Here is a 218409-nt window from a genome sequence, read left to right as displayed (position 1 = left end):
CCAGGTGACAGTTTTGTACCTTTTCTCTGAGAGTGTATATGTATGGGTCATTTTGACATACAAAATGCATTATTATAGCCTTTTCAGTTTTTGTCTAATAATGGGAGATTTTGTATAATAATACTGACATTCTAAAACTACTGTTTTTTTGTTTTGTTTAGTTTTTTGTGCAAAATTCGGCAAGTAGCTTCAAGCTTTATTTTGTCAGAAAAAAAATGCACAATTTTTGTTTCGATGTTTGCCTTCCTGGTGGGTCATCATGCATCTTGGGCAGATCCTGCTGGGAAGCTGTTAATTAGCCGGATCTATGTCAAAGCTCTGCCCGCCCATTAGCCTTTAAGATCATGCATTAAGAGGTTTTAAAGCTACTTAGTCTCACACCAGAGAGATCGCATGGTTTAGATCCACCTCGCTTTCTTGTATTTCATACTCATTTGTTTAGTAAAAGGAAAGTGTGTTTTCTACATACTGTAGTGTCTAACGAGACTTTAGCGCCACAGATTCACATTATCTTGTCCATGTGTAATTATTTTTTCAGTGGGGATACTCCTCATAGCCAGGGCAGGATTACACACCCCAGGGCCCAGGGCCCCGGGCTCTCAGGGGCCACATGCAGCGAGATCACATATAAATTGAACAGAGGCATCCCTGTTAAAAGTAGGACTCAACCCACTCTGCCAAAGCCACCCTTCTGGAATGGCCCGGTGGAAACATCCCGTTTGTTTCACTTATTTGTAAGGGCCCCATAGACATAGACATTTTTGTATGTAAAATGTTCATATGTATGCATGGAAGTCAACATCTATCTATCTATCTATCTATCTATCTATCTATCTATCTATCTATCTATCTATCTATCTATCTATCTATCTATCTCAATATACTCATAGACCCAAACATAAATATGGTTCCAGTCAGCTTTCATTCGTGACTCCTATATGGGAATGTTTATTTTTTTAGGTGCTGCTGTACCTCTGAAAGTAGCGGTCCCATTCGGCGTAGTGACATCTTATTAAAGCGGCACCACGTAATCCTCCCAACACCCTCCCCTGCTTTAAATCGGATGGTCCGGTGCGGTTCAGTAGACGCACAGCCTCCTCCTCCAGCAGAGCAGCGCCGCGTCTCGTGTTCCTCCGGTAACATGGTGTGCAGCGCGCGGCAGTAGACAGCTATCGCTGGACCGTCTGCTCTCCTTCTACAACATATCAACACATCGAGGGAAACTTCGCCTTTCTTGGATACGGTAAGCCCGATATGATGGCCAGTCAACGCACCTTTCTTACTTACTGTAAAATATTAATATTTTTTTAATTCTTAATGACGGAACGTTGGCTCTCCTCTTGCAGTGAGACTGTATTGTTAAATAGCATCCCATCATAAGCACGCGGAAAATAACGAGCTGTTTGGGATATGGGGAACATTTTAAAGTAAAGGCTGCAGTTGCAAAATTGCGACAAAACAAATATAATTATAAAGAAATACATAAATTACGCGGATGTAAAATAACGTAGGCTACGATTCTGCTCCACTGATAGTTCACAACACGGTATTGGGGTCATTGTGTAGCCTCCATGTCGTGTGAACAGTACTTTATGAATGGATTGATAGTTTTGTGATTATGAAGGATGTAAGGAATGTTTAGATGGGTGAGGGCTCGCGCTCGACGGATGTGCGCGCTTCCAGTAATTCTATTTGGACAGTCAGGCGATGCTATTGTTCAAACTGCGCTTCTGAAGAGCTCGAGGAAGCGGGACACGGATCCTGCGCAGGCAATCCTCGACTGCTGGGATCAGTCAATAGCTCGAAAAGTGGTCAGTGCAAAAATATTCTGAAGCAGCTCTCTGCAATGTAAATTGAATTACTATGAAGAGTACCTTACTGCTCGGCAACGTGCATTACGTTGCAGCAGACTGCAAAAGCAGTATGTTAATCAACAATAATCTCGAAAAAAGTGACATATGATATTTACCCTTGTGCTGTAGCACAAGTGAGTGAGTGTACGCTGTAGCCTATTTTATGATACAATTTTACGACGATTTAAAAATAACCAGTTAATTATTTAATCGAATCTATTAAAGATAACCGTACATTATACTATATATTATAGGCTACTATAATAGCTAGTGTACCATTGGCTACTGTAGGATATTTATGAAACAGAGAGCGTTAAATTTCTTATTGTTATGAAAAGATTTTTTTTTTATGAACATTTTAATATGTACATAAAAATAAATTAAATGTTATTAGAAAGTTCTGGTCCAATTTATGTCAATTAAAAAAAAAAAAAAAAAAAAAATAATAATAATAATAATTATATATATATATATATATATATATATATATGCATGATTAAATTTTGTTTACATTTTTATGTGCATATATTCTGTATGGTTCTAGGGGCCCGCAGGCCCATAGGGGTCTCAAATTTTACTTAAAAAAAAAAATCATCCTTTTATAAATTTGAGTGACAAACACTTGCATATGAATGGGTTTTCTCCATGCCCATTGATATTTGTGAAGGCTATGGTTATGTAAGAAGATAAGAGTGGGAAAGGCGGGCTCACAGTCTGTTTGTAATCAGTCTGCTGGTCCCACTGAATCCCTTCAGGACATACTTTAATCAAAGTCACACACTGATCAATGGAAGGGTTATGACATACGGTCAGGGTGGGGTCAGGGATTTCTTTTTTTGCGTAAGATGTGCTGATAAGTAGTGAAGATTAATATGTGTATGGGCTCATATGATATATTTTGTTGGGGGCTGAGCTGTCAGAATTTAATTTAAAATGGCACTGAACAAAAACTTATTGTGTGCATTGTGCTGTTATGCTGTTTATATATAAGTAACCAGAGTGTTACACAATTTATATATATATATATATATATATATATATATATATATATATATATATATATATATATATATATATAAATGAATGTTTATGTTGATTAAGTGCTTTGAAGACAAAAAGACAAAGAACAACATAAATATATTATAAAATTAGTCCAAATAACTTTTGCACTTTATTCCAACTCATATGATGGCTTTGAATGATGAACAGTTTAAATTTGAGCACTGTTGCAGGAAGAGCAGCACAATCATTTTTCAAAAAAGTTATAATTTTTATGTTCAGTGGAAAAAGTAAAATCATATGGGTTTGGAACAGTGAGTGAATAATGACATAGTTTAGATTTTTGGCTGAACCATTTCTTTGAAGAAAATGCTTTCCTTTGAAAGTTACTTTGCATACAGTAAGTGTAGGCTGAGAAAATAGAAGATGCCAGTGACTCGAGGACTCTGTAGATTTCAAATGCCATTAACAGCACCATTTAAAGTAGCCTATGTGATCAGTGCTTGAGACACATGATGCATTGCCTCTGTGAGGCTAGACTCTCCCATCAGGGCTTTTCCTTGGATTTCTCTTAGATATCTCGTGGTCTAATTAGCTGTCTCATTAGTTCTCACTCTGCTCTTTTATTTAGTGGCTCGAAGCACATGGTCCTCTTTGGCATTGGTGAAAGGCTGAATAAAAGGTGGATCTCATCCACTTTGTTCATTTTCAACAATAAGTGATGGCTCTCACTGTAAAGAAACTGTGGTTTGCTGCACACAAAATGTAACATAATGACATACGTTATAGTGGAAACACTGGTCCATAAAACACCACATTACTGGCTTGTGAGTTAATGGACATTATTGATAATATTAGTCATGGCACTTAATCTGAAATAAATATGACGTTTATGCTAGTTGTTAGAATAAATTACAGTGCCCTTTGTAATTAAGATATGGAAATAAGACCGGAGGCGCCATTACTTTCAATAGAGCAGGGGCACTGCAATCAAAAAAGGTCTACAGAAGGTATTAAAAATATAGAGAATTTCAGATTTCACTTTTTAGCTTTAGTGTGACTCAGCATTATACTGTTCATTTTAATACTGTGAGTAACCAAGCCCTGCGTGCTCCTTTCACCTGACCACTGCGTTCCACTCAGCCCGATTGTGGCTTCGCTGTGGGATGTGATTGTGAGTTTGAGAACCTTTTCAAGGGAGGATGTGGCTTTTGTCCCCCACTGAGAACTTCTTGCTTCCTTTTTCCATAGTATCCCTAGATCTAGCCTTGCCCCGTGCCTTCCATTAGACTGCTGAAAGGAAGGCCAATTACTCCCAGCAGCCGTGCTGTGGTTGATTCTAAGGAGCTCTCTCAGAAATGCTATGTTGTTCAACAGAAAACGTGTGTGTGGTAGGATGTGTGTTTTTGTGTGCTCAAGTGTTTCTTGGTGAGCCTCTGTCTGTGAGTAAATGCAATCAATGTCATGCTGTTTTTTTAAGCTCACTGGCTGCATAACAACTTAAGAGCACATAAAGTCTGTGGCTAGTGCTAAAAAAGCATGAATGCCCTTCTTAAGTATTGTAACCTCCAGAACTCTGATGTTAAGGGGACCAAAATGTGAAGTTGTCTCAAGTACTTCTGTCTCCTTTTCTGTGAGGTCGTGCTGACTGGCAGTGCTTCTGTATGTCCAGTCTGACGTAGTTTGAGCTCTCTCAGTGGATCTTCCCACTGTTCAGATGGACTGGCTTGTTTTCAGCATGAACCGGGCCTTGGTGAGTCAGTTCCTTTTACTGTCATGTCTTGGACGACCTTTCATTGACACTGGGGAGTTAGGAGGAACTCTTGAACTTGATGAGAGTCATACTTGGTGTTTTGGGATGATTTAGCTGCAGACAGAGATAAGAAGAGGAAAAGAAAATACAGAATAGTCACATAAGGGTTTCCTTGTTTGAGAAATTTAGAGACCCACACAGAAGTTTACAGAAGAAAATGAGAAAAAGAAAGCAGGGTAGTGGATTTAAGTAGGAATTTCAAATAAAATTAGCATCAACTTAAAACGATTAAAGTATTTTAAAAAAATTAGCCAATGATCAACATGTCTTCATAGTGAAATCTTAATGAAAATGTATATTATATTATATTATACTGAGTCAAAATATTTACTGTTTAACTGTTGCAATGCCATACATCATGCAAAACCTTATATTGTTATGTGGTTTGTCTTCCATGCCACTAGGTGTCAGTATAAAGTTCGAGACTACTGTAATATTAGTTGTTTAGGAAGATGAATGAAAACCAGGGAAGCTTAAAAGAGAGAGAGAGAACTGAAATGCTGATAAAACTCTTTGAACATTACGTGAATATTTTTTCCAATACAGCTGGAAGATTTTTACCTCTGAAAAGATTGAGTATCTGGCAGAGGTGTATTTAATTAAAGTTGGAGATAAACTTTGGCCCTCCAGGAGAAGCACAGGGCACCCCTGTTCTAAAGTAAATCACAAAGACTCTTATAACTTTGAAATCTTTTCACCCCCCAACTCTCTATATACAGTGTTCGAACTATACCGTGTCCTTTGGGGGAGCCCACTTCTTTTTTTTTGGGGGGGGGGGGGGGGGGGGGGGGGGGTTAGAAGTCGTGCACATGCGCATGCCTCAAATAAGGACTTACAACAGCTACAAGTGTGCACTTTTATACATTATCGACACGAGTGCCTCAAAAAAGGACATATAATGACTTACAAAGATACATAACAGCTACAATATGCACTATTATACTTTATCGACACAAATTGATAGGTCAGGAAGACAGCCTTGAATGATGTTGCGCTCTCCTCCGTTAATTTAGAATTCACCTCAATTACTTTATTTGCCAGAATCGCCTTTTGCTTAGTCAATGCCACTTCAATGGCCATCTTGTGTGCAATGCTGTCCCTGTATTTATATATAATTTTTCGCGACTGGTTCTGAGCATTAATCATTAATCCACTCCTCAGACAAGTGCGTGCCAGGTACCTTTTCAGACAGAAGAAGGTTTTTTGCGTCCTTTCAAGTTGTAACGAGTGGAAAAAAATGTGGCCCCTTTAAGAGCTGCGCGCTCCCTGTAAAACGGTATGCACTCTGTATGATAATGTATACACGCGCGACTCGAATCCCCCATGTATGCGGGTAATCTCTGTTTGGAAATCATTTTGTTTTAATCTTGTTTGTTTTGTTTTGGTTACGCTGTGGACGGTGGAACATGGCACAGACAATTGCCCGAGTTCGATTGGAGAAATAAAACGAGTCGTTGTTAAATGTCAATCGCCTCCGTGAGTTTTGTCTGGCCTAATAACTTTGTGAGCTATCCATATTTTTTCCCCCTCCTGACACAACGCGTTACAAAGTGATACACCCCAAGCTTCCATCCTTAACACACAGCCATGTATATTGGCTCTTCCAGTCTCTCCACTGCTGGCTGTTCCAGTTTAACGCGAGAGAGGACTCGAAGCAAGAGGGGTTAGGATCCCAGAGATTACTTTTCTTCAGCTTCATGCGTTTTCACAGTGGGCTTGGCTTGAGGTTTACCAGTGCTTGCAGCAGGTGAATCAGTCGTGCTTTATCACTACACAATTTCTTAATAATACCAAAATTAATTGAACTACCTTGTTTTCTTTTTGCCCTGGCTATGATGCTATAACTGCATAATGGAAGGACTTTGCGCACGATAAATGGCCTCCAACGTTTATTTTTTTCTACGAACCTATGACATACTAACATGGAATTTGCAGCGCAGCACCCCCACACCTTGATGCTGTGAAGTCTTTAATCTTTATTGAAGTTAATTAGGTTTTTTGCCATCATAATCACATTACAAAACTGAAATTGCACTTAAAAATATTCACATTGTCAGTATTTTTTGAGACCCCCCAAAATTTCAGATTTCTCGTTTTCAGGGGAGCCCATGTCTTATTAAGGGGAGCCGAGCTCCCCCTAGCTCCCCCGTAGTTCGCACTATGATTATATAATGAACACATATTGTCCGTATTCCTAAAGGATGTTTGTATACTAATATACAAAATGAGAACAACGGATGAAGGTCAACGCACACAATTAGTTTTCACACACTCTTGGTCTGATACGCTGCTGTTGAGTCATGCCAAGATAGTGTTCTTGTAGACTAGTGAGGTCAACACCGTTTACACAGACTCAACCCATTACAGGATCAAAGTAAACAAACCGTGTGGCACATTTGATCCCAGACATGGGGATTGTGGGGGTTCACTTCCTGCTTAGAGACTGTGTGCTGTGATACATGATAGCGGTTGAAGGAGAAATTCGTGCTGAGGGGGCAATTTGCGTTCTGACGAAAGGGGATGTGTATTTTTAGTCTTGGCCTCATCACGACAGGAAATGGGATAGAGGGCTCCATAATGTCTCAAATAACATACTTTTTGAGACATTTCTGTTTCCCTTTTTCCTAACCCTTAACACAGTTTCCCAAGCCCTCCCACTAAACAATAGGTGGAACAGTTCATCCTTTTCTGGGAATACCATGGCAGTGGTTTGAAAACCTCATAGGCTAGTTTTAGCATATTGGTTTGTTTATTACCAATTCTGATCTGTGTCAATCAGTTCCAGATCTGTCAGTGTCTGGCCACTTCGAAGCCTGTTGTGTTCACTGTCAGAGACCTCTGAAGTGAGAGATCAGTTCTCCTTGACCTGAATACTATGATGCCCTGGGCAATTAAGGTGTGGTGAGAATAATTGCGATGTGGGATGGAGGATGTCCTCTGAGTCTGGCACATTTCAGTGTGTAGTGTTAAAAATGGGAATGTGCTATGCTACATTCTGCTTCCTTTAATGGAAACTTCCACAAAATCTATTATACATTCTGGTGTGACAAAATAAAAAAAAAATCACAGAATAAATTGGGACCATGCATCTCCTGAAAAGGCTGAAGAGGCTTTACTTTTTATTTTGCTTGTAATCTACTAATATAGGTTATTTAATGTTTGATTGTAGGATATTAGTGGTTGCCTGCGTTTTTGGCCAACACATTATGCCTGATATACGACAGTAATTTAGATAAATGATAGCATTTAAATGCAATATTACATATTTTGGTAACACTTTAGTATAGGGACCAATTCTCACTATTAACTGTTGCTTAGCATGACTATTATTAACATATTGGCCGTTTCTTAGTATTTATAAAGCACATATTCTGCATAACCATAATCTATATCTGTAATCCCAATACATAAATTAAACAACTACCTTACTAACAATTAATAAACAGCACATTAGTTGTCTATTGAGGCAAAAGTCATAGTTCATGGTTTGTTAATTACCCCCTTAGAATTAAAAACAATTACACTTGAAATAAAAAAGTATGACCCACATTTCCAATTATAAATAACTGTAAATATTTGAAAATTCACTATACTATAAAAACTGTCAGTTGATCATTCTTGGTCCAGTAATCTCAAATCATCCGGGCCCTTATATAATACAAATAATAAACAAAACAGTTAAATGATAGCAAATGATAAAACAAAATAAATTTCACACAACAATTTAACCCAAAAAAAGTATTTCTTGTTAAAAATGTTTATTATCTGTTGACAAGGCTGTTTGTAGATTTGTATGAAGCCCCTTAAGGACATAGTGATATTAAAAAATGAGATGGGTGGGAAAATTATATTTCATTGCATTCTCCTGAGAAACTTTGTGTTTGATCACAAAACCTTTGGAAATAATATGAGGAGGATAACAATATTTCAGTGCTTTTTTCAAGCAAATACAAAGATTCTTAGGGGAATGCAATAGTTTTGAGAGAGAATGTAAAGTTTCCCAGGTGGATTTAACAGAAGTGGATATTAAAAAAATCTGTTAAAATATACAAATATTGTCTGCTCAACTGGTTTGAAAGATGATATTAATATATCACTAATTTCTACCAATACATTCTTCACATTATATTCTTGTTCAACAGGACCACAACCTTTTCTTTTGTCTAGGTTTTATTGTTAAGTAATGAAAGTAAGACAGAGGCGAGAAAAAGAAAAAAAACACTTCTGAGCTAGCATTGTTTACACTCTTTCATCATCAAGTTAATGCAGTATGACACTTGATTAAGGGCCTTTATAAATTCTATCCAAAAGGAACATCCTCAGCTAAATAAAGCTCTATAAAGACCAAGCTTGAGGATGTGGACTCCTCAGCTGAGTCTTGGTTCCTCCCAAGGTTTCTAACGAGTCTTACTACATCTTAGGGAGATTTTCCTTGCTACTGTTGATGCCGTGGAAGTTCTGCTGGGGAATTCAAAGAACTATTCTATGTACATATGCTTTGGAATGATTTGTATTGTCAGATTGGTTCAAATCTGGTTCAATTTGATTTGAAAGAATGGCATACAATCCCTGATGTGATTTAACTGTAGTCACAGAGACTACAGCTGGTGCTCTTCTGCTAATGCTCTCTCCACGGTTCGCCTTCTCATTCCTCATTAGTGGATTTTGAAATGCTGGTAATGGAGGCTTAGGGAACATGTCCGTAGTCTGGCTCAATATGGCAATTGGAACAAGCGTCTGTCACAACGGAAGAACAGATGTGATTTTGTATGTCTAGCAGTTGTTAAGTGCCTGAAGACCACCAGAAACCAGGTTAGCAGAATTCAAAAACTCAGACAAGTGACTGCAGGCTGAGCCTTAGAAGCGCAGAGATGTTTCAATCAGTCATGGTGTTTTTATACCACTGTCAGAGGGATAACCTGCTCTTCTTGCCTTAAGGAAACCTCACCAACTTCTGGCTTTACTAAAGCAGTGCAAGAATGAGATCAAAAATTATTATTTGAAACTGTAATTATAACGTTAATAAATCCATAACTGTATTAAAAACTTTATTTTTGATCAAATAATTGCAGCCTTGGTGACAATAAGAGACTCTTCAAAACTTTAAAATTGTAATTATTTCAGACTGATGACCAGTGGTGTATGTGGCTCTATATTTATATTATATTATTTTTATATATAATTATATTTTGAGACAAACTTATTCGTTTTTCCTTTGTTAAAGGGATAGTTCACCCATATCTTTCTGTTCAATATTACCTTTTTTTATGAAATCTGAGAGCTTTCTGTCACAGAGAGCAATGTAACTACCATGTGCAAAGCCCAGAAAAGTAGTTAAGGACATTAATAAAATAGTCCATGTGACATCAGTGGTTCAATCATAATTTTATGAAGCTACAAAATACTTCTTGTGTGCAATGAAAACAAAAATAATAAATCTATTATACAGTTTCTTCTCTTCCGTGTCAGTCAGCAATTAATGACAGAATTGTAATTCTTGGGTGAACTATCCCTTAAAGGTGGTCAGCACTACTGCAGTGGATTTTATTATTTTTTTAATGACAGCGCTCTCAAGTACTTAATGCTGATTGCTCAATCTATTTATAAATATTTTTGTGTAACGTCTGCTAAACTCTTAGAAATGTAAATAACTTGATTATAATTTTATCTTCCGTGTGTCACACAATTTTGGCATTGCAAAAGTCAGTACATTTGGCTGCACACTTTAACCATGTTTCAAAGACAACAGAAGTGTTTATAAAATGACATAAAAATATGTACTTAAGTATTACTAATGTGTAATACTAAAGCACTCTAAAGTTCATATAATTGCATATATATTTAAACTTTAGCACATTTTCATTTAATTGTACTTAACATGAAATTAAGTGTCCGAAAACATTACATTCTGTTCACACTTGTGTATTTTTATCATTCTTAACGTCGTTTGTAGGAGATTTGACTTGTCTTCTGATATTGACAGGATGATGTCTTTGAAAACTGAATTGCTCACAACCTTGTTCACCTCCTTCACTAATAAGATCAGACTCTCTGCGAAAAGCTCTTTGTGTTCCTCGAGCTAGTACACTGAGAGCTGATGGCCAAATCCCAGTCAGTGGGATTTACAGCTACAGAAGGACTCACGCAACAGGTAACTCCAGAGGGATGAATGATACGCTTCACTTCACTTCACTCCACCGCATTGCATGTCCCAGAGGAAAAATGGGAAATCCAAAGCAGAAGTTACATTCTAATTACGTCTCCTCCATAATTCAGGTTCTCCAGATCTAATATGCAGACCGCAGTGCAGGAAATTTCCATAACCCAAACCCTTAAAAATGGGGCTACTGAAACCATGCCCTGTCTGTTGCCTTTCAGGCCAAGTTTGAGGAGATACAGTAGATCTCAGGAATGGGCAGCAGCAGGCATCTCCACAGCCCCGCGAATTGATTTATGTGTTTGTGTCTTCTCGCGGCTGAACAGTCAGCTAGTGCGAGACCGGTTGGCAGGAGAGCGCCGCCAAATCTGGCAGCAGGAACTCACAAACTGATCCCTCAGCAACTTCAAGCAGGTGGACGTTTGAGGAAGAAATTAATGGATTTGTTAAACATCAGTTGTTTTGCAGAGGTTTTGGAGCAATGCTTTGGGGTGAATCCAAATTGTGCTAATTGCATTATTTTGAAAAGCACTGCCGTATATTTTTAATCCATCTACAATCACAGAATAGCAGACCTTCTGTGTGCATTTTTGTCAGCAGGCTGTGCAGTGTTAGGTGTTATCTGAATTAATCTGTGCTTAAAGCTGGGAGTTCCCCTGGAGTTTCATATTAATATAAGGTGCAACATGCAAAACCAGACATGAACAAATTACTATATGAGCAAGTTCTTTTAATCAATTATTCAAAAAGACTTACAAACTTATGAGTTCAGTCTGATTAATCGTTCTCTAAATTAACTTATAGATACAGGTCTCTAACTGATTCTACATCTAAAATGTAATGCCAAGGATGATAACTATAACTATGAATGATAACTATAACTAGAATTAGAGGTGTGCGATATACTAGTAGACATGGTTGACCAATAGAAATTTCACATTTTTATGTGTCAGAATACCATCTTTGAAAGTAACCTCATAAACACAGTAATTTAGTTCATAAGTGAAAGCAAACAGCTGAGAAAGGAAACAGTGTGTGCGAGTTTATTGGATCTGGGGTAGCTCTTAAAGCGACAGCAGTGTAATATTCCTGCTGTCTATCATTTATTCATGTTAATCAAACAACACAAGAGGGTAAATCTCTTTATGCTCTTGACTTTTTTTTAACTTTAATAAGAATAAGTATAATTTACACTGAAGAATATGCAGTGTTTTTATATATTTTATACACTTTTATATATTGATTACTTTATACAGTACAATGTACAGTATATAGCTTTTTCTTATTTGTTCTACTCTATTGCTTGTAATTGCTTCTTATACTTATTCAGTAATAAGCTTATATGAAATTTCTGCGGTATTGAAAATTTTTAAATCATAAAGATGTTATTTAAAGCTAAAATAACTGTGAATTAAAATTACTTGTATTGTGATTTAAGATTTCGCTTTCCCTAACTATAACCATAAAATATATCGTTGTAAAGTCACTATGATATTACAATGTCATCACTTTCAGAATGTTTTTTTTTCCAGCTGATGAATGATAAAATATTGTCAGCCAATTAAATCCACCCTATCTTTATAGTCTTTTTTATCGTTATTGGTGTAAACGGGCCTTTAAACTGTAAGTTATTACTCTTAAGCCCCTTTCACACTGCACGTCGGACCCGCAATATTCCCGTAACATTGCCTGGTCGCCTTCTGTGTGAAAGCAACCACGTCCCGGAATTGATTACCGAATCGAACCCGGGTCGGGGACATAGTAACATTGCGGTAATCGATCCGGAACGAGCGCTGTGTGAACAAAAGCCAGATCTAATTCGGTATCGAAGTGATGACGCGCGTTATCGCGCGACTCTTTTACCGGCTGTTTTGAAGGAAGATCAACATTCGCGACGAAAACACATGTGCAAACTGTAATGAAGCAGAGATCAGTTAGTTCCTCACTTTCCGCGCTGACGCAGAGATCGTTTGCTTGCTTCAGTTAAAGTATAACGTGCCAAGCGTTGTCGACTCGTACATTACACGTCACGCGCTGATGTCACGTGTCGTTACGGGATCTTCAGGGGTTGTGTGTGAAAGCACGCACATATACCGGGTCATCACTGGCTGTGTGAAAGTGCCAAATCTAGCGACCAGGGAACAAATACAGGAACACTTTACCGCTGTATTTGCCGGAATGGCAGTGTGAAAGGGGCTTTAGTAATGTCCGTTTTTAAATGTGCATCAAGAGACGTATCAGAAATAAAACAGTCTTTTTCATTGCAGTATTTTATCCTTTCACACTGCCTGTAGTTTGTAACATCTCTGTAGCTTAAATAAGTCCTTAGGTTACTTCCAGTGCCTGTTTCTGTAATTTAGCCATCATTCATTTGTTGCTTTTGGGTACTCTGTAAAAGATATCACCACTTTATACCCTTTGGGAAAAACAATGGCACGAAACCTAATACATACTCATTCAATTTAAGCTACTGCCTGAGGGGTCATTAGACAAATACTAACCCTCTTTGTTGCTTCCCACTCCCTTGCACACTATTTCCACATTGGGAAGAGATCCTGAGGGGCTGAGAGTCAAACTCATAGTCCAGCTGCTCTAAAGGTGTGGTTCTCTCGCGGCTCCAGTGGCTTCTGTCAAAGAGCATGTCTTGCAGTTGAACGTGATCAATGTTTATTTCCAGCAGAGAGCTAATGAACATCTTATCTGAATTTTAATACACATTTAGAGAGATTGAGATCAAGGGGTTGCTCATCTGTGAAGTATTTCAGAACAGTGTTTCAGACGAAGTAGATAAGCTGACTTTTATGAGTCCCATTGTAGTGTTGCAGTATTTGTGTGTGTGCATTCACTATCTTTACAGACTGCACTGGAAAGTTTGGGAAACGACATATATGATGAATTATGTTTTGGCCTGAGTATGAGGCAGATGAATAGAGGATAGGATTGGCACTTGCAGGTTCCATATAAAGTGCTATATAAAGTCCATATAAAAGCTCCTGCCAAAAATGCGTCAATAAGGTGATAGCTAATAAATCTACAGACTTAGGTCAACAAGCTGTTAAGAGGTCCTATTGTTATCTATTGAATTCCACATCTATAAAGAGCAACTCTAAAGAGGCGAACCTTGATTAGTCCCTGAGAATTACTGTTTCATGAATGTGAACATCCCAGTGCTCTTGAATTCTTTGAAACTGAATGCTTTACACAGCCTTTAAACACTGCTTTTCCATCTGGGCTTTTGGTTGCAGCATAAAAGGTATTTCAGAGACTCTTAAAAAAGGTTGATGTCTGTTTTGAGATGTGTTTTATTTTTGAAGACTTTCATTTAGAGAGGAACTGATAAAAAAAAATTCTGGCCGATAAAGATACTGTAAGTCCATAATAACTCTAATGATAACTTTTGCTTTTGTTTTTATTTAATTATTTTAACTTTTAACTTTCTATCTATCTATCTATCTATCTATCTATCTATCTATCTATCTATCTATCTATCTATCTATCTATCTATCTATCTATCTATCTATCATAATTATGCAATTTCTATCTAAATGGTGTATTATTTAATTAAATTTTTTTAGATTAAATTACACACAGATGCTAAACTGAATGTATGCATCACAACATCATCATTTCTGATAAAAATCAATGTTTATTTTGCGATTTGCTTAAGAAACAATGTTACAGTATGTAATGTTGAATGACTGAATATACAATACTGACCAGTATAAAAAAAAAAATTTTTTAATCTAATATTGACCAATAATTGATATGGTACCATATTTAAAATCTATTAACATATTTACTGGCATATCGCTCGAGACTGAAATAAAAATGACAATTAAACTTTATTTGGAGTACTACTTGTGCACAATGCATTTTTCTTAATATTAAGCCTAAAATGTGTTTTAATGTCACTATCGATGAGGATTGTATGATCTTTAAAGAATATCGGCCTTTAAATGTGAGATATTTGTACCTAAAGTATATTTGCAATAGTTCAACTTTAGCACAATCAAATATAGTTCAGTATATCTTTAGTTGGACTTTAGACTACAATTAAAGAACACAAATCACAAAATTAAATAATTCCTATTTAGCAGACTTTAAATATACCAGTTTAGTATACCAAAATACAGTTGCAGGGTATATTTATTAGCATGAAATAAATGTATTTCAAAAACATTTTAGTATATTTATTTTTCACTTTCAAGTCTCTGAAGTGTATGCCGTTTGATGCCAGTAGTGTAATAAATTAGACTGTAGTGAGCATATAAGTGCACGGCTCAATATAAACAGCATTCCTTTCCAGTAGGTGGCTGTCTATTTTCTTTCAACATCATGATCTGTTCCTGGTGTGTGAAATGCTTCAGTTAACGCTCCAGCCCAAATGTTTTATAAGTTAAGATCTTGATTTCATCTGTCAGCTCTCAGTTACATTGGTATGTTATGCTGCTAACTATATTCAAAATAAGCACTTAGCTCATTCAGAGTGTGCAATAGTTTTGTATGCTTTTGTGTCCTTCTCTCATGTCTCTATTCTTTCCTTTTGTGCTCTGATGCTGTGCCAATGTGGATGAAAGCCGTTGGTCCCTTTCTGTGTGACCCACATAATCATAAGTGCTTCTAAAAGCCTGATTTCCTCTAAGGAGATGTGCTCAGGGTTGACCTCGATGTACCACTTTTTTCAAACACTGCATCTCAGTATCATCTGGCTCCGGCCAGTGACTTGATAACTGTAGGTGTTTACAACTGTGAGGGGATTTTCTTCATGATTTAGCAATGCTTACTAATGCAAGCATCACTATTACTCCTATTTAGATATATATTTTTTCCATATACTGTAGGCCTAAATGAGAGTTCTGTCATCATTTACTCATCTTCATGTCATTTTAAACTTTCATAGGCCTTCATCATAGATACTCTTTTAACTTGGACCTGTTAGAAATCACATAGCAAACACACCAAACAGACTTGGATTAACCTATTAGGACTGTATGATTAATCAGAATAAAACCAAATTTGCGCTATGGCTTTGTGTAAATTATTATATTTGTAAAGAGAAGTACTTAGAAACTGACTGCATTAGACTGCATTTTCCACTAAAATAAAAGCTTGATGGTTTAACGATTGTAGAATAAACAAATTAAGACAGCCATGTTTTTTTATTTTTATTTTACAATATTTGGAAAAATATAATAATAATTGTTATTTCAATCAATATGACTCTAAATTAATATACATTTTATTATGTAAAATAATATGAATAATAATAATAATTATTATTATTATTATTATAAATATAATTTAATAAATATTTAACTATAAAATAAAAAATATTATTTAGGAAACATATTATAATAATTGATATTATAATCAGTATGACTATGAAATAATATTAATTTTATTATGTAAATTAATAATACTACTACTACTACTACTAATAATAATAATAATAATTATTATTATTATTATTATTATTATTATTATTATTATTTTATAGTCATATTGATATGTAATCACAACATTTTTTACCAAATTTTGAACCCCTACTAATAGTACTTTCTAAATTCACATTTTAAATTGCATTTTTATCAGAAAAAAATCATAATTTCAATTTTTTTTTTTCAAATCAGACAGCACCACCTCCTATCACACAAAATACCTTGGAAACCGCATTGAAATGTGCTAAAAAACTTAAACGTGGTGGTGGGGATTTTTGCGCTGACAGTCTAGTTTGTATTCACTTCTCTTGAAATTGAGAGATGCTTGTAATCTACAGAAGCATAGTCAAATACAGCTTACTCATTAAATCACTGCAAGAAAGCATTTCATTAAAGGCTAGTCTATATTGTCTTTTGTTGAATAGAATAGTCCTCCATCATTGCATGTAATGGACTGCATTTCTTCTGCAGCCACAGTGAAACCAAATTATTGTTCCTGAAACAATAAACGACAGATGAGCATTTATACTCTTTCAGCACCATCTGCAACTCTATCCAGCTTATGATGCAAGTTGCAGCACACACACATACTGTATATATGCACGTGTGGACACACACACATGCGCTCACGCACGGGTCACAGAGGTCATAACGTCTCCAGTGATTATCAGGCTTACACGCTCAGAGCGGGTCCTGTTCGCTTTTGTTTATTATGATCAAGCGATCTGCCTACAGTACGCTGGCAGGGATGCCAGGAATTTCTCTATGCATCTCTCGCGAGGGTGGAGGAGGGATGGTGTAATAACGGCACACTACAGCCGACGTGTCAGAAAGCTTGTTAATGGTGGTGTAGGTCATACGCTAGGGGAGATGCTCAAAGCGCATGTGTCCATCTTTCTGCTTATGCCATATTTTTCCTGCATATAATCTTCTCTCTGTCTCTCTCTCTCTCTCTCTCTCTCTCTCACACACACACACACACACACACAGTAATATCTCTAATGCTCATGCCATCATATGCCCCTACTGAAATCAGACTGAGAGATAAGTGAGTGATTCCTGTGTGACTCTCATGATTAAAACAGCAACAGTGTCAAAGCACTTGTCTTGTGGTTATCTTGCAAAGTTTGGTGAATTTGATTGTTTGGAGTTCTTGAAAGATTTTTTTATTTCTATTATTATTATTATTATTTATTGTTTTTTTTTTAAAAATGTGAGTGGTGTTTGACCATGCAAAACTAGCTGCTATACAATTACTGGGTTGTTCTACTGTAGGTGGTTGTGAACCCCAGTAACAAGCAATAAGCTTTCCAATCATACACCAAATACTCCAAATATATGTAAGCAATAATGTAGGAGAGTCAACCCTCCAGCCATGATGAATTTGCAAAACAGCAAGCCTCGAGTACCTTATAAAATGGTTACAACACAATACACAGTGCTGGGTAGTAACTTATCACATGTATTTATGCTACAAGCTATTAGACCATGTATGACACAAATAATTATGCAAGTTACTAAACACTGGTGATGTATAACTTTGAAACATTATGTCGTCATCATATATCAAGAGTGACCTTCAATAACTGATGATTCTGGAAGTCTGGACAGAAATATTTCAAACCTGGAAGACTTTGGGCATGTAATGACTTTGTTGTGTTCATGTTTCTTTATGTCTGTTTATATAATGCAAGGATTCCTAAAGTTTTTGACAGCCAAACCCCTTTGACATAAAATATTAGCTTGAAACATCTCTGAGGAAAGTAATATTTCAGTAATTAAACACATTCACATGTTCACAGTTTTCTGATGTTGGTTAATTGTAACATTGACATGCAGGCAAACAAATAAAATATTTCTATGTTTAGAGTTCAATTGTTGATATTATATTTATTTTTAATTTTTATGATTTAATTAATTATTAGCTTTTTTTCAATTTGCAGACCTATTGCATTTCCATTTTAAAACGGAATATATTTTCTTTCTCTTCACTTTTTTATGACAGTTTGCTACATTTAATGCTAAGTTTAAAAGGCGTTAGATAAAATCGAATAAAAAAAATAGTCAGAATACATTACCTTAAATGAGTAACCTAGACCTAGATTATTTCATTTTGTAATCTGTAATCAATAATGGACTACAATTTGTTAATAATCCACCCAGCACTGAGAATACAGATATTAAACCAAAAAATGTATTGATGTGTTACTTTTTTTGAAGTAAATTTATTAAATGCTATCCTTCCGTTAAAAATGTCCTGACACATCTCCTCGTAATTCATTACAATTAATTTTACTGAAATGCATGATACATGAACTAGTTCTGATGATATACTGATTGTTTCTGTTGCTAATATTTCACCGTTGGGTGAAGTTGTCATGGGAGTTCTTTATTGTGAACAAAACAATATATATATCTCTCTCTATTGTCCCATCAGTAAAAATGGTAAAAGGCCAAACACCTCTCCATACACACCCAGTCAGTGCTCTTCCATCTCTCGGATGGGCAGCCCTGTATCGTCTATAATGTGAGCTGACTGAAGGGACCTCACTCACCGAGGACACAGCCTCATTCTTATTTTTACCTCCCTCATTAGCATCCTTTCTCCATCTTCCTCTCATTTTTTTCTCAGTCTATTCTCGTTATTATGTCCTCTAGCCCCTCCCTCTCTCTTGAGTAATGTGAAGCAGATTCATTGATTCAGGTCAGGGCTCGACCCCTGCTGTCTTTATTAAAAGCCATACCTGACAGCTGGATGAAACAAGTCCTGCTGTGTAATGCTACGCTCAAAGGTAAACCAAATCTAGAAACATCTAGAAATGGCTTTTGAGTCTTTTCAGACACCGAAGTCATGTCAGGATTGTTTAGCAGCTAAACCGTGATTTGAAATCTGCATTTAGAGTTACTGTGTTGTACTACACTTGTGGAATGAGATTGGCAGGCGGCCTTTAGCCTCTGTAAGCTCCGAAATTTGATGGATTGGGGATTTCAGTGGAGTTTTTTTTTTAAAGAGAAGGTCTGTCCTTTGGCTCTTGGGAGATGTTCTTGTATATTGTCAAAATGTCAGCGCAAGGATTCATTTTGTGAAGTGTGTGTGTGTGTGAGTGGTGAAAAAAACAGGTTGTAATTTCTTCCCTCATTACCACACAGAAGGGGAAAAAGCATTCCAAACCATAGTGAACATCTGTTCAAAAACATGGTGAGCTGCCTTATTGTGCACTGCCTACATTTTAAAATATAATTGTATATAATTATAAAAATAGAATTCCTATTTAAAATGTTTTTTTTTTCTTTTTAGAATACAATATATTTATAATAAACGTCAGTTTATTTTCTCTGTCTGTTATTTAACATATTATTTAGTGTGATTGTTTATATCGAAGTCCCCTCAAACATAGTGACAAACTAAGGGCCAGATTTACTAAACAGGGCAAGTGAACGTTAGTGCGCAGTTCCGTAAAAGCACTGATGTGAGGGGAAAATCTGCTGGTGATTTACTAAAAGTGCGCACATTAAAAAACACAGACGCAGCCAGATCATTTCCATAACAACCAGCTAAATCTACGATGAGCAGCGCAAATTATTGCCTGCTTTAAATAATGCTGCAAGTACCAGTAATTTGAAGGGTGCAAACTTTAGTAAATTGCATTGCATCAGAAAGGGAAACTTCTACAAATGCATATTCAACAATGTCAAGTGCCAAATTACTGTCTACGTCTTTTTAAATCTAGCCCTAAATTGTAAAAAAAAAAATAATAATAAATTAAAAGGGAGTAATGTGCAATAAAACAAATAATAATATAATAAACTTCTAAAGCTACTTTATATTATCTATTCATTGATTTGATCCATTTTTATAATGTATTGATGTAGCACTTTATTTTACAGTCCTGTTCCTCATGTACATACTATGTACTTATTATAGTAATTACAATAACTATGTAATAACTAGGTACTAACCCTGAACCTACACCTAAACCTAGCCGTACCCCATGTAGTTACCTTGTGTTACCAGAACTTTCTTAGATAAATACACTGTAAGTACTTTATAAGTACATGTTAGTACACGTACTGTAAAATAAAGTGCAACCATGTATTGTCTATTGATCACTATAAGGGGGCTTCTTTAATTTGATTAAAACTGTTAATCAGTTGATGGTCTTGAATATTTTTAGAGCATTATGGGATTGCCTTCTCCACAAGGGATACATCCTGAAATGGTGGTGTATTAACAGCTGGCGTAATTATGCTATCTTCTTTTTGGAACGGCTGGCTTAAAATGCTGCCTACAGAGATAACTCAATTGGTTTTGGAACAGGACTTTTGGGAAAAAAAGAGAGAAGAGAATTTAAAAAGGGAGATGGTTCATGCAAAGGTTGCGCAATTAGAATTAAACTTTAGAGGAATTAAAAGGGTCTTAAGCAAATGAAATGAAGGAAGGGATAGAGCTGGCGGATTATAAAGGAAGAGGCAGAGAAAGAGATGGCGGCTGATTTAGAAAAGATCAAAAGTCGCTTGTCGGGTCAGATTGATTCTCTGATTACCTCTGTTTCTCATAAATGGATGAGAGATAGAAACACAGGAGCGGGGAGTAAAATCAATTCTGGCATCCTCTTTCCTCTGCCTTTTTATAGATGCAGGAATAAGATACTCTTGTTTTGAGATTCATCTTTTGGCTCTTTCTCCCCTCCTCTGATGCACTCTAACTCCCTCCTTTCATTTCTCTGTTCTCCTCTCGGCCTTGCACTTTTATTTCACTGGTGTGCAGTGGCTCATTCACTCTCCGCTCTCTTGCTGGCAGGGATTTTAATGAGGCTCTTGTGTTTCAGATATTCAGCCTCCTCAGTCCTCAGGCTTTCCCACACAACAAAAACAACTCGGGGGCGAATTCACTGAACAGTTGCGGCACTTTTTAACTTCGGTACACTAAGTGTTCGCAATCCTGCACTAAATGCACTGATTATTTTAAATGAAGCGTTTTTGCCAAGGCAAACATGGCTACTTATAGCTGTGCTTGAAGATTTTTTTGTTTATGTTGTGCTGACCGATACTTCAGGTGTCACTATACTGTCACCTGATGGTGCGGATGCAGACGCAAAGCAAACAGTGGAGTTGTTGTGAATCTACACTTCTGTCTTTTTCCCAGAGAGCACAGCATTCCTCTCCTTTTCATCCATTCATCCATCCCTCCACAGTTGGATTAGCAGTCCAGATGTTGCTGACCCACATAGAGTAGAGGAACAGCTGTCTGCAGGATGGGGTGGGAAGGCTGTCCTGGATTTTAACAGTCAGAACAACCACTGACACATGTGGGACACTGTGGAGAGAGAGAGGATTACCCCTTAAGCCCAAACATCCAGAGGGAGGAACAAGAGAAACTGCAAAGAACAAGAAAAGGAGAAATTCTGTTTGAGATTGCGAGGGGGTGTGTGTGCCGGCGTGCTTCAGCATAGCCGAATCTCTTGTATCTGCTGTCATCAGGGGTTTTCAAGAGCACTTGTCCCACTTCTATGTCATAAATAAGCTTCGTTTGTAATTTTTTTGTGTGCACTTTTGTGTTTGCAGGCTTTTCCAGTTGAAGATTTTATTGCTCAGAGGTTGCTTGTTCATAACACATGAAATCAGATATGATCCTATTTACTTTTTTCATGCTCTTGCCTGGTAATACAGTGAATTAATTATTAGTGTAATAATTAGGTAAATATTTTTTTTCTACATTAATAAATGCTGTCTTTTGAAAGGATTACTCAAAGAAACCTGAAAAAAGTATCAGAATTTCCATAAAAATGTTAAGCAGCACAACATTGATAGTAATAAGAAATGTTTCTTGAGCAGCAAATCAGCACATCAGAATGATTTATGTAGGATAATTTGGCACTGATTGCCATGGGAGACTTTGCAAAAACAGGAATTAATTCAATTGTAAAATATATAAATGAATTATTTAGAAAACCAATATATTGAATTGAACAGATATGTTGAACTTCACAATACTGATGTTTTTACTGTAGTTTTGAGCAAATAAATGCAGCCTTGGTGACCATAAGAGACTAAAAACTTAGCAAAATCTTACCGACCCCAAACTTTTAAATGGTAATAATTGAATTGAGAATAGCATAAAAGACAGATCTTGCTCAAATCTCTGACTTCTGAGAGCAGACTTGCTAAGTGCGATCTTGGCTAATCTAAGCGTAGTTTGAGAGCTTGCTGAAAACCAGAGGGAAGACTATTAGGGTGTTTTTTGTAAGAGAAAATGATAAGAAGCAGGATATTTGATCTCCTTTCTAATGAGAAACACAATATTTAAAAGATCTCACTGGTGATTTTCCCTTTGGGATTGGCCAAGGGACAGTTATGTGAGAAAATGTGAGTAGATGAAGTCATTGCATTCTTTATACATTGCCCTCATCTTCCTCCAGATGTCTTTTGTTCCAGTCTTCTTGGCTGATGCTAAGGGACATTTTTTAAGGCAGGCTCGGTTCAGCCTTCTTTTACAAAGTCTAATGAGTGTAGAGTGCTAAAACTAGTGAGACATGTCCCAGTGTGAGTGATGACATTCAGGCCCTGGGGAACGGCACTCCTTTCAGTATATCAGCAAGGTATCTGCTATGCAGAGAGAGAGAGACATGTCGCTTGACATTGCACTGATAGCCACTTTGAGTTTTTCAGGCACAGATGCAGATACAGTTACTTCGTGTAGTTTTCTGGTTCCTGTAGAAGGTAACATAGAACACAATTGCTATAGATATCCAGCAATTATCCAAAGGGCTGGTTAAGACACAAAATTAGACGGCATAATGGAAACAACATGCACAGAGCCATTTGCGTGTCTGCTGGTCAGTCCAACACCAACACTTGGCAGTGATGCTCTTTCATCACCATTGGGCCCGCCGCCAGTGTAAGCTGCTCCTGCTCTGCATTCTTGCCATTGTTGTTATTTTTTCTTTCCCATCAGCCCTCCCCACCCACACTCCCTCGTTGGCCTCGTTGTGATCCCTGTGCTAAATCATTTGCTGTAGCTTCAACCCTAAATGGTCTGTAAAAAGTCTGTAGATCAGCCTCAAGCTATGAGTATAAAGTGTTTGGGACATATAATCACAGGACTCAGCTGAGGTTAAAGACTCTGAACCTTGGAGCCCGATGAAGTGCATGAACTTGTAAATGTAGGATCACTATAAGTGCAATTAAGGCCATGCAATTCTGGGAAAATGTTTTGATTTTTCAGATAAAATTGCAATGGCAATTTCTTTCAAACATTGAACATCAAACTTTTTGGTGGAAAACTGCAGGGAGCCATTATAGCTTCTCTTTTGTCGACAACAGCCGGTTTGTAAGTGCTTCTCATTTCAAGTTTGGAACGATAAATAGTGCATGTTGCATTCCCAAATGCATGTTATAGGAATCCCAAATATAGAGCAGATGGAGTTTGTGTGGAACAGCATTTACTGTGACTTGAGCTGCTTCGAGAAACTGAAGACACTCATTAGCTGCTCGCGTGTAAATGAACACAGTGCTATGCTTCACCCTAAAATAAATTTAATTATATTGCAGTATTTGCGTCATATTGTCATTTCAGATTTATTGTGCAGCATTCATCTCAATGCAAAATAGTTAACTTTAATACATTTAGACTGACCTACAGGGATAATTCTGTGATCAAAATTCTATTACACATGCCGTTTCCAACCTGCTGACTTTCTTCTGTGAAACGTAATACAAGATATTTTGAAGAACTGCTTTTTGGGGCTGTTTTTATTGCAGACCTACTTATAGATACAACCGTAAAATGAAATATAAACTTTATCACTGTTGTTTCAGAAAACAATTACTTCTCTCTCAGATCATGCATCTGGAGAGCTAAAAAATAGTTTTAAATGAGGTTTTCTTCATCTGATCCCTCTCCGCTGGGGTTTATTTCTCCCTCAAGACTACATGCACTCAGCATGGGGTAGGAAAATCATCCGTAATCGTGCAAAAATTAGCGTCCCTGAAAGTGATACAGTTTGGAGGATGTTCTTTTTCTCAATGCTTATGTAAGGTTATTTAGCTTAAACTGAAACCGGGCTTTTGCCTCTATCACATACTTTCAGATCATCTTTCTTTATTGAGCTCATACTGCTCCCTGTGCATCTGAGATAAATGTGCCTAGTGCTCAGAGCTGGATTCTTTCATATATCTTGGAGAGTCTTGTTTGTGTGTAGTGATCCTCCTCCAGTGTTTTTACCACGGTGCTCTGAGCAGTCTCGGATCACTGCCCATCTTGCAGTTATTGTGGGCGGCTCTGTTATTAATTAGCACAGGTAGCTAACTGTGTTCTCAAAACATCATCAGAGAACGGCTGTTTTTCTGCCTCACATTTGGACCAATTAATCTGTACATTTCCTTTTGCAGCGTTACAGACGTTTATGTATTTTTATCAGAGCACTTTTTGTGCCCAGGAAGTGAGAATGAGTCAGCTCAGAAGGGTACTAATTCACTAATGGACATGTTCATACACACACATATACGAGCACACGTTCGCACACAAACACACTGTCTCTAATTATCCATGTAATGTCAGGGGAGATATTAGAGTTCACTGAGCCCTGATGGGTGTCACACCAGAACAAGAGAGTTCAAACACAAGTTGTTATGATTTGGAAAATGCCTGTGGTTTTTAATGAGTTGAAATTTCATGTTCATGATGCCGTGACGGCGTCTAATCACTTGACCCCTGGCCTCATAACTAAAACTCCTTCTTACCACTTGAACTTATACCCTAGTCTAAAATGTTTTCAGGTCTCACCTCATTGGGCCTTGTATAATTTTTTGCCGACAGGTCTGACCCAGGGGCCTCGGTGTTGTCACTGCGCACACAGATACGTATCATCATGGGAAAACAGAACAGCAAACTCAGGCCCGAGATGCTACAGGACCTGAGGGAGAACACAGAGTTCACTGACCACGAGCTGCAGGAGTGGTACAAGGTGGGAACATCTTGAGACACAAGTGCCCATACAAAGTATCTGGGTACTTAAGCAACACAAAATGTATTAATTTCATTGCATTAGCAAACAAAATATCAAACCAAGCATCAACAAAAAAAATTTCTCAGAGCTAATCATACTACTGAGACATTTTGCATTTACTTTTTTGGTTTTCATTGTGAACATGTTAACATTTAAAGTAAACATTTATGTATTTATTTATTTATGCTTGAAAATCTGCACTTGGTTTAATAGTGTGTTATCTAATGCAGTGACAAAAAAAAACATTTGCCAGTGTGGTAAGAATATTAAACTGATCTATTTTATTAATTTTTTTGACCCCTCTGGCACATATTATTTCTTGTTTTGTTCATAATCTCACTTAATTTTCTTATATTTTTTCAGATATTTTATATATCCCAAGTCATTTTGCTTTACAAGTATATGCGTCTTAATTAAAGGATATTTATATATATAATGGAAGCAATACAAAAATACTAAGTAGGAAAACCATATTTGCCTCTGGTCCAAACACTTTTTGGGGACCCTTACATGGAGGGTAAATTATTTGACTTATAAAGCTACAAATAAAGATACATTCATGCCCTCCACAATACTTTCACAAAAATGTTAATTTTAGGTGGACAAAACAGTTTGTCACTGGGACAGTAGCCTTAAAGGGGCAACTTTGAACCTTCTACCCCCCAAAATGGGCATATTGACACGTCCGAGTGGTATTATCTACCCGTAAGGTACTACAAAAAACATTTCATAGGTACATAAGATGCAAAGTTGTCCCTTCATGGGTACTTTAAGGGTACTGTCCCGGTGACAAACTACAGTATGTATCGGTAGCACTTTATTTTACAGTCCTGTTACTCATGTACAGTATAAACTATGTACGTATTATATTAATTACAATAACTAGTTAATAACTAGGTACTAATCCCTAAACCTAGTTACCTTAAATTACCAGTACTTTCTTAGGTAGGTACATTATAAGTACACTATAAGTACATGTTCACATACTGTAAAATAAAGTACAACTACTGTTTCTCTAGATACCATTTTGTGCACTCTTTTTTTTTTTTTCTTTGAGAATATAGGGCTATGTGTTCATTATACATAGACTATATGCATATTTGAACATAAACCCCCCCTCCCAAACATATGGTAAAATATAGCATTTAATGTATGTCTCTATTAGTGGTGGTCATGGGAAATGACTTACTTATCCTACCCTGGAGGGTGCCTCAGAGGAGACTTGAATGCCACTTGTACAAGGAGGTTAAGGGCCAATGTACAGTATGTCTGTATGTATATAAATGGAAATATGTATGTACTGTAAAAACCACAGTGGCCCTGGGACTGAAAAGAGCAAATCATAATATGCATTTAAGTGCTGTTGGAAATGACTGTAACATTTAGTTTGCATAGACTTTATGTACTGTTGATGTAGAATTTATGAGCTGACCAAATCACTTTCTGTAACAGCACAAGAATGATAAAGTACACAAACTATGTAATTACATTAGTGCTGAAAACAGCTCCTGTCTTTATTGGGAAGCAAAAAAGAAACAAATATGAAATTGTCTGGTGAGTCCATTTTAGTATTAAGAAATCAATTTAAAACACATCATGTTGTAATTTCTGCAAGCAGGAACATGAATGCAGCAATAGACCTTCACACAAACACTTAGCTAATCGTGAAAGTTGAAGACTTAAGTAGAAATTACAGCATCATCATGAGAAATTATTTATGAGTATGGGGGTTTTGGGATGTTTTGTATCTTACCTGAGATGTCATATTCTAATAAAGAAGCCTCTTAAAACATCCCACTGATGGCAATATATGTTGTTCACTCTTAACAGGGCTTCCTGAAAGACTGCCCCAGTGGGCATTTGAACGTGGAGGAATTTAAGAAGATCTATGCCAACTTCTTCCCATACGGTGATGCCTCTAAGTTTGCTGAGCACGTGTTTCGTACGTTTGACACCAACAACGATGGGACCATTGACTTCAGGGAGTTCATCATTGCTCTGAGTGTGACATCGCGGGGAAAACTGGAGCAGAAGCTGAAGTGGGCCTTCAGCATGTATGATCTGGACGGTAACGGTTACATCAGCCGCGATGAAATGCTGGAGATCGTGCAGGTCAGTGGCATTCTGGGATGCTTGGGCTAAAGTCTGCAGCTTAAATCTATTTATAACATAAAACAAATGTATGTATATTGCACCCATACACTATGATGATTTTGATAAACAAATATGATTTTTTAGACTTGTTGTTAGATGCTAAGGTTAGTGTGCTCAGTAATCTTCAACGTTTTGGTTAGATTGTCTATCAGCTTTGTCAAACTGATGTTTAGCTGGTTGGCCAGTTGACAAGCACCCAAACTACCAAAACAGCTTAACCAGATTGGGCAGGCTGGGAGACCAGCTAACAGCCTTAGGCTTTTTCAGTAGGGTGACCATTGAAACACTCCACAAATACACTGCAAAAAAGCCTGATCGGCATAGCCTGCTGGTTAGCAGAGCAGACGTTTAGTGATTATTTTCTACTATAACAGAACCTGAATGTGTGTAGGATTGATTTGCACACAGTTTCAACATCTCTGAAGCTTCTGGCAGATGTTCTGATAGACAGCAGTACACTGGTGACTATTTAAAAAGTTGCATGAGCCTGATTAGGCATAGTAAAGATAACTATAACATAACCTAAAATAACATTTAAAAAGTGAAAAAATATGTAACTACTGTATAAAGCACAGTGTGTGAAAATGAATGTAATTATTAAATACAATTAGAAAATGTAAAAAAAAAAATATATATATATATATATAGCAATATTTGCTAAATAGTTTATTTATCAATTTATTTTATTAATTTTCTATCTGTAAAGTCATAATTTTATATTATAATACTCTTCAATTACAACAGTTTAAAAAAATATAAAAATTTACTGTCCCTGTTTAACAGAAAATAATCACATATATATAGTGGTGGCCAAAATTAATAGAACACTAGTATTTACATTTTTAGTTTTTACTGTAGCTTTGCAGGTAGGTTTCTTGAAGCGTCTTGGAGAAGTTGCCACAGTTCTTCTGGATTTATTGTCTCAGTTTCTTCTTCACATCATTTCAGAGAGACTGAATCAGATCTCTATGTGGAGCACTGGCTGCTGTGCAAAAACAAAATCTCACTGGATTATTACAATTAAAGGCAAAATGAATGTTTGGAAATGTAAACTGATATTTCCTACTGACACTACAGCAAGAGACAGAAATAACTGATTTAAAACCATATTAGCTGCTGAAAATACTAGTGTTCTAATCATTTTGGCCACCACTGTAAAAACATGACATTTGACAGATATTTCCACCACTGAACTAGAAAATGTCCCTGGTTTCAATTTCAGAAATCTGCTCACCTTTTCTTTTAAGTTTTCATCAAGGATTTGTGATTTATAAAAGTCCATGCTTACTGAGCATACTAGTCTTATGGCGATCAATCTTGACTCAAAACATCCTCCTGTTCGCTGACTTCTGTACTGACTTTGTGTCCTTATAATGTCAGAATAAAGAAAAACACTTGCTTTTATCTCAAAAGCAATGAAATAATCAAAATACTTGAAAGAAACAGACTTGATTTTTAATTTATGTTGAGCATTTCTTTTTACCCACCCAATTTTTTACTTATTAACAGTGCAAGCATAGTCTTTTTTATGCTCCTCTTATTCAGCCTGCCTCAATATTTTCTACTTTGATGTTATGTGATCAGAATTAAGAGACAACTTTTATATATTTTAACTATTTCTTAGGTATAAAGTTTGTATACTGTGCATATTCTACAATGTCTGGTTCAAAAAACGTAGCCTTGTATTTTCACTAAATTACATTATATTACAATGCAGCATGCTGTGTAGTATTTAGAAAGCAGTGCGCTTCAGTTCTGCACACAGGCAGGCATTCTCCTTCTACACCAGCAGTCACTTCTAAGTGTAGGTACGGGAAAAGTCTGCATAACTTGCAGAAAGCACAGAGATGAGCAGCCTGACCCCTGGTGGAGAGATCAAACACGCTGTCCCAGATGATCACTCCTCTGTCAGCCTGTGCTGTGGGAGTACAGGAGCTATTAGCATGTGCTTAGCATGCTCAGTTGGTACCAGTCTCCCTCAGCTAGGTTTGACAAAGCTCCGTTCTGCACAATGCCCCTTGTCTAGAAAAGCCTGTGGGGAAGATCGCAGTTGGGAGAGGGCCGGAGCATCCATGTTGGCTCTCTTCTCTGTTGGATTAATGAGTTAAATATAACCGGGGTTTATCCCTGTGTGTGCAGAACGAGGAGATTATCCACAAGCTCATGGAGGTTACAGTTGGCTGGCACTCAGAGATTGCAGCGTGTTGCATATTTTATCACGGCGGCTGCTTTTAAAAGGTGGAGGGCTAAGCCAAGCAACAGCAGCCCAACTGTGAATCTCATTATCCCTCAAAAACATTACATAATTGATTGACTTCTCTGATTTAGTGGGCATGGCAGGTAAATGAGCTGAGAAGTTTCCCTGCTCTGGTTTGCTTTCTGCTTCATGGCTCGTGGTGAACCTCAGTGCAGGATGAAATACTAATGGAACAGAATATTGGATAAGCCGAACCTGTGAAGCCCAGATAAAGGTGGTCCACTGATACTTTAACCTGGTTCATTATTCATATCTTTAACAGGCCATTTATAAGATGGTGTCATCGGTGATGAAAATGCCTGAGGATGAATCCACACCAGAGAAGAGGACAGATAAGATATTCAGACAAATGGACCTGAACAATGATGGTAAGATGTGGACCAGTTCTTGGCTGTTTGATTTCATTTGGAAGTGAAATCACAAAATGGACTGGTGTGATTATTAAATAGCAAAAGTATGTGATTTCATGAAATAAATGTAATCTGCAGACATCAAGAGCATGTGTAGGCCTTATGAAAGGCAGTCTCAAGTAAATAAATCATATATATCAAGTAGCCTATGTTAATCATAAACCGCTATCTACTGTATATAAGTAAAAATAATATAAATACTGTTGTACAAAATACAGGTGTAAAAAAGGCTTTTTTGTAAGAAATATATATGGTGTGTGACACTGGTGTACAAAATACAAAATGAAAATGTCCACAAAATGTCCTCTCTATTAAAGGCTGCACAAATTGGAATAGCATACCAACAGTAATTAGAGAGAGCCCCACTTTTGTTTCATTTAAGAAACATCTTAAAAGATGGCAGAATAATAATCAAAAATGTAATCATTAAGTATGCAGGTAAAATTTGATAGGTAGTTTTATTTATATATTTATAATAAGCACTTTGGGATGTCTATGTGCAGGCATTTATGCATTTTAAATTAATATTACAATAAGTACAATAAAGTATAGGAACTTTTATTGTTTATTTAGGTATATATGTATATTTGTTGATATGTATATTGTCTGTTTGTTTTTTGTTTTTTATTTGTTTATGTCTGGGACTACGGATGGAAATTAGTATTGTGCTAAATCCGGCGTATTTACGTTCAACTTTGATTGTACGTTCATGAATATGCACTGTCCCATTTAAATTAATAAATTGAAATTGAAATTGAAAATAAAAATCAAGGAAATTCATTCAGCAAGTATGCATTCAATTTATCAGTTAAGTGACAGCAAGGACATTTCTAAACATTTCTAAACATGTTCCTTTGAACTAAATATTCATCAAAGAAAACCAATGTATCACCTTTTCCAAAAAACAATTAAAAAAATCTAATCTATCTATATCTCTAACAATACATTGACTGCTGCATGCTAAAATATTGACCAAAAAGACACTTTCAAGTTGAACTTGTATCATATTTCATTATATATATATAAAAACAAAAAGTCAGGTCTTGCAGTGTCCTTTCTCTCAACTTTGGTTCTCCCCACCTTTTTCTGTCTTCCCATTCTAGGCAAGCTGTCTTTGGAAGAGTTCATAAAAGGTGCCAAAAGTGATCCCTCCATTGTGCGGCTACTGCAGTGTGACCCCAGCAGCGCTTCGCAGTTTTGAGTCGCTCCAGACAAGCGGCGCTCAATGCATGAAAGCTCTTATATCTCATTCTACTTTGTGTTCCAGACAGAAGAGTTTTAAGAAAAAAAAAAACGTGCAACAATTTTACTTTCCGTTTTTCCCAGAAAGGACATGCGTACATCTGAAGAACAAAGACAACACCTGCCAGGACGTTCTCTGTCTGCTGCGTGTCATCCGTCCTTGTCTCTGCAGAAGCTGATGGAGTTCTCGACTCCAAAAATATAATAAAAAGCGGCTGATTGTGTACCAGGGTCCAGATTTTGGAAAGGAATGTTCCTTTTTAGGAATCGTGCATGCACTCTTGATCTTCACCACCCTTCTTGTGTTTAATATCTGTGCTGTTTTGTTTCTCTTTCCCGCTGTTTTGTGAGGGCACAGTTCCCCATCTACTTTTTATATTGACATTTAAGTGTATATACAGTATAAATACATATATAGAAACATGTTAGGACTACAAAGAAGAGCAGTTATAGATGTCTTTTTACTCACATGCATTTTACGGCAGTATTATGTAGCTTCAGGCAGTGTCCAAAACATCGCCTCCAATTGACCCAGTGGACTGATGGACTGAATGTTGGGATTTTTCTGCTCTGGCGCTCATGATCTTTAGTTTACAAAGAGAAGGCTGAGGATCCCATTCTTGAATTCTGTTCATTTAATTTTGTTGTTGTTGTAAATATGTGGTTTGCTTCCATACTTCCTTATTTATTTTTTTGCATTTTAATGGTGTTTATTTTACCAAGGGTGATTTTATTACTGTCGAACCGAAAATTGGTGATGTATTATGCCGTTTGGAGTAAGTTGTTAGTCATTCAAGGCTTTTCAATGCATTGTGGGACATTTTTGCATCAGGGGACACATTCCGTTGAATGGAAGACACTGGTAGCACATATTATTTGAAGCGTTTCATCTGTGTGCGTGCAGTTATGCGCGTTTGTATGTACGCAAGAGTGACTGTTTGCATGTCTTGGTGTATATGCATCTGTGCTAAATTTATAGTATTACTTTGTGTAGTTCAATACGATATCTTTGTATGCAAGTAAGTTTTTGAACCCCGATTTGAAGCAGCAAACTCGTGATACCTTTATCATGCATCATATGGTACTCAAAATCACAATCTTAGGTTTCCATCATCAACATAGACGGGAATGTACAATGCTATAAGTTATAATCATGACTCACCTTTAGATAAAGAGCTTGAATCCTGAAAGCGATCACTAAGGGCTTATTTCCACTCTTGAATGAACAGGTTGTAAGGAGAAGGCCACTGCTTTGGTTTTTCTTTTTGTTTTATGCAACGACGACTGACATTCCATGACCTGAATTCTCCAGGTGCTCCTGCTTTTGTAACATACAGTATTGCCATACATGCCCACTCTCAAAACATGTGTAGCTCTCTCACATTGCTGGCATCCATGCTACTTCCATATTTGTACCGAGACCATATTTGATGCTGCACCCTCTATGGCAACTTTCCTCTATTATGTTGCATGAAAACCTCATGCGAGGACAGAATGATTGTCCCCTTTTACTGACGTTGAAAAATATACTTCTGTGTTTAGAATGTCGCCTGAGAGTGATTCTTGTGCAACATTGTCCTGTACATACTGTTGACTCAATGTGGTGTCAGTAATTTATTGATCAACCTGGTCATTTGATCACAGTGTTCTACATTCAGAGTTGAATTAAGAACATTTGAATAGAATGTAAGGAACCTAAAATAATTCAATTGAATTTATATTGAAAGAAATCATATAATTTAAAACTTAAGACCCTGTGGTCTCATATAAGGATGTTACATATTAGAGAATTTCTTTGAGACTGTACATGCCACAGTTTTGGATTTTTAACTATGACCACTTGGTCTTAAAAAATTGGAACTTTGATAATATTTTGTAATTATCATTTAAATCTGTCTATTTTTTAATTATGTGTCATAAATCAAAATCTCAAGAAAATGTTATGTGGTTTCAAATCAGAATATGACCTTTTGTTCTGAAACAGGACACTGATTTCATACATGTCCTCATATGAGGATACCGGGACTAAAAGCATGTTTATTACGCATTTTGGGAGACATGTGAAAGAAATAATATTTCAATATTCTATGAAATATTACATATTATTATGAAAATATTGTCAATTATTACTCCCATTATTACACTTCTTTTTTCATTACGTTACCCCAAAAACACATGAATATGCAAATTTGATTTAGTTTATAGATACATTGTATATACTGAGAAAACCTTTTTAAGGTCATTTTACATACATTTTGCAGAAAGAAGATTGGTATATTTAATCATCTTCATATAAAGTTTGGTAAAAAAAAAAAAATAATTCTTGAAAACTAAAAATGCACTGGTGATTAAAAAAAAATCAATTGTTTGTCTTTTATTTTTGAAAGAAATAAATAAAGAAAGATAGATAGATAGATAGAATATATATATATATATATATATATATATATATATATATATATATATATATATTACAAATAGACATGACAATTAAAAAAAACAGATTAGAAAAAAAAAAACAAGTTTAAACAAGTAAGTTTTTTTTAGCTGCTTTTTAAAAATGTCCACTGAGTCCACAGATTTCAGAGGAAGAGCATTCCACATTGGGAGCAACTACTTTAAAGGCACAGTCTCCCTTTGTCTTCAATCTAGAACGTGGAACAACTAGCAGGGTCTGATTTGAGGATCTCAGATTCCTACTAGAGTTATAAGTTTTCAACGTCTCTTATATACAGCAGCATGTAGAAAAGCTTGTAAAAGTTTCAGGGATGAATTATTAAAACAAGTAAAAAGAGAGTTACAATAATCACATTCCATCTGTGGACACAACTGGCCTCAATTTTGCAATGTTTCTCAACTGATAAAAACAATTTCCAACCAAATAACTTACATGTTGATCAAGACTGAAGGCTTGTCGCATATGAACACCTAAATTACGAAGGGTAGATTTGACAGAATGGGATAAAAAGGACCAAGACTTTCCATCAGTTTTGGGAGAGCACCAGCAGGAGCCGAGATAAGTACTTCTGTTTCAGGATTTAACAGTAAGTAATTATTTGTCATCCAGATGTTAATAGAGTTTATACAATTTAAAAGAGTAGACAATTTTTTAATTCCATTAGGCTTAAAATAAATATACTGTATAGTTGAATGTCTCCTGCATAGCAATGATAGCTAATGTCTTCAAAATTACATATCAGTTGCCCCAGAGGCAGCAAATACAAAGCAAAAAACAGTGGGGCCAAAACGGAACCCTGGGGAACACCACAGGAAACGGGTGCTGTTGATGAGGTATAATTTTTAACTCTTACTGAAAAGGACCTGTCTGATAAGTATGATGTAATCAAAATCAGTGCTGTTTCAGAGATGCCAACCTGCTGTCTAAGCCTCTCAACTAATATACAGTGATCAACTGTCTCAAAAGCAGCATTGTTTCAGTTTTAGTTTCTGTTCAGTTTTTAGTTGTTTTTTTTTAGCTTTATTTCAATAAACAAAAACATTTGAAGTTTTAGTTAATGATAATAACGTGGTAGATAGATAGACAGACAGACAGACAGACAGACAGACAGACAGACAGACAGATAGATCATAATCAGATCCAGATACTGGACCTTTCCGGCACTGTGTGCAGTTGAATGGGGATGCAGAGGGGTGATATTGACAGGAGGACACGGAGCAGAGCGGTGGCCTTTGACGCTCTGGGGGTCTAATAATGGACCGCTTCCGTTCCTCATCTCCTTGGCAATGACAGGACTGGGGTGAGTAACGGGGCTCGGCTGATCTCGGGGTTTTCATCTGAAATGGAGCACAGTGATGCAGCTTTAGAGTACAGTATGACTGCAGTATGAGTCACCGAACACACCCTCTCTCACACACACAGGGCACCGTGAGTCAGTCCACACGTGTTAGTTAGTACTCTCTCAAGCATCTATTAGGAGGACCGCATGAGTTGTCAGATGTACAACTGAAGACTCACAGGATGAGTCCACCTACGCCAAAGCGCTGATTATTTTTATAAGTGCAAATCTTAGCTGCCTTGTTTGTCTTGAGCCATCTAGGACATACCAATCTGCTCTCATCTTGTAAATGTTGTTTGCGGAGGCACCAGGGCAGACCGAGGTAGGAGATGGAGAAGGAGAGAGAAAGCGAGAGAGAGAGAGAGAGAAATATAGAGAGCCTTAATTTATTGCATTTACTGAGTGCACTGCATACTGTAGGTGATCGTGACCAGTGCACTTTTTTGCTGTTTACAGTTTGTTCCAGAACAATTTTGCTTCTCAACCTTGCTGTAGCCTTCATTATACATTTTATTTGTTTGTTTTATAGAAGAGTATAACAAAAAATGCCAGGGGTATATATGAAAAAAGTATAAAAAATACATTGTAGCCTAGGCCTACATCTTGGTAACACTACAATAAGGTTCCTAACTACATTGGTTTACATAAACTAACAATGAAAAATACATCAGAAGCATTTCTTAATCCTTGTTAATGTTAACTTAGTAATATACAGTACATTATAAAAAAAAGCCTTTTTACATTTCCTGGGTTCTCAGAAGCTGAAGTCATCATTAGTTGATATAGGTAAGCAGAAATTAAAACTACTGTGTTTTATTATTATTTATTTATTATTTTGGCATTTTCATTTGCCCTATAAAATTAAAAGTGAATCTTGTTAGTTTTATACAAAAATTAATAATGATAAATAAATAAATAAAAAAACTGCTAGAATTATGATTGACTGTAAAAATGCCATCACAATGTGAAAATTATTTAATGGACACGAGCTAACATGAGCTAAAAATGAGTTAAATTTTTAAAATGAGTTGTATTTTTATGAACTAATGTTAAAAAAGAACAAATGAATAACAGATGTATTAAATATAATAATTAACATAATGAGCAAACATAATAATTATATAAATAAGTACTGGATTTTTATCACCATCCAGTGCTACACTACTGCTATACATCAGCATCTACAAAATTAACAACAATCTGTACAACAACAATACTGAACATTATACTCACCTATCATAACGTATTTTATTTTATTTATGTTTGTCACATTGATATCTGGTGTGGATTCAGCATCATCCAAAAGCAAAAGCGTACAGCAACCAGTGCCACTGAAATGGATTTATTTGCAGTTTTCCATTATACTTCCATAATTTACATAATGTCATAATAGTGGGGTAACTTTGAGACTTTTTTTGGGCTGATCATGTGATCTTGGCACCAATTAGGCCTCTGGTATGAATGTAGGTTACATTTTGAATATTCACATTACTATTATTTTCTCTATGAGAAAAACTTTTTAATGAGGAAGAAATTACTAAGTGCACTTTTAATGAGTAGAGACTCGCATTGTGAACAAAATGATCTGATTCAATGTGCTCTTTGAACAGCTTGAATAAAAACAGGGATTATGACAGAAGAAAATGTTATTTTATACAAATGTGCCCATTTTTTATTTTAAGTTAATGAGCACAATATGATGAAATCTAGTGGAAGAATATTGCATCAGAAAAGCTCCAGTTTAATACCGACAGCTCTGGCAATTCCAATAAACCCTAATTTAGCCATTACATATGTTAATATAGAAGTTTCGATATTTAGTCACAGTTTATAATCACACTCTCATACCAAACCATGGCGCATTAAATTAAGGGTCTTGAACCTTTTTTTAGGCTGACAACACCTTATTACACTAATATAACACTAACATTGATATAGACCTTAGTCAGGGCATAGTGCCATATTTAATTTTTTACAAGAATCAAACAACGCTATGGAGGGCAGAAGTAGAGTGCGTTTAATGGATTATTTTACAATAATTTACCAACATAGCAATTGTTCAACTGACAAAATAACTTTCCAAAGAAACTTTCAGTAGGCAAAAAAACCCATCAAATAATCATCACAGTTAAAAGAACTAAAGACTTTCATTTTTTCAAATATTTCAGTCTGTGTGCATTGAATTTATTTAATACAGGAGTTTCACAATTTGAGTTGAATTACTGAAAGAAATGAACTTTTCCAAGACATTCTAATTTATTGAGAATCACCTGTACATTGAAAATACCGATATTTAAATATACTGATAAATACTGTGTGAAATACCATATCAATTTATTTGCATACACTTTTATGATGTTACATGGCAGTTTGCACAGCTTTGAAAAATTTTATTATTTATTCACATTGTTGTTTAATACGTTTTAATGTGATAGGAAAAATTTGACATTTAGCTGAACTTTAGCTGGATTAAGGTTAATTAGTTCTACTGCAGGCCCCCTTGTTAAAGATCCCTGCATTTAATCATTTATAAACAATTACCAGTGAACCAGAAGCTTATTTGAAATATATCCTGCATATATTTTTTTCAATAGTCATACACTATTTTATTCAATAGTCATTTACTATTTTAAAAGGACAGTCGCTGGCGATGGTTAGGTAACTTCTGCCATCACTATAGCCGCATTAAGCGAGTAATCTCTTGTTTCCATGAATGATGGTCTTTACCAAGGACACCATCAATCCAATGACTGAAGCGGCAGCCACTTGAACAGCAACAACACTTGACACAAACAGTGGCCAGGTCTACTATAAAAGAGAACCGTTTTAGCAATATTAGCAAAGAACAATCAACTCAAGTGCCAGGCGAAGGATTTGTCCTCGCAGGCTTCTCTGTATCACAGGGGTTTTGTAAATTCTGAGCTGCGAAGGCACTTGCAAGCTCTCTGACAAGCCAGTGATCAAACGCTAGCGAGCTCGACACAAGTTCTGATGGATGAGAGAGGAAGCAGGTGTGTGCCACTGAGGCAGAAAGACGCAAGAGAGAGAAAAAACGTACGGAGAAAACTGACAGAGAACGCACAAACACATAAATCAATGACAGCACTTTCATGGGCTTGTTCACTTTGATTCTTGAAAGAAACCTTTTGAAGTTCCTCAGGTATTGGAGCAACCAAGGTGGACCAGCATATAAGATGAAATTTACATTTAATACAAATCCAGCTTTTATCTAAAGCACAGGTCTGTGCTATTAGAACATGATGCTTAAGAAAAAAGGGCTGAATTTCATGAAATACAAAATTATTTTCAGAGCATTTTCCCTTCAAATTTTCTACTGTATATCATAATTTGTCCAGAGTTATTTTGAAACTCTCATTGCTTTTAATAGTATGGATAAACATAACAATAGTTTTTTTCCGATTTATTCTTGGCCCAAAAATATTTGAATGCACATGTTAATAAAATAGCCTTAATTTGTAAATGTTAATTTCAAAACGAATTAATGCCATTTCTAAAAATAAATAAATAAATACAATAAAAAAACACACACACACAAAAACATGAAATGAAATGAAAACTGAAATTCTTAAAGAACACATAGCACAAGCATATACAATATTTCAAGTAATATTTCACAAAAAAAGTAATAGTCGTGAAAACCTGTTAACTGTAAGTTCCTGTACTATACATGATGAAAAACTGTAACTGACATTTCATGTAATTTTATGGTAAAATATATTTTTTGGAAGTGGAAAAATAATGTATAATTTACAGTGAAAAAAACGTAAATTGACATTCCCAGAATTCCCAAGGTTACATTTCACATTTGATGTTTTTTTTCCTTCTTCTTACTTTTTTCTAACATCTAATGTTGTCAAATAAATGTTTATTGCATTATTTCAGTATCCTGTGTTCTGTCATGATGCTGTTTAGTATTTGACTGAATGACACTGTGAACCTGTAGATGTTAGTATTTTCTTTCTCAGCTTGTGGAAAAGCTGTTTGTGATGAGCTTTGGTTCATCATGGACTCATCCTCACCTGCTTTTGGTGGTTATCGATGTATAACAAAGGTATCAAACATATTTCAGTATTTCAATAGGCTGGTATTTTAACATTACATTAGTTATTGAAATATGGTTTGTAAATGTAAATTTATGTTAAATCTGCTTCCATATTTTTTACAGTAAAATTCTGGCAACCACAGCTGCCCGTTTTTGGTGGGTTTTGTTGTTGTTGTTTGTTTGTTTTGTTTTTACTGTACATTTTACAGATGATTTTTTACAGTGAGGGTTTTTAATGATAAAAAGAATTTGGACACCTTCTGGTTGTCAAACATTAGTAGAAAATGTTCATTGTAGACAAATTACAGCTGTGGTTACTCTGTTATGTCAAATAAATCTTGCAGTATGCATGAGACAAAATGAAGAGTTCAGAAGCAAAAGCCTAAGTTCCATTTGAAATGTTCACTTTAATGGCAATGAAAAGAACCTATTCCTCGCCATATAAGTCAAATTACTGAAAACACATAGGAGCCTGATAAAATTGCTCATTTTAGAAGAAAATTTCAAACTGCACTTAAAGGCTTTTGCATCTGAACTCTTCAAATTTTCCTCGGGTTGATCAGCTAATTGCCCACTTTACATGAATATGTCGTGCCTCACCAGTAGGCCTGTTGCCAGGGCGATGACGTTCGAGATAGCGCTTTCCATGGCCGGTCCCCGCTGGAGGCTGAAGTGTCTCAGCACCACACCATGGACCAAAGCACCCAGCAGGAAGTTCACATGCCCTACTAACACCATACTAAGACCCATCTTCATTAGCCCCTTCTGCTCCTCCAGATTGCCACAACACACCCCTGAGGATGGAGAGAGAGAGCTCATGGGATACCAAATGGAGCCAAGAACTCTGTGCTGAATTTACTGTCAGTCTATGAATTTACAGCCTCTCAGCAACATAAACACTGAGTTAAGACTTGGAGAGAAGACAAGGGTCGTATTTTGACACGGCTGTGCTGACAAATGTTACAGATATTTTGCTGCTGTGCTCTGGAAAGGGCTGTGAAAGCTGAAGGAAAGATTAGAAGTGGTGCAGAGCGGTGTGGGTGGACATCATTTCACAGCAAACACAAAGGCTTTCGCTGATCCACTGAGGACAGGGTTTGGGCTGCAGGAGAGATGTCACCTCAGTTAATCATTACACACTCGGCACAGCAAACTCAACAGATAATGGTTAGACTTTTGGGAAAAGAAAAAAGTTTGCGGCAGTGCTGATGTGGGCGAAGCTACAGTTATCATCAATTTACAAAACAACAAAATATGATGTTCTATGTAATATGTCTTGCAGCCTGTTGTTTGTTTGGTACAACCATAAACAGTACTTCTATAAACCACATGCTTTTTATGACATATGAAACAGACTGTGTATGTATTTAAGAGACAAATGCATGTTGAGTACAACTACTTATGGCTTTGTCAGTATTACAAACACAACAAAAAATACCTTTCATTCTCAACACAGATTTAAATTCATTATAAGATTTATCATGGCTGTCTCAGTAACTCACCTGAATTCCCAATTTGAACAATTAAATTCCAGTCTAAGTCCTCAGTTATGTCATGGCACTTCTGAATATATTCCAGAAGAGAGGAGCTGTGCCTCCTGTCACTACTGTCCCGATCACACATGTGTTTGTGTACAGACTGAAGGAATGTGACTCGGATATTCCCTCAGAGGCTTGGCAGTCTTTAGGGCTGCTGAGTTTATACATAATTTGTCAATGATTAGTTTACCTGCTTTAATATTCTGAATAATATTCAAACAATTGGATTTGGCTTGCCTTAATGCAATTCATATTTGCACAGGATAATAAATTATGTAGACTCTCTCCACAAGAGGGACACAAACACAACAAAGGGTAGAAAAAAAAATGCATTGTGGAGAACACAATGTTTAAAATGAACTATATATATATATAGAGAGAGAGGGGTTTTTGACCGCATATTTAGTTGGTCAGGCTGGTCTTAGCTGCTCAGCTGGGGAGATCATCTTAACACAGCTTTGTCAGTCTGGAAGACCACCGTGATCAGCTTAAACCATCTCTGAATATGATGGAAGACCAGCTAAAACCAGACAACCATCTTAAGATTTCAGCAGGGTTTTCACAACACATTCAAAGAAGGCAAGAGTGAGAAAGTAACAACTTTTAGAAACAGTTGAAATCATTGTAATCTGTTAAGTGTAAAAAAAATAATTTCTTCATTTGTAAAGGACATGATGACACATAAAATGGCAATGTTTTGAGTAATTTGAATTTTATTTTGAAGGCGGGCCATGTATAAGGTATGTTAACTATATCACAGGCCTACGAAGCAGGTAAAGAAAGAGCACCTCAACCCCGTTTTGTAAAAGAATGAGTAGATACCATAGACTAGATACACATTTTACAGATCTCTCGGTGTCTGTCCTGTGTCGTAGAGTGTAGCGCCCTCTCTGTGTTAGAGGCGGTACTGCGGCTCTCTGTCCAAAAGGCACAAACTTTATTACCCTATACACCACTGTATTAATTGCATTAGATCAGAATGTCTACACGTATTTTTTTCTATATTTTTTTATTATTAAAAATATAAATATTGCTATTATTGGTTATTTAATATTTTGATGGATTTAGCATGTGCATAATTCAAAATTGTTACTGACTGATATTCATCATGAGTTTACACTACAGTACAATCTGCAGTGTTATACGTCACATCTGAAACAGTACAATAAATATCTTGTGGTGTACTTTGTACTAATATATGATACAGTGAACACTGTTTTAGATAAAATAACACAACATTGTAGTCACAAAGTGAGTTTTGTCTTTGGATCATACACAATAAAAAATACATCTCAAACAAAGCAAATTAATTTGAGCAAGGGAGGAAGTCCAGTTCAGTTCAAGAGATAGCCAGCAGCACTAATAAACTCAGAGGGAGGATGGTCAGCAGACTATAATATTATTGTCTCCTCCTGGATATTATCTAGATTTTCTTTGCATGCCAGAGTTGCTAGATGGATCATCTGTTTACGTCTGTACGAGCTGGCACACTCATATCAGCCTTTCGTAATGAGATACAGCATCTCACAGAGGGGCAGCCGCAGCAGGATGTGCACCAGGCTGGTGATCATCATGAATACTGTTAAGATGGGTTTCTCTGTAGGCCATGTCTCCTGAGGACAGACAGGACTTCTCATTCAGACACTGATTACTAAAGGTGACCTGACCCTCCAGAAAAGTATCTCATTTTTTGAGGACCAAGAACTCTGTTGTGGATTATTGTGAATAAAAGTTCTGTTTAAACATTTTTAATCATTGGTCAGAAATGATCAAACTCTGGCATTTTTTATAACTTGATTATTACGACTGTGTAAATGCATTGTCATTTTTATTAGATGGGATTAAATGTTTCAGAATAAAACAAAACAATACCAACATAACATCATTTGTTATAACATTTGTTAATTGTTTAGCCACTTATTATAACATGATTATTACTATAATAAAACTACAGAAATCTATTGCTTTGTACTTGTGTGTCTTAGTTCTGTATTTTTTATAAGGCAGGACTGATCTGTCTTAGAGTGAAGCAAAACTGATAGAAAAAAACAACATTAGTTAATGAAGGAAAATGTATGTAAAATTTCATTTTAGAAGAATACCATTTATGTGAGTGTATTATTTTATCCAATACAATTAAGACTAAATTGTACATTACGTAGTAAAATATATAGTAAGGAATATTTTATTGTTTAGTCTATGCCATGATTAATGATTTTGGTTTTTCAGACCTCAGACTGAAACCAATTGCAATAATAAAATGATATAGTATTAATATAACAACGATTTATCTGTGGTCAGCAGTTTAAACATCATATTCTCAGTGCAAGTGACTCATTGCTGATGCATTGTAAACAGTCCTATTGCTATTGTATGAAAAAAAAGAAGGAAAACATAAATCCGTACAGAATAGCAGTCCCTGCAAAATCAGACAAACGTAAACAGACTTGACAAAAAGTAAATACACATTTCATATTTCATAACTACTCTCAACAATTTCCTCAGAAGGACTTTCAAAATCTTTTTACATGTCATTAAAGATAGTTAACGAATTGAAGTGTTTCTGGCATCCACTTCCTGCATCCACATGGGACTGTCGCTGCGGGTGAGAGGTCGATTGTTGACTTCCATATATCCAGTAATATTATGCTGCGGCATCCCAGGACAATGTGACCCTCCTCGGATCACCTTCATTAGCTAGTTGGAGCGTCTCGGAGTGCAAGTGAGCGCACGGGAGGGCCGGGATATAACCCAGGGTGTGCACCGACCACACCATCTCCAACTCCGGCAGCAGTTTGACGGTAGCGCGGGGAGGTAAGGCGGATAACTGCGTGTAGGGCATATAGCTTTTCATGCTAGCGGCAATACAGTTACTCTAGCGCTCTGTGCATCAAAGCTGTGCTACTATGAAGGCATCTCACACCCGCAGTCATAACAAGCGACATAGCGAGACGCGAATCAGTTTCACAAACTAGAGCAGTGAGTTTTTTATTGTACTGCATGACTTTCCGCGTTGTCTGCCAAAAGTAAAAGCCGCCCCCAAGTCACTGGGTTCAGCTGCAAGTGTGAAAACAAAGGCGAAGATAAAGCATTCTTGCATGCAGTTTCACAGCAGCGCGTGCCCGCTGGGGCTAGCCAGCTAGCGCGAGCCTGACACAAAATAAAGAAAGTCATGATTACAGACGTGCGTTAGCTTCTATTTGAGGTGGTTATTAAAGCAGACCGTAGTTGTTTGTATCGTTACTCTAGCATGACTAACTGACACGTGCTTACTGGCTGTTAGTAGTTATTGTGATGTTTTGACAGCCCCCCTTGTCCCCTGCGGGTGACTCCTCGACCATGCGACAGTGGTGCCTTCCTGCTGTGGCTCCACGCGCAGAACCGCTCCCAACGGGCCGATTATCACCTCAAATCTCAGGTAGGACAACAAATATGGTGTGCAGACATTTTATATGAAGTTACTGTATACTACTAGATTTGCATTCCCTGAAGGAATGGCTGTGTTTGCAAAGTAATAAAATAATTCGTTTCTGATGTAAAGGGATAGAAAATAAAAATGAAATGAGATTGATTATATGAAATTTAAGAAAACAAATGGTCGTGTTCAGCATCCAATAACAGTAATAATACTATTAAAAACTGGTATTATTTGCTCTCCCTCATGTTGTGCCAAACCTGTATGACTTCATTTATTCTGTGGAACATAAAAGGTGAATTTTTGAAGAACGCCCTGCTCACTTTTTCCTTATAAAAGAGTGAGCCTCAAAGGTACCGAGGCTGTCAGGCTTCAAAATGTGGGGGGAAAATACCATAAAAGTATTATCAAAATGGTCTATATGATATTTGTAATATATTCCAAGTCCTATGGAACAGCTTTGTAGCTGTTCCTCAGAGCTCCTCAGAGGACATAAATTATATGTATTTTTTCTTTTTTGTTTTGTCATGATAACGATTTGTCTCGTGATCTCAACATAAGTTATTTTCTTGTCATCACGATTTAATTATTTTGTGATCTCAACATAACTAAAGTTTTTTTTTATCACAACTTATTACCTCATGATCACTACATAACAAAAGTTGTTTTCTCGTCATCATCACGACTTATTTATTTCTTAATCACGACATAACGAAAATTATTTTCTCGTCATCATGACTTAATTATCTCTTGATCACGACATAACGAAAATTATTTTCTCGTCATCATGACTTAATTATCTCTTGATCACGACATAACAAAAATTATTTTCTCGTCATCATGACTTAATTATCTAGTGATCACGACATAACAAAAGTTGTTTTCTTGGCACCATGACCTAATTATCTCATGATCGCTACATAACAAAAGTTGTTTTATCTTCATCATGACTTAATTATCTCGTGATCGCTACAAAACAAAAGTTGTTTTCTCGTCATCACGACTTAACTATCTCGTGATCACGACATAACAAAAGTTGTTTTCTCGTCATCACAACTTAATTATTTCTTGATCACAACTTAACAAAAGTTGTTTTCTCGTCATCATCACGACTTAATTATCTCTTAATCACGACATAACAAAAATTATTTTCTCGTCATCATGACTTAATTATCTCTTGATCACGACATAACGAAAATTATTTTCTCGTCATCATGACTTAATTATCTCTTGATCACGACATAACAAAAAATATTTTCTCGTCATCATGACTTAATTATCTAGTGATCACGACATAACAAAAGTTGTTTTCTCGGCACCATGACCTAATTATCTCATGATCGCTACATAACAAAAGTTGTTTTATCGTCATCATGACTTAATTATCTCGTGATCGCTACAAAACAAAAGTTGTTTTCTCGTCATCACTACTTAATTATCTCGTGATCACAACATAACAAAAGTTGTTTTCTTGGCACCATGACCTAATTATCTCGTGATCGCTACATAACAAAAGTTATTTTCTCGTCATCACGACTTAATTATCTCGTGATCACGACATAACAAAAGTTATTTTCTCGTCATCTCGACTTAATTATTGTGATCACAACATAACAAAAGTTGTTTTCTCGTCATCATGACTTAATTATCTCGTGATCACGACATAACAAAAGTTGTTCTCTTAGTTAAACAACTGCGCCAACAGGTGGCAGTAAAGAGCTGAATATAACCGATGGGGTGTTGTATACTGTATATCCACTTTACTGTACACGTATAGAGAATAAGACCTTCTTCATGATCACTATAATTTGTGCAGTATTGTTCATAACTGACATTTAATTCATAAAGCAACACCGCAAACACAGGCGGAGCACCTTCAGAAGTATTCAGATAAGTTTTACATTTTTTTTTCCTAGAGCTGTTTGGATTCAACTCACTTTATTTTTCTTTTCTTTTAAATAAAATTACATATAATTAGTACATTTTGTAGTTATGATATTGATATTCTGTGACTGATATCATGTAGTTTGAAAAGTTTATGTGTGTGTGTGGTTGCAACAAAGAAATACAAAAGATTACAACACTGTAGAACATCGCTTAATTAAATTAGCATATGGTCTACTCTACACTTTACATAAAACACATTTCTTATCAATATACATTTAATGATTAACAATAAAGATTAAAAATAAGGAAATATCAACATTACAAATATGTTGTTGAAGTGCATCCTAGATAAACACAACATACCTGCTTTTTAACTAACAATTATGTAGGCCTACTTCAAAGATGCACAAATAAAGATATAGGTGCAAACAGAATACAGTGACATCAACTACGTTTGTAATAAGCAGTTCGTTTATCACACGGAATGCTATGCAGTGGCGAAACTGTGATGAGTCTCGCATCTAACAACTTAATGATAGACAAAATAATCATATTCAAGCGTTTAACATTTATGAATTAATTAAATGACAGTAATGAACAATACTGCACAAATTACAGTGATCACAAAGAAGGTCCTTATTCGTATAGCGTTATATTCAGCTCTATACTGCCACCTGTTGGTGCAGTTATGTAACTTAGAGAACAACTTTTGTAATGTTGATATCACGAGAAAATTAAGCCGTGATAACAAGAAAACAACTTTCGTTATATCAAGATGAGAAAATTAAGTCTTGATAACGAGAAAACAACTTTTGTTATTTTGAGATCTTGAAAAACTTAATGATAACGAGAATCTATACAAATATACAACTTTTGTTATGTCGAGATCACGAGATAATGAAGTCGTTAATTATCATTAAAAGTTAAATGAATTAAAAAGTCGTAAAAAATTAATAATCCATGGCCTCTAAGGACTTCTGTAGCTTTGTTTAATCAAGTTCAATTCACACATTAATTTGTATATTGTTTCAAAGCCTGAGGAATGGACAGAATGTTTTTTTATTACATATTTTTCTCTCTTTTTTTCCCGTACACAGCCCCACCTCTGTTCATAGTATTCTGTTTTTTTTTTTTAACTAATGGGATGAGTTGGTGTGGAACTATCTGTTTTACTGTTCAATAGATTGCAACAGTACCTACACACTTTTTTAGCAGCTTTTGTTTTCGAAAGTATCTATTTTTTATTTTTTTATTTTTCTCATAGGGTTTAAAAAAAAAGAATTTATTTTTGTACCAGCTATGAATGAGGTGAATCACATTGTAAACTTTTGAATCAAATTTTGAAGGCACATGAATGTTTACTTTAATGGGAGAAATAACTAAAGTCTCATATATATATAGTAGTAGTGGACCGTTATTGGCGTTAACGTGCTGTGTTAACGTGGGACTCTTATCAGGCGATAAAAAAAATATCGCAATTAATCTATTCTCAAAGTTGGGCTGGGAGCTGGGTCTATACTAAGCAAGCTATGATGACTTTCTCCTTAATATTTTCTAAAACCGACGGCTGAGACCAGCCTAAAAAGATGCTCAGGACAGTTGACGGGCCACTGCTGCGCATCGTCATGAAAGCTTATCTTTTTCACATGTTTTTAAGCCTTACCGCTTGTCGATTTAAACATTAAAGCATCCAAACACAAGACGCGGAAAAGCTGAACAGAGTAGCTGGTTACTCCCATGCTTTGTTCAGTGCACACGAGAGAGAGCCGCGTATCACGGACAGCGACACTGAACTGAGCTCTCTTCTGCGAAGTTCCCCTCGAAGTCCCTCCTGCACCTGAACGAACAAATACAAATCGCAGTTTGAACAAACAAAAAGATGTGAAAGAGCCCAATTCAGTACTCGCGGTGTTCTGGTGTTCAGGGCTCACGCAGAGAAAGGCGTCTCAAAACGCTTGAACATTAAATTTGCTCATTTTTGGTCTTGTGCCGACAAATACATACAAAATAGGTCAAAATATCCACCGTGGAAATTATGTTCATAAAAAAACTGTCAGTTATTTCTTAAGTGAAAGTAAACAGTGGAAGAAAAAAACGGGATGTGTATTATATTGGATGCGTTCATCGTCTCTTAAAGTGACCGCGCCTAATTTAGCGACTGGCTGCTGTAATGTTAATCCAAGAAAATGAAAGAAAATCACTCACTGCTCTGGACTACTTTGTAGTTTTAATAGTCAAACCAAAAATTATTCAGACACCAGATATAATTTTTTATATATATAGCAAAACTATAATAATGTGAGAAATGTTGAAGGTGTCTGAATAAATGTAGGTTTGATTGTATATTTCATTTTTACATTGAAGACTATCCAGTGCTATTTTACATTTAATTATTTGGTTTCCGTACCTTGACACCTACAAACTTGAAAAAAACTTAAACATTTTGTAAATAGCACAAATAAATAAAAATAAGCGAACATACAAATTAAACAATTTCAAACAGGGCCCACTGGTAAAACCTACACCGGGTCCCCGCTGACTCCAGCTACGTCCCTGCTCACGCCTGTTTCACACATACTCCGTCTGCAGTGCGTCTGCAGTCCGTGTGCGTTACGTGGTGTAGCACAGACTGTGCTTTCACACAGGACGCGTTTGCAGTCCACTACTCAGTACGTAAACGATCGCTGTACTGCTGCAGACGCAACGCTCCTGGAACGCAACTGGAATCCGTTAACATGGGTGCGTAAAAAAATATGCAACGCATATGCACTGCAGATGGAGTATGTGTGAAACAGGCGTGTGGAATTAGTTTACAACTTTTTCAAGCACTTTGTGATGCATTTTGGAAACAGGAGATGAGCCCCTTTTCTAATGCACCACCTAGCTTGATAAACCCCTTCTTAAAGACTTACTGTTTGTCAATTTTATTTGGGTAGCATACATATTCTGAATGCCTTCAGCAGCATTCGAATGAGCCATTTTAATCTAGATTAATCTATATTAATCTATATTAATTTCAAGATCACAGTGAGATTAATCTAGATTTAAAAAATTAATCTATGCCCACCATTTATATATATATATATATACATTAGTTACAATTTTTGTTAAAAATAAATAGATTTTTATTTTTTACTTCCATAGAATGGAATCATTCTACAGTCTGCTATTTTGGCCGTTCTTTGTGGTGACACTAGTGATGCAGAAATGACACGCTTCTCATATAAAGAAGTGAAGGTTAATATAATTATCAACACAACATATAATCTGCTTTATTTTTTCCCCTGTCTTGTCCCATAGATGTCAGGATGGAGTGCTGTGATGTGGAGCCACGCTATACCATTGAACAGATTGACCTGCTCCAGCGTTTAAGGCTGTCAGGGATGACGAAACCTCAGATCATTCAAGCCCTTGAGTCTTTAGAGAGGCTCGATCCAGACCATCGGACCCCATGCTGCAACAATCACTCGGCCCCACCCAGCGCCCCTACCTCTGCAGCCCCTGCTGCTCCCTCGTCCTCCTCCTCTTCCTCCTCCTCTCTTACTTCAGCCACCACACAAACCCCTGTTATGGATGCTGCATTATCACCTAGCCACAGCTATGATGCCTCGCCACCACCAATGTACCCACCCAGTGGAGTTCAGAGGTCGTTTAGTTACGACTTGGCAGAAGAGGACTGGGATCTGGAGGAGAAGGTGGAGGAATACATGAGGTATCTTTTATGAGCTGCTTCTGTGGGCTTCTCTTCTCAGGTCTACTGAGAGATAGAGATTAATATAACAGCTGATAATGACAGTGAATGTCCCTGAGCAACAGTGTAATTTTCAGAGAACAAGAGCCCTTTCTGAATCAGGTCAGGTGGACATTTGGTTCAAATGGATACTTTTTGTAGCTTGTTCTGTTCATTCTTTGGCTTTGGAGAATGGCACATGAAACAGTGTTTTCCGCATTTAAGGCAAGACACACAGGTGAATAGGGGAATAATTAACAAAAATATATCACCAATACTTCTCCAGCAGATTGATTACAATAAGAATTGCAAACCTTTTTGTAATATAAATTTTATGAAATGTTATGCTCGTCTACACAAAATAAGCATTACCTAATAAATATGCACTCATTTCCTGAACAGAAATCTGAACATTCTGGGAAAAAAATCACTATATTTTAGGATTAAAAGCTAGATGTGAAAATCTTGGATGTAATTCATGAATAGTTGAAAGGTTGGTCTCTTTTAAAAGAATACAATCAGCAGATTATTGAAATGAAAGCATTTAAATTAATAAAAGTGTAAAAAGTTTAATGTAAAAACAAATATTTTCTAGAATTCTTTGGAATCTAAAATTGCTGTAAAATTAAAGTTATCTCTAACTAATTAATGTTCCGTATTTGAAGTTTACATCACAAAAATGTAGGTTCCTGTGAGATTTTTTGAAGGTGCTACATCAAAACTCCACTGAATTTTTTTATGCATATTTTTGTCACAAACTTATAAATTTCTTTCATGGTATTATACAAATTATTGTCTTTGTTTGGACTGTAGGAGGGACAGCAACCTTGTAAAAGAAGAGATAAAGGCTTTTCTCAATAACAGAAGGATCTCGCAGGCGATTGTGGGACAAGTGACAGGTACTCTGAATGCTTTCTTTCTTGCAGTAATAAAAGTGTAGCTGACAGAGATAGTTTTCTTATCATGCAAACCATTGGAAACTGGGGTACTTAAAGTGTTAATTATTTCCTTTGCTGAACAGGTGAAATATATTATACATATTTTTATTTTCCTACATGTCAAGGCTGCCCCAAATTTTTACTGATCAAGACTGTCAAACGGAGAAAATCTAGGTCAACCACAACGTAGATAACCCAAACATTGTCATGAAGGAACAAACTACAAGCATGTGAAACTAGTGCATGTGTGACAAGTGCACTGAGAAATTCAGACAGATATCAAAAATGTCTGCACAGCAAAATCACTGGAAACAAACTGTGATTACAAGTTTAGTTTACATTTCCTTGCACTTACTTCATTTATTATACAGATTATTTTTTATACAGTGAAATTTCAGTGCTGAGTCTCATTAAATACACAGAATACAGATTGGGTAAAGATGTGCTTGTAATATCAAATTCAGTGTATTTCAGGAACATTCACTTTTCTAAACCTAATTGTGTGAGTCAAAAAAGTAAGATGCTTGTGCTGATATTTGAGTTTCGTTGTGAGTCAATATTACATTGATCACATGCTGAAATATTATTTAACAATTTTATTTAAACAATATTTTAGAAATGGTTCGACTTTGAATATCATTGTAAAATCATACCAAATTAACAAAGCAAGCAATCAATCTTATTTTAGTATTACTTATACTATTAGTATTGTGAATTATTAGATTATATTTTCTATTATTTACAGTATTTTAGTTATTTTACGTGCTTTGGTATTGCAAATAACTATTTAGTTTTTCTTTATTTTCTAGTTAGTAGTAATTTTAGTGCTAAAACTTAATTGTTTCAATTGTTTCAAGGGCAACATTTCAAATTTAGTTTAGTTTTCAAGTTTTTCATCTAACGCTTCTATTTTATTTAATTTCAAAAATGTATTTAAATTAACAAAAATGTTTTTACTAGTTTCAGTTACGAATAATAACCCTGGCATGGCATTTCCAGAATATTTGGTTTTATATTGATGTGTTCTACTTGTCCTGCCATTTCTTTCACTTGTTATTTTCGTTGTTATGACTGTGATACTCTGCAGGTATCAGCCAGAGCTACATCTCTCAGTGGCTTCTGCAGCAGGGGCTGGAGATGAGCGACTCCAAACGCAGGGCGTTCTATCGCTGGTACCTGCTGGAGCGCAACAGCCCAGGTGAGTTGTTGTTCAAGGCAGGGAAATGATTTGCCAAAAATGAGGCAGTGGCCTGAATTTTGGGCATGGGGCTGGCTTAAACAGGAATGGTTTTATGTTTAGTTTTGATTAATTTTATTTATTTATTTTTATGCTCTTCATTTGCTATTCTGCCTTATCTTTCCTATATAGTTTGCATGGTCCTTGAGGGCTTTACATTAAAGAAATTGGGACTGTGTATTGGAAGGACATGCTTTGTTGCCGCACTGAATTGAAATTCAGTCAACTGGTGTCATTTCCCATCAATTATGCGCTTAGGTTAATGCTGTTCTTGGCACATTCAAGAGGTGTAGGTTGTGTGAGACTGAAATGAGCCTTAAACCCTTTTAGGCTGTAACACCGCCAACACCCGCATCATCTTGCATTTATAATATAAAGAACGTGTTGATGCGTAAAGGAGCTAATTAAGTAATGTGAAGCCCTCCAGGACCACCCCAGCTCTTCATCTCCCAGGTTAGACCTTCTTCTGTAGCTCTCAGTCCTGATCCTGGGTTTGTCAAATGCTGGTTTTCATGTCCTCTCTGCACTGAGGTGCAATTAACACCTGACCCTACTAACAGAGCACTGAGCATGACGCTTTTACATTCTCTACAGCGCTAGAGAATCGAGCATGGCTCCAAGAACCTAATCACTCTGAATGTCTATTAACCCTGTTATCTACAATGAAGTTTTTCATTGAGCACTATGTAAATATTTGTTAACGGACATCACCATTAACAGCAAGTTTTTGTCCCTCGAAGGGACTCTAGTTAACACAGTTTTCTGATTGCCTAAATGGGTTTAAGGAATCAGATGGAGTGAAAGCCAGCATGCTCAGGTCCCCAGGAGCAGGACTGACACTCCCTTGAATAGGCAGAGAGAACTGCTGATGCACCTCCTCCCCTGGTACTCTGCTCACCAGTCCCAGTCAGGTAATGTCCATGCAGCAGGGAAACACAGCTTCAGTTCAGTACATCTGGTTTGGGAAGTGAATATTTGTTCTCTATGAGTCTTAAGCCACCTTTTCACAATCTTCAAAAATAATAGACCAGAAGTCATTCATTTCCAGTGGAGAGTAGTACGGCACCTGCGTGGAGTTGTGATCGTATGCATAAGTGAAATTTCAGATCTGATTTCAGTTTCGGATGACTTGAAATATTTGAACTTTTACAGCTAGACAATATGCAATTATAATAAGATATTCAAAACTAAATAAATAATAATAATTGTGAGATTAGAATTAACAATATTCTTGCACTAGTATATTATTCTTTAAATACTATTTTTGTAAAACTGGCAGTTATAAAAAAAAAAAAAATCTGAAATACTAATTACAAAATTAATTCAGTTGATTAGCTCTAGAAAACCCATTAGGCTTTTCATTCAAGCGTATAGTGCTCATTTGTTTAGGGTGGAAATCATAGACCCTTTTTACAACAGGTGTAAATACACGTCCGTATCAACCAGTTACGACTGCCACTAAGTGGCGAAATGCGACAACCGTCTGGAACTAGTGGAAAGGTGGTTTTAGAATCTTAGATTCCTTCCAAAATTACACTCTCATGGTGTTCTAAACCTGTATGACTTTCTCTCTGGCATTAAACACAAATGAAATGAAAGTGGATGGGGACCAGGGACCGTTTTATGGAAGAGAGCAGCAGACGATCTGCTTTGAGTATCTCCTTTTGTGTTTCATGGAAGACAGTCATGCTGTTTTGAAACAACAACAAAATGCTATTTTTGGTGAATTATCCATTTATTTGTGTTTAACTACTGTACATGTGTGGTGAATTCATGTTTGCTTGTCTTTTGGTTTGTATGCGTTTTAAGTTCTATATTCTGTAATTTTGGATAATGTTCATAACAGGTGCCACGTTGTCCATGCGTTCACTGGTTAAAGAGGAGCCTGACTGGAGGTTGGCTGGAAGCCCTGCAGACAGGGCAGCAGTTGGGCCTTTTAGACTGCGCAGAGGTAGTCGCTTCACCTGGAGAAAGGAGTGCCAGTCAATCATGGAAAGGTAAATCACAGAGCATTACTGTATTTGGCACTATTCAGACAGTAATTGTTTCTCAGGGTTACATCTGTAAAATAAACATTTGCATGAGATAAAACGCTCTAAAATGCAAACATGCTGCAGTTAAACACAAGTCTCGTTCGTCTAAGTTATCCGTTTCTGTACATATAGGAAATTATTTATGAGCGATAAGCACATAATACAATGGAATTCACTCCAATATGTGTATTTATAACATATTACCATTTTTTATTTTAAACAATATCCATCCAGTGGTTAATTCACCATAGGAATTCTGAATTTTAATGGCACAGACTTCATATTTTTGTAGGGAGGTATGGTGACAGAGTACTCATAAATTTTGAATATTTTCTTCATTCACAAGCATTTTTACACAAAGTCATTATGTCATAAACATTAAGTGTTACACAGTGTTCTAAGGCCTTTCCTGTTTCCTGTTGGTTGAACAATGATCATGATATCCTAAGTCATGTTCTGAGTCGCTCTGTTTGTTCTCAGTTTCTTCATTGAGAATCAGTATCCTGATGAGGCCAAAAGAGAGGAAATTGCCAATGCTTGTAATGCTGTCATTCAAAAACCTGGTAAGTGATTGCAATCAGTATCTGAACTGCCTCAGACCCAGACTAGTTGTAGCATTGCCATCTTTGTTGTAAATGTTCCCCTGCCTTGCTGAATGTATAATTGCTTTTATGTATTGTTTTATGATTCATTTCTTATATAAATGTTGTTTCAGGATGCAAACTTTCAGAATTTGAACGAGTCACTGCACTCAAAGTGTACAACTGGTTTGCCAATCGGAGGAAGGAGATGAAGAGACGTGCCAACATTGGTGAGACGGCAAGAATGATGGTCTGACAGGTTGTCACTCATTTTAAGTGTGACACGAATATCTAGGAAGGAAGCCTGAAGTTTTATTTTTTTTTTCTCTAGCACTATATCTGCAAAAAAGTTTTATTTTAAGAACAAAATCAAGAACTTTCTATCTGTGGGCCCCCATCCAGTAATGAACCCTGGCTACTAAAAATAATTATTTTTACACTTCTATTCAAAGGTTTGGTGTCTGTAAGATTTTAAAAATTATTTTGGGTCTCTTGTGCCCACCAAGGCTGCATGTATTTGCTCAAAAATAAAGTAAGAACAGAAATACTGTGGACTATTATTACAATTTAAAACAACTGGTTTCTATTTGAATACATTTTAAAATGTTAAATATTCCTGTAATGGCAAAGCTGATTTTTCAGCATCATTACTTCAGTCTTCAGTGTCACATGATCCTTCAGAAATCTCTTCTTAAATGCTAACTTGCTGCTCAAGAAATATTTCTTATTATTAACAGTGTTAAAAACAGCTGCTTAATGTTTATGTAAACTGTGATAAAAAATTTAAGGTTCTTTTAATTAATAGAAAGTTAAGAACAGCATGTATTTGTAATATACATTTTATAATTCTATTATTAATTTAATATTAATTATTTTTATTTTTTATTATTATTTAAGTTGCTTAGGATAAAAGCGTCACTTCGGATCAATTTAATAAATTATTGCTGAATAAAAGCATTCATTTATTTAAAAAAGTCTTATGACCCCAAAGTTTTGAACAGTGTATTATCATATTTATCATTATATTAGTGTATAATCATGTGACTTGTCTACAGGTAATTAGATGTTATTTTGGGGAAGCATTAATCAGTTTGACATTTTTTTATTAATTTTTTTTGGCCCTTTGACATTAGCCTCTGCAGTGTGACTACTACATATGAACTTTTGAACTGTCATTATTAACATCGCTAATACACTTTCTGTCTCCTTTGCTCAGAGGCTGCCATACTGGAAAGCCACGGGATCGAGGTTCCCAGCCCCAGCTGCCACTCCAACAGCGAAGAGGTCGAGACTCAGGAGTTTGGAGATCAAGTCCTGAGTCAGCGGTTCTCTGAGCAGGTTAGAGGTTGTTGTTGTTAATGCACTACTTGGACTGCTTTTGTGATCAGGATTGTTCACTTGAACATGATGTGTTTGTGTCCAGGAGGAGCTCTCTCAGAGAAAAGACATTGAGCCAGAAGGTGCCATGCTACCTCCTGTGGAAGTGGTGTCTCCTCCAAGCCCATCCTCTCAACTCATGGAAAGGAAATTGAATGAATCGAAAAGGGAGGCTACTGATGACGATTAACCAATGAGCCGAGTCGTGTTTTTGTTCCAAAGTGGCTTGACATGGTTGTTGTCAGCCAAGCCTGACACTCTAAATTCTCTGGTGCCTCTAGTGGTAGGGAGGCCACTCTTATGTATCTACAGTAATCACGCTTGTAGTAACGGCAATATTTACTCTATACAGTATATCGTGCATTCCAAGACAGTCTTAACGCTTCCCGCTAGAGGGAAAGATGCGTAAGGTGCAAACTAGTAACTTTCTAATTCTGCTAAAGCTGTTTGCTTTCATTTCTCAGTGTTCTCATATATAACCGCTCTACCTGTTATTATCTCAAGCGAGCAGTCCAGAGAAACCTGCAGGACAGGTGTTTAATTTGACAGAACGGGCGCACTGAACCCAGTTTAGAGTCGGTGTGAATTTTAAGAGCTTATCAGACTCTTAATTGTCATATGCAATAGACAAAGAATGAGATTGGATAGATACACCCCTAATAGATGTGCCAACTCAGGTAGAACTAAACTTGGCAATTAAATGAGTTTTCACCATCATAGAAATCAGTGGTTCTCACAATAATTGGGTAGAAATGTGACCTGTCTCAAGCATACAGGATTGTGTGCATATTGTTTTTCACTTTTATTTTCAGATGTGATCTGGAAATAATATTCAGATTATCATGGCTCTTTTTTTGTATACACAACGATCGTAAGCTCTTTGTATCCAGCTACTTAAGCTATACTGACCCTGACTAGTGTGAGGGGTATAAATGCTTCGAAAGTTTCCCCCCTAAAGTATTATTTGCTATAAGCATCATTTACTTACCTCTTTAATAAGGTAATGCAGTATGTAAAACTACAAGTATAATATTAGCATTTAATGCAACAAGCTGCTTTTCAGTGGATTGATATCCACGGTTTGTTTTTCTGTTTTAACGAAAGCCAAAGCTAGGCTAAGTTGTAAAAGAATGCTTTTTACATGAACAGTGTCAAATAGATTTGACGATTGCTTAAGGCACATCATAACATCTCCTGAGAAACGCCTTGAGCGTGCAAAGGCTATAAGCTGCACAGTCTGATTATTCTGGCCTATCAGCTCTGTACACAAACAGGATTCAATGCTGCACGCTGTCAAGGCCTCCTACTCTGTGCTTTTTCCTAATCCTATAAAGCAATAAAATGAATAAACAAATTGAGTTTGAATTTATGTTTGGAAAGGATTTGAAGATTTTTGCATGCTAATTTTACCCTTTAGTTAAAACGGGTAACATTAATGAGCCCATGTCTGGGGTTGGTAAGATATATATATAAATATGATTTAAAAGAGTTGTCTAATACTCACCAAGGCTGCACTGATTTAATTAAAAATACAGTAAAAACTGTAATATTGTGAAATGACAAATATATTTTTATATATATGTTATACATATATAATATATATATATATATATATGTTTTATATATATATATATGTTATATACATATATAATATATATATATATATATATATATATATATATATATATATATATATATATATATATATATATATATATATATAAAATATATATATATATATATATATAAATATATATATATATATATATATATATATATATATATATATATATATATATACACACACACATGCATTTGCTCTCATTGGATGAATGACAAGGTTGAATATTTAATGCTATTGAAATCTTTTTTTTTTTCATAGAAATAAAGTACACCATGAGTACATTAACATTTCAAAGGAGTAACATCAGGCTTCCCAGTCAATCAAAAATATTATAGCTTACATCAGTGGTTTTCAACCTGTGGGCCAATGGTATTGCAGGTGGGCCGCCAATTACTATTAAAATAAATAATTATATTGTTAATGTATGTAAAAAATGTCATAACATAATAACATCATTTCATATATATAATTAAATAACAAAAAATAAATATTGATCTGTAACTATGCTTCCACTACTCAAGCTCGCGGATTGGTTTATGAATAAACCATTAATTCAACTTAGATATTTTTGCTGTATATGCTACAGAACAACAAATTCAAACATGCATAAATGACTGTTGTGTTCCCTTCTGACTGCTTGCGCCGCTGACTCTACCCGCTGCCGAGCTCTGCCTGGATCTGATTTTCCTGTTTTGCTGAGCGGTGCCAGCGGGAGTTATTTTGTGTTCATTGCCAGTTAATTCAAAACAATTTAGCTTCTGAGTACTAAGTTATTAACCCAACAATAGCAAGGTCAATTAATTTTTTGTAGTGGGCTGCGCAAACATGTGTCTTTGGTTGTGTGGGCCACGAATTGAAAAAGGTTGGGAACCATTGGCTTACATTGTTTTATGCATTGTAATGAAGCCCCTTTTGAAAGGCAGTGCTAGCATGCAAGGATTTTATTCTTGTTTAAGATCTTTAGCTAAGGTGAAAAGACAACAAGCTGTTACTGGATTGTGTAAATGGAGACAGAAGAGTCAACCCCAGGGTCATCTTGACTGGTTTGTTGCTGTCCATGGTGCTGCAGGTGTATGTGTATCAGAGTAACACTGCATGTAATATACACTGACTTTCATGCACTTTTTGTATAAAGCGGAGTTAAACATCTCTTCAAAGATCCCAGGAACATGATCTTGAACAATGAAAAAACTGTCTAACAGAATCTCTGAAAACAAAGCCATTCTGAATGCTTCATTGTCACAGGGAAGATGGATTGTGGAAAATTACACAACTTCACAATCAAGGCGTTGGGGGTGTTTACACTAGAACGGCTAAATTGCCCTGGCCAGCATTATTGTGGTGGATCCATCATTGCAAACAAGTGGCAAGTATTCTCTGCAGCTTACTGTCTCTTCCTGTAAGTACACTCACAGACTCTTTGTATGTTTCCAGCTGAAATATATATCAATAAAAGTTATTTTGCTGTAGCTAGTCAAAATTCAAGACACGATGCCCACAATAACATAAGCCGCTTTCAATTAGAAGTTAAACTAAAAGGAACCTTGCTAAGGAATATTTTGTTTCTGTCTTCATGTCTATGTGGCATGATTATGTGTGTCAGTTTTCAATTATAATTTTCAATTATTTGTTCTGCTCGTTACTTGCTCTTTCTCTGTTCTTCTAATGTGTCTGTGAGGTATGAATGTTTTTAGTGAGCAGCATTTGTGGATGCTCACCATTGCTTCATTTACTTTTCAATCTGGCCTGGCAGGGTGATTCTGGAGGTCTACTTCCAGTATGTGTGAGGCTGATAAACATGGTACCTGTCAGGAATCACTAGCTAGGGATTGGGCTGAGCAGAACCTGATAATCCAAATGCTTACACACACATTTCTCACTATCTTCACTGGAGTAAGAGCTCCATGAACAGTAGTGAGTGTATAAATCCGTGGTATCAACCATATTTGATTTAAAAGCTGAAGACATTAGAATGCTTTTTTATGCATTAAAAATAATGTATTTTAATTTAAATTTTAATTTTGTGTAACAAAGATCCTCAAGTCTCACTAATGATGTAACTGCTGTTCATTTGAGTTCGAGTTAAAATGAGTTTTGTCTCATTTCTCTCAATTTGGCCTGGTACTATCTGATAAATCTCTCACTAAAGGTTAAATTAAAATTGAGGATCCTTTTCAATTTGATTTATTTTGCCATTTAGGACATTTTAGCTGCAAATACATTCAAGACATTTGACTACTGACCAAACAGCACTTTGGTCAACGGTTTTAATATTTATAAAAAAATAAATTGAACATAACGTGTGTTTAATTTAAAAAAAAAAAAAATTTTTAGATTCATTTTAATTTGAATTTAGATTATAGTTTATATTATAAACTCTTTATTTTAATATATTGCCAATAATTTATTCATTTAAATACTTGAACCACTAGTATTCAGATGATTTTGACAGCATGACCAGTAGAGGGCAATGATGTTTATTAGAGGAAGAGATACTGTTATCACTGTATCTTGTAAGTAAACCAGTTTGATAGGCTCTTAGATTTTATTGTGAATTACAACTGAGTGTATGAAAGTGTTGTCTGAAGCTTTAATTGGAAGATATTACCATGACAAACTTTGCAATGAGGAACTGTTTAGCTGGAGTGGCTCTCCTAGTACATTTAAACAAGTGCTAAAATAGCCACAGTTTGCATAATATAATGTGAAATGTAGAAAGATAAGGGCACTGTATCAAAGCAACAATACACTGATAATGGAACATGTTAAAGGAGCATGAACTCAGGTCTGATGTTTTTATTCTGTACAGACTGCCTCATTTTCATGTTGACAGGAAAAGATCTACCCTGCCTGTTCCTCTGTGTGGGTCATATTCCTTCTTTAGCGTTTATTCTCTCCGTGGCCCCTCCCCGTGGGAAAGCTGGCCTCATGTGATTGTGGTGGCCCATACTGGAAGCTGTGGTCGCAGCACTGACTCTACTGGTGCCAAAAGAATGGAGGACTAGACACACACACTCTCAAGCAAACATTCACTAACATAAACACACACCACGCTGACACGCTAGTCTCTCTACACACAGTCCACACGCCACTCGCATGAGAATCTGCCCTCGTTGTGCCACATCCCTCACAGACACACAGTCCCGCCACAGTCTAGCACACGCATACACACATTCCATGCCCATTTTAAAGGTCAAACTGGGCAAAACACACAAACAAGAACCCAAGAATCAAAAAAGCACCACGTCTTCATCACATCATCATAGACCACCACTTTGATGTTTTGTTTTAATTGGCCTTTCGGCGGTAAAACACATGATTATTCCGTTTTCATGGTTAACACCACTTTTAATTTGAGAGCGTCTTGTAAATGATGCATAGCGTCTCTCTGGTGGTGTCGCTGAAGGCTGATCTGTTTCTTCTGAGTCAGACATAATGGATGCCCTCTGTCACACAATGTGTTCATTTGTACTTTTGTTTTAAATGCAATAGTTTTTCAGTTTATTTTATTTTTTTATGAGCATTACCGGTTTCTAAAATATTTGATTCTGACTGCACAGTTGCAGTCAGATGTTTCAATGCAATACCCTATAGAGAGCATCAGCTGGGCTCCAAAAGTATTATATATTGAACTCTATTGGTAACAACGTAGTAGTTCTGTTCACCATCATGTTGAATAACTGGCTGAGTTTGACTATACAATATATTATCTCTTACACAGTGTTCTGTTTCTTAAATGTATAAGTGTGAGGATGTGTTTTTTGTTTCCTGTGTGTTTTTCAGAGAGTGGGTTAGTTTGGTTTCACTCTAATTACAGCCTGTAGATGGAGAGTGGCTGGCAGAGGCACTGAGAGGGCACACAGTGTGGCTGGTTTCCTCTTGCTGTTGCAGGATCAGGGCCAGCAGCCACCATGTTTTCACTGAGTGGCCGCTGTACCGCAGTGTTCTCATCACCGTCTCTGGAGACAGCTAAAGAAAACAGATGCTCTAAATGGCACCTTACTCTTATAGCACCCAGAGGAGTCTTTCAGAGAAGAGTCAGTCTGTACTTTGTGAGTACGCTTGTGCTTTAGATTTTATAGGCACTTTATTTTATTTATTTTTTTCCCTTTTGAAATGTCTTTTTAATGGGCTTTTAAAGCCTGTGGAACGTCAGTTGAACAAAACCTTGCTAATAAAATTTCATAATGATGCAATTTGGAGTAGTCTGCAGGATTTGTCTTTTTTTTTCTAGTTTAAATTGGCGTATTTGTTAAAAGGACTCCAGTTGGTGTCCAGTAGAGAATAAAAAGACATGACATTGATAATAGTTTTTCTTTGATTTTGTGGCTTAGGAAGAAGCAGTATAATGGACATACACAAGATTATGCACACAAGGCTCTGAGAGAATTGTGATCAGCACATTTTGTTCTAGTGCTGCCATCTTCTGGAAGCTACATGTACTTGCAAACACAAGTAAATGAACAAGAGGAACAATATTTTGTTTTAGATAAGGCACATTTCTCTTTATGTAATCTCTCAAATGTATATCATGTCAGAATCCAAGTTAAAGTATAAATGAGAGAGTAAACAAATACACTATAAAAATGATAAAGGATCAGAGTTCTAGAAAGTTCCAGTTGTTTTGAGGCATTCCTTTTACTCAGTATTTCTGGAAGTTGCATTTACCTTTGATTTTACTTTTGAATTCTACATTTCATTTCTCTCCTATTTTTTCTTTGTAAACAAAATCTGACTTTTTTATTTTATTTTCTTATTTCTAAACTCTCAGAAAAAGTACAGAAGCAGTCACTGGTGTACTAATAAGTCAAATTTATGTATTTATCCCTTGTATGCATTGATCACCTTTTCATATCATATCTTTTATAAGGGTAATGCCCCAGTGACAGCATTTGTACTAGACTTGAGACTTTGAGACTTTTTAATTTGAATTGTTCAATTCTTTGTAGTTCCCTTTAAAGGTTGTCATAAATAACTCCAAATGACCAAAACATTTTTTTTTTGTTGTTGTTGTTGTTTGTTTTGTTTTTGTTTCTTACAGACTGTCATAAACTCCTAGCTTCTAATTCAGAATGCCCCAATCTCTGTGCCCCAGGCCTGTCCGGGCTTATTGGAGCTGCCCAAACCCCTGCGATCTGGGGCTGGAGACCCCTGAGGGGCAAAGGGTCTGAAAGAAATCTGGGGAGGGGAGGAGTTGGAGGAGGATGAGGAGGAGGATGGGATTGTGGGTCCATCAGGTGAGTGCTGTTGAAGTCTGTGTGGATGTCTGGGGATAGAGGGCAGTCGACGAACCGGGATCATCGCTGGACTCAGTATCGCCCCCTGGGTGCTCAAAGATCCCACTCGCAGGGCCGGTGAAGGGTAGCCCAGCAAGGCGGCGGTGGCATGGGGGGCCAGATCTCGGTGGGTAGTTGGGGGAAACGGGCTAGATGAGGCTGGAGAAGAAGTGGATGCCAGCTGAGGAAAGGAGGACCAGGGCCAAGGAGGAAAAGGCAGGGCGGCGGGGCTCTGGAGGAGAGGGTCCAGCTCACTAGCGCAGTGACTGAGGTGGGACACGAGGCGTGCACCGATGGGGTCTGAGGATTCAACCCCCTCCAGAGAACTAAGGTATCTCACCACCTCTCCAACACACTCCCGAAAGCCCAGAGTCCTGTAGTCCACTGCCAGAGCACGAGCATCGAAGTAGCCTAGGAGAGAGAACACTTAAATTATCTACTTGATACAAAAGGCAGAGTTGTTGTTGTTTTTTTTTAATCATTTTGATACCAAGGTGCACCCACAATGATAATAATGGCCTTTTCAAAGACCTCATAATATGGAAGCAGCTACAATTTTTTTCATAAATACCAATTTACAGTACCTTATCAAAAGTTTGGAGTCAATAAGATCACAATATATTTTGAAATAGTACGTTTATATATATATATATATATATATATATATATATATATATATATATATATATATATATATATATATATATATATATATATATATATATATATATATATATATATATATATATATACTATTTATAACTTACTGTTTCAAATTAAATTATATACTTTTGAACAATTAATTCATCTAAGAATCCTGAAAATGTATAATTTATATATATATATATATATATATATATATATATATATATATATATATATATATATATATATATACTATTTATAACTTACTATTTCAAATTAAATTATATACTTTTGAACAATTAATTCATCTAAGAATCCTGAAAATGTATAATTTATATATTAATAAGAAATTACAATAATAAGAAATGTTTCTTAATCAGCAAATCGGCATATTGGAATGATTTCTGAAGGATCATGTGACACTGAAGACTGAAGCAATGATGCTCAAAATTCAGTTTTACCATCAAAGCAATAAATTACATTTTTAAATATGTTGAAATAGAAAACTGTTATTTTAAATTGTAATAATATTTCACATTATTACTGTTTTTAGCAGCTTTTTTTATGTCTTTCAAAACAATCTCACTGACCCCACGCCTTTGAACAGTAGCTTATATAGCCTATATAGTGAGAGAAATATTAAATGTGATTTTACAAAAACATAATTTTTTTCAAATAAATAATTAAAAAAAGATTAAAATATTATCTTTAAAATAGAATAATTTTAATGATGTTTGACCAGTCTTTTAAAGTACATTCTATAACTCAATAAAATTCTTTAAAAAAAAAATTAAAAATCCAAAAAAAAAAAAACTTTAACTCAAAAAAGTTTTAATATATGTAAAGACAAAAGACTTGTATGAATGTGCAAATATCACTGTTACAATGATGATGTAGTTGTTGTTACTGTGCTGTTAGTAAGGTTTATGTCCATACATGTCAAAACATGCGAGTCGTGTTATGTGTTTAAGTGAATATTTGAGGTTATGGACTTGCCAAAATCCATAACCGACAGAATGAGCAATACTGTATACGGTCATGAAGGTTCTCCTAAAATTTCTCACTTAGTATCTTCTCTCACCTTTGCCGCCCATGGCATGCAGCAGTTTCAGATGATCCACGGTCATCTGAAGAATCTCAGCCTTTTCCAGTTTAGAGGAGCCCTGGCCAAGTGGGAAGAAGGAACTGGTTTTAGTTTTAAAACCGTTTTTTAAATTTGCGATTGCAATCCAAATCTGTGGCATCTTACCTGTTTCTCGAAGGCGCTGGGTACGAGTCTCCTGAGCTCTGATAGACTGTGGTTGATCCTGTCCCTGCGTCTCTTCTCAATTATCTGTGGAATCCAACGGAATCAATTTAAGCACAGAACAACGATTTAAAGTGGAAAGCATTTGCTAACTGGATTATTTTTGTGGCCGGTGCCTAGTTGCAGCATTCTTAAAATCAGATTTTTGGAAAAAATACTAGGAAAGTCAACTAGGAAAACACAAATCAAAATCAGACAAGAGGGCTTAAACTGTAAAACTGCATGTTGCTGCAGAGGGTCATGTTGCAGGGAATTTTGAAAAAGACCAGCGTTCACAGAAGAGACCTTGTACCGAGATCATATACGAATTATAGATTTGGTCTGTTCTTGAACAAGTAGGGGAAAAACAGTGCTAGATTGACGTAAACTCACCCCTCTTCTCTTCTTGCGAGCCAGGATCTGTGAGGTACTGCCTGGAGACATGGACCCAGTGACAGGGCTGATCAAGAGAAAGAGCGAGCGGGGAAGGGGACAGATTAAAGCTTTGATGTCAATGCATATTGTTGTCATTACTGTACTTAATACAACGCAGAAACGCTGTTGCACATCATCAAACCCAATCTAATTTGTCTTGGGGAACAGCTAGACACGGGAGCGCCGGGGTAAACAGAAAACAAGATTATTTTGGTTTAACGCGTTTTTGGACATTATTGTCAGATGGCTGATATGTTATGATTTTTGCATTATACGAAAGCATTTTCTTTTTAAGCTCAAAAGACATGATGATTACATAGCCGCAGGGCAGGCTGAAAGAGTGGGTTCTGCATGCACTTTGAGCACATCAATACTTGGTATTATCCTTCAATGTGGATCTGGTTTGCATGGGCACTTTCTGTGCTCTGCCAGCAAAATGACAGTGTTTGTTTTGCTTTACTCTGACTTCCACAAAAAAAATATTATTTTTTTTATCGTATTGTAGTTACTTTTAACATTAGGAGGCTTAATGCACAAGCATTCAGTTTGTTTAGAAGAAAAAAGTCTAATCCAAGAAGAAAATTTGTTTCTGGAATAAACTGTTGTATAGAGGTTTTGCGTCCTGGTTAAAAGTTGCAATAAGATGAGAAAACATTGGTCATTGTAAGGCACAATTCAAAAAGTAAATACATGTGTCTTTAGTCTGCTCTTGATTTTTGTCACAGCTCTACTGAAATACTGTATCAAAAAGACTAAAAGAGAAAAATGCAAAACAGACAGTGAAGGAAAAAGCATGCTGAGCAAAATTCTCATCAGTGGCACAGCAATAGGAAGATACGCCTTTCAAGACAAAGTCAAATAAGATCATTATGGGCCTCCATCAGTCACCCGTTTAACATTGGCCCTGTGTGTGATTTTGATAATGTGTGTCCACTCGCATAAACTCCTGTGTCACGCTGCTCAACTGTTAGGAATAGTGTAGAGGACAGTGATAAGCGCTACTTAGGGAGGGACAACAACAAGGCATTTTCTGCTGAATCTAGGTTTTAAATATTAACAATTTGATGATTTGTCACAATTTTCTTCACCGTCCCCTCATGCAGGATCTATACTCTTCTTTAAACCCTAACTGAATACTGATGCATCATTAAAAATGTGTAAGCAAAGCACAATAAAAATAGCAATAAATGAAAAATTGTAGTCAGCATTTATTTGAAAGTATCTTTGCTACAGTGTAATTACAAGCACTGAATAATATTAATAAACAACATGTACTTACTATAGATTTAGTTTAGTGTTGCTTCTACATAATTTAATACTATATTAAATACATATAAAAAGGAATTGTTGTTGCCAAAAATGTGTTACCGGATAACGTGTTACCAAATTGCTTATATTGGAAAATGCCAAAAATCTTTATAATTACATATTGAACTATATAGCATTTTATATATCTTGATTTGTGAATGTGAAACATTTTACGAATTAATATAAACAGCACAGTGGTTCATCAACCCTGAAGGCCCATGTAGGGTCGACATGCAGTTCCAAAAAAAAAAAAAACTTGCATTTTGACACGCAAAGTTGATATTTTTGCACTCAAAAAGTCACTTGTAAATTTTAATTAATAATTAATATAACTTAAGAGAGTTTATATTAGAGTTTCTGAGTTGTAGTGTGAGTGCTACATGAACAGCAGTGCGACTGACAGCCATATATCATCCCCGCTGAGCACATTATACAATGTACACTCAAAGTCCTCACCAGTAGCTGTCCTCCTGTCCCACATCGATCAGTTCATCCGTGTCCGAGTCTGGGGAACTGTAATCATGAGGTCTCTTCATCGCCACAGGGTCCTCGTTCCTCCTCTATCCCGGCGAGGGACTGCTGAATCGATGGAGCGATGGAGCCGTGCGAGATGATCTCAGATGATCTCAGATGATGGATTCCTCCTCTGTCCTTCAAATGCAACTGTAAGGAAAGCAGCCACCTTCTAATGCAAACACGCCCCTCCCTATTCCCTCTTTTCCCTCTCCACCTTCTTCCCTTCTATTTCTCCCTCTATCCTCTGACCACAATACAAGCACGCTTGCTTTATCAGACCTCTGTTGCTGACTAAGTCTGGTACTTGTTTCTTCTTCTATGTGTAGTCTTGTTTTGACAGTTCCAGACCCCCTGGACTTGAAGCCAGAGAATGACAGTCCTTCTTCTTCTGCGTTCTCTCACATTCCCTGCTTTTTCTGGACGTTTCTACTTCTCGCTCACCCTGGCTACACTCGTCCTCCTGCTTTCTGCTGCAGCAAGCACAAGTGACTGAACTTGGGCACTTTGGCAAAGTTGCCAGTTTTGGCTCCCTCTTCCTTACCCTCCCACACTCCCTCCCTCCCTCCATCCCAGCCCCTCATCAGCCCTCCCTTCTTTCTCTTTCTCTGTCATTTCTCTCCTTTCAATTAGCCTCTTCTCTCCACTGTCTCATCTCGCTCTATCTTTACCCCCCTCTCTCCCTCCCTTCTTCCCTCTGTCTCTGTTTCTCTGTCTCCTCTTTTCCGCTCTTTTTAATTAAGTTCTCTCCCTCTCTCCCAGGACAATAGGAAGAACACTGTGGGAATAGTTCCTCAGATTTGGACGCACATGCACACATACAGTGGCCCCAAAAAAGGACATAGACACTTGCTTTTTAATGAATGTATGAAGTTCACAGAGGTGTCCTGATATGTTTTGTCAGCATATCTATTACTTCAATACTCTGCAACTATAATACTCTAAATGTTTTGCTTGAAAAGTAAGTTTTGTTTAAAATGAATGCTTTTGTTAAAAAAAAAAATTGCTTCAAAATTATCCACAAATATGTGAAATGTGTTTTATTCCTTTGATGGCAAAGCTGAAGTTTCAGCATCATTACTGCAGTCTTCAGTGTCACATGATCCTTCAGAAATCATTCTATTATGCTGATTCGCTGCTGAAGAAACATTTCTGATTATTATCCATGTTGAAAACAGTTGTGCTTTAAACTTTGTTCTTGTTTCATCTTAGTTCAAAAGAGCAGCATTTTTCTTTAAATAGAATACTTCTGTAACATCATAAATGCCTTTACTGTCACTTTAAATCAATTGAATGAATCCTTGCTAAATAAAAGCATTTCTTTTCAGCCTCATGTCGTTTCAAACCTGTAAGACCTTTGTTCATCTTCAGAACACAAATTGAGATTTCTGACCCTGTATAGACAGCGATGCAACTGACACGTTCAAGGCCCGGAAAGATAAGGACATTGTTAAAACAGTCCATGTGACGTCAGTGGTTCGACCTTAACTTTATGAAACTACGAGAATAGTTTTTGTGTGCATAGAAAACAAAAGTAACAACTTTATTCAACAGCTACTTCTCTTCCATGTCAGTTGGTTGTGGCTAGAAGGGATACAGCAACAACCAGAAGTAATGCAAAATCTTGCAATAAAATGCTGCTATAGTGCTAGTGACAGATTTTACACACTTCAACTAATCTCTCAGAAATTTTTTTACCAAGGCTGTCACTGAGACGGTACCCTTTCAAACGCTACTAATATGCACCCTTTATGGGTAAATAGGGTACAAAGGTGTACTTTTGCAAAGGCACGGACCCAGTGACAGATACATCCCTGAGTCTGAGGGACAAAGCAGCTCTGAAAGTGACCCTGAACTGATGCCCTCAGTCTGCAGAGAGATGAAGAGAGGTTAAGAGAGGATTTAGCCATTGAGTGTCTGAACAGAGGATCTCCTCAAGGATGACAGCCTTTCAGTTTCCCATGTCAGACACATGGTATTTTCAAAAGAAACATTTCACTTCACACTATATAGTGCTAAGCACGTACACGTAAACTCATCCACTACCGTGGGAAGCTGTATGGGCAAGAGCAGCCATGGTAACTTGAATTACAAGTGTCTGGCAGGAGTTTGCTGTCAGGAATGGTGCCTTACTGACCCAAGAGCTGCAGCAGCATGCCCTGCATTACACAATACCCCATCCAACCCTCTGCCTTCCTGTTAGCCTGCTGTTTTGATTCCATAGGGCCGAATGCAATTGAATAGTTTCCTGGTGTGCACACATTCATGCCAGTGCAATTGTGTGGGACAAGCAGCTCCTCTGAGACAACTACACCTCCACTCTTTAAAATAAATGTTCCTTATTGGCATTGATGGTACCATGAAGAATCCATTGGAGAAAAGGTTATTTAGATTTTTTAAATATTATTAATACTTAGGAATGAAACAGTGGTTTTAAGAACTGTTTCTCGAAAGGTTCTTTGGGGGACCCAAAGATGGTTAATAGATCACAAAATATGCTGTGCAAAAAGCTGTTTTCAAACACATATGGGTTGTTAAAGGTTAGCGGAATATATTCACAGTTAATGTACCATACAGTGTTGGAGAAGCTAATTTAAAAATGTAGCTTGCTGCTACAAGTTAACCATAATGACATACAGCTGAACTATATTCAATGGAACTGACACGTTCAAGGGCCAGAAAGGTAGTAAAGCCATTGTTAAAATAGTCAGTGTGACATCAGTGGTTCATCAGCTACGAGAATACATTTTGTGTGCCAAGAAAACAAAATTAACAACTTTATTCAACAATGTCTTCTCTTCCATTTCAGTGTTTGTTACACACTCACGAGTGTACCAAGACTCATGAATACGGGAATACTCTCCATTTGGAGGATATCAAACTTTTGATATTTGTATCTGATTTTAGAATGCATATTGTTTTTATTTGTCACTTGTCTCCTACCAACAATGAGTTTTTGCGTGTGTTTGTTGTGTTCGGAACAACTTAAAAGTGTGTGATCCTCAGTCGTTTAATACACGTTCCTAGTTCCTCGTGTTTTAAAGATCTGTATAGATTTAAAAAATTGTGTAGTGGATTGCAGCCTTTGGTAGCACTGCTAACTGCTAAACACCTGTGCTAAATTTCTTCATACATTCACTAAAAAAAGAATTGGTTCAGAGAAGTGCAGTCACTTCTTGCCAGTATTTTATGCCATTTGGTTTGATACTTTATTATGAATTCAAAATGCATTGTGGAGTATCACTTATGGGGCCACTCTACATGTAAACGTGTGCTTTTGTTTGTGTCTTTTTCATGAGTTTTCCCAGGGTATGATCTGTATAAAGTGCATATGCTTGTTCAAACATATCCCCTCTCCTCCTACTTTTAGAGATGGATGGTGGCGGCAATTAGCAGCGAGCGGACTTGTGGCATTTGACCGTCGCGGGAGGCTTATGGTTTGATGTGTGAGTCAAAACGAGTGTAAGAGATCCCTTTATCCTTCCATCCTCCCCCGACTCCATCTCCTTTCATTACCAATCCCTCTTTTATTCGGGTCTGGATTTCATTTCCAGAAAGCAAGAAGAAAGGAGCTCGAGAGAAAATCTCTGAAGTCGGGCATTTCGCCGTGTCTGTACTGTTATTTTTGTTGTCCACCCGCTTCAAAGCCGAGCTTTCTTCTCGTTCTCCGTTCTGATTATTTTTCTTTCGCAAGGTTTTTCGGCATCCTTCGCTTCATCCCCTTTCTCCTCCTCTTCCTCTGAGTTTTTGATCTTTGTCATGGCACACTTCCTCCGCTGATGACAAATTAAGGGGGGAAAATTGCTGTGGAAATTGTACAAAAGCAACAGAGGGGGGAATTAAGTAAATAAATAAGTTGATCTGCAAAAATAGTTTAAAGGGGGGAAACTGAGAACAAGAGCCGGAGAACAAAGCGAATGCTGGTATTGAGCAAAGCGGCTTCTTACGCTCTTGGTTGGCCACTTCAGTGCTTTTGCACAGCCCTCCCTCTTCACCACAACAAGAACAGCTCTACAATTGAAATTAACAAGCTCATATTTTTACGATTCTCTCATAGAAAGAAGCGCATGCACACATACACGCGATCGCCCGCTTTCTGTTTTCGCACACACAAGCTAATGTGCAACTTGCATATTAAATGTTACTGCCAAATGACAACAGCCAAAGCTCACATGGTCTTCCTCGAGCGGTAATCGTGTATTAATTTGTGCTGACACACACACACACACACCCACGCGCCCACATGCATTTAACCAGCTCTACCACATCTTGCACGACTTTCCTCCCTTTATGTGTAAATCTCAGCGGCTGACCCCAAATTCAGCCCGTGTTTTGATGTTTCTTTTCATTTGACTCTCTGAGTGTTGGAGAGCAGAGGCCCCACTGCGAGCGCTGACGAATCCCACAGGGACTTATCTCTCCTCCAGCCACGAGAGGAATGCCAGACACTGAGACCTGCCCACTTTAAAGCCCACAAATGACACAGCTCCGCATTGCATGAATCTGTGTATGTACTGTATATTCATGGACATGTGTCCCCAAGAACACATGCACTGAATGCATGACACATGTCACAACTGACCAGGTTATTGAGGAGGAGTCTGTTTGCTCTCACATGGCAATTCCTCATTTTTCAGATAAATGATTATGATGGATATCTAAAATGATACATACTATGTTACTGAGGCAATTCAGTTTATTATTTATGTTTTGATGTTTACTGTTTTATACTGCTTTTCTTTATGAAATGTGTGTGATATAAAATCTATTTAATTATTTTATATTTACAATTATGTAATACATTTATTCAATTATGTAGGCTAAGTGAAATACTTTTTATATATAAATTTGCTTTGCACATTTGGCACATAACACATTTTAATCCTTTCCTTCCTTTAAATGTTTATTATTTCAAATATATAGTTATAGTAATATATAGTAATATTACAATAAAGTATGTATTTTTTTATTCTACTTTGTTATCTACTGAGGTCCGCTATAAGGTTTCTTTATCTTCCTGCATCTGCACCTTTTTTGTAGTTGATTTTTTTCAATTAATCTATAACTACAATAGATATTCTATAATTCTAATTAAAAAAAACTTAAACTTAGAGGTAGACGTTTTGTTTTATTTATTTATTTATTTATTTTGTTTTATATTTAGTTTAGGTTTTAGGCGTTTTATTTTGAAATGTTATGCATACAGTAGTTCCTAGTTTCTTATTTTGTACATATGAAATTTCCAATTTATTTTTAGCTTTAATTGATCTTATTTCAGTTATAGTTTTAGTAAATTTTATTAAACATTTATTTCAGAAAGTTTCCGAAGCAACATTTCTGAATTTTATTCAAGTTTTTGTTTTTCATGTAACATTTATATTTTGTTTTATTTTTATTTCGTTTTTTAATAGTTTTGGCTAACAAGAACAACAATGGATTGCACAATGTGACCAAAGTTATGTTACTCTGCGTGCGTGTACTGCAAAAAAACATTGGGCCCATCCAGTCAGCGAAGTTCACGATACCATGATTTACACGTTCATGACAGTCGGCGTCTTACTGCTATCAAAAGGCAGCATGTGATTTCAGGCAGCAAGTACGTTGGCCTCCACCTTCTATCTCTGCCAGAGGAAGACAGCGGTGTGTTTACCCATGCAGCCATGCCCGCCTCATCCGGCTCCCAAAAGATAAATAAGAAGGGCAAAAGCCAACAAGAGGAAGCAGAAAGGGCCCTTTGTGGCCAAAAGCGAGGTCCCTTTCAAGCTGTTTTCCCACAGCGCCGAGCCCCCGATAGAGGGCCTGACTGCGGTAACTCTCACTGGTGCCGGGGCCCAGACGGGCCGGGTAGGCCTCACTAGGCCACAAGCAGCCATTGTCTGTCGCCACAGAAACCAGCGTCTTCATGTCAGACATGTTTTTCTGTTTGTTTTCTTTTTTTGTCTTTAATGTGGCCTGGGGAATGTTTCCTCCCTTCTCCCCCCAACCCATCCACATTTCTTTCCTTTTTTCTTCTCCCTCCAAGTGCTATCCTCCTCCCTCTCTTTCTTGCTCCATCTCTCTTTATTCCTCCAAAAGATTGTCATTTGTAAAGCTCTTGAGCGGTAGGCAGGCCCTATCTTTGTCATAGTGTTGTGGCCTGCCTTTTTCTTCCTTTTTTCTTTTTTATCTTACTTTATGAGGTTTTGGCACAAGTTCATACTTTTCCTGACTTGAAAAAGGGGGAAAAAACACTCAGAAACAACAAAACCTATCCCCAAAGAATTCTGTCGTTCCCACGCTAAGCCAATTTTCTCCTCAAGATTAAACAAGCTCCAACAACAGAAGGAAAAGGAGAAAGTGGAGAAAAGAGACAAGATCTGGTTATGATTCGAGACTCTAAGCTAAGAGGAGGATGCCCCACAGACATCGAATGAGAAAAACAAATCTGGAAAAAAGAGAAGTGTTTCTATTTTTAAGAGTCTAAAGAATGTCACTGTGTGCCATGACTCAAAGGATTTGCAGCTCCATGGTAATCAGTTCATTCTGACTGAGATCGTCGACCACATCACACGCACTACGCCATCTTTTATGAGCTGGGCAAGAGGAGGGGAAGAAACGAAAGTCAGAATAATTTATTTTGTGCTCGTAGCCAGTGCCACAGCATTGCTTTGGCAATGTTACTCTAAATGCTCTTCTGTATTTGCAACCACTGTTTATCTTAAAATGGATGTGTTTTATGTTGCTGAAATATCTCCTTGGTTTTGTGTTTAGATTTTTCTAAATGTTGTTACATCTATACAGCGCAGGGGTGAATTCACTAAATACTTGCCAAACTTATGCACATGCAGTATTTCAGCACAAAAACGTGCCTCTTATTTTCTAAACATCTGCAGTTCAGTTTAACCTATGTGCTAAATATTTTGAAATTCATACCCATTTTACATTTGTGGCTTATTCATATGAATTTGTACAGTTTCATATGCACGTTTTCATACAATCTGCAGATGCCCCACTGATGGTTAGAATTGGCTGTGGACCTTCAATTAAAAGTACACTATATAACTTTTGTCACTCTAACAGTTAATAAACAAAACTGCATATGTTTTGCAGAAGAACATTGTAGCCTGTTGCCTGCTTTATGTGTACAGTGATGCAAGTACTGCGCTACTCCACTGCCGTTTTCATCCCAATGGGTCTAAAATAGTCCAAATATAAACACACTCAGAAATATATATATATATATATATATATATATATATATATATATATATATGTAAAAGGATTTGCAAAACAGAAAAGTTAAAGTTCCTTAAAGTATGTTCATTTATGTCAGGGCTCCTTTAGTACATATTCCAACATCAGTGATGTGTGGCATGGAAGCAATCAGCCTGTTGCACTGGTGTTGAACTATTGAGTCTTCAGCTCGTCTGTATTGTTGGATCGACTGTTTCTCATCTTTCTCTTAAACATATCCCATAGATTTCATATGGGTTTAAGGTCAGGCATGTTGGCTGGCCAATCAAGAACAGTAATATCATGGTCAGCAAGCTACTTGGAAGAGGTTTTGGCACTGTGGGCAGCTGCTAAAGTCCTGCTGGAAAAGGAAATCAACATCTTCATAAAGCTTGTCAGCAGATGGAAGCATAAAATGCTCCAAAATCTCCTGGTACATGGCTGCATTGACTTTGAACTTGATAAAACACAATGGACCAACACAAGCAGACGTCACGACACCCAAATCATGACTTCAGAAACTTCCCATTGGAGTCCTCTTCAGTCCACTCCTTGTGAAGCTCTCCCTAGTGTTTGAATTGGCTTTGCTTGACAGTCTTCTTAAGCAGTCATCCCTGTTGCTTGTGCACCTTTTCCATACCAATTTCTTCCTTACTGTCAACTTTGCATGTTTTATGCATTGATACAGCACTCTGTGAACAGCCAGCTCTTTCATTAATGACATTCTGTGACTTAACCTTTTTGTGGAGGGTGTCAATGACTGTCTTCTGGACCATTGCCAAGTCAGCAGTCTTCCCCATAACTGTGCATTCAAAGAACAAGATATACCTGGAATTTATAATGTAGGGTTGGTCATTTAATGAAACCAAAATGTAAATATTCTAATATTTTGAGATACTGTATTTTAGACTTTCATGAACTGTAAGCTCTAATCATCAAAATTGTTATAATTGGTTTGATGAAATGAAACTAAATATGGAAGTGGATATTCTAATAACAAAGGATGACTGAAGAACATTTTAATGTCATATACCCTCTTTGTTTCAAGTCTACAATGACTGAGACACCTAGACATGAAGTGAAATGTATTGACCTTACACTTTGTATTGCTAAAGCTGTCAGAGCATTCCAATGAAAGCTAATTTTAGCGTTCCAAGAAGAAGAGATTATACAGGGTGTGCAGGAGGTGTGGATGAAAGGATGGGTTCAGGATATATGTGCTTACAGCAGCTTGAGATGATAATATACACCTAGTGCTAGCAGTTAAGTTTATGCTTGATGAACAGCCAATCACAAACCAGCAAACACAGCTTTAAGTTACCATTTTTATCACTGATAAATATAATGGATTTTAGGTAGCTTGTTTAATATGTTAGAATATGCAGACCATTTCAAATCTGAAAATGTCAAAAGCTCATGCAAAGTTGTTGGGCTTTGAGCTGATTTTGGATAGTAATTGATTATTGTTGTACATGACATATCAGGCTTTAGTCCGGGTCTTAGTTTGGTCTTATAGTTTTAGTGTTTGGCGGGTGTTGGAGAGCTGTCAGTCTGTGGTCAGCCTGCATGATATTGAGGGCTGCAGGCCTCCGGCTCTGTCCACCACGCTGCTATGTTTGAACTTAATTACAGCCAGCCGGCCCTGTCATTACAGTCCAGAGCAACCGAGCGACGGCCGGCCCGTAGGTAGTGGCGGCAGAATCCCAAACAACAGCATGCAGTCACACACTCTCTTGGGTACAGCAAACACACAATTGGGATGGACACAGACTTATCCAAACCACACAGACACAAACAGAAATACAGATGCGAACAAAACCATTGTCACGCATGCCACATTAACACAAACAAAATCCTGGCCTTACAGCAGACACAGATTATCATACATACTTAAGTCATAATATAATTATAGTGTTCTGTCATTGCTAGAACTGGGGAAGTACAAAGTAGTTAATGCAATAGTTGACCAACCATTTTTACATTTTATAATAATATATATTGTCATATTGTTCCATGGTCGTATGATGTTAATTTTTGCATGTTAAAGTTAATTTTGGAACAGATAAGTTTTGAAGAATTTTTTGTTGTCACTGACCAGGAGATTTCAAACCAAAAATGATAATCCATATTTAATGCACAAAAAGTTTGGGATTGGTAATATTTTAAAGAAGCCTCTTATGCTCACTGAGGCTGCATTTATTTGTTTAAAAAATATAGTAAAATAAGTAACATTTTTAAATTTTCTTACAATTCAAAATAACAGTTTTCTGTATATATATTGATAACAGTATATATATATATTAAAAATGTAATTTACTACTGAGATGCAAAGCTGAATTTTCATCATCATTATTCCAGTCTTCAGTGTCTCATGATCCTTCAAAATTTTATTTGTTGCTCAGGAAACATTTCTTATTATTATTACTGTTGAAAACAACTGTGCTGCTTAATATGTCTGTGAAAACCCTGAATTCATTATTTATATTATTTATGTTTTTTTTTATTCATGTAGCAGTGTGAAAGCATTGTAACAATGTTTGTAGTTTTACATCAATTTGATCAATTTGCTGAATATATATATATATATATATATATATATATATATATATATATATATATATATATATATATATATATATATATATATATATATGTATATCCTACTTTCCCTAAATGTTTGAACCATATGCATATATTATAATATAAAATTATAGAAAAAGAAATAAATATACATAAATAAAGATATTTGTTTGAATTCTGGATGAACTATTCATTTAATAAACTGAGGAATGTGAATGAGACGTCAATGAGTGCAACTGATCTAGAAGGCAAAGCTCTGCTTGTGGCCGGAAGCATGTGGTTGAAGCAACAGCACTTATTACTCTCCTTTGCATCAAATAAATGATAATAAAAAGGCTGACATGTTTGTTTCTGGCAGTCATCGGCCTGGGAGAGAAAGCAAAGACGCGCGGGGCACAATGAGACATCGTCTCTGAATGACACAAGGACATTAACTGGTAATTACAGAGAGACGAGATTTCCTTTCTGACCACAGAGGAGAGTGGTGTCTTCAGACTGCAGAGGGGCGCCGGTCCTATTAAGGCCCCCGAAACTGGTATCATATCACCAAGACCCCCAACTACACCCCCCCCATCTGATGTCTAGATCCTCCAGACACTTTGTGGTGTATTATGACCGTTCCACCTCAAACAAACACACCCACCTCCCCGCCCACAACACGCATGCACACAAAAGAGACAGTCAAGGCTATGTCTCAGATCTCGTGATCAATGTGCGAGGGGTCTGCGCTGGTGCCACAAAACAAATTCCTGACATTCTGGGATAATTCAAACGTTTCACGCGGAAGTTTTTGCGCCCATGAGAGGCAGCGCTCGGGGATGGAAAATGCCACCATGTCATGGCAGTCTCTCCCCATTGTCTCTCTCTTTAATCAGTGCTCTTCTGTGGCTCTAAATATCCCGGTGGTGTACATCTATGCCTGGGAAAAAGCAGCTCTTTGCCCCGCTCGGTGCCGAAACATGCCATCAAACCACACTGTCTGCCTCCTCGCATATGATGACAGGAAAATTTTCACTTGCATCCTTCGATCTTAATATGTAGGAGCACCTAGGAGGATGTCTGAGAATGGCACAAAAACTAAAGTCTTCTGCCATATTTATGACACATCCAGAAGCGGCGAATCAAAAGCACTCATTTTGGTTCTTTTGGGCTCCATCTGGAAGCATGAGCTTCTGCTTTTGATTCTAGGTGTTTTAAAAAGGAACACATATTAGAGTTACAAGGATGAATAGAGTTTCATACCTTACAGCAGACACATATTAGTATATTATTCATGAAATAACAATTGTGTTCTCCCATTGTGATTTATTGACAAAACTAAAGCTTATGTAGTGGAATTGATTTCTTAAAAAGAAATAGGCCTATTATATTTTATAACAATGTATATTATTATATTGTTCCAAACCCATTCTATTTTATATTGGAAAAAATAGAATTCCGAAGAATTTTTATCATATAGGAGTATGGGGTTTGCTGGCATTTGAATGCTTTTGATAGAACCCTACTCACCAAAGCTGCATTTATTTGATCACAAATGCATCCTTTTTCATTTTTTTAATGAACTTCAATTTTTTTCTGTGATGGCAAAGCAGATTTTTCAGCAGCGATATTTATAAAAAACATACTGTCTTTTCACAAAAGATGACAGAAAAATATTCCCTTGCAACATTCGGTCTTAATGTATATCATAATAAGAAGCACCTTAGAATGATCTGAGAATGGCAAAGAAGCACTCATTTTGGTCGTTTTCGCGGCCACTCCATCTTGAAGCCTGAGCGTTTGATTCAGGGTAGTTTCAAGTTTACAGGATTCGGGGACAACACTCTGGTTTGTGTATAGGAATTATAAGGATGAACTGAGTTTTATGAGGTGCTATAAATTTCATTTTCAAAAGAGGGTGTATGGCGGCTTATGTCCACTTGCCTACCCTGCGGTTTAGAGGGGCCACCATGAAGCCTTTGTGCTCTGTGGCTTTACCATGGGAAAATTCTGCAAACAAATAACTCACCCGGTGACCCATCAGTGTTAAAAATCACTTTCGAGTGCTGTGGATTGTGATGCATGGGTGCGGTGCAGCCTGCAGGAACTGCATGTTTGTTTTATCTTGGTCCAAATGTTAAAAAAACAGCTATTTTGGGGCTAAAAAGAGCAAATAAACACACATTCCACTGCAAACAATGGGGGTAGGCACATGGTTTGACATGAGCTGGCAGTAGGGGCATGTTAGGATATGGGCATTGTGAAGACATCAGTCCTCACTCAGAGTGGGATCTGTTTCAGAGCAGATGGGAGTTTGTCATCTTGCCCCACAATGGTGGTCGACCACTATGCTGAAAAATAAACTACTTCTCATGAATGTGCTGTTCATCACCCTGTCGTCTGTGTAACAGCGGCGTAAATGTGCACTTGCTGAAACTCTTGGCAGTGCCAGCTGTTTCAGGGATATTGCTCCCTCATCTGGAGATAGTGTTTATTGCACTTTCTTCATTGCCTTTGTTTTGTCAGAGTGTAGTCTTGATGAAAAGGATAAATAAGTTAATCATTTAGCTGCTTTTTAGCTTTTCTTTTTGAAACAATAAAGAAAGACTAGAAAGCTGAGGACCAGGATCCCAGTGAGTCAGCAAATCTTTTAGGTCACGACCTATATTGACTCATAGTCAGCACTTTTGACAACATGACTACATGTCATAATCACAGTACACTACGCACTGTAAAACTATGTATGCACTATTTACTCATCTATAGAGAGTCGAAAAACGAAAACTTGAACTTTACACACATAAAATGTCTCAAACATATTTCTAATTTAACTTAATAAAGAAACAAAAAGAAATATGACCACTTTGCCATTAAAAAACAAAACGGAACTATTTTAATAGCTGTGTAATCGGGAAGAGAGAGAAAAAAGACACAGTATCCAGTCGGACTTGGGCTGAGAATTCTCATAAGCCGTTGGACAAGGGCTGGGCTCATGCAGGGCTCTATTCGTTCCCTCGTTTAAATTAAAAGTTCCCACCAGCTCAGCGGGCCCCCAAACTGCCCGGGCCCATATGCACCTGCAGTGAGCATTTTTTCACAGCAAGTCTTACTTGGCAAAATCACGGTGACCATGCACCTGCATCCTGCATGCCCTGACGCTACGGTCTGTGGACATAGACATTCTTTAAATATCTTCTTTTGCAAGATGAAGAAAGTGATACTGCATGCTTTTTATCAACAAAATGAGGGTTTTATTTTTATTTTTGAGCTAAAATTTGCATTTGGAATACTATTTAAGTTCTACATTAACGAAAAAATTAGACCACATCAGTCAGGCAGAGAGATATGTTCAAAAAGTAATCTAAAAAAGTGATTTGATTGACTATATGCATACACTCAAAAAGGTGTTGCATAATTTTCTACTAATAACTTTTCCATAATAAAATAAATGTAATAAATCCCATCTAGCCTACTTTTCTCTCTCACACACACAAGTCATGAACAGGCACTAAACAACTGCAGTTGAGGAGGGTGTAGATGATTACAGAACACTTTTAATCAGTGACTACAGTCTTGGGACAAAACTGCCATCTCAGTGAATTAGTCACTCATGAGAGAAAACACACTAACTATAAAAGTAAATAGGCATACTTATTATTATATATTTTTTAATCCTTATTTATATCTAGTTTCAATTTAATTTAATTTAATCAAATATTGATTTAACCCTCAATCGACTCTTTAGTATGGTTTACTTTTTGGTCCTTTCAGTCAAACAGACCCCTAACTTATACAGAGCGCTTGCATGAGGAAATATACTTTTTTTTTTATATATGTCAAACTATATCTAGCTGCATTTTTGTGGATATTTGGTGCTATAACTACTCAACATGCTTGTTCCATGTTGCATTTGCACCAGTCCCTTATTTATGAGTGAAATTTTCATACTTTTGCCAGATTTGCTGTTTTTTTTTTTATGCCAATTTCTACAAAAATGCTCCCTATTGCAGTCACACACAAATGTAAAACATACCATATTTATACTGGGTTCACTACTTTTTTTGTTGTTGACAAATATAAAAAATAATAATAAAAATAAATAAATAAATAAAAAATATTATTATTTATTTTTATTATTATTATTATTTTTTTTTTTTACACCTTTAGAACAACAAGTCAAGTCCCGATTTGTGTGTGTGTGTGTGTTTATAGATAGATTATTTAGGAAAAGTCACAGAATTTCATGCCCCTGATATGAAGGGAACAATGAATAGAAAAGAAGGAAAATTCAAATGGGGTCACATAGGACCCTGGTGACAGAAACAGAACTGCACACTGCTTATCCCGGATGTGCTTGGACGTGAACGAACGGCTGACATCCGACGTTGTAGACTGTAAAGGGGGTAAGGAGCGATTTAAACACTCCGCCTGCTGCTATGGCAGGGACAGGAAGTACAAGGTAGAAATCAGGAAGCAGTCAATCAGGGAGACATTTTTAAAAGACCACCATAAGGAAAAACAAAAGAGACACTTAAACGTAAGTATAAACAAATGGGCTTATATCATTAAAGGCGAGTAATTGTGTTAAATCAGTTAAGAGTTATTTCGACTGCGCTGGATTTGTTACGATGCAATGCGCTTTTTTTCCCCTTATTAATCGCTGCTGCTCATCTATAAAAGTAACGGCTGTTGTAAAACATAGGCTATACATAAATTAGAACCACCGATATGTAGCGCAAGTTTGATTTGGTTCAGATATATTTTTGATACTATTGTGACAGTTATATATCCTCTATTTAAAGTAAATTGCACTTTAAATGTTTGAATAATATATATTCCATTAATTAACAATATGGCATTGGTATGATAGTCAGTATATAATCTTAATGTGGTCAGACTTCTGAAATGGAAACTGGAATTTTTCCTCGTTCAGTGGACTTACTAATATCTGTTAATTAAAAATTAGAGAGAATGAGTTGCACTTCTTGTGCATTATGCTTTTTTTATTGTTGTGGGTTAAATATATAATTATTTATTATGTTTTCCATGATTATTATTATTATTATTACATGCTTTCTGTGAATGTAATTATTGCAAATGTATTTAATTGTTTAGTTATTATTTTCCCATATTGTAGTGTGCTTTCAACCAACCGGTATAGTTATATAGTGTGCCAAAAAAAATAAAATAAATAGGTACATTTCCAGGTCAGGATCACCTCTGGAAAACGGGGCATTTTATCCTATTTTATCTCTTTGTGAAAGTTATAGGAGTTAAAGGATATGGATTTATTTCATGGAATGTTTTTCTCATGAACAATTGATTTATTTATTAATCTTATTCTTCTACCAAAGAAACACATGGCTCTAATACAGTGAAAATGGAGGTTCCTTCCTACCTGTCCCGGCTCTTGTCCGAGCTGAACGAACAGCGTAAGAGGGACTTCTTCTGTGACTGTAGCATCATAGTTGAGGGACGTGTTTTTAAAGCCCATCGTAATATTCTCTTCGCCAGCAGCGGTTATTTTCGGGCGCTGCTGGTGCATTACCTGCAGGACAATGGTCAGAGACACAGCACTGCCTCCCTGGACATCGTCACAGCCGAGGCGTTCTCCTTCATCCTAGACTTTCTGTATACAGGTCGCCTGGACCTGCGCAGCGACAATGTCATTGAAATAATGTCAGCTGCGAGCTACCTGCAGATGACCGACGTGGTGAACTTTTGCAAGGGCTACATCAAGTCATCCCTGGAGATCTGTAACAGGGAGGGGGAGAGACACAAGGACTTCAGTGGTAGTGAAAACCCAGTTTCAGCCTCTAGTGCTCCTATGGCGTCCATTTCTGATGCCGACCACAGAACCTGTCAGGTCACAGAGTCCCTCAGCCCTGATGACACCCCAACAGCTGCTGTCTGCACCCCAGTGGCCACCAGTAGTAAAGACTCCGAAGGGGAAAATGGAGCTTTTCCCAACCATCCTCCCATAAATGCTCCACTGAAGATCAGTCCAGGCCCGGATTTAGTCAACTCATCCACCCCAGGATTGCTTCTAGGTTTGGTGCATCCCAAAATAGAGTATGACCCTGATGAGGAGGGCGAATCTTCACAGGAATCCAAAGACACAACTCTTTATCATGACCCAAATCAGGACGAGGAGAGAACTGTTAACACTAGTCCAGCTCCAAGCACTGAGCATTTCTCTGTATCATTTGCTGATTGCCCAATGAAGCAGTTTCCAGATGTGCTGTTCAGATCTGGAATGAACCCTAACCGCGATGAACACTTTTCCCAGAATTTGGGGTATGTCAGTGGATTCAGCCGTGGTGATGACGTACTAGGTCCTGCGGGGCCCTGTGGGATGGAGATTCAGATTGACTGGTATGGGGATGATCCAGGTAAAAGATGCTGGATAAAATCGTTGTAATAAAACGATCACTGTGTCTAAAATTGCATGCTGTAACTTGCTTCAAGACCGTTTAAATAAAGTATATTTTATATAGTATAAATGATGTACTACTGTACATCCAACAGTTTTTCACTGTCATCTGGGGTCAGATGAGTCATTTCACTGCCATTCTCAGATCCTCCTATTGCTTCATGGGAAAGTAAAGTGTTAATCAGAGGCTACTTCAGATGAGATTCAAAAATGTGCAACAGTGCAAGTCATCTGGGCACCTTTTGCTTACTGTTTTATGAATATTATGTATTCGGACATACTACTTAGTAATTTCAGTTTCTTTACTAATATGCTGTTTTTCTCCTACTATGAAGTATGGAATTTGGATGCAAGGAATCATTTTTGAATTGTGTTGTAATATATTTGTGTGTGCTTACATAGGAAGGCTGCACAAATGTCCATTCTGTCCATACACGGCCAAACAGAAGGGTATTTTGAAGAGGCACATCCGCTGCCACACAGGAGAAAGGCCGTATCCCTGTGAGGTCTGCGGCAAACGTTTCACAAGACAAGAACATCTTCGCACTCATGCAATTTCCGTAAGTCTTCACAAAACAAATATCTGAATGTGTAGCTGTAGAGCAGCAAAGGGTCAGGGTCACTTGTTTGCTTGCGAGGTTAATGTTTAACTGCATTGAAAGTATTGCACTCATTTTACTGAACTTGCTGTAAGTCAGTTCGTTTTTGTTCTGCAGACTGGCTAGGGTAAGAACACGAGGAAGTTTCAGGTTTAAATATACACCGAAATCCTGTTGCTGTACTTATCTGTGGTTCATTATCTCCAGAGATAGGCATGTTTTATGCAGACACTAGAATGTGAAAGTATTGAATAACTCAGAAATAGTCATCCTTTTGATATAAATTCAAATTATTCTAGTCAAGCCATTTTTTTTGTATAGTGCTTTTCGCAAAAGCAGCTTTGCAAAAAAAATAAAATACAATCATATTGTTAATGTTTGTAATATTTTATCATTTTTCATGCCTTGTAGTTGCATTTAGCAGATGGAAAAATATAGTAGATATTTTTCAACAAAATAAACAAGCAGTTGAGATTTGTTATAGTATATTGCGTTTTATGTTAATATACTCCATGTATAAAAGGTTTATACATATAAAGTTACAAACAGAGCTGTATTTACAATTTGCAACAATATAAACAGTCACTTTGCCAAGATTTGCTGTATAGCCTATTTTGCTTTACAAGTGTATTGTATGTATGCAGGTAAAGTTGGATGTAATATGTCCAACTTTAAATATATCACTGGCTCATAGTTTAAATCATGCAACAATACACTCTGATGGAATTGCATTGGTCATAACTTCTAGTGTATTACAGTTGTTGTTGTTTTACAGGTGATGTGGTGTATCGTATCACGCAAAAGCAACGCATAAAGAATATCTCTTTGGATTTGAGACTTAAGTCTTTGCAACTTTAGGGATCTTATATATTCACAAACAGCTTGTAACTAAAGAGAAAGGAAAACCAGAAATTGTATCATATCTTCAATTTTTGCTAATTGTCAAGCTGTCTTTAATGACAGATTGCTTTATTTTTTCCATTCCATTTTGTTTTTGAGAATTACAGATATTTTTTAGAGATATAAAAAAATGTTAAGTAAGTGAAACTTAATTCATGTATATTTTTGTTTTGAAGGTCCATCGCTCCACCTGGCCCATTGTGTGCAAAGGCTGCCGACGAGTTTTCTCAGGCATTGTGTCCCAGGGAATGAAGCGATTTGGACTTTGTGATGGCTGCACCTTTGTTACTACAACCAATGAGGATCCCTCCTCCATGAACCTCAGCGCCCAGTCTGAATCTATGGAGAGGGGCACTAGAGACTCTGACTGGCCTGTGTTTGTGGTGGAAGGGGATGAAGCGGAGGCGAGCGCAAGCACTGTTGGACAGGATGATAAGCAGAATGTTGCAAAGCAGCTTTCAGAGAATGGCACTCTATTGTAGAGTTGCACTTGGATCCTTACCAAATAAATGACAAAAAGGGAGTAAGAGTCTAAAGCAGGGTGTGTCAACATTCTACCGGTAACAAACTACCGGTTTAGTCACTTGTTCTTCTTGTTGTTTGTTGGTTAGAAAAGATGGTTAATTATTTGGTGCAATTAAAGTATTAATTTGTATTGGAAACACTACACAGCTGGAAAAGCTGTCAAACATTATGTTTAGTTTTAGTACAAATCTGCACTGGCTACTTATGGATTATGAACATATTTTGCTGTATGACAATGAGGCCACAACAGATTTTAATGTGTTGTGGCAGTTGTGTGAATAAATATTTTTATGGTTTAAAGCGAACTGTCTTAAAAACTTTCAGGGACCATTTCAGTGTTTTTTTCCAATAGATTATAAGTGTTATGAGTATAATGTTCCAGAAAAAAATTAATAATAATAATAATGTCATCAAGAACCTAAAATCATGTTATTGTCCATTTAGAGTACTGAACTTTTTTTTTTGGACGTCTGATTGGTAACAGAACAACATTACCATAATTCCAAAGGGTTACAGATTTTTTACAGGCAAATTTTGACCTTCTAATAAATACAATGCAAGACAGAACACAAAATAGTTATCTAATTTTGAGACCTTGCAACTTAATTATTGTTTGGCCTATACATATGCTTTTTCTAAGCTACTTGTCAAGAATAAATCAGACTGCTTTATTTATTTATTTTTTTTTCATTTCATTTGGTTTTTGAGAAGAGATTAAAAATATATATATTATTTTAGGAATACAAACATGTTATAAGTTAAACTTCATTTATTAAATTGCATTTCACATGTTTACAAAAGTTGACCAGCGTTCGATTCCCGAGCAAATGACTCCAATAAGCCGGTTCTTTTCAGCGAAACAAAACATAAAAGATTCCGAGTAGTAACGTTAGTCCTTTTCAAGGCATTGTTTTGATAAACTCTGGAAGTATTGTTCCTGTCCCTTGTGGTGAGCTGTTTTGCAGTTGGCCTATGTCATGTGTTTTAGTCACATGGTTCATGTCATATGATAAACCAGGAAATAGAAACAGGTTGTTCAGGTTTTGAGTCTGTTATTAGATTTCGCCGGTAGAAATATATATAGTGCGGAAGTCGCCGCATACTGACATTAGTGTTGTAGATTCAGGTTTACTGATCACAGTGAACACGCACACGTCTGTGAAGTTCACTTGTGAGCGATCATGGAAGCGACTCGGATTCAGATATCGCTGTTTCTGTGTCTGCTATCATGCGCATCGTCTCTCGGGACTCGATACACGCCCGACTGGGCCAGTTTGGACGCTAGACCAATTCCTGACTGGTACGACGATGTGAAGTTTGGGATCTTCGTGCATTGGGGGGTGTTTTCGGTGCCTGCGTTCGGCAGCGAGTGGTTCTGGTGGTACTGGAAGGGATCCCAAAGCCCCAGCTATGTCCAGTTCATGATCAAAAACTACCCTCCTGGATTCAGCTACACAGACTTTGCACCACAGTTCCACGCGCAGTTTTTTGATCCTGAAGAGATGGCTGATATCTTCGAAGCTTCTGGAGCAAAGTATGTAGATATATGGGTTTCCGGTGATGGTTCTTTTGTTCTGTATATTTATGCCTTTGCTTGATGTTCTCCATTCAGATATGTGGTCCTCACAAACAAACATCACGAGGGGTTCACAAACTGGGGGTCCCCGTACTCCTGGAATTGGAATTCGGTTGATAATGGACCTCACAGGGATCTGGTTGCAGATTTGGGCGCTGCGATAAGAAAGAGGTATTGGCCACAGTTAATAAACGGGGCAAATTAGCGTGAGAGCGCAAACAAGCAGAGTCAGTAGATATTCTGACATGCAGGTCTACTAAAAAGAGGAAGAGTACGCTTTTAGCGTTAAATAATGGCACAAATACTTGAAGCAAAAAAACTTAAATCACCATGCATGATAAAAATGAAAAAACATACATTTTGCGTCTGAGAGGAAAACTAAAAATGCAAAAAATAACGCTGTCAACACCTTTTAATCGCTAATGTCAGTATATCCTTGCGCTAAATCTGGCACTTTGTGCTAGACTGGTTCTAAACCTACATTAATGTATTAGTGAGATTTTGCGTGGTTTTTTTCTTCACTTGTATCCAAAAATGTTCTGTGAAATGTATCGTTCTTTGGCAGTAGCACTGGAAATGTTTAATATCTTTAGTAGCTGTAGTTTGAACTTTTTGTAACAGGTCTCTGCATTATGGACTCTACAACTCGCTGTATGAATGGTTCAATCCCATCTACCTGAGCGACAAGCAGTCTGGTTTCAAGACTCGGGATTATGTTGAAAAAAAAGCCATGCCAGAGCTCTACGAACTTGTCAACAGGTAAATTTGCATCAGTCATGTGATGATACACGGGTGGAGAACAAGGAGTTTATGATATAAGCCTGACTTGTCTGTTGCATTTGTCTTTTGAAAGATCAACCTTTACTGTCCACATATATAGTGTGAGATTAACTGGTGATGTTTTTGATGATTCAGGTACAAGCCGGACTTGATTTGGTCAGATGGCGACTGGGAAGCACCTGACACTTACTGGAACTCTACAGGATTCCTGGCCTGGCTCTACAACGACAGTCCGGTCAAAGTGAGATCATTGCATCATGTTGTTCTTGTTTTAAATCTGTCTCAAATTGTAATTCAGATCATAATGACTGCATTGTTTCACTCTTTACAGGATGTGGTGGTGACCAATGACAGATGGGGGAAGGGGTGTTACTGTAAACATGGAGGTTATTACAATTGTGCTGACAAGTTCACTCCTGGAGAACTGCCCAATCACAAGTGGGAGAAATGTCAGGCAGTGGACACAATATCATGGGGGTATCGCCGAAACATGAAGCTAAGCGAACTGATGGATCTGCCATCCATTATAAAGGTGAGAGGTTGCTAACAGACAAGTTCTTGTGTTACATGGACACAAAAGCTTATGCAAGTTCATATGGTGCCTAATGACTGTGATATATTATGACCACAGGACATGGTTTACGTTGTAGCATTGGGAGGGAATTACCTGTTAAATGTGGGGCCAACATCAGACGGCATAATTGCACCTGTCTTTGAGGAACGTCTCCGAGGGGTTGGAGCCTGGCTGAAGGTCAATGGTGATGCCATCTATGGAACTAAGCCTTGGAGAGTTCAGGCTGAGAATGCTACAGTTCCCGTCTGGTGTGTTGATATCTTTCAGCTTCCTCTTATATGTGGCTTACAGTTCTTTTGAAAAACTTTCAGCAGCTGAACTACTAGGTACTTATCTATGTAGATGTAAAGACATACTTTTGTCCTAAAAATACTTCACGCATCTGTAAACTGGTTATATGGTTGGCATAAAATATTTGATTACTTTTAGGTCTGTGTTTTTAAGCAGCCTGGATTCCTTTAAGCTGAGTCAATCATAATTTTGCTTCCTTCTCTGCCTGTTCCTAGACGCTCAAAAATTTTAGTGTTTTAAATGTTCCTTCAATTCCAGGTATACATCAAAAAGCAGCACTGTGTATGTTATCATCACCTCCAATCCCATGCAGAACTCCTTTACGCTTTCTGCGCCCAAAACCTCCAACAATACAGTGGTAAATATTTATAAATCCATCGGAATTTAGGATTTTATTTTTTATTATGCAATAAAAATACACTTGTGTTCTCATAAAATGCATTTCATCTCTGTTCAGGTGACTTTGCTGGGGAGCCCTGAGCCTCTAAAATGGGCTCCTCTGAAGACATCAGGTCTGATTGTTCTGCTGCCCGATCTGCCTTTCACACCCGCTGATGCCTGGACACTCAAGCTGGATAAGGTGGCCTAAAGCCTTTAACACTATTTTGTACATTTTAATAAATTGTAATGATTTTAAGAAAGTTTTGTATAAATCAAGTTTTTTATTGTATTTGATTGCACAATAAAATTGACCAACTGAATAAAACATCAAAACCAATTGTGGTTTTTAAGATTCTTGATTTTTTTTTTTTTCCTTCTGCTTTTCATATGCTTAAGCAATACCTTGGAACCCATGCTTAAAACTGAAACGTCATTTCAATTGATGCTTATTTCATTTATGTATTTGTCTAAAACAAATTAATGAGACTGACTAGGAAGTGTTTATGGTGGAAGGAGATTAGGTGGAAGGAGATTAAGCAGAAGTGCATAACATATGTAATGGCTGTTACATCAAAGTAAATGTATCCAGGTCTAAAAATGTATATGATGTATATTAGTGATTTAGCAATGTATAAAACCCTGTAAATCATTTAGCTAAATATTAGCCTGAATTTGTATGCAAGCTATAGTCGGATATGCAAATCCATGTATTGTCTATTTGGCATTGCAAATAACAAAATAAAATAAAGGGAAAATATAACTTTAAACGTAACTTAGTTTCTTAATTCATAAACAAATACTTCATTCAAACAAACTGTTAGGGGGACGATCCTGCACCTTCAACACAGTACCCACAGCATGGTCAAAAAGTTTGTTTGACCTTCCATTGCACACCTGTAACTCATTAGCGGTTGGCTTAAATGTACTCAAAAATACTCTAGTGTAACAAACACAAATTACAATGAAATGGCTCCAACAAATACTGTCTGTTGCAGAGGTGTAATGTTATAAAACATCATGCAACTTAAAATATTGAACTGATTTTTAGGTTACCACATCCTGTAAGGAGTGAAGCAATACAGTACAGTACTGATCTGAATTATAGTTACAGTTATATTTTAGACTATTAATGTGCATTTTTTTATTTTTATTATATTCAGTACTTTTGCAACTAACCAAAAGTCATATTGCTTTTTTTAATAAGGGGAGAGTGGGGTAAGATGAGTAGGTGGGTAAGTTTACCCAACCCCTGTATTTCGTCAACTGTACACTTTTATTGTCATATGACCATATATTCTGAAACCACCCATAATTCCTGCCAGACTGTGAATAGCAGAAACACATGGGAGGAGTGGAAGGCACCCACTTACTTTAAAAACATTTTGGCTTGTCAAAGTAAAATTTTAGCATAACATATGTGATGGCTGTTACATCGAAGTAAATTTATCCAGCTCTAAAAATGTGTATGATGCATATAAGTGATTTAGAAATGTATAAAACTGTTATCATTTAGCTAAATATTAGCCTGAATTAGTATGCAAGCTATTTTTTTTCCAAAATGGCAGCTAGTTCAAGTTCCAAGTTCAAGTCTGCTTTATTGTCAATTTCCAAATGTACAGTACATACATACAGAGAATCGAAATTGCGTTACTCTCAGACCCCGGTGCATACAGATAACATTAACATTAAAGCCAAAAAAATAACTAGATAACTAGTGTGTGTGTGTGTGGGGGGGGGGGGGGGGGGTTCATAGTTCAGTGGTGCCTGGGGAAGAAGAGGGGAGGGGGGCAGGTTCGGGAGGGAGTTCAGCTTCCTGACAGCCTGGTGGATGAAGCTGTCCTTCAGTCTGCTGGTCCTGGCCTGGAGACTCCGCAGTCTCCTCACTGATGGCAGCACACTGAAGAAGCTGTGTTGGGTGAGTGGGATCACCTGTGATGCAGAGGGCTTTGCGGGTTAGACGTGTTTCCATAAATGTCCTGGAGGGAGGGGAGAGAGACACCAATGATCTTCTCAGCTGCTCTCACTATGAGTTGCAGAGTCTTTCGGCAGGACGCGTTGCAGGCGCCATACCACACAGTGATGCAGCTCGACAGAATGCTCTCGATGGTGCCTCTGTAGAAGGTGTACATGATGGGGGGTGGGGCTCTGGCTCTTCTCAGTTTGCAGAGGAAGTAGAGACGCTGTTGTGATTTCTTGGCCAGTGCTGCAGTGTTTTCAGTCCAAGAGAGGTCCTCTGTGATGTGCACACCCAGGAACTTGGTGCTGCTCAATCTCTCCACAGTCGCACCGTTGATGGTCAGAGGAATGTGCTGAGTGTGTGCTCTCCTGAAGTCTACAACAATCTCCTTTGTCTTCTCCACGTTCAGAGAGAGATTGTTGTCACTTCACCACTTGGCCAGGCGGCTCACCTCACTCCTGTAGTTTGTCTCATCTTTGTTGCCAATGAGACCCACCACAGTCGTGTCATCTGCAAACTTAATAAAGAGGTTGGAGCTGTGTGACAGTGTGCAGTCATGGGTCAGTAGAGTAAAGAGGAGGGGGCTCAGCACACATCCTTGGGGGGCCCCAGTGGGGCTATGGGGCAAAGTGAGCAAAATGCTTTGGGGTAAATCGAGCCAGAATTTTATCTTACCCTACCATGAGGCACTGAAGTTAAATGTTAAATCTCTGAAGTATAAACTGGTATTTTAATGTGATAGTAGGCCTACACAACTGATTTAGTTTATCGAACATACATATTATTATGTGTAATTTATTTGATAGGGACATTGTACAAGTTCACCAAATCCATATCTGATAAGAGCTAGAATATGCTTTTCATTACATTATAATTAGAGACATCTTTAGGACCTGTAGTCCTAATGGCCTGTTCGACATTGCAGAAAAGCTACCATGCCAATCTTTTGACTAAATTGTTCATTAGTGTTAGTGACATTTATTCCTTCATTCTAATTAATTCTATTTTAATTTTTTTCCTCAACAAACTCTCTATTTAGTCTTTTTTTTGGGGAAGATTAAAAATTTAGTGTTATGCAAACAATTAAAGATTGATATTTTCATTTGATTTAGTTTTATGTTATTTACATTAGCTTTAAGAAAAGAAATAAGACTGTTTGAAATATTGGAAATTTGATTATTAAATAAGTTTTTTTTTTTAAAGAGGTAAATTATCTTTCAAATTCAACATGCGTTTGCACCAGATTCCGTCAGATGGTCAGTTTAAACAAGATGGTTCATCTTACCCACTGACTGGGGTCAACTTACCCCCACCCTGGGGCAAACTGAGCCACAGGAACAGCCATATTTTTTTTAACCATTTTTCTTAGATACATTCTGATAATCTAAAATGATAGGAAACATCCTGAAGTTACTTTAGATACTTTGATTATACCTCTGTGTAATTTTCTTGTGGACCATATAAGTAAAAACTGGCTCATCTTACCCCACTCTCCCTTACATGTACTCTTTTAGAAAAGCCAGCGAAATTATTTTGTTTTGAAATATTGAAGTAAGTGGTAATTTCCTCTTTTACAAAAGAAAACATTTACAGAGGCAGTGAACAATGCGAAAGAGAACCGAAGTATTTTTTTTTTCTTTTCACCAGTGCAGTGTTATTATTAACCGAGCAAATGCTGAGTTTATTGGGTTCCACATCCCTATTGTGACAAGTGTTTTTGCAGGGAAGTCATGTGTTGTAGTCACATGTTTGATAGCATGTGATAAACCAGGAAATACAGAAATCTCGCTTTAGTGATAGAGTCGGTGCATAGTAAACATTCGCGCTTTAGAGTCACTTCTGCTGATCACAGGCTGTGAAGTTCACTTGTGAGCGATCATGGAAGCGACTCGGATTCAGATATCGCTGTTTCTGTGTCTGCTATCATGCGCATCGTCTCTCGGGACTCGATACACGCCCGACTGGGCCAGTTTGGACGCTAGACCAATTCCTGACTGGTACGACGATGTGAAGTTTGGGATCTTCGTGCATTGGGGGGTGTTTTCGGTGCCTGCGTTCGGCAGCGAGTGGTTCTGGTGGTACTGGAAGGGATCCCAAAGCCCCAGCTATGTCCAGTTCATGACCAAAAACTACCCTCCTGGATTCAGCTACACAGACTTCGCTCCTGATTTCCACGCGCAGTTTTTTGATCCTGAAGAGATGGCTGATATCTTCGAAGCTTCTGGAGCAAAGTATGTAGATATATGGGTTTCCGGTGATGGTTCTTTTGTTCTGTATATTTATGCCTTTGCTTGATGTTCTCCATTCAGATATGTGGTCCTCACAAACAAACATCACGAGGGGTTCACAAACTGGGGGTCCCCGTACTCCTGGAATTGGAATTCGGTTGATAATGGACCTCACAGGGATCTGGTTGCAGATTTGGGCGCTGCGATAAGAAAGAGGTATTGGCCACAGTTAATAAACGGGGCAAATTAGCGTGAGAGCGCAAACAAGCAGAGTCAGTAGATATTCTGACATGCAGGTCTACTAAAAAGAGGAAGAGTACGCTTTTAGCTTTAAATAATGGCACAAATACTTGAAGCAAAAAAACGTAAAAACTCCCATACATTTTGCGTCTGAGAGGAAAACTAAAAATACAAAAATAACGCTGTCGACACCTTTTAATCGCTAATGTCAGTATATCCTTGCGCTAAATCTGGCACTTTGTGCTAGACTGGTTCTAAACCTACATTAAAGTATTAGTAAGGTTTTGACTAGTTTTTTTTTCTTGACTTGTATCCAAAAATGTTCAGTGAAATGTCCCGTTCTTTGGCAGTAACAGTGGAAATGTTTAATATCTTTAGTAGCTGTAGTTTGAACTTTTTGTAACAGGTCTCTGCATTATGGACTCTACAACTCGCTGTATGAATGGTTCAATCCCATCTACCTGAGCGACAAGCAGTCTGGTTTCAAGACTCGGGATTATGTTGAAAAAAAAGCCATGCCAGAGCTCTACGAACTTGTCAACAGGTAAATTTGCATCAGTCATGTGATGATACACGGGTGGAGAACAAGGAGTTTATGATATAAGCCTGACTTGCCTGTTGCATTTGTCTGTGCAAAGATCAACCTTTCCAGTCCACATATATGGTGTGAGATTAACTGGTGATGTTTTTGATGATTCAGGTACAAGCCAGACTTGATTTGGTCAGATGGCGACTGGGAAGCACCTGACACTTACTGGAACTCTACAGGATTCCTGGCCTGGCTCTACAACGACAGTCCGGTCAAAGTGAGATCATTGCATCATGTTGTTCTTGTTTTAAATCTGTCTCAAATTGTAATTCAGATCATAATGACTGCATTGTTTCACTCTTTACAGGATGTGGTGGTGACCAATGACAGATGGGGGAATGGGTGTTACTGTAAACATGGAGGTTATTACAATTGTGCTGACAAGTTCACTCCTGGAGAACTGCCCAATCACAAGTGGGAGAAATGTCAGGCAGTGGACACAATATCATGGGGGTATCGCCGAAACATGAAGCTAAGCGAACTGATGGATCTACCAACCATTATAAAGGTGAGATGTGTTGCTAATAGACAATTGTTTTTGTTTTGTAAATGTGTGTCTGTATATATATATATATATATGTGTGAAACATGGATATATATATATATATATGAAACATGGATATATATATATATATATATATATATATGAATGAAACATGGACACAGAAGCTTATGCAAGTTCATATGGTGCCTAATGACTGTGATATATTATGACCACAGGACATGGTTAACGTCGTGGCATTGGGAGGGAATTACCTGTTAAATGTGGGGCCAACATCAGACGGCATAATTGTACCTGTCTTTGAGGAACGTCTCCGAGGGGTTGGAGCCTGGCTGAAGGTCAATGGTGATGCCATCTATGGAACTAAGCCTTGGAGAGTTCAGACTGAGAATGCTACAGTTCAAGTCTGGTGTGTTGATATCTTTAAACTTCCTCTTATATGTCTGTGCCTTATAGTTCCTTTGAAAAACTTTCAGAAAATCCAGTTGCAGGGGAAAAGTTTCACCTAGAGACCATGATGGGTATAACGGGTGCCATGTGAGAAAATTATAGTTGAGGATTCATGAGTCGCTGCTTGAAATAAGGACTTTAAGACCAATTGTAAGAGCCCATTCACTGTACAACCCTTTCAGAAGCTCTGATAAGACTTCTGGGTACTTATTCTCACTTAATCTAAAGTGAACACACAGTTTTACCCTGAGACATGTTCATATGATCGTTTGTTTCTTCTTCGAGCCTGGTTTCTTGTGAGGTAGTTTTGCTTCATTCTCTGCTTGTTTCTGCAGTCTTAGTTTAGTTTTACTTAGCTTGTTGTGTATATATACTGTATTAAAGCTGTGAACAACTCATTCATTTCAGTGTTTAAAATTGTCCTTTAATTCCAGGTATACGTCAAAAAGCAGCACTGTGTATGCGATCTTCACCTCCAATCCCATGCAGAACTCCTTTAAGCTTTTAACGCCTAGAACCTCCTACAACACAGTGGTGAATATTTCAGTTCATCATTATTTTGAAATTAAATGTGTTATTTTTAGGTAAGATATCCATGAAATATCTGTTGCATCTCTGTTCAGGTGACTTTGCTGGGGAACCCTGAGCCTCTAAAATGGGCTCCTCTGCAGACATCAGGTCTGATTGTTCTGCTGCCCGATCTGCCTTTCACACCCGCTGAGGCCTGGACGCTCAAGCTGGATGAGGTGGCCTAAAGCCTTTAACACCATTTTTTTAATCACCATTTTAATGAGATTCTCAGGGATGATCCCCCCCCACCCAGCCCTATATTTTCCTACTTGAAAACTATGACACATTTGAATGGCCTTAAATAAAGATCCAAATGTAGGTTCAAGTGGAGCCTAATTTTTCAGTCTTGTCAATCATTGCTGCGAGCATAAATAAGCAGCAGTCGCAATAGTTCTGGCTTCCCTCTACCTCCTCTTCTCCTCCATTTCATTTCTTTACCTGTTCTTTGCACTCTCGTGAAACGGTTACTAAACAAACTGTGAAATGTTATGTTTTTAAATTCGTTCATGATTCTGTATGCGTGGATTAGTCCCAACCTATTAGTTGTGTGTGAAAAGCCCTTAGCATCTCAGTCTAGCACCAATTCAATGTTATTTTTGCAATAGTAACACATTTATAAATTTGTTTCCTTGATTTTTTTGCCCTTCACTGATTTCATGCCTGAAATTTTGTATTGCACTTGATTAAAAAATAAATCAATAAAAATTGTATTGTATAGAATTTAATTGCTTAATAAAAATGAATAACTGAAAGGCACATCAAAAGAAAATGTCAGTTTTAGATTGTTAATTTAGAGCTTTTCATTACTTTATTTCAATCAATGCATGTTTGATACCTTGAAACAACCTTGGATTAATTTGCAGTGTAATTTCAGAGTAAAAATTTTCAAAATCAAACTTATGTTATTTTTATTAAAATAATGTAAATTGCTCTTCTAAGTCAAAAACTAGTCATTTATAATTTTTCATGAATATATATATATATATATATATATATATATATATATATATATATATATATATATATATATATATATATATTTATTTATTAATATTTTTTGTTGTTTAAAGTTGACAGGATTATTGTAAGCCACATGCACATACAATAAACAGTAGAATAAAATGTCAATTCACTTGGTTGACAGTGAAACTTCCAAGTTAATGAATATAAATAATAGGCACTGAATAATTACATTATTTATACTATATATATATATATATATATATATATATATATATATATATATATATATATATATATATATTTATATATATATATTTATATATAAAAAAAAAAAAAAAAAAACATGAGTCAGCAATATGAATTGTGCATAATGAAGCTGTAGATGGTGCTTAGTAAAAAAAAAAAAAAAATCCAAACAGGGATCTGTCATTGAATACATTGTATATAATTATTTACGTGTCTCCTGGTGATTATAGCAGCATTCATTATACTTTTTCAAACCCATGATTTCTGTATTAGACAACATTAAAAAGGGAAAGACACTGTATCTTCATGTCCCTCCCTCTCATTTCCCATGCAGTCACACATTGATTCAGAGAAGCAATTCCCCAGCTGGACAGCAGGAGCTCTGCACATACTGCAGTGCTGAGCTGAGCTGCAGTCACTGCGTGTGCGTGTGTGTGTGTTTATATGTGTCAGACAGCTTTTATCACTGCTACTGCTGCTGCTGCCACTCCAGACTGAATGCAGACGGAGGGGGGAGTAGAGAGAGAGAGAGAGGGAAGGAGAGAGCGTACAGGCCTTGCCAAATAAAGCCATGGGGGCCTGGGCAGTGACGGCCCTTTTTACACTATAAATACGCTGTTCTTCTGCCGGTTCGGGTTTGGTGCCTGGAGCTCTGGACCAGCCCGACTCAGGAGATTCTCATCGGCTCTCAGGCCCGTCACTATGCCCCGGGTAGATGCTGACCTCAAACTGGACTTCAAAGATGTCCTTTTCAGACCAAAGAGGAGCAGTCTGAAGAGCAGGTCTGAGGTAAGAACATCTCGCTTGCTAAAAGCCTGTGGTCTTGTCTTGTTATACCTGAATAATTCACTTACAATGAGTAACATAGAGAGCTGTGTGTGAGGCAAATAATAAAAGTGAAAATCAGGGTGACCTTGATGAAGTCCGTCCGACAGGTGGACTTATGGGCCGTGTCTAGGCTTCAACAAGTGAGGGTTTATCAGGCTTGATCAACAGATGCCAGTATGTGTTGGCTTCTCATTATTTTCTGGTGTTGATGTGTTTTGAAACTAGTTTTCAGGGTCGACTGACCAGGCCAAGGAAAAGCAACCTGAGAGCTTGTGCTTTGAAAACATTTTTAAAAATAGGCCTGACGCGTGCCTCGATGTCGATAGAAGCAGATTCCACTGTGGTGTTGCTCTTGGTCACACTTGGCCCACCCACAGCTCATAATAGGACCAAAACATACACTTACATGATCATCTGTGTATATGGAATACCCTCTTCCAGAAATCTGGCTGATAAACACCGTTACTGATCTGTAATAAGGTTTGTATGCCTGTAATTATCATATTTTTCTTTGGTTAAGTTTCCAGTCTTATAGTTGAATCCATGTGTTTTCCATCTATATTCTGTTAAATTTTGCCTATTGGTTTCTACTGATTAACTCAGAGGAGGTTTCCACTGCATTTTCACTGCAGGATGACGTATATAAGTGCTGGTCAGATCTCGCTGCGGATGGCTGTCACTATAATGACCATAACGGTGGCTGTGATGATATACAGGCTCATTGAAATAGAACGGCAGCTGAGAGCCTCTTTACTGTATAACCTGCAGTAATCAATCACTGGCATAGCCTCAAACACAAATAATAAGCAAGAGGATCCAAAGTGTATGACTGCAATATCTGTAATACGTATGTCTCTTTAAAAAGGAAAAGTGAATGTGTTCCCTGCGGCACAACAGCAGTAAAATAGGACGTTTATTCATAGGGCAGTGTAGAGTGACTGATGTGACTGCAGCAGTTACTGGAACTGGAAATGAGTGAGAACCGTTTCGGAGAACCTGAGAGCGTCTGTGCATATCAGGTTGAAACGTTTTTTTTTTTTTCCTCATACAAACTTATAAATGATTCAGCACAAATTCATTTAAGCCCATCACAATGTCTCAGCTGTGGATGATGATATTAATCAGAATTTGGCCATATTCTGATTACATATGCAGTACATTATACACCGAGGCTGCATTTATTTGATCAAAATGCAGTAAAAACTGATTTTGTGAAATGTCATTATAATTAAAAATAGAAAATAGATATTTAAATATATTTTGAAACATTTAATTTATTCATGTGATGGCAAAGCTGAATTTTCAGCAACGATTACTCAAGTCTTTCATTTGTTGTTAATGTTGAATCCAGTCGATCTGCTTAATATTTTTTGTAAAAACAGTGATATTTTTTTATGATTCTCTTATGAACATAAAGCTCAAATGAACAGCATTTATTTTAAACAGGCATCTTTTGTAAAATTATTAATGTCGATCTAATGTCCTGGCTGAATAAAAATATTAATTATATTCACTTTAAGTAGACAAGTAAATAAATGTTACTGATCTAAAACATCACAAAATTAAGTTAGTACTCCACTTTAATAAAACAGCTGGAATATTCCTGTTTTAATCAGAATTTTGGGTTTAATAATGCTTTTTCTTATAATGCTTTTTTACACTTTCAGCTTCCTTTGGTGTGTAATGTTGCTGTTTGTGCATGAAAAAAGACTTTAAGTTCACTCCAAAGGGAGTTGTTCACATCAATAATGCTCTGTTTCTGAACTCCCCCCTCAAAGACTTTGATTAGGCATCAGTTAAAGTTTTCCTCTGGGAACGTGCACATCACAATATTTCTAGTTTAAATAATTACCACCCAAGGCATACATAAAAAAATAGGGAGCAGGGCCTGGTTGAGTTCTGTTATTAGTATACCATGTCCAAGAAGACACAGTTTAACAGATATAATATATACAGTACATGCAGCTGTTTATGTTTACAGAAATGACTGATTATGTTTATGTGAACTTTGGGGTTTTGTGTGTTATTATACTAATTTTTAACTTTGTACTGTTATTATACTCATTTCTTCCTCCCTCAAGCGTTTGCTTAACTTGAAAACACCTTTTTGTTTCGTTTCTTGACCTTGGCCTTGACCTATTAGACAGTTTACGTTAAAGAACGCTCTTGTTGCGCATGTGTGTGTGCACGCAAAAAAGTGCAACATCACTTAAGCTCAATAGAGATGATGTTACCTTATTACAGCCATTTCTATGGGCCGGTATATTTCAGCCATCCACCGTATTGGAATGGTCAAAGCCAACACTGAAGAGCATCTGCATTGCATCTGCATTGCAACTAGTTATTCTGATGTATGAATATCTGCAGAACTTCAGCAGAGGATGTTGTTGAACTAACACAATATAACAAGACAAAGAGTTTTAAAAACCTGTAATACTGAGTTAATATTAATATAACAAACCAATACATTCTAACATGTGAAAGTTTATGCTGTTTTTTCAACAGATTTTAGAACCAGCCATTGCTGTGCAAAAAAAAATAAATAAAAAAAAATTTGTATAGAAACGCTTCAGTTACACTCAATGAAGCTTTTTAGAATATTTAAAGCTTCAGTCTGTAACTTTTGACGCTCTAGCGGTTAATAAACAGAACTGCTTGCATCTTGCGGAAGAACATCGTAGCCGGAACTACTTCTCTCTGTTTATGTCTATGAAGAATCACAAAGGTACTGGGTTACTCCGCCGCGGTACCCCCGAAGCAATCTAAAATAGTCGGAATATAAACACTTATTATAGGTGCACCCTAGTGATTCAGAACAAACTAAAAACGTGGTTTGGAAAATGGATTCATGGTGTACTCGCTTATTATATACATTTTTCTACATTTTGAACACAAACAAAGTTACGGACCGCAGCTCTGATTGGTTATTTTTTACCGGGAGCGGTGTATTTCTGCAAATGGCAATAGGACCACTGGGAGGAGCCAGAGGAGCTTGATTTTTTCACAGATTATCTGTCTCATATTCTACTGTCAGGACATAATGACAGGTTTAACAAATATGTAAGAAATATATTTTTACAAAAGTTACCTACTGCAGCTTTAAGTTACAATTACATAATTATATTTATACTCCAATTCTTTTTTTTTAAATATAAACATTTAAATGGTGGCTGTCATAAAACTTGGTGGATTTATTAAAACATAAATTAAACTTTGAAGAACAGTAAAAAGTATAATAAATGTGTTATATGGTGCATTATAAAAATGCTTCTCTCTAGAGTTACATTTTCAAACTGACTTACTAGTTTTTTTGACATCAGGTGACATTGTTTACAAGCTGTTATATTCTGATTTTTAAGAATTGATATCTATGGCATAGCCCCTTCTAGAAAGGGGACGGTAAACAGCAGCTCATTTGCCTTTAAAGAAACATTAAAAAACATGTTTTTGCCTCCACTCAAAAATGTATTTTTACAGCATGGAATAATAAATGCATTTTGAGCTGAAACTTCACAGACACATTCCTGTAGTTAATCAAGCTTTTGGATGACGTTTGGATGATTCAGGAAAAAAAACTAAACAATATAATAATTGTAAAAAAATTACAAATCTTCAACATATTGGTTGATATTGTTATATCAGTTGCTTAAACATAAAAATAATAGTTATAGGCTAGGGAAATTGCATTTAACATCTGCTAGACATGGAGAATGACTCCCGTTCAGATGTTACAGTGTATATGTGTCAGCTTAATGGGTCTGAATATATAAGAATTTTAGTGGTAATATATTTGAGTGCAGTTTGGATGGGTTTCAGGGACAGGAGAATAGGACAGGAACACAGCATGTTTGGGTTGATTACGAGCCTATCCATTAAAATGAGGCTTTCCAGACTGTCAGATGTACTGTAATGTTGTATGTTTGGAAAGTAATTTCCTGCACTTGTTTCGTTCTTGAAGGTTGACCTGCAGAGGACCTTCACATTCCGGAACTCAAAGCAGACGTACAATGGCATCCCCATCATCGCTGCTAACATGGACACCACCGGGACTTTTGAGATGGCACAGGTGCTCAGCAAGGTGAGTGCTTCTTTAAACAAAGCACAGTAACTGATGAAACACAGCACCTGTATCTTTGCAATATAACCCAGGGAAAGTCTTGTTTTACTATGTTTTATCTCTGTGATTATCAAGATCTCACTGAAACATAATTAGCTGTGTCCTGTTTCCATGCACTGGGATCAAGAGGCTCTTATATTTCTGTCTGTCTCAGTGCCAGACACTCGCTGTCCTCTCAGACGTCTCTCTGCTCTTGCTCTGTGTCTTTCAGCACACTCTCTTCACAGCCATCCAGAAACACTACTCCCTGGAGGAGTGGAAGACTTTTGCTGCCAGTCATCCAGAGTGCCTTGAGGTGAATGGGCAAAATGGCTTTCTTGCCTTTCTTAATCAAAAGCGGTTTAATTAAGTGGTACAGTCCATCAAAAAAAAAGAAAAAAATAGTAGATAGTAAGGACGTTGTTAAAACAGTCCATGTGACATGTTCTCTTTTAGGACAGTCTGCCGCCATTATTGAGAGAACCATGATTAACACACAGTACATTTAATATAAACACACAACTTGATTTTCCCATTTAAATTGCCTTAAAAAAATAAAATCAGAATAGAACGATAGCAAATTATGCAATGCAACTGGAGTAATATAAATCATACAAAAGCTTTATAGACAGATAATTTGAATCCCTGAAGGCTAAAGCATCTTTCCTCTCATCCTCAGCATGTGGCGGCCAGCTCGGGCAGTGGAGCGGCGGATCTGGAGAAACTATCCAGCATCCTGGAGGCCATTCCTCTCATCCAGTACATCTGCCTGGACGTGGCCAATGGCTACTCTGAACACTTTGTGGAGTTTGTAAAAAGAGTTCGGGAAAGGTTTCCAAAGCACACCATCATGGTGAGATTTTTGCCCAAACAAAACGTAACAATTGCCTTATCAATACAATGAGAAAATATTTATTTTGTGTGACCTATATAAGTGCCATATAAGACAATCTTGGTCATTCAGGCAGGAAATGTGGTGACAGGGGAGATGGTGGAGGAACTCATTCTGTCTGGAGCTGATATTATTAAAGTGGGCATTGGGCCAGGTATCAGATTAGATTTGCCTACACTGTCACACATATGCATTAAATATATATTTTTAATTATTATTAAATTACATTTTACTAAATCTGGAGCTTGTTTATGAAGTTTGTAAACACTGTGATCTTCAGGTTCTGTGTGCACCACACGCATTAAGACTGGAGTGGGTTATCCTCAGCTGAGCGCTGTTATCGAGTGTGCCGACTCGGCTCATGGACTGAAAGGACACATCATCTCTGTAAGTATCATTGTTAGCCTGCTGTAATACAATGCTTAAAGGGGGTACAATGGTGTTTTGTGTATTCAGAGTTGTTCACAATGTTAAAGAGATGGATTCTCATGCTAAACATGGCCAAAGTTTAAAAAAATAATAATTTGGACGAATGACAGAATTTCTGTGCTGAAAATCTTACTTCTGGGTTGGTACAAGTTTCAGCAGTTTTTTTTATCGATCGTGGATCTAATGACGTAGATGATGGTGGAACTCCTTATATGAGTATTTCTCTCGGAAAAGCACGCCCGCACACACCTTGACCAGAGGAGAGCAAGACCGCGCAGATCAATGCGCTCCATCGGGAAATCGTTGGCAGCGCTGCATAGGATTTGTTTGAGAATGTCTCCAAATAAGTGTGTTTTGGGATGTTACATTGGATGTTGGGTGTTTTTGGACCCAGCGTTACACGAACAGTGGATGCAGTTTGTTTTTCCAGGGCAGCAACGGAGTGTAGCAATTGTGTTTGTGTGTTCTCATCATTTCAGTGACGGCCGCCTCCAGGAGCGCGCCATTTTCCACAGAGAATCGGAAAGCTGTATTTTTCTTTTAGAAATATGTTAAAACTAAAGACTTTTTGAAGATATGAAGGATGCAGTACTACTCTATAGGTACTCAAGATTAACATGAGATTAGGTGAAACTGTGCATGTTATGTTCCCTTTAAACTGACAGGTAACCCACAAACCAATGACATCACATTACCACAAGAGGTCAGCATCTTCAATTCAATTCCAGTGATTCCCTTCCTTTTCAGTTTTATGTGCTCCTCCAGAAAGACTAAAAGGCTTTATTAACACCAAACCAGTTGGTGCGTATGTTCTTCTAGAATAGAGTATTGCAGTGATGACGTATTATTGTAGACCAACCTGGAGCTTCCCTCTACAAAACCAATAGGAATTTCCATAGGTTTAAACAAGCTCAGTGTCCAACAAGAGTTTGTGCTTCTTACATGCTTTGTTCATCATGATAATCTTCACAAATGAGCACAACGTTCATAAATTTTGAAGCCTAAATATACCCTCCAGAAGTAAAATGCTAACCACCAGTAAGCGTCTAACAATTCTCTTAAAAAAGTTTGAGTTAGAATATTTTGCAAGAAAACTCTGACAACTTTTGTAGTCCTATTTAGCTACTTGTCTCTCTTTCAAGAGATGTACAAGGTTAAAAAAAACTTGAGCTTGTTTGTAATTCCAAGGTTGTCAGTTCTGGTAGCAATCTCGAAGAAACTTTCTGTACATAGTGAATTTATTTATAACTGAACCATTTCTTCTTCTTCTTCTTTACCAACTGAGAAGTGCTTTGCAACTGTTCTGCATTTTATATTACTTTATATAGCTCTAAGAGTTTGTAGTAAAGCCTTTTTCTCTTCTTCTTATAGGACGGAGGCTGCAGTTGCCCTGGGGATGTTGCTAAAGCTTTTGGTGAATTCAGATATTAATAATATATATCATAATTCATATACTGTCATTCATATAATATTGTTGTCCAACCAGGTATAAAGCATTTTTGTATCTAGTAATAAATGTTAAATTAGGTGCTGGGGCAGATTTTGTCATGCTGGGAGGAATGTTAGCGGGGCACGATCAGTGTGCTGGTGAAATCATTGAAAAAGACGGCAAGAAGTTCAAGCTGTTTTACGGGATGAGCTCAGACGTCGCCATGAAGAAGTATGTTGGAGGGGTAGCAGAGTACAGGTGAGGATGTTTTCATACAGCATATTTATGTCTATTCATTTTGGGGTTTATTTACTAGAAAAATAATTGATATATTGTAGAGTATCTGTTTATGTGATTTCAGGGCATCAGAGGGCAGGACTGTACAGGTGCCCTACAAAGGTGATGTGGAGAACACCATCAGGGACATCTTGGGCGGCCTGCGGTCCACCTGCACTTATGTAGGAGCTGCCAAACTCAAAGAACTGAGCCGCAGGACGACCTTCATCAGAGTCACACAGCAGTCTAGCCATATGTTCACCTAGTCATACATGCTAAAAACATGTACGCTCACAAATACTGATTCACAAGTTAAGGAATAGTTGAAGTGAAAATAATTATGTGAAATTGGATGCACTGTCCCTTTAAATGGCAGTCCAGACATGTTCATAAACATATTTCCATCTGTCTCCCAGTTTTGTGTGCTCTTTAGATTCACAAGTATCTGATTTATTATGTAACTCACTCGAAAAGCTATTACACTCATAAAGACAGACCCATGGATACTGTTTGACTCAGGAACCTTGCTCTACACCAGTGCGTTTCCTTAAAAAAAAAAAAAAAAAAATTATTATGTTGAAGCATGGCTCAGTTTTGTTCATTTCAAGTTCTCTGAAGTATGCAATGCGTCTGCATCTGTACGAGACAGAGGATGAATAAGAAAACATGACAATACTGGGCCAAATTTAGTCATTCTTTGTAACTATGCAACCCATTCTCTCCCTAGAGTGTAACCATCAGCGTGACAGTTTGAGAGTTTGAGAGAAAGAGACAATTCTTTGCCACAATAAGATCTAGTCCCTGCGTGTCGTAACTGTGAGTTGATTTGAGCAGCAAGTGGTGCATACTGTTGTGAACTATTTCTGCTGGCCTGCTTCCTTTGTGATTGTACAGAGGGTGTGGTGGGATGTCATATCAGACCATAGGAATGTGAAAACGGCTACATCTCATTTCTTCAACATGCCCTGTGCAGTTTAGATTAGGTAGAAAATATGTCATTAAATGTAGAACGAGTAAAACATAACAGATTAAGGAATAAACATCTGAATGAACATGTGGTTGGTTCATGCCTTATAAAGCTCTATTTTTGTCAATTATGTGGTCAAATATATTATTTTGGAAAAATGACTGACTATATGTAATCTATTATTATGCTTTAAAAAAAAAGGCCATTAGAACATACAAAACAACCAGCCTATACACTACAGTAACAGGAATGTCAAAGTCCTCTCAGGTCATTTTCACTACAATTGATAACTGAAAAGCAAGATGGTGGGGATTCTCTGGCGAATCCTGGGTAATTCCACTGTCGAATGTAATTATTTAAAAAATAAGTTGAAATAATGCATATACTATCAATTAACGTCCTCGTTGCTCACAGTAGGTCTGTCTTTAATGGTTTATATATTGTAAAAAATGTATGGGATTTTTTTGCACTCCATTAGGAACCCAAGCAGATCCAACTGGATCAACAAAGATAGTAATTCATATATTACAAATATTTCATGTTTTTAAATTACTGTAAGTGTGTACATTCAGAATTGTATTCATCTAGATCAACTTACCTTCTTTTTATACTACTGTACTGTGGTTGAAACTAAATGGTAAACACAAGGACAGACAAGCAGACAGAGCTGAATCGGTCTGGTTTATTGTAGCAGTCATAACTATTTCCCAGTCAAGTGTGGGTTCGTCAGTGTCTGATAAGATCTCAATGTCTTGCATCTACACTTTTTCAAATGAATGATCGAGCCTGGAACAGAAGCGAATACTCAAGGCTGCCACCTCCTCCAACACCCACACTCCATTGACTAGGTGTACTGGAGCCAAAGTGTGCATTTGTTTGCGATTATATGTTCATGTCCCACACTGTCTGACAAAAACACCTCTTGAATTCCCATTCTCACAAATCACAAACTCCAAAAAGGGTGCAGTTTGCAATTGGCACTATAATTTTTATTAGTACGTGTATACTGCAACAATAAACTTGTACTGGTATACAGACAATTTCTTTTTTTAAACAAATTTGTTCACAACCTGAATCAAATATTGTTTTGTTGTTCAGAATAATGAAATAAGTTCTAACTAGAAAACCGGCAAGCACCAACAAAGAAAGGGACCGAAAAAAATAAAATAATTCAAGAAACAACGTGAGTGTATCCTACAAACAGACACACCACAATTAGAAAATAGAATTTCAGTTCAAATTTTTTTATATTAGTTTTCTTTTTAGAAAAGCTAGTGCAAGTACAATATTTTGCACAACTTACAGAGTATGCACGCATATGGAAATAAAATGAACCTAAAAGAAAAAAAAATGGCCTTTCACATTGATTTCCTACCTAGGGCTTTATATTTTTTTAATATCTAATTTCCTCTACTAAATAAGGTGCAAAACACTACTTCCTCTCCCAACAACCATCTCTTGCTACTGGCCAGACTCCTCTGATTCAATTCCAAGAAAACAGAACCTGGGGATTGGATGTGACATTCAATTTTTCTTTAACAGTCTCGCTCAATATTTCTGCGTGGTGTCTTACACACTATAGGTCCAGTAAATCCACAGCACTGAAGCTATGGAGAAAACAACAACACTGTCAATATGCCTCCAGCCAGTCATTGTTTTCAAACAGTAGGTAAAGGTCCAATCCGGAGGTTTTATGCTCATGGATCTTTCTGCCCAATGGCAAGTGAAAAAAGAAACTAGAAACGGCTTCCATTTCCCTTCCAATGGAAGACTTCAAATCTCTTTATGACAAGACCTGCAACTCCTCTAGTCCAGCAAGCCCGGGGTATTACTGCTATATCTGAACCCACTCCTTCCTGAGGAATGACCAATGGCTTCCTGCGTATCACAAAACACTTTTCAGTCTCATAAGGGAAAACAAAAAAAGAGGTGGCTGGACATGCGTGCACATTTAAATGATAACCAAACGCCGTTCACCTGACAAGGAGTACATAATAGTTTGCGTTTCTGGCCTCAGCTTTAAAATTTAGGGGGCGATTATTCAAAGTGCTGAGGAACTACCTCCACCATTCATTCAGAATCCAATTTACACAAAACAAACACTTGGAAATGACATGTTAAAATTAGGCCTAAAAATATTTTACAGCGTACAAGTTTACAGAGACATCTTATTAAGCATTCATCGGCAAGAAATCCAGAATTACAAAATTACCGTTTTTCTTGAAGATATGTTATCTCGAGAGTGTAGTTGTACAAATTCTGAAGGATAAATACACACGTTACGAGGCTATCGATTGCTATGCGTGAAGGTGACATCGGGTATGTGAAAACAGCATCTGTACATGAGTCGGTTTGGGCCTGTGATAGTCAACACATCCCTGGCGGTTAGTTCTCAGTGGTTAACCAGGGTTGAGTGTCCAGTTCAACCCAACAGTGACAAATACTCCTCAGGATTCATCAGTGGATGGTTGCACGAGTCTCTTTCCTGTGCCAGGCCAGATGAGGGTGACAGAACCCAGGACGTACCTCTCTCTGAGGAAGTGTTTGTCAGTTTACCGGCTCACCAAAACGGCATGAGAGACGAGGGCTGGGCATGCCTCCTCTTTTAAGAAGTGTGCACTGTTTTCACTATCCAGCACTGATATAGCTGAATGTTCATATATTAATTATAGAATTAACAATAAGACTAGTTACAATACCCATATCAAGCAGCCCATACATCAGTTAGTTATTGGGCTTGTAGAAGTTTCTCAGCCTGAGGTTGTTAATCCAGCGGTTTGGACAATTGACAAGATGTCAAACAACAGTCAAGTTGAACAGAGAAATCCTGACTGATTTTACAAGTGATTTCAAAGAAAAGCAAACTCAAAATAAAAAAATGTATTTTGTCATTGTTTCAATGAGAGCCACAATAAAAGAAAAGAAAATCTTTTGATTTATTTTTCAAACTGCTGAAACTCGCAATCCAACATTCGTCTTTTTTTTTTTTTTTGTCATTTGTGCCAGAGAAATGAAAGTAAAAACAAGGAAATTGTCAGCGGTGCTCCTCTTATGAGAGAGCGAGCTGTCACAGAGCCGCTCGAAAACTCTTAAAAACATTCATTAAAACACTTCCTCTCGTCTCCTGCCATGATAAAAGAGTGCTACAGAGGAGACCGAAGCAAAAGTACAAAGTCCAAAGTACATGAAGCAAGGTCAAATATAGAACCAACATGAAAATAAAACAAATAAAAACGGTGTTCTAGCACACATCAGTACAACAACAAGTCATCTCAGGTTCATAGCGGACCATTCCAACTTTATTTGAACTCTGTGTCCTCGCCGTCTCAGCCCGTTGGACCCAGAAACGAGCCGAGACAGAGGGTATTCGTATTGTAGGGGAGAAACTGCGATGACACCAACCTCTCACCCTATTTTCCTCAGGATTAGAAAGTGCTGAAACAGTATTATCAAGTCTATCTATTTTATAAATGACAAAATAAATGTGCATTTTGTTTTTGTTTTTCTATAAAAGTGGTCCCCACTTTGATGAGGTCGATGAATCATTTCTCAGTCTTTTTTCAGTATCTTGCATGTGTGAGGATCTGGGCTTGTGACGTCAAAGGGACAACAGGCAGACGGACAGACAGCTTGTGATGCAGACAAACAGACGGATACACGGAGACAGACAGAGTGTGTTAGGAAGGCCTCGTGTGGTGTAGAGACATTGTGGGAAACCAAAACATAGGGCCAATGAAGTGACTGCTTCTGGTTACAGCAGTTTAACACACAATATATGTAACTCTTTACATGTACACAAACCTTTCAAAGATCACACAACCTCCTCAACACACACGTTCACACCTATTTCTCATCCCTGAGTAAGCCCAAGGAAAGATTTTGACCTTTAACAGAAACGCAAATGATGTTGTCATAAAGTCAGAGACAGCAAACTCACCCCTCTGCCAAAGAGAATGAAACACACAGAGAAAGAAAAAAAGAAAAAATGTGCAAAAATGGTAGATCAGGGGTTCACTACAATATCACTTACAAATAGCAAATTAAAATCATAAAACCCACAGGCTACATATGGTTTTAATCAAGCAATACGATTTAAGGGAGAAGGTATATGAATGGAAACCACAGAAACAGTGCTACATACAGATGGCACGAACTGTTACAAGTGTAACATGTCAAACTTAATCAGAAGAAGAGTTTAGAACGTTCTCAGTGGGGTTTGAGTGTCAAAACAGCGTCCGCCACTTGTAATGTTCTCTTATTTTTCTCGTCTCTCTCTGCATGGATGTCACAAGAGACTATCATTATCAGCACAGCAAACCTGCCAGCTGTACCATGTGCATCGTTTATTCTCTTTGTTTGTGATGACCATCAAATGTGACGGCACAGAACGTCTGTGATGCTTCATTCATTCAGGTCATCGCACGTCAATCGTGTTTAATTCATCTGCAGTTGGACTTATTCTTCAGTATTTGAGAGACAATCAGTGACATGGACACTCAGATTTAAGTCTTAACATCTTCAAGTCTAAATGCAAAAAAAAAATCACACCTGGCTGGAATTATACATTTAAAATTGCTTTTGTCTCGGTTCATAACATGTGAATCAAAATTCGGTTACTATTTACTTCCTCAATGCCCATTCCAGGTCTTATTGTGAGCGATTCATTGTATAGAATATAAATAAACTTTAGCTTATTTTTTCACTGAAATCACTTTCAGAAAGGCTATGGGAGGAATATTGATCAATTGACCATTCGCAAAGACCCGCCCCTTGCTATGTCCGATAAGTCTTGCTGCTATCACGCCATACATTATGTTCTTACAAAGTGAAAAATACATCGCTGAGCAAAGTAGATGTAGAATGTGTAAAGTAGAATGTGCCAACAGACAAGACCAGGTATGAATCAAAATCAAAATTTTGTGAGAAATTCAAACAATAAATAATAAATAAATAATAAATGATTTTGTAGCTCTCTAATGCGTCATGACAAAATACAGTAGCGCCTCAGTTGAAGCGGCACGTGAACTGATAATCTTTTCATATTTACGCCAAGCACATAATAAACGAATGGAAATTTTCCGCGGAAAGTTTAAGTCCGCCTAAGTTAATTTACTTTACTGTCTGATTTGTTTGTCAGACAAAATGGCAGATTCGACTTTATGATTGGGCAGATCGCCTGTCAATCAAGCTCCCTGCGAAGGGTCAATTTGGTATGCATTCTGATTCGAAAGCCAGTTTTCTTGACTGAATACCCTTTTTAGCTCTGAAATACATCACATTGTGGAAGTAAAATGAGCTGAATTTACAATTTACATTGACTCTAATACATATCATAGGTGAATAGTTATAATTGACTTTTTTCACCCAACAAAAAAAAAACTACTGTCATTTCAACAAGCTAGGCAATATGAAATTCCATCACAAATACTGTCAAGGTTCTATGGCTATGAATGAGAGAGAGTCCGATAAAAAGAGAGAAAAGAAAACAACGTTCTTGAACTATAGTGGGTGTGTCGGGTGAGAAAGCGGTCGCACGTACATGCCAGGCAACAGAAGGTAGCTAACGGTTGCAGTTGGGTAAACATACTCTGAGAGAGGCGTACTGGTTCTGTATGGGCACCTGAAGAGCTTCTGGAGGTCATTATCGATTACGTGTTAAGACGACTAGGAGGGGACAGACTCTGTCACTGCATATTAATTTACATTTCTCCCTGAAGTTACTGAGGGCTGGATGTGCAAACCGCAACTCAACCTAAAGAGCATAAAAAACAGCTTGCTGAGGTCGAACAGAAGGTCTGGCGTTGATGTCCGGTTCTCTCTTTTTTTTTTGGTTCAGCACTAGAGACTAAGGGTTATTGCTACGTGCCGTTGTTCGGAATGCTTCTCGTGTGTACGTGGAACCGCACTGTGCAACCAGGAGGCAGACTGTAAAAAGATCGAAGCAATAAGCAACATCGGAAACACTGGTCATTACACGAAGAGACAGAAAAAAGCGAAAGATCAGAGAAACAAAACGCAAGACTGATTCGCCATTGACAGTCATGTTGTTGGGGTGGTTCAATGGATAAACAATATCACATCTTATTTCTACCTTTTGGCCCAAAATAAATGTTGAACACAATGAAAATATCAAGTTTGATTGGTTAACGCATATACATTCACACACATACAGTCCAAGTAAAACTCAAACACGCACACTTTGAGGGGACAGAGATGTAATGTCAAATGGAAAAAAGAAAAAAATGCACGGTTGTGTTGTTGATCTGAGAAACCCTGTTTTATTATAAAAAAATAAAGCATTTTCAAATTGTTTATGGGGTGCACTCACCCACCCACCCTCCACCACTCATTAAATCAATCCATCCATCCATGCATCTTTTATTCTCTACTACCACCCATCCTCCTGCCAGATCCTCACCTACCCAAGCTAACTTGAGTGTGGCCACTCAAAGGACTCAACAAGTATGCAGGCTACAGGCTATGAATTCATCCACCCCTATGAAGCGAACACTTCGACAGCACCATGCACAATCCTACTTTCATGTGTTTGTGTGTGATTCAAACCCCCTGAAAAGGGGCTTCCTGATTTTCCTAATGAAAATGAGCCCAACAGACCTGCGAACCTAGCAAACTTGTCAAGAAACTGCTACATTTCAGTAAAAATTAGGTTTTCGGCCCTGTCCTGTGCTGGCAGAAAACAAAATAAATCATGTTACTATCTCTCCAGATGTGCAAAATGCAATATTCTTTTAAGTAGAACTTAAATATCTATTTATAATATGTGTGGTATGTACACATACCATACACTTGCACGCACACAAAACACACTCACGCATGCTCACACAAATATATACTACAGATCACTGAAATTACTACATGACTGCTTTCACATACGTTTGATGAGTCATTGTCTTGGGGGACGGGACTAAAACGTGCTCATGTAGTCTTGCGGTCTCTTACATTAAGATAGATATAGCATATGCAATTCTATACATGTTAATGTACAAAAAATACATGACATATTTCAACATGATCGAAAATTACCGTAACTGTGTATGTGTGTTTGAGCCCGTGTGCAACAGTACACAGACTTGCATGCGTCCACGACCACATACATTGCTAACAAACAGGTATATGACACCCTTCGATCCTCAGAAGAATCCTGTAGCCAGAATTTCTCACTTTGTCTCTCATATCTCTCTTAAATATATAAACAGTCTCCTTACTTATTTCCACCTGCATTCACACTTTCATACGACTTTAAATGACTTAAATGGCAGTTGTTTCACGGTCCGCAGCCTCTTGCGCTCATCTTTACTCAAGCCGTCAGATTGCTTGAGAAGACTTAGCCAATCATACTCAAAGAAAAAAGTGCTTCTTTTAAAGCAGTCCTCTTGGGGACAAAATCTAATTTTCTCTGTCATCACCCGTTACATTCATCCCTTCACTATGACCCTTGTGAGCCATCACCATCCCACAGAGTGCCACACAACATCCAATTCATGATACAGCATACAGCACTGTGTTCATGTTGAAAGAACAACAGAAAATAGAAGTAGCAATAATAATAATAATTAATAGTAATAATTTATATAATAATAGTAATAATTTGACTTAATTGATTGAAACTATTAATAGCTAGTTAGTAGAACATGACAGGTGTGTAAAGTAAGTGCTTCAGGACAACACTCATCTCAACCTATTCAGACATCTTTCGCTCTCTTTTTTTCGAACCCCCCCACTTTTTCTTGTTTGAACAAAAAAACAGTTGAGACTGCACTAAAAACAAGGGACTGATCGATCTTCTCACCCATTGTGTTTGTATGCATCAAGATACATCCATGCATATACATATACAGACAAGAACCCATCCTGTGTCTATGTAAAAAAAAAAAAAAATTACCCCTGATTGCAAGGTTTACACAGTCATCACAAACAAAGAAAAGAAAAAAAAACTACCCATCATGTATGATAGGAGGGTTTAAAAAAGTGAGACGGAAAATTAAAACATGCAAAACTACAAAAATAGTCTAATAAAAGGTTAGAGAGTTGGATATATAAAATCACACTCGTCCATCTTCCCTGTTTTAAATGATAGTTTCATCTTTCTGAGGAGCAACTGGCACCGCTCAGTGACATCTTCTCTCTTGGCCTGTACCATAGTATTTGGACACCTCTTCTTGCATTTCAATAAATGTTAATATAATCTATGCTAGTCTAACTGCGCTGAGGATACATTGTTAGCATTGATTTGGATAGTCTTTTTAGTCACAGTTAAACAAGATGGCTGACATCATGTAAACTCCTGCAACCAGTGGAGGAGTGATTTCCGTTCTGCCACCATTAACAATGTTATTCACACCAGTTGTTCATCTTCACTTACTAACATTTTCAGGTTCACTCAGCAGGCGAATGATTTAATTGCCACTAGGTGTAGTTAAACCAGGTTTGTCTGAGCTAAAAAAAAAGTAGAGGATGTTGTAGGTGAGAGACTGGAGAGACGTCTTAGTCTGGTTAGCTGTGACTGATTGTGTATACTGAAGCCTTCAGGATATCATGCAGTGCTCGGGTATCTCATGATCTTCACACCTTGCACTACATCTGCTCTGAATTTCACCGATCAAACAAATTGCACCAATTGCCTGTGTAATATTGAATGTATCTATTACATAGGTTATTACACTAAGTTAAAAGTGATAATGTACATACTGAGTAAATTTAGCCTTTATGTAATCTGGATAGAAAATTAAATCAGAACATAAAATAAAGAACCTAAAACATTCCGAGGGCAATTTTTGCTTTTAAAATATGACAGTCCAATGCTCATTCACTTTCCAATATTTGATCTGCCTTCGATACTGATTTTAACCTCCTGAGGGATGAAGGAAGGTTTGGGGAACGTTAAAGGAGGCTCTCCTTCAGGATTTTCTACTTTGCGGCCCTCAGGGGCCGACCACCTCCTTTTGCGGCCTGTGGGCTTGCTGCTGGACTCTGATTCAGTGACTGGTGGTGCTTTACAGATGTCTCTTTCGCCAAACCTCAGTTCTCCATTCTCTCTATTGGCTTGGACGCCTCCACCTCCCTGATCTCCACACTTTCCGAGTCCATTTTCCTGTTCTGTGTGCCGAACACCTCCTCGTACACCACTGGAGAGTGCTTTGGGTGATTTAAGGGGTGGGCCGAGGGAAGGCGCATCCAAGACTTGCCCCTGGCTTTTTTTGATGGAGCCATTCCTCAGGTTCTTCAGGGTAAGGGAGATGCAAACGTCGCCTACGGAAAGCTTGGTGCATGGCAACTCGAGCAGCTGGGTTGTCCGTTCTGGACAACATGATGACCAGCCCTGGCCGAACACGAAGAAAGGATACTCTACAAGCACCTCTACGCTGACCTGCGAGAGAGAAAGGAAGGCAAAAAGAGAAGACATTAAATACATACAGTAGAAGTCATGCACAAATGCCTGATGATATGAATGAATGCCTTTGCTAAATAGCATCTGTTATTCAGCGCCTCTCAAACTGACAGACTTTAGAACTGCTTTTGAGTGGGTGGCCCCATCTCAACTCCCAGACAAATGAAGCAGATTTTTCATACAGCCCACTCACAGTACAACAGAAGGAAGCAGAAATAAGGAATGACTCAATTCTGCCAGTGAATCCCACACAAACTAAACAAAGATGCCATGGGGACAGCCAGGGGAGGGTTTATGGAACAGGGAGATGATTTTCAGCGGCCAATTTACCCCACATCTAGTTACACTGATTGAGTGCAGCTGGAGTTCATATAGGAGGACACGCACCCCTTCACAGCATAAATTTTTTTATAATGACTACCATATGGTTTTTCAAACTGATGATAAAATGCATGGAAGTTGTAACATAGCAAAGAAGATCCCTGGGCCCTTTTTTTTTGCCAATGAGCATAGTTAAATCTCAAATTAAATTAGCCATCTTTGGAATCCATTTTCACATGATCAAACTACCTTTGAGGGACAAAATATGCCAAGATATGTTCACCGTAATCCTCTTTAGGTAGCAGGATTTAATTGACAGTAACTGGTATTCTAATTTAACATGCACTGTATATAGCTACTGAATTAATAAACACAAAAATTATGCAATATATACACACTTATGAAAATTTGACAAACCATTGAAATACTCATACTACAAGTCTCATGAAACAACCAGCATTGTACAATATATTTCAAGAGTAAAGTAAAAACATTATCCCACCTGTGAGCGATGCTCTCCGACAGCAAACTGTATAATAGCAAAGTTAGGCGTATGACTGCTGTCAATGCGCTCTACAGTGCTGGAGTCAATCTTCAGCTCATTGCTGATCTCAGCACTCTGAATGAAATCCTCAGTCTTCAGGTCCTCCACCCGCTTTAATTCTCCATCTGCCAACTGGATGATGGAGCCCTTGGTGAAGTAAAGGGGCAGTGAAGGGGCTGAGGGTGGCGGTGGCGATGTCAGTAGGCCGGTAGGGGCTGGTACCACAGGCAAATGCAACTGGGCTTGAACAACAGCTGCGGCAGGGTGAGGGTATGGGGCTGGAGCCTCAAAAGTCTCTACTTTTGGGGCCATTGAAGTGACGAACGCATGGGGCAGTGCCACAGGCAAGGGCTGTGTGGATGATGTAGCAGTAGCTTCAGTTCCACTCACTGGGATGATGACCGGTTGAGTTCCAGGGATGACCAGGTGCTGGGATAGGCTGGTGTGGTAGCTGACAGGCTGCTGGTGCCCTGTGCCGGCAATGTAACCGATGATGGGCTGCTGAGCAGAGTAAAAATTGGTGGAGTGGAGGCCCAGGGAAAGGGACTCTGTGGTGTTATGAGTGGTCTGGATGATGGCATGAGGAGACAGTGTGGTAACTGCCCCCCTCAGACTGTCCACAGGTGGAGGGGGAGGAGGGAATGGAAGGGAAGCTGAGGAGGAGGAACTGCGGGATACAGGTTTGCCTGTGCAAATCCCTCCTTTCTCAGTGTGGGACGTTGGGGGAGGCAGCTTGTCAGGTGTACCTCCAGGATCAGCAACACCAGAGCTATGACTGTTGGGTACCAACACCAACGAGGTCCGCATGGCTGTGCTGTCCTGCGCATATTCGGCAGGTAGCACAACTTGTCGAGCCTCATAGTTACGTTGGCTCTGCTGCTGGTGGATCTGGTGCTGCTGGGTGGAGGAACCCCCTTTGGCAGTGCTGGCCTGCTTCCCTGCACTAGATTCGGGAGATGGACCAAAGCGTCTGTACTTCTCCAGCTCTCCGTTCAGAACCTCCCTGGGCCTTGTCTCCTCCCTCTTGGATAAAGGTCCATCTGTGTGTGTGATGTGTAAGACTGGCGATGGGCCACTGATGGGGAGCGTGTGGTGAGGGTGTAAGTGTGGAGGCAAGTGAGCATGGGGTGACGGAGCAGTCCGAGGAGATACGCTTAGAGGAGAACCAGCAATTTGGATGTATTGGGTGGAGTGGGGTGAAGAGGTGTTGTCAGTTGTGACCATGCCAGGAGGACGGCCAAATTGGTGGTGCTGGTCAATTTTCAATGCTGGAGAACTGTAGGTGCTGGCATAAAACTCACGTTGTGTGGTAGTGGTGGCAACCGAATGGGGAACTAGAGGTGAGATGTAGCCAGCATATGGTGCAGAGTATGGAGAGCTGATGAAGTGAAGATTGGGAGGCAGGGGTGTGTACTGGATAGTGCCAGCAGGCTGAGAGAGGGGTGACGTGAACACGGAAGGTATTGTGGTCACTGCAGTGGGACCTCTGGATAAGTGCATGGACGAGGGAGGTGTACTTTCAGCTGTGGCTGACAATGGTTTATATTGAGGCCCATCGGGTTCTGAGAAGGTGCTGGTGTGCTGCCGCCCTCTGTCATGTCCACTTGCCAAACTGGCAAGCCAGGCCAGGTTTCCCGAACGCTGGCTCTCACTGGCAGGCGCCATCACCATGGGCCTCTCCTCTGAGGGCAGAGTGCTTGCTGGGATTTCACGCTTCTTTGGGGGCAGACATTCATTGCTCCGCTCCTGGTTTGACTTCATGGTGTCTTTCTGGATGTTTCTTCCCCCTGTCTTTTTTGGCTCTCCCTCTTGGTGTCTATTTGTATTGCTAACAGAGTGTGCCCTTCCACTGACTGGTTCGGAACAAGGATGGGGATGGGGTAGAGAGGAGAGTGGTGGTGTGTAGGGATGTGTCCTGTACCTATGGTCGGATGGACACAGATTTCAGTCTTAAGCAACGGAAGTCACACCTGCTGTGGAAAAGCGCTCCATGCAATTCATGCGGAATCATTTCCCTCTGAGAGCGAGTCTCCAGGACTGCAGGAAGAACCTGAAAAATAAACACATGCATCATTAAAGTTATTTCTGTTTTGAAAACAGCTCTATGGAAGGAAGTCCTGTACACCTCAAATGTGAAAGGATAGTTCAGTGTATTCAATAGCTTTGTAAACTATCACTGTACATGTGAGTGGGCATCAATGCACTCATAGCGTGTGTGTGTTTGGAATATGTAAGTGGACCCCCTGTAGGGCGAGATGGAACACACTGTGTGCGCATCATTAATAATGAACCGGCACTCTGCACTCAGGACTTATTTGAAGCCAGTAACACATTCACTCTCAACATACAAACACAATTTAGAACTGCAGGCTTATCTACTACAGTGTGAAAATGTGATAATCATCTTAAAGAACATGTTAAAAGAGAAAAGGCAGGAACTATCTATTCATCAAGAATTCACTGTAGTGTAATGTGTTTCTATTGCATAATGAAGCTAGACTTGCATGGACAAAGTACTTAAGCCCACAAGGCTTAAACGACCCCAAACCAAAACAAAAAACAGAGTAAGTCACGTGTACATGCAAGATTACAAACACACGTTTCTTTCTCTGGAATAATATAACACACTAATTAATTGTGCGTAAGTGTATTATGAAGGTAAAACTGTCTATTTAGATTTTATGTTCACTTTAAGAGCTACCCATCAAAGCAGGAGTGTCTAATTTTCCTCTTCATAAGTGTATGGGGAGACACGTGACAAAACAGTGATGTTGTGCAGTGTTATGGCTTGTTTGACATTTCTCCCTGAGCTCTATTGATTGAACCCATTCAGCTGCGTCTGTTGTCCAGAACTGGTGGGAGGGTGGTTTTGCATGATAAACAGGCCCTGATGATTTAACAAGTGTCACAGTTCTATAAAAGAACAGGCAGATTCTGCTGTAAGGGGAACCCACCCTTTAAGCAAGTCTGTGACTTACTCGTGACTTACTATTTGTGTGTATGGAACACTTACACAAAGGTAACGAAATGTACCATAGTATCACTATGGTGTTATGTACTATTCTAGTATCAATGACATGGCACCATGGTTGGTAATAATACAGTACGTACTATAATAAAACTACACTTACAAAAAATACCATACAATATTAATACCGTACAATAAGTACCATAATACAACCACATCTTTTGGACATGTAGTAGCAGTTCTTGGACGTACCTTTGATTACTAGGTATCAGATGATAATACAATAAAACAAAAATTCATGGTATATCTGCAAGTACAATGTTATTACCCTGTGATACCATCACAGCACCATGCTGTTTTGCACATACACCATAATACTATGCTTGTGTGGACATGGCAAGACAACACTGAAAACTGTATGATGGAGAACAAAGGAAATACCATATTATACTGCATTAATATGGTAATCATTCAGAATCATGATATATATATATGTGTGTGTGTATCAAAATACCATAGCATAACCATCTGATACCATCACTATAGCACTATGCTGTGCTTGTTAAGCTTCACATCCTCAGACAATGTTTTAAAATTAGACATGATAAGAGACCATACAATACAGATCGTTATTAATGATCAAAGGTTGTGTTTAGGTTCACACTGGTCATGTCATCACTTAAAGCAGACAAAACAGCCCTCAGCTGTTTAAAAACTGCAAGAGCATGTCCTTTGCTCTAAAGTCAAAGTAGTGTAGAAAGGTGACGCAACAGCTGAACACTACTGATTGACAGCTACTGAGATCGAGCAGGGTGTTTATTCTCAGCACTTTCTCAATCAGTGTTTCTTTTTCTATTTTGCTTTTCATCCCCCCATCCGTTACTTGTTCATTCCTTCCCTTTGGCTCTCTCTCTCTGCACCACCCCCAACCTCTCTAAGTATTTTTCCTTCAGCATAATTTGCATCAAACAAGGGCAAAAAAGAGTGTTAATAACCCAATTATCATAATCATTTTAATTGATGATTTAAGTAATCATGCATGGTAGATGACAATATTAACCAGATGGTATTATATATCGCTAAAAAAGCAAATCTAGAAGTTTGAACTGGTCTCTTGCAGGTCATTGAATGCTCATGGTGAAATAAACCCTTTATAATGGGATTATATTTGAAAACTGATTTAAATGGTAATCAGTGGATCATTGTTCCCAGTTTGATGTATGATCTAGATCTCGATTTAATCTCTACACATAAGAGCATAATATATATGCTTCCCATGAACCAAAGCATACTCAAAAACATTCTATGCATCTGAATTTCCCAACTATACAGTATGCAGAGTTATGAACATCAAATGCATATGAATAAGATATGAAAACTGGGCTGTGGGGCTCTTTTCTTGTTTAACTGCTTCAGGTATCAAGAAAATTCCCTGTAGTTAAATTCAACATGTTTGTATATTTACTTGTGCAAACACCTCAATACAATTTATGGTTGTTGTTATTTCATCATAGGTCAAAGAACATACAGGTAAAAGGACAATGCCACCATGACATATAGTATTTCCAAGAATGTACTGACATTACACACAGGCATTCTTGGAGAACGGTTGAGAAGTTATTTGAATTCGATATTGTGCTTTTTTTTTCTGTGGACAGAACAGAAGCAGCATACTTCTCTTAACAAAAAATTTCTTAAAAGGTCAGAGACAGCTCCCTTGTTTGTAGCTAATGAGAAGATAATCAGCAGTACTGTACCAACATAAAAATTATAAAATATGCACTATAGTGTACAAATCAGAGATATTTAAACCATCATTAAAATCAATTGAATATTGTCTTTCATTACATATCAATTGAGAAAGTAAATCGAATATTTCTAATTCTAAAAATGAATCTGTCACTGCGAGACTATTTAAATGAACAGCAAAAATACTGAAGCAAAATACTTTATACTTTAAATACTTTATCTCCACCATCCCATCCCATAAAGGCAAAAATGGCAAAATAAATGACAGTCCAAAAAAATAAAAAAAATAAAACTAAATATGAGATCAAATAGTTCATAAATCACAGATTTTTTTCTGATGTTACATTATTCAATACCAACACTATGGAATGATGTTTCAGAGGAAAATTTACCAAATTTACAATTTAGTCCATCAAATTGACAGATAATAATTATCGCTAAAAACCTCTATGACTCATCCCTATTTAGTACATATTGCAAAGGCACGCAGACACTATATTTCAAGGACAGCACAGTAAAAGAAAGAGAAAGCCACAGCATGATGAGAGTGAGAGAGAGAGAGAGAGACAGGGAGAGAGAGAGAGAGAGAAAGAAAGAGAGAGAGACTGTAGTATTTTCTCAACAAATCTGCAGCTCATACCATTCTTTAATGAATGTCGATATTGCAGGGAGCCAGTTAGGATTAATGACACTGATGCCAATGGGGGGAATTCTATGTACACACACACACACACACACACACACACATACTCACAAACATGCCTCAGTGTGTTGCTGTGGTATCCCGGGGAAAGCCAAGTCCTAATCTTTCACAGTTGGGTCCTCTCAGCTCTCCCTGCTTATCCCTCAGGATTAAACCCAACACACACACACACACACACCCCTCCATTACTTCAGCACTGTAAACTAAGAGCGTAGTGAGAGTTGAGAGAGAGACAGCAGTATAAAAGCCTTGTCAGCTGGATCTTGCCGAGTGCAATAGGAACAGTATCAGATGACCTGAAACCTAAACTTATTGTCCTCCATCAGCCCTGGCAACACTATGAATCATGTCCCTGGGGTCCCAGAGCCACGGAGAACAGCGGGGACAAATCAGAGACATTAATCAAAGACATTCACTGTGACTCTAACACAGACATTAATGAGGGAAAGCATGGGCTCTCCGAATGCATTTTGCTCCATAAAAACCCACTCGCTCCGCAATAATGCACTGCAACAATACATATCATCCAGAGCGCACTGTGGGCCGCATTAGTGGGTCAATGAGAGATGACCATGAGGATGACAAGGTTTAAGTCAATTTAACCACAGCATTACTGAAGAGAATGGAACTATGTGAGTAATGCACACAACCAACCGCATTGATTCAAAACGCTAAAATATTTTAGATTTGGAAAATGCGTTCAGAATAAAAGTAAAACATTTGAAGAAAATACAGTACATACAACGTATTAAACTTATTTTCATACTGTACATGTAATGTTATAGTTGAAAGTAGTGACTATCAAAAAAAAAATTAACATTATTCTTGTATAATTATGGAATATTAATTTGAGTTTAATAATAAATACAAATAAAAACGTGAACTTTACTGGTAATTTCCTGGCATTATCTGTTAACGAAATTTATTTTACTAAATGTAATGTGTAATTCAAAATATGGATAAAACTCCTGTGAAAAATAAATATGGAAAACTACTTTGTATTAACACTTTACCCTTGGCCCTATTTACAGTTTAAGTATACACTTAGCTATATATATATATATATATCTACACACTTCTATAATATAACTCTCTAGCTGAAGGTTGTAAAATAATACTAATACACATATAGTGCAAATAGTTCAGAATGCATCTAATATGCCCCAAAATGCTGTCTAGGTAATCATCTCACTAGACACAACGCTACTGTACTGTAGCCCCTTCCACACTTTTCTGAGGTAGTATCCCTTTAAAAGGTGGGCAGATACTCACAAACTGTCCCTGCCTTTACAATCAGTCCCAGTGCCTGATCTCTACAATGAACAGCACAGAAATGGATAGAGCGAGTGAAACGGAGACAGCTTGTAATGTAGAAACGACGAAAGAAAAGAAGAAATGGAACACTCTCAGGAGAGAGAGCTTTGTTGTTGCATGAAGAAGTGCAGCTGAATGACTTGCACTTTCAAGTTCAGAGATAGGCTACTCATAAAGAACATGAAGCACAAAGACAAGACAGAGACAGAGAAAAACTGAACAGTGTTTCCCAAACTTATCTTATGAACCTTAACAGTTCGATCAAGTAGCACTTCATTAACACCAATTAAAACTCACATTACAGTTTTGGTGTCAAGCAATATGCACATACAGTATACTCACAAATGGACCCAGTTTGTTTTGCTTCTTTGTTTTAAAAAGGAACTTTACATGCTAAGGTGTCTACTAATTATTTTCATATTATGGCTCAAGTTTAACAAAGCAAAACTGATTTTTTTTTTTAAATACCTCTTAAAAGCTGCTGAAATACCATTTGGATGCTGTTGGGAAACATGCTATAACTATAACAGAGACATGTACACTCTCTAACATATGCATGTTCAGGTTAAACATAGCGTAGTGGGAGTGTGTCTAAGCTTACCTTGGTGTTCAGAGAGGCCATTGAGTCACTCTCTAAGTCTTTCTCTTATTCCCACAGGAGTCAAACAGACAAAGTGAGCCCCCTCTCGCTCTCCTCCCACCCCCAAACCTTACGGAGGTACAGTGGTGTTGCCGGCGTCTACGGAGGCCCTTCCTGCTGAGGTCATGGCTGTGGACAAGCACTGCCCCGTGCCCCACCGGGCCCCGCGTGTGTGAGCTCTGAGCCCTGCCTGCAGCACTCAAACGTGCATTATGCAAGGCCTCTCCAGGCCACCAGCTCTCCCCTCCCTCTCTCTCTCTCTCTCTCTCTCTCTCTCACTCACTCAGCTCCTCCCACACCTCACCTCACCGCGCACCACCAACTTCATCAGGTATTCATTCAAAAAAGACACAAGCCAGCTGGCAGCATGCCCAGACTACACTGCTAGAGAAAGAGAGAGAGAGAGCAAAAGAATGAAAGGGAGAAAGATAGAGGGAGGAGATCAGGGAGAGAGGGAGGGATATACAGAAAGACGGAGGAGGGAGGTGAGAGTACGAGGAAAATCGAGAGAGGGAGGAGGGTTGTAAAGAGAGAGATGGAGATTAAACCAGAGAGCGATGAAGAGATTGAGTGCTGTTTCTACAGCTACAGGCACTTCTGTGTCCCTGGGTGTTTGATTGTTTTTAAAACTAAGAGCTTTTCTTTTAGTGAAGATTACATTAAATGTGTCAAGGAAACTTTTAAGTAGCTACAGAGTTTTTTTATTGCTTAATTCGCCACAAAAATAGGAACTGTTATAACAATCTTAAGAAATAGTAAAATGGACTTATTGAAAGTTTTTGTGGAAATGATTTTTATAGTACATACTACTGTTTAAAAGTTTATTATTTTGTTTCTCATGCTCACCAAGGTTGCATTTATTTGTTAATTAATACAGTAAAATACAATAACATTGTGAAGTATTATTACTATTTAAAATACTTTTTAATAAATGTTAGTTTATTTCTGTAATGAAAAGCTGAAATTTTCATTGTCATTGATCTTTCAGAAATCCTGATTTGATGCTCAAGAAACTTTTCTTATTATTATCAGTGTTGAAAACAGTTGTGTTATTATTTTTGTGGAAACTGTGATTTTCTTTGAAGATTTTCTTTCTCTTTTTTTTTGGATGAATAATTCAAAATAGGATCTGTAACGTTATAAATGTCTTTTCTGAAATTATGATCAATTTAATGCATCCTGCATGCTGGATAGAAGTAGTAATAAATAAAAGTAATCGAATAGAAGTAATCTCTTTAATCTAAACATTTTATTATGCATAATTTCTAGTTATAACTGTTAGGATATAAACAATGCAATACTAAACAACAGTACTACTATACTATGAAATTCAAAAAGTCAAAAGTGCTTCATAGCTGAAGAAATAGGCCTATAGACAAACTATTCAGATGAGTAAATATGCCCTCTCATTTATGCATGCACTCCCACACACAGCACTAATGATCTGAGCAGAAGAGCACACACAAACACAGGCCCACACACACTTCCACGGAGAGTCAGGATTGGAAGCTCATTTCAGGTGAGCTCACTGAAAGCAGAAGGACATTGTGATGCTAATCCTGTACAACAACCTCTCATCTAATCTGAGGCCTCTAAACCTTTCCGTTTCAGCGCCATTTCAAACTCAAATGGCATATAAACACTAGTGAGAACTGTTGCTATACAGTCCTGTAAATTCATCAGCAGGTGGTGCTAGAGCCAACAACGTCTCCGATTCGTAGCTGAAGGCTAGAGAGTTTGTTTAGCTGACCTAGTTAGCTAAGCAGTTTTGATAAATATGTATTCTGCTCAGTGGTGGTGAAGATGGCGCGGTGAGACTGGACAACAGAAACATCTCCCACAGAAAAAGATGGTGAAGCTAGGGTTATGTTATTAATTAGGTAACACTTTAGTATAGGGACCAATTCTCACTATTAACTAGTTGATATTAGCATGCCTTTTATTAGCATATTGGCCGTTTATTAATACTTATAGAGCACATATTCTGCATTACCATATTCTACATCCCTAAACTTAACAACTACCTTACTAACTAACTAAAAATTAACTATCAAGCAAATAAGGAGTTTACTGAGGCAAAAGTCATGGCAAATGGTTTGTTAATAGCGAGAATTGGACATGAAAATAAAGTGTGAGTTGATTTAAACTAAACTAACAAAATTATGTTAAATAATTCAACTCAAATTGTGAAACTTGTGTATTAAATAAATTCAATGCACAAAGACTGAAGTCTTTGGTTCTTTCAACTGTGATGATTTTTGTTGTGATACAAGTTTTGTATTTCATTTGGAAACCAAGGTCCTAGAGTCTGGAGGAAGGGCGAAGAAGCTAATAGCCCAAGTTACTTGAAGTCCAGTGTTAAGTTTATAAAATGTGGAATACGGATGTAGAACAAAAACACAAAAAAAGCGCGTGCTGAACTTTGTGAATGAGGCTCGCTGAAGTTCTGCGTGCACAGACTCCATGTGAGCCTGCCGATGAGTCGATTTAACGCACGGCTGAACAAGCGTCCCTATGGGCCGTGTTATGGAAAGTATGAGGCAGTCAGAGGTTGTCAGTGCTTTAAGCTTGGGCTCGGTCATTAAAGCGAGTCTTATCTGAAGCGCAGCTCATGATAGGCACGCAAGGAGTTCCCTTGTTAGGTGAGGGAGTGTGTGCTGTTTACAGAACCGCAGTCAACAACACAAGCGGCACGGGAAGGTCTGTCTGTTGCTGTGGTGACTAATTAGCTATGCTCTCTATTTCTGGACCCTTAGAGTAATTAAGTGAGTTTTTGTGTTTTTACTCTGAAGCACATGCAGTCACCTGAGAGATTGATAAATGGATGGGGAGAAGAGAGAAACAAAGAGATACAGACCGAGATTATGACAACAATCTCTCGCTCTGGAAATCTGCATCTGCTAACTACCTGATAACAAAATATTGCCTTATTTCATTCTTCACAGGAGATGAATCTGCTCTCTACAGCGGAGAACATCATCTTCCTTCTCTCTGCAGATTGCAGTCATTAAATAAGAGAAAGACTTGACAATATAAAGACATCAGATTCCTATTTGCATTCAGAACAGCTTTAATTCCTCTTGGGATGCTGTCACACCAGTCCTGAAATGTGTTATATGGCAGCATTATTTAAGAAAGACCTTTAGTTCTTAAAGACTGTCAAACTGAAATGTTTAGCAGCTGAAATAATCATAGCTAAGCAGTGCTTGTCTTGTTAATTATACATGAGCTGCGTACAGTCGCAGAGATGCTCGCTTCCTGGGTTTTCGTTTTGCCATCTGAGGAAAGTTAAATAGGTTGAACACAACTGTGCTGGCAAACACAGAATGATTTGATACTAATATTAAGACAACCAGATCGTTGTTGTGCTGTACTTGTCCATGAAATGGAAAAAGTTAAACCCAGTTTACAAAGTTCAGTTTGAAAATGTCTAAACCTGGACTTAAGCTGAGTTCACACTATTCCAGGTTTATTATAATTATGAGACGGCAAATCTGATTCTACACAGAGCTGTTCAAATATTTAGAAGTGATTTGTTTCTATGGAAATGCCCATAACACCACAGGGTCTATGTGCGGCTGCACTGTTGATGACAGCAAAACTTCATCACTAATAATATATGATATGATATGATTATGTCACAATTTTACAGTTTGCACTGTTTCTGATCAAATAAATGCACCCTTGGTGAGCATAAAACCTCAGTCTTTTGAATGGTATAACACAACACAAGACAACATAACATAACATAAGATAACATAACATAACATATACATTTCTGTTGAATAATTTCAAGTGTAAAAAGCTCAATGGAGGCAGCTGCGTTTGCATCCCAAGGTGCATCTGGTTTTGCAATCATCCGACCTAAAGACTCTAACATGCTGGATGCCCAGACTATCAAAGACACATCTATTTTAAACTGCTTCTTTTATTAGATTTCTTGGAAAGCTGAGTTTAAATCATATCCAAGTGCAATTAACAGTCCTGTTTTATACTTGACACATGATGCTAATCACAGAATGTATAAATAAACATGGAAAAAATGTATATAATTTTAAACAGCAATATGCGCACACACACGAATAAACATCTACCATTAAAAAAACGTCTTCTATAAATAGTTCTGTTTATCTAATGCACAAAATGATCGGTTTCATATTCCGCTGAATATCTAAGGTGTCACTCCTGGGGTTTGCAGAAGAATTTGTTCTTTCTGTGTCACTCTAATAGTTGAGTGATTGAAAAAGCACTCAGATGTAACTTCACAGGAAAGCTCAGCACCATTCAGTGGAATGTAGCCACCCTCTCATCGCCAGATGTGGCCTTTTACATGCACGCACACTGAATGGTTTCAGACTGATATGCATTTTTAGACCTGAATAGCAGCAAGCCTTTGATCGCACCTGCACGCGAGAGAATGGCTGTGACTCCCTCCGACTGTCTGCAGTTCAGCTGTGGCTTCCCTCTCTCCGCTGCTGTCGCTGTGAAGCGAGGGATCAACTCCAGAGACGTGTCGCCAAGGAGACACATGAAAGGCTCTATACATACGCATTACGCACTTGTGCGCACCCACGCATTCATATGTGGATGAAAGAAATCTCACACACAAGACTGGCAGCACTGACAAAACGTACAGTACATTACTTTAAAGGCATGGTTTAATAAATAAAAAAGTATACTTCACATCACAGGAATAAATTAAAATTTTAAATACATCTAAATAGAAAAGTTATTTTAAATTGTAATAATAATTCACTTTTTTAATGTATTTTTTGATTTTAAAAAAACAGCCTTAATGAGCCTAAGGACTTCATAAAAAAAAAAAAAAATTGCCAATCCCCACGTGAACCATTTCTTTAATCCAGTATCTCCTTCTCTCCATCACTTCTCTAATCATGCAGCACATTCTCTCTTGCTTGTATCGCCATCATCTGCCTCGAAGCACTAACAACCCAACACTGACTCATTAGCTGGGTGAATAGACAGATTGGCAAAGAGCGAGCAGTGTCACAGTCATACCCAGCATGCCCAGCAGCACTACAGAGTGGAGTATTAACCCCATACTGAGGCCTGAGGAGAGAGGAATGACTGCAGATTAACGTTATGTGCTTTTTACTGAAGCGCCTGCGGCAAAATGCAATGGCCGAATGCTGAGCTCACACACACCAGTCAGAAAAGCAGCAGTCAGCTCTTAGTCTGAGAGTGAATTGTGCTCTATTAAATGGAGAAGTCCTTTTCAGTTGAATTCAGCGCCTGGATTTGAATTGCAGTAGCAAACCGATGTAGAAATGTAAATGAAATTTGAATTTAAGGAAGTAATGTTGCATTCATGAAATTAAAAGTCATGCTGTCTGTGTGTTATTTTTAATAATACATTTTTGCATTTGACTGTATAAATATCCCACATCGAACACACAATGTGAGATACTTAGAAATGTAATAAGAAATGTTTCCTGAGTAAGCATATCAGCATATTAAACTGATTTCTAAAAGAAGTTACCGTGCTGAAAATTCAGCTTTGCATCACAGGAATAAATTACATTTTAAAATATATTCAAATATAAAACAAATATTATTTTTACTGTATTTTTAATTAAATGAATGCAGACTTGGTAAGCAAAAAGTTTACAAATCATAAAAAAATGGTACCAACTCCACAGTTAATGTAATGTACATAACGTCATTATACTTAACAAAATAACTTTGACAAAAAATATTTAAATGTTTATATATATATTAAATATGGCTTACAAAGTATATTCATGTGAAATTTGATTATTTATTCATGATTTGTTACAAACGTATGTATGATCCTTTTGAATTTCTAAAAATCTCTGTGCATCAGCTTGCACTGGCTGCCAATAGCTGCTAATAATCAAATTCAAGGTACTGATGCTTGCCTACAAGACAACCACTGGCACTGCACAAATATAGTATAGTAAATAGAAGTATAGTAAATTCTAAGTCTAAGTTTTTTCTATGTACCTGAATGCTCTCTCCTGTGTGTAATAATGTGGCAGGGGAAAGAGAGAGAGAGAGAGAGAGAGAGAGAGAGAGAGAGAGAGAGAGAGAGAGAGAGAAAAGATGAAACCGTAGATGATCAGAAACTCAGTCCTGGCTCTGTTCATTCTCTCTCAGTGCCAAGTCTGAGCGAATAACTATAAAAGAGAGTGAGGGAGGCCTCCGGGGTCCACAAAAATACTCACATATGATTGCCTAGCTTAACAACTGTAAACCCTAAAAACCCTTATCCATATCTAAATATTAGAAACTAACCCTCACCCAAACCCATTATTTGAACTCAATTTTTTTATATGTTGGTTGGAAGTGAGAAAAAAAAAGACATTTTTGTAAATTAATTTATAATATATATATATATATATATATATATATATATATATATATATATATATATATATATATATATATTTAATTAAATATTTTTTTCTAATTTTTTAAATATTGTAAATATATACACTAACAAATATAAAAAATAAAATAATAAAAATAATAAAAAGATTTAAAAAATATTTTATTTATAATTAAATGTCAAGGGTCAAGGTCAACTTTAAATAAAGGGAGGTTTAGAAACCCACATAGTAGACTAATAACGTACATGTAGTAGCACTCCTTTATAAAATTTCAACAGGCTGCTAAATGTTTGTTTTTATATTACATGAATCATCTATCATGACTGTATTAATGAGAGTGTATTAACTAGAACTGAATGACCTCTAAATCAGACTCATAGAAATGAATAGCTCTCGTCTCTCCTCAGGGACAGCTCCACACAGCCAAAGCTTTAACTGTGTTAAAAAGTGCAGATTAGACGCACATAACTGCAGAAGTGTGCTGGAGTCTGGTTACGACCTGAAATCAATTTCACGTGTTTGTTTGTCCTTAGCGCGAACAGACGGTGGCTCTCTGTCTTGTCCGCTGTTACCGCTCGCCATGTCTTTCTCGCCTTCCCTCCATTCACAAGCCATCCTAAATCCACCACTATGTGGAGTGTGTATCAGTGTGTGTGTGAGGGATTACGCTGAGGCAAAGCACTGCTAAGCCCCTCTATTACTCGATAATCCCACAGGAGTGTGTACACATGCTCTCGCAGAACAAATTGACGTACTGACAAATAGAGACTGAAGAGACACACTCTGTGATAAATAAGAGGCAGAACAACACATATAATTAAATATTATAATATAATATAATTAAATATTATATAAAAAAGTAGTACATAATAATATATTAAAATTATACCCTGACATTTTTCATTATTATTTATTTCTTTTTTTATTGATAAATTGTTAGCTATGGTACTTTTTAAATAACTTTCTGAATGCAAAAAAAATAACATAACAAAATTCTAGGTTATTATTAGGTGTATAAGTTCTTTAGGAATTATGAGCAGCATAAAAAGTTAGGAATAAATCATAAAACATATATATATATATATTTTGAATACAATTTAACTGAAAAATTGTAGAGTAATTAGAATCTTTCGAAAACTTAAAATAACGTTTTAAAAATGGTACAGGTTAGGTTTTATGAGTGGAATATTACAAGCAGCATATAAACTTTTATTCATTTATGAAATGAATCAAATAAAATATTTATTTAACATTGTGAAATGTGTTTAAAAGCATGAAATTAGCAATGCAAATTCTAAAACAACTAAATAATAAAAATACAGACTAGTGGTCTCAGACTGTTGGAAACAGCATACAGTTTTTAACAATAATAATGAATAGTATTTAACAAAACAATTTTAAAATGGTACGTGTCCATAGGCTGGAAATGTACACACTCCTGGCTGCTTCAGTGGACATCTTTCCACCATCCTTTAGCACAAAAGACCAGCATAAATCTAAAGCACGTAACACGCAGCCGTACAGCAACACAAACCTCAGAGCTCCAGCCCATTATCACGACTGTACTGCTGTGAAGACCGCCCCCTGCATACAAACTTACAGCTGCATCACACCGAAACCTACAAGGTGGAACATAAAAGTGGACCTCCTACAAACACACACACAATATTCCCCAAAGCACAGCATGAGGCCCTGTTCAAAGCTATTCACACACTGTGAACCGCGCCGAGGAGTCTTTATGTTCCTGAGAGAGCAGGCCTGCAGGACTCAGGATGGAGGCTCTTTGAATTGAGGCAAAATGGGACGGTGTGCAATTGTGTTTGGTGTGGTCTTGTTTAGTTCTGCTGTGGCTCAGCAGTGCCAGCCAAACTAAGACAGACTAAAGGGTTGCTTTGAGGACACTTCTGTGATCCACAACAATACTCACGTCTGCCCACACAGCACAGATTGGCCGATGTCCTGTACGCAGCAGATCTGGGACACTAAAATGTATTGGAAAAGCTAAGATATGCCATGCTAATGTATGAATGTCACTGCATTACATAACAACATATCAAACCGAGTGGCAAATGAAACGAAATGAAGCTATAACAACACTTTTGAGTCATTTTTTTTATGTATAACTAAAATATATATATTTATTAATCTGTATTTTTCTGCTTTTAGTAAATAAAATCATTGACTGTGTCAAAATGTATGTGATCATTTCATAGACTATTATTAGCTACATTCTACAGCATTGAAATGACTAAATGGTTACTGTAAATCTGATTTGACCTTTTGTCATTGTACGGACTGAACTTCTGTTTCAGGAACATTTCTCAGTGCATAGCGACAAACAGGCTTTCAGGAAAATGCTGTGTTGGTGTTTGATGCTATTTAGCATTTGGGAAGAAAATAAAACCCAGGGCAATTAAAGATTAAGGTGTTATTATTTTAGCAAATATATATATACATTTGTGGAACATTCTGCTAGTGCTTAAGGTATTTTTCTTTAAATTAAATGTCACTTACAGTAGTTAAAATTTTTTAAAATATTTTTACAATGAACAATCCTTTTACATCAGTTTTTAAATCTTGATTAATGTTTGTTTCTACATATAGCCTACTAATTAAATCTAATGATTCAAACTGTATGAATTAACATTATATACCATGAACAAAGATTAAAATTGAACAACAGCATGTTTAAAAAAAATAACATGAACCTAGATTAATAAAAAAATAAATAATAATAAAAATAAAATAAAATAAAATAGACACATCACTGGTCAGGTCTAAATGGCAGCATGTTGTGCTGTTATCTCCCTGTGAGATCTCTCCCATCCTGCTAGCGCTCTCTTAAGCAGTGCTGTGATCATTCATTTAAGACATATTAAACATTTAGATAACGCCAAGATGATAAATAGAGGGTGAGAAATGAGTGTGACAGGCCAGCTCGCCACATGAGAATCACACTATACATGATGCAAATGAGACACTATAGAAATAAATGCGGCCGCGATAAACAACCCCTGACAGTGCTTTGACTTTATATATGAGTGGAGCAAATAAACACAAGCTTTTATTTTCAGAGTTCATAAAATGCCATTTCATGGTTTTCTGTAAGCACCACCAAAGTCATTTTACGGTGTATTTTGACCTTTGCTGTTGCTTAAACATGCTCTGTGTGGGTTGCAAAGCAGGATATTGATGATTAATTACTGTGAGTAATCAGGAGGACAAGACTCCAGAAAATGTCAACACATCTACTCAATACATCAGGATCGAGGAGGAATAGAAGCTTATGGCAGCAACACTTCTCAGAATATTACTTCACGCTGATTGCTTGGCTCTCCTTCTCCTTGACCCTGCTTTCAAAGGACGAGATTTTAAAAATAACCTCCAACAACCTGCATGTTGAAAGAGTCATTTGTGTTCATCATGTAATTCATGTAAAACGACACTAGATATGACTTATACTTCGGCATTGAGCTCGCTACCTCTGACCTCGAAGCTCATGCACACCGGCACAGGGTCAGCGGGTTGCCTTTCACACACGCCAACAAATCCCTGGCCTGCCGGAGCTTGTTTGGAGGTATAATATAACATATAATTGGTTTCCAAGAACGTGCTGCAGTAAGAAATCATCCGGGCTGGTAACATGTAACTAAAAAGTCTGAAGATAACATCAGTATTTATGTCTAGTGTGATGGAATGTTAAACAATTTGTGAACACAAGTACTAAATTCACACCGTTTGCAATGGATCTCTAGAACTTCAGCAGTAACAGTCTGACCTTTTGACCCAGTGCGTGTCAGACATAAGACCTCTGCCACCTGAGAATAAGAAAACAGCTGTTTGGTTTCAGACACAGCTTAAATATACCACTTCGGAGATTAGAAAAGCAAAAGCAAACACTTGTGCTCCTAAGTCCTCAAAAGCCATTCCATGTAAGAGGTTGTTTGGATAAAGAGTAAACTTGTCAATATTTGTGTATGGAGAATGAATGCATTATTAGAGCAAGAATTAGTGTATTGCTGAGAATCAAAGTTTAAAGTAAGGCTAAGTAAGTTAGTTTACTCAGCAGTCATATTCATAATATCCTCAGATAGTACAGCTCCTTGAACTGGTAAAGACTGATTAAATGAATAAATAAAACAGCAACACTCAAAACTACAAACAATAACTTTTAAAGGGACTTTAGGCCTTACAAAATTACAACGTAACTTATGAAAACAGGTGGTCTTTTTTTTATTACGTTTATTTGTATTTACATTCATTGCAATAAATTTGTGTTTTTAAAGATTTACGATTTACTTTAAGTTAGATGACAGTCAATGAAATCTAATTGTAAAATTACCTCACAACTGATAAGGTAATTGATGATCTATTATGTATCCCTAATTTAATATCAGAAATAAAATACGACAACACCCTTAAGCCAAAAACAGGTCCTATTAAGACCAAGAAGAATATGCTATGGTATAAAACAAGTGTATACCGTCATATTGTGTCAGTCAGTCGGATGCAATATTCCTTAATTTTGTTGCCAGATCCCTGCTGATTCCCACCCCTTGGTCAAAGGTCGAATAAGTTTCAAATTAATTTCTGGGAGAGCAACATCACAGCATGTCGGAGAACTGAATGTTTATTGCTCTGACCTTCTTTCAGTGTTCCAGAACCTTTGACTTCCAAGCGGCTCCAGCGAATGAGGGCCAGTGTGCTGAGAGACATGTTTATGACACCAGTGAATGTGGTTTGTGTTATTCTGAAGCTGCCAATCAAAACGGTTCAAAAGACGAAGATGGAAAATGGAAGTATGATATAAGTCTGTGAGTGAATGTTAGAAATGAAGAGGAGAAACGTGTGCGAGCAGGTGTGAACGGGTGCATCTATGTGGACGGTTGGATTCCAAGGTGCTTCTGTGTTTATGCTAGTAATTTATTTATTCTCCCTCTTTCTAGAAAGCACTCCGCTGAGATCACGGTGTGAAAGGACACGGTTTTAAGTGCTGAGGGGGAGAGGGACTCAGGCACAATGGAATGCCACTGCTACTCCTGCCAAGAACACTTTTCCCATGCGCCCGGGAGCCAAGACTTCCCCCAACCGCCAAGAATAGCACTGCTGTCCTCGCACACTCACCAAAGTCTCACACACACACACACACACAAACACTAGGCTAACACAAGACTGGGTTCTGCAGCACCCAAACTTCAAAAGAGTCATGTGCGCAACACACACTCCTGACAAAAAATGACTTGAATTTTACTCTTCATAAAGGTTCTTTGTTGGCAGTGATGGTTCCATGAAGAATCTTTAACATATGGAACATGTACAATGGACAAAGGGTTCTTCATAATGAAATAGAAGTGTTCTTTACACTATTTTTTGTTTTGTTATGTTTTTAAGAACTGTTCACTGAAAGAATCTTTGGAAGACCAAAAATTGCTCTTCTGTGGCATATGGAACCTCATTTGTGACCCTTGACCACAAAACCATTCATAAGTCACACATTTGTAGCAATAGCCAAAAATACATTGTTTGGCTTAAAATTATCTATTTTTCTTAATATTTTGATTTGTTTTGCACACTCAGATTCCAGATATTCATATACATGTATCTCAGCTAAATATTGTCCTATTCTATCAAACCATGCATCAATGGGAAGATTATTTATTTAGCAATAATTTAAAATTGTAATTTATTTTAATTTCTAAAAAAATAAATAAATAAAAACTACACTTATGTCTGGTTTTGTGGTCAAGGGTCACATTTGGAACCTTTATTTTTAAGAGTGTATGGATATAAAGAACACAGCCGTCTAGCTTAAAGTGACATTTTACTGAAACTTCTTTTATCATTCCTAAATTGTATGACTGACTTTCTTCAGTGGAACATAAAAGAAGAGATTTTGAAAAATGATGATTTCACAATGAAAGTCAATGCTGTCCAGAGACAAGAAATACAGTCACTAAAGGGTCACTAAATCATAACAGCATCGACTATCCCTTTAATATCTTCATAAGCACACTGTGCTTTGATCTTGCAGATCCTCCATATTTTTATAATGACATAACAAACACTATCTAAATGGAATTTGATGCTTTCCAATGCACTCACGACTTCAATTTGTCATTTTGGCTTTTTTTTTTTTTTTTTTTGAGGGTTTTGAGAACTAACCAACAGGAAAAACACATCGCCAAAGCCCACCTTTGCCATATGAACACTTAACAAACGATTAGGACATTCAGAACGCATAAGGAAGCGCAGCATCATGAGTGTGATGAATTGCTATCCTTCACCACGCTGACTAAGAGTCCAGTGACCTTTAACAGGAGGACAGCTTTTACTCTAAATGCCCATGAGTGGTTAGAGGAGCCTTTGGGATCTGAGATGACAAACCGAGTGAGTGAGACAGAGAGAAAAACAGACAGAAAAGAGAGCCTCAGCTCATGAAGTACTAATTTTGATTTGTCTCTATTAATTACGCTCAAAATGAGCTCATATTAAGACTTTCACAGGCCTGCCCACAAGCTAGAGCTGCCTGTGTGATGATTTGTCTCTCATTTATGAGTTTTTCAGTCATGCTACGATATATTGGCTAGGCTAATTAATTGCCTCATATTTGGCCAGTTTGAGATTATAACTGCATCTGTTGCTGGTACATTTAGGTAATTGCACTTGGGTCAGTTTCAGTATCTACCATCAGTCTTGTCAACGATTAATGGACTAATTTAGTACATCTTTTTAGAAATTCTAAGCATATAACATGAACTGGTATGTTTTAACTTTTTAAAGTTTTTGTAAAACATATAAACAACAGCACTACTATTTTAAAATGATACTTCAAATCCTGTGAGCATAAATGTTTGCACCACAATTATGTTACACCAGTAGGGGGCACTTTAGAAATTCATTCACAAATCAAGAGAAAAAAAAAACACAAAAATATCAGAAAATCCACAACAACAAAAAGAAGAATTTCATGCAAATAAACACACTTAATGTAATGCACTTAAACTAGAGTAGACTGTATACACTCTCGAGAACATGAGCCTGTTCACATACACACATATCTCTCAAGAACACGTGTATTACTTGTTAATGAGATGCTTAACCGTCTTCTACGAACCCGCTACACGTGCACACGACAGAGTCTGAGCATGCTACAGTAAACCTGCATGGTACAGTACGCCTGCAACCGACCGTGCTTCAAGCATGAATCATTAAAGCAGTGTTGTCCCAAGCGGCTTGAGCTAGCTAGCTTTTTCCTGGAGGTGTTTTACGTGAGAGCGTAGCTTTCAGCTGTGTTGTTTGGTAAACAGCCCTGTTGCTAGGCAGACCTGTGTTATTGCTCCACCAATCAGGGCCTGATTTGACGGGTGAGTAGGACACAGCTTAAGCAAGAGTTATTTTTACAATTGCGCTCCAGATAATGCCTCGACATGAGTAGTAAAATGTAGAATTAAAGGTCACTGCTATCAAAAGGCATACGTGTATCTGTGTGTGTGTCTGTGTGTGTGTGCAAGTCCTGCTGTCATACCTCATTCAGTCGCCTCCAGTGTTTCAGCAAGTGTTGTGGCCCATTGAAGTCGTTACAATCCCAAGGCGACTTGCAGGCCTCCAGCACAGCCTGTGGACACACACACACACATATATTACTCAATAACCCAGAGCCAGCAGCCTGTGCAGTCACAAACAGGACACCTTCCTACCCTTGAATTCCCATCCTGTCCCGAGCCTGTGAGCTAAGCGCTGAGCGAACATGATCCACATACAGATGCCTTCAGGTGCATTTACTCTAGTAGTCACACTCATACTACTGCAACTCTGTCATCTTGCAGCTCCACTCCCTTCAGACGCTCACAACACAGAACAGACCGCTATGGAAACCGAGTAACAAGACAACACAAAGGCGGAGGTGTGGGTGTACAGTGAGTGTGCTCTTTAAATAAAGATGGTCTTTATTAGAGCTGCTCTCAGATCAGCGTTGAGCTCACGAGCGCGCAGGATGCACAGTAGCTGCTGCTAGACTTTGTTTGGTTTCTTTCAGTAACCACCTGCGGTATTCCATGAGGCATAAAGCGGGAATGACATCACATCCCTCAACTCCCAGAAGCACAGACCTTAGATCAGTATTCAGGAGTAGGACTCTGCAGTACAGATTGCAGATTGCAGCAAGGAAGCCGTGTATCATTTATCTCTGGGGCATTACGTGAGAAATAAACTGTTGCCTTCAGAGGATTAGATGGCAGCAATCTATTTCCGAGTGACATGCCCTCTGCTTATGTACTGTAGCATTTGTGTTGCATCTAGGGATGTGCAAAAATATTTGTAAAAGTTGACTAGTCAACTAATCTTTCAGAACTGGAAACCCTGTATAAAAATGCTGATTTCAGGTTCACTTCAGCCTTTTTTAGCAATCACAAACATCAAAATAGTGCTGGATTGTGATCTAATGAATGGAAAAGGAAGTAGGGGTCTTGTTTGTTTTTTTAAAGATGGACTGAGATCATCTACTGTATATGGCCATTTAAACCTGAATGCTGAACGAAATTACTTTTAGCAGACGTATGCATTTTAAAAAATATATTCTTACCACATACGACTACTACTTAATGTAAAATGAATTATTTAATGTAAAATTTTAAAATAAATAAAAATATGTATTAATATTTAACAAATAAAAAATATTTATCAAAAATCTAAATAATATATTTATTTAAATATAGTTTATTAATACATAACACATTCAGATTTTATAAAAAACATGCATTTCAAAATGAAGACTTTAAAAAATTATTCATTAAAAATAAAAATAAAAACTCTAAAGAATTACAAAAATATTGATTTATATATTTGTTCATATATATTGTATTAGAAGATAATTTATGGTAAATTTGATCAGATATATAGATTTCAAAATAAAATTTTCCTCTACACTTTCTCGCCACATTATTATTAAATGTATAAAATATATTTTATAATATATATGAATTTCAAAATTAAATCTTTCTCTAAATAAATCTAACCTTTGTTAATTTAAATGTAAAGTTATAAAAAATATATTACATTCCTTTAAATAAAATATATTTAATTATAAATAAATTGGAATAAATTAGATTAATATATCTGTTTATACTGTATATAATGTATTTAATATATCATTTATAATATATTTTATCAGATATACAGATTTCAAAATTAAATCTCTCTACACTTAAATGGCACAAAATAACAAAAATAATAACAATGATGACAAGAAGAAGAAATCTAAAATTTATCATAAATAAAAAATAGGAAAAAAATATAATTATTTTCTATATAAGACATATGCATTTTCAAATTTCATTCTTTCTCTACACCATAAGTTGATTGTCCATATCCATTTTCACTCATCTCCTAGTTGCACCAAAGCAGCAAGTTTTATGGTTTTTAAGTTGTGATGGTAATGAGCAAGAGGTCATGGTTATATGTCAATGTACTTTCGTGCTTTCTTTGCAGTGATTACTGAAGTATACACTTCTGCCATATCGTCCAGTTCTGCAGATTAATTATTCTCTGTACTGCTTTGGCAACATTGTATTTTGGCAGACGTGCTGATAAAACATCATTGATGAGAGAGATAGACCGAGTGAGAGAGAGAGAGAGAGAGAGAGAGAGAGAGAGAGACCAGACAGATGGTTGCAGCGGGTGGGTGCAGTAAAACTTGTGACATCAGCCATTAGTGCTACAGGAGTCTGAGACCGAGGACAGATAGTGGGATGTGTGAACATGTGAACGAGGGAGAGAATGAGTGAGAATCCTAAATGCCACAGCGGAGAAAACCAAGACATAAGTGTTATAGACAGTCAACACAACATTATATGTAGACCATCCTCTGGTATCAAAACATGCCACTTTGCACTGTCTTCTAGATTCCTTTGTGCTTGAGAAGCTCTGAAATACATGCATCTACATGCAAATACATGCATGTGGTCTTACTGTAGATGATTCATCAGTGTGCGTTAATTTAAAAAGAAAAATGTTTGGCATGTTCAGAACACCACACTATAATAATACTCAAATCTCTTATGGTGTTCCACAGGGTTCCATTTTGGGTCCTCTTCTTTTTGCAACACCTGTGCTCACCTCTCTTCACTGGTTACCGGTTAAGTTCCGTATTGTTTTTACAATTACTGTATGCTTTTTGTTTTTAAGGCTTTGCATGGGCTTGCACCACAGTTAATTTGTGATCTTCTCTCTCCAAATATTGCTCCCCTTCGATCATCTAGTGAATTTCTCTCTCAGCTCCTTGTTCTTGTTTTAAAGCTAAAGTTGTTAAGATTTCTCGGTGGCTGCTCCTAGGTTCTGGAATAGTCTTCCTCTCTATATTTTATCCGCTCCTTCTACTTCTGTTTTCAAATTCTCTTGGAAGACCTATTTCTATTCTTTGTGTTTTAATTCTTCCTAAAAGAAATTTTATGATTTGTCCATTTCATTGTGTTTTGTATACAGTCGTTTATTTAGCTTTGATGTTGTTGTTTATTTTCTGTACAGCATAATGGTTTCAACATCTGTTGTTTTTAAATGCGCTTCATAAATTAACTAAACTACTCAAACATACTATGTTCAGTATATAGTATGCAGCAATGTACTGTAATGTATAGTTCACTGTGCACAGTTTGCCACTGGCGTGCAATAGGAACTATTAATAAAATGTGCCCTCCACACAATTAAAATTATCAAAAAATGTGCACATATTTTTAGTGTATTTTCGGGACTCTTTCGTAACGTCTTTTATTTTCCCAGACACATTATCAAAGCCTTTCAAATTAGGATGAAGAAGATGGTGATTGTTGTTGGTAAATTCATATTTTCACACATTAATAGCCTACAGCAGCGTGGTAACATGCATGTTACAACAACAGTTTGCTTTTACAATGCTGTCCCTAAATAATAAACGTATTGAAAAAATGACTGACTCCCAGCAGGTTACTATAATAATTTCAAATGTCACGTGTCTATTTACACAATTTACAAGTGCAAATAGGTAGCCTTGTTGGCAGAGACACCAGCTTCACCCACACATGTGTAATTGGGTCCAGTCAACATTACTAAAGACAGTCATCAGTCGTCAGATTCAGTGAAGTAGATAATAAAGTGTGTGTCATATTTCTTTTGACCCTCGCGATTGACCCTCGGTTTGAATCTGCTTTATTGCTAATTTTTTTTCTTCCTTTTCAAATTTCAAAGCACATCAGAATTTTTTTACAAATAATAATAATAATAATCAGAAAATAATCAAAAAGTTGAAAATAAAATATTAGGTAGGGTAAGGGCAGGTCTAGGGCCTTTGTCCCAATTACGTGGCATCCATTTAATACTTTGAATTAAATCAATATATTTATTTGTAATAAAACAATTAGTTATTATTGCATATTGTTTTATAATGTATTACAATACTGAGATGCAGATAATTGCTACTATTTGCAATAAGTAACTAGCAGAATATACTTCTGATTTAACATACACCGTATTATAAAAGGAATCTAGCTATTTGCACTTAGTGTAAATAGCATCTATTGCTAAGAAAATATGCTATCTTCACTTAGTGTAAATAGGCTCTGTCGTGCGAACCTGTGGCTGCATGGTTATATCAGATCTATTCAGCTGTTTTAGTATGCAAAAAAGACACCTTCAAATGCTATTACTGTCACTTTAATGCCTTTTTCCCCTTTCATGTGTCACATGTTTGTGGCTGTAGCCACAAGTCATAAACAGCAATGGGGTAATTATATTCTAACATTATGAGACACAGCTTACACTGCTAGCATCATTTAAGCATTTCCCTGAATGACACTTTCCTCAAAGTTACTATCAGCTCTAGCTCAAGGAGTTAGTGTTGGGTAAACAAGACTGCCAGGAGGTTAGTGTTTAAGGTGACATGGGTAGAATGAGAAAAATGCTTTTAAGAACAAGATTATGTATGTTGCAGCTCCAGCCAAACATTGACTTATTTGACTTGGTTGAACAAGTCATTTCTACAGTACCATTGTGGATTGTACCATATTTCTAAGAAATGACATACTTTATACAGAGGTGAGATACTGCCTGACAGATGGCCAGACATATTGGAATGAGAATTGTCTTATAATTTTTCTACAGAAGTAATTTCAAATCTCTGTGAAATATCTTAGCACCTTAGACCAACAATGTTTCATACACTACTGAGAGGCTCAAAGTGCATCTGGGTCTATAAACATTTATATCCAAACCTGAAAAAAGAGACAAGATATAGATATAGGAAGTGACACTAAGTGGAAACTAATTTTTTCAATTCCATTTTTTTTCACCAGCAGAAATTAAATGAAGTTGTGGTCTCGGATATTACTCACCAGATCATTGTCAGAATCTGTTGAATTTGTTGAAGAAAAGTAATCAGATTTTCACCTTTTCCACTAGGAACGGGCGATATGACCAAAATCTTCATGATATGTGTAATTTGAACAGTAACGATATATATCACAAAATAGTTATTTTAGCTTTAAATAAAGTCTTTATGACATCAACATTTTTGATACTATAGAAATTCATAAGAATATACAAATAAACAAATAAATAAGAAATGCTACATTAAAAAGTAATCAAATGTATAAAAACAGCATATTTTTCAATGTGTAAATCAAATCTATATTACTTTTTATTAAAGTTGCAAGAGTGATTTAGTCAAGAGCAGTGAGAGATTTTCTCTTTTGTTGTTTGATTAACATGAATGACAGACAGCAGGAATATTAGACTGCTGTCACTTTAAGAGCTGCCCAGATCCAATACACTGTTACATGTTTTCTTTTTCAGCTGTTTGCTTTCACTTAAGACCTAAATTACTCTGATTGCAAGGATGCGTGCAAAGAAGGGCATTTTGGCACATACACGTGTGTATTTAACTGTTCAAGGCCTATAAAGCTGCAAAAATAACTAGCCTCTCTGACAGCACTAGCATATAGCGAAACAAGTTAAATCATGATCAAAATCTTCAAAATCTTCTATTTCTATCGGTTAATTGTCTCTACCGGTATATGATAGCAACCACTTAGCCGCATCCAAGTAAGAACACCAAACATCCTATCAACCAAATGAATAAACCCATCAGAGCACCTCAGCAACTGCACAGCATCACCCTGGCAGCCATTCAGGACACCCTAACAACCACATCACCATGATTTAACAGATCAGAACACCTTAAAAACTACCACCTACAACACCCTAGCAATGTGTCTGTGAATTTTGCTCTCCAGAAAATGTAGTTATTTATATCTACAGTTGAGAGAAGTGCAAAATGAACTTCAGAATTCATCATATAAAAGTTCAGCTCTTATTATAATGCTGCATCGCCCTCAGTCTCTAAAGCCCTGATCATATCCCCTTATCGTCACATGGGAAATTTCAAATCAGACTGAAGGAGAATGATTAATTCAGACAAATCTTAGATATCTAATATTGCCAGCAATGCAACATACTCAGGCAAAGCACACACGAACACGAACTGTTGCCGCTATCTGTTTACGGTTCCTAAAACAAGTTTGCAATCTCGTGCAAGTCTGCTCCACAAAGTAAATTTTAGAGTAGTGTATGTGTGTTACACAACACAGTGCAGTGTGTAAGGTTCCCATGAGCAGATAATAGACAAGCAGTTTGCCAATACCATCCTTGTAGAGGAGCTCGGTTGGCAGAGAAAGAGACAGAACATAGGAAGAGAGGGAGAGTGAGGAACAGAGAGGATAATGGGGGATGACACATCAAGAGGATCAAGGAAAGTTAAGGGGTGAACGGACTCTATGCAGAGGGCTTTAAAATCCCTCCTTACCTTCCTACAAACTGACAGATCTGTCTGAGCCACATCTGTGTGAGCAGGGAACAGAATTCACTTTCCCTTTGAAATAGTGAGGATCTTGATCATGGTCCTGTACTGACAGATTTTATCGATTGGTGTAAATTGTCCTTTCTATGTACTTAAAACTAAAGAGATGATTATAGATTTAAGGAAGAATCCTAGAGTCATCTCTCTTGTGGTCATTAATGATCATGTTGTTGAAGCTTTGCAGTTATAAAGTGGACTGTACTTTCATGAAGATGTTTCACTCCTGTTGTATTGAATCTATTGAATCTGTCATTACTTTCTCATTTGTGTGTTGGTATGGATCACTAAATGTTAAACACAGAAACAGATTGCAGAGTATTGTTAAAGTGTGTGGTAAGATTGTTGGCACCACTTTAAGTGATTTGAAATTCTTGTATAAGGCTAGGACTTTGAAGAGTTCATTATGAATGATCCCAGCCATCCCCTGCAGAATGTTTTTAAATTGCTTCTTTCTACTCGCAGATATTATTTGCCTTTATGTAGGACCAATAGATTTAAAAAATATTTTATATCAGCTGCCATTGTTTTTTTTTTTTTTTTTTTTTTTTTTTTTTATTACAAATAGTTTGTTTGTATATTGTTAATGGAAGTTATTGCTTTTGTTTGTTGTTTGCATATGGTTTACTGCTGGCTGTGAAACAAACTCTCTTTCAGGGATAATAAAGTTGACCTTGACCCCGAGCTTTTTCCACAGCTACCAATAGTGGGTGTATTGAGAAAATGTCATATTTCACATTCTGGTGAAATACTGACCATATTAAATAAACAATGTAAAAACTTGAGTTTTAATAAAGTTTTGACTCAAATATAACTGAGTCACAACATATGACTCACAGTATGAGCAGATTGGAAAGATTGTATGACTTATAAAACTGATGCAAGTAATGCAAATTTTTAAACCGATTTAACTCAATTTAACTTCTTATTCACTTATACATTTACATTTAGTCATTTCGCAGACGCTTTTATCCAAATTGTCTTACAATTGGGGGATACATAAAGCAGTTCTTCTTAAAGAGGCAAACATACACAGGAAGTGCTTGTAATACCAAATTTTAGACATTTTTCAAATAAGTACAAGCTAGAAAAAGAAGAAAAAAATAAAGAGAAAGTTTTTTTTTTTTTTACGATGAAGCCAAGTTGTTTCGAAAGAGATGAGTTTTTCAACTTATAAAATAAACAGACTACATTTCTGATTAATGTTTTGCATCTTTTTGAAGTTTGAAAATTCCTCTGTTCCACTAAAAAAACTTCAATTCAAATGGGTTTAAAATACCATGAGGGAGAATAAATGATGACAGAGGATAAATTATTTCTATAAACATTTCATTCTGAAATGAAGGGAACAGACCTAATCAGACCTATTAGATCATATAAAGCCATTTTCATGTCAAATCAAGCCATGCACATTCAAACATGATGCATCAATGCCTCATACCGCTGTCATAAGGTGCACCATATGCTTTGCACACAAAGTAATCATGTTGCTTTTCTTCTACAGATGGAAATGGCATGGCATACACCATCTCTCTTTTCTCACCGGACAGAGAGGAAACAAGATGGAGTGCCTCAAAGGAATTCAGCAGCAGGTGTGTGTGTGTGTGTGTGTGTGTGTGCTTGTATTAGAGGACAGCAGGTTGAAAGCCTTCCTTCTTTCAACCTACAGAATCCAGTGCACACACACACACACACAGAGAGAGCAGCATTGTGAGCATGCTCAGTCGCTTGCTTCATTCAAGGTCAGCGCTGAGAGGCAGGTGATGACATCATTACTACAGCAGCTCTATTATTTCACCAATCAATAGAGAAGCAGCAATGAGTTCATCTCAGCTAATGCCAGAGAGCTGGAGCCATCCAATGAGAATCCACTTCACAAATACACACACACACACACACACACACACACACATACACATATATATATATATATATATATCCCACAAATTGCAAGCAGTCGTGCAGAGTGTGGCTGCGTTTGTAATGATGAGAAATGACTTCACACAGTCTCGGTGCTGAGGGATGCTCCCTGTTTCCACAGCAATATTACAGTCTATTCATTCCACCATTTAACATAATGAGACAGGACTAGCTTATTCAGCCAGGGAAAAAGCAATATTTATACATGAAACAAGCACAGAAAACCAGTGACTCATACTGGAGGACGGATGTCTCGGTATAATATTAATGGAACATGGCTTTGGATTATACACTGTAATAATATTTAATAATGTGCCTTACAGCTCTTTAGAAAACATATTATGAGATGCTGAATGTAAAAGAAAAGGTACTACAAAAAAAATATTTTGTCAGATAGCAAAAAAAAGGAAAAGAAAACCTGCTAAATTTTGCCACATTTAAATGCCCCAAATAGAAAATGCTTAATGGCTTTTCACTACAATTAATATTATAATAAAGAAAAAAATGAAAAACAAATAAATAAATTCATTTAAAGAGCCATTAAAGTTTTAATAAAAGATGCCATTATCATATTAGAAACATAAAAAACACCCTCACAGAAAGCAAGGTGCAATTTGACAGTTAACATTTTCTCTAAATGTCAAGATCAGGATTTATATTTAGATTCATTTTTGAGATTTAATATCACAGATGAAATGTTTACACTTTCACTACCATTCAAGTCTACCTTTGCCATGGCAAGAATAAATCACAATTTTTAAAACCTTAAAATAACAAACAATTCTTTTAAATTGCAATTAGATTTCACAATATTACTGGTTTACTGTTATATTTGAACAAATAAATGCAACATACATGTAAGATACTATTACTTCTTTCAGAAATATGAATTAAATCTTGACCAATGAAAAGTAGAATAGATTTAAGATTATGATTTATATTAAAGCATAAATCTATGATAAAAATTAAAACGTAATTGGTGTATTGCTCATTCTTTCTTGTTCACTGCATACCATATATCATAAGATTTGCTCTATCATGCTACTTTACCACAAAATAGACAAATCTAGTTCACTTTCAAACAATCACTGTGTTTTGATTAATAATTATACAGTTGGTTAATGGACTCAACATGCAGTGCTGCTCATAAAATGCTGAGAATTTTGCCAGGGCAGTTGAACAGTGATACCTCAGCTGTAGATATAGTCACAAATAAATCATGACAAGAGCAGTCGTGTCATTAACAATCACAAAGCCTGTCACTCAACCTACAATCACCATTCAATACGTTCCCTTTGTGTGAAACTACTGGAGAGGTACAGGAAGAAGAAGGGAAGTGGATATCTCTTACACACACACACACACACACACACACTCATTTACAACTGCCTAAAAAGCCACTCAAAGCTCCTGGTCACACTCAAAGTAGTAAAACTCAATCCGTGACAGGTTCATTCAGGGCCGTCTTTGGGTCATTGTGAGGAACTGATGGAGAGATAGTTTTGTGCTTCCTGTGTTTCTCCTGCTGTGCTCAGCTGGGACAAATGCAGCAGTAATGGATAGTGTGAGGGGCAGGTACTTCTCTCAGGTTACCGTGTCGTACCCCAGGCTGACCTCATTCATTTGAACTTCTCTCATTGTCTGTCTGTCTCTCTCTCACTCAGTGCTGAGGGCGTCACAGGAGAAGCTTTTCTCTCACAATCTGACTGACAAAGTCATCCCATCAAGTCAACATGTGTGTTTTTTCGTTAGGCACTCTGGTCATTTTTCTATAAAGGTTTTGTTTACCATCATCTGAAAACAAAAGCTATTTTCCACAACAGAATTATTAGTAACGGATATGTGAGAAATCGGAACATGACAGCTGTAAATATGTCAATATAGAAAAAAACAGAGCAAAAATAAAATGTGTGTGTTGGGGGGGTTGGGTGTATTAGAAGAGGCCAGTGTTGTTATTGTTAACTATAAGTATAGGTCGCATCAGTCCAAAAATATGTCATGATGAGGGAAAAAAACATATATAAATCGCACTGGACTATAAGTCGCATTTATTTAGAACCAAGAACCAAGAGAAAACATTACCGTCTCCAGCCACGAGAGGGCGCTCTATGTCTTCAGTGTAGACTACAGGAGCACTGAGCAGCGTAGAGCGCCCTCTTGCGGCTGGAGACGGTAATGTTTTCTCTTTTGGTTCATTTCTCTCGGTCCATGTCAAATTAATTTTGATAAATAAGTCGCACCTGACTATAAGTCGCAGGACCAGCCAAACTATGAAACAAAAGTGCGACTTATAGTCCAGAAAATACGGTAATATAATTTTCATTAATTGAATTAAAGCTAAAAATATTAATATTAGATGAAAAAAAAAACTAAACTTGAAAAGCTTATATGAAACTATGTATTTATTTATTGCTATGGCAACCAACTTAAAAGGTACAATTAAGCTTAAGTGCTACAATTGCTAAAAAAAAAAATTCAAAAGCACATAAAAAGTACTAAAAGTTTAACTAAAATTAAAATATAAAAATAAAAAGCTATTTCAAAACTAATGCTAAAATATCGAGGGAAGCAAAGGGAGGTTGAGCGTCCTAAAATACATTAACGTCATTTACCTACACTGTAAATTTTATATTTGTAAATAATATACATATTAAATTTAATTTAATGTAATTTATTTGCAATTATTTGCTTAATTGAACAGCAATCTAAAGTGAAAATTTTTCCAAAGTAAATCCTTTTTTTTCCAGTATGGACTTAACTCAAATTTATATAATGTAACAAAAAAAAAAAATCTTATTTTCTTTCATGCACCCAGGTGAGTCTCAATCACTGCACGACTGTCAAATACAACTAGAAGCATACTACAATTTTTTATTATTATTCAGCTTTAGTTTGATTTATATATCAAACTCTGGAATATTCCTTCATGTGCAGACGCTGCGTCATTCTTAACATGCTCTTTCTGACCACAGCATTTACAGAAATGTTTGGCATTTGATGAGATGGTTCAAACAAACAGAGCTTTGTGACTTTGCTATTTACTGTTAACCATACAGTACATGTAGTCAGCTTCACACAGAATATGAAAAAAATACATAAAAGCACAATTTGCTCCGGTCTATCTATCCGCAGTTAGAGAGGACAAGCAAATGAATCAAGCACCTACACACTTTGTATGCGTAGGTTTTCACTTTACAACACCTCCAGTCTAACCCCTGCAATTGAGCCTCACATAAGCTCACAGACAGAAAAAAACATCATGTCTATGAAAAAGAATCAAAGCTGCAGAGATACAAAGGCAGATGAATAGATACAACAGCAAAGAAGGGAGAAGCGAGTAAGAGACGAGAACATGGGAGAGGGATGGGAGAGTCTATTTCTGCAGATCTTCAAACGTTCAAAGCCCTGATGACTCCTCCAAAGCACGTATGGGACCGCCGCTCCTTCAGACCCCCTTCTGTGAGACAAGCCTGAAAGAAGACCAAACTAGCTTTGTGCTGACATAAAAAAACTCATTCATACATAATTGATAGTATATAAGGTCTCTGCAGAATTCAGAAACGCCATACAGTCAGATTAGATAGAGGTTATTAAATTCAAAGGAATCATAATGTATAGATAACTGACTGCGTTTATTTCTATACACATACTGTCTGAGCAAGATCAAACAAGGAGAATGATAATGCAGGGCTGTTTTTAGACGCCAGATGGCGCTGTATTTCAAGTGATTTGAGGGGGAGATTCTAGGATCAGTGAGAATATTTACACAAGTATTACACTGAGAATCACTTTCATCTGTAGTCAGTGTTCAGTGGGAGTGTTTCTCGGTGTGATGAAGTGAAGGATTATTAAATCAGATCTCAAGATTTGTACAACATTATTATATGCTGTATATGGCACAGTGGAAATGACCAAGGAAGGAACCTGATGTGAAATAACTGGATGTGATTTGCCTACCAATAGAGTCTCAGTTTGCATTAGAACAAGCAGCGCTGAACCTGAGCTGTAAAACCCCTTAGATGTATCCTAACCAGGCAACATAGTTGTCAGTCAACACCGCACGTGAAAAAGCAGTGTGATGTGACAAAATAACAGACAATTATAACATATTTGATGCTCATAGTTATGTGGAGCAGGATTTTGAACCAATGGGATTGCTTGGTGAGGAGAGTTTAATAGTCACTACAATAGAAATCATGGCTTTATCCAAAATCATACTGTATGCACTCATTCACTATTCCCCACATTACTCCTAGGGTGGCCATCTGTCTGGTCAGACAGCCCAGTTCTGACAGTCCAGCGCCTGGTATAAACAGCCTAAATAGGCTAAAAAAGAATAGGCTAAATTTAAGTTAATATTAAGTGATGTAAAAGTGATGCACAAAGTTTTGTTCCTAATTGATTCAACATTTTTAAAATAAATCTGGTGGGCCAATGATTCAGTGACCAGTTTATGAAGTCAGTCACTTGCTTTGTTTCTAAATGAATCAGCCACTTTGAATGAATCAATTAAGTGAATCGATCAAGACAGTAATTTGCCGCCATCTACTGGTGGTTTTAATTTCTAATTATTAAAGTCTAATTACATTTTCCCCCCAACATTTTATATATTTATATTCAATGTATTTCACATTAAAAACATTAAACTCCACATTATTGATGCAATTGTACCTGCAGTGTAAATGCATTCATGGAATCTCTGAGCTGCATAAAACTGTGTAAATGTATTGATAAAATGCAAAATTAATACATACTATATTAATATAGCTCACTGAGAATGAAAACATTAAGCAGTTAAGCGTGCATCAGTTGTACACTCATTATTGCAGCGCCTCATGAGATTGAATGAGCACATTTGATCATTTCCTCTAATGGTGCACTATATAAGGGTACAGGGGGTAATTCCAGACAAAATCATGCCTCTCAGATGCTCCATCTTTGTGATGTAAGACTGGCCATAGAACCGTCAAAGTGAGCGGGACAGTTGGGAAAGTTTAGGTCTACCCCAGGCCACTGTGTAGCCATCTGGATAAAAACCTTCACGACTGGATTGAACATGTTTTAACATGAAGTTCTGCAGTCTCTGCAACAGAAAATGGAGTTTGTATGCAAATGTTTTGAAGCGGGTGGTAGGTGGGTGGTTTCTTGAGATCACTACAATATGGCAAACAGCACAAAACTTGATTAAACACCTCCAGGTCATGAATTGAGTGTAAACGCAAGAAAAAAAAGAGAAGGCACACGCAAATAAGAAGGAACCCCAGTGCAGAAGAATACAGGTTTAGCAAAGCAACCTTAGAGAGTGATGTTTAAATATGACATTTTTCCAGGCAGTGTTAAGGGCGTCTCTCAGCCTGTGAGGGGAACAGACTAGCGGGTGTGTAATGGTTACATTATACTGCATGCTTGGCAAACTCTCATCCATTATTTGAGGAATTCCCATAATAACATCTCATGCCTTTCGTTTCCCAAAAATTCTCCTCCTCTTCATCAAGGGCTTCCTGTAATACAGGAGAATAAGAGTGTGTGTCTATTATGAACAGAGATGTATAGTAACGAAGTAGAACTACTTCACTACTGTACTTAAGTACTAAAAGGCGGTATCTGTACTTTACTGGAGTATTATTTTTTTCTCCTACTTCCACTTTTACTTCGGTACATATTTTCGCTGAGTTTAATACTTTTACTCCAATATTTTTTTTATGTGCTGCATCGTTACTCGTTACAATTATAATAATGTTACGAATCATTCCATTACAAACCACTGCCAGAACTGTAGATGGCAGATTTGATGAAGCTGGCACATCATTGAGCGAAACAAGCGATTAAGAAGACTGCGCGTGCTGACTGAACTGCTGTGAAGAGAGAAATGAACACCGAGCCGAGCCAGATAATGACTCGTTCACGAGTTAAGAACCGGTTGCATCGGTTTTCGGATGACCAGTAACGTTAGTTCTTTCTGACAGTTCGATTCAATAAACCAGTTGAAGAAAACAGTTCACCGATTCTTTTGCGCACGATGCAATGGCGTCATTGGCGTTGACTGCACCTGGGCTCATAACATTAACACAGAATCAGTTCAGAATCAATCACCAAAAGAATCAGTTCAGTTCAGACGCTCTGTGTGTCGGTTTGCTTCACGCTAAATCACACATGCGCAGTATCATCAGCTCCTCGGTTCACGAATCGGACGCGTCTGACAGAAACGGTTCTTGACTCGTGAACGAATCATTATCTGGCTCGGCTCGGTGTTCATCTTCAGTTCTCTCTTCACATCAGTTCAGTCAGTGTACTGTTTGAGTCAATGAATTACTCCGGGATATTGGTTTGTTTTAACTCAGAGGGAGTGTCAGACACATTAAACAAGTTAACAGCTTAATTAATCTGTGGATTTGCGTATTGGAGACGCGAACTGTTTAAAACGATTCAATTCGATTTGGTGGACTGTTTCAAAAAGATCCGGTTACATCGAATGATTCATTCGTGAACCGGATATCACAAACTGCTTTGTTTTTAACTGTCTTACAACAGACACGGAAGAGAAGACAATGCTGAATAAAGTCTAGTTTTTGCTATTTTTGGACCAAAATGTATTTTCGATGCTTCAAAAAATTCTAAATGACCCTCTGATGTCTTATGGGTTTGAAACAACATGAGGGTAAGTTATTAATGACATAATTTTGCAAATTGGGCTAACTAACCCTAGTAACTGTTTTTTGTTTACAAGAAGTTACAGTCAAAGGAATTGTGATTGTCCTTTAGGTTAATCATTTGAAATAGTAAAAACAATATGTTCTTAAATTTTAAAATAGACTACTTGCAATACTTAAGTACAAAAAATGTTGAATACTTTAGTACTTCTACTTAAGTGTGGTGCTTAAAGAGCACTTCAACTTCTACTCAAGCCACTTTTTTGATAGAGCACTTGTACTTTTACTCAAGTATGGGTCTCTAGTACTTTATACATCTCTGATTATGAACAAACTACACACAAAATCTGTGCAGACGGATGTCACAGATCCTTGTGTTACATCAAAGTCCTTTTAAGAAAAGTCCTGTCACTCGGAAGACATCTTTGAAACACCTCTCGTGCATGCAAGTGCAACTCCTATCTCTTTGAATGGCGAAACATCAAATTCTCCAAAACTGTTCACTACGCTTACGTTTACATTTCATATTTGAAATCAACAAAAAAATCTGAAAAAACTGTGTTGCTCAAATAGCATTAAAAAGCTTATTTTTCAGGTTAGATCAGCCCGTGCGCATGCGCAATCCTAAGTGCATGTCTACGAATGCTGACTCTTTCTATAGCAACTGGGACGCTTCTAACGGCAGCTGTGGTGACACACTGACTTTACTGATTAGTGATTGGCTCTTTCATTCAAAAGGCGGGGCTTCCTGTGCTTAAGTGGCCGTATTAAGCATGTATTTTTTTCCCATTCAAAACTATACGAGTGACACGACTTGGCCATTCTATAGTCTATATCTTTGGTTACATGTCACTTTTTAAGGATTCACTTGTGTGAACTCCAGTCCAAATCGCCCTTTCAAGTGCCTTGAAGTGTGCATGTTTGCATGAGAATGTGTATTGTGTGTGTCACTTTAAGAGCGACGTGGTGTTCATTGAGGCAACCACACGTTGCTAGTCTATTTATAACCTCTCTCTTTTAGGTCTCAATTACATTTGCATGGGAGCCGTGCACTCACACTTCCCTCGCATCTCATTTACATATGCCGTGTGGTTTTCCTGTTGTGGGTAACCATTCCGCTGGCTTTAGTTATGTGTGTCTATGCATGCATGTGAGCAAACATGTTTGCGTGTCACTATGACAGTAGTGGTCCTTACTCACATGCAGCCCCTTGGCAACATGAGATAAAAAAAATAATTAAAGAAATATGATTTTCAACCAAAAATATGATAAAATAAAACCAATCATGTAGTCTATGCATATATTTATTTTAAAAAGTGTATTTATATAGGAAACTAAACTGGGTTATCTTTACCCATGTTTAAAAAATAAAATCCACAATTAAATTATATACAAAATAATACACTAAAAATTTAACAAAAACTAAAAATATAAATTAAATAGGTGTATATTCTTTTACTCATGCATAAAATAAAAATAACTATGTTGTCTGCACATTTTTATAAAATAAATTAATTAAATTAATAGCTAAATTAAACTGAAATAAACATTTATATGTAGTGTAGTCTTTACCTACGTTTAGAAAGTAAATACAAAATTCAATTCAATTCAAACTAAAACAACAAAAAATAAATAGAAATAAATAATAATCTACAATAAAGCATAACAAACAAGTCTCTATCAATGTTTAGAAAAAAAATACAACATTAAATTAAATACAAACTAATACTACAATAAAACTAAATACAAATAAATTGAGCTCCGTAATCCATACAAACATGACTGTAAAATAAAATGAAATAAAACAATAATTAAAATAAAACATGCATTATAAAGTGAATTTATGTCAAATAAAATAATCAATAAATTATTTTTTTTTAAAAACCTGAAACTATATACTGTAAAAACTACATTAAAAAACTATAAATATATAAAGAATGCATTTGTATGGCATGTAACCTATGCTGCACCAGAAAGCATTTTTGCTCTTAGAGACCATGCATATTATATTGTCTATGGCGGTATTTTGCACTATCGTTAACTATAATCTCTACAAGAGAGCATGTAGTAGAGCATGTGTGTGCTTGTTAGTCAGAAGGCTGTGCTTTCATTTCTCGTTACTACAGTGTGTTTGTGTGTGCGGTTGAGCAAGAAGGTGTGTACTCCAGCGAGGCCGGCCACATGAGTGTTTATGATGAGTCACTGCCTGTAACAGCAGGGGGGATTACTTACACTCACTACACAAGTGTGTGAAAGCCAGCATGTGTGTACGCGTGTGAGAGAATTACGTCGGCATGCAGAATCTGCGTGAGTATCAGTGGCCATGTTTAAGTAAAAGAGGCCGGATCTGTACCCCTTCTACACGTATCGGGTAAATGCGTTCTTGAGAGAGTCTTTATGTTGCAGGACACAGGCAGGCGATCAAATAAAGCCATGCAAAGCTGCAGCCAAGCACTCTAACACCAGATACACTCGCTAAGGAGAAACACGGAAACTCCTCCCACACACTTCTCTCTGCGCTTGTCCGTCGAGCTGCTGTTCTCAAACTTCACCGACGTTCATGAAGAACAGAGACTATGACAGTGGCAACACATAGAGTAAATATACTGAAACAATCACTGAGGATTTTTTATATGTATCCACACTGAGCAGTCACTGTCACAGGCTTTAATTCAGGCACAATGCAGAGGTCATTAGTGGTGATAGCCACAGACGTGGGCCGATCCTTCCGCTCAATGCTATTTGCAATCCAATCAACCTTGACTAGGAGCCCAGCTGGTTTTACAGCTCTGTCTGTGGGCAGCGAATCACAGCAGCCTACAGTTCACTCACCATTTACAACCATCAATGGCCCTTTGCATTTCGCATGCTTAGCATTTCTGCCAGACCGAGAAGTGAGCAGGAGAAACCGAACGGCTTCATAAACTTAAGTCTAAAAGGCTGAGTCAACCGCACCTTTGCCCTTTCATGCACTTTATCCCCAACATAGGTACATACACACACAAGAACAGATGCTTGCTAGTGGCATGTGTGTGTGTGTGTGTGTTCACTCACACAAGCAGATGCAGATGAAAGGAAAGGATTTTCCTACACACTGCAAGCAAAAAAACCTATTTTTAATCAGTGTCTTGTTTTCCAGGAAATGTATCTCAGAAGCTTTTAAACACAATCAAAATGCTGGGATAAGGTAAGCGTGATACCACTTATTTCCTTTTCGACTATTAAAAACAGTATTGCTGATGCTAATATTATATCTCTAATATTTTTGTTTCTAAATAGTTTTTTTTCTACTATATTTTTACAATTTAAAAAGACCAAAATAGCAAGTCAGATCCCTTTGAACGTGAAACATCACACAATATAGCAAACGTCATATTTATAGCTTTGTCGTTATCTATGGCATGAAAAGACTCCAGATGTGGTTTGTCTGTTGTTCTGTCATTTCTCCATCCGTTCTCACTGTCTGAATGAGTGCTGAGACTGTCTGTTGCTGTCTCTCATTGCTTGTCAACATGTCTGCACAGCAAAATAACTGAAAGGAGAAACGGTTCCTGTCCTACATGTTGGGGATGGTGTACAACTAAATTTATCAGACAAAAAAAATTCTCAACTAGACCTAAAAAATACCTTGCACGCATATTATTTGAAAGGCTTTCTCCGGATCTCAACATGGAAGTTTTGTTTTGAAAAAATATGTGAATCGCATAGCAAAGTTTAGACCAGAACTTTCAAAATCTAAAATCAAAAAACTAATTCAGATTGGAAGTTTATACATGTAAACAAATTTTGTCTAGAATATTTTTGGATATAATGATAATATTTTAATAAACACAATTATTGTATAAATGGTATAATATTTCAATTGTATAAATACTATAAAATAGTACATGTAAAAAGTATCAATCTATTTATTTATTATTTTCTAATAGTAATTTTTACAGTTCAAATCACATGACAACACCTCTGCTAAAAATGTGCATGGTTTCAGGCTTTATTAAAACAAAAGTAAGGACCGTTCACATTGTTTTGATTTACTGTCATCTGACACATCTCCACTACACACACTAAAGTCCCAGTGGGATCACCAGTTAAACGGCTGTAAATAGGCAGCACGTACATATGTGTGGGGAGCGGGGGCCGATATAATCGGTTAGCTTTGCCAGTGCTGTCCTCCTATTTGTGGCAGATTAGGGCTATCCACAGTTTGACAAACAGCTTTCTACACAACACACCAATCAATGGCTTTTTATTCCATTTTGGGCACAAGGAAGAAGGGCACTAGAGAGGAAGCAAATTACATGTGTCATTATTAATGGACCAGCGCTTGTGATAATGCATCTACATTAAGTCCCACACATATCACACACACACAGCTAAGTCTCTCCACACGGCTGTGTGTGCCCCTCAGTGGGGCTTTTAGTTCTCAATCAATCAAAACCGCTGCCTCTTACACAAGCATGAGGACGCCCGCACACAAGATGCACAAATCACACAAGGCACTCTTGCAAAGGTCTGACATTCACACAGTCATCTAACAAGCTAGCATGCACACACACACACACACACACACACAAACGTGCTTCTTTTGCAAGCTTCGCTGTGATGCTAAGTGTAGCAGAAGGTCCAGAGTAACAATAAATTGCCAAACTCCCACGTACTTTAATTGAAACCTGCTTGCTTTGCTTTGAGGCACCGCACAAGTCTCTAAGGGAAGTGTTTGAATTCAGAAGGGCCAAGAGCAAGAACCACAGAGAATTCCTGCAAAAATTCTGCTTTCAGAACAATTCACATCAAGTGGGATAGATAGATAGATAGATAGATAGATAGATAGATAGATAGATAGATAGATAGATAGATAGATAGATAGATAGATAGATAGATAGATAGATAGATAGATAGATAGATAGATAGATAGATAGATAGATAGATAGATAGATTTTTTTCCACTTTTATGATATCAGGGCAGTGGCCTCTCCACATTTCGTGAGAACAGCTAAAAGCATTACTACTTTAGGTGGAAGTTGATCTGTTTTGGTCAGTGCATAATGTTTTTGGCCACAGTTTATCTGTTTATACACTAGTCATATGATAGTGAATATAGTCCAGTTGAGTGGGAGTTTAAGTGCCACTACACCACACCATCAGGCAGAGAGAGAGAAAGAGAGAGAGAGAGAGAGAGAAAGGGATAGAATCAGGAGTGGTCTGGCTTTGGTATTTGCTGCCCAGATGGATCCCTTGTTTTCAACAAAGTGTTCAACAGACAAGTGTTGGAGAGAACCATTCCGACTAAACAATTTGAAACTCCCCCACATATCCATTAAACATCCACTAACATAACTCATCCATAGGATACTGCATGGTATATGCGCTGATAGAGATTCATTGCTGTTGCAGCAATCACTCCCATCTTCTCATTATTGATAAGTGCCCTTGTCCTACGAGCTGAGACTAGGAGGTTTCTCCAGCTCTCAGACTCATTCTCACCTAATCAATGTGTCCTGCTTCTTCACATCTCCTCCAGTGTCTATTACAAACCATCCTGATCCATTTATCTGGACGAATATCGAGATCAGGAGGGTGTCTTGAGGTGATTGGCCATGCAGTGCAAATGATGAATCAGTTAACTCAGGGGTGCCAAAGAGTCGATCGTGCAGGAAATACTGATAGAACACGTTTTAGGTCACTTACCGTAAAACTAAAAAAGAACTACAATATAAATTCACTAATATTATGACTAATATGTTAAATGATGTTATATATATATATATATATATATATATATATATATATATATATATATATATATATATATATATATATATATATATATATAATTAACAGCACAACCTCTCTATGTATTCTGTGATGTTCTGTGTTTTGGAGCAGCAAACTGTTTCTCATCGCGCTGAGTAAAATAGCCTACAGACTGAAAAACTCAAAACCAACGTATGATACGCAAACTACAGCTCTGGGTTGGATAAAAGAAGCCAGTGTCATAGCCTAAAGTTTTGATGGACAATGATTGTAATCAAGGGGTAACACTTTAGAATAAGGTTCCATTAGTTAATGTTAGTTAACTACTTTCGTTAACATGAACTAAGCAAGAACAATCCTTCTACAGCATTTATAAGTCTTAGTTCATGTTAATTTCAACATTTACTAATGCATTATTTAAATCAAAAGTTGTGCTTGTTAACATTAGTTAATGCACTGTGAATTACCATGAACTAACAATGAATAACTGTATTTTCATTAACTAACATTAACGAAGGTGAATAAATACAGTAATAAATGTATTATTCATTGTTTGTTCATGTTAATTAATACATTAACTAACATTAACTAATGGAACCTTATTCTAAAGTGTTACCAATCAAGGTAAAGATGATTACAGTGACATATTACACACATTGTGTACGTTATAATTGATGAACAAACAAACTGTGGCACACTGATCACTATAACATATTTCTGCTTGAACAAAGCTCCTTATATTCACGTAGTTGAATACAGCGAGTTCTTTATAACAGATTCTCGCGTGTTTTGGAGAAGCTTGTGAGGATCAGTGGTGTTTATGTTCATATGGGCATCAGGCGCTCCAAACAGTGTTTTGAAAGAGGAACTATTCACTGTGCCGTCGAGCCGCCTTCAGATCATTGAGTTCAGAATGGTTTCAGTTTTAATTTGTGTGTTTAGTGATTCTGAATAGACCCGTATAGTAGTTTATATGCAGTCCTTTTGCATCTGTGTGCATTTGTATGGCAGGTTGACATGTATTGCAAAAAAAAAAACATGGAATATGTAAATCTATCTCAGTTTTAACTGAAGTGAGTTTCTCATTTGAAAAGTAGAGGAGTAAAAAAGTGTGGGCACCCCTGAAATAACTGATTTATTGGTTGGTACGAAATCTCTTTGTGTACAGAAGTAAAGTATAAGTCTCACTTACTGAATTCACTCTAATTAAACAATTTAGTTAGCTCATATCACATTTTTTTTTTTCAATATTGTGCAGCCTTAATCCCAGTCCCTTATAGTCAAATTTATGCACACCCTTTCCTCTGTAATTATGTACAGCGGTGTATATTGTTTGAAACAATCACAGTAGATTCTGAATGCCAAATAGCTCCATTTCCTCTAGTTGTTTGTTACGGTATACACGACACTGACCCAAGGTCGATGTAATTATGGGTGCTTATGTAGCAGCACTGCTTACACTGACAACCTCAGGGCAGTTACAGAACAAGCCCTTGAGCTTTTCACTGTTGCCCTATGGGAGATGGAAAACTGCAGATAAATACCTTGGCTGAAACCAGACCTCAACTCAGAGTGCATGAGAAAAGCGTAAAACGAGTGAGAGAAATACATTACCTATATATTCAGTGAGATGCATTTCCTCATAATGTGCAAGCTGAGATGGAGAAATGATGTCTTTGCATGTGCTGCACATCTAATGGACGCATACGCAAGTTCCTTTCACTTGACTCATATCAGGACTTCAATGCATCTTTCAACAGGAACCACTTTGACCTCTACATGAAAAGGCAGCGCTACAGAAGGACAATATTAGGAGTCCCATTGCTCATACTGACATTTTACCATGCATTAATATTAAAATTCTGATTCTGACAAGTTGAGGGTTAAAAAGCAAAGCAGGTTACTGACACAAAGGGTCTAAAACTATTGACGCAAAGGGCCTACAATCAACCAAAAATGTACATAAAAAAATCCACTTCCCATAGCAAATCTTCACTTCCTGATGGGAATCACCAGGTATCGCATAACAACTTCACAGTCCTGAATATAAGTGTGGAAGGGATTATTAAAATATGCTACTCATTACCATGTTTCATCCTCTCTCATGGCATAAGATACGCTTTGAAATGACATGTGCAGCTGTAAAGAGGAGTACAGAAATGCTAAAGACTAAAAAAAGTAACAAAAGCAGCAAGAACCCTGTCAAAGAGAATTCACGATCACTTCCTCCCCACAGGCATTCCCATTTCCCACCTTTTCACAGCCTCATCACATGCTTTTCAGCGAACCCTCGAGTCCATAAGGAAACAAAAAACAGCAGCCTCCATCGCAGCTGTGAACTCAGCTTGTATTTTTAGGTCTAAAGTAACAGCTCTCCAAACACAGATCACACGCCGACGCAGAAGGAAAGATTATAACTGTACAGGCAATGGATACATCATGAAGCGTTCATAGTGGAGTCAATAGTGTATTAATGCACTAAACTGACTCGGTAACAACCCTTGCTTACTAAATGACCGAATGAGGACATCTATCCGGCGCTCCTCATCCAGGCCTGTTTCTTGTCACTTGAGTACAGATCGATGACTCCTGGACCTTGACAGTCATTGAATGCATATCATATGCTCACATATATACTTAAACAGGAAATGATTCGACAAGCCCAAGCACGGTGGTCATTCAACATGTGTTTGAGAGAGGCCTGAGTTTAATGATTAGCATATGGACCGGGGCCATGAGAACAGCCTTTAAATAGCACGGGGGTCTTTTACTTTACTGAGTCAACCGCCTAGACCACATCCGCATTAAAGATCAGATCGTCCAGTGTGAATTTCCTGCATCGGTCTATCTGTAAAATTAGGCCTTGTAATCTTTCACATCACTGCAGTTTGGTTCATCACCAGTCATATCAAGACTACATTAAGATTCAAAACGAAACCTGTTAAGTCAAAAGAAAGCTATATTTGCAGCGCACTATATTTCCAAAACATGACATATGCCTGAGAAAAAACAAAATAGCTTTTGCAGCCTAGATCAGCAGTTCTCAAGCTAGGTAGGAAAAAAGCTTGTTACTAGTGGGTTGATGCTGTATTTTAAATAATAAAAATATTTCACAATATTACTGATTTTGCTGTATTTTGGATCAAATAAATGCAGTCTTATGTGCAGAAGAGAATAATTTTTTCAAATCAGTTAAGATCTTACTGTTCATTTATGGATGGATGGATGGATTTTGATTCCATGTTGAATTTAAATGTAAAAAAATAGCAACAGCATGGCTTAAAATGGACAGCTATTAAAAATATACCAAAGTTTTCTCATGCACATGCCAAGCACTGTTCATCATATCTAACATCTTAAAGCTGACCATTACTATAAATAGCCTCCATGACATCATAACCTCACTGGGCTTACAGCTACATGCCATTTAACCACAACACTAATTAAAGGACCTCAAAAGTGGACTATGCAAAAAAAAAGACATTATATGAAGAAATGAACAAATGAGCAAATTGATAGCTAAAAACAAAATATGAGAAAAGTGATGTGGATGTGAGAGATGTTTAATGAATTGGTGTTTGGTTCAGATCCTGTGCAATCCATCTAAACCCTCTCTTAGTGTACACTACAAGTCTCTCTCCTTCTCTCTCGTCAGTCGTGCCGCTACCAGGGTATCATCGCAATCACAACACACAGCGCTGGCAAAATAACAACACTGCTCCCATAAGTCTCGCTGTACGAGCCGCAGTGCCACTGACACTCAGAAGCTCCATTTCTCATCCATTCAGGTCCAGCAAACCTCCACTGGTCCATACAAGGGGTTAAATGGACTTGAACTGAGGGGGTACGTCAAAAAGCTTTGATTCCGATGGTTTGGGGTGGGAATCTGTTATGCTGACACCCCGAAAGATGGCCTAGGCCATTTTTAAATGTAAAACCGATGTAGGCTGCGGCTGGCTCATTTGTCATGTGCCTTATCAGTGACAGCAGCCTGCCCTGTGTGCTAGCCAAGGCTGTCAGGAGAGAAACCACAGGAGAAGCCACCCAAAGCAGCCGGAGAGTACGGGACGAACGCGGGATGTTCGCCCCCTCTTCACACCCTCGCATTGGTCCGAGGCTCCAATCAGTGTCTGTCACTGTCGGGTGATGAAATGTGTGTTTTGAGGGACCAGGAAACCTTCAAACAGGTGTGACAATAAGACAGGGAGAAATTCAAGAGGCATGGCTGAACGTAAGGATGGAGATGGTAGCTGAGTTGGTGGGAATCCATTTTATAGGACAGTAGTGAATGCATGGATTTAAAAAAATATATATTATTCAACTTAAAATTTGAATTCTAATTAAATAATTATAATTCTTTAAATTTGCTACTGTAAACAGCCTTAATTAGGATAATAAACTATACAACTTGGCGGAAGGATTTCAGAAAATAATCAATAACAAGATGAATTAATGTTTTATTTTCATACTTTTTTTTTAACTCACACTATTATTCAAAAGTTTAGGGTCAGAAACACTTTTTAAATGTTTTTGAAATAAGTCTCTTATGCTCACCAAGGCTGCATTTATTTAATAAAATAAAATAAAATAAATGAAAATAAATGAAAAATATGAAATGGCATTACAATCTAAACAATATATTTAAAAATGTAATTTATTCCTGTGATGATAAAGCTGAATTTTTAGCAGTCATTACTCCAGTCAAATAATATATGCTGATTTTTTTTTTTCAGGATTCTTTAAAAAATTAAAAACAGCATTTATTTGAAATAGAAATATATATATATAGTTGCTGTTGCTGAATACATGCAGAATGAGCAGTTTTTTTTATCTAAATTAGACTATATAATTTTCAAAATTTGAAACGAAAACAGAAAGGTCTGACTTTTGTGAAACTATACAACATATACATATAATGAATCAGCAAGAAACAAAACAGCAGAATGAGGGCTGAATTGAAACACAAATTTACTCTCAAGTAACAGCAGGTGGCGCTTATGAAACAGCAGCAATATAATGCTTCCTTGGTTGCCGCTGTAAACAAAGGCATGCTGTATAATCATTCATATTTGTTCATACTTATATATTTAACATAAAATCATAATTATAGAAAACAAATAAAAACAGTTTATTTAACATTGTTTTTTTAAAATGCTGTTGCCACTGTTTTATAAAAGCAATAATAGTACAAAACCTGAATTTATCATTGTTGAGTTGCCCTGTGAAATCTCCAAAATCTTTCTTGACAAAACTATACAAAAAACTCATATCATGTAGCATTTTCAATATAAACTAGTAATTCTCTGAAAGCGTTAGATGTTCCAGCACACAATGCAACGTACTGTATGTGCAGGTTTAAGTGCGAAAGCACACACAGGCATGCCATTCACACATACAAACCCCACACTCTCACTCACTAAACAAGTTTTTCGCTCACTCAGAGTTGGGAGTGAAGAGAAACACCTAAGAGAGTGTGAGATCGAGAGAAAGAGAGAGAATGACAACCACACCTCACTCATCATATTCATCTAGAAGGTGAGAACAGGTTGTCCCTTGGAACGACTAGATGAGGCATTTCCACAGCCCGTATTAGCTTTACAAACCATTCCAGCCCGGGTCTCTATATGAAGGTGACTTATGAGAAAGGGACCAGGCAAGAACAAGGCATTTTAATTATTCAGAGTCGGTGCTCATTTACACCAGAATGGCTGCCTCGACTAAGCTCAGAGTCTGACATATGACTCACATAAAGGATTTAGCTAAGTCCGACTGGAAGTACATCCATGCTAATTGAAATATATTTATATTAGCAGGCTGATATAGTCTCTTTGAAATGCACTAGCACTTCCATTCAGGACAAGGCTGTGTTTACATTACATACAGTAGTTGAACAGTGAGTGCTTGAATAACAATAGCATAGTGAACATGCCCAGTGTGCAGACCACAAGAAACATTTTTACGGAGCAATGAGGTAAGTGTTTATGTGCTGTTAGTATAGCGTCTAAGGCTATTGTTAGTAAAAGAATCCTAGCATAACGCTTTATGCATACTGTGTGGTATACACATAGGGTAACTGTGTTTAACCTTGTGTCTTTACACACAGTATTTTGGTAGTCCGATCAAACAATAATTCTGAAATCAAAATGAACATTTTTCTTCTTGTTCGTTCATCATCCTGCATATGGAAGGGCAAGTACATTTTATAGTATAAATACTGTATACTGCAGAAATATATATATATATATTAATATATTGTATTTTGAGTACATCTAAAACTTTGAAAAAGAATGTTCTAAAAAAAAAAAAAAGAATTCAAATTCTTGAGAAAAAAATAAATAAAGTAAAAACAAAAGCGAAGATTTTAATGACTTTAATGGGTTGTTTCAGATATATATATATATATATATATATATATATATATATATATTTTTTAATACTAGCTTCAGAAAAATACACATTAATGTTAGAATATTTTACTTGCATAATCTAGAAGACTTGTAGGTTTATCAAATATTTGTGTTCCAGCTGGAAATATCATGGGTTATCATCAGGGAATAAAAATATATGAGAAGGCCTTTATAATTTTTTTTTAATTATTGCACTTAACAATCTTCTTATAATTTATTCTAAGAGCTACTTATTTTTTTCTTAAGGAGGTTTTTTTTTTTTTTTTGGTCCTGGTTCCAGAACACTATGCTCTGGTTGCTAATGGTCAGTATAATTTGCCACAAATGTGTTGATTTCTCTGTGATTTGGTCAAAGTGTTATGATTTGTGTTTAGTTTAGTCAATGTCTATAATGATTTGATCAGTAGAGTCTGTTGTCTGATTATGAGCGCTGTGTGTTTTTACTGGAAGGAGAATTGTAGACTGAGTCACTGTCTTTGTGCTCTGATGTGACATTACTTCTCTGATCACGTTCTGGTTTTGTCTGTAGTACTCACTCACACACACACACACACACGCATGCACGCACACACACACACGCATATCTCCCTGGATTCCACTGCCAACGCGCTCTAAAAATATCTGCATCAGAAGCTCTCCTAGCTGTGTGTGTGTGTGTGTGTGTGTGTGTGTGTGCTGGGATGAATCATTCAACCAGAGAGAGATACTCAACTAATCCCTCGCTCTCTGTCTCTGTGAATGTGAAAGAAAGAGAGAAACAAGGGATGAGAGAGAGTAAAAGAGGGCATGATTTTCCAAGAATGGACTACTGATACATGCTCTAAAAATTACAACCAGCGGCTTCTATCCAAGCAGGCAACAATCACTCAGGAATATGGATCAGAAAAAAAACTGTAAAACAATATTAAACAAATGTAACTAGGTCAAATAGTGTACAGTATGTTTACCAAGGATTTGTTGTCTAATATTCTGAAAAGAAAGTGACTATTAATAATAACCTATTAATTGTTATAATAATATGCTTTCATATGACTTTTATATGTAATCATACAAAAATACTAATTACTGGTTGGTATTCTGGTTGTTGATAGAATAAGGAAATGTTTCAAATAATGTTTATTATTATACAAAAGGACCCTTAAACATGATGAAATACTTGCAAAAATAAAAAAAAAGTTATATATTTCATAAAATACATTTTCTGAACTGAATGAGAAAAATATTAAGCATTATATTATCAAGACAATTGTGCGGTACAATATATAACGGTCTTTTTTTTTCAAATATTTACTTTGTATTAAGCTGACTGTTTATCTATTTCTAAACTAGAATTTTTTTATAGCATAAATATTGTTTAAAGCAGTAAAATGTATTATAATAATATACTATGTACAGTACCTTGCGAAAGTATTCATACCCCTTCATTTGTTTCACGTTTTGTTATGAAGCAGCCAAATGTTAAACTGCTTTAAATTACTTTTTTTCCACATCAATCTACACTCCGTTCACCATAATGACAAAAGTGGAAACAGAATTGTCACAACTTCATAAATGTATTAAAAATAAAAAACTGATATAAGTACATTAACTAAATATTTAGCTGAAGAACCTTAACAGCCTCAAGTGTTTTTGGGTTTGATGCAACAAGCTTTGCACATCATCATTTGGCAATTATCTGCCATCCTTCTCCTCTTCTCTTCACCTCTCATGCTCTGTCAGCTTGGATGGGGGCAGATGCACATTTTCAGGTTTCTCCAGAAATACTTGACTGGGTTTAAGCTCTGGCCATGGGCCACTCAAGGACATTCACAGAGTTGTCTGTAAGCCTGAAAAACAGTCACATTGCATCAGGCTGCAACCAGCACACTTAGCACTCTGCAGGTGATGAGCAGCGCTGGTTCCCTTCAAACATGATGCTTAGAATTGAAGTTCATCAGACCAAATAATCTTATTTCTCAGAGTCAGAGGGACTTTAGTTGCTTTTTTCTTTTAAATTCCAAGCGTGTTTTCATGTGTCTTAACTGAAGAGAGGATTGAGTCTTTCCAAACCGACATAAAGCCCAGATCAGTGGAGTGTTGCAGTGATGTTTGTCCTTCTGTAGATTTCTCCTATTTCCTCATATGATCATGAAGCACAACTTTAGTGACCGTCAGGTACTTGGTCACCACCCAAACCAAAGCCCTTCTCCATCAGTTGCTCAGTTTGGCTCTAGGAAGAGTCCTGGTTGTTTCAAACTTCTTCCATTAAGGGTAACAGAGACTACATGCTTCTGTCACCCTTCAATGAAGCAGAAACTTCCCCCAATGTGTGGCGTGACACAAAACTGTTTCTGAGCTCTACAGGTGGTTCTCTTGACCTCAGGGCTGGATTTTGGCTTTGATATGCATTAACAGCTGTTAGACCTTTTATTAAGGCATGTGTGCCTTTCCAAATCATACCTATTCAGTTGAATTTGCAACAGGTTAGCAATATGGATGCTCCTGAGCTTAATTTCAACTGTTCCAGATAAGGGTATGAATACTTTTAGAATCAGTAGAATCATGTTTGTTTTTTATTTTTAATGAATTTGCAAAGATGTTAAAAAACAGTTTTTCGCTTTACCATTATGGTGTATGGAGTACAGACTGTTGTGAGAAAAAAGTTATTTAAAGCAGTGTAACATAGCAACATAAAACGTGAAAAAAATAAAGGGGTATGAATACATTCACAAGAAACTGTATAATAATATACTATTATATTATTTTTTAATACAGAAAAGTATCCAACAAACCCAAGGACACAAATACCAACTATTCTTGAAAGAATTTCTGCTGAAAGGGAGAAAATATGAATGCTTCATTGAAAAAAAAAAACAATTTGGGGGGCACACTTGCAGGCCCCTGGACCCCATTTTGAAAACCCCTGCCATCTACAGTATAAACCTTGTAAAGATCAGATGTAAATGATGTAAATATAAACATCATTTAGTTGGACGAAAATGCCCAGAGGGGAATTTGGCTCCTCATTTCAGAAGTCCACCACACGGTGCGGATCGCTGCATGCAAATGAGCGTTTCTGAGTGTCGCTGCATGTTCTGTACGTGTTGATTAAACACTACTGTGCAGAGCTTGCATTTTCACGAAGGTGTGACAGATACGTGCATGCTCAGGTTTGCATTCCAAGAACTGCACTTCCTGTCAGTCAAAAGAATCAAGTTTCACACTAAATAACAATAAAGGGAGAACAAAGAAAAAAAAAAGGTGAGTGAAAGTGAAAAGGGCGAAAACTAAAAGTGGCGAGCGAAATAGAAAAGCAGCGATATTAATCTCTCCTCTCCCTCCGAGGATCCATCAGACCCAGCAGGACCTGTCGATCACGGAGACCTCAAGCATCTTGCCGCACATTATGGAAGCTGTCCGGCCTGTGAAAAACATTCATGCACACTCACACACTGCCTACGATAAACACATCACCTCCCCCGCCTTGCACCTTATCTGCCACATGTCCTTCTCTCGCAGCTTCAGAGCACAGAAGGACCTGGCGCGCGTCCCTGCCGAAGGCTTCCCTTTAATTCTTCCTCAATTTCTCACATGAGGAATGACTCATCTCTCCCTGTCTCACTGAAAGACTCGTTCTGTTCTTGTCTTTCTGGCTTCTTAGTGGTCAGTGTCCCTGACCCAGACAAGACAGCCTGCAGGAAAGTACAGTATAAGAATAACTACGATTTGTACGAACATCCTATTATCCATTAGCATTCCCATTCAGTCGCTTGGCTACTACAGGACCCAAAATACACCATCTCTCACACAAAATTATTCAGAATGCACAGGCTGTTTTTCTCCATTACACAGAATTAAGAATGGCGCAACACAGATGCAAAATCATCAAGTGTCATTAAAGTATCATGAATTAAAATTCAGACTGAAATTTAAGTTATTGCTGAACATCTTCATCTCAAGTAAGCCTTTGTTTGATTAAGTCAGTTTGTGAACGAATCTTTCAGACCTGGATCAACCAACTCCTAAAAAGATCCAACTGAAAAGAATGATTCATTCATTCTTTATCTAATGAACGCTCATCGGCCAATTTAAATTTCTGTATGAATTTCATATAAATTATGAATTCACTGGGATGACATGGAAAGGAGGGACCAGAATGTGCTTTAAAAGTTCCTCCTTGTAAGTTAAAAATGAGCAAAACAGAGCTAATCTGAAGATATTTGATGTTTAAAATACAAATATGTCAGGCAAGACTTTGGACCAATGAGAATTCAGTGTGGGTGGGGCTACCCAGCAACTAAAATAGACACCTGCAGTTCATAAAAACGTCATGAAGTATGACGCTGTTGAAGGAAAGAATATATGCAAACTGAAATAGCCGCAAAAAAACATTTGGTTGAAGTTGTTTAAAGAGGATACATAAAAAAAAAAAAAACTAGTAAGGAAAGTGTGGACAGAGCCACATAATACCTAAGCACGAATCTAATTATATTCGAAAGATAGTCGTCATGATATCATAATGTAACTGTGTGAAATAATAACGCTAATGTGTGGATTTGCAAGGCACAGCAGATAAGGATGTTTCAATTGTTTTGCTTCATTATCTGGCCGAACAAAGCGCGAGAAAGAAGGACACGTTTGATAATAACTTCTATGAAAAACAGCAGCTCCTTTGAACACATTTCACATTGTCTGTGAGACATCCGGCCTGCGACTGACCTTTCCTTTTAGTCTTTATCAGGGAAGCCACGAGGGAAATGACAGCGCTTCAGTACGTCCAGAGCGTTTCTGCACAGCGCTGATGCTATGCCACGCATGCCAAAAATAACAGAAAAATCTACAACATGACTTAAATGTATATTTTCTTTATGTATTTTTCTCCTGACATTGACTTCCCGTGACCCTCAATCCTGTTCATTCAAAATATAATTCCATATTATGCCCACAAGGATAATTTTACAATGCAAACATTCATTTGTCAGATCGAAAACACTCTTGAATCTCAACTCAGGCCATTATGAAGCTATTCTTCCCCAGTCGCCCTTCAATCGATACACTTGAGCCACAGAGGAGGACTTAGCTCCTAATAAGCTGCAGATATTAAAGATCATTATGCAGCACTTTCTGTACACAGTATCTCTATAAATACTAGACTGGCCGCATTGTTGTGCAGTTTGTGCCGAGAGCTGTGAAGAGCGCAGACGCTTGTCTTTTTGGCACAAAGACCCACTTGAGGAAGGACTAACTGGAAACAGGCCAATCGATGGACAATCACACAGCTGAAAAACACCTCCAGCCCTCCCTTTTCCAAAACATCACTGCTGTAAACAATGGTGATGTAATGATTTATTTTGTCTCTCTCATTCCAAGTGGAAATTGTAAACATTTATCAATGAGAACAGAGGCACGACTTTCATAATACGAGTTGCATGATAAGTCATCTCGTGGTAACAGTGGCAGGGTCTCCCTTTGATTTGATATGGGGGCACTGTAATAAAGATGTGAACAGCTCCTTTGTGGGGGGAGAACCTTTCTGATTGGTACACAACAAGCTTTAGGTAATTACCACAGTGCCAGAGAGCATATGAATAAATTCATGAGCTCTGACTCAGGTAATTAACTTATTGTTTAGTAATTAGAGATCAGGAGAGAGAGGGAGAAGGAGAATGAAAACGAGAAAGTGAGGAGAACATTTGTAGGAGCTGAAAAAAAAAATCTGAAATATGCAATAAGAAAAAATCTGAATATATATAAAAAAAAAAGATTAAAAAAAAAGGAACCTATTCATTTCAAATGCAGGCCTGCTTGTCAGTTAAACTTTGCAATGAATCAGTATTAATGTAAACCAGCATATGTGACCCTGGACCACAAAACCAGCCTTAAGTGTACATTTTTTTTCGAAATTGAGATTTATACATCATCTGAAAGCTGAATAAATAAGTTTGCCATTGATGTATGGTTGTTAGAATCGGTCAATAATTGGCAGAGATACAACGATTTGAAAATCTGGAATCTGAAGGTGCAAAATAATCGAAATACTGTACTGAGAAAAACGCCTCTGAAGTTGTCCAAATGAATTCTTAGCAATACATATTACAAAAAAATAGTTTTGATTTATTTACAGTAGGCAATTTACAACATATCTTCATGGAACATGATATTTACTTATTATCCTAATGATTTTTGGCATAAAAGAAATATCTATAATTTTGACCCATTCAATGTATTTTTGGCTATTGCTAAAAATAAACCCCAGGGACTTAAGACTGGGTTTCATTTATTTAAAAGGGATAATGTAGATGGATAATTCAGAAGAACTGCGTTAATTTATAATACAGTTACCAAGCTATTATTGCAAAATTGCCAAACAGTGTATTCAGGACCTGACTGCACATCATCCTGTTCAGAACACTGGTACAAACCAAATAAATAGGGATGAAATATTGATTTGAGCTAGATTTATTTTCATTTGTGAGAAAAAAAAGAGACTGTGGAGTGATACAAGAGACATAAAATGTAATTATGCAGAAAATTAGTTTGGTGGCCATTATTCAAGAACATTTGACCACAAAAGTTACATTTTACACAGCTATTTACTGGAAAAAACTGTTCTATACCCCACTCCTCTCACATACCTTGTGGTACCGACAGGTACAGTACATGTTCAAAATGTTACTATTGACTTGGTACCAAAGCATTACTTTGACATCCTTAATAAAAAAGGTTGAGAGTCACAAAATATAGGATGCTGTAGAATGTCACAGAATGAAGGGGAAAGACAGACTGAGTGGTTTTCCATTTAGACTGACCAGGGGGGACTGGAGGAGAAAATGAGGGAGTGTGAACTGACACCAGAGGCAGAAAGAGATCCCTGTCAGAGCTCAAAGCTGAACAGACACTCCTGACGGGTTTATCCATGCACCGCTGGGCCCGACTACAACTCAACCAGCATCAGATCCTGTCCCCACAGACACGCTGCACGCAAACACACAGCCAATCCCCCTGAAACGTCATCTTACACCGCATATCACATCCACTGACACGCTCTGACAGGCTGGAAGTTTCTTCCTTTCCAAACAGGAGCTGGTAGACAAGAAGCAAGACTATTTCTGCTGTCTTACAGCCCTGAGAGGAAAAACAACTTGTGAAGGATGAAGATCAAACCTTCAATGAGGAAAAGATGAACCACTCTTGACTAAAGTGACCCTAAAACGTTTCTATGGCAGGAATGAGAACATACACTACTTTCAATAGTTCGGGCCATCAAGATTTTTATTCTTTCAAGACTTTTATTCAACAAGAAAGCATTAAACTGAAAAGGTAACAATAAAGACATTTATAATGTTACAAAAGGTTTTCTATTAAATAAATGCTGTTCTTTAGAATTTTGTATTCATCGACTTATCGAGAAAATTAATTAATTTCTTAAACAAATCGGCATATTAGGATGATTTCAGAAGGATCATGTGACACTGAAGAGTGGAGTAATGATGCTGAAGCTTCAGCTTTCATCACAGGAATACATTTAAATACAAATCAATCAAACAGAAAACGGTTATTTCAAACTAAAAATATTTCACAATATTACTGTTTTTATCAAATTGTTCACCAAAACAAAAAGAAACTTTTGTCATCATGTCAGTCTAAAGTTGTATGACTTTATATACAGAACACAAAAGAAGATATTCTCATTGGTCATTGGGGTCTAGTGTCAATCCTGAAAATATCTCATTTTGAGTTCAGCAGAAGAAAGTCATAAGGCTTTGGAAAACACGCGGATTCATATTTTTTTCTTTGTTTTCAATTTTTGGGTTAAATATTCCTTTCAAAGATAGACTACATAGACTGTTGAAACCACAAACTTAAAACCGAGAGGATTCCAGCCAACTATGTGATGATGACAAAGACAAGTGGAGGTAGGAACAAATACCAAAACAGTGAGTGGAAAAAGAGGAAGTGCAGTGTAGAGTCAGCAAGTGAAAGAGAGATAACAAGTGATCGGAGTATAGCAAGAAAGAAGAAGAGAATCATAGACGTTTAATGCATTTTCGCACAGATGTGTGACGAGGTTGACCTCAACTGAGAAGGGGACAGAAAATGCACCACATTTTTTCCAGTCGTCACATCTGTCTAAAAACCCTACTGGGCAGAATACAACACACAAGCCTCTCTTTCATTCAGGTCTATTACGAGTACATCTGTTTTGAAGTTAATGGTAAAAAAGCTTGACCCAAGAAAGAAAGAGTCTCGTGCACAATCCAGAAACATACAAGTGAAAGTAAACTGCTGTCTTACCCAGCAGGATGATACAGGCGGATCTGAACCAGGTTCAATCGGAGAGAAGAGTCCAGATGAAATCACTGGGATGGGGATGGAAAAATCTCTCCTCCTGCTGTCTGAGGGGACGGCTCGTGATTCCCACTCTGTCTGTCCACGTCTGTGTCTGCGTCTGCGTCTGCCTGGCTCCAACAACCTTCACCATTCCCTGCCACATACGAAAAACAAACAGCTTTACACCTAAGCAACCAGGTCTACATTATAAGACCCTATACTGTACTGCTAGACTATATATATATAAATATACATGATTGGAATGCTTTTCTGACTAATCAACATCCAGAACAAATACTTGATTTTATTAACAGACGTGACTATATACAGCATGAATTTGAGAAACATATCAACTAGCTAGGTTTTATATTTTATGTGTAATAAAATAAATGTGTTCTGAGATCCTCTTATAATGTCACCATCAGTCCTGTAGTATGTAACCAAGGTAACAGGAGACTAGTTGAGAATCTACTTTAAATAGTTTCAGGCGTATGAACCAGCGAGACACCTTAGGGTGGGGATTTCCTTTACTATCCGACTAACATCATCCATCAAAAAAATCGATCAACTAGATTAAAAAGATCAACTAATTAATTGGTTAATTAGTCAATAAATCAAATCAATAAATTGCTAATGTTACCCTTGAAAGCACGTTTAATAAAACGTTTCATAAAATGTATTTTTAACACGTGTGCGATGTATACATACTCAACCATAGGTGTCACTTATGTATCTCATGTGATAGTAGAACATGTATGATGTCACAATGTTTTGTTTTCAACATTGCAAACAATAAGAAATGTTGTTGTTTTTCAGCAGCAAATCAGCATATTAGACCGATTTCTGAAAAATCATGAGACAGTGACGCAAATGTTGAATGTTCATTAAAAGATAATGTAAAAAGTAAATATCAGCATTGTATTTTAAGAGTACTATAAAATAACTTTATTTGATTTAATACAATTTAAACAACCTGTCCTCCAACCAATACGCTCGTATAGGTCGTTTGTCCAAATCCCTGAAATACGACCCATCAGAGCGTATACTACAATTGCGCCCCTATCGGCAAAAGGTAATTTTCATATTAATGTTTTGTACTCTTTTATTTGCACTCTGGTTTGCGTTTCGTGTAGCTCAGTTGGTAGATTATTGCGTCGTACCTTGATATGTAATCATGCTATCATGGGTTTGAATCCAGGGAACGGACGTGCCCGGAAAATGTATATGCTCAATAAATCATAATTTAGCATGATTTCTGTGAGGGTTAGGTTTAGGGGTGGGGTTAGGTGCGTTCATTTGAACGAATAAGCCACCTGGTAAAACATCTATGAATAACTGTGAGATCGGTGTAAAAAGTCCACGCATTGAATTTAAATAAACGTGCATTTTGATTGGTAATGACGTTATACGTCATTTCATGACGACAGACGCAATACGATACTGTTGTTATTTTTATGCCCGCTAGAGGGCGCTTAACTTTAAAACGTAAATATAGGTCATAATAAGGTGCTTGCAAAAATGACCTATATGGTCGTATTTTGTTGGAGGATAGGCTCAATTTAAAATATAACAATCTGTAATTATAAAAAAAAAAAAAAAAAACAGACTGAAATGTATTTTTTACTGTATTTTTTATCTAATAAAGACCATAAAATCTTACCAACCCTAAGCTCACATAAGTACATTGTCTTTATTAAATTAACATTTCTCTGATTTCATGCCTGCCATAGCCTTTCATCACTAAGTGTGCATTCCTCTACACAAAAGCTTTTTCCCCCTTAAATTGTCTGACCTCTCGGTCCAGTTTAATGGTTCATTCCAGGGCTGAGCGCTGTGAGGAAAGGCTGTTTAATCAGAATCACTCTCCTGGTCTCTGAAGCTCCTTGGGGAGAGCGCATTCACAAAACTAACATTGGACACTATTTATAGATGCCTGTCGACATGGCAACCACTCTTTGTTTGTTTGAATCAGAAACTGTTTCTCCTTTTTTCCCCTCAAATGTTTCGCTTCTTGCTTCAAAGCAGGCGCTGGGACTTGAGGCACTCAGTTGTCTCGATTAGCTCTGGTATGTTCCTTCAAAACAAGGCCAGGATGGAGGTAATGCTCTGGCAGAACCATACCAGTGCTTTACTGCATTTGTGTACTTGAGCTACTTGTGCTCTTAAATATTGCTGTGTCAAATCTATTCTGAGTAAACCAGCAGTTAATCTTGTTTAGATGCCACCACCCATTGGCAACAAGGGCACATACAGTATTTATGCATGTAGAGGAGTCACAAGCTGTTTACATCACTTTAAACTGTATCCGTTAAAAGTGTATTTAAACACCTGCAGGCTGATGTCATATATAATTGAAGCGGCATCCCAGTGAGTAAAACTAACCAGTTAAAAAAAAAATATTTGTTTTTACAGAGAATGTAGGTCACATGGTGTTCATCCTCAGCAAATCCACCAGAACTGAAAACATAATTCATAACAATTCATTTTCTTTACAGGGAAACTACTATGCATAAACCTTTCAAGACTCTGCAACTGGCATAATATTCACTGTATGAGCTTATATTATATAGTTACTATATAGTAACAGCTTATATATTTCAATAATTTGCAATAATCTTCAGTGATATTCTGGTTAAAACTGCATAATTATTAGTAGTAGGTCACTCCCTTACTAGTGTTGTTCATGGTTAAGAAGACTTGATTTGATTTGAAATGCCTTTGGAGAAAATGAATGAGAAAAAATCATTCCTAAACAAGAAAAGTGGTGTATGTTTGCTCTTTTTGTTGAGATTTACATGATACTGGAGCCTCGACTCCACCGAGAGTAACAGTTTTACTTCTACAACACAGAAGAAAGGCTATACTGATGCAAATGTTATGTATCACACATGCATACCAGCGAGCGCACACACACACACATATATATATATATATATAGACAGGCAAATATACTCACATATAAACCATCACCCTTCTTTGTCTTAGTCAGCAGCACTGAATTTTGCTGACTGCTCAAAAATGCAGGAAAGAATATTAACGACTGTCTGATGCCCTGCCCACTGTCAGTCAAACACCTCCCACCGCTTCCTTCATAGGGAATACACACATTACAGTATGACTAGACTATTAAGATTATCTATTTATTTAGTCATACTAAAAGTAACAGTTAGTCATTTGATATTTTAAAACCTAATCATATCACACGCGTCAAAATGTCAAAATAAGATAAACGCTTACTGGAATGTGCAGTTGGGAAGTTACAAAAAAAAAAAAAAAAATTATATATATATATATATATATATATATATATATATATATATATATATATATATATATATATATATATATATATACACACACACTTAAAAATAAAGCTGCTTTACGATGCCATATTGTTACGATGCCATGTTTTACAAAAGGTTCTTTGTGGTGTAAGAAGGTTTCTCAGATTATAAAAAGGATGGTTCTTTGACTGAATGGCTCTTTGTGGAACCAAAAATGGATCTTCTATGGCACTGCTTTTTTGGTCACTATTTCATGTAGATATTTCTTACTATGGTATTTAGAATAAAATCGAGATAAATAAAGTTTAGAAAGGTCATGAGCATTGTGACATTGTGATATTACTGACTTTATCTCTCCCCCTTGGTAACGGTTTGAGTCATTTTACATTTCAAACAGCACTTTTGTGTCTAGGTTACACTAAAAACAGTATCTTCTCGTCCCGCTTTCATAAAGAGCACTCTCTGTTTCTGTTTCCCGTAATTCAGCAGCTGAGAAGGGCTGCAGGCTGCTGTTTCTCTCTCATCTTTCTGACGAATTACAGAAGTGTAATGGTTAAATGGCAGCTGACCACAAACAGTCAGATCTATACCACTTGTATTTGTTCCTTTACGAAACAAGTCAAGGGTATTATTAACATGCTAACAATGCTAAGTGATATGGCGTATGGCGTGGAGGGTATATTTTTGTTATACACAAATTAAACCAAACACAGTTTGCACAATGTAGATTTTTAGTGTCTTAGTCTTTTTTTCACAAACATGTTTATATATAGACATTTAAAAATAGATATTTTCATCCACTAATCAATCGAGTACACAACAAAAGTATAAACTTAGTATAAGCTGTACTTCTGGCCCTCAGAGCCTCAGTGTTGTTGGACTACTACAGTTATTGCACAGTACTCTGAAGTAAGATCATTTCATAATATCACAAACATGACAAACATACAGGAGCTTTGATTTCCCACTAACAAAATTACCTTCACCACTTCTAGGCCGATTTGTGCAGATACAGTGTGTGTGTGTGTGTGTGTGTGTGTGTGTTCCTGGGGGCTTTCGGTCTTTAAAAAATTCATAATGTCAAGTTCATCTGTCCATTCACATTAGCAGCTGTGTTTATATTACTAAAGGAACGGTTAAAAATGTCAACCTCAGCTTTCCCTCACATTCTAATTCACACACTATATTTGTTTTACTATTGATTGCATTTTTAAAAAGCGAGGACATTTTGGACCTCAACAGTCAGAAAACGTTCTTTAAAAAAAAATCATTATTATTATAACATGTATACTAGGGATGCATGATTAATCAGCTGATTTTTGATTATTTTAAAGCCATCAGCATATCAGAAATACAGTGAAAAGGCCGATACCGAAGGTTTATTAACTAACTGCATGGAGACATGTAAAATGAGCTAATTTCAAATTTTATACCTGCTACAGGTCTCAAAATAGTTGGGACGGGGGCATGTTTGAAGATGTCTGGGCATCAAGGTTATGAGTTTCTGGAGTTTTGGTGTTGGAATTTGGTTTCTTGGCTGATATATTTTCCAGCTGCTGAAGAGTTTGTGGTCATCTTTGATGTATTTTTGTTAAATGATGTGCCAAATGTTCTCTATAGGTGAAAGGTCAGGACTGCGGGCAGGTCAATTCAGCATCCAGACTCTTCTACTATGAAGCCATGCTGTTGTAATAGCTGCAGTATGTGGTTTTGCATAGTCCTGCTGAAATACACAAGGCCTTTCCTGAAATAGATGTCATCTGGAGGGGGGCATATGTTGCTCTAAAACCTTTATATTCAGTATCTTCCAGCATTCATAGTGCCTTCCAAAACATGCAAGCTGCCCATACTGTATGCACTTATGTACCCCCATTCCAGCAGAGATGCTGGCTTATGAACTGAACGCTGATAACACGCTGGAAGCTCTCCCTTCTCTTTAGCCAGGAGGACATGGCGTCAGTGATTTCCATCAAGATCGTCAAATTTGGACTTGTCTGACCGTAGAACCATTTTCTACTTTGAAACAGTCCATTTTAAATGAGCCTTGGCCCACAGGACACGCTGGCGCTTCTGGACCATGTTCACATATGGCTTCCCTTTTGCATGATAGAGCTTTAGTTGGCATCTGCAGATGGCACGGCGGATTGTGTTTACCGACAGTGGTTTCTGGAAGTATTCCGGGACCCATTTAGTAATGTCAATGATAGAATCATGCGGATGAGTGATGCAGTGTTATCTAAGGGCCCGAAGACCACTGGCATCCATCCAACAAGGGTCTTCGGCCTTGTCGCTTACGCACAGAGATTCTCCAGTTTCTCTGAATCTTTTGATGATGTTATGCACTGTAGATGATGAGAATTGCAAAGCTTTTGCAATTTGACATCGGCACTCTTTCACAGATTGGAGACCCTCTGCCCGGCTTTACTTCTGAAAGACTGATCGCATTAATGTAGCTATTATGGGTCATGGATGTACAGCAGCGCCACCAACCGGAAGTAGAAAGTATTGCATTTTGAAAAAATCTAATTTATGTTTATGAAAGAATAAAACTTAAAAATATATATTTGCTTTATTTATGCTTTTTTCCCCAGTTAATTTTGACCCCCAAATAGCAACACAGTAAACAAGTATACACACTTAGGCACAATGTGTACTTCACACACTTCACACACACACTTTGGCAAAGTGTGTACTTTACTCTCTCTAAACACACTCTATCAGCCTTGTTTTCTTCTGGGTCTATTATTCTTGCACGATCTCCCACGATGTTTTAACTCCCTCGTGTAGTTTCCTTAGGCAAAGTGTGTTTAACGGTCAATTTTTATTTTGTCTTAAAGTAAAATGAAAATATTAATTAATATTACCATAAACTGGTTCAACAAAATGCTAACTTATTTACAGGACGGACTGAATAGGACAACTATTTTGTGCACAATAGCATAAGTGTGCAATAGTACTGTGTAAGTTGGAGACAGTTTTTGATATTCGATTAATCTGTTAATAATGTTCACATAATCAATCAGATTTTAAAATTTTATTTCAGTATTTATTTTTATTTTTTTAAAGGTTACTATACATCCTGCTCAATCGTTTAAAGTAATATAACTGTCAGATGTTTTCCATGCACAGTGCACTGGTGCAGTTCATCAATAATCAAATGTAATAATAATAACCAATAATGAAAATTATTGACAACTGATTAGTTGGATAAGCAATAGTATTCGCTTAGGAAAGTTTTGTGACGTCATTGCCCATTTACATATATTTTATCGAAGTCACGGCAAGTGTTCATCAGAAATCACAAACTCACTCACTAAAAATGAAAGACTTCAGTTTGTTCTGTTGCTACAAATCGGTGAACGGCCCTTGAGAAGCTACTGAATGAAGTTCCTGGTGCACACACACGCTAGGCTCAGTGGCGCTTACATAACCACAAACACACACCCCTATGGTCAGCTCAAAGTTCTCCCGCTCACCGCAGATGGTTGACCTTTGACCTGTCAGCGCACAGCAGCCAGTCACGCAGCACACTGCTGACACAGATAATGAAAACACACACAAACACTCCACCCAGGACAAGCTTCATGACAATGACTTACTGGTGAACTGTCAATGGACTCTTGCTTCACAGTAATATAACACTACGGCTCTAAGAGAGTACCTAATCCTTAAAGGGACAGGTAACACATTTATGTATGACTTTCTCTCTCCAAAAAAAGATATTCCAAAGAATGTGCTGGTTGTTCTATGCCATACAATTACAATTAGCGTGTGAATGAGATTCGTGTGTGAACTATGCCTTTAAGTCCAGACATGATCATAAGACTGAGAGGGCCTCTAGTTGCTTTATGACATGAACGTTGATAATTTGGCAGTGTTTAGTATTTTCTGTTCTGAACTTACATAATGTGTCCATGAATGATTTTAGTCATGCAGAGTATCTGTAAATATCAGGCACATTTTCATTCAAGAGAACCTGGACTTGGTTATTCATTTGTTGAAGATGGTTTTCTATTCATCTCTATTTTAGGTTAATCGCTGGATTTTTAAACAACTCCATACAGTTTGACAAGAATTACAGGTTACAGAGGCATTGGTGATGAGGTCCAGACTTTTTTTTTTTTTTTTTAAAGAATAATTTTATAAGAGTATATTATAAACTTTATAACATTTGGACAAAATTAGCATTATTTTTAGCATCATTTTTAACTTTCTGATTAAGCATTTTATATATTCTTTTTAGATTTTCAGTTTTTATTTTATTGTTAGTTTTAAAGTAAATTTTGTTGGGTGCTTTTGTCATTTTATTAGTTTTTTTTTATGTAACTTTATTTTTATTTCAGTTGTAGTCCTTTTAGTTTATCGGCTTAAACTAAGTTGACTTCTTTGCGAAGCTAAGTTAGTATATTTTTAGTAAACAGTATCACATTTATGAATGTATCATATATTTTTTTTTTCAAACACACCGAGTTCTGTGATTTAGTGAATGCTCAGAAGCTGTTGAGTGGTGTCATCTGTTGCGGTGTAGTTGGGGTGTTAAAATACAGCCGTCGCTTAGTAAACTAATTAGTATTGCATTTCAAATTGCTGTAGTGGAGACATTAAAAAGAAAGAAAAAAATCCTTCAAAAGCATACACACAAAAAAAAAAAAATTTATACGACTGTGCTAACATCAGCCTCACCCACACACTGTACACACACGACAACATGCTCACTCACACACACACACACACACACACACCAGCAGTCAGTCCTTTCCCAGACACCAGGCCTCCGCTTCTGTAATTCACTTGCTATGTTGCTGCTGGTTTGTTTCACAACACTGTCACATCCAATGAGATTCTCTCCCTGTGCTGGCTTCCTGCCACTCAGTGAGAACAGCACACGGTAGAGACCCTCTCGCTGTCGCTCAGACCCCACCCTCCCCTCCATCAGCTTTACTTATCAGTGTCTGGCCACGAGTCACACACACACTGAGCTCTTTACTACAGGGTAATTCCACGGCCTAATCCACAGAGGCTATAATGCAAGGATTAGAGCTGCAAGGCATTACGATCTGAATAGCACACTTCCAACGCTTCTCTATTCACCTGCCTGTACTCTCTCTCTCTCTCTCTCCCTTGTCTTTCTCAGTTTCAATAATTACACATCCTGCCTTGACAAAACCATACTGGTGATATCAGATAGTAATATAAAGCCCAGCGATCCAGCACCAACAGTCAGTCGCGAGTGTGTATGTGTGCACACATGTGCGAGGCCATCGGGGGCCTGCCGATTCAATCCAAACCACCATGAGATTTCACCACTCTGACAGCAAAACATTTTAGCCTTCCCATGCTCCCCTACAAACAGTTTGTTAACATTACAGCCTCGAAACGACCGGAAAAAAGGTCACAAACCTTTCGGAAACCCTTTTTCTGTCACTTTCAATGAAGACTCTTATATAACAGCACCACGGTAGTTCTGAAACCGCAGGAAACTAACGCTGAACCGACCCGCACAGTAATCACATTGGCGGTGGGACGTACAACACATGATACGACTGATTCTGCAGACAAAACCTGTTTCACAAAGAGCTACCCAGTGACCTGAACATGCATGTCATGTGACCCACCTTGTGATTTTTATCAGGAAGGGTATTTGAGACCTGCACGCCTGGGGTGGAAATGCTTTTCATAGTCCGTTTGTTGTTGAGTTGTTTTTTATTTGTCGATATGGTCACGTCCTGTAAATCTAGACACCAAAAGTGTGTGTATGTGGACAGCGGACACGTTCTTGCTGCTGATACTTAACACACACTGGGTCTGGATATCTGCTGAGATGTGAAGCCTTCCGGTGCCAGGCCAGTCTGAAAACTTTCCCAAATCCCAGGAGGGCGAACGCAGACTCTCTTCAGCCACTGCTGAAAACCCAGAGAGCTGCGTTTATGTGTGTGTCTTTGGAAAGCAGTGACATCCTGAAGAAAGAACAGAGATGTCTACTGTAGCGTAGTAATATTGGTGGTAATTAATAATATTCCCATCCAAGGAATGTTGAAGACTGCATAAAAATATGTGGAAACAAATGGCTTGGCAAGTTGATAAAACTACCTCCAGGTTTTCTATTAATTATATGCAACAAAATAATGCATGGTTGAAATCACAACATGCCAAAAATAAATTTATTGAATGAACGAACAAACAAACTATTTATTTAATTAATTAATTAAACACAAATGTTAAAATGTTTGAGGTTAGTATGATTTTTAAATGTTTTTGAAAGAGGTCTCTTATTCTGCATTTATTTGATCAAAAACTTATTATTAAAACAAAATTATTGTGAAATATTAATACAATTTAAAAGAACAGATTTTTTTTTTGAATACACTCTTAAAAATAAAGGTTCTTCAAAGGTTTGTTCACAGCGAAGCCATAGAAGAACCATTTTTAGTTCCAAGAAGAGCCATTCAGTCAAAGGTTCCTTAAAGATACACTCTTGCCTTCTTACCCTATTATAAACTGAAAAACCTTCTTTTGCCACAAAAAAAAACCTTTTGTGAAACAGAAAGGTTCCTGGGATATTTATGGAACCATTTATACGAAAAAGGTTCTTCTATGGCATCGTGAAGCACCCTTATTTTTAAGTGTCAGTGTATATATTAAAATGTAATTTAATCCTGTGATGTAAGCTGTATTTTAAGCAGTCATTTCTCCGGAACACTGATTTAATATAATTACATTAATTGACCCGCAAACATTTTATATACTGTTTCATGACCCCTAAAACACAAGTTTATGATTACTTTGTAGAAAATGTGTTAAATCCCCATGGACTCATTTGGCAAAAAGTTAATTTTGGACCTTGTAACTCAACTGAACAGTCAACCTCAGGGTAAACAGATATAAGACTCCTGAGAGGTGCCAGGGATCAGGGCTGGAGAACCCCGGCTGGAGTTTCACCAATGACCCAGCTAGTTTCCACACACCATATCGGTTGCAGCTCATAACGTTCAGTTTCCAGCCCACACAACATGTTAACAGATTCAAATACAAGAGGAAAAGTGGCCCAAAATAGCTCTTCCCTGCGTACACTTACTCTCTATAAACCGCAGAATACACACCCATTTCACACACAATGTAACACACAAGCGTGTAAAGGCATCTTACCCACACACGCACATAAAAACACAAGGTGACACACTCCCACACAAACATATATCTCCTTGACAGTCCATTCTGAAGATGAAAGACTGAAAGTGGGGCAGATGATGACAAGAAAAAATGAAAAAGACTGCAGTGGTAGAAATGAAAGGACCCCCCCCCCCCCAGCGCAAACACACACATACACATAAATACATCAACACAGATCCTCTTCATTATAGTGTCTCATTCAAATCCGCATCACCTGGGGGAACGGCCCAGTCAGCCCTGCAGAACCACAGAGAAGCACCGGGATAATTGATAAGTGACTGAGGGAAAGATTTGGGGTCTTTTAATTAACTATAAGAGAAAAGCTGCACAATTTTAAGGAAAGCAGCAGTGGTTACTGAAAAGCCCTTAAGAGGAATTCCCAGATTAAACTGCAGCGCTTCATGTCTCTTCAACTGACCCATTTATTTGGAAAAAATGATCAGAAACAGAAATACTATCACCTGACCCCCAGAGATTAGTTAACATGATTAGACTGCTGTTAGAGAACAGAAATAAACCAAGCAAGGGTGGAGAGCTGTCATGTCTTGAAACACAGCCATTAGTTAGCACTTACATTTACATTCATGCATTTAGCAGACGCTTTTATCCAAACTTACAGTGCATTCAGACTATACTTATAGCTTAATAACTGTATTTAGAAAATTAAAAACACCATGTATTATGAATTATGATGATGTATTTCAGCTTTGACACAGCAATAAAAAAAAATATTAAACAATAAAAAGCATGGAACATATTAATAATAATAATAACAATACACAACAATATAATTATATTTCTATTTTTTTTATTTTCATTAAATTACTTTTATGCAAAGTTGCTTTGTCATCTAAAGCACAATTAATATTTTTATCGTATTTTTATTTGGCTTTGATATAATATTAATACAATTATTGGAAAAAATGTTTATTTATAATTTATCCCATTACTTTTATGCAAAGTTGCTTTGCTTCAGTCAAAAGATAATTTGCATTATTATTATAATTATAATTACTACTACTACTATTATTAATTTTAAAGTTGTTTTTCAAAACTGTTACATTTAAATTGCTCATATGAGAATGAATGGTTATGAAAAGGAAACGGGAACAATTTTGCAAATATGTTTCTTTTGGTCATTTCTGCTTTAAAGGAAAGTGGAGTCACTGTCTTGATGTTATTCTTTAAATATCTATAGATAACAAATAACTAATCTAAAACTTTAGGTAGCGATCTTCAATAACCAACAATAATCTTTAGTTGCCCAATTCAAAATTTAAAGCATCTGTGACTTAGCACATGAGATGTGGTTCCTCTAAAAAATAGTGAAGCTGAATGTTTTTTTTAACACACCAAACAAGAACAAAAATCATGTTTTCCAAAAAATGAATACAGAATGCTTACTGAAAGGTCTGAATTATCCTCTGAGATTTAGGAAATTGGAGTAACCATGGGAAGTTGGTGTAACAATGTGTAATTCCTTTACAATGTATTACAAAATCTGCCCTCAGGCTTAAGAGATTAAACATCCCCACCGACAACAACAACAAGTCCACCGCTTCCTAAGCTAGAACAGGCACGATTGAGAAATATTACTATTGATGGAACAATCATGAGCTACACTTGACTGTGAGGATTCAGTGAAACCTGCTAATCTAGCAACTTTTGAGCAGATAGAGCGAGGACTACAGCACGTCATCTGCCAAAGTTTTTTACAGAGAAAACAAAAACTATTTGGAAACAGTTATGTTCCCTTTTCTTTGGACTTGAAAGTTTGAAGGCTCGGCGGCGAATGGGAAAGAATGCCTTTGTGCTCAAAGTATCCTATCCTTGAAATTGCGAGTCTACCGTATAATGTTTCTCTAAGGGTGGGTTCCTGTCAGAGGAGCTCAAAAAGTACTGCCTCTGTGAAGTTGCTCAAAGCCCCAAAAATACAGTGCTATTCTGTGTTCCACAGCACACTCATATTTTACCCCACTGTCAGCGGATGAGAGCGCATGCCAGAGCTCAGCTTCAATGTTGAGGTAACTAGTATGAATAGGTTGCTGGGAACACAGGCCACATGAATCAAATCATTTCCCAACAGGAAAAAGAAGAAGCCCTCAGCCCCTTTCTGGTATGCCTTTCCTGATGTAATCTCCAGAACAACACAAGCACGCTCAACTAGATGACCGTCCTCTCGATAATGACCCCGGCCACAGCGTAGACTCCAGTCAAATCAAGTTCACGAACATGCAAGGTTACAACTCTTCAGGCAGTGTCAACTAGACATTTTCTGACAGCTGGTTATGCATCACATACTGACATTTACTAGAACCACAATTGCATTGAATGTGGGTTGGTGTCAGAACGGCTTGGTTTAGAAACAAGTACCGTGACATGCATGGCTAGTGCTACATTCAGTCATACCATGACATCTTTATGCATTTATGTAGCGTTTTTGCTAAAATGGAAGTACTGAAAGCTTGGTACGGCCTTGTCATGTTACATTAGCCTAACTAGGTGGATCCAGGGTGAGCTTGATTTTGCCAAGTAGGACAAGCTCTTGGCTCAACATCATTTGTTGGTCCTGGAATATTTAAACATATGCATCTCTAACCCCAAACCAAACCCTTAACATTATCTACCCCTAAAATCAATGATAAGAATGTGGTGGAAGACCCAAGCCCACACTAACCATTTAATCTGATTGGTTGGTGGGAATGCCATTCCATTCCTGGCTACAGCACATTGACTGTATTTACTACACCCAATATGAATTTCCATTCTGCCCTTCAAACGGAGTGCATCAATGGAACGTGCATGCTGGGACAAGCAGACCTCTTTGAATCTGCATTAAGAAACAAGTGTTGTTCTGCAGATGTCACAGACAGCTGACATTTCAGGAACAAGGCTCATCAGACAGCCGCACATCCTCATGCCGTGTACTACAGCAATCCCCTTCTCCGTATGATTTTTGAGATGGTGGCTTTGGTTGGGTAACCATTGCGAGAAGAGTACAGTAAACAAATAGATATTTGGATTTCATGTGCAGTAGCTTATGGTAAATATTCTCAGTCACTGCTGACACCTGGGATACCGCTTTACACGGTGGCCTTCGGATTAACCTCATTCATCTGTGACAGGCCTCATCAGTCCACTGCCTGCTGCTCATTCAACCTGCAAACCTCCCCGTCCCAAAGCTGCTTCACCACGCTGACAGCTGTTGACTCTGTGCAAGAGACGGCCTATTTAGCAAGAACCTTCAAAATGATAATTGACAGGATTTTAGCCAAGATATAAAATGTGAGCAAATAGATTTTTACATTTTGCATGTGCAAAAGTTAATGCCACAATGTTAAGGTGTAATTCAGATTACTAGCTGGTTGGTTGATTACTGTCAAGAGAGCCCACCCTCAAGTTTCTATGATATGATATTTTGTGTCCCTCTTTGAAGTGGTTGTTTTATGGATGTACAACACAATTAGTTGATATTAGATGTATATTAGATGCAAATTATTGGATTTCATTTATTGGCCATTATTGGATTTCAAACTGTTCATGTTACTTTCCACTACTTTAAATGTAACTTACTTTTTCATTCACTTAGTGCTTAGCTGATCTTCAAGGAAATACAAATGCTTTAATATCAGTGCAACCCTAAAAAAAACATTTTTCACCAGTTTTATCATCTTCCAGGAAAAAAAAATGTCAGATTGCTCAGAAAATGAATTACACACCGCTCCTCAATAAAGAATGATTTGAGATTGGCCTACTACGTTTGTGGCATGAACATGTTACAAGTGAAGTTTAATATTTTTATTCAGGTTCCTAAGGTTAAAAGCTGCCTGATTTTGAAGTTGCGCATGTGACGCATTTCAAACTTAAATGGGATATTAAATAAAGGATTGGTTTTTATCTTAGCAGATCCTCTCCATCTCTCTCGCTCACAGCTAACTATCAGTTTAAGGGAAGTGGTTAAGGATACTTTGCCCAAGCCATCAAACTGACGTCAAAGAAGGAATGGCATTTCACAGCGGAAGCAAATTTTCAGACACTGATTAAAGATTACCAACACAAACACTTGTTTTCAGTGGATTAATTTGCACGGATTAACGGTTCACCTCAAGACTAGCAATGTGCGCTAATAAAGTCAATAGTGTCAATTCTGATTTAAACATGGACAAAAGTAATAGCGCCTACTAATAAAAAGCGTTACTAATCAAACATTAGCCAATGGAAAACAGACAGATTATAGTTTCACGATACAACTAACAGCTGTTAAATAAGACTCATGAGATCTGTGATCTTCTCCAAATGATTTGAGTGCTGTATGATGCTAATGAACACACTCAGTTGTTCTCAATGTGCCCACGTTGAGAATTTATGTTTTAAGTACCTTTGGCTGACTCAGACACACATTGTTGGAGGGATTGATGGAAAAAGACAAAGAAAAACATGGAGTGGTAGAGATGTGAGAGGGAGGAATGCTTGTCTGGCTGCCTCCTCTGAGAGTCTCTCTGGAAAGATTGTACGGGATAACTCCACAAGAGGAGGGGAGCGCCTCTCCCTCCAAAAACTGGCATGTCTCCACTGCTCCAATGACATCACTTAAGAGGGGAAATGGGACGGAACTGGGACGGCCCTTCGCTTGTTTTATCTCAGCACGCAGTATTTTGATTTGCGTCAGCCTGGTTTTTCTCTGGTGCGTCTCCCCTTTGTCAAAACCACACTTTGTCTATTCAAGGCCAGCGTTAACTTCAGGAAATTCCTTCAACGTACTGTAACTGCACTAAGTACAGCTTGTAGTAAAGTCCCTGCACCCTGCCCAAAAGCTCCGGGTTCTTTCCACCAAATCCACCAAGGTGAGCATTTGCTAGGGACTTCACCTGAATAATACAGCGTGCATAATAAGGAAAGACTATAGCATGCCAAACATAACAGTGGTAAGGGTGGATTTCGGTATTCCACAGATTGTTTGTATCCATGCAGTTTTCCTGTTATTGAATTCCTCTCTCGGTGCATATCCTCCTTCCTGCTGGAAATATTCAATCCTTGATACCCACTGTGAGACCCATGATGCTTGGCAGGTCCCACTACATCCCTCTCACCTGGCAAGGTGGAGTCATCTTCCGGTATTCCCACCTCAGTGGGCCGGATTCATTTAATACTCATAAGAATGCCGTTCTAACTTCACAATTAACTTAAGAATATTCTTTAGAACAATATTAAGAAAGAAAAAAAACATTCTTATGACAAAATAATTTGAACTGCTGAAAAGACTGTGCTTGAAATCATTGCAAATAACTCCAACTTGACATAAATCGCTAAGAAGTTTCATGATTTTTTTTATGTAGTTTCAGCATGCACACACAGAAACAGGATGCATTCACTGGAAAGAGAGAGAGTGCAAGAAAAACGGATGAATGCAATGGTGTTTTGTCTTGAGAAGGCTTTTAAATATAACTATTTAAAAACAGAAAGAAAATATTTGCATTTTAGATGCATTTAAGTTCCTAGAATTGCACTTTAGGAACATTTCTTACAAACTTCTTATGTCAGCATCGTAGTCAAACATCTTGGGTCACTTTTAAACCACACAGCTTAATATCAGTAAACACTGCAAATTCAAGTTTTTCACATTTGACACACTTGCAACCAATGTGAAATCCATGCTGGGAAATTTTTCACCTCATGTGTCCCTTGCACAAAATTCGCAATCATATGGATTCCTATTGAGATTATTTTACCTGTGGAATTTCTTGCTTCTTTGGAGTTTAACTTAAGACATTTTTTAACAGCTTGTCACTCAGAGGAGCTTAAACCTGCAATCCCTCCCAGTACTGCATGAAATGTGAGGGCGGACAGAAGTATGCGTTGTGGTTGAAGAACACTTGGTGGTCCTATTTATCTGAATAGTTGCATCAGAAAGGATGGTATCTTTGCTCCACGAGAATTGTCTTCATTTGTATGTTCTCTGCCTCAGGGCTTATAACAAGCTGGTCAAATGCTTCCAGCTGCCCTTTGTTTATGAACTATATGCAAAACAGTTCAAAACAAGCTAAATTTATTGCCTTTTCAAAATGTAATACATATCAGATGGAACGGAGAGGAGAAACAGAGATGAGGTATTCAGCCACATAATGCTCTATTATTTAGCCATTTTCATACTAAAAGAATTGCTAGTGACATGAAACATGAGACTGACAGTAAGGAGCCTAAAAATAGGTGGGTAATTTTTCCCTCCCATGTTCCTCATTACAAATAAGGCAATTCTAGTGCCAAACTACATAGCGAATGCCATTAAATATAAATGAAGGCCAACTGTGGGGATAAAAAGGTTGAGACACATGAATGTACACTTACACTGCAAAGAGGTCTAGCTTTGTGCGGTACCTCAATAATTGATGCATAATTCTTTTGCTATATATGTTGAGAATAAGGCTCTTAGACTGTCGATTTTCTGAGGGCTGGTACATTAAGAACCATCAACCTCCTGCACAATCATGAACTGCAAAACAGACAGCTGAAAGGAATACTTCTTCAATAAATTAAAATTATGTCATCATTTATTAGCCTTTGTGTTGTTCCAAACCTTTATCTAAAATTAGATGTTTAGCAGAATGATAAAGCTGCCTTCTTCATTCACTGAAAACGAATGGTGACAATGGTGGTCAAGGAAGATTTTAGGACAATAAGGACATCAATTTCAATTTACAAGTTTCAAAAGGACGGCAAAATATTGGAAGAGTCTTTAATAATGCTTTTATGGTGCCTTTTTATGTATTTTTAACTATTTTTTTAACTATTTTTTGACTATATTTTTAAGTGAATAGTCTCCATTCACTTTCATTGCATGGAAAAGAGCAGCACGGACATTCTCCTAAATATCTACTTTTCCGCTTTTCCATTCAAGTCTAGATTGACAAAGATGAATAAATGATAACCAAATTCACCATTTCTGGTGAACTATCCCTTTAAGGAGGCTCCAAAAACAGATGCTACTTAAAGCTTTCAGTAAAAGGCCTATTCCACGACGAGCTTTAAGAGGATTTTCATCGTGTTCTAAACCAGCTGCAGATGAGCGTAAAGCTTTGCTGTTCTTTGTTGCTTTCATGGTGACAGAGGCATCAATAGTGGCTCTACTGTCTGGATGTACCCAGAGGGAGCAGCAAGCATACAGATCCCCACGCCAGAGGAGGACAGCAGCCCATAGAGGGGTCATCGATCCCCACACTGACACAGAGCCGCTACACTATTCACACTCTGCCATTCAGAACGTCAGCCATCAATTCCTTCTATATCTGAACCTATCTTCACTACAAAGCCTTAGATCAGCTGACTGACAAGTGCGGATTCTGCTTTCATGGACACCTGGTAAGCTGCTACTTTCGAGGTAGGCAGACATTATCACAACGTGTTACAGAATCTGAGTAGGAAGCAAAATATGGAAAATCAAACAAATAAACAGGGAACAGTCTGATAAGCTTGAACAAGTGGTTAAGCATAATTCAATATTCCTGCATCCCTTTCACACAGCCTTTGATTTATGTATGCATGGTATATGGAAAATAATAGATTAATTTGCATAAAAGCAACCACAACCTGAGTCATAAGCTTTATATTTGTTGTGCAATTACATTAATGTTAATGATATACAGCACTGGAATGAGCAAAATCATTCATTTTGATCTAAGTCTGCATGATTTATCAAAACATTTCGACATATTGATCAATATCGCAATATGGCTTTGAGTTTTAACTTGGATCTTTTAATGAGTATACACCCAATTGTTTTCATGTTTTCCCAAATGGATCAACCAAAAAAGGTCTTCATAGAGAAAAGTAATGGTTTGACTTTTTATGCAGATACACTTCATAAAAATAAACTGACCACCTGGCCAAAAAAAAAAAAAAAAAAAGCATTGCCTTCTGAAATCAATGAAGGTATCATTGAGAATTTTCCCACTCTTAAATTGACTAAGTTTTTCAAGTTGAATTCAAAATCACGATATTTCCGACTCTGAGGCCACATAAGGCCATTAAACATGATTTTAAAAGGCTTCAAAATGACTCCCAGCTGCCCAGAAACCACATGCGCGTACAGTTTGTTACTCTACCGGCTGCAAAGCCTGGATATGTCATGAATTCTGGAGGCCTGAATGTGATTTATTCATGTGAGTGCTTTATTTTTAACTATGCTTCTAGATGGATGAAGAGATTTACTGATGATCCTGAAGCGCCACACTTTGACAAAAAGAATAAGGGGAAAAAATCAGCAACATTCACTCAACAATGAACAGTTTCAAGCACGTTCACGTTCATCGCATTGTTCCATTGAAAAATAAAAAGCTTCAATTCAGGCTATACATAAAGCCGTCATGGGGAGTCTAGAGGAAGACGAGCAGCCTGCACGCTGACATCCACTCATTTGAGAAAGGAATGTTTTTCATCTCAATATCAAAAAAGCTCTTGAGCGCTGGAGTACAAAAGCAGGTTGGGGATGTGTACTGCGCCCATGGAAGGGAGAGCAAATGAATAGAGCTGAGAGATGAAAGAAAAGGGCTATAAAGGTCTGGAAACAGCATTGCTCAGTCGATCCCGTTCCCCTCCTATTCTTTGCTGTCTCCTTCCTACCAAATACTCTCTCCCTACTGTGAGACTTTGACACTGTGAAAGGGCACTGAACTTCTGTAGACTCCCTTTACACTTGTACTCCCATACGATCACAAGTGGACTGAGATAAATACAGGCATAAATCTGGTCTCTCAAATCACATTCTGAGCTGAAAACACGTGACTACATTGCATTGGTAGCATAAACTCTAATCCATTCCGAGACGTCACAGAGAGCAGTGATGGACCGGCTACTCACCTGTCAATCATCCAGTGCACAAAAAATTATTTTGAATGAAATTAAATGAAAATTCATCCTATCTATTTTCTTATTGTTAACAATTCATCTATGCATGTTAAAAAATTGTATCTCATAATTTTTAATCAAAATGTCATAACTGGATCTTCAGGTGAAATGTCTAACCCTACTAAACCTACACAATAATGTAAACAAGAGCAAATGTGAATTTATTGAAGCAAAAATTGCATTTCTAGCCTGCTTTTCCAAGTCTTTTTTTCTCTTTTTTTCTGACTTTTATTTGACTTGTACCTGTCCACTCCTCCGGTTGCAAGTGGAAAGCAGTATACCAGGTGAGCTTCTGAGCAAGTTTACTATTTCAGAAAAGCCATACAGTAAGTATAGAGCAGGTTATGTGATGCAAATGTCAAAATGCATTAGTTTACAAATTATGCACCATGAGAAAAGCTTTTTGATTTCAGAACCATGCAAGAATAAGTCTTTATGAATCCATAATCTGCCTGTTAAATAAAAAGTAATGTTAAAAGGAAAAAAAGTGTTTTACTAGTGTTGTAATTGTATAGGTAGCCTATTTTTTCAATGTTGTATAGGTAGCTAAGTTTTGCAAAAATGTAGGTAGAGGGATGTTTTTTCAATGAGTTTAGGTTGAAAATGTACATAAAATACAAAGACTTGAACTAAACCACTGAACTCCTTTTTAGAGATTTAATATTCTGAACCCCGTATAAACAAAACAGCTCAAACATTATTCAAATATTTTCTTTTGTGTTAGGCACTGCAGAACAAAGAAAGTCACATAAGGTGAGTAAACAATGACAGAATTGTCATTTTTGGGTGAACTATCTCTAAAATAATGAAAAGCATTCTGCTCAAAACATCACGTGTGGCCAGATTAAAATTTCAAAAGTATATATGTAACATGCAAGATGTATAAACAGCAACAGATGGCCACTTGCGATCAAATGACCCGAGACAGATTTCAAAACCAGGTGCAAACACATCCACAGACTCTGTAAAGTATTAGATTCAAGGTTCAACCACTAAAAAGCAGCTATAGCCAACAAACTTAAAGCTCAAAAAAAGAATTGGCATAACATTAATTTGCCTTTCATGCTGCAGAACAATGTGGCCAGGTCTTGAGTTCATGCATGCATACCTGTAAGGGAGTGTACTTTAAAAGCTTGCCTGGATAGGCCTAACTTGACACTCATTTTCCAGCAAAGGGTGAAACCAGGTTGACTTGAGCTCCACCCCTTCAATGTGTAAACAAATTTCTGGTCCAGCTGGCTCTATTCACCCATTGGCTGATACTGTCCCTGACAATCACAGTGACATTATGTAAGCACTGTCTGCAGGTGGAGGTGTGTCCCTCCATATTTCACTGGCACTCGAGCGTGTCAAGTTAACCTTGTCTGCATCTGTCACAAGCTCAGCTGGGTTCAGCAAACTCAACCCTACTGACACTGTGGTAGTTTGAACAGCACAGATACTGAGGACAGACAAGAACGAGTACTTTACAAGCGACAGGTGAATGTGTAAAACCGAACAAGTGAGCAGACACACTAGAGCACTTGTGATTAGGCCATACACTGTGTCTTAATTACTACTCATTAGCATTTAAAAGTAAGTGGCTCTGGGGCCATCAAACAGAGATTTGCTTACTGAGTTATAGCACTGAGCAATTCACCACCACACAAATCCCTCTGAAAAAAGCATTCACTGAATAATCAGAGCAGACAGGTTGCAAAGGGCAGCTCATACAGTTTGAAATGAATTACAACCACAGAAAAAAAGTGGGAAACACTAATCCACACGCTCTCTGAAACAATAGGATTTTCATTAAATGCGCTAGGATTTCTTAATCATCCAAGAGCCTCGGAAATGCACACTAATAATAAGCATGAAAACTGAGCATGCGGGGGCAATACTCTGCAGAACACAGTGAAACTGTAGCACGGTGACCCCACAAATAATCCTCCTTTATTTATTTGAACATGCTGGTCTTTCAACATTCAATGCAAGAATGTCTCACGCACTAAATTTTCATTTCTCACTCTGTCTGTATTCTTTCTTTGCCTCTTTATGGCATGCAAAGTCGAAAAGTGAATTAAATCTCTTTAGAAAACTGGATCAAGGGAGATATTTTCTGTTCAAACATTTGGGAGTAACAATGTTTTCACATGGATTTTTTTTTTTTTTTTTTTTTTGGCTTCACATTTGCTGCAAAGGTCCAATGAGCTGTAAAACTGCACATGATACACAACATAAAAATAATTGCATAGAATAATGTAGATTAAAATATTCTGCACCTGTCATAAAACCATAAACCTGTGCACACCGCATAATAAAGTCTGTTTAAAAGGAAAAGCTATACATTGCATAGTATACATATTATAGTACACTATTATATAGTACAGTATGTGCATTAACCATTGTAAGTGTGCACACAATTTTCAATTAAATTCATAAATTAAAAATAAAAGTTTTGCATTGCAGTGTAGTGTAGAATACTTAGCACAGTATATTATAGTTTACTCGAGTACAGTGAAATATATGATGTATTGTCATATGTGCAATAAAGTATAGTGGTATGGCTATTATATAGTATAGTATAGTATAGTATATGCAACTGCCCCATAAATCTTTGCACAATCACCTCAGATCAAAAGTCAAAACAAATGTGTTTCATCGTACAGTGAATTATATCACAGTATACTGCATTAGAATATACTATAGTATACATTACAGTGTAAATTGTAACATATGCCTAACTGTTATATGACACATGCAATAAATCTTTGCACATGTAGAATGGTTAAGGCTATATGCATTGCACAATATAGTTTGGTACAGAACAGTACATCACTGTTGTTATCTGTGTACAACCTCAAGTCTATATGGTGCATAGTGTATTAATGTACAGATCACATAGTACAGAATAGTAGTTGATATAATGTTATTCTAACGAAAGACCTACTTGATGCTGTCTTAATAAACGGTTTAAACGCTAAATTGCACGGTTTATTTAGTAAAGCAACAAAACCTGGCACTGAATGTCGGTCACAATGCATGAAGCCCCATCAGCCCTGCAAACACATGAAATATACACAGCAACAGCTCATTATATAACCAGCCGGGGTGAACCGAGTGACATCACGACGGGATACACTCAATGGCTGCGTCTCAAAGCCTAGTAGGGCTGCCTAGACAGCATCACTGGAGTCTGCTCGGAACGCGCCGAACAAATCACACCGCGTTTTTAGAAACCTTACGATATGGTGCGCTCGCTAGGGTTTGGGACACAACCGATGTCTATTAAAACACTGTCACAGTGAAGCGGAGACAAAAGTGTTGTAGTCTACTTGTACGTGCGATTCCCAAACAGACACGGGCGATAAATGCATTTTTAGAAACCGCGTCGCCGTGGATTAGACGGGTTGAAGTCGCAACTATACTACAGACTAAACTTCCGCGATTGTGTTTTCACATCAAAAGGCTTCCAGTAACAGTGTTGACTCAGCAGAAGTGCGCACAGCTAGGACGAGTGTCAGTTTGTTTTAAAAAAAGTACAGCTTACTGATCAATAACCCGCAGATAAATGGATGTTTATAAGTCTATCTGGAGCGATGAAAGGAGGCGGGGTGGCGCAGTTACTCAGCCCCGGCGAGAGCGCTCCCTGCTCGGGCTTCCAGCTCGCAAGTAACCGCCCCGCTTACCGTGCGCGACTTCAAAGTAGTTATATAGTTCTATAATTTTTAATCGAGATGACATACAGCACATCTTAAACATCTCGCCCGGTCGACCGCAGACAGATTGACATAATAATTAGTGCAATTGTCACAGTTAATATTTACAAAGGTTTTTAAATAAACGTCACACTCTGTTCCTCCTTTAGTTCCCAGCCATTTTTCCAAGATCGCAAGCAAATCCAAAAGACACTTTTGTGCTGGTAAATTAGATGCACGGACTTACTGTACGGTATAACGGGCAAGGAAGCGCGAGGCTCTCCGTGCGTTATTCTCGCGCACTGCCGGTGGAATCGTCTGCCCTCCTCTCGTACAATGATGTCTGCTGCAGCCAAGCTAATAGCTCTGTCGCTCCGTGCCCCCACCTCCAGTGAGTGAGTGAGTGAGTGTGTGACGGAGGGAGTGAGTGTGTGGAGGCGTGTGTAAGAGTGTGTGTGAATGTGTAATCCAAATATGGAGCAGTTGGCCGGCCCAGTTAAAGAGATGGGATTGGAGGCTGCTCCATTAAAAGTATGCTATAGAAAAACATAATGACTTTTGTGGCACCATAAACAAATGTTATATTTTTAAGTTAATATTAAATGTCACTAGTTACTCTAATCTGATATACACCGCAGCGTTCCGGGAGTGCTGCTATTTAGTACAAAACCACTGGGAAGGGAAACTGCACATAGTTTAGTGTCATTCGCTCAGAGCAGAATCAGGAAATGTAAATCCTGGAGTGGAGCTGGAGCTGGAGCTGGAGTGAGGAGTGTCACTCCGCTCCACCCATTGACTGTTCCAGTTTTAGCCTGTGCATAAACATGAAAAGATAGACGCCGTTGCTTCTTTTGGAACGATATTTATTAAAGAAATGTATGAAATAAACAAATACAAGTTACTTAATATTAATCTCTTGTTTTATGAAAGCAATATAGTGCCATCAGCAAAAGATATCACAAAAATCATCATGCATGCATCCAGATAATCTTTTACCTCAATCCATTTAGCCTTTAGCCGAATTGGTCATTTGTTTAATCATTCAGTCGCCTGTCAATAAAATTCAATTAATTAACTTCAGTGTTATGAAATATCATGGATGTAATCCATCACAGCAAATAATAATAGGCTACTATCAGAATGTGCATAGGGTTAGTGTTTACCATTTGTTTTAGAGTTGTGATTGACCAATTAAATCTTTAGAGTCAGGTAGGGGGCGGGGCTTGCGGTTGGATTGGTTGGGGGGGGGGTGCATTATTCACTTAGCTGTAGCCATTATAAGTAAACATTTAGAAGAAAAAACAAAGTGCAGTAAATGGTAAAACTGTTACCAATGTGTATATAAAATAAAGTTAAGAGTGATTAGCCAAGAGAAAGAAAGGCTATGGTATACTACTGGGCACATCAATATAGCATCATTTTTGTCACACTGTATAACAATACTGTTTTTGCATTATTTCAAGGGGTAGGTTCAGGGTTGCTTTAAACATTAATAAAACACAATATAATAGGTAGAACATGTAATAATTCATTGTCATTTTCCGGCCACAGCTGTATCCCTTCTGGCCACAACCAAGAAGCAGCTTGTTTTCTGGTTCTGAGAGTAAGTTTGCAGTCCAGTGCCCACAGTTACTTCATGTAAATAGCCTTATGAAACTAATTTTCTGTTCTGCTTGCTATGAGTAGAACATTCTGTTTCGACCAGAAAACAAAATTTACATGGAGTGAGATATACGTGACTATTGTTGATTTTGCTAAGACACACCCGGGTGAGTTTCAATGACAATGGAAGTCTATAATATTTTGTTTGAGAATACTCATAAACCCCATTATGGGGAGAATAGAATTAGACTAAATGTTAAACGCATGCACTCACATACACAGCCACATTGTGGTCAGCATTTGGGAAGGGACTTTCCACAAGAGTTTGCAACTATGTTTCTATGGAGACTATAACATACCCATCCTCCACCCTGGAATACATCAGCATATCTGGCCTATTATTTAAGAGTCTCGGTGTACAGCGTCTGCTCAAGAAGTTTTACATGACTTACATTTCCCTGTAATACAACATTTGACAACATTGCCAAAATGACCGGACCTTTAAGAATTACAACAATGTGCAATGTGAAATGTTTTTCCTAAAAATGTTTATAAAAAGATATATCAGTCATACGTTTTTGTCACCATGAAAATAGCCCTGGTTGACGGCATGGCATTAAAATGTAAATATACTTTAATTATGGAGGACATGATCGATTGTATTAGAAAATACTTCACTTGAAAAAACATATACAGCTTTACCTTCTTTGGTGTTTTTATGAACTATTCTAGTATTTAACTATTTATACATATATAATATACAATATTATAATATTTATTTTATACTATATTTATTTATATTTTATTAAAGTTTTAGTCAATGTAATACTTTTGGTGTTTGGCAACATTTCTTGCATGCTTTGACATGCTTTATTTTATTTCAGCTTTATTTGTTTATATTGCTAATAGTTTCAGTTTTACTTAACAAAAACAGCATTGCGTTTAGTCACCCTCATGAAACAAACCTTTATGACTGAATTTCTTCCATGGAACACAAAGGTGAATTTCTGAAGAATATCATGACCGCTGTTTTCAATCATGACTTTGTCGATCCATAACTTTGTCTCGAAATGACAAAAAGCAGCATTACTAAACTACAGCTTTTGCTACATGCAACTCAAGCACTATATTCCAAGTCTTCTGAAGCCGAACTGTAACTTTTTTGAGAAATTTAAGCGCTGGAATGGACTATAAAAACTGTATACATTGTTAAAAAATCTAAATGCATTCCTAAGCATCTTGTGACACATGTGAATGAATGACCTTTATGGTGTTTTCTTGTCATTGTGGAGCTTCACAGTCCCTATTCACTTTCACTAGTAAATAAACAATGAGTAAATAATGAGAGAATGCTCATTTGTAATGGGAAATCTGGTGGTGTATCTCAAAGACTGTTGCTAAGGATATGTGTTGTATGTGTGTGTGTGTGTGTGTGTGCTGCTCTCTGTGGATGGGCTATTGATCTTCTGTGAGGAGGCCACGTTAGGCTTCTCCTGTGGGCCTGCTGCTGTTTACACTCAGTGCCCTAATGATCAGCCACTGTTCTCCAACCCACATCCACATGCCAGATCACACCATCACACACCGCCTGCCAAAAAACACATGCAGCTTTATTCAAAGTGAAAATGAGGGATGCGACTGCGGCAGCATTTGAACATTTCACTTTCTCTGAATGCTGACAGACTGAGTTGTCTGTACCTGTTTTCGCACCACACCCAAGCACTGAGACTATCTGCCTGTCAGATCCACAGCACAGCGTGCACAGCACTCCTCCTTCCCCCGGCATGTCAGATGTTCATCTATATATCAGCCACGCACTTTATGCCAGTCATCTCCGCCTGCAAGCACAGTCACGCTCGGTAGGCATCTTGTCAAGTTGTATTCACTATATGATGGAAGGACGTGTTGATTCCCATACCTTATTTCTGCTGTATTCTCACAGCCCCAGCTGTCTTGAAGTTGCAAAGAGTTTGGTTTGTGTGAAGAAGAGTGTGTGCTCTCAGCAGACTATGGTAAAGGGAAGAGGCTTGTTTCTAGATCAAGACTTCTGCCCTCTACTGGTCACAGAGAAAGATTTGATGACGTGCAATATCTATAAAAACATACAGTAGATCTTGTTTTCAATTTTGTGATATGTGAGGGATTTCTACAATAAAGAAAAGAACAATATTTTAAAAATCTGTTTGTTAGAACTCTGCATGTTAATGTTGGATGTTTTGACAAATGATACATTTTAATTTAATTTTAATAAATATAATTTGGAAGCATGTGCTTTTTTAAACTTTTAAATTGTAGAAAAAATTCAAGGTATTTTTTTTTTTTTTAGAAATGTCATGAACTATTAATTCATAAATATCAGTTTTTGGGGAGTCACATCAAATGTATTTGATTTGGCAGACAAATTTAAATTCAACAGTTAATTTGTTTTGAATTATTTAATAATTTAAATGTTAATATATTCTATAAATAGATTGATAATATCAGATTGTGTCAAAATCTTTAATACGATTTTCTTTTCAAACGTATTAAAGATTCTTTTAATTTTTATTATTATTTATTATTATTATTATTATTATTATATCAGAAAATTTGGACTAAAAAAATATTAATTCATACATTTAAAATATGCTCATTATAAAAGAGTTATGTAGAGTCAGTGTGTGTGCCAATTGCTTTTATTTATTTATTCTTAAAAAAAAAAATAATAATAATTTGGCCAAAATAAATAAATACGGTCCCATTATTGACCCAAAAGTAATGGCACACATTAATGTCTGTAACATAAACAGTACAAAATTAGTTTTATAATTTAATAATAAAGTTAATTATTTATGATTATTTTGTATTAATAATTCAAAGTATGACTGATAATTGCTCATATTTTGGTTAACAACACTTGCTTGGTGAACATCACTTATTACACATTATAATATTAATAATATTATAGCATAAAAACAGTGATTGCTGTTTTTCACGATAGTCCCAGCAATTCTTGATTTATGAAAAGTAATCCCTTTTCTTTCTACGGCGCGTTGAGAGAACTTTATATTACAAGATGTTGAGCTTGAGCTTTTAGCAAACAGAAACTGCCCACACAAGACTCTCTAAATTGGACTCATCTGTTGTACAAACCTGACAGGGAAAATGTTCCCTTATCAGCCCTCACTCATATCTCTCCCTCAGCCCCTTATGAGTTTCCACTGTAATAATCGTTTATTGAATGTGATATTGTCTTGCTGTGATAGTGGATAATGCATCACTAAATCAAACCCCTTCTGCAAAACCCCTTTTCACAGTGCTGCGCATCCATATTTCAATATGTGCCGGACTTCAGAGAACGTCTGTGTGGATGATCTCTGTACTTGTTCAACATACTGTAAGTATTTGTAAGCCATAGACATGTGAACAAATGCATGTGTGGGTGTCTGCTATTGCACACTCTTCTCTAAGTTTATTTTACACTTAAATGAACTCAACAAATATAGAGTGCTAAGGGATTTATCTGGAGCAACATCCTTCCATCTACAGCCAGAACACCCTCTGCTCTGATCTTCAGTATAAACGCCTGGTCCGCCTATATAAACAAGTGCTCTTTAAGTCATACTGAATAAAGAACACGTTATATAATATTAATGTGTGGAATTAGTTGTGTGTTTAGGCATGTTATCTTGACACTGTATTATGACATCTGTTTGTAATACATTTTTAGGTTTAATAGTTGTTATATAAATGGTGGTCCACACACACATACATTATACTGTAGTTCAGTGTTTCCCAGCATTTTGATAAATATGCTGCACTGTTGTGTAGACATTTAGGGGAGACAGAAGTCATATTTGTCAGAGGAAAACATAGGACTTTCAGTTAGGATCGAAAAGTACAAAAATAAAAGATAAGCATGCATACACTAATAAAACATAAGTTGTTGAGTCAATATTTATCACTTTATTGTTTACACGTAACAAACATGTGCATATAACAAAAATGTTTAGTGGTTTTTTTGGTGCTAAAGGTCCCACAAGATAATCGCATTAGTGAGACAACTAAATGTGTTAAAGGGGGGGTGAAATGCTATTTCATGCATACTTTTTTACAGAGTTTTTTACACTGTTAAAGAGTTGGATTCCCATGCTAAACATGGACAAAGTTTCAAAAATTAAGTTGTACGTTTGAAGGAGTATTTCTGTTGCAAAAATACTCCTTCCGGTTTGTCACAAGTTTCGGAAAGTTTTTTTCGAGTATGGCTCTGTGTGACGTTAGATGGAGCGGAATTTCCTTATATGGGTCCTGAGGGCACATCTGCCAGAAGAGCGCGCGCTCCCGTATAGCAGAGCACTGAGAGGCTGAGCACAGACAATCACTGATCAGAGCAAGAGTTTCGCGAAATGTCACAAAAGGAGTGTGTTTTTGGTTGCCAGGGCAAGACAACCCTGCACAGATTACCAAAAAAAAACAGCATTAAGGGACCAGTGGATGGAGTTTATTTTTACAGAGCATCAACGGAGTTGTGCAAGTGTTTTTGTTTGTTCCCTGCATTTCTAAAATGCTTGTTTTACAAACAAAGCCCAGTTTGACGACGGATTTGCGTATCGTTTATTTCTTAAGGATGATGCAATCCCAATGAAAAAGGGTCACGATCGTGTGTTGGAACCACAGGCGGTGAGTAAAACTGCTTCAAATATCTCTGCCTCCTTGTTAGTGCGTCCGCCTCCCATCGGAGACCCGGGTTCGAGCCCCGCTCGGAGCGAGTCGTTGCTGCTGCTGCTCTCGTTCAGTTTCAGCCTTTATTTATATATTTTCAAATGAAATTTATTCCTGTGAAAACTAAGCTAAATTTTCATCAGCCATTGATCCGTTTTCTCATGATCCTTCAGAAATTATTCTAATATATTGATTTAATGCATGCTCAAGACACATTTCTCATTATGATCAATGTTGTAGACAGTTGTGCTGCTTATTATTTTTGTTGAAGTCGAAATACATTTGTTTTCAGGATTCTTTGCGGAATAGAAAGTTCAAAATACAGCATTTATTTGAAATAGATTTTAATGGAGTAAAAAAATTTTTTTTTCAATTTTGAGATTACAAGTATGAGAAAAAAAGTCACAATATAAACTCAAAATTATATGGAAAGAGAGATAAACAATTGCAAGATGTAACTAAGATTTCAGAGGAAAATAGACAAGATTTTGAAACAGACTCACAAATCTGAAGAAAAACTCTGAATTGCATGATGTAAACAACTCAAGAGTTCAGAGAAAAAGTCAAGTTGTGAAATATAAATATGCATTTGGAGAAAATATATATATATATAAGTTTAACAAGCGAAATGAATGGTTGGGAGTCAGCGCTACAGTGATTTATGAGATATTCAGTCACTAGTGTGACAGAGGCAGGCAGGCTCAGACAGAGCCGGGAATTCTCCAGCAGATATTTATCAGATGACAGTGTAGTGTAAACCACAGCATGGCATGCTGTTTCACATTAGCATTTCACATCCTCACCATTCTTAGCATTCCATGTGGCGTAGATCTGTACGCTTTGTCATGGGACATACATTCGGTTATCTGGGGCTTTTGCATGCCCTGAATTTGAAGCTGCACATGAAGCAGCTAAAAGAAATAGTTGCCAGATTAGACATGGAGAGTTTAAAAACATGCTTATTTAATCAACTTGTTGGACAAAGACCTATTAACGTTAATCTTGGAATGCCTTATGTGATCTTTAGAAAGTTGAGCCTTGATTAGTGGTTGGAAAATTCATGGGAACATGCTGAGTCAGGGAGAAATCTTGCCCCTCTCCGTCACGCAGCCCGATAGAGCGAGTAAGCGACAACATCTGAATAATGCATAACCCAACAGATCAAAGGTAACTCGTCTTCCACTTATCAAACCACATTTAGCAACACAAGGCGGGAAAAACAGCTACAGACTGAATCCCCCTTTGTAGCTTTCTCTTTCCTTTGAGACTATGAGGGGCTCTTCAGATGGTTGGTAAATGCCCATGAAAGCACATGCACATGGAAATAAGACTGGCTGTGGAAGCTTGCCATTCTAACAGTACTCACACAAGTGGGTCTAAGACAGATAACACTGATACATCTTCAGGATCTATAGTTTCTGGCAGAAGTTATGTATGACTTTAGTGGGTAATAATTAGTTAGAGCTTTATGTGTTCAATTTGACTTTTTCCACACTATGGTGACTTAATGTATACAGCATCTTTTGGTTTTTAATAAGGAAAGACATGCATTTTAATGTATGCAAACTGAATGCACTGGTTTGCCAAATAATAGCTTTTTAAGTGTGTCTGTACAGGTTGCATGAATGCTAAAATCACATGGAATGGAAATCACAATCCATTTTATAATAAAAAATAACAAGTACTATTATACATGTACATGATATAAATTGATACATCATGCTTTCGATTAACGCTGATTCAACATCTGAACGTTCATTTTCAACATCTCTCAATCGTCATTGCGTTATTGAATTGTATGTTCTGTACCCCCAAAATAAATACTATAACTAAAAATTGAACTATCATCTTTAGACAAATTATTGCAGGTGCAGGGTGTAGATTTATGTACGTAGTCTGTTATAAAATCAAAATGATTTACCGTACATTAGAAGTTATCATGAGTTATCATGATTTAAGCTTACTTTTTAGCATATAAATACCAGCAACTGCACCAAATTGCATATTTTTGCATGGTTTAGGCCTCTAATATGATGTTATGTTAATTAAACAGCCTTGTTTAAAGATTAAAATATAATAATAATAATTTTTCCAAAATGCCATTACCTGTTTAAACCTGTATTAACTTTCATTCCCTGCCATTCCAATTCAAAATCCAATTTACCTTTATGTGAGTGTGGCAAAATCAATTCAAATTCACAATAATGTAACTAAAGGGTGCCAGTTCTTTAGTTGTGAATTTTGTCCAGCCCAGCTGTGTCTGCTCCAAGGGGGTCATGCCTGAGGCTGAGACCTTGACCCCTTGGTTTCACACAGGTTTGCAGTCAATTTCAATCAAAACGATCGGTTAACAGTGTCCAATCTGATCATATAGGGCTCATTGATGACATCAGCTAGAAAGGGAAGTAATTTTAGAGACTGATTGCACTGATTGATCAAGTATTGTAATACCAGGCATCAGTTTAGGTTTTATGCTAATTCTGATAATGTTAGCCAAAAGTGAGTAAAAAATCTAAAGCGAATGAGAGAGAGCGCCGCTGGTTAAATATTGACATATGGAGAGAGCAGCCCTGAAGACACATTAACCCCCCGTCACTTACTCACTCACAAACACACACACACACACACACACGCATACACACTCGCTCACTGCTGAGGGACATCAGCACACTACAGCATGCAGAGTCTGTTCCTATGAAAGAGGGGTCGATCTGGGGGTGGCTGAATTATGGATGAGAAATAGTGGCAGGCGGCGAACAAAATGGGAATCAGCTTTCGCACTGGCAGCTGTAAACGCAGTGGACCGGAGGTGGCCATGAGTCAATGGGGTCTATGAGATGAACTGATGTGTAGCTGTGGGAAAGTGGAAATATCAATGGATAAGCAAGCTGCATACATACATCATGTGGAACAAAGTAAACAGATATCCTGGAATCAGTTAGTTACATAAATACAGATGTATGTGTCTGTTGTGGTTCTTAACTAGGGGCTGCGACTTGCTAGATGACCTCTGCACACTTCCAAAGGGGCCACAACATGGCTTAAAATGATTTAAAATAAAATAAAACAAGATTTAATAAAAGCTGATTTAAGCAAAAATCATAAACTGAAAAAAAAAAATTATGTAGAAAAATGTTCACGCAGAAATTGCTAATAAATGACAAAATAACAGCACATAACACTTTGAATTAAACATGGAATTTCAAATAAAGTGTCTAAAATGTTTTTTTCTATATAGCCAGGAAGGAATTACTATTTATGATTACAAACTAGAATAGCCATGTACAAAAACATGGATTTTATTTATTATTATTTTAATATATTGCCACATGTTTCTGTAAATGTAGAAGTTTAAAAACTGAGCAGCCTTGTCATCAGAAATGACAGCAGCTGAAGTTTGTTATTCATATGTTGTCTTTTGGGGGCCTTGGAGTCAAAAGGATTGAGAATCACTGACAAAGATGAATAGTTCTGTTGTTACCTACCCACTCTCATATCCAAAAAGTGAAAATATTCCCATAAAAGCATCATGCAATTAGTCTATTTTTCACTAATTTCATGTTTTAACTGTTTTTGTCCATACAATGCAAGTCTGTGCAAGTTCAAAACAAAACTAAACCCTATTGATTTTCATAAGGAAGTAAGTCATACACGTTTGGAATGACGATGAATGACTTGTGTTTTTTTTTTTTTTTTGCAAGTGTAAATGTTCTTTCACCAATCTTTAGTGGCAGACATGAGTTTGGACAGGTGGTGTGTCTGGTGTGTGGCACATAATCAATAGCAGTCACATTGATTTCTTGTGTCAAGGAAGAGCACACTCATTGCTGTCTATCACAGCATCACATTTTTCACCTTAATCTTTCATTCCTATCAATGATGGAATGGCACATGGACCGATGACCACAATCCATCGTTTGATGTTAACATCACTGAAGCGTGTTCAGGTATGAGTGTGTAACTCTAACTCCCTCGTGACCATAGATCTCTGTCTGTGAAAAAGAAGCAGTTTGATAATGACACTGTGTACAGATAACTGTCCCAGAAGATCTACTTAAGTACACATTTACAACTTTTTTTTTTTTTTTTTTTTTTTCGCTTAATGAGTACTTCTGTTATTTTAAATGTCTGGAATAGCTTGTTTTAGTTAGAGTTTCAAAAGAAATACTTAAGAAGCACTTTTCTAATTAATTTACTGTGTAGAAGAGCCCAGAAGATTTAACCAATAATCTTTGAAAAACCTAACACAAGCAGAACCAATATTAAAATGTTATGGCGTCTAACTAAGGAGAGTTAATAAATGATCTGCATATGATCTGCCCAATTCTGTTGAACCAAAATGGATTCTGAGTGAAAGTTATTTTAATATTTACAAATGTATCAGTATGGACTGACTATTTATTATTATTTATCTATAATTATCATTTTGGTTTATTGTATTTATCTGCATTTGTATTTATGTATTTTTCAGTGATTTCATATATATATATATATATATATATATATATATATATATATATATATATATATATGGAATCAATTAAATTTGCACAGTATTATGAAGGGAGGACAGAAGATAAGAAAGGAAGTTTGCATAAAATTGAATATTTTAATATTCTTATTTATTGTTGTTTACCATTTAACGACAACTTTTTTTAAAGTTGTAAAGTAATAAATAAAAATCATTTAAATATTACCAATTTTTAAATAATATTTATTGCTTTAAGCCAGTTTGTAATGAAACCCAGTGTATTGACAGTTCTGAGGTTTTCTCTCATGTATGTAAAGCATTTGGATCTCACAGTCATGTATTGGCAGCAGTATGTGGTTTAAACATCCTGAATGGTTGAGGCCAGACATACCTGAGGTCATTGTGTTCAGTCTGTAGTTCCTGCATCACATTCTCATCCACAGTCATCAAAGCAAATTACTGTATGAGCTTTAATCTGTGGGAAACAACAGCGTGTGAGTGCCTGCACTCTAGGTCTTTGAATTCAGATCTATGCACTGCACTGAACAACATATTTCAAAGACATGTGAAACCTAGTGAATCAGCACTGTCAACCATATAAGAGGTTCACTGATAAACAGCACAATCAGTCTCCAAGAGCTTTCGTGTTCCTGAAGAGTTATGGAGCTTGTTTTTTTCTCTCTCTTGTTGTCACGGTGTTCAGTTTTCTTTAACTGTTTTTTTCTGTTCCCCAGTTTCTAGGTCAAGGGCTCCCCCTATGGCAGACTGCCAGTTGTAGCCCAGTCTCACATTATCCAGAACAATAAATCAAGCCTCCTCTGAGTTCCTGCAGCCCTGCCCTTGCAACCTGAACTTAACACATAGTGTAGACACACTTTATTACTCATAACAGCTAATAGATAAAGAATGTGTGTTTGTGTTTGTGTGTGTACAATGCATGTCTTTCTCCCTGCCCTCTGGCGAGTAACATAATGTGACTGCTCAGCGTCTGGTTGAATAACTGGTTTAACCTACGGCTGGATTCTCTTCAGGGAGTTTGTGAGTGCCTGTGTCAGATGTTTGTTGAACAATAGGTAAATAAACAAGAGGCATATTGAATCCAGTGTGACTACGTGGGCAGATAGGTTTTTCAATGTAAAAGAGTGATTTTTAAAGTATATTTTATGATTTTAAACAGACAATAATACATGTAACAATTAATCGTTCTAACAGTGATATGTGCTGTATATACAGTTAGGTCCATATATATTTGGACACTGCACAATTTTCATAATTTCAGCTCTGTATGCCACCAGAATATAATTAAAATGAAACAATCAAAATTAAATTGAAGTGCAAACTTTAAGCTTGTTTTTTGAACAAAAATAAAACATAAAATGCTTAGGAATTACAACCATTTTTATACACAGTTCCCCCATTTTAGGAGCTCAAATGTAATTGGACATATAAATATAATCTAAAATTAAATGGTAATTTTTGATATTTTGTTTCGAATCCTTTGCTGGCGATGAATACCTTGTTTGTGGGTCTTTTTGCATTTAGTTTTGTCTTCAGCAAGTGAAATGCATGCTCAGTCGGTTTGAGATCAGGAGATTGACTTGGCCATTGGAGAATATTTTTACCTTCAAAGACTCCTGGTTTGTTTTTGTTGTATGTTTTGGGCCATTGTCCACTACTATGCAGTGCCGTCCAATCATCTTTGCTCTATTTGATTGAATCTGGGCAGAGAATATATCACAGTACACTTCAGAATTCATCCGGCTGCTTCTGTCTTCACCAGTAACCCAGTGCCACTGGAAACCATGCACACTCATGCCATCACACACCGCTCCACCATGTTTCACAGATGCTGTGAATCATGATCATGATGTGAATGTGATCATGAGCTGTTCCAAGCCTTCTCAAATACTTTTTTCTTTCCTTCATTCTGGTACAGGCTGATCTTAATTTCAGCAGTTCAAAGAATGCTTTTCCAGAAGTGGTCTGACTTTTTTAGATGATTTTTGGCCAAGTTTAATCTGGCCTTGTTTGCTCCTTGTGGTGAACCCTCTGTATTTGCTCTCTACAATCTTCTCTTGATTGTAGACTTTCACAGTGACACACCTGCCTCCTGGAGAAGGTTCTTCTCTTGGATGAATGTGGTATTAAAGAGCTATAATTCCTTTAAGACTGCACTTTAAGCCCATATTCATTATATAAATTTAACTTAAATATGTTTTGGTCAGCTGCTCAAATAATAATTGTGCCTGTGTCCAAATATATAAGGACCTAACTGTATATTAGTTTTTTTTTTCGTCATATAATTCATTGTAGAATAGTGGAGCCAGTCAATAATGAAAAAAGAAATAGCACAAAAACAAAATTGTATGTTTATTATTATTATTATAGTTTTTCCCCAATGTATTTATTTTATAAATCTAAACTGTGTGGACAGATCATGACAAAAAAATAATAGTTATGTTTGGAATGAAAAATGATTTAAACAACACTGTAAAGGTTGCCATTAGCTAACAGTGCAAGTCATTTTTACATGACACATGTTCTCTCTGAATTTTCTGGAGGCCCATCGTGAGAATGAATCATCTGTGAGACCGGGAACAGAGAAATAAACAAAGCTTGGAACTACAGCTGAGTGCAATGAAGGGATGTGGACTGACACGGTCCTCGCAGAGGTCACACACAGACGTGCTCGCTCACACACACACACACACACACACATTACTACTGCTCCCCTGAGACGTACAGTTAATGTATGTGTGAATGCCATCTGACCAACTACAGATTCTTTCGAGCCCGTCAGGTCTGCTCTCACCAGTTGCTTTCCCTTGTCCCCCAGAGACTTCTGACATTCGGCCATGTGCTTGTGCCCAGTCAGCCGTTCACCTCACACTCACCTTAAACCACACACACACACTCTCTCTCTCTCTCCCCAAACCCCCCCTTCATCTCACCCGTCGCTCTCAGGGCGAATAACAGTGTCTGCTGAATAATGCTTTGTGAGGAAAAACAGCCTTCATTATGCAAACCAAGCTGCTATCGTTCCTGTCGCCGGGCTTAAGACAAAGTGTAGGCTACGGTCCAACAGGCCTCCTGTGGCGCTGCGGGTTGCGCTTCAATTCAGTGTGTTTTTAATGGTTTCTTGTAGTGCAGTTCTAGTCATCTACAACATTGGTGTGACAGTTTCAGTGATTATATCTCAAAAGACGTAGCTGCAAGTGATTTCAAAGCCACATCAATCTAAATATGCTGAGTGTAAGCCGTAGCGTTTGTCATTATCCTGAATGAGCTTTGGAGCTCACATTAGACAACACTGCCATGACTATTTTTAGTGGTGTGTAATCACCTCTGCTGAGCTACACTATGAAATCTAGTGCTTCTAGACATACATCTCTGCACGATCTGACACATTTAAAGGGACAGTCCACAAAAATCTTCATGTCATTGCAAACCCGCATTAACTCATGTAAAACAAAAGCTGCAAAGATATTTAGCAAAATCTCCAAGCTCTTTTGCTACTGTACATAAAACATCATATAAAGAAAGTAAGACTATAGTAAAGACTGCAGGAAACGCAGCTTTGCCTCACACACTCTAAAAATGGCTGGGTTAAAAATAACCCAATTGGCAACCCAGCACTGGGTAAATATTGGACAGAACACATGCTGGGTTAAAGTAACCCAGCATGCTGGTTTACACATTTTAACCCAGCATGCTGGGTTATTGAGAAAACCCAAGATAGAGTCATTTTTACCATTTGTGGGTTTGCATTTTTATGATTCTGGGTTATTCTTGCTGGGTTATTCTCATTTCACTTTTGCTTAACAAAGCAATCATGGACTAATAAATAATGAAGAATACAGGTTATTTAGACTGTTAAAAATATTTTTAATGCCATCTGACATTCAAAAATATTTACCAATGACAAACAACATGGCATTTTCCCTTTTTATGTTTCCAGCAAATGCAAAATAAATAAATAAAAATCACAGAAATACAGTTGCAATAAATAAGAAAATTATTTCTGAATGACCTGTGTCTAGCTTTTTAACTATTACATTTTGAGATTTTTAGCTATTTAAATACACAGTGAAATGACATTGACAATTAACATTCTTTAAATTTAAATGTAAAATCATTTAAAGATGTCCTTAAATTTATATCAAGTATATAAGGACTCCTACTTAGGTAGATGTGCACTGCTTAGGGTAGTTCAACATATAGTTCACCCAAAAATGAAAATTCTGTCATTTATTACTCAACTTCATGTCGTTACAAACCCGTAAGCCCTTGGTTCATCTTCAGAACACAAGTTAAGATATTTTCGTTGATATTCGAGAGCTTTCAGACCAGGGTGAATAATTAGTGACAATTTTCATTTTTGGGTGAACTATTGTCAAACACTTAAGCTCTGAAGCAAAGATCTACACCTGAGAGCAGTGTACTCCGTTATAGAGCCTGTCTACGGAAGGACAATTTTCAAAAGGAATTGCTAATTATATTTTCAATTGCGTTTTGCACATGTGACAAATTGTGACAATCCAAACACAATTGCAAATCTTGAACAAAACACTGTTTCAAAAACACTGAACAAAAATTACGGTTTCAGTTTAGTGACTGCCAAATTTCAAATGGAAAAACAAAGTCAGTTTGTAGCTGTATTTTCCATGTATTATGAGTAATAAGCCTGTCATATTGATCAAATACTGCATCATAGCAGCTTTACAGTATTAAATAGGAAAATAGTGTGTAATAATGCAAAGGGACAAAAGTAAACACTCAGTTTTCAGTTAAAGTCAATTCGTCATTGATTCAGTGATTTATCGTCCCTCTGTGCAATCAAGTGGATGATATCGCTTGATATTAATTGTCCCCAACTAAAGAAAAACAAGGAACCAAAACTCCATCGGTGACAGAATGGAGAAAAATCCTTGGGAGAAACCAGGCTCAGTTGGGGGTCAGTTCTCCTCTGACCAGACGAAACCAGTAGTTCAATTCCAGGCTGCAGCAAAGTCAGATTGTGCAGAAGAATCATCTGTTTCCTGTGGTCTTGTCCTGGTGGTCCTCTGAGACAAGGTCTTTACAGGGGATCTGTATCTGGGCTCTAGTTGTCCTGGTCTCCGCTGTCTTTCAGGGATGTAGAGGTCCTTTCTAGGTGCTTAACCACCATCTGGTCTGGATACGTACTGGATCCGGGTGACTTTAGTGACCCTCTGATCTGGATACCGACTGGATCTGGTGGCTACGGTGACCTTGGAATAAGAGAGAAACAGACTAATGTTAGCATAGATGCAACATAAGAACAAGTACATGAGGTTTTATGAATTACCATGTCTGTTTTTTCACTGTGTCGCACATGTTACCTGCCAAAACTCAAATGGAATCTTTAGCATCTGAATTTCCAATGCCTCACATTGAAAACTGTCAATTTTTGTCAGAGGTGGGACCATACTATGGAGAGTGTTTGTATTGGGAGGTGACGTCACTCAAAGACAACTATGCAAAATGCTTTGAACAATGGAGGTTAAGGCACTACTAAAGGCAGCTGCCGCTCCGAGAGATGTGTGATAAAAAACAGACAGTGCAATCCGGATCTCCCTATATTCTGGGCACCTCACACAATAAATAATTCTGTCATTTTTACCCCAAATGCAGCTACTATCCCCTGCTAACCGTTAGAGCCACATGGTACTATTGGTCAATATTCACCATTAACCAAATGCTTTTCACCTGAGGTATAAAATATAGGGTAAGATGCAGCTAGGTAAATAAGAGTAGAACTGCAATGTTGTTTGCTGACGTGCAACAGGGTGCAAACAGTGAGAGATTTGGGGTAAAAACTACAAAATATCTCCCAATACAAACACGCCCCATAGTATAGTCCCACCCTTGACACAAATTGACAGCTTTCTGTGTAAGGCATCTGAAATACAAATGCTTTTCAATTGAGTTTGGACTATTTCACAATGTATATGTCCACATGTGGAAAAATACAATTAAATATACAATTTGCAATTCCTTTTGAAAATAGTGCAGAATATCCTTACCTGTCCATTGATTATGATCAATGCCTGAGAGATCTGCTGTCATGGGTTTTGTGGACTCTGCTCAGTTAAGGAATTCCATGTTTGTTCCAACCTTTAAAATAAAGTTGAAAAAAAAAAGAAAAAATACAAATTGTTTTAATAACAGTGATTCAGTTCAATTAACTGTGTGAAGTTAATCATGAAATTGACCCATCATGATTATGAGTTAAATTCACCTATGAGTTGGTCTACAGAAGCAGAATATGATATAGTGATTGGCTGAAAGGTGTGCTTTCAAACTGTCTAATCAATGGGATGTTCCAGTCATTATAAATCACAGTTTTATGTTAATATGCTGGCTATATCAAACACACACAGTCACTGGCACAGATAAGGGAGATCACACTGCATGCGCGCAAACAGACATTTCTATGACAAGTCACGTAGGTAAAACAGTCCATATATAAAAACTTACAGATGTACCAAAGTGATAAGGACAAGTAAAAAACACGATCTGGAAAATTAATATATGATGTTTACGCTCATAAATTAGGTACATTCTGGTGCAGCTTTAACTATAGCACGAAATAAAAATATATGTGCGTTTAAGTTACGTGAGGGTTAACGTTAGTTGATTACCACAGACAAACAATTATGTAAAATGTATAATAAACACGAACTTACCGTTAGACGCCTCAATAAGACTGCTCTCGACCAGTTTTTCTCTCACAAATGTATCCATGCGCTTTTCTGACAGGAAAAAACACATTTTGAATTATAATTTGTATGTAAAAAGACTTTATAAACCACAAAAACATCAAATCACTTCACTAACGCGGCCAGCGTCACTCGCTGTGCGTGCGCGCACTTTGAAATGCCCTGAGACGTCGATTCTTTTCCGGGAATCACTTTGTTCGAGAATTACTGAACCGGTTTACTTGAACTGGGTCGTCGGTTCTTTTAGACCTGCGGTCCGACTATATTGTACGTAATTTGTATGATTTAAATGTCGATGTGGACAACTGCAGGCGTTTACATTAGAGCAGAAAGTCGTATAGAGCTCGGGCGTAGACGTCATGGAATGGTGCATTGTGGGTAACGGCGGCCATTTTAGAGGCATCGCAAAGCAGGTTTGTAATAAGATAATAGCCAGTCTCCAGAAAAAGTTATAGAACGTGACAAAAAAAGTTGCCTATACCTATATGGACAGACTTAATAATGAAGCCAAACAACGCTACTTAAAAAAAAAAAAGAGGTTGTAGGCGGAATCGATCCCTATGAACACATGAAAGTTTACCAAGCCTCAGTTTCCCTGATAATTTATCCTACCGGGTCTGTGGAGTGAGCGCTTACACCTCCGATCAATTTAAAAATGTCACTTTCACTTTTTAAAAAGTCACTGGAGGCTCACCTGCAGATCATAAATGGATCTGCAAATTAAACGTGGAGAAAACAATCTTTTTCACTAAGGAAGTTTTAACATTAACCAAGCATCAGTGGTGACACACACACACACTTATCAGATTCTGCGAGCTATGAAGCTTGTCTATGCGGGTTTGTTACACTTCAGGAGTAATTACTCACCTATCATACTTGCAAAAATCCACTGTTTTCCTCCGGTAGTTCTGTAACCCGGTATAATATTGACGAACATTCACCTCAGACACAACCCACCATTCACCAAAACAAGACGCTTAACTTCCTATTTTGAAGTTCGTTCCAGTTTTTTTATTTATTTTTTTAAACAAGTTGTTCAAATTTGTTAAATACAGTCAGCACAAAAATATCAAAATGCAAATTAAGTTCAGGATTGGGTCAAAAGAAAATGTTTAAACAAAAAATACAGACACTAAACTGACTCCCTTACTGGCCAAAAACTAGAGAAAACGTAATGTGTTTGTGTCTGAGTTTGTGTGTGTGTATGTGCGAGAGAGAGAGAGACCATACACAACATGTCTCACCATAACTATGTATTATAATATTATCGAAGGTGATGGTTTCCCTCCGTACAGTGGCGACCCAAGCCATCTGACGCCTCTTGGTGATTTCAGACACCTTGTGTTTTTTTTCCAAGTAGGAAAATGTTGAAAACTAATATGATTCACGAGGCGTTTGCCCTGTCGATCATGAAACCGATTACAGCAGTTCACAATACAGCAATACTGAACCATTTTCCAAAAAATAATCAAAATTAATGACCAAATGACCAACGTTACCTAATGCCTACTATACAGTACATCTACTTCTGTACCGCGATTCCCACAATGCATTGCGACGTGACGCAACGATCCCGACCTCTATTCACTTTTTGAGCTCATTTGACTCACTTAAATATCAAATTCCCTTTTCAGTGTCAGAAGCTACTTTTTCCTCTATTTTCACAGGTATTCGCATATTTCAGCCATCAGTCACTTTCTGAAACTTAATAAAACTATTAATCTGTCGTCTCAGATACCTTAACGATTATGCGAGTCGCGTAACGTAGGTTGGCCGTTTGAGGTAAACAGTTCATCATTTAACGTAAATAATGTTGGCCTGTAGACGTTTAACAGTATTGTTGCTGCAAAAAAAAAAAGTTATAATTCTGCCAATTTAAAATAATTATTATTGAAAACATTAAATAAACTTACCTTAAAACAGTTGAAAGCCGTGGCTTTGCCCCGTTGTTCTTCCAAAATGACAGTTGGGGAGCGATTTAAACATCTTCAAGGCGCGTTAAATAACCCAGCGCTGGCCTGAAACAACCCAGCGACGCAACCCAGCCAGGCGCGTAGCCAGTAATGGGCCAGGGCGGCACTGGCCCGCCCACATTACTCACTGGCCCGCCCAGGCAAGTTTGATTAAAATACATTTTTAGTTTATTTTTATTATTCAAATGTATTTAAGAAAATATATTAATATAAACCTGATTTATTGTTGACTGGTGTGTGTGTGTGTTTAATTTGTTTTCCGAATAAAATGGAATTGTTGAAGCAAGTTGTAGAAAGCGTCCCTCCTGAACCTAGGCCTAATTGGTTGCTATGGTTGCTAGGGCGACAGGAAGACTCTCTGAGCGACGGGCTCTGGCGGCCTTTAGCCAATGTATTAACATCGCCATAATAATGGCTAAACAAGTTTCTTTAATGTTTTATTTAAATTAAAAAAAAAAGAGTTGAGGAAGAAGACACACCACTGCCTTCATCTGTCGAGTCCACCCAGCCCAGCTCTTCAGACTCATTAACCCACAAGAAGGCTAGTCAGGCGCCGGTGGCGGCCGCCGCGTGCTCCCTGGCGGCAGTGCCAGTGCTCTCTCCCGGTCAGCCTGACGCGGGTTTACCCGCCGATCTAACTGCAATAGATGAACCACCTTCACAACCCAATCTGAAAGTATTTCTACATTGTTTAAATGAGTTGCTATTTTTTTGGCACAAAAGTTTAATTTCCACCATTGCATTGTATATGGTTGATTTAACAGAAATTAGGGAGCGTGTTGTTATTTATTTCAAACCATGCTCTGCTGAGTTTTCATTATTTTAATTTCTTTTACTTTTAGCCTATATTTTCGGGTGAACTGTCTGCACTGCTGAGTAACTTGAATGAAATAGACAGGTTATTGTCTATGCTGGTGGTTTGTCCAGCCTTTATTGAGCTCTGTTGGTTGAACATGATGATTAGACAGTGTTTTGTTATTGCCTTTGCCGAATATTGCAAAATAAAGGTGTAACTGTTTTTGCAGTTTTTCTATTCTTTTTTCCACTCTCTAAGGTTATTTAAGTCATATTTTTTCTAGGAAAAACTATAGGCCCACCCACTTTTTTAATGGCCCGCCCAAAATACAATTTCTGCCTACGCCACTGAACCCAGCAGGTTTAACCCAACACCTGGTAAATTGAAACTACCCAAAAGTGTTTAAAAAGAAATTAAATAACCAAACAAAATGACCCAACAGACTCAACCCAGCATTTTGGGTTAAAAAATAACCCAGCCGTTTTTAGAGTGCAGGAATAAATTACATTTAAAATATATTTAAATATTGAAGGTTGATAAAATAATTTATAAATAAAGAATTTTAAAAAATCATAATCATATAACCATATTTGGTTTTCTATAATCAAGGTTTGTCTGTTTACTTATTATTTATTTATTTTTTGTATGTTTGTTTAATGTAATGACGATTCAATAGATAGAAATAGCAAATCTTTTCCTGGTGAAATGTTGCTTTAACAACAACTCCCAGCATCCCCATAAGATAAATCTGTGATGTGTGCAGAGCTATTATTGGTAACTGTACCCTATTAAGGTGCAGTTTCTCTCATTACAGCTGGGAGCCATGAGTCACTGTTACTACTGCATCCTTCAAATGACTTGTGCTGCATGTCACTGAGCCAGGGTTACAGAGACAAGTCAGCACACACACACCGACTCATACAGCCACACACAGAAGGCTGGCCTCTGCTGGGGTGTATTATTTGTGTGATCCCTCAGTCCATCTTTGCCGGGCTATTTTTACAAACCCTAGCAGCACGTGGCCATGCCTAAATGCATGCTGTCAGTCAGCAGGTTCACAGATTAGGCTGTTTTTCTACCAACTGTGAACATATATAACACGTATACAGTATCGTCTTATTTATTTATTTATTTCTGTGCCATTTTCTAACTTTTATATAATGTTTTATTTCTGGATTTTTTTTTTTTATTCTAACTCTATCCGTTAAAATAAACCTACCATAAAAATTACATTACTTAAATTTCTTTGAAAGTGGGGAAACTTCAGCAGGGGATCAAATAGATATTTTCCCCACTGTATTTCTTGTCATACTACTGGAATCTTTAGACCTGCAAAATGCTCACTATAGTTGGCCTATTTGGTCCAACTGCTGTGGATGATTTTTCTATAGCATTCAGTGAGGCTTGTCATTAGCTCCTTTGTTGAAAAATCCTAATCTGGATACAACTGTTTTATTGCATTTCAGGCCAATCTCAAATTTGCTTTTTATTGCAAATTTTTTTAGAGAGAGTTCCAGTCTGGATTTTAGAAAAATCATAGTACTGAGTCTGATCTTTTAAAGAGCCAGTAAGATGAAAATGCTAAGCTTCCTATCACTGTTTATAAGTCCTGTACATTAGGTTTAAATCCATCCAAGGTTAAAAAACATTGTCATTTTGTCAAAATATCATTTTAAAATTACCTCAATTCTCAGAGATCCCCAAACAGTTCGCGCAAAGCTGTTCAAAAGATTCAGTTTCCTTAAACCCCACCTTTCGGTAGCATACTGTGTTCTGATTGGTCAACTAACATAGTCAGGTTTGATTGGTTGTTCCACACACACCTCCACGGTAAACTATGCTTTAGCATCTGTTTGGGGTGAATTATGTCTTATTCCTCTCATCGCGAAGCAAACAGTAAAAAAAAAAACTTGAACAGTCTCGCTGCTTTTTCTTCTGTGTGGGTGTATGGGCCAGTTGCATATCTCCGCCATCTTGGATTTCCGGTCTTATGAGTGTGTGCGTAGATATTTCCACTTGTGCTTAAAGTCAGTGCAGAGAACCGGAGAAGTCCAAATATTAACTTCTATATGTTTACAGGATTTATAATACCACTTCAAATGCAAATAAGATATACACCGCTATTATCACTATACTATAAATGTTAACTGAGCCAGTGCATTTGAAACTTGTGTATGTTTGGGTCTGGTGAATGAATTAAATACACTAATGTTCAATACTGTTCACGAGATGAAATTTGAACTCATGGTGTGTATACAAAGCTATATAATGTATTTTTATCTTACCAAATATGTAAATGTACAAATTACTTATTTTTCGAAATTGTTAGCATTATTATTATTTTTTTATATTAAATATTTACCTCGTGAGACGTGGGCTGCGATTTATCCATTTCTCAATTGTACACATACATCAGTCTGTTTCATCGTTTTTTCACAACATATTTCATTATTTTACACAGTAAAAAATACATGACTAATTTCAATATCTGTTTAATCTGATAATTAATGCAAAAGAATAACAATAAACATGGCTGCTCATAGACAGATAATGATTTATGCTGCAGATCTTTCACAAAACAAACAGATAAAAACACACTTGAATGCAAACAGCGATCTTTTATTTAATGCAAACCTACATTAATTATATT

General features: G+C 37.2%; 7 protein-coding genes, 1 long non-coding RNA gene and 1 pseudogene across 14 annotated transcripts; 5 read left to right on the top strand and 4 right to left on the bottom strand.

The window, feature by feature from the left end:
- Positions 1 to 1072: 1072 nt before the first annotated feature.
- Positions 1073 to 32875, top strand: LOC127979315 (hippocalcin-like protein 1). Of its 2 annotated transcripts, none has more exons than XM_052584676.1 (5): positions 1073 to 1243; positions 25079 to 25226; positions 27099 to 27380; positions 29942 to 30047; positions 31193 to 32875. In XM_052584676.1, exons 2-5 carry the CDS (start codon positions 25131 to 25133, stop codon positions 31288 to 31290), a joined length of 582 nt encoding a protein of 193 aa, XP_052440636.1. In that variant the 5' UTR covers positions 1073 to 1243; positions 25079 to 25130; the 3' UTR covers positions 31291 to 32875. The 2 variants fall into 2 exon arrangements, with proteins under 2 accessions (XP_052440636.1, XP_052440637.1); XM_052584677.1 differs by lacking the exon at positions 1073 to 1243 and adding an exon at positions 4470 to 4605.
- A 1262-nt stretch (positions 32876 to 34137) lies between these two features.
- Positions 34138 to 40146, bottom strand: LOC127979611 (keratinocyte-associated protein 3-like; annotated as a pseudogene).
- A 3173-nt stretch (positions 40147 to 43319) lies between these two features.
- On the top strand, positions 43320 to 57281 carry zgc:91944 (uncharacterized protein LOC436941 homolog). 3 transcript variants are annotated; one of them, XM_052585182.1, is made up of 11 exons: positions 43320 to 43543; positions 44036 to 44147; positions 49332 to 49743; positions 50575 to 50660; positions 51787 to 51897; positions 52722 to 52847; positions 53783 to 53933; positions 54450 to 54532; positions 54685 to 54780; positions 55767 to 55888; positions 55974 to 57281. In XM_052585182.1, exons 2-11 carry the CDS (start codon positions 44069 to 44071, stop codon positions 56115 to 56117), a joined length of 1410 nt encoding a protein of 469 aa, XP_052441142.1. In that variant the 5' UTR covers positions 43320 to 43543; positions 44036 to 44068; the 3' UTR covers positions 56118 to 57281. The 3 variants fall into 3 exon arrangements, with proteins under 3 accessions (XP_052441142.1, XP_052441143.1, XP_052441144.1); XM_052585183.1 differs by lacking the exon at positions 44036 to 44147; XM_052585184.1 differs by lacking the exon at positions 52722 to 52847.
- A 4748-nt stretch (positions 57282 to 62029) lies between these two features.
- On the bottom strand, positions 62030 to 67553 carry heyl (hes related family bHLH transcription factor with YRPW motif like). Its single transcript, XM_052583678.1, has 5 exons — positions 66957 to 67553; positions 65151 to 65217; positions 64722 to 64805; positions 64554 to 64635; positions 62030 to 63238 (listed from the first exon to the last, which is right to left on the bottom strand). The coding sequence occupies exons 1-5, from the start codon at positions 67034 to 67036 to the stop codon at positions 62619 to 62621; spliced, it is 933 nt and encodes a 310-aa protein (XP_052439638.1). The 5' UTR covers positions 67037 to 67553; the 3' UTR covers positions 62030 to 62618.
- Positions 67554 to 81183: 13630 nt separating this feature from the next.
- On the top strand, positions 81184 to 85546 carry zbtb8b (zinc finger and BTB domain containing 8B). Its single transcript, XM_052583738.1, has 4 exons — positions 81184 to 81321; positions 82139 to 83176; positions 83620 to 83777; positions 84893 to 85546. The coding sequence occupies exons 2-4, from the start codon at positions 82165 to 82167 to the stop codon at positions 85196 to 85198; spliced, it is 1476 nt and encodes a 491-aa protein (XP_052439698.1). The 5' UTR covers positions 81184 to 81321; positions 82139 to 82164; the 3' UTR covers positions 85199 to 85546.
- A 704-nt stretch (positions 85547 to 86250) lies between these two features.
- LOC127978820 (tissue alpha-L-fucosidase) lies at positions 86251 to 96087 on the top strand. 3 transcript variants are annotated; one of them, XM_052583741.1, is made up of 8 exons: positions 86251 to 86775; positions 86854 to 86988; positions 87439 to 87576; positions 87733 to 87838; positions 87929 to 88129; positions 88229 to 88419; positions 88721 to 88820; positions 88920 to 89180. In XM_052583741.1, the coding sequence occupies exons 1-8, from the start codon at positions 86423 to 86425 to the stop codon at positions 89049 to 89051; spliced, it is 1356 nt and encodes a 451-aa protein (XP_052439701.1). In that variant the 5' UTR covers positions 86251 to 86422; the 3' UTR covers positions 89052 to 89180. The 3 variants fall into 3 exon arrangements, with proteins under 3 accessions (XP_052439701.1, XP_052439702.1, XP_052439699.1); XM_052583742.1 differs by lacking the exons at positions 86854 to 86988; positions 87439 to 87576; positions 87733 to 87838; ... (2 more) ...; positions 88721 to 88820; positions 88920 to 89180 and adding exons at positions 93110 to 93244; positions 93675 to 93812; positions 93969 to 94074; ... (2 more) ...; positions 95244 to 95343; positions 95433 to 96087 and having other exon boundaries at positions 86261 to 86775; XM_052583739.1 differs by lacking the exons at positions 86251 to 86775; positions 86854 to 86988; positions 87439 to 87576; ... (3 more) ...; positions 88721 to 88820; positions 88920 to 89180 and adding exons at positions 92503 to 93031; positions 93110 to 93244; positions 93675 to 93812; ... (3 more) ...; positions 95244 to 95343; positions 95433 to 96087.
- Positions 96088 to 97050: 963 nt separating this feature from the next.
- On the top strand, positions 97051 to 105632 carry gmpr (guanosine monophosphate reductase). Its single transcript, XM_052583331.1, has 9 exons — positions 97051 to 97377; positions 101375 to 101494; positions 101745 to 101828; positions 102192 to 102365; positions 102477 to 102558; positions 102685 to 102791; positions 104205 to 104247; positions 104361 to 104520; positions 104624 to 105632. Exons 1-9 carry the CDS (start codon positions 97291 to 97293, stop codon positions 104802 to 104804), a joined length of 1038 nt encoding a protein of 345 aa, XP_052439291.1. The 5' UTR covers positions 97051 to 97290; the 3' UTR covers positions 104805 to 105632.
- Positions 105633 to 106472: 840 nt separating this feature from the next.
- On the bottom strand, positions 106473 to 195892 carry LOC127978579 (ataxin-1). 2 transcript variants are annotated; one of them, XM_052583329.1, is made up of 5 exons: positions 195724 to 195892; positions 172409 to 172598; positions 137050 to 137139; positions 115738 to 117829; positions 106473 to 114893 (listed from the first exon to the last, which is right to left on the bottom strand). In XM_052583329.1, exons 4-5 carry the CDS (start codon positions 117538 to 117540, stop codon positions 114333 to 114335), a joined length of 2364 nt encoding a protein of 787 aa, XP_052439289.1. In that variant the 5' UTR covers positions 117541 to 117829; positions 137050 to 137139; positions 172409 to 172598; positions 195724 to 195892; the 3' UTR covers positions 106473 to 114332. The 2 variants fall into 2 exon arrangements, with proteins under 2 accessions (XP_052439289.1, XP_052439290.1); XM_052583330.1 differs by lacking the exons at positions 137050 to 137139; positions 172409 to 172598; positions 195724 to 195892 and adding an exon at positions 123115 to 123465.
- A 13950-nt stretch (positions 195893 to 209842) lies between these two features.
- Positions 209843 to 215029, bottom strand: LOC127978726 (uncharacterized). The gene is made up of 4 exons (XR_008158626.1): positions 214904 to 215029; positions 212958 to 213023; positions 212295 to 212385; positions 209843 to 211499 (listed from the first exon to the last, which is right to left on the bottom strand). It is a non-coding gene; the product is annotated as an uncharacterized LOC127978726 (long non-coding RNA).
- Positions 215030 to 218409: the final 3380 nt, after the last annotated feature.

Source organism: Carassius gibelio, chromosome B19 (genome assembly GCF_023724105.1).
Source record: "Carassius gibelio isolate Cgi1373 ecotype wild population from Czech Republic chromosome B19, carGib1.2-hapl.c, whole genome shotgun sequence".
Classification (NCBI taxonomy): domain Eukaryota; kingdom Metazoa; phylum Chordata; class Actinopteri; order Cypriniformes; family Cyprinidae; genus Carassius; species Carassius gibelio.
The sequence above is the reverse complement of the archived record's forward strand: the minus strand, read 5'-3'. Positions and strand labels throughout refer to the sequence as shown.

Bases quoted from the DNA above. Each gene is read 5' to 3' on its own strand.
- LOC127979315 (XM_052584676.1), top strand. From the start codon at position 25,131: ATGGGAAAACAGAACAGCAAACTCAGGCCCGAGATGCTACAGGACCTG. The intron at 27,381-29,941 runs GTCAGTGGCATT...TATCTTTAACAG, and splicing joins AAATGCTGGAGATCGTGCAG to GCCATTTATAAGATGGTGTC. The intron at 30,048-31,192 runs GTAAGATGTGGA...TTCCCATTCTAG, and splicing joins AATGGACCTGAACAATGATG to GCAAGCTGTCTTTGGAAGAG.
- zgc:91944 (XM_052585182.1), top strand. From the start codon at position 44,069: ATGCGACAGTGGTGCCTTCCTGCTGTGGCTCCACGCGCAGAACCGCTC. The intron at 44,148-49,331 runs GTAGGACAACAA...CTTGTCCCATAG, and splicing joins ATTATCACCTCAAATCTCAG to ATGTCAGGATGGAGTGCTGT. The intron at 51,898-52,721 runs GTGAGTTGTTGT...AATGGGTTTAAG, and splicing joins GCTGGAGCGCAACAGCCCAG to GAATCAGATGGAGTGAAAGC.
- heyl (XM_052583678.1), bottom strand. From the start codon at position 67,036: ATGAAGAGACCTCATGATTACAGTTCCCCAGACTCGGACACGGATGAA. The intron at 65,218-66,956 runs GTGAGGACTTTG...TCTCTTGATCAG, and splicing joins GGACAGGAGGACAGCTACTG to CCCTGTCACTGGGTCCATGT. The intron at 64,806-65,150 runs GTGAGTTTACGT...TGGATTCCACAG, and splicing joins CTCGCAAGAAGAGAAGAGGG to ATAATTGAGAAGAGACGCAG.
- zbtb8b (XM_052583738.1), top strand. From the start codon at position 82,165: ATGGAGGTTCCTTCCTACCTGTCCCGGCTCTTGTCCGAGCTGAACGAA. The intron at 83,177-83,619 runs GTAAAAGATGCT...GTGCTTACATAG, and splicing joins CTGGTATGGGGATGATCCAG to GAAGGCTGCACAAATGTCCA. The intron at 83,778-84,892 runs GTAAGTCTTCAC...TTTGTTTTGAAG, and splicing joins TTCGCACTCATGCAATTTCC to GTCCATCGCTCCACCTGGCC.
- LOC127978820 (XM_052583742.1), top strand. From the start codon at position 86,423: ATGGAAGCGACTCGGATTCAGATATCGCTGTTTCTGTGTCTGCTATCA. The intron at 93,245-93,674 runs GTATTGGCCACA...TTTTTGTAACAG, and splicing joins GGCGCTGCGATAAGAAAGAG to GTCTCTGCATTATGGACTCT. The intron at 94,769-95,243 runs GTGTGTTGATAT...CTTTAATTCCAG, and splicing joins AATGCTACAGTTCAAGTCTG to GTATACGTCAAAAAGCAGCA.
- gmpr (XM_052583331.1), top strand. From the start codon at position 97,291: ATGCCCCGGGTAGATGCTGACCTCAAACTGGACTTCAAAGATGTCCTT. The intron at 101,829-102,191 runs GTGAATGGGCAA...TCTCATCCTCAG, and splicing joins GTCATCCAGAGTGCCTTGAG to CATGTGGCGGCCAGCTCGGG. The intron at 104,248-104,360 runs GTGAATTCAGAT...ATGTTAAATTAG, and splicing joins GGATGTTGCTAAAGCTTTTG to GTGCTGGGGCAGATTTTGTC.
- LOC127978579 (XM_052583329.1), bottom strand. From the start codon at position 117,540: ATGAAGTCAAACCAGGAGCGGAGCAATGAATGTCTGCCCCCAAAGAAG. The intron at 114,894-115,737 runs GTGGGATAATGT...TCTCTCTCGCAG, and splicing joins TCGGAGAGCATCGCTCACAG to GTCAGCGTAGAGGTGCTTGT.